The sequence below is a fragment of the Engystomops pustulosus genome, chromosome 4, assembly GCF_040894005.1.
Source record: "Engystomops pustulosus chromosome 4, aEngPut4.maternal, whole genome shotgun sequence".
NCBI classification, from domain to species: domain Eukaryota; kingdom Metazoa; phylum Chordata; class Amphibia; order Anura; family Leptodactylidae; genus Engystomops; species Engystomops pustulosus.
The window spans coordinates 215,230,721-215,511,118 of NC_092414.1; the positions used below are offsets into that span (position 1 = coordinate 215,230,721).

General features: G+C 43.9%; 9 protein-coding genes across 10 annotated transcripts; 5 read left to right on the forward strand and 4 right to left on the reverse strand.

The window, feature by feature from the left end:
- The first annotated feature begins 1,612 nt into the window (after window positions 1-1,612).
- Window positions 1,613-24,955, forward strand: LOC140128578 (extracellular calcium-sensing receptor-like). The gene is made up of 5 exons (XM_072150277.1): window positions 1,613-1,867; window positions 3,001-3,834; window positions 5,118-5,345; window positions 5,432-5,555; window positions 24,045-24,955. The coding sequence occupies exons 1-5, from the start codon at window positions 1,613-1,615 to the stop codon at window positions 24,953-24,955; spliced, it is 2,352 nt and encodes a 783-aa protein (XP_072006378.1).
- A 286-nt stretch (window positions 24,956-25,241) lies between these two features.
- On the forward strand, window positions 25,242-44,505 carry LOC140128580 (extracellular calcium-sensing receptor-like). Its single transcript, XM_072150278.1, has 6 exons — window positions 25,242-25,303; window positions 37,256-37,544; window positions 38,131-38,952; window positions 40,579-40,800; window positions 40,883-41,006; window positions 43,592-44,505. The coding sequence occupies exons 1-6, from the start codon at window positions 25,242-25,244 to the stop codon at window positions 44,503-44,505; spliced, it is 2,433 nt and encodes an 810-aa protein (XP_072006379.1).
- A 5,200-nt stretch (window positions 44,506-49,705) lies between these two features.
- Window positions 49,706-67,953, forward strand: LOC140125789 (uncharacterized). The gene is made up of 5 exons (XM_072144658.1): window positions 49,706-49,811; window positions 56,016-56,402; window positions 62,866-63,207; window positions 63,497-63,862; window positions 67,678-67,953. The coding sequence occupies exons 1-5, from the start codon at window positions 49,775-49,777 to the stop codon at window positions 67,812-67,814; spliced, it is 1,269 nt and encodes a 422-aa protein (XP_072000759.1). The 5' UTR covers window positions 49,706-49,774; the 3' UTR covers window positions 67,815-67,953.
- A 3,512-nt stretch (window positions 67,954-71,465) lies between these two features.
- LOC140128581 (uncharacterized) lies at window positions 71,466-82,883 on the forward strand. Its single transcript, XM_072150279.1, has 5 exons — window positions 71,466-71,522; window positions 74,021-74,413; window positions 76,798-77,145; window positions 78,161-78,526; window positions 82,771-82,883. The coding sequence occupies exons 1-5, from the start codon at window positions 71,486-71,488 to the stop codon at window positions 82,881-82,883; spliced, it is 1,257 nt and encodes a 418-aa protein (XP_072006380.1). The 5' UTR covers window positions 71,466-71,485.
- A 2,143-nt stretch (window positions 82,884-85,026) lies between these two features.
- On the reverse strand, window positions 85,027-102,248 carry LOC140125790 (uncharacterized). The gene is made up of 10 exons (XM_072144659.1): window positions 102,090-102,248; window positions 100,567-100,959; window positions 97,624-97,971; window positions 95,963-96,328; window positions 94,989-95,096; window positions 90,261-90,282; window positions 89,100-89,125; window positions 87,659-87,705; window positions 86,817-86,897; window positions 85,027-85,262 (listed from the first exon to the last, which is right to left on the reverse strand). The coding sequence occupies exons 1-10, from the start codon at window positions 102,124-102,126 to the stop codon at window positions 85,140-85,142; spliced, it is 1,551 nt and encodes a 516-aa protein (XP_072000760.1). The 5' UTR covers window positions 102,127-102,248; the 3' UTR covers window positions 85,027-85,139.
- Window positions 102,249-110,283: 8,035 nt separating this feature from the next.
- LOC140128582 (uncharacterized) lies at window positions 110,284-171,184 on the reverse strand. The gene is made up of 10 exons (XM_072150280.1): window positions 171,053-171,184; window positions 167,961-168,350; window positions 165,681-166,028; window positions 163,986-164,351; window positions 162,208-162,324; window positions 160,182-160,206; window positions 115,150-115,175; window positions 114,050-114,096; window positions 112,972-113,049; window positions 110,284-110,594 (listed from the first exon to the last, which is right to left on the reverse strand). The coding sequence occupies exons 1-10, from the start codon at window positions 171,087-171,089 to the stop codon at window positions 110,472-110,474; spliced, it is 1,557 nt and encodes a 518-aa protein (XP_072006381.1). The 5' UTR covers window positions 171,090-171,184; the 3' UTR covers window positions 110,284-110,471.
- Window positions 171,185-182,712: 11,528 nt separating this feature from the next.
- Window positions 182,713-205,854, reverse strand: LOC140128307 (uncharacterized). Of its 2 annotated transcripts, XM_072149917.1 has the most exons (10): window positions 205,735-205,854; window positions 201,481-201,861; window positions 196,308-196,649; window positions 195,336-195,701; window positions 191,678-191,779; window positions 189,752-189,776; window positions 188,556-188,593; window positions 187,513-187,559; window positions 186,416-186,499; window positions 182,714-183,836 (listed from the first exon to the last, which is right to left on the reverse strand). In XM_072149917.1, the coding sequence occupies exons 1-10, from the start codon at window positions 205,769-205,771 to the stop codon at window positions 183,714-183,716; spliced, it is 1,545 nt and encodes a 514-aa protein (XP_072006018.1). In that variant the 5' UTR covers window positions 205,772-205,854; the 3' UTR covers window positions 182,714-183,713. The 2 variants fall into 2 exon arrangements, with proteins under 2 accessions (XP_072006019.1, XP_072006018.1); XM_072149918.1 differs by lacking the exon at window positions 191,678-191,779 and having other exon boundaries at window positions 182,713-183,836.
- Window positions 205,855-218,115: 12,261 nt separating this feature from the next.
- LOC140125791 (uncharacterized) lies at window positions 218,116-243,834 on the forward strand. Its single transcript, XM_072144660.1, has 5 exons — window positions 218,116-218,217; window positions 221,866-222,255; window positions 240,038-240,376; window positions 240,523-240,888; window positions 243,708-243,834. Exons 1-5 carry the CDS (start codon window positions 218,181-218,183, stop codon window positions 243,824-243,826), a joined length of 1,251 nt encoding a protein of 416 aa, XP_072000761.1. The 5' UTR covers window positions 218,116-218,180; the 3' UTR covers window positions 243,827-243,834.
- An 18,625-nt stretch (window positions 243,835-262,459) lies between these two features.
- LOC140125793 (uncharacterized) lies at window positions 262,460-269,806 on the reverse strand. Its single transcript, XM_072144661.1, has 3 exons — window positions 269,461-269,806; window positions 264,543-264,905; window positions 262,460-262,808 (listed from the first exon to the last, which is right to left on the reverse strand). The coding sequence occupies exons 1-3, from the start codon at window positions 269,603-269,605 to the stop codon at window positions 262,639-262,641; spliced, it is 678 nt and encodes a 225-aa protein (XP_072000762.1). The 5' UTR covers window positions 269,606-269,806; the 3' UTR covers window positions 262,460-262,638.
- Between the last annotated feature and the right edge of the window lie 10,592 nt (window positions 269,807-280,398).

Consider the following 280,398-nt stretch of genomic DNA (forward strand, 5'->3'; position numbering starts at 1 on the left):
ACGGGAAAGAAAAATTCTTGCTCAAATGAGTTTTTGCCTTTTTTATTATAATGGATAGGAAATGGAGTCTGGTAATATTTTTGGATCTGCACATTAAAGGGGTTTTCCTATCCACAGGATAGGGCCTAACTTGCTGATCAGTGGGGGGCCCAGTGCAGTATCTGCCAAGCGCCGCGCTCCAAGATCTCCGTCAATTCCATAGAGATTAACGTAGGAAAACGGTCATGCGCTGCCATCTGCTCCATTAGCTCTAACGGACCCCTCGTTTTCGCGATCATTGGGGGTCTGAGCACTGAGACCCCCCACTGATCAGCAAGTTAGGCCCTATCCTTTGGATAAAGTGCAGACACTCAAAACCACTAAATGCCGAACTTTTGATTGCACCCAAAAAATTCACAGATTAGAGACAAATTTAATAAGTGTACCAAAAAAATTGTGCAAAAAGAGCAAAAACTGTCTAAGAAAACTATTATCTTTATAGTATAATATTTGGGTTGTAACCTAATTAGATAAACCTTACTACACATAATATTTACGGTACTTTGCCATGGTTACATTACTTTCTCGTAGGAGTTTATTATCATGGTTGCGGGTCTTTATTCTGCATCTGCAATGTACTAGGAAAGTAAGAATTTGACCATAAAGTGATATAAGGAGATTATGCTAAGGATTTTTGGCTTGGTAGCAACTCTTATATCTATCTGTTTATAAATCTATCTATATACTATCTAACTATCTTGTGTATATTCAGTATTCTTGATGCTTCGGTTCTATCTAATCTATAGAGTTTTTGGATAATAATATATAACAAAATCTTCACATAAGTTGAGGTGCGCTAGATAAATGAAGTGGTAAACAGATGGACTTGAGCTGGACACAGAGATAGATACCGTTGACCCTTTACATGATATTAAACAAATAATGTTTTACGGACGCTATTTTTTTAGATATAGACTCATTTTCGAGGCCTTCGTCTCAGCATGTTTCTGGGGTTCTGTGTTTTTTTGTTTTTGTCCATGGTTTCGCTCGGACAATCAATCTCGTGTAATCTTCGGAGCAAAAAAGAGTCAGCATTTGTACGGGATGGTGATGTTATCATTGGAGGAAATTTCCCAGTGCACACGTCCTACAAAGCTTCTGCTTACTCATTCACCGAGAAGGAACATGAAGTTACTTGTGCTTCGTAAGTCTCATATCATATATTTCTATCCGTCTTTCTATCTATCTCGTATCTATCCCATATCTATCTATCTCCTATCTATCCATCTCATATCTATCCCATATCTATCTATCTATCTATCTATCCCATATCTATCTATCTCCTATATATCCATCTCATATCTATCCCATATCTATCTATCTATCTATCTATCTCGTATCTATCCCATATCTATCTATCTCCTATATATCCATCTCATATCTATCCCATATCTATCTATCTATCTATCTATCTATCTATCTATCTATCTATCTATCTCCTATCTATCCATCTCATATCTATCTATTTTCTATCCATCTATCTCTATCTTACTGTGTAATGGTCCCCATCACATAAATATGTTGCCTCTTGTCTTGCAGATTCAGCACTATATCCTACACTTACCTTCAAGCAATGGTTTATGCCATAGAGGAGATAAACGCAGATGAGACTCTGCTCCCCAACATCACTCTGGGTTTTCAGCTGTTTGATACCTGTGCACACATGTCCCGTGCTCTCTGGGAGACATTTATCTACCTCACAGGAGAAGGCATCGCCATCCCAAACTACCAGTGTATCGAGAAGACGCCGCTGGCCATCATTGGTGATCCATTATCACTTCTCTCCATAGCAATGGCCACAATATTGGGCGTCTACAGGTTCCCCCAGGTCTGGTCCATATGTTAAACTATGTTGTCATAGTGTGAGTGTTTGAGATTATAAGTCATAGAATGGGGAGACGTTTCCATGAGTAAGCCTCCCCCCCATTAAACATTTATAATATTTACAAGTATCATGTATAGAGGTTCCATTAAACTCACTTTTGTTGTTTCTAGAATTTTTATTTGCAAGTTATGGGGAAATCTCTCTATCAATTTATGGTGGTTTATTTCTGTCCTATGAAACCTGTCCTAATGCCAGAAAAATCGCTGGTCGGTGGTGGTTCAATTTGGTCTGAAAGGTTTTAATACATTGGGGCACACTTACTAAGGGTCCGTCGGACACATTTCCATCGGGTTTCACGGATATTTCCGATTTGCCCTGAATTGCACAGGGGTTTTTGGTGCACGTGATCGGATTTTGGTGAATTGGCGCCGGCTTTTATGTAACACAAATAGGGACAACACTACTGATTCGGACAAACCGCGGAATTTAAAATTCAAATTGTGTCGCAAGATCAGCACTCACATACACCAGGAAGAAGATGGTGAACTCCGGTAGACCTCAGCGGGGAAGCGACACATTCAAGAAATCGGGTGCACGCTGTAAGTGAATCGCGGCAGCTCCGAGTCCTCATCGGACATTCCGGATCGGCAGACGCAACAGTAAATGTGCCCCATTATGCTTTAGAATCAAATAAAGAAATCAAGACATTTCAACAAGTGCTGGAACCATTGTGTTTCTATCATACATAGTATGGGTCAGTAGTAACAGCGTTCCAAAATCCTAAGTTGTCTTGTGATCATGGACCTACAACTTAGTGGCCAAAATTCTTCATTCATAGGTAGGGCTCCTCTGGTTAGGGCTCACTTATGTTTTATCGAACCCATAAAGGGATTTACATCTTCTACATTTATGACCTCACTAGTGGCTGAGTTGGGTGACTCTGAAAGAGACAACTTGAATGAGATGAAGCACAAGTATTGACCCAGACTGATCTGATTTATGCTAGGAAACACCTTTAATCTTAAGCCAAACCTCAAATTTGTTAAAAAACCTAAAGGAAGCATTTAAATAATTTACAACCACATCTCAAATCAAATTATTAATCACAAATTATTTTTGTGTCATTAATGTTATAGGTCAGCTATGCTGCATCCATATACTCACTTAGCAACCGCTTCTTATATCCATCATTTTTCCGGACTGTTCCAAGTGATGACAACCAATCAAGAGCTTTGGCCAAATTGGTCTCCTTCATGGGCTGGAAATGGGTTGGATTGCTGTCTCTAAATAATGATTATGGGATTCTTGGATCACAAATCCTCAAGGAGGAGCTTCAGAAGTTGGGTGTCTGCATTGCCTACCATGAGACATTTGGTCAAGGGACTTCTTTAGCGAAACTTCAGGCCATAGCAAACACTATTGTTCAGTCTTCCGCCAAGGTTATCATAATGTTCTCTAGAGATCCCGATATCAATATGTTAATGGAATTGCTTGTAGAGAGAAGGGATGTAGAGAGAATTTGGCTTGCCAGTAACGGATGGTCAAACTCACCTTTGTTGTCTATCCCAAGATACAGTCATCTGTTGGCCGGGACTATAGGTTTTATATTACATGAAGTAGATATGTCAGTCTTTGAAGAATATCTATTGGGACTACGACCATCTACCTTACTTCCTCAAGATATCTTCATAGAAAGGTTCTGGGAAATTGTCCTAGGCTGTGTCTGGCCAAGTGGTGGTTCTGTCAGAGACAACGGGACTTTGTGGTGCACAGGAGAAGAAAAACTAAAATCGTACATGAGCAGCAAGTATGCTTACTATACCTCCGACTATAGGTTCCCATATTTAGTATACAATGCAGTCTACTCAGTAGCTCATGCAATTCATAATCTAATGTTCCCCTGTACTGTGGAGGAGACATCCCCTACACGTGAAAAATGTGGAGACGTAACCAACTTAAAGCCTTGGCAGGTAAAGTTTCTTCTCTTATCATATATTATTTTGTTGAATTGTCTTTTATCAGGTGATACAGAGTATTCAGAGGTCAGGAGCTTGAGAAGGTTAGGTCATTCATGGTTGGTGGGCTGATTATATTTGCTGTCATCCTTATGTCATTGATGGACCTCAGTGGTAAAATGTCAGTGGTAAGATGGAGGGCAATGCAGCAGGGCAAGCAGGGTCCCCTTGCTTACACCAGCACATGTGGACGGTCATGTGGTCATGTGGTCAGATGAGACTAAAATAGAACCTTTTGGTACCAACTCTAGTTAACGTGGTTTGAAAAGCAATAAGGACAGCCCCAAGAATACTATCCCAACAGTGAAGAAAGGGGGCAAAAACATCATACTTTGTGGGTGCTTTTCTGGGAAGGGGACAAGATGACTGCACCGTATTGGAAGGAGGCTGGATGGTCCAACAACTTCCTTTGTTCAATATGAACATTGAAGATGAGTGCGAGTTTCAGGCTTCTGTGTTTTAAAACCACTCCCTGGGCTGCTTTGTATTGACAGCTGAATGTGTCATTCTGAGTTCAGTTTTTGTTCAACTGTGGATTGAGTCATGGACAACAAACCAGTTAGCTGCTAGGGGTGGTGTCCAGGAACTCCTATATATCTGCCCAGTTCTGAATACAGGTTGCTTGTTATTTTACTCCTGTGACACTTCTATTTCCTTACTATTGTTATTGCTTGCTTTACTATATATCTGACCTTGCTGTGTTTACTTGCTAATAGCTTGCCTCTCGATTCTGTGCTTTTCCACCATGTTTGATTTGACCTGGTTTTGTCTGACCTCCGTTCTCGGTCTTTTCCTGTTGTTTGTCCCTCTTTGTATTGTCAACTTTCCTGTCCACCCAATCAGTGTAGGGATTGTAGACCAGTCTGGGTTTGCAAGGCTAGTTAGGCAGGTGACAGTGGTTGTGGGTGATTTTTGGGCCTACATTCCCTTTCTCTATTGTGACACAAAAAATGGGATTTTCTGGAATATTTTTAGAATCTGTCCCTCAAAGTTGAAGGTTACCTATAATAAAAACTACAGACCTTTCCAGTAGGTGGGAAAAATTTGAAAAATAAGAACAGTATAACATGGTTATTTTCCCCACTGTATATTGTGGGTGCAATGGAACCCGCTATTTACTTTGGTTCCATGTTCACTCTATTCGCATGTATTTCTTGGGTTAATCGTTGAGCTGTAGGAGTCAAGCTTGTACCTCCTAATCTTATGAAGTAACAAGAATTTTCTATTTGTTTCTGTAGGTTTTTCAACAGCTGAAACGTGTCTATTTCAAAAATCGTATGGGAGAAGAGATGTTCTTCAATGCCAATGGTAACCCTCCGACGGACTATGACCTTCTAAACTGGCACAGGTCCTCGGATGGTGTCATCAAATTTGTTAAAGTAGGACGATACAATTTACATGATACAAATGAAAATGAGCTGAGGATCAACACCACAGCCATCAGATGGATCACTGGGAGCCAAGAGGTAAAATGTCATATGCACAGTAGAGGAAACATAGAACTAAACTTCACAACCTTCTGACTTGAAATGGCATTTACTTACATCTCCAGGTCACCCAATCAGTATGTAGTGAAAGCTGTTTCCCTGGATTCAGGAAAGCTGCCCGTAAAGGACAACCATCGTGTTGCTATGACTGTGTTCCTTGTTCGGAAGGGGAAATATCCAATGAAACAGGTATCTTTATATTAAATATATTGAGCAACACCAATATCCAACTAAAAATCCTTCAAATAACTACAAGAATTGCTACTTAGTGTATAGAAACCCCAAGGCTACATTCTGCTTTATGCTAATTTTTACACCAAATCACATTGGGGCTTTTTTACTAAGGGTCCCGCGGCCGCATTTCCGTCGGGTTTTCCAACTTTCCGGGGATCACACTGCCGGGACAGGTATTTAGAAGGGGACACACGATTGGATTTTGGCGCATCGGCGCCAGCTTTCATGCAACACAAATCGGGGGGGCCGGGCGATCCGACTAAGTTGGACAAACCGCAGGATTTAACTTAAAAAATGTGTCGCAAGCCATGCACTTACATACACCGGGAGGAAGATGGTGAACTCCGGCGGACCTGATTAGGGAAGCGACAGATTCAGGAAATCGGGCGCACAATCTAAGTGAATCGCGGCAGAGTTCATTATCGTCGGACATTCCAGATCGGGGATCGTGCAAGGGACGGGTAAGTAAATGTGCCCCATTATGTTGATGTTCTGTGCTTGTATGTGGACTGCTTACCTTCATACCTCACGCCTTTTCCACGTTATTGTAGAATAAGTCAACCATTGCTGAGATTTTCCTTGTAATATTCTGGAATTTGTTTACTAGAGCTCAAGTTTTGTTATGTGAAGCCATGTGTTCACAGTGCTGGGTACAACAACTCTATAGTATCTGTAACTGGTACTGGAGATTTTTGCTTCTTAATTTAGACTTTTAGATATCCTTTGGAAAAGCTCAACAAAAAAATTGTCTTGTATTTAATGAACCTTTGGAAATTTGGAAAAGAGATCTGTATGCACAGTGCAAAGTATCACTACATTTTCTTCAATACCCATAGTGTCCTGATAACAGTTTGTTTGTTCTCTCTGTGTTTGCGTGGGTTTCCTCCGGGTTCCATCGTTTCCTCCCACACTCCAAAAAAACATACTGGTAGGTTGATTAGATTGTGAGCCCATTGGGGACAGGGACGGATTTGGCAAGCTCGGTGCAGTGCTGGGGAATCGGTAGGCGCTATATAAATATTGGAATTACTATTATGAGACTATTACAAAACAGCTATTCAAAAGAATTGTAGCTGGCAAGTCATGTAATGGGAGCTTTATTACCAAATTGTTTGTTTTCTTGTATTACTTTTTGAGACTTTTTTGTCTGTTACATTTTGGAAAACTGGTTGGTTAAAGCCAGGGCCGATTCTAGCATATTTGCTGCCTGAGGCGAATAATAAAATACTGCCCCCCCCCCCCTCCCTGTTCAGTAAATGCTGAAAACTTTACTAACAAGTAACATCCCTACAGACAGCTCCCTGACACTGTGTGACTGACTACAGGATCTGAGAGTCATTAGTGGCATCTAGTACCTTATAGATGACAATCTCTTCCATCAGGAGGACTTTATTCCGGATTCTCCAATCCATGACGTATCACTGCTGAATTCACGGCCGGATATCTTCAGCTCCGTGCAGCATCTCCACCCGGTGTCCCTAAAAATACCACAGTCACCTACAGTTTAAAGTCTCCTGGATAACAACACTGCGCTCCTAAATAATATATACCCCTCACAACACAACTAACCGCACTCTCCCAACATATAAAACATCCCTTCCTTATTATATATATTCTACTGGAATTATAGCATGCACAGCACATCAATATACAACACCCCCAATTTATTAATACAGACCCCTAACATTTGGTTTACATGATGCAAAGTAATCCTAAGTATGGTATCCTATAACTAATATATCCCACCCTGTTATTATGTTACATGTGAATTTATATAGAGTGCTACCCTGATCATGAATTTATATATATTTTATTTTTATAGCCCCCCCCCCCCCCCCTCCAGTATAAACAGTATCCGGCCCCATATAAATATATACAGCTCCACAGAATAAACAGAATACGGCCCCCCCATATAAATATATACAGCCCCCCCAGAATAAACAGAATACGGCCCCCCATATAAATATATACAGCCCCCCCCCAGAATAAACAGCATCTGGCCCCCAATATAAATATATACAGCCCCCCCCCCCCAGTGTAATAAGAATTTGGCCCCTCATAAATATATACAGCCCCCCCCAGAATAAACGGAATCTGGCCCCCCATATAAATATATACAGCCGCCTGTGTGACTGCACTGTACGGAGCGACGCCAGCAGCCGGAAAGGCGCTGTGTCGCTCCGCATGTAAATCGCACCTGTTTCTTAAAGAGACAGGTGCGATTTACGTGGAGGGCGATTCGGGCGCCGACGGACGCCCAAATCGTCCGCATTGGAGCGGCAAAATGCCGCTTTTAAAGAGGTCCGCATTCTGCCGCCCGAGGCGAGATTTTCATCTCGCCTCATGTCAGATGCGGCCCTGGTTAAAGCAACAACATAACTGGTTAATGTATCATACTGCATTTCTAGTTGTTGGAGTAAGGACAGCCCTGGTCTTGGGGCACTGCCAAACAGAATTATATAGGGGCTATAATTGGCCCCCAGGGCTATGCCTCACGCTGCACAGGGCTAAGGTTAAGCTGTTTATTTGGCAGCTTTTACCATCTTTGCTTTTAGTATGCCATTTAGCCTCTCAACCTTCTTACTGCTCTGCGGATAATAGGGTCTGTGAAAGGCTAACTCTAAGCCTAGCACCTTCGAACAACAGACTTCCAACTGTAGACCGGGTCGAAACAGCGCTGTCTACAGTTGGGAGTCTGTTCCTTATGGAATAGATATACTGGTTTGGTTTTAATCCCGCATCATGTCACAAGGTAGGTGGAGATGGTTGAAAAAACAGGGGCATAGAAGAACTTGGCCACCAGGTTGTTCATCATCCCCTCACTTTGATGCATTTTCCCATGCGCCCATTGAGCCACCATAGCGTGCACAGTCTTTGGCAAACAAGGTTTTCCCCCGTGAACATGGATGTCTTAGTCTGAGCAAGCTGCTCCTTTCTTCACCCACTCCTCTTGCTCCTCCTTTGGGGCTTACTTCTGTAAAGTCCTGAGAATAGTCCATGAGGCCTGGTTTTCCTGGTTTGGCTTGGATTCTGACTCAGACCCTTGATTCATTAGAAGATTTGTTTTTTCAACATCTTCCCCTTTTGCAGCTCTCTTGGCTGCCAGGTCTGCCAGATTGTTCCCTCTGGCCTCTGGGGAGGAGGCCATTTACAAAGGTTTTGTCAGACGAGAAGAGCATGTTTTTCCACCAACAGCAACACTAGCAGTTGTTTCATAGGTTAGGCAACGGTTGGTGTGATACCCAAGGGAAGAACATGCGTTGGACGTTGTGTATGACCCAGTTGCCTATTTTCTATGCTGAGGCCTCTGGTTCTGAACCTCATACTGCTCTCTTGACTTTTTCTTGGCTGGCTTCTGCTTCTGGAGTGCCCAACACTGGTTTTTGATATATCTGCAATTGTAGCACTTGGCATTGGTGTCCTGACTTGGTTGGTGGCTCTGGATGCCTTGGGAAGAATCTGCTCCGCTTGGCTGCTGGTGCTGAGGGATGTACAGCCTTTCTTAAGATGGCCACCGTTGAGGGATGATAGAGCGTGCCATCTACATTGATCACTGGGTAGCAAAAATTATAAAAACACAGTGCAGCACACTTCCATACCACGGGAGCTAACACCACCGTCCGAGACCGATCCAACAAGTCCCACTTTAAACAATAAAACAAGGAATATAAAAACTCTGACCGGAGCTCCCAATGATTCCAATACGGCTGTTGTTCAAAATTCCTTCAAAGATCTTCAATTATATTCTACTGATGAGGAAAGTTTTGCAACAAGATGTAGGTCACTATTCAGAACATCCTTAAGGTGCATTTTTAACTCAACAGTGTGGTAGCAAAAACTAAAAGAGAAAGTAGGCACCAAATCGCATAGTACGTTCTTAAAACATTGGATATTTATTCTTAAAAGTTATACTCACAAGAGTATGTTTAAAATGCGCATAAAACAGTATACAAAACGGGACGCCAGCTCCACTCGCTCGCCCGACCCTGGGTTTCGCCGTTCTCAGCACACACCCCGGAAGAAGCGTTTTGTATACTGTTTTATGCGCATTTTAACCCCTTAAGGACGGAGGGTTTTTCGGCTAATTTCTCGCCCTCCAACTTCAAAAATCCATAACTTTTTCATCTTTACGTGTACAGACCTGTGTGAGGGCTTATTTTGTGCGTAACAAATTTTACTTTCCCGTAATGTTATTTATTTTAACATGCCGTGTACTGCGAAGCTGAAAAAAATTCCAAATGTGGAAAAATTGAAAAAAAACCGCACGTGCGTCACGTTCTTGTGGGCTCAGTTTTTACGACTTTCACTCTTCGCTCCAAATAACAAGCCTACTTTATTCTTTGGTTCGGTGCGATCGCGGTGATACCAAATTTATATAGGTTTTATTGTGTTTTAATACATTTTCAAAAATTAAACGAATGTGTACAAAAAAGAAAAAAAAATTTTTGCCATCTTCTGACGCTAATAACTTTTTCATACTTTGGCGCACGGAAATGTGTGAGGGGTAATTTTTTGCGAAATGAGGCGACGTTTTCATTGCTGCCATGTTGAGGTCTGTGCGACATTTTGATCATTTTTTATTTCATTTTTTATGTTATGTAAAAAGGTGTAAAAGTCGCATTTCGGACATTTGGGCGCCATTTCGCCATTTCGGAGGTCACCGCCGCCCGTAATCGTTTTTATATTTTGATAGATCGGGCATTTTGGGACGCGTGGCGATACCTAATATGTCTGTGATTTTTACTGTTTGTTATGTTTTATATCCGTTCTAGGGAAAGGGGGGTGATTTGAACTTTTAATATTTTATAAATTTTTTTTATTTTTTAAACTTTTTTTTTCTTTTTTTTTTCACTATTTTTTAGACCATCTAGGGTACATTAACCCTAGATGGTCAGATCGCTCCTACCATATACTGCAATACTACAGTATTGCAATATATGGCATTTTTGCAGGTCATACATTGTAACGAACCTGCATAAACCATGTAGCCTCGTGTCAAAAGAAGACCCGAGGCTACCATGGTAACCGATCGCCGCCCCCCGATGACGTTCGGGGGCGTGACGATCGAAAAAAAGATGGCGGCGCCCGCGCGCCGCCGTCTTTTAAACGCCGCCCGCGACTTTGCGGGCGGCGTTTAGAGGGTTAATAGCCGCGATCGGTGCAAGCACTGACCGCGGTTATTAGCGGTGGGGGTTTTGTGCAAAATGCAAAAACCCCCACCTCTGTATGAAGAGGACTCAGCCCGTGAGCCCTCTTCATACACTCCTTAAACCTCTGCGCCGTAGAGCTACGGCGCAGAGCGTTAAGGGGTTAAACATACTCTTGTGAGTATAACTTTTAAGAATAAATATCCAATGTTTTAAGAACGTACTATGCGATTTGGTGCCTACTTTCTCTTTTAGTTTTTGCTACCACACTGTTGAGTGAGTTTAAGGAGAAAACTGCACCTTAAGGACGTTCTGAATAGTGACCTACATCTTGTTGCAAAACTTTACTCATCGGTAGAATATAATTGAAGATCTTTGAAGGAATTTTGAACAACAGCCGTATTGGAATCATTGGGAGCTCCGGTCAGAGTTTTTATACTCCTTGCTTTATTGACCACTGGGTAGTTGGGCGTAACTTGTGGCGCAGTAACTATCATGGACGAGGAGGATCTATGTGCCCCACAATTATAAAAAAAACACCTTCCAGGCGGGGTTTGACACCTACAAACTCCACAGGTCCACTCTCCAGGTGTGATAACCCAGAGTCTGCCAAGTACTGCCAACATACCAGGCACCATCTTTCTCTCTTCGGTTTGGGGAGGAAAATATACATAAACATCTTTGTCTTTTTCATAGATTTCTCTCCATGCCATCTGCCTCACATCCTTCAACACTCCGAGCCATATTATAGGATCCTTCAAAACCTTGCAATCCTGTAACATTCCTTTTTGATTATTCAGCACATTTTTCCACTCTTCTATCAAGTTTGCCCTTCTTGTGTATACCTGACACTTTCATGAGTACTTTCAGATTCTTCACATACTTTTTCCCCTTTATTGTCTTCATTTTCTGGCAAGCTTTATACCCCTGTCCCTTTGACTCCCATGTCTGTTGCCTTACAGGGGAAATCCTTGGTCCCTCGCGTACTGCTTCGTCCCCTCCTCTTCTGCTTCTAAACTACCTTGATTTAAAGCGCTAACAAGTGGACCCTCAGAGAAATGACACCTGTGATGTCTGTTCACTATATCTCTAAGCAGGGTGCCTGGTACACACAGATTTAACCTAGCGTGAATGTTCAGCTGGAAAACTCTCAACGGGGGGATATCTCGTGGAACTGCCCATAATCAGTATGTGTATGGCAGGGGGATGGTATTTTTCTGATGAGACGCCAACCATCTGCTGAAATAGCGAACATCAAAGTCTGTTTGCACCCTATGCACGAAATAGAACTGCTCCTACTCTATTCCAGTGACCACTGTACCTTTTTAATTCATCTATTGGTCTTCCGAGACTTGCACCTCATCTAATGAAAAATTACACCTCATAGGATAATCATCTACTACCATTGCCTTAAATGGGTTGTTCCACAAACCAAGTTAGGCCCTATCCACAGGATAGGTCCTAACTTGGTGATTGGTGGGCATCTCAGTGATGACAGATTGCGAGAATAAGGCATCCAATGGGATCCCAGGTACCTCAGTTGGACCCCTCGTCGCTTCCAGAGATTAATGAGGCAGACGGCCGTACTCTGTTCATCTTCGGGAGCGACGAGGGGTTCAACTGAGGTACCCTAATTGACACAGTAGAAGATCCATACACTGAGTGTGTGCTCATCTAAAGACTGACCAGTCTCTCAACCAATGTCACAATTAATCGACCTCAGAAGTGTTGTAGAATACCATAGTCTTAGTCTTACCATAGAGGCATAGTCTTAGGAGAGTTAGGTTTATTGATGGCCATCCAGGAGCATTTGCACATTCAAAACACCTTGGAGAGAATGCTCAAGGGGGAAGGGGGGGGCACACACCTTATATGCATGAATAATCAGGGCTATGCATACATGTCCAATCCTGATTGGATGGTTTAATACTATAACTAGAGATGAGCGAACATACTCGTCCGAGCTTGATGCTCGATCGAGCATTAGCGTACTCGTAACTGCTCGTTGCTCGGACGAGTATTTCGCCCGCTCGAGAAAATGGCAGCTCCCGCCGTTTTGCTTTTTGGCGGCCAGAAACAGAGCCAATCACAAGCCAGGAGACTCTGCACTCCACCCAGCATGACGTGGTACCCTTACACGTAGATAGCAGTGGTTGGCTGGCCAGATCAGGTGACCCTGGGATAGACTAGCCGCTGCCCGCGCTGCTCGGATCATTCTCTGTCTGGATGCCGCTAGGGAGAGAGCTGCTGCTGGTCAGGGAAAGCGTTAGGGTGTTCTATTAGCTTACTGTTAGGCAGGAGTGATTCTTAAAGAACCCAACAGCCCTTCTTAGGGCTACAATAACGTTCTACTTTTTTTTTTTTTATTTGCATCTAGTACCATTTTGTGAGGAATTAGCAGGGGGACTTGCTACCGTTGTGTTTAGCTCTTAGTGACACACATATCCACCTCAAACACCAAAGTGGGAAAATTTATTAGGGGTTTGAGTAGAATTAGGCACAGTCTGCCAGTTTCTTTTTATTTTACGTTTATTTTTTTCATAACTCAGCGTCATCTCATCTGGCATAGTAGTGTGCTGTAATACTTGGCTAGAAAATAGCCATAGGAGAATACAAACGTCTTAATTACGCCTACAGTAGCGTTATATATATTTGATTTCTGGTTGATCTGCTGGTGGCTGTACTTGCTGCAGTGCATCTACTATCAAATTGGGAGCAATTTGGAGTCAGACTTGCGACCACTGTGTTTTAGTGACGCACATATCCATCGCAAAGACCGAAGTGGGAAAATTTATTAGGGCCCGGGGTTGTATTTCAACTAGGCACAGTCTGCCATTTCCTTTTTTATTTTACGTTTATTTTTTTCATAACTCAGCGTCATCTCATCTGGCATAGTAGTGTGCTGTAATACTTGGCTAGAAAATAGCCATAGGAGAATACAAACGTCTTAATTACGCCTACAGTAGCGTTATATATATTTGATTTCTGGTTGATCTGCTGGTGGCTGTACTTGCTGCAGTGCATCTACTATCAAATTGGGAGCAATTTGGAGTCAGACTTGCGACCACTGTGTTTTAGTGACGCACATATCCATCGCAAAGACCGAAGTGGGAAAATTTATTAGGGCCCGGGGTTGTATTTCAACTAGGCACAGTCTGCCATTTCCTTTTTTATTTTACGTTTATTTTTTTCATAACTCAGCGTCATCTCATCTGGCATAGTAGTGTGCTGTAATACTTGGCTAGAAAATAGCCATAGGAGAATACAAACGTCTTAATTACGCCTGCAGTAGCGTTATATATATTTGATTTCTGGTTGATCTGCTGGTGGCTGTACTTGCTGCAGTGCATCTACTATCAAATTGGGAGCAATTTGGAGTCAGACTTGCGACCACTGTGTTTTAGTGACGCACATATCCATCGCAAAGACCGAAGTGGGAAAATTTATTAGGGCCCGGGGTTGTATTTCAATTAGGCACAGTCTGCCAGTTTCTTTTTATTTTACGTTTATTTTTTTCATAACTCAGCGTCATCTCATCTGGCATAGTAGTGTGCTGTTATACTTGGCTAGAAAATAGCCATAGGAGAATACAAACGTCTTAATTACGCCTACAGTAGCGTTATATATATTTGATTTCTGGTTGATCTGCTGGTGGCTGTACTTGCTGCAGTGCATCTACTATCAAATTGGGAGCAATTTGGAGTCAGACTTGCGACCACTGTGTTTTAGTGACGCACATATCCATCGCAAAGACCGAAGTGGGAAAATTTATTAGGGCCCGGGGTTGTATTTCAATTAGGCACAGTCTGCCAGTTTCTTTTTATTTTACGTTTATTTTTTTCATAACTCAGCGTCATCTCATCTGGCATAGTAGTGTGCTGTTATACTTGGCTAGAAAATAGCCATAGGAGAATACAAACGTCTTAATTACGCCTACAGTAGCGTTATATATATTTGATTTCTGGTTGATCTGCTGGTGGCTGTACTTGCTGCAGTGCATCTACTATCAAATTGGGAGCAATTTGGAGTCAGACTTGCGACCACTGTGTTTTAGTGACGCACATATCCATCGCAAAGACCGAAGTGGGAAAATTTATTAGGGCCCGGGGTTGTATTTCAATTAGGCACAGTCTGCCAGTTTCTTTTTATTTTACGTTTATTTTTTTCATAACTCAGCGTCATCTCATCTGGCATAGTAGTGTGCTGTTATACTTGGCTAGAAAATAGCCATAGGAGAATACAAACGTCTTAATTACGCCTACAGTAGCGTTATATATATTTGATTTCTGGTTGATCTGCTGGTGGCTGTACTTGCTGCAGTGCATCTACTATCAAATTGGGAGCAATTTGGAGTCAGACTTGCGACCACTGTGTTTTAGTGACGCACATATCCATCGCAAAGACCGAAGTGGGAAAATTTATTAGGGCCCGGGGTTGTATTTCAATTAGGCACAGTCTGCCAGTTTCTTTTTATTTTACGTTTATTTTTTTCATAACTCAGCGTCATCTCATCTGGCATAGTAGTGTGCTGTAATACTTGGCTAGAAAATAGCCATAGGAGAATACAAACGTCTTAATTACGCCTACAGTAGCGTTATATATATTTGATTTCTGGTTGATCTGCTGGTGGCTGTACTTGCTGCAGTGCATCTACTATCAAATTGGGAGCAATTTGGAGTCAGACTTGCGACCACTGTGTTTTAGTGACGCACATATCCATCGCAAAGACCGAAGTGGGAAAATTTATTAGGGCCCGGGGTTGTATTTCAACTAGGCACAGTCTGCCATTTCCTTTTTTATTTTACGTTTATTTTTTTCATAACTCAGCGTCATCTCATCTGGCATAGTAGTGTGCTGTAATACTTGGCTAGAAAATAGCCATAGCAATAGGATAGCATCGTTTGGTTTTAAAAACTAAAAAACACAAAAAAAAAAAAAAAAGTTAAAAAAAAAATACAAGTTATAACTCTCATTTTCAAAATGTTTAACCCGAGGGCTAGGGGTAGAGGACGAGGGCGGGGACGTGGGCGTTCAACTACTGCAGGGGTCAGAGGCCGTGGTCCTGGGCGGGGTGAGACACCACCTGCTTATGAGGGAGCAGGGGAACGCCGCAGAGCTACACTCCCTAGGTTCATGTCTGAAGTTACTGGGACTCGTGGTAGAGCACTGTTGAGGCCAGAACAGTGCGAACAGGTGATGTCGTGGATTGCCGACAATGCTTCGAGCAATTTGTCCACCAGTCAGTCTTCCACGCAGTCCACCCATGTCACCGAAATCGGCACTCCTCCAGCTCCTGCACCTCAGCCTCCTCCCCCCCAGTCTGCCCCCTCCCAGCAAAATTTGCCATTTGAACCGGCATACTCTGAGGAACTGTTTTCTGGACCCTTCCCACAGTCACAAACCACTTGTCCGGTTGCTGATGAGCAATTTTCTGATGCCCAGGTTTTCCACCAGTCGCAGTCTGTGGGTGATGATGACCTTGTTGACGTAGTGGAAGAAGTGTGTAAAGAGGTGTCCGACGATGAGGAGACACGGTTGTCAGACAGTGGGGAAGTTGTTGTCAGGGCAGGAAGTCCGAGGGGGGAGCAGACTGAGGGATCGGAGGATGATGAGGTGACAGACCCAAGCTGGGTTGAGAGGCCGGGTGAACACAGTGCTTCTGAGACGGAGGAGAGTCCTCGACCAGAACAGGTTGGAAGAGGCAGTGGTGGGGCCAGACGGAGAGGCAGGGCCAGAGCTGGTGCATCAGCGCCAAATGTGTCAACTAGTGAAGCTCCCGTGGCGAGGGCTCCTGCGGCGAGGGCTAGATTTTCAGAAGTCTGGAGGTTCTTTAAGGAAACACCGGATGACCGACGGACTGTGGTGTGCCACATTTGCCAAACCAGGATCAGCAGGGGTTCCACCACTACTAGCTTAACTACCACCAGTATGCGCAGGCATATGAATGCTAAACACCCCACTCAGTGGCAACAAGCGCGTTCACCTCCGGCCGTGCACACCACTGCTCCTTTCCCTGTGTCAGCTGATAGTCAGCCCCCTGCCCAGGACCCTGCCACAAAAACCCCATCGTCACCTCCACGATCCTCCACAGCATCCACCAGCGTTCAGCTCTCCATACCCCAGACGCTGGAGCGGAAACGCAAATATAGTGCAACCCACCCGCACGCCCAAGCCCTTAATGTGCACATTTCCAGATTGCTAAGCCTGGAGATGCTGCCCTATAGGCTAGTAGAGACCGAGGCCTTTCGCAGCCTCATGGCGGCGGCCGCCCCTCGGTATTCGGTCCCCAGCCGCCACTACTTTTCCCGATGTGCCGTCCCAGCCCTGCACCAGCACGTGTCAGACAACATAATCCGTGCCCTGACCAACGCCGTTTCTGACAAGGTCCACCTGACCACGGACACGTGGACGAGTGCTGCCGGGCAGGGCCACTATATATCCCTGACGGCACATTGGGTTAACTTGGTGGAGGCTGGGACCGAGTGTGACCCTGCGGCTGGTCATATACTGCCGACGCCGAGGATTGCGGGGCCTACCTCGGTCCAGGTGTTTGAGGCCTACTATGCCTCCTCCTCCTCCCACCCCTCCTCCACCTCCTCCTCCGAACGACCATCCGTGGGCATGGCGCCATCAGTCGGTAGCTCTAGGCACAGCAGCAGTGCCGTCGCTAAGCGACAGCAGGCGGTGCTCAAACTGCTGAGCCTAGGCGATAAAAGGCACACCGCCCAAGAACTATTACAGGGCATCACGGCGCAGACTGATCTGTGGCTGGCACCGCTGAACCTGAAGCCAGGCATGGTTGTGTGTGACAACGGCCGTAACCTGGTGGCGGCTCTGCAACTCGGCAGACTGACACATGTGCCATGCCTGGCCCATGTGTTAAATCTGATAGTTCAGCGTTTCCTCAAGACATACCCCAATCTGTCTGATTTGCTCACGAAGGTGCGCCGCATCTGTGCGCATTTCAGGAAGTCCAGCACAGATGCTGCCACTCTCAGGGCAGCGCAGCGCCGCCTCCAACTGCCCGCTCACCGACTGTTGTGCGACGTGCCCACGAGGTGGAATTCAACACTGACCATGTTATCCAGAGTTTACCAGCAGCGCCGAGCGATTGTAGACTGCCAGATGTCAACTTCCACCAGAACTGGTAGTCAGGTCAGTCAGCTTCCTCAAGTCTACAATGAGGAGTGGACGTGGATGTCTGATATCTGTCAGGTGCTGAGTAACTTTGAGGAGTCAACACAGATGGTCAGTGGCGATGCCGCCATCATCAGCCTCACCATCCCGCTGCTTGGCCTGTTGAAAAACTCTCTGGTCAGCATGAAGTCGGAAGCTTTGCGCTCCTCACAAGAGACAGGGGAAGAAGATTCCCTTGTTGATAGCCAAAGCACCCTTAGGTCTGTTTCTCAGCGCATATCGGAGGAGGTGGAGGTGGAGGAGGATGAGGAGGAAGAGGAGGAGAATGTTGGCGAGACACAAGAGGGGACCATTGTTGAGTCCTACACTGTTGAGCGTGTATGGGCAGAAGAAGAGGAGTTGGAGGAGTTGGAGGAGGAGGAAATGGACAGTCAGGCCAGTGAGGGGAGTGAATTCTTACGCGTTGGTACTCTGGCGCATATGGCAGATTTCATGCTAGGCTGCCTATCCCGTGACCCTCGCGTTCAAAGAATTTATTCCAGCACCGATTACTGGGTGTTCACTCTCCTGGACCCACGGTACAAGCAAAATCTTTCCACTCTCATCCCTGCAGAGGAAAGGAGTGTGAGAATGCATGAATACCAGCAGGCCCTGGTGCACAAGCTGAAACAGGCCTACTATGCCTCCTCCTCCTCCCACCCCTCCTCCACCTCCTCCTCCGAACGACCATCCGTGGGCATGGCGCCATCAGTCGGTAGCTCTAGGCACAGCAGCAGTGCCGTCGCTAAGCGACAGCAGGCAGTGCTCAAACTGCTGAGCCTAGGCGATAAAAGGCACACCGCCCAAGAACTATTACAGGGCATCACGGCGCAGACTGATCTGTGGCTGGCACCGCTGAACCTGAAGCCAGGCATGGTTGTGTGTGACAACGGCCGTAACCTGGTGGCGGCTCTGCAACTCGGCAGACTGACACATGTGCCATGCCTGGCCCATGTGTTAAATCTGATAGTTCAGCGTTTCCTCAAGACATACCCCAATCTGTCTGATTTGCTCACGAAGGTGCGCCGCATCTGTGCGCATTTCAGGAAGTCCAGCACAGATGCTGCCACTCTCAGGGCAGCGCAGCGCCGCCTCCAACTGCCCGCTCACCGACTGTTGTGCGACGTGCCCACGAGGTGGAATTCAACACTGACCATGTTATCCAGAGTTTACCAGCAGCGCCGAGCGATTGTAGACTGCCAGATGTCAACTTCCACCAGAACTGGTAGTCAGGTCAGTCAGCTTCCTCAAGTCTACAATGAGGAGTGGACGTGGATGTCTGATATCTGTCAGGTGCTGAGTAACTTTGAGGAGTCAACACAGATGGTCAGTGGCGATGCCGCCATCATCAGCCTCACCATCCCGCTGCTTGGCCTGTTGAAAAACTCTCTGGTCAGCATGAAGTCGGAAGCTTTGCGCTCCTCACAAGAGACAGGGGAAGAAGATTCCCTTGTTGATAGCCAAAGCACCCTTAGGTCTGTTTCTCAGCGCATATCGGAGGAGGTGGAGGTGGAGGAGGATGAGGAGGAAGAGGAGGAGAATGTTGGCGAGACACAAGAGGGGACCATTGTTGAGTCCTACACTGTTGAGCGTGTATGGGCAGAAGAAGAGGAGTTGGAGGAGTTGGAGGAGGAGGAAATGGACAGTCAGGCCAGTGAGGGGAGTGAATTCTTACGCGTTGGTACTCTGGCGCATATGGCAGATTTCATGCTAGGCTGCCTATCCCGTGACCCTCGCGTTCAAAGAATTTATTCCAGCACCGATTACTGGGTGTTCACTCTCCTGGACCCACGGTACAAGCAAAATCTTTCCACTCTCATCCCTGCAGAGGAAAGGAGTGTGAGAATGCATGAATACCAGCAGGCCCTGGTGCACAAGCTGAAACAGTATTTCCCTTCTGACAGCGCTAGCGGCAGAGTGTGTAGTTCTGCGGGACAAGTAGCGAGGGAGAGTAGGCGAGCAGGCAGCTTGTCCAGCACTGGCAAGGGTACGCTTTACAAGGCTTTTGCCAGCTTTATGTCACCCCAGCAAGACACTGTCACCTGTCCCCAGTCTCGGCAGAGTAGGGCTGATCTTTACAGAAAGATGGTGAGGGAGTACGTAGCTGACCATACCATCGTCCTAAATGATCACACAGCTCCCTACAACTACTGGGTTTCAAAGCTGGACATGTGGCACGAACTGGCGCTCTACGCCTTGGAGGTTCTTGCCTGCCCTGCCGCTAGCGTCTTGTCAGAGCGGGTTTTCAGTGCAGCTGGTGGCATCATCACCGATAAGCGTACACGCCTGTCGACTGACAGCGCTGACAGGCTGACGCTTATCAAGATGAATAAAGCATGGATTTCTCCTAATTTCAAATCTCCAGCAGGTGAAGGAAGCTCAACCTGAATAATTTATCCACTCCTCCTCCTCCTCATTTTCCTCCTTCTCCTCCTCTTTCTACAGTAAAGCAGAGGAAACTGGCTGTTTTTTGACAGGGCCCACTGGCTCTAGGTATAGTACTTTATGCATTTAATTTTTCTGGAGGGCCACCGACACGGTCCTCTGTTTTAAACAATTTTTGGGAGTGCCACATACAGGCACTCAATCTATTCAATTTTTCTGGAGGGCCACCTTTCCGGTCCTCTGTTTTAAACAATTTTTTGGGACTGCCACATACAGGCACTCAATCTATTCCATTTTTCTGGAGGGCCACCTACCTGCTCCTCTGGTTTAAAAACTTTTTTGGACTGCCACATACAGGCACTCAATCTATTCCATTTTTCTGGAGGGCCACCTACCTGCTCCTCTGGTTTAAAAACTTTTTTGGACTGCCACATACAGGCACTCAATCTATTCCATTTTTCTGGAGGGCCACCTACCTGCTCCTCTGGTTTGAAAACTTTTTTGGACTGCCACATACAGGCACTCAATCTATTCCATTTTTCTGGAGGGCCACCTACCTGCTCCTCTGGTTTGAAAAATTTTTTGGACTGCCACATACAGGCACTATCCAAATTGAATTGTCTCCATAGCAGCCTCCACACGTTGTCTCCATTGCTACCTCCAAAAGTCGTCCATATAGCTGCCTCCATACATCGTCCCTTTATCAAACGAGGTTTGTCAGGCCGAAATTTGGGTTGTTTTCATGGATTCCACATCAAAGTTGTTAACTTTGTCGCCACCCTGCTGTGTTATCCACAAAATACACTGGCAAACTTTTACCATTTACGGATATTATTTCAGCGCTTCTAGCGCATCTGTTTATATTCCCCTCACCCGCCATATCCTAAACTTATAAGAACGCTACTACACTTGATCTTATACAAAAGGTTCTTAGAAGTGCTGTTTGGGGAGTAGCCTAGAGACAGGGGCTTGGATTGGCGAAAGCTCGCCTAGCAGCGGAGCGCCAGCTCCATGCGCATCATGCGCTTCTTGCGCATCTGTTTACATTCCCCTCACCCGCCATATTCCAAACTTATAAGAACGCTACTACACTTAACTTGGTGCAGGCTGGGACCGAGTCTGACCCTGGGGCTGGTCATATACTGCCGACGCAGAGGATTGCGGGGCCTACCTCGGTCCAGGTCTCAAAGGCCTACTATACCTCCAAATCCTCCCACCCCTCCTCCACCTCCTCCTCCTCCGAATTACCATCCGTGGGCATGGCGCCATCAGTCGGTAGCTCTAGGCACAGCAGCAGTGCCGTTGCTAAGCGACAGCAGGCGGTGCTCAAACTGCTGAGCCTAGGTGATAAAAGGCACACCGCCCAAGAGCTATTGCAGGGCATTCCACATCAAACTTGTTAACTTTGTCGCCACCCTGCTGTGTAAGCCACAAAATATACTGGAAAACTTTTTTCATTTACGGATATTATTTCAGCGCTTCTTGCGCAGATGTTTACATTCCCCTCACCCGCCATATCCCAAACTTATAAGAACGCTACTACACTTGATCTTATCCGAAAGGTTCTTAGAAGTGCTGTTTGGGGAGTAGCCTAGAGACAGGGGCTTGGATTGGCGAAAGCTCGCCTGGCAGCGGAGCGCCAGCTCCATGCCAAGAACCAACTAACATAGTTTTAACTGCAGTACCTTTAATCTACTACTAGTTCACTGCCTCCATACATCGTCCCCTTATCAAACGAGCTGTGTCAGGCAGAATTTTGGATTGTTTTCATGGCTTCCATGTTAACTTTGTCGCCACCCTGCTGTGTAATCCACAAAATATACTGGCAAACTTTTATCATGTACCAATATTATTTGAGCGCTTCTTGCTCACCTTCTTTGGTTCCTCTCTGCTACCCATTGGTTTGAAGCCTGAGTCCATTTAGGGTATGTCGCCATGCCACTCTCTAGCCTGCTGCCGCTGCCTCTGCATGCCGTCCCCTATAGTGTCAGGGTCAATTATTGCATGTTTTAGATGCTATCTAGCTTCATTCTGTCACTCTGTCATGGCCATGCTGTTGCCCATAATTTTGGCATAATGGTGCGATTAGGCAGCCTCAGAGGCATCCATGCATGCTGCCCCTGCTGTTTCCTGTCCATTTCCGTGGTGTTTCCATCCTTTTCTGAGGTTCCCAGGTGTTTGGCCAAGCTTCCCTGTGCAGAGCCTTGGTCCCCTTGAAAAATGCTCGAGTCTCCCATTGACTTCAATGGGGCTCGTTACTCGAAACGAGCACTCGAGCATCGGGAAAAGTTCGTCTCGAATAACGAGTACCCGAGCATTTTAGTGCTCGCTCATCTCTAACTATAACCCATTGGTAACATTAGTGTATGGACAGTGCGTGGTCAGCTAGTGATCTTCAAGTGAATATCATATAGCCAACATCTGTCAAGCATCAACCAAGTTCTTTGTCCTATCCATCCTAATTAAAGGTCACTCATGAGAGCGCGGACCACTCCGCACCCTTGGAATGTGCACACAAGAAAATGTGGTGTCTGGGATAACAGTGGGCATTAAAACTATTTATAGATATATTTTAATTTCTACTTCAGAGATTGTCACAATTAATTGATTCTGGAGGTGGCAGTTTCCAGTCTCTGTTCTCCTATATATCTATAGACACATCAGTCATAGCTGATGTCTTCACTAACCACCATCAAAGGGCACTGTAGGAAAACTACTGCCCTTAAAAACGTTCAACTACTCAGCCACACTTATCAGGCTTATCACTACTTATCACTCATGCTTATCACTACTGTAACTTCCCAGCCAGAATCTTGATTAGCCACTTCAAAAAGAATCACCAATCCTATCCTTTACCAACAGCTGGGAACAGTTAATATCATCTAAGCATGCATATGAAGAATCCAACACACAGACACACTCAGTATCCGAGTAAAGATTCTCTAGTTTATTATTCAGATTAAAGCAGTATATTATATTGAGAAGGAGTAGCCTTCCCAGGCGCTACACATGGTTTCATTGGCTCTAGATTAGCTTGAGTGATTAATATGCATAATGCATAATGGAATGTTAGTAGAATATATTCATCCTTGAGCCCCTTTCCAGGAGCCTCCTGGTCTGAGATGTTCCTTTCAAGGTCCCTTCAGATGTCAACAAGACCACTGAACGTAAGCCTGACGCCATCTTGAATAACTTCAACTACAGAGATAGATGAGAGAGAGAGACATGAAAAACTGTCATATCCAGAACAAGATAAGGTCCAACTAGTATCTTCCATCTTCAGGTTTGACTTTATTGATCCTCCAGAAAACTCACCAGTTATTTGGCAGAATCTGCTATTGTGTGAGGAGGTTTCCCTAGATCAAAGATCTTAAAGGCCATAATTTAAGACAAATAACAGTCCGTAGGTACTAACTTAGGTTTAGGAAGAAGACTTCATAAATTTGTGAAACAAGGTCAGGTGATTTTGCATGTAGCAGAACAGTGGGTTCCAAGAATAATTGTTGCTCATAGGTTGAAGATTCTCTAGGCATGTTCCTCTTTCACATTTCAGCTTCATCCATTTAGAAAAAGTAATGCCCCTCTTAACAATGTCATCTACTTTTCCATCCAGTCATCCCATCTGTATGACAAGCCTACAATTGGCACATGTAGTCTTATTCATGTTGTGTTTGTGCCAAGAATGGCATGCTATTTCCAAAATCTTACTAAAATCTCTTTTTGTTTTATGCCTTAGATTCAAGCAATTGTTTTCCGTGTGCTGCAGAGACGTGGCCCAATGCTAATAAAACCATGTGTGTTCCTAAAAATTTGGAGTTTCTGTCATACTCGGAACCACTTGGAATCACCTTAGCTTCCGCCGCTGTCCTCTGCTCCGTCACCACTCTTGGAGTCTTATGCATATTCATCAAGTACAAAGACACGGCCATCGTCAAGGCCAATAACAGTGACCTTAGCTACTGCCTCTTTACTGCTCTGTCCTTGAGTTTCCTCTGCTCCTTACTCTTCATTGGAGAACCCAAAAGGTTGACATGTCTGCTTCGTCAAGTAGCTTTCGGAGTCATCTTTGTTGTATGTGTCTCCTGTATATTTGCTAAAACTTTGATGGTTGTTATAGCTTTTCGAGCAACCAAACCTGGAAGCAATATGAGAAGATGGCTAGGACCTAAGGTCCCTATCCTAGTCATTGTAATCTCTACCAGCATACAGGTTTTTATCTGTGTCATCTGGCTTCTCCTTTGCCCTCCTTATCCAGAAAAGAATTTAAAGATAAAGGCCGGAGTCATCATCTTTCAGTGTAATGAATGTTTAGATGTCTTACTGTGGTCCATGCTTGGGTATATGGGATTTTTGGCTTGTCTTAGTTTTATAGTTGCTTTTCTGGCCAAGAATTTGCCAGATAGTTTCAACGAAGCCAAGTGGATCACGTTTTCCATGGTGATCTTCTTAAGTGTCTGGATCTCCTTTGTCCCAGCCTACCTGAGCACTCAGGGAAAGTTCATGGCAGCTGTTGAGGTGTTTGGAATAATTTCCTCCAGCGCCGGTATCTTGAGTTGCTTTTTTTTCCCCAAATGTTATATTATTTTATTTAGACCTGATCTCAATACCCGTCAGAGCCTCATGAGTAAAAACAACACCAATACGTAAAAGAAATACAATAAAATGTATAATTACAGACATAGAGTGAATTTTGTCATCATTACCCACAGAATATCAGATATCTATTACTCAGGCTAAACTGAGATCTACTGATAAGTTGATGGATTTTGCACAAGTATGTTTTGTCACTTTTGGTCAACCCAAAACTTCTGAAATTCATGCTGCACGAATCTCTAAATAATACTAAAAGTATGAATTGCAGGTGGGAGAAGAGTTTCAGGACCCTGGGATATGGTAATATCGACCCAGTATCACTGGATTCCACCATGGAATCATGTTGTCAATGCGTCTAGTCTCGCACTCTGGCAAGAAGAGGAGAAGCAGGAAGGAAGTCAGGTAAGTATTAGTTTTTTTTTAATTCATAGTTTAGAAAGTATCTTGAGATGGGTTAGGGTCTGGGGGGACATCAAGAAAAGCCCATCCATTGCTGGGGGTCACATCAATTGTTGGGAGGGGCGGGGTGGGCATCAATTACTGAGTGGCTGTGGAGTACATAAATTTCTGGGAGGGCTGTGGGGCACATACATTGGTGGGATTCGACTTGGGGGTAGCAATTACTGGAAGGTGTGGGGGCGGCATCCATTGTTGAGGAGGCTGCAGAGGACATGAATTGCTGGGGGGCTTTGGGGAACAATAATTGCTGGAGGATGAGACATCAATTGCTGGGGTGCCTGCGGAGGACGTCCTTTGCTCAGGGTGGGGGTGCAGGTTAATCAATTACAGGGAGGGGTTGGGAGGACATCAATTAGTGTGGAGGCTGTTGGGGACATCCATATTTGAGATGGCTGCATTGGACATTAATTGCTTGGGGGATTTGGGGGACATCAATTTAGTGGGGGTCGCGGATCGCACTATTGTCGGACTGTTCTCCGTTTTTGGGATTTGTGCAGAACTTGGCCAGGTATTTAACAGGTGTCTGCATTGGGATTGTGTCGCATGCGATCGGTTTTTGACGCAGCTGTGCTGGCTTACATGCAACAGAAATGACGATCCAACTGATTCGGACTGAGCGCGGGATTTAACTTTCAAATTGTGTTGCAAGATGAAGCACTTACATACACCAGGAAGAACTCCAGCGGACCTTCGCGGGGAAGCGACACATGCAGGATATCTGGCGCACGATCTTAGTGAATCGCGGCACAGTGCATTATCGTTGGACAATGCACTTTCAGTAAACTCTGCGGAACGGTTAAGTAAATGTGCCCCTATATTATGAGAATTAATTAGTGTGGGAGAATTATTCAGTGGTGGACATTATATACTGGGGGCTGTGGGAATAATATACACTGGTCGATGTGGGAATAATCTATACCAGGTGCTATTGGAACATATACTGGGGTCGTGGGAACATTATATACTGGGGCTGTGAGGGACATCATATAATAGGGGCTTTGGAAACATTATTTACTAGGTGCTATGGGAAAATTATATACTGGGGACTGTAAGGGACATTACATAGTGGGGGCTGTGGGGGACATTATATACTGGGTGCAGTGGAGGACATTACTTACTGGGAGCTGTGGGGGCAGTATATACTAGAGGCTGTGAGGAACATTACATACTGGAAGCTGTGGGGGGCATTATATACTGGAGGCTGTGAGGGACATTGGGGATCATTTACTGAGGGTCGCGGAGTGCACTTTTGTTGGGCTGTTCACCTTTTTCAGGGAATTGCACATCTTGGACAGGAATTTAACAGCGATTCAGGATGACAGATTTCAGACGGGAGATGTGGAAGGAGTTCGGGATGCGCATGGTGGGAGGAAGACGAAGCTTATAGGCCATGAGGTTGATGCGCTTCAACATCTCAAATGGACCCAGGAAACGAGGACCAAGTTTGTAACTGGGAATCTTCAGTCTGGCATACCAGACCTGCATTTTTTGTCAGCCTGAGTCTTGGTTCGAGAAGTCGCCTGAAGTAGGGAAAGATAAGTCTGCTCCCAGATGGACTTAATATCTTGAACCAACTCTTCCAGGACATGAACATCAGAAGGTACAAAGAGCGGTAGAGGAGGGCGTGGGTGTTGTCCATAGACAATGAAGAAGGGAGTGAAGATGGCAGATCCAGAATCCAAGGAATCTTAGGAAAACTCTGGAGGAGGATCCGTAACAAAGCCCATGGCTATGTGAGTCCATGGGCAACTGGGTATTGGCAATGACAGGAGGAGTCCTGCTGGCTTGAGACGTATCAATTGTTACGGGCACAGGAAGTGCAGGAACTCACAAAATCTCATACATCCTTGACCAGATCTGGCCACTAGTAGAAACAAGATATGAGAGCGACAGATCTCTGCACCCCAGGGTGACAAGCCACATGAGGGAAATGTCTCCAAGTTAGTATCCTCTTCCGAAGAGCAGGTCGGACATAGGTCTTGCCAGGAGGAAGCTGTCATAGGTCCATAGGAGCAAAGGTGGACTTCAGGAGAAAGCTTCTTCAGCTTCTGTAGGCCAGAGTTTTGGATCAGCGTTTTTCTTAGTCAGTGCCACAATTGGAGACACAAGATAGGAATAAGTATGAATTGCAGGTAGTAGTTAGTGAAGCCCAGGAATCTCTGGATAGCACAAAGTCCTACTGGGTGAGGCCACTGAAGTACCGCAGACAACTTTGTGGGAATATAGAGATTTGGGAGAGGCGTTGCTGCTCATGCCTCCCCTCTCCATTGAAAGCTGAGCAGCACAGTCCCAAATCCAGAGAGGGATAAGAACTAAAAACCTATAAAAAGACTATGCAAAAATTGTTACCAAGAAATGAAAGGATCAAAAAACCCAATTCAATCCATTATTTCAATATCATTAATTCATTAAAAAAAAATTTTTCATAGTCACTTGGACTTAAAAACGCCGATTAAAAAGTAGAATACAAATATGTAGTACAGATAATGGTCCTACATACAGAAAGATAAGTATGAAATACATGAATTAAATTATGACCAAGCAGTCGGAATAATGCCATATAAAGTGACAGCGCTACATTAAATTATAAATCTATGGGGTTCTGTGGTTATTTTCTGGTCTTTAGGCCCCATGCACACGACCGTATAAAAACGGCCCCATGCATTCCAATGAGCAATGCGGCCACCCATGTACATGGATGTATTGTCCCCCGTACCGTAAGTGAGCCGCATAAAAATATAGAGCATCTCCTATTTTGCACCGTATTTCCATTCCGTAGGCCCATAGAAGTCAATGGGAACGTATAAAATACGGGCTAAATACATGCTGCATATGGCTGTGCACCGTATGCTCCCGTACATACGTGCAGTATCCAGAACCAGTGGGAGGTGGATTCTGTCAGCCAGCCAATAGCCAGCCATCATCTGCCGGCCCACCGTATTTTATACAGATACGGTATGGATACGGTGCAATACATTGCCATACTGTTGCAATATGTCCCATATTTACGGCCAGAATAGAGCCGTATATACAGAACATGAAAGACCATACGGTCGTGTGCATGAGGCCTTAGTGCAATATGCAATCTGGTTGTTATTTGTTCATAATTGAAATTTTTTTTATTGAATTAATAAAATTGAAACAGTGGATTGAATTGGGGTTTTTGATACTTTCATGTGTTGGTAAGAATTTTTGTATAGTCTATTTATAGGTATTTAGTGTTTGATGATTTGGGCATATAATAATAATATATTTCCGAATTTTTGGTTATTATTATTATAGGAACTGCTCTTTCTCTTTCGGGGTGGCCACCAGGCTCGGTCAAGGTGTGGGGGACATTGTGGGCACATTGTACCGTGACCGGGTGTAATAGAAGTCAATGGTGGTTGTGATCTTCATAAACAGTTGTGTGCACGTAGCCTTTGTTTTATATTGTCCTGTGTCCTCCCCGACCAGGGAGTTTTATGGAGACTCGAAGAGAAAAAATGGATCCAGAACAACCGAATAAATGATAAAATCCGGAAATCTTTTTTTAAGTCTTCATTCAATCAAAAAATCCTTGGTCATCCTTGGTGCGTTGTTACTCGTGGCCAATATTTGCCACGGCTGGTAAATTTGTACATATGGTACAAAGAAAGCTCCACCGATAACATTTTATTGGCCAGATTGGAACATAGAAACCAAAGAAAAAAGTTTTTTGGTGCAACTTTTTTTGTCTAAAGACTAGATATGTATAAACTATGGGGACAATTGCTTACGAGCCCAGAAGAAAAGGAAACAATTATGATTTCAGTATAATTACCAGAATGTTCCTTAGAGTAATAGAACATTAAATGTTAAACACACATTCCCCAGAGAAGTCATCTAACAATATCCACATATATATATAACCGTGGTACAGGCTGGTGGGATGGAGACTGGCAGTCATCCAGGCACGTCACTGTCACTCCAACAATCATAAAAGGTAAGGAGATCCAATGTCCTTCTGATTTCTCTTCTCTCACACTCTTTCATCTTCTATATCGTATCTTCTTCTCAAAAATTTCCATATTTTTGTAAAGTATCTGCACATTTTCACGATTTCTTCTCCGTGTATCTCCATGGGTTTTGATGACCTTCGCTCTCCTACTAACTCAATTGTTTTCCTACTTTCCTTCTCTTAATGTAACTACATGACTGTTTTTCTTTCTATCTACTTTATCTCCATAACTTGAGAAGACTTTTTCTCTTTGTTGTCCTACATCCTCATGTTATCTGTATGATGTACATGTGTCTATGCACAGGATTGTTGGTGACTTTCTTCTTCTACATTACTACGTCCTTTTGATCTGCTTATTCTCATATCTTATTAATTACATGATTCTAATCATCGTATATATCTACATGTTGGGGCTGATATATCATGTCTTCTGTGCCAATATTGTGGCATGAAACAATTGCAACTCCTGATCGGAGGCCACAACTAATTTCCTGTTTTACACACAAAAAAATGGGTATGGCAGAGAACAAGATGCCCCTGGAACCCTACCGGGGACATGTATCACTCCTATTGCTTCATTTTTCTTTTTTTTTGTGCGACTTTTTGTGCTTTGCGACTTTTTAGGTGTAGAATCAAGCAGTGCACCAAAGTTGTCCCCCCTCAAGGATTTAGTGCAGTTGCCGTATTTATCTTTGTAGCCCAGATGTTTGTTCAACTTGGGCAACTTTTGGGCTTGGAATTGTCCCATTCTTACGCCTAATAAGTCCCAAAACAGAGCGCTCTAGACCCAGACTTACTTTTGGTAAACTACTATTAGGGACTAAAAAGTCTCACACTTCAAAAAGTCTCAAAAGTGAGACTAGACAGGCAACTCATCACATGAATCACAAAGGGATAAAAACTAAAGATACATCACAATGATGAAGTAGCCGACTTCAGGAAACTTGAAAAAGTGGCTGCCGAAAAACTCTGATACATGTTCCCCTAAGAATGGCAAATAAAGCTCTTATTCCGGAATGTTGTGCACAGGGAGCACCGATGATCAACTTTGGTGCACAACCTGCCAACCTCAATATATCAGCTCCACTGTCTTTTCTTTATGTACTTAACCCCTTCCTGCTGATGACCTTTTTCGATTTTAAGTTTCCACTTTTTGTTCCCCCCCTTCAAAAACCCATAAATTTTATATTTTTCCATGTACTCAGGGCTTGTTTTCTGTGTAACAAATTGAAATCCCTAGTGTCACCATTAAATATTCCATGTTGTGTACTGGGAAGCTGGGAAAAAATTCCAGATACAGTGAAATTGACAAAAAAAATGTATACGAGTTATTTTTTGTGGTCTCTGTTTTTACAGCTTTTTGTGTGCTCCAAATATATTTGTGCTCTATATTCTTTGGTTTGGTATGATCATTGAAATACCACATTTGTATAGGTTTTATTAAGTCTTAATAGATTTTAAAAAATGAAAACCTTTTGTATGGAAACAAATGTCTTTGTTTTTCCATATTCTGGCGCTAATAACTTTTTCATCCTTCGTTGTATGGACCCGTGTAAAGAATTTATTTTTTCAAGTCAAGCTTATGTTTTCAATGGGGATTGTAGACTCTTGATATTTTTTTATAAAATTTTTGAAGCATTGAAAAACGGTGAAAATTTATTGATTCAAGCATTTTGGCATTTTGTCTGTTACAGGGTTCACCGGCAGGGGCAATCATTTTTGTAATGGGATAGATTAGGACATGTGGGATGTTTATGATTTTCTTTGTTCATTAGGGGAATGGTTTGAACTTTTTGTTTTTTAGTTGTATTATTTTTTTTAAAACTTTTCTTCTTTTATTGTTTATTAAGCTCCTAGGGTGGCTCTACAAAAAGTAGCAACGTACCTTCCTCAGCGTCTATTAACACACTCTTCCTCTACACTTCGTCTACACTCTTCCTAGCTTTCTTTGAATAATCTTAATATATTCTAGACTGTCTTCTAGGTCCTATATCCTTTCTATATACCTCAACACTTTTTTAGGGTTTTTTCCACTTTTTTGGTGCCCATTATATAGCCATAGTATAGTTCATCAACATCAGATCATTGTCAGTTCAACACTCAGACCCAGATGATGACCTGGCCCCCGATGATGACCTGGCCCCCGGAACACTAAGAATGGCAGAAATTATGTAGCCCATTTCTCTGTTTTTGAAAAATTGATTCCCCTTTAATCTCTTATTGATTACCTACCCTATAGACATGTTATGAATAGATCCCCTTAATGCTCTCTTTCTATGTCTCAAAATCTATTAAATATTGTATTATCTGTCTTTATTTCTGTGTCTCATTTATTTTATTGGTATCAAAGGCTTTTTGTTACCCTCTTTGAAACTTTGTTAAAGTATTCAAGGTTATTGTCTTTATTTGTGAGTCTTCCATGTACGGTCTTCTATAATTGTCCATGACCTTCCTCATACTTCTCACCAGGTCATCATGTTGAAATTTCTCGATCGTCCTAATATTTTGTACATGGTCATGTTGGTATCTGCTAACCTTCCTTCTTCTGTTCCTCAGCATGGTCCTGGGCATTATAATCTACATCTCTATAACGCACCTACATGTTTGCTTCGGTCAGTCTCCTGTTTGCAGCCTCCTCAGTCCTCTTAAGACCGGGTATTTGCAAGATGGGGATATTGTACTTGGGGGATTTTTCCCTATGCACACATCATATGAGGATCAGAAATTGTCATTTACTGAAAAAATCAAGCCCCTCAGTTGCAATTCGTAAGTCCCCGTCTACGTTACTGTTAACTTCTATTGGGTTTATTATTGTATATTGACATATTTCACTATTGTATGGACTTTCTTTGACAATAAGTAGGTTTTTATTGTTTTCTGTATATATTTAATTTTTAAAAATGTTTTATACTTTTTCATTTGGTCATCATTTGGCCATCTAAGTATCACATCGTCTTCAGGAGAAGCGATATTTTTAAAGGGGTTGTCCGGTGGTTGGAAAACAAGTCTACTTTCTTCCAAAAACAGCGCCACACCTGACCATATTTTGTGTCGGGATTGTAGCTCAGTTGTTAAATGGAGCTTAGTTTCAATACCACACACTTGGGTGAAAGCAGCCATATCGTCTCGATTTACAAAAAATATGAAGAAAAATAGTATAATTGTTGATAAGTAGAATTAAGATTCTAAAAAATATCCATACCATCATTCTCTGATTTTATAATCTCTGTATATGTATAAATACATATGAATACACATTTTGTTAACTATATATTCTTATATATTAAGATTTTTATGCATGCTTATATATTTTATATTTTTTTTATGTATTAAATATCATTTGATAAAAGTTAACAAATATAAAAAATATAGTACATATACATAAGAATGTATCTACCACCTGCAATTTCCCTCGTTCAGCACTGGAGAGTACCGTATATATACTCGTGTATAAGCCAAGTTTTTCAGCACAAAAAATGTGCTGAAAAACGTCCCCTCGGCTTATACACGAGTCTATTACAAAAAAAAAATTACCCACTTAAAAAAAAATAAACTTAAATACTCACCCTCCGATGTCGGCGCGGCTCCCCGATGTCGGCGCGGCTTACCGATGTCCTCGATGTCAGCGCGCCCCGTCTTCTTTCTTCTCCGCGACTCTTCTCTCTTCTTTCCTCCGGCATGGACGCGGCCATGTTTTCTCCGTGGCCGCGCATACTATGACGTCAGCAGTGGCCGCGTCATAATATGCGCATGCCAGAAGAAAGAAGAGAGAAGAGCCGCGGAGAAGAAAGAAGATGGGGCGCGCTGACATCGAGGACATCGGTAAGCCGCGCCGACATCGGGGAGCCGCGCTGACATTGGAGGGTGAGTATTTAAGTTTATTTTTTAAGGGCCATGGGGGCAGACTACTAGGGGCTGCTGAATACTACTAGGGGCTGCTGTATACTACTAGGGGCTTGCTGTATACTACTAGGGGCTGCTGAATACTACTAGGGGCTGCTGTATACTACTAGGGGCTTGCTGTATACTACTAGGGGCTTGCTGTATACTACTTGGGGCTTGCTGTATACTACTAGGGGCTTGCTGTATACTACTAGGGGCTTGCTGTATACTACTAGGGGCTTGCTGTATACTACTTGGGGCTTGCTGTATACTACTAGGGGCTGCTGTATACTACTGGTGGCTGATGTATACTACTAGGGGCTGCTGTATACTACTGGTGGCTGATGTATACTACTAGGGGCTGCTGTATACTACTGGTGGCTGATGTATACTACTAGGGGCTGCTGTATACTACTAGGGGCTGCTGTATACTACTAGGGGCTTGCTGTATACTACTAGGGGCTGCTGTATACTACTAGGGGCTGCTGTATACTACTAGGGGCTTGCTGTATACTACTAGGGGCTTGCTGTATACTACTAGGGGCTGCTGTATACTACTGGTGGCTGATGTATACTACTAGGGGCTGCTGTATACTACTGGTGGCTGATGTATACTACTAGGGGCTGCTGTATACTACTAGGGGCTTGCTGTATACTACTAGGGGCTTGCTGTATACTACTTCATAGTATCATAGTATATAAGGCTGGAAGGAGACGCAAGTCCATCAAGTCCAACCTTCAAGAATTAAATAAATGTTTTATCCCCATAACCCGTGATATTTTTTCTCTCCAGAAAGGCATCCAGGCCTCTCTTGAACATGTACATAGAGTCGGCCATAACAACCTCCTGCGGCAGAGAGTTCCATAGTCTCACTGCTCTTACAGTAAAGAACCTTTGTCTATGGTGATGGTAGAATCTCCTCTCCTCTAGGTGTAGAGGATGCCCCCTGTCTATGGTGATGGTAGAACCTCCTCTCCTCTAGGTGTAGAGAATGCCCCCTGTCTATGGTGATGGTAGAACCGCCTCTCCTCTAGGTGTAGAGGATACCTCCTGTCTATGGTGATGGTAGAATCGCCTCTCCTCTAGGCGTAGAGGATGCCCCCTGTCTATGGTGATGGTAGAACCTCCTCTCCTCTAGGTGTAGAGGATGCCCCCTGTCTATGGTGATGGTAGAATCGCCTCTCCTCTAGGCGTAGAGGATGCCCCCTGTCTATGGTGATGGTAGAACCTCCTCTCCTCTAGGTGTAGAGGATGCCCCCTGTCTATGGTGATGGTAGAACCTCCTCTCCTCTAGGTGTAGAGGATGCCCCCTGTCTATGGTGATGGTAGAACCGCCTCTCCTCTAGGCGTAGAGGATGCCCCCTTGTCCTGGTCACAGGCCGAGGTATAAAAAGATCTTTGGAGAGATCCTTGCACTGTCCGTTCAGGTATTTGTACATTGTAATGAGGTCTCCCCTCAGTCGTCTTTTTTCTAAACTGAATAGTCCCAAATTTTGTAATCTGTCATTGTATTCTAGTCCCCCCATTCCCCTAATAATCCTGGTTGCTCTCCTCTGCACCCGTTCCAGCTCTACTATATCCTTTTTATATACTGGTGCCCAAAACTGTCCACAATATTCCATGTGTGGTCTGACCAGGGATTTGTATAAGGGCAGAACTATGTCTTTATCATGAGAATCTATTCCTCTCTTGATACATCCCATTATTTTATTTGCTTTAGCAGCAGCCGCCTGGCTCTGGTCACTAAAATTAAGTTTACCATCCACCAATACCCCCAAGTCCTTTTCAGCCTCAGTTTTACTACTGTATACTACTAGGGGCTTGCTGTATACTACTAGGGGCTTGCTGTATTCCCACCCTTGGCTTATACTCGAGTCAGTAGTTTTTCCCAGTTTTGGTGGTAAAATTAGGGGTCTCGGCTTATAGTCGGGTCGGCTTATACTCGAGTATATACGGTAATAAAAAAAATTTATAAATATGAACACACTGATGTAATATCTACTGTTTCTGACATATATTAAAAATATTTTAATAGATTTTTAGATATATTAATATTATTTTGAAGCATTAGTTTTTATGGGAAAAAATACTATACATTTAATGTAACAGTAGGGCCATTTCATGAAGGCGAGAAGTTAAAAATGAACACATGCCCCAATTTTGCTCTTTTAGAACACGAGATCAGTTTTTTTTTAGAATAGTTTGAGGAATTGTAATTGAAAGGCCAAAAATAAATGTTTTGATGTTGGGAATCCTCAATCCCTTACTGTATCTCTGCCTTATACATTAACACCAGTTTAATCCTTGGCTGTCCTCGGCTCTACACTAGTGTAGGTTTTTAGTGGACCATCAATTAAGTAAAACAAATATCGGGATCTATAGTCGGCTGTTGGTCAAATCTTACAGCAAGAAAAGAGATGTCATTACACCAATATTCAATTTTGCTTCTTTCAAATTTTGACAATAATTTGCCAGGGAATTCCTTTATTTTTATGTGGTCGTCAACCTTTTTTTGAAATATGAATTGTGAGTAATTCCCCATCCATTTTGAGTTGACTTTCTCTTTTCCACAACACGTTTTCCTGAATTTGCCAAAAATTTTGCAAAAACTCTTGTGTGCCAACAACCTTTGCAAATTGATTTTAGAAGGTTAAAAGAAAATATCTACCATATACAGGCGGTCCCCGGGTTACGTACAAGATAGGGTCTGGAGGTTCGTTCTTAAGTTGAATTTGTATGTAAGTCGAAACTGTATATTTTATAATTGTAGCTCCAGACAAAAAAATTTTTGGCCCCAGTGACAATTGGAGTTTAAACATTTTTTGCTGTAATGGGACTAAGGATTATCAATAAAGCTTCATTACAGATACCTCACAGCTGATCATTACAATCTGGGACTATAGTAAAGTATCCAGAAAGCTTCACCAGAGGTCAGAGGGGTCTCTCTGTAACTATGGGTTGTCTGTAAGTCGGGTGTCCTTAAGTAGGGGACCGCCTGTATACTCCAGTATAAGCCAAAGTACCTAATTTTAACACAAAAAAACCATTGATTGAGTATAAGCCTTGAGTAGGACATGCATTGGTCCCAGCCTGTTCCCAGTTTAGAGCCAGTGCATGCCCCCCATCTCCAGTATATAGCCTGCACCCCCTGTAGCCAGTATACAGCTTGCAGCCCCTCCCCCCTGATGACGGCGCACACACTAGAATGTCAGCGAGCCGCTGACTCCCCAGCTCAAGCGACGGCACAGCACAGAGAGAGGGAACCGGAGCCAGAACATCGATGGCTGGAAAAGGACCTACCGAGAGGGCGTCGGAATGTGATTACACATAGACTCGAGTATAAGCCAAGTTCGAGTTTTTCAGCACATTTTTTGTTCTGATAGACTAGGTTTATACTCCAATATATACTTATTCTTTGATTTTCAATTTGTGGACATTTATCTTTCTACTTAGACACATCAGATTTGGTTTCCGCAATTTGTAAAACCTGAGTACTAACCAAAATCTGTAAAAATTGTAATAGTGGAGTTTACTTAATATAGCACAGAATCAAAAATGGACCATATTATTAAGGGGTTAATCCAACTTAAACAAATCAGATTTTTTACAAATTGTAATACTTTTATATCAGAATTGATTATTTCAGCATGAGTTTTAGGTGAAAATCTAGTCAAAATAATTTTAGTGTATGTTATAGATATATCAAGAAGATTACAATAGTGGATTACAAAAGTCTGTAACCACCATTGATGCCTAAAATGAAATGGTTTTTAGGTCAACCTCCTTTGCTTCGGCCCACTGAATCTTTATGTCTATACCAAAGGTCCATAAATTCCTGAATCAAAATTTGAGTTGGCTTTTTAAAGATTTGATCACTAAATAATGGAATTAAGGGCTAGTCTAAGCTGAGATATCTTATCAGTGACCTCTTGACATGTATCTTTGACCTGTTGACTGGATTTACCTTTGATATACTTATCTAAAAAATAAATTCATGTAATAAATATTTCTCCTCCCTTCTTTCTTCACTCAGGTTCAGCACTGTTTCCTACAGCTGGATGCAAAGCATGATATTTGCCATTAAAGAGATAAATACCGATGATTCTTTGCTTCCGAATGTATCTCTGGGCTATCTTATGTTTGACACATGTGCACGCTCTTCGGAATCTCTCTGGGGAACTTTTTGGACTCTGTCTGGAGAGGAACGTCCCATTCTAAACTACCAGTGTAACCAGAAGGTTCCTCTTGCAATCGTTGGAGATGCCCTTTCATTACATTCTTTAGCAATGGCTACCATTTTAGGGACATATATGTTCCCTCAGGTAAATATATTCTTAGACCTTGTCTGTGGTCTACACTAGGATTTCAAGATCAGTCTTCCCAATTTCCTTCATAATCTTTTTCCAGGGCATTCTTCCCCAAAAATGTTACCTACTTACAAAACACATAGGGGCAAATTTACTTACCCGGTCCTGTCGCGATCCCCAAACCAAACGGTCTGATGAAGATGAAGTCCGGCGCGATTCACGTAGCTCGTGCACCCGATTTCCTGCATGTGTCGCTTCCCCACTGAGGTCCACCAGAGTTCACCTTCTTCTTCCAAGTGCCTGTAAGTGCATGTCTTGCGACACAGTTTGGATTTTAAATCACACGCTCAGTCCAAATCTGTCGGTTTGTCCGACAACCACGGCCCCGATTCGCGTTGCAAAATCCGATCGTAGATGCCAAAAACCCCTGTTAAATGCGGTGCAACATGGAAATCGTCGGGAAACCCAATGAAAATGCGGTCCGCGGACCCTTAGAAACGAGCGCCATATTATTGTGGTATCTTGAATAATGTATTTCATTATTTACTTTTTTCTGTTGACCCTCCATCTGTAAAATGTACTTTTTCATTTTCTCCTATAGGTTAGCTACTTGTCATCCCTAGCCTCTCTTAATAACCGTTTTTTGTATCCATCATTCTTCCGCACCATTCCTAATGACAACAGACAAGCCAGAGCATTGGCTGCACTTGTTTCCTACATGGGCTGGAACTGGGTTGGTTTACTGTCTATAAATGAAGACTATGGTATTTTTGGTTCTCAACTTCTCAAGGAGGAGCTCCAAAAACTCGGAGTATGCCTCGCGTATCATGAAACTTTTGGCCAAACAACTTCTCTTCAGAAACTGAACTACATTGCAGATTTGGTCATCCAGTCATCAGCTAAGGTTGTTATAATATTTTCCCGAGATCCTTATGTTCATCCTTTAATGGAACTTCTTTTAGAGAGAGACAACAACAAGCGGATTTGGCTTGGTACTGAAGGATGGTCAAATTCCCCTTATCTGGCCACAAAAAAGTTTAGTAAAATAATGACGGGGACGATTGCTCTGTGTTTGCATGAGATGGGCGTCACAGGCTTAAAGGAATATCAACTAGCTCTTCGACCTTCAACCTCACTTCCTCAAGACATTTTCATTGAAACTTTTTGGGAAATAGTGAATGATTGCCATTGGACAAGCAAAAGCAGTGCTGCAGAAAACACCACAGTGAGGTGCACGGGGGAGGAGAAATTGACTAAATTTAGGAACAATGTCTACGAATTTGATGAATTTGACTTTAGGGTACACTATTTGGTGTATAATGCAATGTTTTCTGTGGCCCATGCCTTGCACAATCTAATCTGTTCATCTAGACAAGACCAACCTGGAAAATGTGGAGTTCAAAAAGCAATATCTCCTAGGCAGGTAGGTTTTGAATGTTGTCTCTGCTAAATATTCTGCAAAGGATATTCTGTCTAAAATGTCGTATATAGTCACCCATACGACATATGGATTAGTGGTAAGTGGCTCCAAACTATGGCAGAACGAGAGCTTCTAAAGCAAGTCAGAGCCTGGTTAGGAGTAAAATAAAGCTGACCACTTACAATTTTTACAAAATAATTGCACAATTCACTATTTGGTGGTGGATTTTTCTATAAATGAGGCAAAACAATACAATTATAGTGTTCTACCATTGTCCATTCTTTTAGGTAGATGTAATATCTGTGCCGGCATCATCATCAATCAACAAGGTGTAGCTGAGAATATTTACTAGGGTTAACACAGGTCTAATACATCCTAGTAGCATTGATTAATTATGCACCACACCCAGTAGTCTCCTTTCTGATTCGCCAACCTTTAGCCCAGTGTGATGGCCAGAACACATTGGGGCTCATTTACTAAGGGTCTGAACGCAGCACTTTCGGCGGGTTTCCCGAATATTTCCGATTTGCGCCGAATTGCCCTGGGATTTTGGCGCACGCAATCGGATTGTGTTGCATCGGCGCCGGCTTTCACGCGACAGAAATCGGGGGATGTGGCCAGCGGACAACCAGATGGATTCACAAGATCAGCACTCACATGCACCGGGGCGAAGAAGGTGAACTCCGGCGGACCTCGGCACAGCAGCGACACCTGCTGGATATCGGTCGCATGACCTTAGTGAATCCCGGCAGACCCGAATCCTCTTCGGACAACGTGCCGCGAGATCGCGACAGGACTGGGTAAGTAAATGTGCCCCATTGTTTTAACCAGGATTCTGGCATCACATAAAAGTTTGTGTCTATCTCAGTGCTCTTATAGATCGCACTTGACCGAGATTGAGTGTATTTTGTCTGCTTATATCTGGTATCTTCTGACCCTTTGGCTTGTCTTTATGGTTACCCTTTTATCTATCGATTTTGTACTTTATTGTCCTCTAGATTTCTGACTTGGTTCTGGTGACTTTTCTTATCTGTTTGTCTTGTCCTTGTCTGTTGTCATAACTTGGAGTTAAGTAGAGACTGTCGCCCAGTTACACACCACTATCTAGGTTGGTCTCTAATAAGTAGGTAGGGATGGTCTGGTGGGTTCAGTTTTAGGGTTCACAGCCCATGTCCATCTTTTTGTTCCCAGTATGCACCTTATAGTAGATTTACAGTATTGCAAAGCACTTGAGGACTGAATTTAGTGTGAAAGCCTACTAATTTGCAATAAAAATTGAGAACAATCTGGATGAACATAATTTATAAACCCATGGGTTTGAAGGTTGGATATTCTAGCAAGAAATACAGAAAATTGAGAACCTACACTTTTTGTATTCTATATAAACTATATAAAATTCTATATAAACTGATGTTTTCAGCTTGCTATAGTACAACATGAGCCCGAGTAACTTTATATGAGCCTGGAGGAATGGAGGTTTTTTGACCTCCTTTATGTTACACATAAGAAGAAGCTAAGTTAGGTGTGGTTTTGCAAGCTGATTTAACTTTGTCAAAGGTCCATCTAGAAAAATTGAGTTTACAAGTGAGTCAATAGAAATGAATGATTGTGTTTATACTTACGTTGCAGATAGTCCGTGCTTTACAAACTATCTATTTCACAAACCCAATGGGCGAAGACATGTACTTTGATACTAGTGGAAACCCACCAACGAACTACGATGTGATGAACTGGCACAGGAATACAGATGGATCCATTAACTTGGTGAAGGTTGGACGCTACATTTTACGAGGGTCTGAAGAGTTGAGCATTAATCTCACAGCAATCAGGTGGATCACAGGAGGACAAGAGGTATAGTATCTAATGTAGGACCTAAACACATTGAAGATCCCTGGAGAGCCTCTTTGGTAATTTCTTTACTTTTAACCTCTAGATACCTGATTCTGTGTGCTCAGAAAGCTGCTCTCCAGGATTCCGAAAGGCTGCACAAAATGGACAACCAATGTGTTGCTTTGACTGTATTCCATGTTCAGAAGGTGAAATATCTGATCAAATAGGTAGGTTTCATCTGGACTGGGCCTCCCTATACTAAAAATGTAGATAAGACTGTGGGTTTATTCACCTCTTCCATCCACCATTACAGATTATGTGCTTATTTATGTCTATCACTCTATAGTCATGGCAAATAAGGTTGTTTGGGATTCCTTCATGACGTGTCCAGAACCAAAAACAAAGTCCGAATGCTGAAAAACCTTTACTCTCCAGCACTCATCTTTAGAATTTCATATCTTAGAGTCATGTTAAGAGCCAAAGTTATACTAGAGGATACTAGGAATCAAATACCTGTTTTGGTGTTGGTGATGAGTTGATTGGATGCATAAGACCATAAATAGGTAATGAGAACCTAACCAATCGAGTTATTCAAAAAACAGGAAATAATTTGCTTTGGTGGCACAACCCTCATTAATATGTTATCCACTGGTTGCATACATTGCCGCTTTGGTTCATGGTATAGCATTTAACCTCTTAATGCTCATACAGCTATGGGGGTTGCTGCATATTGCAGCAAACACCCACCACTAACCCTTTGATTGCAGTCAAAAAACAGTGATGCCTTGGCACGCCATCTTATTTTTGATTGTCGATCCCGATGATGTAATTGTAAGAGAGAGAGAGCTCCCTCCTGGAAAAGGCAGTATCCTCCCTGCTCTGCCCACACCATACTCCTCTCCATCACCAGCACCCCTCTTACGGTATTTTTTCTCAAAATGTGCATTCTGTGAGTTTTGAAGCGCCGTGCCATCCTTTTCTCGAGCCTTCTACATCACGTCACCATCGTTCCAGGCTCCAGGCCCCAAGTTGAACGTGGCTATCAAGGATTGGCTGCTATACTCACACCTCATTCAAGGTTTTTGTCTATTCTTGGGTGAGAGTGCTGATTTATAATTTGGTTCTACCAGAGTTTAAGTTGTACTACACTAGGGTTTCCCTTTGTTTACTGCATCTGTACTATGCTGGTTTTGGGCTTACGGATGATTTCCTAGCCCCTCATCCCAGGGTTTTTTGAATGATGGTGTAGTTGGGGAGCGGTGATCATTGCCATAACAACATCGGGTCTTTGTAAGACCGGAGGCTGCATGACTTTTGCAGATTCGTTACAATGTGCCATTGGCACACTGTAATGAATCATTTGTAATAAAGCTATATAGTACAGTAGTATTGCAGTATATGGTAGGAGCAATCAGACACTCTAGGGCTAAAGTACCTAAACCTATAAATTCAAATCACCCCCTTTCCCTAGAACAATTATGCAATTTTATATCATATAAAAAATTTAATAAAAAGTGATAAAAAGATTGCACACTCCTCAAAATGATAGCATTGAAAATTACAGCTTATCTTGCAAAAAATCAGATCCACAGCTCCATACACCAAAGTATTAAAAAATTTATTAGCGTCAAGAGATGGCGCAACAAAATGTATTTTTTTTTAGTGCACAATTCTTTTATTCTTTAAAATGTAAGAAAACACAATAAACACAATGGGGCTCATTTACTAAGTGCTCCGCGGCCGCACTTTCGGCGGGTTTCCCGACTTTTTTAGTTTTGCGCCCGTATTCCGCAAGAATTTTGGCGCACGCAATCAGATTTCGGCACAGTTGCGACAGAAATCGGGGGCATGGCCAACGGAAAACCCGACGGATTCTGAAAAACCGCGCAATTTTAAAAAACGAATTGTGTCGCAAAATCAAGCACTCACATGCACCGAGAAGAACCAGGTGAACTCTGGCGGACCTCGGCGCAGCAGCGACAGCTGGTGGACATCGGGCACACGACCTTAGTGAATCGCCGGAAGACCCAAATCCTCGTCGGAGAACATGCCGCTGGATCACGACAGGACCGGGTAAGTAAATCTGCCCCAATAAATTTGGTATCAATGTGATTGTGCTGAACCAATGAATAAAGCAGACGTCACTATTCATAATTCCAGCCATTAGACCAGTAGCTTGCCAGAGGCATTCTGCTCTGGTTCATCTCATAGAGGCAGAACCCCACTAGTGATGTCCATGTTCCATGATGTCATATTGATGACCACAGTAATCACTTTACACATTGGATATAACATTCTTTAATTTTCTACAAACAGTAACACTAATAAAAAATTCACAGTTAATACCCATGGGCTCCTCTCTATTAACACTCTAACACTCTATTAGAGTGGCTACAAAAAGAATTCTGCAGAACCCTTAACCTGCGTAGCTATTATAGCAGTGTATGAATTTGCATTGGAACTGTGCAATTCTTCATTTCACCAGTGGTGGAGTAGTATGGAAATTAAACTGGGGCGTTTTTGCTGGTCCTTCCAAAGATTAAAGATTATCATTGTTGTTCCAAGTATCTGTACACCCCATGGTTAGCTAATTTTTGGCAGTGGACATCTCCTATTCTCTGGGTTATTAATATGAGATTGGTGTGTACAACGCCTCGCAACCATTTTTGAGTCATTCTCATCAATCTTCCTGTTCCATTCTCAGTTGCTGAGATGCTGAGAATGGTTCATCTGTAGGGACTGTGGGTGTTGTACCCCCACCAAGCAAATAGTGAATTCCTATCCTATGGACTTAATCTTATTTTCTTTCTAGATTCTAGTAACTGTTTTTTGTGTCCGGAAGAAATGTGGCCAAACAAAAATAACACTGTGTGTATCCCAAAAATAGTAGAGTTTTTGTCCTACTTGGAACCGCTTGGAATCACTTTGACCACCACGACCATCCTCTGCTCACTCATCACTGTCAGCATATTATATGTGTTCATAAAGTACAAAGACACTGCCATAGTCAAAGCCAACAACCGAGACCTCACCTACCTACTCCTCACTTGTCTGTCTTTAAGTTTTTTGTGTCCACTACTTTTTATTGGGGAACCTCAAAAACTCACCTGTCGCTTCCGCCAAGGAGCCTTTGGTATTATCTTCGCTCTCAGTATTTCATGTGTCTTGGCCAAGACTATCATGGTGGTCATCGCTTTCAGAGCTACCAAACCAGGAAGTAACATGAGGTCATGGATGGGTCCCAAAGTTCCAGCCTCAACCACTTCTCTGTGCACCTCCATCCAGATTTGTATCTGCGTCTACTGGATGCTGCAATGTCCTCCATTCCCTGAAAGAAACATGAAGATCAAAAAGGCAGTCATTATCTTCCAGTGCAACGAATGTTCAGATACCCTGTTGTGGTGCATGCTGGGATACATGGCATTTTTGGCTTGTATTAGCTTTTTCATTGCATTTCTGGCCCGAAAGTTGCCGGACAGCTTTAATGAGGCCAAGTGGATCACGTTCTCAATGTTAATCTTCTTGAGTGTCTGGATTTCCTTTGTTCCAGCCTATCTCAGCACTCAAGGAAAGTTTATGGTGGCTGTAGAAGTTTTTGGGATCTTATCTTCCAATGCAGGGATTGTAGGTTGTATTTTTATCCCTAAATGTTATATTATATTATTTAAACCAGAACTGAACACTCGACAGAATCTACTGGGTAAAAGTGTCACCAAGAAGACGTAGGAATTTATTTTACTCCATGGACATAAACTGTAAATACAATCGCTGAAACATTTAGCATTGGTAACATATATTATAAATTTATATAAATTATTTTGTTTCTATCTACTCTCCTTGATTATGAGGGTTCTCATCTTGTCTACTCTCTAGTATCAGCATATAGTGACCTACGTCACAGTAGCCTTTTGAGCATTGGGGCATGAGAACATCGGTGACATCATCTTTCAACTTGACATCAGAAATCTAAAGAATCTTATCTGAGTTCCATAGTAGGATAATGAAGAAAGTAGAAATGAGATATAGAAATAGAACTACTCTGTTAATCCACATCCCCTTCTGGTTTATCTATAATTTCACATGATTTACCCTGCCCACTCTCACGCTGTGCTGGAGGGACGGACCCGTTGATTCTAGTTGACCATTTTTGCTTTTATGTTTTGTAATCAATGTGATTTATTGCAACCGTGAATATGATGATGGATTGTTGTTATAAATTGTTAAAAAATTGAATAAAGACCAAGTGAAACTGAAATATCAGTGTCCGGCTTCAGGGGTATTGGATAACCAATGGCGTTAGCCAACAACTGGGACCGGAGTCTAAGTGGCACCTGGTCTTCACCAGAGCCTGCAGCATAGCGGGTTGGATTTGCTGCGGCGTGGTACCACCAGGTCATATAAGCTCAACAGAAGAAAGATGATGTAATAAATGACCAAAAAAAGAAAAATCTTTAGTAAATATTATGCAACGCACACAAAAGATAAAACCACTTAAAAAAATGGAACAGGTATGTTACAACAGACACTGAGCACCTTACAGTAGAAAGCAGGGCTTCAGTTGTACTCCCCTAAATTCTGCCCATACAATTGTGAAGAAAATAATCCTATAACTAAATGCAGAAAAACAACCACCTCAAAAGAGTCCAAATGCAAATGACCCTAAAGATATACACAATAATGATGCTGTAACTATGTATGAAAGTAACCACACTGAAGGGGGAAACAAAAACACAACACAGGTAGCAGAATCTCATGGGTGGTGGGAGGCAGAGTGGTACCACCAGGTCTTTCCACAGGTGTGACTTTGTCCGTGGTGGCAGCCAAGGAGAGGTACAGAGTCAGAAGGCATGAGTTCGTGGTCGGGGACAGGCATGAGGTCAAGACCGGCGACAAAGGTTCAGGGTCAGAGGCAGAGCAGAAGGTCAGGGCTGGCAGTGGAGGAGCGTAAACGGGAACAGGTCCGGGGTCACAACAGGAGATCAAAACGCAGATATATGGCAAAGGAATAAGCTTTCACTTAGCCATATAGCACAAAGATCTGGCAGGGAATGCTGGGAGAGGCCGGCTTTTGTTGCAATCCAGGAAATGGCCAGCGCTAATCAGCGGTGCGCTGGCCCTTTAAATCTACGAGCGATAAGGGTCGTGGGAGCACCCGTGACAATTAGCTCCGGAGCCTAAAGTGTAATGCTGTGCAGACTAAGATAAAAGATGCAAGACCCTTAGCATTTACACAATACACAGTCATGAGAAAAGGAAAGTCCACCCTATTTGAATTCTATAACCTTGTGGAACACCTACGACCTATAGGAACAAATCCCACCAGATCATTATGCAGAAGCAATGCGTTAGCAGCTTAGGGCCCCCAATGAAGCAGAAGGTAGTCCAGCTCAAACCACGAGTAGAACGCTGAGTGTTGGAGAGCACGGGTCCTCGCCCCAGACGAGTAGAATCCACAAAGCCAAGAAAATGATCCAGCTCAAATCCAAGTGGGTAACAGCATAAAATAATTTCTTTATTTAGTCCATTTTTAAAAGAGACATGGGAACAGCAAAGAAATCCAACGCGTTTCAGACGCTCACGGCGTCCTTAGTCATGGATAATATAACATTTCACAATGGTGGTATTTAACAAGAAAATCATGTCATGTGACAAATAAGCCCTCCTCCGTAGAAAAGGGAAGTGCAATTAGGAAGGCCAACAGCTGGTGTGAGTATATCAACGTCATGGGGCTGTGCGGCCAATCCATATCCCCAAGGGGAGTGGTCAAATGGTCAGGCCCGGCGGCAAACAACGTCACCATGGCAACCATCAACCACTCCGCTACGAAATGAGAGACTACGAAGAAACAATGTCGCATGAGGAACAATCAACAAGGTAAGTTTGATCGTAAAAATGGGATCAGGATATCCGAGGGAGATTACTGATAGCGAATGCACCACATGCGACATTGAGATTATGAAAATAGACATGAAGACATTTAATAAGAAAAACATATAAGACATATGTAATAAAACCAATCATTATCTGACTGAAGTAGAACAGGCTTCATAGGAAGGAAGCAGAATACAATCTTAGTATGATGGGATGCATAAAGAGAGAGAAGAAAAGAAATTAATAATGGAGCATAATTTCATTTCTAATGTTCATGCCAAAAGGTGACATGGAGTTCAGTTGCATAATCCAGAAAGCCTCACGATCTAGTAGCAATCTCCTGATGTCACCTCCTCTTTTGGGGACTGTGACTTTTTCTATCGCAAAAGCTGTAAAATTACAAGTGCGTTTCTGGTGAGTATTTCTGAAATGAGTTGATGCTCCACTTATATTACGTGAGTCTGATCCTGAGATGTCATTCAGGTGCTCCAAAATTCTAGTTTTAAATTTACGTATGGTGCAACCAACATAAAGAATGTTGCATTCAATGCATTTTATGACATAAACAACATTGTAGCTATTGCATGTTAAATGATGTTTAATGTGATAGATGTTCTTGTGTAAAGTGTCATAAAATGACTTCGTAGGTTTAATGTATGTGCAACATTTGCAACGTTTTGAACTGCAACGGAAAAAACCTAGGTTCTGTAACCAGGTTCTCTGAGAGTGTTGTTCACTTATCATTGAGGGAGAGAGAATATTGCCTAAGGTGCAACCTCTGCGTGCAACGAATTTACAACCATCTTTAAGAATGTGTTCGATTTTGTTGTCATCAAGTAAGAGAGGGAGATGTTTTGAGACTATATGTTTTATGTCCTGAAATTGTAAGCTGTGCTGGAGGGAAAGTACCGGTGTCTTTGTAAATTTGGTAATGGTATTGCTATGTTGTTCGCGATTAAGTAAGGAATTGTGGTTTTTATTGTTGGCAATGCGTTTAGCTCTATCGAGTGACCACTCAGGGTCAGAATCGTGCACTTTCATCGGGATTCACAACAGTTTCCAATTTGCGCCGAATTGCCCTGGGATTTTGGCGCAAGCGATAGGATTTTGGCGCATCGGCGCCCGGATTTCACGAGACAGAAATCGGGGGGGCTTGGCCGTTTGACAACCCAACGGATTTGGAAAAAACATGGAATTTAAAAAAGAATTTGTGTTGCAAGATCAGCACTTACATGCACCGAGGAGAAGAAGGTGAACGCCGGCGGACCTCGGCGCAGCAGCGGCACCTGGCGGACCTCTAGCCTGGGGTGACGGACCAGCTTGTTTACAGTAAATTGAAAGAGAGAAGGGAGGGCACACACCAAGTAGTTGGATTCCAAAGGGTAGATTTTGGTTGTGAACATCTGATGCATCTAATCTCAAGGTGCCCAGATCTTGGGACTACATTAGCATTCTTCTTCTACCACATTTTTGGAGATTGCACAATGATTAGGCTTATCTTTGTTCTTCTGTGTTGAAAAGACATTGCAACGCCCCAAAAGAAGCCATACAGGGTCGGGCGAGAACGTGTAGCTGGTGACCCATGTTGGAGTTTTATATGCGCATTTTTATCACTCTTTTATGAGTATGTTTTTAATCTAAATAAATACTTAGTGTTAAACTGTACTACGTTATCTGCGGGTGAAGTTCTTCCAGAGATCTACCGCAACATATGTTGGATACAGAGGAGGTCACAGGAAAAAGGCAGGAGTGTTGGTCTGAATAGCGGTATATTCTTATCAGAGGATTCAGGAATTTGTGCTGGAGGAGTGTGAACTACTCTATTTTGTGAGGGACATAGTGGAAGAAGAAGGACACACGGAAGCAAAAGAATCGGGAGCTCCGGTCAGAACTTATTTTCTATGTTTTACAATTTGGGTTTACTGGATCAACCCTTGACTGTTTGTAGCTCCACGAGAGAGGTGTGCCGCACATGGCTGTTATTGCTGGATTCTTTGGATTTTAAAAATGTTGGGTTGTCATAAAAACCAGGAGTAACAATAAAGCTTCATTACAGACGCCTGTGATCACTGTTACAGCTGATTATTGTAGCCTAAGGCTAAAGTACAGTAAATTACCAACATCCAAAGGTCTGTTTGTAACTAGGGGTCGTCTGTAAGTTGGGTGTTCTTAAGTAGGGGACCGTCTGTACTAGTGAAAAATATGTTATGTGACTTTTTATCTTGTTAATAGAAAAGATAAAGAATAAACTAACATGAATGAGATAACTTTATATGCCTTATTTATGGCTTTCCATTGCTTGGCAGTGTAGTTGTCACGGGGGCTCCCGTGACCCGAGTGCACTCGCGCTCCTCTATGTGCCCCCCGATCCCCAGTCACGGCTCCCACGTCCCCACGATCCAGCACTGGCTGATAATTGCCGCTGGCCAGCTGCCATTTCTGACAAATACTCAGCCCCTTCCTGTCTTCCCTGTCGGATCTTTGTGCTATATGCCTCTGAGAAAGCTTGTATTGTTGCCCTGTGCCTGTTTACTGATTTCCCGTTGTGACCCCAGCTCTGTTACCGTTTACACTCCTTTGCTGCCTGCCCTGACCTCTTGCCTGTCCCCGAATACGTACCTGTCTTCTGTTTTTGTACCTGGCCTTGGCTGCCACCACGGACATGTCGCACCTGTGGAACGACCTGGTGGTACCACGCTGCAGCAAGTCCAACCCACTTTGCAGCGGGCTCTGGTGAAAACCGGTTGCCACTTAGATTCCGGTCCCAGGTGTCGGCTTATGTCAACTTCCACGGCGGTCCAGTGGGTCCACTACCCCTGGAGCCTGACAGCAGTAAGGTAACTTGGGAATGGTGGGGTTTGATATTGATACCCCCTCAGCCACATTCCTCATAATCCACTACCCCCGTTATTCCCCTATCTCTGATCTAACATACAAACATTGCTGATGCTTCTCTACTCCTTTCCATCTGCAAGAAGCCTCCGTGTGGTTCATGTGTGACTTCCTCTTCTAGTCTTTTCCTGTTTCTATGTATTAATAAACAAGTGATCAAACATTTAAGAGGATTTTCTTGCACATTTCTGTTTAAATTTGAGTCCAGATCATCCAGGACCCAACGTTGACCATGAGACTTTCCATCCTGCTCTTCTGTTGCCTCCATGGTAAGACAATCAGGGACCTTCTCATTTTATATGTCTGAGGAACCTCAAGGAGAACATCTGCCCCATGTTATCTCCATCACAGTATAATTTATCTCCCCCGATGACTACATTTGCTCATGTAAGTCCGGTGCTGGAGCTACCGATGACCTTCTACCCTTCGCTCTTTGATGGTCATGTCCAGATTCATGTGTCAGGAGATAAGACACTTTCCCCTATATGATAACAACCAGTAGCCTTCTATAACTTTATAAATGATTAGCGTCCTTAACCTTCTCATGACTGAGCTGTACTTTATATATGTTGTTGAATAGGATTAACTTTTGTGTTTCTCCATCAAGTGTGGAGGCTTGTTATGTGCAGAACAGGTTGCAGTTCTCGGCACCTTTTTAGCTGTTTTTTTTTTTTTTACTTTTATTAACTACTTTCAAGTTTTTACTCTTTATACATTTAAACCTATAACTGTTTACCAAGTGACATAAAATAAACGATAAATGTATTTGTTGGGTTTAGACAATGACAAAAGACAATGACAACATTTGTATTTTTTTTTTATCTCTTCAACTTAAAAAAACCCTTTCCTTTACGAAAATGTTGTTCCATGTTTTCTTCCCCATAAAACCATAACTTTTTAATTTGAAATATAACCTTTCATTTTTTCCTATTGGTGTCATTTTGAGATCCATGACTTTTTGATTGTTCTTTATACATTTTTTCCAGTTTGAGTGGAACAAAAATTTGTCAAGGTTTTTTGGTGTTTTTTTTCACTGTGCAGAATTATAACTTGGGTGATTATGGAGGCAGCAATCACAAACATGTGCTGGGGGGTTTTTTCATAGTTTTTTATTTACAAAACTCATGGAGGGAAAAAATATGTTTTCAAAATTTTATTTTTACAAAAAATTTTAATATTTATTTTTTATTGCCAATAAGAAAATATGACCTTTATTATTAATACACTTGAAGTCCATGTAAATAATAAGTAACAGCGTATTATTCTTGAGTTTTTAGACTGTGTGCAAGACAATGAAGTAATTGAGGATTTGTAGTGAAACTTCATTCTTCCACGTTAGGATTTTATAGGTGGTCTACTTGGAGACTGCATTAAAGGAGTTTGTCCATGAAAGAAAGTCATCATATTTCAATCTCCTTATGATGTTTACACAATAAAGATAATTTTTAACCCATTACTTTACAAGTAAGATGCTGTGAGATACTGTGTGCTGACAATGTGCTTAGATTACCAGGGTACAGATTTATCTACACTTTCATTTACCTTCTGAACATTGTACTAGTATCTGACACAGAAAGAGAGATGACACAGATCAGAGATGATGAGTTCCAGGAGATGCATATTACACACAATGGGGCTAATTTACTAAGGGTCCGAATTGCCCACTTTGGGCGGGTTTCCCGACGATTTCGGATTTGCACCGAATTGCCTCGGGATTTTAGCACACGCGATCGGATTGTAGCGCATCCGCCTCGGCATGCACGTGAAAAGAAATCAGGGGGCACGGCTGTCGGACATTTAACGCGGAATTTAAAAAACGAATTGTGTCACAAGATCAAGGACTTACATGCACCAGGAAGAAGCAAGTGAACTCCGGTGGACCTCGGCGCAGCAGCGACACTTGCTGGATATTGGGCGCATGACCTTAGTGAATCCCTGCAGAACTCGATGCAGCGTCGGACAATGTGCCGTGGGATTTCGACTGGACCGGGTAAGTAAATGAGCCCCAATGACATAGTCAGCTCTGCTACATCTCTGCTCTATCACACTATCAGATCCCTGGATAAAGAACTTATCTGCCTGTAGCTTGTAGCTCTCCTCTCACTGCTGCTGATGTTTACCAGCAGTAAGTCAGTGTCTGTGTATCAGTGTGAGCTCCTCCTGGAATGCAGGGGGGAGGGACTAGAGGAGTGGTGGTGAACCTATGGCACGGGTGCCAGAGGTGGCACTCAGAGCCATTTCTGTGGGCACTCAGGTTGTCACCCCAGGACAAAGTTCACCAGAATGGAACAAATCCACCAAATCTTCCTGAATATCCAGGCAACTTAAGTGATGCTGCTCTCAGAGCTATTTTAAAGCGACACTTCATTGGCTGTTTGGAACTGCGGGAAAAGTGAGGTGTGGACAGGGAGATCCTACTGCTGGACCTTCAATTCTTCCTCTACAGAGAGACCCTGGAGAGAAGCTCCAATGAGAGTCTGAATTTGCCCTCCTTTCAACTGTATTGGTGGCCTCATAGGCCGATATGATTGAAAGATGTGGAAGAACAGATAGCAATAAGTTACTGCTTAAAATGCCATGTTGGCACTTCACAGTAAATAAGTGGATTTTGGTTGTAGCTTGGGCACTCGGTCTCTTAAGGGTTCGCTATCACTGGACTAGAGGCAGAGAAGAGAGGACAGAGAGGAGCTCAGCTCAGAAGTGTCAGGCAAGAAAGCTGCCGACCTTAAAGGACACCTGTCATCAGGTCTCTGTCACTAGTCCTGTCACCTCTACCTGTTGGAGCAGCTCACAAGGATCCCATCCCAGCCTTTATCTAGTTATTTCATACATTATTCATTGTAAAATCATCTATTTTTTATCATGTAAATGAGGCTGGTCACATGGTCAGAGGCAGTGATGTCACCCCTGTTCCCCCTCCACTCTCCTCCCCCTGCTCATGTCTGTGTGTAATGTATAGTAAAGCATTGCTAGTGTGTGTGCTGCATCTGCTGACATGCTGCATCCTCCTAATATACAGGTGAGAGACACAGACAGCAGCTACACATGAATCTGACATGTTCTGCTGTAACATGGCTGCCTGGAGCTGTTGTATATCTCCTATACACACACACAGGCTGCAGGGGGCGTGGCCACCAGCACCAGGAAGCACATCATTATACAGCCTCACACCATTATACAGGCTGTCAGTCATGCACTGGGGGTGTGGCTGTGCCTCCCACTCATGAATAGAGTGGACAGCTTGAATATGCTAATGACTCATTGGACATTTCACAGGTCATTTGCATACAGCTTTAGGACCTCATTGCTTAGGTTTACAGGCATGTAGAGGGACAATAAAGGGATAGAGGCAATGCTCTCTAATGGCAGTTTATGAAAATATATTTAGTTTAGGGGGGTTATTTGGCATGACGGGTTCTCTTTAAAGGCAGAAGATAGAGGGTCAGGAACCAGGGTCAACTGAAATTGTGTACAGCAGGACTGATAGAGACAGGTTGGAATTATATCTGGGAAATGCTGTATTTTTGTTAATAAAATTGAATTAGAGAATGTGTTATTTTGTTATCCTGAGTACATATAAGAAACTTGTCTTTGTGGGAAAACCCTTTTAAGGTTCAATCACAGAGGAGTCTTTGACCTGGCCTATTATGACCCTAGGACTTTCTAAAAATTCCCCGCTGACCTGGCTTATACATGGTACTGGGTTAGTTGGGAATTCAATATTGTCATTCTTTTGAAAAACACTGTAGAAAACTATTTCAATGAGCTGGAGGCCGTCCCTGGGCTATGGGACCCAAGCGCCTCTTGGCTCCACCGCTTGCAAATACATGCCGTCCCTTACCAGTGCTACCCACCTATGTATACTGTATATAACACCTATGTATACTGTATATAACACCTATGTATACTGTATATAATATCTCTGTATACTGTATATAGCCATTTCTGTATACTGTATATAGCATCTCTGTATACTGTATATACCCATCGCTGTATAATGTATATAATATCTCTGTATACTGTATATAGCATCTCTGTATACTGTAAATAATATCTCTGTATACTGTATATAGCCATCTCTGTATACTGTATATAGCCATTTCTGTATACTGTATATAGCCATCTCTGTATACTGTATATAATATCTCTGTATACTGTATATAGCATCTCTGTATACTGTATATAGCCATTTCTGTATACTGTATATAGCCATCTCTGTATACTGTATATAATATCTCTGTATACTGTATATAGCATCTCTGTATACTGTATATAGACCAGTGATGGGCAACCTTTTGAGCTAGGTGTGTCAAAATTCGCCAAATAAACGAGCATAACTCGGGTGCTGTGTCACCTTTAGGAAAAACCTAATTTTGTAATAACATGTCCAGCAGCGGCCTCCCCTTATTAATAACATGTCCAGCAGCGGCCTCCCCTTATTAATAACATGTCCAGCAGCGCCCTCCCTTTACTACTAAAATACCCCTAGCGGCCTCCCTTTACTACTAAAATACCCCTAGCGCCCTCCCTTTATTACTAAAATACCCCTAGCGGCCTCCCTTTACTACTAAAATACCCCTAGCGGCCTCCCTTTACTACTAAAATACCCCTAGCGGCCTCCCTTTACTACTAAAATACCCCTAGCGGCCTCCCTTTACTATTAAAATACCCCTAGCGGCCTCCCTTTACTACTAAAATACCCCTAGCACCCTCCCTTTACTACTAAAATACCCCTAGCGGCCTCCCTTTACTATTAAAATACCCCTAGCGGCCTCCCTTTACTACTAAAATACCCCTAGCGGCCTCCCTTTACTACTAAATTACCCCTAGCACCCTCCCTTTACTACTAAAATACCCCTAGCACCCTCCCTTTACTACTAAATTACCCCTAGCACCCTCCCTTTACTACTAAATTATCCCTAGCACCCTCCCTTTACTACTTAATTACCCCTAGCACCCTCCCTTTACTACTAAATTATCCCTAGCACCCTCCCTTTACTACTTAATTACCCCTAGCACCCTCCCTTTACTACTAAAATACCCCTAGCGCCCTCCCTTTACTACTAAAATACCCCTAGCGGCCTCCCTTTACTACTAAATTACCCCTAGCACCCTCCCTTTACTACTAAAATACCCCTAGCACCCTCCCTTTACTACTAAATTACCCCTAGCACCCTCCCTTTACTACTAAATTATCCCTAGCACCCTCCCTTTACTACTTAATTACCCCTAGCACCCTCCCTTTACTACTAAATTATCCCTAGCACCCTCCCTTTACTACTTAATTACCCCTAGCACCCTCCCTTTACTACTAAAATACCCCTAGCGCCCTCCCTTTAAATATAATATAATAATAGACTTACATACTTACCCAGTGATGTCTTCTTCCCTGTAGCTTTACTGCAGGCGGCTCGGCTCCTCCAGGTTGCACCGCGCGCCTCGGGTCACGTGACGAGCAGCGTGCATTGCAGCCTGGAGGAGCCGGAGGAGTTGCAGAAGGTGGGCGGACCAACGCGGCGCCGGACAGGTAAGCAGGGGGCAGAAACACAGGGACGGGGGCGGGACATTACCACAGGGGCAGCACATTACACAGGGACATTAACACAGGGGGAGCACATTGCACAGGGACAGAAACACAAGGACGGGGGCGGCGGGACATTAACATAGGGGTAGCACATTACACAGGGAGGGGGGGACAGCGGGCGCTGGGCGGCCGCTTGTCAGCAAAAATGACTACGCGTGTCAGTGCTGACACGCGTGTCATAGGTTCGCCATCACTGATATAGACATATCTGTGTACTGTATGTAACATCTCTGTATACTGTATATACCCATCTCTGTATACTGTATATAATATCTCTTTATACTGTATATAGCATCTCTGTATACTGTATATAATATCTCTGTATACTGTATATAATATCTCTTTATACTGTATATAGCATCTCTGTATACTGTATATACCCATCTCTGTATACTGTATATAATATCTCTTTATACTGTATATAGCATCTCTGTATACTGTATATAATATCTCTGTATACTGTATATAGAATCTCTGTATACTGTATATAGCATCTCTGTATACTGTATATAGACATATCTGTGTACTGTATGTAACATCTCTGTATACTGTATATACCCATCTATGTATACTGTATATAGAATCTCTGTATACTGTATATACCCATCTATGTATACTGTATATAGAATCTCTGTATAGTGTATATAGCCATCTCTGTGTGCTGTATATAACTTCTCTGTATAACGTACATAACACCCTATACAGCAGAGGCACCGTGTACAGCTGATATCCGAGGACTGATACAGATGACATTTCCTATAGACAGGTCCTCAATGTCAAATTTTCCACAAAAAATATTTGTAGTTGATTTCAATGTATTTGATGTTAAAATTGATGATTTTCTTGCAGTTTCCCTTCCTCTCCCATTGACCTGTGTGATTTATTCCAGGGATCTGCTGGACAGAAGACAAATATTGTTCTTACCAACCAAAAACCCTCCGAGTGACGGAAGGAGAATCGGTCACCATCCCGTGTACATTTACATATCCCGAGTATCTGAGAGAGAGGATTATAGTCTCCTGGGGAGAAGCGGATGGAATAAACTGTAATAGCATCAAGAGATTCATCACAGATTATTCCGGGAATATTGTAGATGATGAGTATAAAGACCGGATCTCTGTAATGACTAATCCTGAGAACCGGACGGAATCTATCACAATCCAAGGACTGAAAGCTACAGATGGAATCACCTTCTGCTGTAGAGTCAGTCTATATCCCTCGGGATCTACATCATTTTACTGGAATGACGCACGCGGGACCTCCCTCATCTTTACAGGTACAAGTACACTCACTGGCCACTTTATTAGGTACACCTGTCCAACTGCTCGTTAACACTTAATTTCTAATCAGCCAATCACATGGCGGCAACTCAGTGCATTTAGGCATGTAGACATGGTCAAGACAATCTCCTGCAGTTCAAACCGAGCATCAGTATGGGGAAGAAAGGTGATTTGAGGCCTTTGAACGTGGTATGGTTGTTGGTGCCAGAAGGGCTGGTCTGAGTATTTCAGAAACTGCTGATCTACTGGGATTTTCACGCACAACCATCTCTAGGGTTTACAGAGAATGGTCCGAAAAAGAAAAAACATCCAGTGAGCGGCAGTTCTGTGGGCGGAAATGCCTATTTGATGCCAGAGGTCAGAGGAGAATGGGCAGACTGGTTCGAGCTGATAGAAAGGCAACAGTGACTCAAATCGCCACCCGTTACAACCAAGGTAGGCAGAAGAGCATCTCTGAACGCACAGTACGTTGAACTTTGAGGCAGATGGGCTACAGCAGCAGAAGACCACACCGGGTGCCACTCCTTTCAGCTAAGAACAGGAAACTGAGTCTACAATTTGCACAAGCTCATCGAAATTGGACAGTAGAAGATTGGAAAAACGTTGCCTGGTCTGATGAATCTCGATTTCTGCTGCGACATTCGGATGGTAGGGTCAGAATTTGGCGTCAACAACATGAAAACATGGATCCATCCTGCCTTGTATCAACGGTTCAGGCTGGTGGTGGTGTCATGGTGTGGGGAATATTTTCTTGGCACTCTTTGGGCCCCTTGGTACCAATTGAGCATCGTTGTAACGCCACAGCCTACCTGAGTATTGTTGCTGACCATGTCCATCCCTTTATGAGCACAATGTACCCTGTAACATCTGATGGCCACTTTTAGCAGGATAATGCGCCATGTCATAAAGCTGGAATCATCTTTAACATGACAATGAGTTCACTGTACTCAAATGGCTTCCACAGTCACCAGATCTCAGTCCAATAGAGCAAACGGTTCACCCGAGCCACTGAATATCCAGCCCTAGCGGCCTCCCCTAGCCACAACGGCAGCACCCCCACCTTATCTTCTTCAACTTCCACCCCTCCGAAGACCTCCAACCAAGCCGCCCATTCCCCCCAAACTGCCCCGTATGATTTCCAGGTAGCCTCCGCCAATGAACCCCGTATCAGCTCACCTGCTGCACTTACACCAGCTCCCATAAGCCCTCCGGGCAGGGGATTCCCGCGTCGTCTGCCCCCGGGACCAACGCTCGGAACCGATCCCACTGAAACTGAGAAAGAGCATCGGCAATTACATTCTGCACCCTTGGGACATGCACCGCTGTCACCCATGCATTCAAACCCAGACACCTCAATACCAAGTGCCGCAATAGACAAACAACAGGCACAGACGAAGCCGATAGGCTGTTTATAGCCAACACCACACTCATGTTGTCACAGCGGAATCGCACTTTCCGATCCTGGAAGCAGTCTCCCCATATGGAGACTGCCACCACTATGGGAAACAATTCCAGTAATGTCATGTTTCTGGTGTAACCCTTTTCCACCCAGCTGTCCGGCCACTTACCTGCACTCCAGTGACCCTGGTAAAAGGCCCCAAAACCAGCTCCCCCCGCCGCATCCGTAAAAAGTTCGCAGTCAAAATTGTCGTCTACCGCACCCATTAACATAGCCCTCCCATTAAAGGTGGCCAAAAATGTCGCCCACACTTTAAGATCCTCCCTGTGCTCCCACCGCAAGCGCACAAAATGATGGGGTTCCACCACTCCAGAAGTTGCCGCCGCTAACCTCAGTGAAAAAATGCTGCCCATCGGCATTACCCGACACGCAAAATTCAGTTTTCCCAATAACGATTGTAACTCCCTCAAAACTATCTTGCGCAAACGAACCACCCTCCCTACCAATGCTCTCAGATCCGCTACTTTGTCATCAGGCAGCCTGAACTCCATGAGTTCCGAATCAATGGTGATCCCCCAGAAGCTCAAACTTGTTGCGGGTCCTACAGTTTTCTCAGGGGCAAGCGGAACCCCGAATTTGTCCGCCACCCACTTAACCGTACTTAACAATATCTCGCAGTCCCTGGACCCCGCCGCACCTACGCCCAAAAAATCATCCAGGTAACGCACAATTGACTGTAGACCTTCCACATCTTTAACTACCCATTCTAAAAAAGAACTGAAAGCCTCAAAATATGAGCAGGATATAGAACATCCCATTGGCAAACAACAATCAACAAAGAACGCTCCCTCCCAATAGCAGCCCAGCAATTTTACACTATCCTTGTGGACTGGTAACAGCCGAAAAGCGGACTTTTGCCATGTAAGCCCCCCTACCCGACCTCCTTACCCACTCCAATGCAGTATCAAATGATGTGTATTGCACCGAACAGAGGCTGTCCTCAATGCCATCATTAACTGCCTGACCTTTAGGATGGGACAAATTATGTATGAGCCGAAACTTATTCGGCTCCCTTTTTGGCACCACCCCTAACGGTGACACCACTAAATATGAAAAGGGGAGCACCGAAAATGGGCCCGCCATCCGTCCCAACTGGACCTCTTTTGCCAACTTTTCCCTCACCACCCCGGGGTGTTCCAGCGCTGACTTAAGGTTCTAAAAGCTAAAGGGAACCTGGTACGGAAGAGCTGGGATAACAAAACCTTCAGAAAAACCCTCTAACAGTAACTTGGCATGTTCCCTATGGGGGTACCTACTTAGATACGGCACCATCTCGCTGACCCTCACCGATGTCGCTCCCCTGGCCGGCCGCTGTTCCGGACTTACCCTTCCCTTTTTTCCAACACTTCGCCAATCTGCGGGAAGTCCCGTTGCATGAGGAACACACGTGCTTGAATTTACAGTTGTTCCCAAACTTACACTGGCCCTCATTAAATTGCCAGCAGAGACCCGGCTTTCCTCCACTCTGGTGACAACCCGAAGCCCCGGACCCCTGTGAGCCATGACCCCCTCCTTCACGAAAGGAATGGCCAAACTTAGTTGGCCCAATAACCTTCAACCAAAGGCCTATATCCTTCTGGTCCCCCCTAATGCTCAGTCTAACTGACTTGCGCTGCCTAAACTCCTCATCGTAGCGTAGCCACGCCTGCCCCCCATAGGCCCGGTGAGCTTCCGCAATGGATTCCTGATATACAAAAAGCGCAGAGTAGTGCTTAGGCGTTTTCTACCCGATTACGCATGCCAAAATCGAGAACGCCTGTGACCAGTTCGAATATGTCTGTGGAATAAGCCTCCACCGCCGCTTTTCTTCCTCTTCTTTCTTACTCTCTTACATCTCTTTTCCCTTTTTCCAAATTAAATTTCGATAGAGGCAAAAGAGAAAATATTTCGACGTATTCGTCTTTCCATAACTCCTCCTTTACCTCTTTTTTTAAATGAGCTCCCAGCTGACCCTGAAAACATACGTACACCTCCCCTTTTGCCCTATCATCAATCCTCACACTATCCCCCTGCTCTTGCTCCGTCTGTACGGACCCCGTAACCTCCGCCCCCCATCCTGCCGGGACCACGGTCCCTGTACTCACACCTTCCCCTCCAGGGGGCACCCACGCCGTGACCGGCGAAGGTGTCAGACCCCGTTCACATATGACTAGCAGTTCCTTGACCGTACCCAGCAGCTCCCTAACACCGTCACTACCTGGTGTGCCACTTACCATGCTGCCCCCCCCCCCGGCGCACCCATTATCTGCTGGGGGCTGAAACATTAGAATAGGCGGAAAAGGACATGACATGGTATATAACTCACCTAGCTCCACAGGGGCTGTGACCCCACCAGCCGCTTGTCCCGGGTCACTGCGAATCGGAGTCCCGCTGATCATCAGAGCACTGTGTCCTGACGGGCTGCCGACTCCTCTCGATTCCACATGCAGCGGCGACTGGACTGTAGGATGTCCGTGCTGCAGGGGGGTTCCCCTGATTCCCACCACTGGAGTGCCGGGACGACTAGGCCCTTGTAACGAAGGCTGGAGGACCGGAGGCTGCAACATCACCGGGGGCTGACTAGGCATACCCTGAAACCCCTGGGGCTGAAACATATAGTGATGCATGCAGGCCGGACTCCCAGAGGTCCCGCCAAAGGATACCCCCCCCCCCATACTGCCGGGCGCCCCCACGGAATGGGCAGGTATCACTATAGAAGAAACAGGGCCAGCCCACTGCTGCCCGGACCAGCCGCCGTAGTCCTTGTCCTGGTAAGCCCCACGACCGGAGCATCGCCGTGAGGGCCCATCGCCACCCATCTCTGGATCCTGTAGTCAGACAGGAGACGGCTGCGACCGGAAGTGAAGGCCGTGACCTAGTCCCCACCGCCAGATTCCTCCCAGATCGCGTCCGCCCCCGGGAGCTGGAAGAAGCAAGGCCGCGAGCTGGAGGGCCCCCGGAGGGACTCTTTTGGCACCGCCGGGTCCGCGGCCGCGCCTGTCCTGTACCTCCCGTCGGCACCGCTAGCAGGGAGGAAATGGTCTGTTGCAGCCAGGCTTCACCCCTGTCCCCGGCTGCTCATGAGAGCTGATCTCGTAGGCCCTGGACGTTGGACATCTCTGCGTTCAGCTTTGTGTCTCACTGGACTGCCTCGTTTCCCGCTCTCTGCCCCTTATAACTCCCCCCTCCTCCCCCCAAACTGACTTATTCCTTCCCAAAATTCAAACGGGGCCAATCCCCTTGCTCTGCCCCCCGTCATGTTGGCCTCCACCCCACCCACTGCATTATGGGGGTTTCAGCCCTTTCTTGTAATATACATCTCCCCTAAGTCAGTAATCCATGTAATATACATCCCCCTCAGTCAGTAATCCATGTAATAAAAAACTATTGTCACCTGAATAGGCTGAAACCTAAACATTTATTTTGCAGAAAAGGTTTTATATTCTATTTTTTTGTATTAAAACTTGATAAAACTTATATAAATGTGATATCTCCAAATACCATCCCGGACAAAAGAAAAAAGGGGAGTGGTCATAGTAAAAGCTGTAAAAACTGAGCCCACAAGATAAAAGCACAATTAGGTTTTTTTTTTTATCAATTTCACTGCATTTGGAATTTTTTTTCCAGAATTTGTGAAGGTGGGGAGTAAAAAATGGAAGCACAAAAATAAATTAGGGCTGTAATGTTAAAATCTGAACATCTGCTAAGTGTCATCTTAAAGGGGACCTGTCATGAGGATTTAGGCTACCAACGTGTTATCCAAGACCTGTAAAAGACCTGTAAGGAGTCATAAGGACGGAGTAGAGTCCCTCCCTGTGTACATACTCCTAAACTCCCTTCACTGGCCACCACCCTGACTTGCATAACAGGTTGGCGGCAATTTGTGATGGCGAACCTTTTAGCGACCGAGTGCCCAAACTGCAACCCAAACCCCCCTTATTTATCGCGAGGTGCCAACTAAAAATGAAAGCAGTAACTTATTGCTCCCTGTTCTTCAACTTTCAATCAGATTGGCCTCCTGAGGACACCAACAGTAGAAAGATGGAAAATTTGCATCATTTTAGCTTCTTTCCAGTGTCCCTCTGTACACTTATTATGAGTGTACAGAGGGACAATGGGGCCAACAGGAGGTCCTCCAAAGATAATTTGGCCCTGTCTACTCATTCTCCCTCTTCCTACAGTAGAGAAGAAAGTTTCAAAATATGACTGGAAGCAGTATCTTTTAAGTGGCTTGCAACTGCAATAATATTCTTTGAGTCCTGTCTGGTGTGCTGGGGCGATGGCCCAAGTGCCCACAGAAAGGGCTCTGAGTGCTACCTCTGGCACCCGTGCCATAGGTTCGCCACCACTGCCCTAAATGAACGATACTCCTATGTGTCACCTTCAAATAACATTGCCCCCGAGCCCCAGAAATAAAATGTTACATTCGGATGCCAATCCCCCAGTGAACACAGTCTCCTCGAATCTGCAGTTACCACCCAGTGCGGTGGCATGATGCAGTGACTTCATCTCACCACTAGAGACGCTGTCATTTTGTCAATGGTTCTACCATCCTTAAAGGGAACCTGTCACCAGATTTTCCCTTATTATACTAGCAGCCTCCTCAGGTAGGGAATGAAATGTTCTTTCTGGAATTCTCTTTTTTATGTGAAATCTGAACCGTATACCTATAAAAATCTACCCTCCTTCACAGTCTCAATAACAACATCATAAAACATGGCCAGAGCCCCAGAACATGGATCAGACATTCAGCACATCCACACGGGCACAGGAGAGGTTGGGTGAGGGTCATCACATCTGAATAGGACGTTTCTGGCCGTTTTAACTTTGAATAATTTTGAATTGTAAAATGCTGAATTAGTCGCCCAGTACATATTATTACATCTGTAGGGAGAAGCCCTACAGCGACAGCTCTTTATAATGTTGTTGCATCTCTTGGCAGTCCACTCTATAACAGTGAATGTACACCGGGTGGTAAGTCCAATGGTAATACATGTACATCTCATGGCTTCTGCTTCTAGATGGGAAATCGTTATCTCAGGTGGAGGAGCTGATCGCTGTCCCAGGAGAAGAGATGGTCGTCCCCTGTCACCACCCACTGAAGACCCCGGAGAAGGTTATAGAGGTGTCCTGGTATAGTGCATATGATGTGTGTAGGTATACTGAGGACTACAAGATTTACACCTGGCCCCAAACATTCCCAGAGGATGGATCCCTTTATTCACTGGTGAACTTCCCTGAGGACTTCTCTCTGCGTATACACGGTGTGCGGAGAAATGAGCGCAGACGCTTTTGTTGCCGCGTGACCTACAGCAATGGACAATCTACAGAAAGCAGATTTGGCACAGAACTGACCATCGCAGGTAAAGGAATGTGTAGCACACAAATAACAATAAGGCTACATTCACATGGACCTATGCTCTATCTTTTTTTTTGCGGTCAAGGCTCAGAACGGTGAGCACTCGTTTTGGGTACGGAGCCCGGGTCCTATAGCTATATATGTTGCCCTGATGGTCATGTGAATGCACCTTAAGACAGATGTGCTTGTTCTGTCTGAAGTTAGATTCCTGTAGAAGAACTCTGCAGGTTTATTATTGCATCAGGGTCCACATTAGTAACTACAGCCTAATCTGGTGTATTTGTATTTAACAGGTTCCCCATCCTCCGCACCATTCAATGTCACACAGACATACAACATCACAGGACACAGAGGAGAGTCAGTGACACTAAGCTGCTCCTACAGACCGTACATGGAGAACGATGTCCTGGGGGTAGATATTTACTGGAGAGCGGGTGACATAAGTGGTCCATATGTCTACCACCCCTACAAAGAAATGGTCCATCCCAATTATAGAGGAAGAACGGGAATAATACGAGCAGTGGAGCTCCACATGCAAGGACTGAAGATGTCCGACGCCTCCATGTATTACTGCTTTGTGATGATCCGATGGTGCAGAGAAACTGTAGATCATCAGAAAATAATTCAGTATGGAGGAGGGACCAGACTAACGGTGACAGGTAATGTAACAACAGCCCAAAGGAGGGAAGTTATCATTGTAATTTGCTGTACAAATATTGGGGATCATTTACTAAGGGACCGATTCACGTTTTCCTGACGTGTTATCCGAATATTTCCGCCGATTTTCCCTGTATTGCCCTGGGTTTTTGTCGCACGCAATCGGATTGTGGTGCATCGGCACCGGCATGCATGCGACGGAAATCGGAGGGCGTGGCACCCCTTAAAAAAAAATAAGGGGTGCTGGACACACGCTTACCTTCACCAAGAATAGGATCGTGAACTCTGGCGGGCCTCGGTGGACTTCAGCTCTGCAGCAACACCTGGTGGACGTCGGAGGAACTGCCTTAGTGAATCGCCGGAAGACCCGAATCCACCCCAGAGAACGAGCCGCTGGATCGCGAATGGCCGGGTAAGTAAATCTGCCCCAGTATGTTGAATTAGATTTTTATCTACAATCCTAACACTACTTAAACTAGAAGGTGAAGACATGGTGAGGTGGGGCCACCGGCTTTTGCCCCATTCTCATCATCTGTAATATGTTCTGACAAACTTGATGATTATAATCTACACCAACAATGAATTTAGGGTGACTTTCAAAATTGTAAAAAAAAAATATTTTTTATATCACAGCACTACCCCGACATCAACATTGATACAAAACAAACAGTGGGTGTGCTAATGGCGACATACAGGTGCTTGACTGTATAAACAAAATAAAACAAGATAAAAGAGGTAGCACCAAGCACCAATGCACACTGTAACTATAAGATATGTTAATAAAAGAATTTTTATTATTGTTTTTTTACTTGTCACAAATATAACCGGAATATTCATCCAATATTAGATGGTATATCTTAGTGCAAACAATTGAAATAATTACAATTAAAAGTGATAGACATAACAATAAACAACTTCTTTTTAGATCTTAGGCTGGGCTAAAAAAAGAGGCAAAAAATGGCACTAATAGGGCCCAAGTGCACATTTATGCCTAACAAAAAGCAAGATATCGACTACAAAAATACAAAAGCATGAACCGTGGGTACTATGATGTTGTTTTGAAGTTTGAAGTCCTTGTAATGTTTTATTATTGTTTTGTTAATGATTTCCGGAGAAGTTTGATACTTTGTATCTTTAGACTGCTCGTTTCTCCTTCTGTCTGACTAGATGTTAATGGGGCAGATTTACTTACCTGGCCCATTCGCGATCCAGCGGCGCGTTCTCTGCACAGGATTCGGGTCCGGCCGGGATTTATGAAGGTAGTTCCTCCGCCGTCCACCAGGTGGCGCTGCTGCGCTGAAAATCATCTCAACGCGCCGGAATGCACCACCTCGGACCAGGTGAAGGTAAGCGCTTCGCAAGCGACACTTTTTCGGTTTTTAAATGCGGCGGTTTTTCCGAATCCGTCGGCTTTTCGTTCGGCCACGCCCCCCCATTTCCGTCGCGCGCATGCCAGCGCCGATGCGCACCACAATCCGATCGCGTGCGCCAAAATCCCGGGGCAATTCAGGTACAATCGGCGCAAATCGGAAATATTCGGGTAACACGTCGGGAAAACGTGAATCGGGCCCTTAGTAAATGACCCCCAATGTCTCTGCGATGTATTACGAGAGGGAGTAAGTGATAGAGGTCCTCTATAGATTTAGGACACAAGTCCGACAATATGGGGCAGATTTACTTACCCGGTCCATTTGCGATCCAGCGGTGCGTTCTCTGCGCTGGATTCGGGTCCGGCCGGGATTTATTAAGGCAGTTCCTCCGATGTCCACCAGGTGGCGCTGTTGCGCTGAAGTTCCCTGGAACGCACTGGAGTTCACCGAGCCGGGCTGAGTGAAGGTAAGTGCAAGCTCCGCAACACATTTTTTTTTTTAATGCGGTGGTTTTTTTTCCGAATCCGTCGGGTTTTCGTTTGGCCACGCCCCCGATTTCCGTCGCGTGCATGCCAGCGCCGATGCGCGAGAATCCGATCGCGTGCGCCAAAATCCCGGGGCAATGCAGGAAATATTTGGGTAACACGTCGGGAAAACGCGAATCGGGCCCTTAGTAAATGACCCCCTATGTCTTCATATGTCACATATGTTAAATCGGCAAGATCTCTTAGTTATTTTTGTATAAAGTCACACTCACGGTTTGGTCATATGAAGATGTTTCCTCCCTGTGATCCGATGCCTCGTTGTACAGGCCTTACAATGGTGGAGATTGTCTCGGCATCCTCCGAGTGAGTGTGCACATGCGCAGGTACACTGCACCCTATCAGGTTGTCTGAGCTGCCGATCTCCAACTCCAGGATGGACAAGAAATGAGAGGAGGATCGGGGAGGCATATGGCAAATCTCCCTGGCTGATGGTGATGCTTATATACCTTGTTAATAGTTGAAACAAGGGTTTGAAGAATAGATAGCGAATCCTCCAGGCTGATAATAGTGCCTGTCTGCACTGTCAGTGGTCAGGAAACTTCTCCACGCTGTGAATTGTAGTCCAATGTCGCTAGACGCGTTTCAAAGCCTTCCTCGGCTCTTTCCTCAGTAGCTTAATTAATTCAAACCCTTGTTTCAACTATTGTGTCACGGATTATCAGAGCCAGGGGTCGTTTTATAGAACCTGCACTTAGATTTCAGATGATTGAGCTCCCCAAACCCCTATAAGATCAAGATCAGCAGGAGTGGTCAGGTTTTACAGGTCAGGTCTTACAAATATAGTTGAGCTTTCGGAGTGTCGCTGCTTCTGTGTATCTTAAGGAAATTAACAACAGTTCCAGAAACAACAAGTTAAAATACATAACTCTGACGAGATGGGTATAATTCACTATTCTACGCTGTTTCCGTGATTTCCAGTGACTTTTCTGAGGACAATCAGTGAGATGAGATAGGAGCCACATCATGAGGTCTTAAGAAGTTTATGGTAAAGATAAATATGCCATGAATATCTTTTGTGGGACATCAGGTTACAAAAATCAGCTTTCTGCGGAATGGAAAAGTGTCCGTCCATCTTGCTGTCCACTTCAATCAGTGACTGATTTTAGGAAATACACAGGTGTTAGATATAACGTTAGATCATGTTCATCTCTTGTTCCCATCCGGTTAGTAACTCTCATCTCCGTCTTTTACTCCTACGTGTCCTCTGGCCATAAACCTCCACCTCCAAATCGTGGCTCTACCTTCGAGATGTGTTCCTGAAACATCTATAATTACAATCACAACACAAAACACAGTGGGGCACATTTACTTACCCGGTCCAGTCGAGATCCGGCGGCGCGTTGTCCGACGAGGATTCGGGTCTGCTGGGATTCACTAAGGTCGTGTGCCCGATATCCAGCAGGTGTCGCTGCTGCGTCGAGGTCCGCCGAAGTTCACCTTCTTCTTCCCGGTGCATGTGAGTGCTTTATCTTGCGACACAAATCGCTTTTTAAATTCTGCGTTTTTTCCGAATCCGTCGGGCTGTCCGACGGCCACGCCCCCCTATTTCTGTCTCGTGAAAGCCGGCGCCGATGCGCCACAATCCGATCGCGTGCGCCAAAATCTCGGGGCAATTCGGCGCAAATCGGAAATATTTGGGAAACCCGCCGAAAGTGCGGCGTTCGGACCGTTATTAAATGAGCCCCAATATTCTTTGGGTCAACGCATACATACAATCACAGTACATACAATATCAAATTTGTGTAGGTTTTATTATATTTTAGTAGAAACCTGAAAAACATGAAAATGTTATGTCTGAAAAAAAAAAAATTTACACTTTGCCAAATTGTGATGCCAAGAACTTTTTAAAGAAAATGTAATTTTATGGAAATGTTTACACTAATGACTCATTTTATGTTTTAGCTTCTACAGATGATAAGACGGGGTCACATCTCGATCCATCAGTTGTTATTATCGCCTCTTACCTCAGTTTTAAGTTCTTCTTCCCACTTGCACTTTTTATATTGGTGAAGATCTGGTATCGAAATGTTACAGAATGATACAAATGATACAGAACCTGGAGAATAGATCCACCAGAAGACCCACATCCTGACATCTACTGTATCTCCACCACAGCAGAAGACAATGTGACGTCAGATCTTCTCTATGACTTCTCTCCATAAATGGACTTGTCTTTGTCTTTTGGTGCACATGGGAAAACGACTTACCGTCGGTACATGCAGTTTTGTCGATGGCTCCAATAAAGATGTGTAGATGCTGGTGGACTGCATTTTTTTTTGGTCCATGTGTATGATGAGAACATTGTAAAGGTCTCGGGGGCGGTGGACCTTCTATGTTACCTGACCGACAATTGAGGAATAATATAGAGGAAATAAATAGAACATGTACTCGTAGTGCAGCTTCCATATGGCATAAACCATGGGTAAAGTGCAGGATGAAGTTGTTGAAGTTCTCGCCTGATCGGGTTTCAGTTGGTGCACAATAGCTTTGACGACATATTGTTTGGTTGAGTGGAGCGGCTGCTGGATCCGTCCATTCTTTGGACTCCGTTCTCCCTCAATATTAGGACACATTGGGGGTCATTTACTAAGGGCCTGATTCGCGTTTTCCCGACGTGTTACCCGAATATTTCCGATTTGTGCAGTTTTCCCCTGAATTGCCCCGGGATTTTGGCGGACGCGATCGAATTGTGGCGCATCGGGGGGAAATCGGGGGGCGTGGCCAAACGAAAACCCGACGGATTCGGGAAAACCGCCGCATTTAAAAAAAAATCTGTCGCGGAGCTTGCACTTACCTTCACTCAGCCCGGCTCGGTGAACTCCAGTGCGTTCCGATGCTTTTCAGCGCAGCAGCGCCACCTGGTGGACGGCGGAGGAACTACCTTAATGAATCCCGTCCGGACCTGAATCCAGTGCAGAGAACGCGCCGCTGGATCGTGAATGGACCGGGTAAATAAATCTGCCCCATTAATTCTCACTTATCTGGGTTTTCTTTTACAGGTTCGCACTCCCACTTATTAGATGTTACCTGAATATTGAAAAAACAATATAGGACACAAGGAAGGGAATAGTATTTTCCTGAAATGTGTCGTTTTGAATATATGGAAGCTTCCGTACATGGAATGCTGTGTAATCAGAAAACATTGTAAAATTACCATTAACCCAAAAGTTTTGGAAGGTCCTTGACATAATAGACAGCTGTGAGAATTTGCCTCTTGATGCACAATTGGATGCAACCATAGCCCCTTAGGGCTCTCACCGGCTCTGTGAAATTTAATGGGCCAGCGTGACGGATCTTTGTGCCCTGTTGCCTGAGAGAAAATGTTATATTAAGACTATTGTGATCTATCTGTTGTGACCTCTGCTTTGTTTCTGACCTCGAATCTCTGCCGCCTGTCTTGACCTTCTGCTACGTCATGCAATCCAGTGCCGTCGGTCCTGACCTCTTGCCTCACTACGACTCTGATTCTGCCTGCCGTCTGTGTACCTCGCCTCGGCCACTATCACGAGGAAGTCATGCCTCTGGATCAACCGGGTGGTATCCCACAACAGCAAGTCCAACCAGCTTTTTGACGGGCTCTGGTGAATAACGGGTGCTGCTTAGACTTTGCTCGCAGGTGTCAGCTAACGTCATCACTTGCGGTGGTTCAGTGAGTCCACCACCTCCCATCCAGACACTGTCACTTATGTGGCTGCCCCGGCGCTTCTCTTCTTTCCCTAACTATGCACTGCTCCAGAGAACGATGCAATCACTGTTTTGTCCCTGACAGGCAGACCTGAGTGAAGTTGCCCCCCCCCCAGCTTGTTCAAATCAAACAGAATTGGTGTCAAACGTTTGTGCTATGTTTGTGTTGATTTGTGCAGCAGAAATTTTCGCTTGTGCCGCTATCATTTTTTCAGATATTAATGAAAGTTTCCAGAGGTCATTAGAGGTCAACCAGCCCCCCCCACTTTGCCCAAATCAAACAAAACTGGTGCCGAAGAATTCTGCTACATTTGTGCTGGTTTTTGCTAAAATTTTTGTTTGTGCTGCTTTTGTTTTGAATATATGAACAAAAGATTAAAGGTCAAAAGTTCAAGCAGCCCCCCCCCCCCCACATTAACAGAATCAAAAAAATGTGTGTCAAATGTTAGTGCTACGTTTTTGCTGGTTTGTGCAGCAAAAATTTTTGTTTGTGCCGCTATCATTTTTAAGGTATGTTCAGGTATTTACATAGGTATAGGTGTTTAGGATGAACTGATAAAAAACAAACCTAGTGACACTTCCCTGGTTTGATCACCAGGGGGAGCTAGCAAACACATTGGGGGTCATTTACTATGGGCCCGAATCGCTTTTTCCCGACGTGTTACCCGAATATTTCCGATTTGCGCCGATTGTACCTGAATTGCCCCGGGATTGTGGCGCACGCGATCGGATTGTGGCGCATCGGCGCCGGCATGCGCGCGACGGAAATCGGGGGGCGTGGCCGAACGAAAACCCGACGTATTCGGAAAAACCGCCGCATTTAAAAACCGAAAAAGTGTCGCTTGCGAAGCGCTTACCTTCACCTGGTCCGAGGTGGTGCATTCCGGCGCGATGAAATGAATTTCAGCGCAGCAGCGCCACCTGGTGGACGGCGGAGGAACTACCTTCTTAAATCCCGGCCGGACCCGAATCCAGAGCAGAGAACGCGCCGCTGGATCGCGAATGGGCCGGGTAAGTAAATTTGCCCCATTGTACTTTGGAAGGAATGAACTCTGATGACCTCTGAAAAAAAAGTATGAATATATTAAAAATGATAGCAGCACAAACCAGCACAAACATAGCATTAACGTATGACACCAGTTTTGTTTGATTCGTTAATGTAGGGAGGCTGGTTGAACTTTTGACCTTTATTTTTTTGTTCATATATTCAAAACAAAAGCAGCACAAACAAAAATTTGAGCAGAACAAATGTAGCAGAATTGTTCGGCACCAGTTTTGTTAGACTTGGGCAATGTTGACCACTGATGACCTCTGGAAACTTTCATTAATATCTTAAAAACGATAGCGGCAGAAACGGAAATTTCTGGTGCACAAACCAGCACAAACGTAGCACAAACGTTTGACACTAATTTTGTTTGATTTGAACAAGGTGGGGGGGCCAACTTCACTCGGGTGACAGGTATAAGTAATCAATCGCTGCACTATCCCCCAGTGGTTGTGTATAAGTCATCCAGCTCAGGTGGATTAGTCCTGTCTGGAAAGATCAGCTTACTGTGATGCAACAGCCGGACTTGTGCAATGTTGGAAGATTTTCTGTGAAACTTCTCTACTTGTTCCTAGACCAGGCCAGGATGCTTGGGTCATAAAATAGTCTTGGGTCATGGATAATGTGTAGCATACGGTACAATATGTGGGAAAAAATGGAAGTTAAACCTAATTCCTGGCAAGATGTCGTCATATAAAGATTTGGAGGCATAAAGATGTGGTAAAACACAGGGCAGTAATGTACACCGAGCCTTCCTCATGTCCCCACAGGCAGGGGGTCTGACGGGTAGATTTTAGTAAATCGGAAAGTCACAAATTCTAATACAAAAATACATACAGTGAAATCTGTGACTTATTATCTGATTTCCAGGAACCTACAAGACTTCCTCTTCCTCTTTCTGTAGAAATATACTGATATATACATAGAAGAAGCTTCCTGCAGATTAACATTGTCCAGATCATCCCGGATCCAACATCTACGATGAGACTTTCCATCCTCCTCGTCTGCTGTCTCCATGGTAAGACGATCACCTGGGACCTTCTCATTTTATACGTCTCAGGAACCCAAAGGATCTGCCCCATCTGATCTACACGTACGTTATCCTCTTATATGATTATATATGATTATATATGTCCAGTGCTTTGCTACATGAGCAGAAGTCATGGACGTCAGGATCAGGGCCGGCGTCAGCAATAGGCTTATCTAGGCAAGTGCGGGGGGCCCAGGGCTGCTGGGGGGGCCCACATAAGGCTATACATAAGGAATCCATAGGGGGTAAAAGGGGCTGTATATAAAATGACCATGAGAGGGCTGTTTGGGATGATAAACTAGGGAATATTAATGTAATAATAATCCTTATTTATATAGCACTATCAAATTCCGTAGCTTTACAAATCAGGGGGACATCTACACGTATAATATTACATTACACAGTACAAACAGTCATATGGAACAATAGGAATGAGGGCCCTGATCACAACACAAGAGCTTACAGTCTATGAGGATGAGGGGGGGACACAAGAGCTTACAGTCTATGAGGATAAGGGGGTGACACAAGAGCTTACAGTATATGAGGATGAGGGGGTGACACAAGAGCTTACAGTCTATGAGGATGAGGGGGTGACACAAGAGCTTACAGTCTATGAGGATGAGGGGGGCACAAGAGCTTACAGTCTATGAGGATAAGGGGGTGACACAAGAGCTTACAGTCTATGAGGATGGGGGGGGACACAAGAGCTTACAGTCTATGACGATGAGGGTGGTGACACAAGAGCTTACAGTCTATGAGGATGAGGGGGGACACAAGAGCTTACAGTCTATGAGGATGAGGGGGGACACAAGAGCTTACAGTCTATGAGGATGAGGGGGGACACAAGATCTTACAGTCTATGAGGATGAGGGGATGACACAAGAGATTACAGTCTATGAGGATGAGGGGGTGACACAAGAGCTTACAGTCTATGAGGATGAGGGGGTGACACAAGAGCTTACAGTCTATGAGGATGAGGGGATGACACAAGAGATTACAGTCTATGAGGATGAGGGGGTGACACAAGAGCTTACAGTCTATGAGGATGAGGGGATGACACAAGAGATTACAGTCTATGAGGATGAGGGGGGGATACAAGAGCTTACAGTATATGAGGATGAGGGGGACACAAGAGCTTACAGTCTATGAGGATGAGGGGGTGACACAAGAGCTTACAGTCTATGAGGATGAGGGGGTGATACAAGAGCTTACAGTCTATGAGGATGAGGGGGGACACAAGAGCTTACAATCTATGAGGATGAGGGGGTGACACAAGAGGTTACAGTCTATGAGGATGAGGGGATGACACAAGAGATTACAGTCTATGAGGATGAGGGGGGACACAAGAGCTTACAGTCTATGAGGATGAGGGGATGACACAAGAGATTACAGTCTATGAGGATGAGGGGGTGACACAAGAGCTTACAGTCTATGACGATGAGGGAGTGACACAAGAGCTTACAATCTATGAGGATGAGGGGGTGACACAAGAGTTTACAGTCTATGAGGATGGGGGGGAGACACAAGAGCTTACAGTCTATGAGGATGAGGGGGTGACACAAGAGCTTACAGTCTATGAGGATGAGGGGGTGACACAAGAGCTTACAGTTTATGAGGATGAGGGGGTGACACAAGAGCTTACAGTCTATGAGGATGAGGAGGTGACACAAGCTTACAGTCTATGAGGATGAGGGAGTGACACAAGAGCTTACAGTCTATGAGGATGAGGGGGTGACACAAGAGCTTACAGTCTATGACAGTGGTGGCGAACCTATGGCACCGGTGCCAGAGGTGGCACTCGGAGCCCTTTCTGTGGGCACCCAGGCCTTCATCCCAACACAGAGTTTGCCAGCTAGGACTCAAGGCTTTCTCCTGTGATCCAATACAGCCCAGGACAAACCATTCTCAGCACTATTTAAAAGCAACATCCTTGGCTGCCAGGAGTACAGGAGGAGTGGGAAGGGCTGGATAGAGATGAATTGTCATTTGAGCTCCTGCTCTGGGTCCCCTGATTCTTCCTCTTCAGGGGACCCTGGAGGAAATCTACAATCCAAATTTCTCCATCTTTCTATTGTATTGGTGAACTAAGGACACCAATATGATTAAAACCTGTGATACAGTAGGGATCAATAAGTTACTGTTTAAATTGTCATGTTGGCACTTTGCGACATACAAGTAGATTTTGGTTGTATCTTGGGCACTCTGTCTCCAAAAGGTTCGCCATCACTGGTCTATGAGGATGAGGGTTTGGCACAAGAGCTTACAGTCTATGAAGATGAGAGGGAGACACAAGAGCTTACAGTCTATGAGGATGAGGGGGGACACAAGAGCTTACAGTCTATGAGGATGGGGGGGTGACACCCTACAGACTATACAGGACACTGCACATAGTACACTCTGCACTGGTCTGAGTAAATGTGACCCTATATCATTGTCTTTCATTTATTTTATGTTTAGATAAAATAGTGACAATTATTACATTCCAGGGATCTGCTGGACATCTAATAACTTCTGTAGTTACCAACCAAAAGTTCTCTACGTGAAGGAAGGAGAATCGGTCACCATCCCGTGTTCTTACACATATCCTGACCAATACAGAGGGAAGTCACAGATTATAGTAACTTGGGCGGGAGGAGAAAAAGGTTACTGCGTCTTTAACAGGAAAAGTATCACTGACGCTTCTGGGAATATTGTAGATGATGAGTATAAAGACCGGATCTCTGTGGTGAATAATCCTGAGAACCGGACGGGATCTATCACAATCCGAGGACTGAAAGCTACAGATGGAGTCACCTTCTGCTGTGGAGTCCGTCTACATCAACCTGACTCCAAAGCTTTCAACTGGTATGACACACATGGGACCTCTCTCACTTTTGCAGGTAAAAGTTTATTGTGATGTATTTCTAGGAGAGCAGGTTCAAAGAAATCCTGGATGGCACATGGGGATAGAAAACACATCCAGACTGGCCCCCAAAAGTGTCCCCACATTGATGACCCCACATTCATGAAGGAGCAACAGAACTTGGTAGACTTAGGGTCTAGGTGTTCAACACAAATTGCACCAAAGAAGAGTAGGAGAAGGCAATTACAAGTGGCTGCCAAAAAACTGGTGGAAACCCAATAATAAATGACCCCCACAGTGGCCGTATAGTCATCACATGTGAGATTTGTCTGGGCATCGGTGAATACCACACAATGAAGAACGTGTCAGCCAGAGGTGTTCCTGAAAGTGCATTGTCCGAAGATTCACTAGGATCCTGCGCCCGATATCCTGCATATGTCACTTCCCCGCTCAGGTCTGACAGAGTTCACCATCTTCTTCCTGGTGCACGTAAGTGCATTGGTTGTGACACAATTTTATTTTTAAATCCTGCACTCAGTCCGAATCAGTCGGATCGTCCGACGGCCCACCCCCCGATTTCTGTTGCGTAAAAGCCGGTGCCGCTGCGCCAAAATCCAATAGCGTGTGACACAATCCCCTTCTAAATCCCAGCGGCGCAAATCCTGAATACCATGAACAGTCCGACTGAAATGCGATCCGCGGACCCTTAGTAAATAAGCCCCATTGTGTATCACAAAACCAATGCTCCCTAATTTGTGCCTTGAAATCAGAATATCTTCTTAAAGGGAACCGGTCACAAGGATTTAGACTTCCCTAACCTGTTCTTTCACCAAAATCTATACCTGGGAAGTAGGGGTTAAAAACCAGAGGAACCACTGACCGGGCACACTCCCACAATAACCGAAAAGTCCACAAAAGTTTAAAAATGTCGATGCTCTACTCCATCAATACATCATTAGTCACTGTTCCAGAGAACGATCTTACCAAACTTCCCTAACCTGTTATCCAGTAATGTGACAGAATCACAATGATGTCCTTCTATGTTCTGACTGATTCATCTTTACAGAGAAAGATTGCATGTGGCCTACAGAGCCTGATCACCTCTGGGCGCCATCTACTGTCTAGATCAAAATACAAGATGGGCGACTAATATCTCAAGACTTCATTCTGGGGCAAGCGCACTAGCATACTTCCTGGTTTGCTCTCGTCACACAGTACGCTACCGCCATTACATCTGTCGCAGGTTATAGAATATGTGCAGCCATTGCCTGAGGTTCACTTAAAAAGGAGGCGAATAACAGGGGCCAGACACTCCCCCAGAGGAAGTGCTATTGCGAGACACGTCGGGGCTGTATGGTGTGGTGTCCACTTGCTTGGTATGGTATAACCAATGTATTTCCTTATGCTTACCCCTATGCCTAATATTCCAGGTCTATGCTTTTCATAAGAATATTGAGCATTATACCCGGAGGATAGGGTAATGGATAACATCTATTGTAACACAACCCTTTATCATTTGATTAGCTTTTTACTGTTGGCTTTGTTGTAATTATGTCCTTAAAGATGTAATAAAGATATGTATCTGATCTATTTGCTGTTCAAATTTTCAGTCATTGATATTTGTATAAGCTGGGGGTAATTTCTTATGATCGCCCATACCACCCGGTTACATAGGAGGTCATTTACTAAGGGCCCGATTCGCGTTTTCCCGACGTGTTACCCGAATATTTCCGATTTGTGCCCTATGGGGCAGATTTACTTACCCGGTCCGTTCGCAATCCAGCGGCGCGTTCTCTGCGCTGGATTCGGGTCCAGCCTGGATTACTCAAGGTAGTTCCTCCGCCGTCCACCAGGTGGCGATGCTGCGCTGAAAAGCATCCGAATGCCCTGAAATTCACCGAGCCGGACCAAGTGAAGCTAAGCGCGTCCCAAGCGACACTTTTATTGTTTTAAATGCAGCGGTTTTTCCGAATCCGCCGGGTTTTCGCTCGGCCACGCCCCCCAATTTCCGTCGCGTGCATGCCGGCGCCGATGCGCCACAATTCGATCGCGTGCGCCAAAATCCCGGGGCAATACAGGGGAAATCGGCACAAATCGGAAATATTCGGGTAACACGGCGGGAAAACGCGAATTGGGTACCTTAGTAAATGACCTCCATTAAGTTTTAAATATGGTATTAATGTTTTTTTGTGAAATTTACCTTCTTATTAAATACGGTATTGTTATATATATAAACTCTGTAAACCGCACTGTTAGTGCCCACATTTCCTTTCCGTAGTAAATGTTCCCCCAATGTCCCCGGCATAGAGATCCAGCCACCTCAGTCACACACACCTGCCATCCATAATTTGACCTCTCCTCCTATACAAAATTCATTGAAATGAAAGAAATATTGAAAAGTTAAAATGTTTCTGTCTCTAGATGGGAAATCATTATCTCAGGTGGAGAAGCTGATCGCTGTCCCAGGAGAAGAGATGGTCGTCCCCTGTCACCACCCACTGAAGCCCCAGGAGAAGGTTATAGAGGTGTCCTGGTATAGTGGAGATAATAATTTATGCATCTATAATAGTTACAAGATTTCCACGTGGCCCCCAGCACCGGACATCATAGGAGATGATCCTCAATATTCGCTGGTGAATGCCCCTGAGGACGTCTCTCTCCGTATACACCGCGTAGAGAGCAGCGCACAATCCCATTATTGTTGTCGTGTGACCTACAGTAGTGGACGATATATAGAAAGCAGATACGGCACAGAACTGACCATCGCAGGTAAAGTATGCTGTGAAATTAAAAATAACATTGAGACACTTGTCCTGTTACAGGTCAGATTTCAGCAGGAGAACTCTGCAGCTGATTTTCCATCAGAGTTCACTGAAGGTCTTAGCAGGGCCGGCGTTATGAGTAGGCAAAGTGGGCATCTGCCCAGGGACCCACTTTGTCTAGATGCGGCCCTGGTTCCTAGTAAACTAGAATTTAAATGAGTTTTGGAATTGCAGCCGACAAAGGATGAAACCCACTTACCCCTCCCCCCTCTAGTGACAGTGTGCCTGATGTACCTGTCAGACCAGGACAGGTTTTGAGTATGGGTGAGATTTCCCTCCATTATTTTAGTACTGTAGACCCCTTCTGCAGAACCTGTGGCAATTGATCTGCTGTGTGTGTGTCCTGGATATCTATAACCCACATCGTAACATAATTGTTGCTTTTGGAGCAATTTGACACAACGGTGCATTGAATTTAGAGACCCCCCCCCCCACTCTTGTTTTTTCTTAGGAGAAAATCTGCTCTTGTTTTTCTTAGGAGAAAATAAGCACTGGGGAAATCTAAAATGCAGACTACATCAGCAGATTGGTTCTCAGATCAAATACCAACAAAATATTCCCTAATATTTGTCAGTGCCTCTTGGAAAACAGGTCAAAATCTTGGAATTTTTTTGTATTTTTTTTGTACAAACTGTAGGTTTTGTTCTCACCAAATTGACTCGATGATAAGGAAGTCAAGAAACTGTGATGTCCTCTCTGGAACCTTCACTTTCTTCTTGTGGACTCTAAAGAGGGGACACATATTCTTAAGACCCATGTCATTTCGGAAGGTTGAAGTGACCCCACATGAACAGTCATCTCTTTATACCTCATTTTGTAGCTCTATATGGTCTCTACCTTCTGTAGAGGTTTTGGAGGATTTTATGTATAAAAGATTTATCAATGGAAATGTAAAATGTGATGTATATGTAATGATGTATCTTGTAATTCTGGTCTAATCAGAAGTATTGGTATTTCTCTAGGTCCTCCATCCTCCGCACCATTCACGGTCACACAGTCGTACAACATCACAGGACATAGAGGAGAGTCAGTGACACTAAGCTGCTTCTACAGTCCATACAAGGAGAGCGATGTTCTGGGGGTAGATATTTACTGGAGAGCGGGTAACATAAGTGGTCCATATGTCTACCACCCCTACAAAGAAATGGTCCATCCCAATTATAGAGGAAGAACGGGAATAATACGAGCAGCGGAGCTCCACATACAAGGACTGGAGATGTCAGACGCCTCCATGTATTACTGCTTTGTGATGATCCGACCTTGTACGGGAAGTATTTACCATGAAAAAATAATTCAATATGGAGAAGGGACCAGACTAACGGTGACAGGTAACGTAACAGCTCAATGGAGGAAACTTATTTCTGTAATTTGCTGTAGAAAACTGTTTGTGCAACCAGAGATTTATTGACAAAGCTTCCAATTCTGGTGAGGAGACGGCAAGGTGGGGCCACCGGCCTTTGTCACATTTATCACCATTTTCTGACAATGTTGATGATGAAATCTACGGCAACTATAATTTAGTAAAGATTTTAATACCCAAGTATTAGTATGTCTCATGTCGGCTGAAGGTAGGTGTTTGCTGCATATTCCACTCACCAGTAACACCTGCTAACCCTGTTAACCCTTCAATTGAGTCGGCATGAAAAACAAGTAGCGTGTGGTTTCCACCATAGCGGCTCAGATCGCTGCTCCTCGAGACGTCATCAGGGAGCGACAATCTGTCTGCATGACAGCCTTGGGTCTTTGTAAGACCTGAGGCTGTATGTTTTTGGCTATTTGTTACAAAGTGCCAATGTCACATTACAGTAAATTATCAGTAAAATCCCCATATACTGCCATATATTTTCATAAATAATGTAAAAAAAACCCCAAAAATATAAAATAACCACCCTTTCTTAGAATTGATATAAAAATAAACAGTAAAAATCATAAACATCTTAGCTATCGCCGCAATCCAAAATGTCTGCTCTATAAAAATATAATAGCAGTTATTCCCATTGTTTCATTCCTTAACAGAAAATACACCGAAATGTCTGAAACGCCACTTTTACTCCTTTTTTTTATAGTGCAGCAAATAAAAATTTTATAAAAAGTGATCAAAAGACAATAGAATACCCCAAATGGTAGCAATGAAAACATCATCTCATCTCGCAAAAAAATGGCACCACCCGCAGCTCCGTACACCAAAGCGTGAAAAGTTATTAGCACCAGAAGATGGCGAAATAAGGAATTTTTTGGTACATAAGGTTTAAATTTTTTTTAACCGGCCGCGGGTGCATGGAGAGGGCTCACGCGCTGAGCCCTCTCCATAGCCGGTAAGTCTTTGCTGCATTTTGCAGCAAAGGCTTACCGGTAACACCCGCGATCGGTGCCAGCACCATCTTTTCGAGGACCGCCGCTCCCCGTGATCGGCATCAGCACATTGTAATGCATGAGGAGTAAAATACACATTTACTGCTATACTGTAGTATGGCAGTATATGATAGGATCGTACAGACACCCTAGGGTTGAAGTACCCTAGGGAGACTGAAAAATAGTAAAAATAATTAAAAAAAAAAGTTAAAAAAAAAAATTATAATAAAAAACCCCCCTTTCCCTAGAACTGATATAAATATAAATAAACAGTAAAAATCATAAACACATCAAGTATCACGGCGTCCAAAAATGCCCGATCTATCAAAATATGATAATGTTTTTTTCACTGTGTTTCATCCCGTAACGGAAAATCGCGCCCAAAGTCGAAAAAGGCACTTTTTTGTCATTTAAAAAAAAATATAAAAATTCTATAAAAAGTGATCACTAGGTCGAACAGTCCTAAAATTGATAACATTGTAAACGTCATCAAAATCCGCAAAAAACTACACCCCCACAGCTCCAAACACCAAAGAATAAAAAAGTTATTAGCGCCAGAAGATGGCAAAATCCCCCAAAAAATTTTTGTACAGGAGGTTTTAATTTTTTTAAATGTATGAAAACATTATAAAACCTATGTAAATTTGGTATCCCCGTAATTGCACTGACCCAATGAATAAAGTAGACATGTCATTTGGGGCGCACAGTGAAATCAGTAAGATCCAAGCCCACAAGAAAACGGCACAAATGCGTTTTTTTACCAATTTCACAGTATTTGGAATTTTTTTCCCGCTTCCCAGTACATGGCATGGAATAATAAATACCATCTCTATGAAGTGTAATTTGTTACGCAGAAAACAAGTTGTCACACAGCTCTGGACATGGAAAAATAAAAAAGTTATGGATTTTTGATCATGGGGAGTGAAAAATGAAAATGAAAAAAACAAAAAAGGGCAAGGTCCTGAAAGGGTTAAATGTATTAAAACACAATAAAACCTACAAAATTCCTTGTGATCGCACCGACCAAAGAATAAGGTAGAAATGTAATTTGGGGTGTGCAGTGGAAGCCAAAAAGAAACAAAAAAAATTGGTGCAAAAGCATTTTTTCACCATTTTCACTGCACTCGGAACTTTTTTCCCACTTCCCAGTACAGGGCCTGGAATATTAAATACCGTCACTAGGAAGTGCAATTAATGCAGAAAACAGGTCATCACACAGCTCCTTTAATGGAAAAACTAAAAAAGTTATAGAGTTTTGAATGTGGGGAGTGGAAAATTAAAACACAAAATGTAAAAAAAAAAACATTGGCTGTAAGGGGTTAAAGTTGTTTGATTGCCAGAGCCAGGGCTCTACATTGGGCCTCTGCACTAACAGCTGGGATTGCTATAGTCTTGATCTAGGCTGTTTAACCCCTTAGGTGCCACAGTCATAACCACAGCATCTATAAGGCATTCCTAACCTCTTCCCTAGACCCCCCCCCCCCCCCATCCACTCTGCACGGGGTTCAGTGGGTGCTGATTTAGTCCCCTAAACGCCCTATATATTATAACATTCCCATGCAACACATAAAAGGGTAAAACACAAACCAGACACGCCTGACTGCAGGCGGTGAGAGTGCCTGACCGCAGGAGCTGAGATTTCCTGACTGCAGGAGGTGGGCTTCCCTGACTGCAGGAGGTGAGAGTGCCTGACTGCAGGAGCTGTGATTTACTAAGTACAGGAGGTGGGCTTCCCAGACTGCAGGAGGTGAGAGTGCCTGACTGCAGGAGCTGAGATTTCCTGACTGCAGGAGGTGGGCTTCCCTGACTGCAGGAGGTGAAAGTGCCTGACTGCAGGAGCTGTGATTTACTGAGTGCAGGAGGTGGGCTTTGCAGACTGCAGGAGGTGAGAGTGCCTGACTGCAGGAGCTGAGATTTCCTGACTGCAGGAGGTGGGCTTCCCTGACTGCAGGAGGTGAGAGTACCTGACTGCAGGAGCTGTAATTTCCTGACTGCCGGAGGCGGGGTTGCCTGACTGCATGGGGAGGGGTTGTCTAACTGCAGGAGGTGCGGTTGCCGGACTGCAGGAGGTGGGGTTGCCTGACTGCAGGAGGCGGGGTTGCCTGACTGAAGGAGGTGGGGTTGCCAGACTGCAGGAGGCGGGGTTGCCTGACTGAAGGAGGTGGGGTTGCCAGACTGCAGGAGGTGGGGTGTCCTGATTGTTTCCAACAAAAGAATAAAAACAGAGTTTTCATTCATGCTGCAACCTAGAAATATGCTAAAAGCACCTCCAGGGGATGTACATATTACAGAAGAAGGGACTGTTTGTGGGCTGTGGGGGCTTATTGTGGTGACAGGTTTGGTTTAAAGGGTTAACAAGCTTATGAAAAACCATTTGTAATAGCTTGAGGGGTACAGCTCTTACAAATGGGGAACTTTAGGGGGAATTCTAATAAATAGAACTTGCAAACCCCTATAGAAATATATTTCTATGTTTAACAAATTTTCTTGCATCTTTATTAATGAAATAATAACTTTGTAAAACAGCAGGAGGTGCTCAGGCAGACAGCACCTGAGTGCCTCTCGGCTTCCCCTGCTTTTAATTTATGCACGCCCTCTGCTGCAAGGTGCCTCCTGCCCCTGGCCGGGGACTTCCGATCCGGCCGATTATGTTGGAGGGCCGGGCCATAGAGAGAGTGGGGTGTACTCTTTCCAAGTTCCTTGACCGGCAGCAGAAAAAGGCCAGCAGCGGGGGGGGGGGGGGGGGGGGGTGCATAAATTAGCCGGGGAAGCCAAGAGGCACTCGAGTGCCATGTGACCGTTTTACAAATTGATTATTTTGTTACTAAAGATGCAAGAAAATGTGTAAAAAGCAGCCCCCCACATCCCCTAGACCGAACGAGCAGCCTAATTGGGACACTCTACCAGCAGTAATCTGGCGGTAGGTGTCCTTTAATTTGTTCTGAAACTTCTTTAAAAATTAGGAAATAGTTTTGTAAATTTTTCATTGTTTCTATTTCTTGGATGCTTTGATCGTCGAGTATACTGTATATTCTAAGAGCACCCATCTAAGAAATTACACCCACCTTTATATTAAAAATGTGGTAAAAAAATAGTAGCACACAAAAAACTGAATTAAGAGAATTTTTTTTTCATTTAGTAAAAATAAAATAAAAATGTCGTATTTTAGGAAATCACAGCCACACAGTAATGACTCTCTCCTTATTTTTATCTTTTACAGAGGATGAGACGGAGTCACATCTAGATCCATCAGCTGTTATTTTTGCCTATTACCTCAGTGTAAAGTTCTTCTTCTCTCTCGCTCTTTTTATACTGGTGAAGATCTGGTATTGAAATGTATGATCCAGAACCTGGACAATAGTTCATAGATCATCCAATCAAGGACCCACATTCTGGCATCTTCTGTATCTCAACCACAGCAGAATAATGATGGGTCATTCACGAACGAATCAGAACAAAGAGCTCTTTCGCGTGAACTATCGGAGTCGGCTCCCCTCAGTGAGCCAATAGCTCACCAAACATCTCTCCTAATTGGGCCAACATGCCCCTTTAACCTAATAAAAATTGGGTTATAAGTGGAGTGGTGTGGGGTGGACTTACTGGTCTGAGGCTCCCTATTATATATATATGTAATAGGGAGCCATTCAGGAGCCAGAAGAGCCGGCTCTTCTTAGTAAACAGAGCCTAATGATCCAGCTCACTTGGAAGAACCGGACTTTCCATCAGTACTACTGGTGTGGGGTGGACTTACTGGTCTGAGGCTCCCTATTATATATATGTAATAGGGAGCCGTTCAGGAGCCAGAAGAGTCGTCTCTTCTTAGTTTATGGAGCCTAGTGATCCAGCTCACTTGGAAGAACCGTACTTTCCATCACTACACCAGAAGACTTTGTGACAGTGAAGCAATGTCAGATCTTCTCTATGACTTCTCTCCATAAATGGACTTTCTCTTCTGGTGAGATGGTCCATGGGACTTTGAATACAGTTGGTACATTTTGTTGATGGTTCCAATAAACATTCCTATTTGTAGATGCTGGTGGACTGTATTTTTATTCATGTGTATGATGAGACCATTGTAGTGGTCTGGGGGCTGTAGACCCTCTATGTCACAGGCTTAACTTTGGGCCCCTCCTAAGAATATTATCCCAGTTACTTCTCTTCTTTTTACCTTTTTACCCTAATACATGGATCTGGAATTCAATGACGAGGGATAAATCTACTATTCATGAGGGTAACTAGAACTGATTGGGGCCCAATATCTATTATCTGTAGAGCCTAACGGCCATATATCATTTAGACAAACCCGTTTACAGTTATATTTAGCTAAGGGTTACAGTATGAGGTTAAATTACAAAGATTTAATAGCAAAAGTTTCTGTATTGTACAATCTATGAAAAACAAATAGGTTTCATGGAGTGTTATTCTTAAAAACAATAAAAAGAAAGAAACAAAAAAAGGAAGGCAGGAAATTCATTCATTGGGGCACATTTATCATAGTTTTTCGGCTGCCACTTTTTCAAGTTTCCTGAAGTTGTCCTACTTAATCATTGCAATGTAGCTTAAGTTTTCCCCTTTGTGATGAGTTTCCTGTTTAGTCTCACTTTTGCAACTTTTTGGTTCGGTGTGAGACTTTTTAGTCCCAAATAGAAGCTGCGGAAGTAAGTCTAGGTCTATGTCAACAGCAAAGGTAGTGTCAGCTCACCTGAATCGTTGATTTTGCACCCATGTGGATCAATGTAGCATGGACCCTTATCCTGCCTCCTTCGGAGTGCTAGTGACTTGAAACACCATGTCCAGCTTCACGAACACAGATCCACTTGCATTTTTTGTAAAAGCAAATATTCTTTATTGTCCAAATCCAGTATACAATATAAAATTCGCATGGAGTCATCACTCAAATCAATGGGTAATCGCCTACGCGTTTCGGGTAGATGCTCTACCCTTATTCATGGCTAACTTGAGATATGCTGTTGATGAATTTAAGTAGTAGCGTGCACCATCACGTGATCGGACCTTGGCCGGAAACGTCCGATCCCTTCACAGGTGGGACTCGCTAATATCATTACATAGACACTAGAAAAAACACATATAAACATGCATATACAAATACATAACATTAAAAACATGAGGATATATGAGAACAGGAATACTACTTGTGAACTATTAACCCTAAATTTTGAAATTGCATATGTTCTTAATACTGACAAATAACGTCTAGGTCTAGCATGCTCTGTTTTTCGACTAATTTCAGAGTCCAAAAGTCACACAGGTTGAACAAACATCTGAGCTACAAAGATAAATAAGGCCACTGCATTACATACTTGGTACGCTGCTTGATTCTGCGCCTAAAAAGTCGCACGAAAAAAGGAACGCAATAGGAGTGATACATGTCCCCCATTAACTAGTACAATGAATCATAGGGATCAAATGATATTTGAAATTGAATCAATTTATTAACATTTTATAGGATGGCAAACTTTATATTGATTCCTGCTACAGATGTACATTATATACAAACCTAAATGTCCGGCCTATAAAATTATTTGAAATAAAAACAGTCTCTATTTGGGGCACATTCCTGTCTTTTTCCTATTTTCTGGCATCCCGTCGGATAACAGCGGAGTAGACAACTTGTTCTTCCGGGATTTGGGTTGACTTTGGGTTTCTCTGTTGCAGTTTGCTCTTGTTTATTTCAGAATAAAGAACATTGTCCTGGAGAAATAAAATAATAATCAAGATAATTATTCATGTACAATAAGGATACATTGCACCATAAGCCTCAGGCACACAAACGTGTTCTCCTCTGGTGATACAGAGGGTTCTCTTTTGGCAGCTCCAAGCTCCATGTGTTGCTATGGGCTCATGCACCAGTAACACCTGTGATTGTTGCTGGCACTGATTACGGGTGTTATCATTTACATGGGGCGGCCAAAGTGCACCCCCATTTTCCTGAGGATCGATGCTCCCCGTGGCAGCCTACATATAAATAGCTTTTGGTTGCGGCATGTAAATGTTGCCAGCACCGATAGCAGGTGTTACTGGTGGACGTACTAAGTGGACCTATTTAAAAAGTTAAATCTTTTCCGATCCGGGTCCACAAACCCACCCGACCAGAATACTGATGGGGCCGCTCATTCCTACTCCTGCTTGTGCAGAATGAGGGCTGCCATAAACAAGCTGTGAAATATCTTCAGGGGAGCCCTGTATTACACTTATTAACCATGTCAGATGTAACGGTGATCTCTCTGTTGAGCAGCATCCAGTGAACCCAATGGGATTATGTGATACTTCATGCTATTAGTAGAGATGAGCGAGCACTAAAATGCTCGAGTTACTCGGGTCGAACTTTTCCCGGTGCTCGAGTGCTCGTATCGAATAACAAACCCCATTGAAGTCAATGGGAGACTCGAGCATTTTTTCACTGAAAGAACACATTGAAAGAACACAGTGAAGAACACATTGCAGATGTTCCGTACATCTGCTAACTTATCGGAAGACACACGTGCCGAAGGGTGTTCTTCACAATAGTATATGAAGAACAATATGTGTGAAGAACACATTGCAGATATTTCCATACATTCTACATACTATTGTGAAGAACACCGTTTGGCGCTCGTGTCTTCCGATAAGTTAGCAGATGTACGGAACATCTGCAAAGTGTTCTTCACTGTGTTCTTCACTCAAATGATCCTGTGTTCACTGTTTTCATTGTGTTCTTCACTGTTCTTCACTGTGTTTCATTAACTAAATGCTCGATCTCGAGCTGGGGAGATACTCGTCCGAGCAACGAGCCGTTTTGAGTACTCTAATACTAGAACGAGCATCAAGCTCAGACGAGTATACTCGCTCATCTCTAGCTATTAGTCCTCCTACCAAAAAGTTTGCTAAAGTTGAATCTACTACAGTTCAGTAACCAGTGTCACCAAAAATGATGTCCCCAGTAGAAAAGAAGGGGTAAGGTCCCTTTTCCTTTGCACTATACTGAATTTGTGCAGTCACCCAAGACTAAGCTGTTCTACTTTAATAGTGTATGTAATTTAGCTATGTGCCATAGTGCAAAGCCTGGACTACTACACTGGAGAAAATACCCAAAAGTATATTGAAAACAAATAAGTTTTGTCGTTTTACTGTTTTTGTGTAGGTTGCTCTTATGTGACTCTACAAAACTAGAAGAAAAACCGAGAAAAGTTCAGATTTAATGATCCTTGTATTAATGAAATGGAGTACTGTCCATGTTGTCAGGTTTCCTGAACTCCCAGTTCTTACATTTTCCAGTTCTTCTCTGTGTCTCTTCCTTTCTTCCTTTTCATCCGCCTCACATTTTGCTGCTCGGTTATTTTCTGTTGTCTACAAGTTGATTACATCCAAATTATAATCTTCTACAATTTCATACACGACGTACAAAGCAAACACACACCAACCCATCAATGCCAACAGAAAATAATATCAGAAACATTTGATTCAATGGGGCACATGAATGATTGCATCTGCGCCCAAAAAATGCCAGGATTTTAATGTTTTTTTTTGGTGCAGAACTGTTGCTGATCATTTATAATGAGTTTGCGCCATAATGAACAGATGTTTCCGACAATCCTGACTCCTCTGGCTTTTTTTGGCGCAAGTGGGCGTGGCCTAAACATTATCCTCCACATTTATGTGTATTTTGTCGGCATTTTTAGGCGCAATTTTTGGCGTATGATAAACCAGGAGAAATATGGTCAGATAGCAAAATTAAGGCGCAGTCCATGTAAGATTTTGGCGCACATCTCATTGATGTCGGCATTTTTATGGCGCCCGACTGATCAGTTCCGTCTACCCATTAATTACTAACAGCCTTGCCCCACTTAAATACATCGGGCTGTGCTTTGCGGAGACTGATCTCCAATGCCGACAGACGTGCTTGCGCCACAATTAGTAAATCCCCCCCCAATATATCATTACTTTTGTTAATTTAGGATGAAAAATATGTACTATACATAAATAGAAAAATTCTGTTTTCTCCCCCAAAAAAATCACGTTGCCATTAGGCTAGAATGGTGATGTTTTTGAAAAAGGAAGAAAACATTCACAACAATTATTAAACAGTATAATGTAATCCAACTTCTGACCTTTGGGGAGAGATTGCAGTATGGTTTTTCTTCTAATGGTAATTTATCTGCAAATCAAGGAACAAATTGATTGTAATAAAATTAGAAGAATATATAAAAATTTTTATCCACCACTGAAATAATAACACACAATGCTTACAACTGCCTAGTGTCCCCCACCCAAAAAGTGGATAAAAAGCAGTTAAAGAGTTGAAGACATAAAACAATTAATAAAACTAGCAGCAACGTATTCATGCTCTCCCGTCGTATAAAGATAACATCTGGTTAGCACTGTACAATGGACACCATTAAACTTAAAATAATACCCAAAAACCAGAAAAAACTAAATGTAGCTTTAATCGCCTATGCCAAAAAAAGTCACGGTTCATGAAAAAAAATAAAAATAAACGAAAGATTAAAAATTGCTAAGTCATCACGAGGTTAAGCAATGTTTTCATTACAGCCTATAGCAGTGGTGGCGAACCTATGGCATGGGTGCCAGAGCCGGCACTCAGAGTCCTTTCTGTGGGCACCCGGGCCATCGCCCCAGCACACCAAACAGAACTCAAAGAATCTTCCTGCAGTTCCAAGCAACTTAAAAGATGCTGCTTTCAGTCATAGTTTGATACTTACTTTGTTACTTGGGACTGTAGGAAGAGGGAGAATGAGTAGACAGGGCCGAATTGTCTTTAGAGGACCTCCTGCTGGCCCAACAATTTTCTCTGTACTGAGGGACACTGGAAAGAAGCTAAAATGCTGAAAATTTTCCATCTTTCTACTGTGTTGCTGTCCTCAGGAGGCAAATATGATTGAACGTTGTTGAACAGGGAGCAATAAGTTACTGCTTGAATTTTTGGTTGGCACCTCGCGATAAATAAGGGGGGTTTTGGGTTGGAGTTTGGGCACTCGGCCGCTAAAAGGTTCGCCATCACTGGCCTATAGAGATCCCGAATACACATAAAGAGTAAAGTATATAATGGGGGTCATTTAGTAAGGGTCCGCGGACCGCACAAACGTCGGATATTCTGATGTTTTCTGATTTGCTCCCCATTTAAAAGGGGATTGTGTCGCACGAGATCGGATTTTGGGGCACCGGCGCCGGCTTTCATGCAACAGAAATCGAGGGGCGGACCATCGGACGATCCGACTGATTCGGACTGAGCGCGGGATTCTACTTTAAAATTATGTCACATCTAATGCACTTACATACACCGGGAAGAAGATGGTGAACTCCGGCAGACCTGCAGGAAATCGGGAGCACGATCTTAGTGAATCGCGGCAGAGTGCATGATCGTCGGACATTTCGGATCAGGGATCGCGACATGAATGGGTAAGTAAATGAGCCCCAGTATGCTCTTTCTTACATAGAAACTTGTAAATATTATAATGTGTCTACAAGAAATTGCCTTTAAAACGATTTTTTTGCTGAAAACAAATGTAGGAATATCCCAGTTATATTTACCATTTTCCATTTTAGTTTTTTCAGAACTATCAAGAAAAAAAAAACAATGGAAGTCATGAGAAATATTTAGCCTAAAATACATAGTAAACAATGACATATGTTAATAAGAGATGTGTTCAGCCTTAGCCGTGTAGTTCTGGTCAAGAAAATATTGATAACACATTTATAGGATAAATCTTTGATATCATATTGGTTCGATCCAACTTCCAGCACCACTAAAAATCAGTTGGACCCAGTATCAACAATCAATGAACAGGAAGCTGACACGCGTGTAGTGTCTATCCAGATCACTGCATAATAAAATGAATGGGCTGTGATCTGTAGTAACATAATCTCACCACTAGGACACAGCCGTCTGCTTCCTGTTCCTGTTATTTAGTTACAGGTGAAAAGTCGATAGGTGGGGGAGCCGAGCGTTGTTCACCCACCAATTTAATTTTGATGATCTATTTCTTATTTGGGGATTTACCCAAGATTTAACTCCCCATTTAGGAAGTCACATAGGACCATATATCTTACCCAGAATATCCTTTAGGACCAGTTTCAGTTATTAGTTTGGATGCAAGGAAGGCCATCACTTTCGTGTTTTGTACCCTGCACCACTTGGGATTTTGGGGGGCCTTTCTGCATGCAATCAGGGGCTTGTATTCCATCCCGAAGGTCTTGGTTACACCACCCGATGCCCACTGCTTTCCTCTTCCCATCTATAATGGCACTTGGCAGGGTTGCCTCCTCTCACCTCGGTGTTGAATCCATGGTCACGCATGTTGGATATTAGGATACTAGGGGACTGTGTCTCTTTGTGGATGATGTCCTCTTTTTGATAACTGATCCTCTAGTTTCCCTCTCTAATTTGCACTGGAGGAATACACCCGACTTTCTGGTTACAAAGTTAACGCATCAGAGACCGACTCCTCCCCCTAAACATCCCATTCTCATTGACATTTTCATTCTAGGACTATTCCTCTTATATCAAGGAGTCCAACTTACCCCATCCAATGTAGGTCTGTATAGAGAGAATATCCCCTGGTAATTGGTTCCCTCTTAGTCATTTGTTGTGTTTTTTTTTGCAATTTGAATATATTTGCTGATATTTTTGCACATGAAGAAGAAAATAATAGCTGTATAGATTTATTGTTTGGGTATGAAAGTGATACTTACCCACTTTTCTTACAAATCACACCTAACAATATAAGAATAATAATCAGAAACATCTTTTAGGAGCTTGATCATGTTGATAAAAACAAAATAAATACATTTTGGGGAAATAACGCTTTTACACATGTATCAGGGTTTCATGTGACTCCTAATGACTTTACTTTTCTCAATGGTTTTTATGGCTCCCTATACAAGAGTGAAAGGGTGAAAACCAACTTGCCCATTGGAATAACACCCTCACAATTCAGCTGGAGACACGGTAGACCCACGACCCAGTGTGTTAAGATCATACCACAGTTACTTATGCACATACACTGAAAAATAGGGCCACATCACAGTGTATGCACTCCAGATTATAAAGAAAGATACAAGGCAAAATAATGATTTTGTACATAGAAACTGAATATCTTGAGGCCTTTGAAAACATCAAAGATACTCAGCTCAATAGGGAACATTGACTAAGAATGGATCAAACTGCCTGGTGCCTGGTGGAGGGGGGTGCAGTGTGTCTTATGGGGTGGAGCACTGTGGCTACAGTGGGGGGTCAGTGTGGCTAGGGGGGGGCAGTGTGTCTAGGGGGGAAGTGTGGCTACGGTGGGGGGGGCAGTGTGGCTACGGTGGGGGGGGACAGTGTGGCTAGGGGGGGGCAGTGAGTCTTAAGGGGAGGAACAGTATGGCTACGGTGGGGGGGAACAGTGTGGCTAGGGGTGCAGTGTGTTTTTTGGGTGAGGGGAACAGTGTGGCTAGTTGGAGGGGACAGTGTGGCTTATGGAATGTGGGCTATGGAGTAAAGTGTGGCAATGTAGGGGGAGGCAGTGTGGATTATGGGTGGTTGGACAGTGTGACTATGTAGGGAGGACAGTGTGGCGACGTAGGGAGGGCAGTATGGCTAATGGAATGTGGGCTATGGAGTAAAGTGTGGCAATGTAGAGGGAGGCAGTGTGGCTTATGGAATGTGGGCTATGGAGTAAAGTGTGGCGACGTAGGGGGGACAGTGTAGCTTATGGAATGTGGGCTATGGAGTAATGTGTGGCAATGTAGGGGGAGGCAGTGTGGATTATGGGTGGTTGGACAGTGTGACTATGTAGGGAGGACAGTGTGGCGACGTAGGGAGGGCAGTGTGGCGACGTAGGGGGGACAGTATGGCTAATGGAATGTGGGCTATGGAGTAAAGTGTGGCAATGTAGGGGGAGGCAGTGTGGCTTATGGAATGTGGGCTATGGAGTAAAGTGTGGCGACGTAGGGGGGACAGTGTGGCTTATGGAATGTGGGCTATGGAGTAATGTGTGGCAATGTAGGGGGAGGCAGTGTGGCTTATGGGTGGTTGGACAGTGTGACTATGTAGGGGGGACAGTGTGGCGACGTAGGGAGGGCAGTGTGGCGACGTAAGGGGGTCAGTATGGCTAATGGAATGTGTCTTATGGTGGGGACAGTGTGGTGACGTAGGGGGAGGCAGTGTGGTTAATGTAATGTGGCTTATGGGGGGGCAGTCTTTAAACTGGGATGTGCGACACACTTCTGTGGGACTTGCATGTTAAATCTGGAACACGGTCCGACTTAGCACCAGAACACCCCCAAATTGTTGCATGATGCTGCGTACTACACATTTGTGGTACAGACACTTCTTAAATACCTGTGCAAACAGTTTCACTAGAAAGAACTAGTAGTGCTAGTAAATGTGCCCCAATACGATAAAATCCAAAGTGTATTAACATAGGCAACAGCAAACCTATTCTCTAATGAGCTGATATAGGTGCAGTCACATGGAAAAAAAGCTGGGTAGGGGGTCAGTCCAAAAATCCAAACAAAATTTTATTTCCAGCAACCAAAAACAGATTAAAACCACTTTATTTCATAGCACTTAAAGAAGCCCCTCCATACGGAGCTTATCAGGGTACAGTGGTGGTTGTATCCAAGGACAACTGTATCTAAGGGACAATATATCAACATTTATGGTAAAGTATCTTGATGCTGGTACATTTTTTTTAATAACATCGAAATGAAGAAATATATATATACAAACAGTACAGACCTTAAAGGGGTATTCTCATCTGGACATTCACATTCAGTTTCATTAATCTGCCACATATATACATTTCTTCAATTAGATGTTTTTAAAATTTTTTTACCTGTGTGAAGATAATTTCTCATAAATGTAGTCTTATGGTCCCCTAGAAACAAGACTGTGTCCTTGGATATGACCACCTCTGCTGGAGGGATTGCACAAAGAAACAAAAGGTTTTTGTATATGAAATGTCCAGGAGTTACTGCATGTCGCACAGCCGTCCTGTGGTAATGATTGCTAAATCCAGGTGGTCAGGCAGGGCTCAATAACGCAAGTCTGCCAACTGCTGCCTAAATGTGAGGTGGTCGTATCCGAGGAAGCCATCTCACTTGGGGACACTTTCAAAGTTTTCCCAATTTTTTGGAATGACTGACCTTCATTTATTAAAGTAACGATGGCCGCTGGTTTTTCTTTACTTAGCTGCTTTTTTCTAGCCATAATACAAATTCTACCAGTCTATTCAGTAGGACTATGAGCCGTGTATCCCCCTGACTCATCCACAACACAACTGATGCCCCAACCTCATTTATAGGGCAAGAAATCCCAATTATTACCCCTGACAGGGCGACCTGTGATGTGACAACCATTTCAGGTGACTACCTCTTGTATCTCATCAAGAGAAGCCAAGAGTGAGCAAAGCAGCAATCACAGCAAAAGGACCTGGAATATAAGACAGATTTTCACTTGTTTCACACTTTTTTGTTATGTATATAATTGCACATGTGATAATTCATAGTTTTGATGCCTTCAGTGTGACTCTACAATTTTTATAGTCAGGAAAATACAGAAAACTCTTTGAATGAGAAGGTGTGTCCAAACCTTTGGTCTGTCCTGTAAGTGTATATGGCAGATTAATAAATTTAAATGTGAATGTCCAGATGGGAAAACCCCTTAACGCTCTGCGCCGTAGCTCTACGGCGCAGAGGTATAAGGTGTGTATGAAGAGGGCTCACGGGCTGAGTCCTCTTCATACAAAGGTGGGGGTTTTTGCATTTTGCACAAAACCCCCACCGCTAATAACCGCGGTCGGTGCTAGCACCGATCGCGGCTATTAACCCTGTCATTACTGCCGGCAAAGTCGCCGGCGGCATTTAAAAGACGATTGGCTGCCATGGTAGCCTCGGGTCTTCTTTTGACACGAGGCTACATGGCTTCTGGAGATTCGTTACAATGAGCCAGTGGCTCATTGTAATGAATGACCTGCAAAAATGCCATATATTGCAATACAGAAGTATCGCAGTATATGGTAGGTTCGATCTGACCATCTAGGGTTAATGTACCCTAGATGGTCTAAAAGATAGTGAAAAAAAAAGAAAAAAAAAAGTTTAAAAAATAAAAAAAAATTTATAAAATATTAAAAATTCAAATCACCCCCCTTTCCCTAGAACTGATATAAAACATAATAAACAGTAAAAATCACAAACATATTAGGTATCGCCGCGTCCAAAAATGCCCGATCTATCAAAATATAAAAACGGTTACGGCCGGCGGTGACCTCCGAGGCGGGAAATGGCGCCCAAATGTCCGAAATGCGACTTTTACACCTTTTTACATAACATAAAAAATGAAATAAAAAATTATCAAAATGTCGCACAGACCTCAAAATGGTAGCAATAAAAACGTCGCCTCATTTCGCAAAAAATGACCCCTCACACATCTCCGTGCGCCAAAGTATGAAAAAGTTATTAGCGTCAGAAGATGGCAACATTTTTTTTTTCTTTTTTGTAAAGATTCCTTTAATTTTTGAAAATGTATTAAAACACAATAAAACCTATATAAATTTGGTATCACCGCGATCGCACCGAACCAAAGAATAAAGCTGATGTGTTATTTGGAGCGACTCAAAGTCGAAAAAACTGAGCCCACAAGAACGTGACGGGTTTTTTTAAAATTTTTCCACATTTGGAATTTTTTTTCAGCTTCGCAGTACACGGCATGTTAAAATAAATAACATTACGGGAAATTAAAATTTGTTACGCCCAAAATAAGCCCTCACACAGGTCTGTAAACATAAAAATGAAAAAGTTATGGATTTTTGAATTTGGAGAGCGAGAAATGAGCGGAAAAACCCTGCGTCCTTAAGGGGTTAAAGGTTTTTTTAAATCAAAAATAGCTACTAAAATACTAAAGGTAGGGAAATCGCTAGTTGGGCTTTATGTCTGGTTACTAGGAACTAAGAACATCATAGAGCTAAGTGATATCACAAATTCCATGGGAGTGTTCCTGTTATTGGATGCCAAAAAGGCTTTTGACAAGTAATTTTTTCCCTTCATTCTTATTGTGGTTAATTTCCGTAGGTTTAAATAATTTTGGATTTTTTATATTTTTCTTCTTCTTATTATTATTATTATTTCCCCACTTTCTTTCTACTCTCTTTATTGTCCATAGGTTTATTACTTTGTATAGATTTTATCTTTGTTGCACTTTTTGTGTCTTTTGGGATCATTTTTGGATGGGTACTTGATAAATTGATATTTTAAAAAAAAAGAACCTCTTTTTCTTTTTATTTATTTTTAATCTGTTTTTCAATGGCGGATGCTGGATGACTCTTTCTTTTTTGGATGCAGATCGAAGGTTTTGACTTTATTAGACTGTGAAGCCAATACATCCTGCATCGAACATGAATGGAACTAGGAGGATCTCATTGATAGAAGACCCAAACCTACCTGTTATTTTTAGGACGATTATGACCAAACATAAAAGAGCCAAGAAGATTGCGACAGAAATGGAAATTATTATCACACGACTAAGGTCACTAGTGTCACTGGGAGAATCTGAAGAGAAACAAACATAAATTATAGATTGTACATGGAGCCAGAAACTCAACCATAATTAATATCTCCATATCTGATACAATACAACACATAATATTTTTGTGATGTACAGTCACATCCGTCTTGTGAGCAGAAAACCAAAGGTGATAGAGAGTCCGCTCTACTACCTGGTGCCCAATAGACCCCATTAAAAGAACGTAAGGACCCACAATGATGTATGGAGACATCCGCATGGTCTTATTGTGCCGTTAGGATTCCTCCATATGTCTGAGGTCATGAACAGTGAAAAAAATGTCTTCAACCTGGCAACAGTCAGTGATAGGGTCAATTTCCTGACCTATCAATCGCTGTCGCTCTTCCTGTTCCTGTCTACAGTTGTAGACAATGGGGGTCATTTACTAAGGGCCCGATTCGCGTTTTCCCGACGTGTTACCCAAATATTTGCAGATTTTCCCTGAATTGCCCCAGGATTTTGGCGCACGCTTTCGGATTGTGGTGCATCGGCGCTGGCGTGCATACGACGGAAATCGGGGGGCGTGGCCAAAGGAGAACCCGACGGATTCTGAAAAACCGTCGCATTTAAAAAAAAAGTGTCGCGGGACTCGCGCTTACCTTCACCAGGAATAGGCCGGCGTACTTCAGTTCATTCCGGGGAACTTCAGCGCAGCAGCGCCACATGGTGGACGTCGGAGGAACTAGCTTAGTGAATCCAGGCCGGACCCGAATCCACCGCAGAGAACGCGCTGCTGGATCGCGAATGGACCGGGTAAGTAAATCTGCCCCAATGTTCCAGTAGTTTTCTGTATATAAGGGAGCTGTGAATTTTTAACCTGAAAAAATATAATAAATAACATTGTTACATTTACCTGTCACCGTCAGTCTGGTCCCTTCTCCATACTGAATTATTTTCTCATGTTTGTCAGTTTCTTTGCACCATCGGATCAGCACAAAGCAGTAATACATGGAGGCGTCTGACATCTTCAGTCCTTGCATGTGGAGCTCCACTGCTCGTATTATTCCCGTTCTCCCTCTATAATTGGGATGGACCATTTCTTTGTAGGGGTGGTAGACATATGGACCACTGATGTTACCCGCTCTCCAGTAAATATCTACCCCCAGGACATCGCTCTCCATGTATGGACTGTAGGAGCAGCTTAGTGTCACTGACTCTCCTCTGTGTCCTGAGATGTTGTACGACTGTGTGACATTGAATGGTGCGGAGGATGGAGGATCTATAAAAAAAACAGACAGATTAAAATATAAAAATGCTAATAGCTAAAATGGTAAAAAGTTTAACCTAATTAAACTAGATTACACAGTGGATCATCACTGGTCACACCAGGAAGAGGTGTGCGGACTCTTAGCACTTCCAATAGGGCCACTCCATTTAATGACTCTATAGTTTGAAAGAGCTTTGTGATATTCCTGTCTGCGCTCAAGCATCATTGCCAACACAGGAAGGTGGTTTAACCATTTTGTTTGAATCCCCTGACGAGCCAAATGAGGCGAAACATGGTATGTTGGCACATGCTTCACCTACTTTCATAATAACAACTCTTGAACCATCTCCAATACGGTAGGTCAATTACAGGACCAGCATTAATAGGGAGAGGTTACGGTCAGGGTGGCAACTGTTTAGGGTTGCGGCTCCGAGGTGAAGTTTTATAGGGTGTGATAGCCTGTTTGTCATAGAAGGGTACACTGAGGACAGTGACTATTTAACCCATTGTGACCCTCGTTGTTTTGGCAGTTGACGACTATCCTCCAGCGGGCAGTTTCCTTACTACTTGTACATTTTAGCTTCCTTTCAATCCTGATCTTGGACACTCTTGTTACAGTCTAATATAGAAAATTACATCTATGGGATTTATCTAAGGAGCAGGTGTGGTGATACAAACTGTGACCACTGCAAGAAACCTACCGGTGAGTCATCCCAGTCGGGAGTTACCTACATTATTGGTATTACCGTATATACTTGAGTATAAGCCAAGTTTTTCAGCACAAAAATTGTGCTGAAAAATCCTAAATCGGCTTATACTCAAGTCTATAAAAAATGGAGCAATGTTCTAACCTTTCCGATTCCCCCTGCAGGTCCTCTTCTTGCTTCGGGTTTCTCCGACTCCAATTCAGGCTTCTCTGGCTCCGCTTTGGGTTTCTTGGGTAGGTTGCTTATTAGCATGGTATAGACTACCATAGGTCATGCACTACACATTTGTTACTCCGCTCTTTTTTACTATTAAGAATTTTGTAACTTTTTGAAGTAAAAGTTATGTTTTATTCACCATTTATATCTTATTTTTATAAATTTTTCGATTAAGGTTAATTTTTTTTCCCGGGTTAAAATTCCCTGACTCTGTTTGTACTATAGTATGAAAGGTAGTAAAGTGAACCTATTGTTTCAAATATTTGTTTGAATATGAAGGGGTGTCACATAAAATTTGTAAAATACTAAAATAAATAAATCAGATAGCTTTTTTATTTATAAAATTGTATGTAAAGTACTTCTCCAACAATAAAATTCCTTTACCTGTGATGGTCACCTCTGTGCCGTATCTGCTTTCTATACATTGTCCATTACTGAAGGTCACACGGCAACAATAATGGGATTGTGCGCTGCTCTGTACGCGGTGTATACGGAGAGAGAAGTCCTCAGGGGCGTTCACCAGGGAATATTGAGGGTCATCTCCTGTGATGTCCAGTGCCGGGGGCCACGTGGAAATCATGTTAGTATTAAAGATACATAATGTATCATTTCCAATATACCAGGAGACTTGTGTAACTTCCCCCGGGGTCTTCAGTGGGTGGTGACATGGGATGACCATCTCTTCTCCTGGGACAGCGATCAGCTCCTCCACCTGAGATAATGATTTCCCATCTAGAGACAGAAGCCATGAGATACACATGTGTTATATAGGGATAATAAAGCCTGGACAACTCTGAAATGAAACATTATATTTCCAGTCCTTCCCATTGATTTATATGTATTATATATATTGGGAGATGGGGGTGGGGAAGGTTATTGAGGGCAAATATTTTCCTTAGATTTTTATCCTACATGTCCTCCAGTAAATGTGCTATGTGAGACTTTCCAAAGCTGGCTTCTTGTAAAAGTGGGAAAAGTGGCCCTGGAGCTGGATTGGGAAAATATAGGGCGGGTTTCCCAATTTCTGGTCCATCTCGGGCTTTGGACCATATTCCTGCAGCCGCACCTGCAGCAGGTACATAAAAAGGTGTAGACTGGGGGTCTATCTCTGTCTCTAGGACCTTCCCGTAAAGTTCTCCATGAGAGTTTAGATCTCAAAGTCTGAGGCTGCAAAAAAAAGATGTGAATTTTGCTTACCCAGGACCTGGTAGTAAGGATTGACTTGTGTTATGTTAGAGCTTGGAGAAGTAGGTTTTGTGTTCTGTTTTGCACCAAAGAAAGGCTGTGTTTTTTTTCTGCAATTTTTAACTAAATCACAAGCCAGTCTTCTTCTTGAAACTTTTTAAGTCTGTGCCCTTGTCTTGGTCTGTTAAAACCCATTTTCCCACTTCTGTGGCAAGCTCATACACCACGAAATAGAGTAGAGCTACAAGGTAGACCATTTTTGATATTCCAATGCTGAACCCAAAACTCTTCAAAAAAACTAAATGGACCCACATTGTTCCAAGCTCCAGACGCTTACGAAAAATCCCATAGAATTATATAGAGGGATATATACATGTATGATCAACTCTTAACTGCTTTTGTACCACCTACTGACTTTAGACGTCAGGGGGCGCGGGTCTGGATCAGGCCCAGGTTTCCGGATGACTCTGACTGTCGGGAGAAGGCAGGAGCGGTTTATTACCGCTTCTGCTTTCCCCGTTCCTTACAGCATCGTGCTGAATTAGTGGAATACACAACCATTTGAGGTAAAGCGGTTACTTAGAGCTGCTGTACCCAGTACAGCTCTGATCAACATCTGCCCTTACCGGGAATCATTTCCACCTGTAACTGGGGCTCTTATAGATGCCCCACTTACTGGAGAAAACTTGCATTAGAAAAACCAAAGTAAAAATATAAAAAAACTGAAAAAAAGTGAAAATGTCCACCCGGGGTCTTTTATGACCTCATGTGGGACATATAAAGTAAAAACACACATACACAAAAAAATTATACATTTGCATAAAAATTTATTTTCCCAATATAATAAAAAAAAAATCCCCTGCTACCCTGCAAAAAACTTTGTCATATTACCCCCGTTTGCTCGGCACTATACCAATTATATATCAAAACCACCAGTACAAAATAGGTATTTCATTAATAATGTTCATTTTCAGTTAATTTGAAATATATAAAAAAAATATACTATAAATTACAAAAAAGCCTTTTTCCACTTTTACAACTAAACTAAAAATGAAAACTTTTATTATATTTTAATCAGCTCTATGTGTCCTGAAAAAGATGCAACAAAGATTTTTAAGGTAGCAAGCAAAAAGAATAAGTTATGGTCCTTAAACCACCACGTATAAAATTTGCTAAAAATGCTCAGTAACTAGAGCCTTTTCAGGCCGCATTATGAAGGGGTTAACCAACATATGTCAAAAAGATTTCTATTAAAGTGAACCTTCATAAGGATTTGGGCCCATAAGTTGTCACCATCCTGTTAGGACAGGACCTGCTAGTCCTTCTATATTCTGGAAGATTTAGTTTTACAAAGAAATATACTTTTCCTGCTTTATTCAAATGACCAGCAAGGAGTCACGATGGGGTGGAGAAGAGTCACACTAGGACGTCCCATCCTAGACCCATAGCCCGGGTCTATTATTACAAGTCAGGCTGATAACTGCTGTAGGTAGCTTATGATGATATACTTGAGCTATGGACATCAGCAGGGGCGTAACTTGAGGGGGTGCAGAGGTTGCGATCGCACCCGGGCCCAAGAGGTTTAAGGGGCCCTTATAGTGTCACTTTCCCATAGGAGAAGACTAGTACTATAAGCCATACGCTATAGTCGGGGGCCTGGTACAGACTTTGCATTGGGACCCATCAGCTTCAAGTTACACCACTGGACATCAGTCAAGTCAGGAGAGGTCAGGCCTGTGTGATCTCCACTCTGTGACTTGTTATGTAAATAGCAGTGGCCGTGCACCAGCACTATCCTGCCACACACGTGGCCACAGCTATTTAAATCCTGCTGGCAACTTTGCCAGTGGCATTAAACATTTAACGCCAATGACTGGACCCAAACACATTTTTAAAATTTGCCAGAACACGAATTCTCATCACTGGTTATGACACAGGACGACGATTGTAAAGTGTCTTTCATAAAAATTGTTGACTCTTGTGCAGTCTTTTAATTCTTTCTATGGGGTCCACCAAATTTAGAATTGGATTTGCACAGTTTTTTTTTCGTGTCTTCCTATTACATCACATTTGCATACAAAAATCACATTTTCTGAACTTGGCAAAATTTTAAATTTATGATATAGAAATTATATTTTGTACCAGAAAAAGTGAGAGTGGTCCCATATGTGTTATACCAGCTGAAAGCCTTGGAGGTGGTTGTATATAGAGTTTCTATACAGCAGAAGGTGACTCCATCTGTAGCTTTCAGTCCTCGGATTGTGATCGATCCCGTCCGGTTGTCAGGATTATTCACTACAGAGATCCGGTCTTTATACTCATCATCTAAAATATTCCCAGAAGGGTCAGTGATATTTTTGGTGATTTTGTAGCAGTACCATCCCTCTGCTTTACCCCAAGTTACTATAACCTGTGACTTCCCTCTGTGGCGGTCAGGGTAGATGTATGAACACGGGATGGTGACCGATTCTCCTTCTTTCACATAGAGAACTCTTGGTTGGTAAAGGCAGTAATTATTAGATGTCCAGCAGATCCCTGGAATAAACCGCAAACATCAATGGATGTTATTATTGAAAAACATAATTATATACAGTGAACATTGTTTCTTAATTTTATTACACACAAAGCCCACTCTGAGGCTATTGCAGTTATGGGTATTAGATTTTACATTCTACTAACCGACAATACCATCTAAATTAACTCAGTTGGTAGCAACCTCTTTGTTAAAGGCACGCTAGCTGCCTAGTGTGCCTAATACTAAACCCCCAACTATCCCTGCCTACTTGATTACTGACCTAAATAGTAGCCCCCAACTGAGCAATGTCCCCCTCACCAAGTAAGACGAAAGGGTGGGAAAATCTAAGACAAAACTAATTTACATTGCTCGGTTAAAACCAGGAAGATAGGCCACAACAAAATCACAAACCAAGTCCACGCCCAAGACTAATGTAATTCCGAAGTTGAGAGAAGTCAGAAAAGAGGTTGTAGTCAGAGCAGAAGTAAATTGGTTGTACACAGTCAAGGAGGAGGGGATTATGACACCCCTTTCACTGTAATTGATGGTCCTGCATCCAGAGACATCACTAACCAGATCTCCTGATGTCCAATGCCCCCTTGACTTTATCCAACTAATTTACATCTCACTTCAAAGTTGATTTTCTGGATGATGCCACCACACTGAACAATGAAAGAAACAAAAACTAGAATGTGTTACACTGCCTGACAACATACATGTAGTGTTGTATTAGGCCAATTTCTGAAGGTCCCTTTAAACCAATCCTGTAGATGTCCTCGCCCCCTTTGCAATGTCCAGGAGGTGCCAAAGTGCCAAACTTATGGTAACTGCACATCTCCTAAGAAAAGTCTGGTGCAGAAGCTCTTTGGCCATATTTAGGACACAGCCAACTGTAAGCCACCAGCAAACCACACATAGCCAGACAAAACAATAATGGTTATTGACATCATAACAGATATTTTTTACCATTTGATAATTGTTTCTTCATTTCTTCTTCAGATCTCCTGAAAATTTGTCTAGGTCTGTCATTGGGTGTGGGAAGTCCTGTGAGAGAAGTACTAGAGTTCCTCATCTCCAGGAACCCCTTTAACCCTCACTTAGTCTTCCTATATTACCTATACAATGTTACATTCTCTATTACATATCTTACCATGGAGGCAACAGAAGATCAGGATGGAAAGTCTCATAGTAGATGGTGGAGGATCTGGATGAAGGGCGGTAGTTACAGTGATGAGCAGAAGTAATCAGATGGCTCGCACTTTGTCGCTACTGTAATATTCACTTAGATGAAGAAAGAGGAAGAGGGGGGAAGAGGAAGTCACGCACAGAAGCCTAGAGAGAAATAAAAGTTAAAAACCGTTATTTCTAGTAAAAGAAGACATACAGTAAGACGCTTCCTATACAACACTATGTGGAGGTGCGTGGTAGGGCTTCACATGGGGTGAGAAAAGAAACGCTCTGTACACTGGGGTCATCATCCTGGAATTGATCACTTTGTCTGTTTTCTTTGGGTTTCGGAACTTTAATTTTTTGAGATAGAGACGTGTAAATTTTTGTATCCCTCTAAAAATATCCTACCCATAAAGGCAGAAAAGAAAAATGAGGCAGCACTTCCAATTTTCAAAACCTGGATAGAAAGTATAGAGATGTCCGTGATGAAGTTCAGGGATGGAGCAAGTATCCATAGTGTAGAAGGAAATCGCAGCACAGCTCGAGAGTCAACACAAATAATTTGGTGTCTTTATTCAACCAATTGCAAATTTTCAAAACATTTCAATTTGGTGAATACAGACTCCATATTATTTGACAGTTGACCGCCTCCACGCCCGCCCACACCCCGTATGGCCGAGCCAGCGTGCAGCCCCGCTAGTACTTACGCCGCCCCTGTGCGAAAAAGCACATGTGTGTATATATATGATGTATATTCTGGGTATATGTGTATATACAGTGTATATGTGTATATATGCATCTACTGTGTATATGTGTATATACAGTGTATACAGGACTGGATTAAAGGAGGGGCTCCTGGGGCTCGAGCCCTGGGGCCCCCACCACTTTCACTTTTTAAGGGGCCCCCACCAGTTTCTGACAGTCAGCGACTCAGCTCAGCTGAGTCGCTGAATTTCTCTGTGCGCAGTGGCCCGTGGCCACCCGCAACACACATAGGGGTCTAGAATGTCAGCTGTGTCAGTGAGACACTTTTCTACAGGGGACTGGCGGCTAAATTCTACAGGGGGCTGGTGGCTGTATACTACAGGGGGCTGGGGGCTGTATACTACAGGGGGCTGCAGGCTATATACTACAGGGGTCTTGCAAGCTACATAATAAAGGGGGCTGGCAGGCTATATACTTCCAAAAACATTGTTGGAAGGGCCCCCACCAGTTTGCGCCCACCACACTTAATCCGGCCCTGAGTGTATATGTGTATATATGCATCTACTGTGTATATGTAAATAACAATGTAAGAACGATTTTCGAGGTAGGCTGATACCACCCAGTGGTCCTCGATTTGGAATCGTGATATCTGTTACTGGAACTAAATACACTAAACCTACTCAAAACACAAACACCAGATATACACAGAAACTATATTGTTACTGGGGCTGTGGAAGAGGGACCTCTTGGCGGGCGACCGGGATGTCGGGATGGACCGCGCCATTTTATGGGCGCGTTACATCGACGACATCCTGGTCGTCTGGAAGGGTACGACCCAGCAGTTGGAGGCATTCATCCAAAGACTAAATCAAAATGACTTTAATATCAGACTGACTCATCATATCAGTAGAGATAGAGTTGAATTCCTGGACGTCTCATTAAGTCGTAATGAATTTGGGTTTCTCCACTCAGATGTACATCGAAAGGATACGTCAGTTACATGCATCATCATCACACCCATCTCAGACAATCAACGCGATACCGACCGGTCAATATTTAAGGATACGGAGAATATGCTCATCCGAAGAGGACTTTAAGAGGCAAGCGGACGAATTAAGAAAAAGGTTTCGTGACAGGGGCTACAGTCAGCGCCCCCTCAGGAAAGCATATATCCGTGCCAAAAACACATCACGATTGGAACTTCTCTACCCAAAACCAAAAACACAAGACAATCGGCAGGTGAGGTTTATATCTAACTATCATTGTCAATGGGGGAACATGAGAAATATACTTGCCCACTATTGGCCCCTACTAAGATCCGATAGGGTTCTGGCTCAATACCTACCATCAAGACCAGGCATTACGGCCCGAAGGGCAAGAAATTTAAAAGACCACCTGGTAAAGAGCCATTATGAGAAGAAAGAAATAAATCCCTTTTCAAAATCTAGGGGACCAAAATGGGATGTAAACCCTGTGGCAATTGCGTGGCGTGCCCAAATATAATAAGAACCGACACATTTGTCGACTCTTCGGGACAAAAAACATATAAAATTCTACATTCCATAACTTGTAAAACGAAAGCGGTGATCTACCACGCTACGTGCCCCTGTGGAAAAATCTACATCGGCCTGACATCCAGGGAGCTAAAGGTGCGAACCAGGGAACATGTAAGAGATACAAGCCGCAAAGAGTATGGAATTCTGCACCGATGGTCTACCGGTAGCCAAACACTTTAGGGACGCCCACAACTGTGATTCAAGACTCCTACCAGTATGTGGCATTGACCACATTAGGAACAACATTAGGGGTGGCCCCATTTCTTATCACAATGTGAGTCCAGGTGGATCTGGGTTTTGGATACACTTAACCCTCATGGACTCAATGAGTCCATCAGCTTCGCTCCATTCCTCTGATCCCATGCAGATAGATGGGTTTTTATCTTTATTTTAGTTTATCATTTTGTTATTAGTTATTTAGATGTTGATTTTAACTGTTATATATTTTTCCCTTCTTCTTACCCTTTAGCCATAAGACCATATCATTGATATTAACACTTAAACTCCCTCATCCCTACTCCGAGGCATACCTTGAATTGAAGAACAGGAAGAACAGGAAGTACTGCATAAACAATGAAGCATCAGAGTAAATTGGAAGTCGGAGATCCATAGATGATACCAGTATACCACCATGATGAAACATCCTCTTGCAACATAAGTATACTCGCTAAAACACTTAATGGAATTCACCGCATACTGTATGATAAGTCAGCGGTGGGGACTAATGGTCAGTGTACACCTCTGTAGTAGATCATCTAACCAACATAGTCCTGACACAACCTTGCGGTGTTTCTATTGGTCGTTATAGAATGCATATGGAATAATAATGTATCTAGTGTTATTGTTTGTTATAGAATGCATATGGAACAACAATACATGTAATGTCAATCTACCTTCAATGTGATACAATGTACTTCATGTTAGGTCACTTCTCACCATCTTTCCTCGGCCTTTAGGTTCAATTGCATCCATTTCGTCACCTTTCTTGCACGCCAAAAGCACGTTTGCACCTCACCCCCGCTTGCACACTCACTCCCCCCACACATGCCCTTCTCCCCATCACCTTCCTCTCCCCTTGCACTTTCTCACTCCATCACTAAGAAATGATGCAATTGATCCACCAAACCGAGGAAACTGTCATTAAGAATTTCACCTTTTCACATAGGCATGCCATTATCTCATGGCAACAAAATAGGGACTAAATGTGTGTAATGTCCTCTCTTAAATATACACTCACCAGCCACTTTATTAGGTACACCATGCTAGTAACGGGTTGGACCCCCTTTTGCCTTCAGAACTGCCTCAATTCTTCGTGGCATAGATACAACAAGGTGCTGGAAGATCCTCAGAGATTTGGTTCATATTGACATGATGGCATCACACAGTTGCCGCAGATTTGTCGGCTGCACATCCATGATGCGAATCTCCCGTTCCACCACATCCCAAAGATGCTCTATTGGATTGAGATCTGGTGACTGTGGAGGCCATTTGTGTCCAGTGACCTCATTGTCATGTTCAAGAAACCAGTCTGAGATGCTTCCAGCTTTATGACATGGCGCATTATCCTGCTGAAAGTAGCATCAGATGTTACAGGGTACATTGTGCTCATAAAGGGATGGACATGGTCAGCAACAATACTCAGGTAGGCTGTGGCGTTGTACCAAGGGGCCCAAAGAGTGCCAAGAAAATATTCCCCACACCATGACACCACCACCACCAGCCTGACCCGTTGATACAAGGCAGGATGGATCCATGCTTTCATGTTGTTATGCCAAATTCTGACCCTACCATCCGAATGTCGCAGCAGAAATCGAGACTCATCAGACCAGGCAAGGTTTTTCCAATCTTCTACTGTCCAATTTCGATGAGCTTGTGCAAATTGTAGCCTCAGTTTCCTGTTCTTAGCTGAAAGGAGTGGCACCCGGTGTACTGTGTGTTCAGAGATGCTCTTCTGCCTACCTTGGTTGTAACGGGTGGCGATTTGAGTCACTGTTGCCTTTCTATCAGCTCGAACCAGTCTGCCCATTCTCCTCTGACCTCTGGCATCAACAAGGCATTTCCGCCCACCGAACTGCCGCTCACTGGATGTTTTTTCTTTTTCGGACCATTCTCTGTAAACCCTAGAGATGGTTGTGCGTGAAAATCCCAGTAGATCAGCAGTTTCTGAAATACTCCGACCAGCCCTTCTGGCACCAACAACCATGCCACGTTCAAAGGCCTCAAATCACCTTTCTTCCCCATACTGATGCTCGGGAGAACTGCAGGAGATTGTCTTGACCATGTCTACATGCCTAAATGCACTGAGTTGCCGCCATGTGATTGGCTGATTAGAAATTAAGTGTTATCGAGCAGTTGGACAGGTGGACCTAATAAAGTGGCCGGTGAGTGTATGTACACTGGTAAGCCAATGGCATATTCACTGTTATGAATTCTGGCATATTCAGGGACATACCTGCATTGGCACGTTATGAAATTTGGTACATTCAGGGTCATACCTGCACTAGCACTTTAAGACACTAACACCGATGTGTCCCTCCTACACAGGGTCACTTGCACATTCACAAATTCATTGTTTTCAACACCTTTCACAAAAAACATTTTACCGTGTGAGTTTTAAGGTTCAGGCCTAATACATCCCAATGAGAGTGAATTTGCTATTAGTTGTTAGTAACTATGTCACATATGCAACCACATCATACAACATTTTATCACACGTGTCATATTTGTCTAAATCACACTATGATGTAATTGTTGTCTAGTATGTTTAATATGTTGCTTTATTGCACATATATCAGTATACATTTATATAATGTCACCATAGGTGCTTTTATACAGAAATTATATATATGTACCATGATCAATATGGATTTTGTATTTAATACTACCATAGGTGTTATTTTATAAATATAGATATAAAAAAATTTTTTTTATATAAATATATGCATTTCGACCTTTATGTAACCAATTATGGTCCCACTGTTTTGTCCCCTTCCCTAATACAAACAAACAGGTGACACCCCTTTATCGTTGTCACTTTATTATATGAAAATTAGCACTTTAAAAACAAGGAGCAACACCTTCATATTCCTGACAACATGCGGGATGTTTTACCCGATATGTTGATCTTTGTGCGCATGTGTTGGGGAACTTTCGGCCCTGGCTCCGTAATCCCGCGATAAGCGTAACTTAGATCGTGACGCCATACGGTCACATGATCATGGTCACATGATCGTGACATGGTCAGGTGACCGCCACGGCTTCCGAACCCGGAGGCGGGACTTTGCCGACCACATGCGCCCCACTACAACACATAGGGGCAGATTTACTTACCCAGCCCACTCGCGATCCAGCGCCGCGTTCTCGGCACAGGATTCGGGTCCGACCGGGATTTATGAAGGTAGTTCCTCCGCCGTCCACCAGGTGGCGATGCTGCGCTGAAAATCATCTGAACGCGCCGGAATGCACCGAGCTGGACCAGGTGAAGGTAAGCGCTTCCCAAGCGACACATTTTCGGCTTTTAAATGCGGCGGATTTTCCGAATACGTTGGGTTTTTTTTCGGCCACGCCCCCCCGATTTCCGTCGCGGGCATGCCGGCGCCGATGCACCACAATCCAATCGCGTGCGCCAAAATCCCGGGGCAATTCAGGTACAATCGGCGCAAATCGGAAATATTCGGGTAACACGTCGGGAAAACGCGAATCGGGCCCTTAGTAAATGACCCCCATAGTAAGCAATCAGAGGCAAATTATAATCAGGTGGATATTGTGTTGCTCTTTGCACTCATTGGCTACTGGGTATTTTAAAAGGTTTTCCCTTGTCTGTGTGTTAATACCCCTTGACGAAGGCAGCGTGCCGAAACGCGCGTCGGGGTACTTGTGCATCCTGGTGGCTACTTGTATCCTGGTACCTAGGTAAACATTTACATTGTTAATTATATAGATATTTATTACATCAGATCCTGTTACCATGTCTGTGCCTGTGTTGTATCACAGTCTCCCCATAGGCCCAGGAGATAGAATATATGCCATTGCGTATTAATAATTTCATATCACTATGCCACCTCAATGTTTTATGTAACCTGTCCAGTATTAGTTGTTATCCCCCCCAAAAAAATGTTTGTTTCATACTTTTGATTGTGTATGTTTTTATGGTACTTCATTTGATTAATAAAACTTTTTTGCTACATGCTTTTTCAACAATATAGTTTTTGTGTATATCTGGTGTTTGTGTTTTGAGTAGGTTTAGTGTGTATATACAGTGTCCAAGACAATATAACAAAAATATAGCAGCCTGGTACCAAAATCCGAGGTTCGAAGCAGGTAAGAACACTGACAGCAGACAAACAAAGGAGCCTAATAATCATAAAAAAGCATCTTATGATTTAATTATTTACAAGCAGTTCCTGGATAGTCCTCAGAGACCTCAGAGAGCTGAATGATTAAGGATTATATGTTCTTGATATGGAAACAGTTAAACTTTAGCCTCCTTATCTGTCTGTAGTGGACGAACCTAAGAATTTTTCGGATACACTGCTCACTACAGGAGAAAGGCAAAGAGAAGCTCCTTTACTAAATTAATACTCCATAATCACATGTTCTATTCTTTTCTAAAAAGAAATAAAAAGATTTATAATATGCGTGAAAGTTTTATTTAATCTTTACATTTTTAGAATTTTGGTATGTTTGGCATATTTCTTACCACAGCAAAATCTTTTTGACTCATTTTCAAATTATTAGCTGTAGAGTATATCAACTATTAATGTATAGAAGAATGTAATACACTATTACATTATCGTTACACACATTTTTCTGTAGTTTTCTTAAGAAAAACATTTTATCACTTTAATCGGAGGAGGTGAAAAAAGGTTTGTTCCATGTCCTGCTGCCTTCTGGGAGATTTAGGGGTCCATGCAGGAATTATTGTCTGCAAATAAAAAAAAGGGTATCAACAAACCCCCTCAAACTACTGCTACAGGAGTGGGGGCATTCAGACATTAGTCAGTGCTCAGCCTCCTCTATCTGCCGGAACTCAGCAGGACATGGAATGTCACAGGAAGTGGTTACAATGGAAGAACATGCACACAATATTGGCCCCCTACATATGTCGAAAGCTAGGAGGACATGGGACATAACAGAAAGTCCTGAGTTCTGCTCCTAGGAGGTCATGTGGGGTCCTGGTATTTTTTAATAAACTTTACTGGGGTAAATACTATATCGGTGACCCTATTAGGTTCTTGTACTGACCCTAGATAAGTTTTGTAACTTTAAGGTTTGAACTTGCTGATATCAGTCGGACTTGATTCCGAAAAGTATATTGGTCCTCCTTGTCTTCCCCCAACTCCACCACACCCACACAATGCTCAGCAACACTAAGAATGCATGTGTATTGGGGAATCGGAAGAGATATCCTAAGGCAGATACCTTATGTGTAAGGCTGAAATAGCCTTACATTATGTAGTATAGGCTAGGTAAGTAGTGAGTAGCGTGTGCCACAATGCGAATTGTCATAATTAGACAATGATCGCACAATAGGGGGAAAAGTTCCAGTCCATAAACTAATAGGAAATGGGGAACTTTGCTTTAAATTTGGATTTTTCTGTGTCTTTTTAAGTTCCTGTACAGTTGCATCTATCAAAAACAAATAATACATTCAAAACTATAATTTGAAGATGTATCAAAGAAGTATCAATTGTTAAACTAAATGAAAATTTTAAAAAATTAATCTAATTAGAAGTAAATTGAAAGAATTGAAGTATAAAATGTACAGTATAAACAATCTAAATGTCGAGGGGAATCTATCACGACCCACAAATACAATGTACCTTCTTGGTGCTTGTCTCGTCAATAACCCACCCATACCTGTTTGATCCTCTTCTCTGTTTCAGATCCTGATGAAAAATAGATTTTAAAAATATGCAAATGACTATGCAAAGTACTTTGGGGGATGTTGCCTCTCTGGGCTTCAGATATTGACCATCAAACTTCCGATACGCCCTCGGCATATTCATCGGCACATCCTTCTCTACTTGACGTCCCTTTTCTCCTTTACTTTGGATCGTGTGCCTACGTGGGAAGCTGACCAAACAGGACAAGCTGGGTTATTATAGAGACAAGCCACAAGAAGGTACATCTTCTTGTACAACTTGTTCTTCCGGGATTTGGGTTGATGTTGGGTTTCTCTGTTGCAGTTTGCTCTTGTTTATTTCAGAATAAAGAACGTTCTCCTGGAGAAATAAAATAATAGGCAAAATAGTCTTTAAATGCAGAATAAAGACATGGTCTCTATGGCTGCTATAGCCACAGTTCTGGTACCATATTAAATATGAGAATCTCTTCTTTCAAATAGCATCAGGTTGGTTCCTTTTATTGATAAGCTGATTAGTAAGTGACAAGTGTGAATTATTATAATAATTTTTACAGCATTTGTTTAAGTTTCCCACATTGAAATTATGGAGAGTTTCATCTACGTTTTAGAAGACAAATGCTGATTGTTAGAGGGGATTTAATTTATAACTGCGTCCGGTCTCCTCACATAGTGATAATGTGGAGGTCCGTTCAACAACACTGCAATGGAGTCACCAGAGTAAATACAAAAGACAAAGTAAAAACTCTGAAGAGAAGGCATCATAATAAGTGTGGAAGGGGCCCAAATCAAGATCATTGATCCGCTGTGGATGTAAAGGAGGATATGCAATGACTAGATGAAAGAAAAAAATTGACAAGATGAATCATATATAAAGATACATCCTAAATCCATCTGGGATCACTAAAAGGGGTATTGTCATGTTTAATATTTATGGCTTTTCCATAGGAATAAATATATGATGGGCGCATTTCCCACCTCTGGAACCCACATCTATCTTGACCCCATTCAAGCGACCTGGCCTAAGGGACAGTTTTCTGTTTTTGTGTGACCACTCCCCCATCAGGTCCATTCATCTTTTTGTTCTTTCCATAGACTTGAATGAAGGGTGGCCACTAGAGATGAGCTCGTTCAAGTATTAGAGTACTCGAAACAGCTCGTTGCTCGGACGAGTATTTCTCTGGCTTGAGATCGACCACTTAGTTAACGAAACACAGTGAAGAACAGTGAAGAATACAATTAAAACAGTGAACACAGGATCATTTAAGTGAAGAACACAGTGAAGAACACATTTCAGATGTTCCGTACATCTGCTAACTTATCGGAAGGCACGCGTGCAGAACGATGTTCTTCACAATAGTATGTGAAGAACAATGGGGGTCATTTACTAAGGGCCCGATTCGCGTTTTCCCGACGTGTTACCCGAATATTTCCGATTTGCGCCGCTTGTACATGAATTGCCCCGGGTTTTTGGCGCACGCGATCGGATTGTGGCGCATCGGGGCCGGCATGCGCGCGACAGAAATGGGGGGGGCGTGGCCGAACGAAAACCCGACGTATTCGGAAAAACCGCCGCATTTAAAAACCGAAAATGTGTCGCTTGGGGAGCGCTCACCTTCACCTTCTATGGGATGGTGCATTCCGGGGCGTTAAGATTATTTTCGGCGCTGCAGCGCCACCTGGTGGACGGCGGAGGAACTACCATCTTAAATCCCAGCCGGACCCGAATCCTGTGCAGAGAACGCGCCGCTGGATCGCGAATGGGCCGGGTAAGTAAATGTGCCCCAATGTGTGTGAAGAACACATTGCAGATGTACGGAAACATCTGCAGTGTGTTCTTCAATGTGTTCTTCTTTCAATGTGTTCTTTCAGTGAAAACATCTGCAAACATCTGCAATGTGTTCTTCTTTAGTGTTCTTTCATTGAAAAATGCTCGAGCCTCCCATTGACTTCAATGGGGCTCGTTATTCGATACGAGCACTCGAGCATGTTAGTGCTCGCTCATCTCTAGTGGCCACCAAACTCCACATGAGAGGTAAGAGGGTCAGTTCACTTTCCTTCTTACGGGTCCCTAAGATGTTTGTGTCCTTTTCTTCATTACTCCTTATACTAAAGTTTTTCCTAAAAAGTTTCTTGTTCTGTATAATATTCAGTGTCACCAAAATGATGTCACCCACTATGTACTATAGTGAATTTCCATGGACTCCTAAGACTAAATTATTCTACATCATTAATGTTTTTCATTTATCTGTGTGACTTTTTTTGCTTGAGAAAAAGAGCAAAACAAAATATTCAAAAAATTTGTAACAAACTAAAGTTCTCCAAACAAGTTTTTCTATTTTACTGCTGTTTGTAAAAGTTGTAGTATTCACAGTAAAATAAAATGGGTCCCAGTTGATCCAGAGAAAGTGAGATGAAGGACTAAGAAAACGGAAGCCCCTCCTTCCATCGACACAAGTCAAGTTTCGGTTAGAAGAAACAGAAGGACATTTACTCCTCCACATAAACCAACCCATCCCTCATCCCCACCCACACCCGACGACGCCTTATAGCATATGGTTATAAAATGTATGTAATCGATACATATTGTAATGTACGCTTACGATGAGAATTTGTAAACAACGTTAACCCTTTGTATGTAACTTTTTGAAAATCAATAAAAAAAAAATAAAAATAAAGAAGATACTGAGGTGGACGCGTTGTCAGGTTTACTGCACATTGGACCTTCCCGCACTTACATTTTCCTCTTCCTCTCTTTCTCTCTTCCTCGGCTCATCCTTTTCTTCTTCAGATTCTGTTTTGTTATTTTCTTTTGTCTAGAAATTCATAACATACATAACATAACATTAGTAAAAAAAAATTACAAAGGAAAATCCACATCCTCCACCCACCAGTGCCAACAGAAATGAATGTGGTGATTCACTTAATTATCAAGACAATGAGGCTCATTTACTAAGGGTCCTGCGGCCACGATTCGGTTGGGTTTTCCCAAATATTTCCGTTTTGCGAGGGTTTTGTGCCGAATTGCCTTGGGTTTTGGCGCACACGAACGGATTGTGCCGCATCGGTGCCGGTTTTTCACACGACAGAAATCGGGGGGCGTGGCCGTCGGACAACCCGACGGATTCGGAAAAACCGCAGAATTTAAAAAACGATTTGTGTCGCAAGACACGCACTCACATGCAGCGGGGAGATATCGGGATCACAACCTTAGTGAATCCTGGCAGACCCGAATCCACGTCGGGCAACGCGCCGCGGGATCGCGAATGGACCAGGTATGTAAATCTGCCCCATTGATTTGCTCCCTTTACTTATAGCACATGTGGTGGGGGTTGCATGTTTTTCTCTTAATTTTGCAATTTTTGGAGAGAAATGTTTAACTTTTTCATGCACACTGCATACTGGGAAACCAGGTTTGCCCCATATTTGTCTTTGCAGTTCTTCCAGTTCCAGACTTTTCCACCATAATTTGCACTTAGGAACATGTGCCCAGTCTAGACCAGGCAAAAGAATTCTCCTTTATAAAAATTGAGATAAAAAATGTGAGCACAATTTACCTGAAGAAAATCAGATAAAGCTAAGGAGGTGAAAAGTTAAAATAAAACAAACAAACAAACAAACAAACAGGTGCCCCACATCAGTTTTAGGATACAAGTGCCCCATGATGTGTTGTTCAAATTATGGTTTTTCCCTTAAAAAAAAAATTATTTTACCAATGGGCTAAAATGTTGATGTTTTTGACGAAGGATGAAAGTAAGACCCGGTTTATATATTCCAGACAATTACTCAATAATTTAGAGTAATCCAACTTCTAACCTTTGGGGAGAGCTCACAGTACGGTCTTTCTTCTAAAGGTAATTTCTCTGCAAATCAAGGAAGAAATAATTTGTATGAAAATTAGAAGAAAATATAAAAGGTTTTATCCAGTACAGAGACCACAGAAAAATAAATGAAACACAATGGGGTCTATTTACCATATGCTGGGGCTAGGTGTATCAGTGTATAATGTAATCCCCCCTTCTGGCAAGCCAAATTTACTAGGGGGCTCCAGAAGGGCCTGGCATACAGATGTACCTTATGCTGAGCCCATGAACAAGTGCAAAGTATAGTTAATGCGCAGACTCGGATGAAGAACGCCTTGTGCCAGCCCACGCCACCGCCGGCCACACCCCCTTTATACCCTGCACATCTCATTGGTTTGGAGGTGGCTTAAAGAGAGAAGTAATCATAATTTCTGCCATTGCACAGGAAATAGCAATTATTTCAGGCCCTGTATGCCAGAAAACAAGCCCTGATAAATTGTCCAAAATTGTCCAATTGTCCAAAAACTTAATGTTTTTGGACAATTGTCCTGCACCCAATAAATCAAATAAAAATGAATGAAAAGTTAAAAGCATATTGAAATAAAAGGAAACATAAAATATTGGAAGCAGTGTAATCACACTGACCTCTAGATGAAGGAAACGTATGATTAGGGCTGTACAGTAATAAAAACCAAAAACCAAAGAAACCCAAAAACAAATGAATGAAATTTAAAAAAACAAACAAAAACTATGGTTCTTGGGAAGCGTGGAAGAAAAAAATCAAGAATAAAGAAATAGAGTAAAAATTGTCCTCAAGAAGATAAACAATGTTTTAAAAACAGAACATAGAGAACCTGAATATATATATATATAAAAAGTAAAAAATATATTCAGGATTCTGCAATGAAAATGAATTGTATTCAAGCACAAATTTTTATAATTTCTTTTTAAAATGTAAAACTTTTCTTATTAAGAAAAGTTTGGATATGTGTATAACATGTTCTTTCTTTCAAAAGAAACTTAAAATTATATTTTATCTACGAGAAATTGTAGAAATTTTAGCTCTAGGATGGATTGTATGAATTAGCTCTAAAAAAACTGAATTGTATTTACCATTTTCCATTTTAGTTTTTTCAGATCTATCAAGAAAAATGAAACAATGTCACAAGAAATATAATGAGAAATAATTAACAAAAATTTACTGTAGAGAAATTATGTATTTTAATAAGGGTCCCAAACCGACCTATAAGAAAGCTTTCCATGGCCTCAATTAGAGATGAGCGAGCACTAAAATGCTCGGGTACTCGATGTTCGAGACGAACTTTTCCCGATGCTCGAGTGCTCGTCTCGAATAACGAGCCCCATTGAAGTCAATGGGAGACTCGAGCATTTTTCAAGGGGACCAAGGCTCTGCACAGGGAAGCTTGGCCAAACACCTGGGAACCTCAGAAAAGGATGGAAACACCACGGAAATGGACAGGAAACAGCAGGGGCAGCATGCATGGATGCCTCTGAGGCTGCTTAATCGCACCATTATGCCAAAATTATGGGCAACAGCATGGCCATGACAGAGTGACAGAATGAAGCTAGATAGCATCTAAAACATCCAATAATTGACCCTGACACTATAGGGGACGGCATGCAGAGGCAGAGGCAGCGGCAGCAGGCTAGAGAGTGTCATGGCGACATACCCTAAATGGACTCAGGCTTCAAACCAATGGGTGGCAGAGAGGAACCAAAGGAGGTGAGCAAGAAGCGCTCAAATAATATCGGTACATGATAAAAGTTTGCCAGTATATTTTGTGGATTACACAGCAGGGTGGCGACAAAGTTAACAACTTTGATGTGGAATCCATGAAAACAACCCAAATTTGTGCCTGACACACCTCGTTTGATAAGGGGACGATGTATGGAGGCAGCTATATGGACGACTTTTGGAGGTAGCAATGGAGACAACGTGTGGAGGCTGCTATGGAGACAATTTAATTTGGATAGTGCCTGTATGTGGCAGTCCAAAAAAGTTTTCAAACCAGAGGAGCAGGTAGGTGGCCCTCCAGAAAAATGGAATAGATTGAGTGCCTGTATGTGGCAGTCCAAAAAAGTTTTCAAACCAGAGGAGCAGGTAGGTGGCCCTCCAGAAAAATGAAATACATTGAGTGCCTTTATGTGGCAGTCCAAAAAAGTTTTCAAACCAGAGGAGCAGGTAGGTGGCCCTCCAGAAAAATGAAATAGATTGAGTGCCTGTATGTGGCAGTCCAAAAAAGTTTTCAAACCAGAGGAGCAGGTAGGTGGCCCTCCAGAAAAATTGAATAGATTGAGTGCCTGTATGTGGCACTCCCAAAAATTGTTTAAAACAGAGGACCGGGTAGGTGGCCCTCCAGAAAAATTAAATGCATAAAGTACTATAGCTAGAGCCAGTGGGCCCTGTCAAAAAATAGCCAGTTTCCTCTGCTTTAGTGTACAAAGAGGAGGAGAAGGAGGAAAATGAGGAGGAGGAGGAGTGCATAAATTATTCAGGTTGAGCTTCCTTCACCTGGTGGAGATTGGAAATTATGAGAAATCCAGGCTTTATTCATCTTAATAAGCGTCAGCCTGTCAGCGCTGTCAGTCGACAGGCGTGTACGCCAGCTGCACTGAAAACCCGCTCGGACAAGACGCTAGCGGCAGGGCAGGCAAGAACCTCCAAGGCGTACAGCGCCAGTTCGTGCCACATGTCCAGCTTTGAAACCCAGTAGTTGTAGGGAGCTGTGTGATCATTTAGGACGATGGTATGGTCAGCTACGTACTCCCTCACCATCTTTCTGTAAAGATCAGCCCTACTCTGCCGAGACTGGGGACAGGTGACAGTGTCTTGCTCGGGTGACATAAAGCTGGCAAAAGCCTTGTAAAGCGTACCCCTGCCAGTGCTGGACAAGCTGCCTGCTCGCCTACTCTCCCTCGCTACTTGTCCCGCAGAACTACGCACTCTGCCGCTAGCGCTGTCAGAAGGGAAATACTGTTTCAGCTTGTGCACCAGGGCCTGCTGGTATTCATGCATTCTCACACTCCTTTCCTCTCCAGGGATGAGAGTGGAAAGATTTTGCTTGTACCGTGGGTCCAGGAGAGTGAATACCCAGTAATCGGTGCTGGAATAAATTCTTTGAACGCGAGGGTCACGGGATAGGCAACCTAGCATGAAATCTGCCATATGCGCCAGAGTCCCAACGCGCAAGAATTCACTCCCCTCACTGGCCTGACTGTCCATTTCGTCCTCCTCCAACTCCTCCAACTCCTCTTCTTCTGCCCATACACGCTGAACAGTGAAGGACTGAACTATGGTCCCCTCTTCTGTCTCGCCAACATTCTCCTCCTCTTCCTCCTCATCCTCCTCCACCTCCTCCGATATGTGCTGAGAAACAGACCTAAGGGTGCTTTGGCTATCAACAAGGGAATCTTCTTCCCCCATCTCTTGTGACGAGCGCAAAGCTTCCGACTTCATGCTGACCAGAGAGTTTTTCAACAGGCCAAGCAGCGGGATGGTGAGGCTGATGATGGCGGCATCACCACTGACCATCTGTGTTGATTCCTCAAAGTTACTCAGCACCTGACAGATATCAGACATCCACGTCCACTCCTCATTGTAGACTTGAGGAAGCTGACTGACCTGACTGCCAGTTCTGGTGGAAGTTGACATCTGGCAGTCTACAATCGCTCTGCGCTGCTGGTAAACTCTGGATAACATTGTTAATGTTGAATTCCACCTCGTGGGCACGTCGCACAACAGTCGGTGAGCGGGCAGTTGGAGGCGGCGCTGCGCTGCCCTGAGAGTGGCAGCATCTGTGCTGGACTTCCTGAAATGCGCACAGATGCGGCGCACCTTCGTGAGCAAATCTGACAGATTGGAGTATGTCTTGAGGAAACGCTGAACTATCAGATTTAACACATGGGCCAGGCATGGCACATGTGTCAGTCTGCCGAGTTGCAGAGCCGCCACCAGGTTACGGCCGTTGTCACACACAACCATGCCTGGCTTCAGGTTCAGCGGTGCCAGCCCCAGATCAGTCTGCGCCGTGATGCCCTGTAATAGTTCTTGGGCGGTGTGCCTTTTATCGCCTAGGCTCAGCAGTTTGAGCACCGCCTGCTGTCGCTTAGCGACGGCACTGCTGCTGTGCCTAGAGCTAGCGACTGATGGCGCCATGCCCACGGATGGTAGTTCGGAGGAGGAGGTGGAGGAGGGGTGGGAGGAGGCATAGTAGGCCTTTGAGACCTGGACCGAGGTAGGCCCCGCAATCCTCGGCGTCGGCAGTATATGACCAGCCCCAGGGTCAGACTCGGTCCCAGCCTCCACCAAGTTAACCCAATGTGCCGTCAGCGATATATAGTGGCCCTGCCCGGCAGCACTCGTCCACGTGTCCGTGGTCAGGTAGACCTTGTCAGAAACGGCGTTGGTCAGGGCACGGATGATGTTGTCTGACACGTGCTGGTGCAGGGCTGGGACGGCACATCGGGAAAAGTAGTGGCGGCTGGGGACTGAATACCGAGGGGCGGCCGCCGCCATGAGGATGCGAAAGGCCTCGGTCTCTACTAGCCTATAGGGCAGCATCTCCAGGCTAAGCAATCTGGAGATGTGGACATTAAGGGCTTGGGCGTGCGGGTGGGTGGGTTGCACTATATTTTCTTTTCCGCTCCAGCGTCTGGGGTATGGAGAGCTGAACGCTGGTGGATGCTGTGGAGGATCGTGGAGGCGACGATGGGGTTTTTGTGCCAGGGTCCTGGGCAGGGGGCTGACTATCAGCTGACACAGGGGAAGGAGCAGTGGTGTGCACGGCCGGAGGTGAACGGGCTTGGTGCCACTGATTCGGGTGTTTAGCATTCATATGCCTGCGCATACTGGTGGTAGTTAAGCTAGTAGTGGTGGAACCCCTGCTGATCCTGGTTTGGCAAAGGTTGCACACCACAGTCCACCGGTCATCTGGTGTTTCCTTAAAGAACCTCCAGACTTCTGAAAATCTAGCCCTCGCCGCGGGAGCCCTCGCCACGGGAGCTTCACTACGTGACACATTTGGCGCTGATGCACCTGCTCTGGCCCTGCCTCTCCGTCTGGCCCCACCACTGCCTCTTCCAACCTGTTCTGCTATAGGACTCTCCTCCGTCTCAGAAGCACTGTGTTCACCCGGCCTCTCAACCCAGCTTGGGTCTGTCACCTCATCATCCTCCGATCCCTCAGTCTGCTCCCCCCTCGGACTTCCTGCCCTGACAACAACTTCCACACTGTCTGACAACCGTGTCTCCTCATCGTCGGACACCTCTTTACACACTTCTGCCACTACGTCAAGAAGGTCATCATCACCCACAGACTGCGACTGGTGGAAAACCTGGGCATCGGAAAATTGCTCAGCAGCAACCGGACAAGTGGTTTGTGACTGTGGGAAGGGTCCAGAAAACAGTTCCTCAGAGTATGCCGGTTCAAATGCCAAATTTTCCTGGGAGGGGGCAGACTGGGGGGGAGGAGGCTGAGGTGCAGGAGCTGGAGGAGTGCCGATTTCGGTGACATGGGTGGACTGCGTGGAAGACTGACTGGTGGACAAATTGCTCGAAGCATTGTCGGCAATCCACGACATCACCTGTTCGCACTGTTCTGGCCTCAACAGTGCTCTACCACGAGTCCCAGTAACTTCAGACATGAACCTAGGGAGTGTAGCTCTGCGGCGTTCCCCTGCTCCCTCATCAGCAGGTGGTGTCTCACCCCGCCCAGGACCACGGCCTCTGACCCCTGCAGTAGTTGGACGCCCACGTCCCCGCCCTCGTCCTCTACCCCTAGCCCTCGGGTTAAACATTTTGAAAATGAAAGTTATAACTTTAATTTTTTTTTTACTTTTTTTTTGTGTTTTTTTTTTTTTTTTGTGTTTTTTAGTTTTTAAAACCAAACGATGCTATCCTATTGCTATGGCTATTTTCTAGCCAACTATGAAAGCACACTGCTATGCCAGATGAGATGACGCTGAGTTATGAAAAAATAAACGTAAAATAAAAAGTAAATGGCAGACTGTGCCTAATTGAAATCCAACCCCTAATAAATTATCCCACTTCGGTCTTTGCGATGGATATGTGCGTCACTAAGCGCTAAACACAGCGGTCGCAAGTCTCACTCCAAAATTCTCACAATTGGCTAGTACATGCACTGCAGAAAGTACAGCCACCAGCAGATCAACCAGAAATAAAATATATATAACGCTATTGTAGGCGTAAGTAAGCCGTTTGGATTCTCCTTTGGCTATTTTCTAGCCAAGTATGAAAGCACACTACTATGCCAGATGAGATGACGCTGAGTTATGAAAAAATAAACGTAAAATAAAAAGAAACTGGCAGACTGTGCCTAATTGAAATCAAACCCCTAATAAATTTTCCCACTTTGGTGTTTGAGGTGGATATGTGTGTCACTAAGAGCTAAACACAACGGTAGCAAGTCCCCCTGCAAATTCCTCACAATATGGTACTAGCTGCACTACTAGTGCCAGCAAGCCCAGCCACAAGCAAACAAACAAAAAAAAAGTATAACGTTATTGTAGCCCTAAGAAGGGCTGTTGGGTTCTTGGAGAATCACTCCTGCCTAACAGTAATCTACCTGCACACTAACGCTAACCCTGACCAGCAGCAGCTCTCTCCCTAGCGGCATCCAGACAGAGAATGATCCGAGCAGCGCGGGCAGCGGCTAGTCTATCCCAGGGTCACCTGATCTGGCCAGCCAACCACTGCTATCGACGTGTAAGGGTACCACGTCATGCTGGGTGGAGTGCAGAGTCTCCTGGCTTGTGATTGGCTCTGTTTCTGGCCGCCAAAAAGCAAAACGGCGGGAGCTGCCATTTTCTCGAGCGGGCGAAGTATTCGTCTGAGCAACGAGCAGTTTCGAGTACGCTAATGCTCGAACGAGCATCAAGCTCGGACGAGTATGTTCGCTCATCTCTAGCCTCAATGAAAAAAACAAAACTTTTAGACTTACCTAGATGTGAGTCCAATAAGGTACAATAGATTCACATCAACAGATCCTGCATCGGCGCATCCTCTTGCCTGTGTTGTGACAAGTAAAGCTGAGATGAAATCCCGTCTTCACTACGCATGCGCGGTACCTACAGCATTGAGCAGTGGTGTACCACAATGGCTTCGCTTGCCACATAGCGCAGGCGGTGGGAGCTCCCGACAAAGGTAAGTAGAAATGTTTTTTTAAATGCAACTACATAGAGCGCAATTGTGGACACTAAACCACTGGTCCATGAGTCCCTGTTGGTAGTTTAATGCCCCAAATAACCCTAAAAGATTCCCATTATTTTTTTAAAAAGTGTCCTGCCTTAATGGTATATTCTGGTCAATAGATATCAATAACACCCTAAAAAAATAAGTCATCAATATATTGGTTGGTTCCAACATCTGACACTCCTAAACATCACCTCTTCTCAGCATCTGATGCACAAAGAATGATCCGGAAGCGGACAGCGCCATTCTCTGTTTAGTGGCTAAAGCAAGTCACTGCTAGTTCCTATTCAAATGAAAGGGATGTGATCTGTAGTACCCAGGTTTGACCACTACACAGAGAACAGAGCTGTCCACTTCCTTTCTTATAATTTCTGTTAAATAGTTGCTAAGCACAACTTGACTTGTGTGTTGGACCCACAATTATCTAAAATTAGTGGGGGGCTGTGAGGACATTGCTCGAGCACCCATTGTTTTGCATAGTTTAAACGCAAGGCAAGCGCCACATGTGAACGCAGTCTGACAGTATTTGGGGGAGAGTGTTCGGGGTAGCAGCACAATAAAACGGTCATGGGATCAAGATGTAGGAACAATGAGGAACATAAGATGTCTGTGGATACATAGTTGGAGGAGGAGACGTCGTAATGACAGACCAAATGGAGAAGGGATTTCTCTGGTGTTTTTTGTAGCTGTATATAAGTGAAACAACAAAATAAATGGTCCAGCTGTGATAAGATCAGGTGTATTTCCAGCTTTAATCCAGCCGGACCTGAAAAGCGGATCTCATCCCGGAAATAATAATCCCACAAAAAAAGAAACATTTTATAGCCTGTAACATGTGGCAATGTAGATTTGCTCTGAACGGCGCCTCCTACCATTCTATGCCCGGTTGTGTGCCCATACAGCAGTTTATCAACACATATGGGGGTATCGGTATTCGGGAGAAATTGGGTATCAAACTTTGTGGAGCTTTTTGTCATTTAATCCGTTTTAAATTTTTGGGTCAAATTTTAATTAGTGTCCAAAACATTACAAATTACAATTCTAAACCCCATGACAACCTCGAAAATTGAGAGGATGTATAAAAAGCCCATGCTAACACAAAGTGGACATCCGGAAATGTTATTTATAAAGTTTTTGGTTGCTATGACTATCTATTTGGAAAACAAAGAATTAAGAACTGTGTAAGGGCGCATTTACATTGCCGTTGCCCGCCGTACCGTACCGTAGCGGGCAACGGCAGTGCTCGGGGAGAGGAGGAGGAGGAGGAGAGCGCAGCTCACCCCCGCCCCTCTCCATAGGAAGATATGGCGCACGTGTGCTGCACCGTACCGCTCCCGTTGGTCGCCATGCGACCATTGCCATCTATGGGGGACGTATATCGGCCGTATATACGTCGGCCGTATATACGCCCCCCCCCCATACGGCAGTGTGAATGTAGCCTAAGGAAGCATTCACATTGCCGTTGCCCGCCGTACCGTAGCACAGCGGGCACACGGCAGCGCCAGGGAGAGGTGGTAAGCGCTGCTCACCCCCGCCCCTTTCCATAGGGATATATGGCGCACAGCGCCGTATGCCTAGAAAAGATAGTACGTGTCCTATCTTTTCATAGGGTACGGAGCGGTACGGTATCGCACATGTAGGGTGCCGTGCGCCCATTGCCGTCTATGGGGGACATATATCAGCCATAGATACATCGGCCATATATACGTCCCCCACACAGCAGTTTGTATATAGCCTAAAGTGCAAACTTTTCAAAATTTTGGACACATTTAAATTTTCATTTAAAAGATATCATCCAAATATTTCCACTAATGTGTGAAGAGAAAACATTCTCAAAATTACCTGGATATGTTAAAGCATTTAAAGATTATAACTAGAGATGAGCGAGCACTAAAATGCTCGGGTGCTCGTTATTCGAGACGAACTTTTCCAGATGCTCGAGTGCTCGTCTCGAATAACGAGCCCCATTGAAGTCAATGGGAGACTCGAGCATTTTTCAAAGGGACCATGGTTCGGGAATAAAATGTGTTATTTAATTGAAAAAGAATGTCTTCTGATAAGTTATCAGATGTATGCAAACATCTGCAATCTATTCTTCACTGTTCTGCGCGTATATTATCTCCCGACAAGTTATCAGATGTGAAGAACAGTGAAGAATAGAATAAAAACAGTGAACACAGGATCATTTAAGTGAAAAACACAGTGAAGAATAGATTACAGATGTTCGGCACATCTGCTTACTTGTCGGGAGAGGAGATACGCTGTCCCGGGATCCGCTCCTCTTCTTCCACTGAAGTCTCCCCGATGTCTGCCTGCTGCGCGCGATGTCTCCCTGGTGCCCGATGTCTCCCTGCTGCGCGCGATGTCTCCCTGGTGCCCGATGTCTCCCTGGTGCCCGATGTCTCCCTGCTGCGCGCGATGTCTCCCTGCTGCGCGCGATGTCTCCCTGCTGCGCCCGATGTGTCTCTGCTGCGCCCGATGTGTCTCTGCTGCGCCCGATGTGTCTCTGCTGCGCCAGATATGTCTCTGCTGCGCCAGATGTGTCTCTGCTGCGCCAGATGTCTCCCTGCTGTGCGATGTCTCCCTGCTGTGCGATGTCTCCCTGCTGCCGTTCCGCGTGTATCTTCCGACAAGTAAGCAGATGTGCCGAACATCTGTAATCTATTCTTCACTGCGTTCTTCACTTAAATGATCCTGTGTTCACTGTGTTCACTGTTTTTATTCTATTCTTCATTGTTCTTCACTGTGTTTGTTTAATTAAATGCTCGATCTCGAGCGGGGGAAATACTCGTCCGAGCAACGAGCCGTTTCGAGTACCTTAATACTCGAACGAGCATCAAGCTCGGACGAGTATACTCGCTCATCTCTAATTATAACCACTAGGCAGATTTTATTGCCCTTTGCTCCGGAAGCCCTAAAGTGTCTTGGTTCTTAGGGGGTTAAACTAAAATAGAATGCTGGAAAGTATATTTCATATCCCTTCCGATTGTTTAGTGTTGTAAAAACCATTGACCAGTTTCCTTTAAGTGATTTTAAGTATTTTTTCGTAATTCACAATATTTCTGCTGATATTATTGCACATGATGAAGAAATAGAAGCTGTACAAACATATTGTTTAGGTAGGAAAACGGACACTTACCCATTTTTCTTTTTACAAATCCCACCTGGCAATATAAGGATTACAGTCAGTGTCAACTTTTAGGCTGTTCGGAGCTTGGCTTTCTCTTTGACAACAAAAATAAATACACTTTGGGAAAATGACACACATTGGGGCTCATTTACTAAAGGTCCGAACTCCGCACTTTGGTCGGTTTTCCCGAATATTTCTCTTTTGGCCCGAATTGCCCCAGGTTTTTGGCGCACGTGATCGGATTGTGGCACATCGGCACCGGCTTGCACGCGACATAATTCTGGGGGTGTGGCCGATGGACAACCCGACGGATTCGGACAAACTGCGTAATTTAAAAAAGGAAATATGTTGCACTCACATGCACCAGGAAGAAGAAGGTGAACTCGGGCGGACCTCGGCACAGCAGCGACACCTGCAGGAACTCGGACGCACCATCTTAGTGAATCGCTCCGGACCCGAATCCTCAACGCACAGTGGGATAGCGATGGGACCGGGTAAGTAAATCTGCCCCAATGACTCTTAATGAATTCCAATGTTTTTTTCCTAAAATTCGGATTGAATTACACTTTGTCCAAATCGCTTTGCTCATCTCTAGTGAACACCAACTTGGTCAGCCAAATGACGCCCTTATGATGGTGACACAGTAGACCCACAACTATTGTAAGATTTATATCACAGTTATGTTGGCGCATACATGTAAATTAGGTCCACGCCAAAATGTTTGGGCTCAGGATGAACCGATACAAAATAATGATGTTGTGCATAAAAACAGGATATCTTGAGTCCCTTAGTAGAAACTCAGTTCAATACGATCAAATCTAAATCTTACAAACAGCAGGTAACAGCTCCCTACTCTCTTATCAGCTGATATAGGTGCCATTGCTGTTGCACAGAAGAAAACTGGGTTGGGCCATAAATCCAAAAAAGGATCCAAAGCATCCAAAAACACAAAAAACCCCACTTTATTTCATAACAGGAGACGGGACACCGGGAGGGACGGCGGAGATAAGTAAATGTTTATTTTTTTTGACCAACCTCCTTCCCAGCCACAAATATTTTTTTTAGCTCTCGAATAGCCCCTTTAAGAATTCCAGCGCCTATATTATACATTTTATTAATTGAAAAAGGAACTTCTTGACTTTATATAATTTTTTTCAATGTCGGATGTTGGGCAGCATTTTTTCTTTGGATTGAGTTCAGTGGTCACGACTTTTTAGCAAACTGTCAAGCAAAAAACACGGACGTATGAAAACGGCGGTATACGTACCGTTTTTTTACGGGTTACATACGGCCACATTCATTTCAATGGACAATACGTCCAACCATTTATATTGCCGTTTTTGACACTGGAGTGTACGTACCGTATACTGGCCGTATAAAAATATAGAGCATGTCCTATTTTCTCCCGTATTTCAGTTCTGTATGCCCTAAAAGTCTATGGGCATGTATAAAATACGGGTTAAATACGTGCTGCATACGGATGAAAAACGTCACGTATATACGGGCTCTTACGGCCCATAAATACGGGACTGGAGAAATCATACGGTCGTGTGAATGTAGCCTTAATCTTAACCGGGTTTAAGTAGAAGGGTCACATTGATAGAAGACACAATCCTACCTGTTATTTTCAGGATGATGATGACCAAACATAAAAAAGCCAAGAAGATTGCAGCAGAAATGGAAATTATGATCACACGACTAAGGTCATCAGCATCACTGGTAGATTCTGTAGAGGAAAAAAATCACATATATTACAGATTTTACATGGAGCCAAAAACCAAACTATCAGAATGTCTCTAAATTACAATAAAAATAAAGTGATGTAAAGTTTGGTTCACATCAGTCATTTTTAATTTTCTCTGCAGGAGGTAGATAAAGTCTTCGATATACAGGTACAATGATCTGTAGCGCTGGTAAGGTGTCTAATAAATCCCTGTATTAAGTACTTACTGCCATAAGACTTGCGCCCTGTCAAGGCCATAAGACTCGCGCCCTGACAAGGGCATTCATTAAAGTGAAAAGCAAGGTGTTATCCCAAGAACAGGCAAGACACTCATACTATGTGGGGGCACTGAAATAGACCACCTATATGGCAGCGGGGGAACTAAATCTCTAGTATTTTTTGCAGGTATCTTAAGAAAGAGCCACTTCATTACCCACACAAAGAAATAGAAAGCATGACTAATAACCAAATGGCTACAGATTCCAAAATTAAGGATATAAAAAGCAATTCAATAGATTATGAAAATGCTGAGGATTAATGTGGGAAAGTGAATATCTCCTACTAAAATATGATTATTCCACTTGTAAATTGTCAGATATTGGGACATTTATCAAGCAATTTGTGTCTGTTTTCAGGCATAGACTGCATATAAATACATGTGCAAACCTGATGCACATGTGTTTATGAAGTGTTTGCACCGGTATTGTTGTTGCTGCTCTATTTCATACCACAAGACAATACTGTGCACCTAAAGGGGCATTTTAGGGAGTATTCACACCGGCTGTAACATTTATGTCTGAAGTCCAACATAATTGTTGCGCACGCCTGTTAAACAGAGTGCACCAGAAAAAAACTGGTGAACTCAATTTATGTACTTAAGGTGCCGGCAGGGTGCACCAGATTCATGAATACCATGCTCTGGTATGTAACGCGCACTGACATACTGGTGTGCGCCCCCTCTGGCAGGATGTTTATAAGTGTTAATGGAGATTGGAGCCCCTCAGGTTCATTTGCATAATTTAAAAACTTTTTTTCTTAAAAACAAGGGCACAAGAAGCTTAAAGAAGAATGGATCCTGCCAGAGGGGGCGCACACCAGTATGTCAGTGTGCTTGGTTTACAATACTTCATCCTGGTGGTAGATGTCCTATAAGAGAAAAAATGAAACTTTATATAACTTTAGAATCTAGATATATAAAGTAAATCACATTGTTAATTTACCTTTAATGATTAGTCTGGTCCCTCCTCCATACTGAATTATTTTCAGATGTTTTCCCGTTTCTCTGCACAGTCGGATCATCACAAAGCAGTAATACATGGAGGCGTCTGACATCTCCAGTCCTTGTATGTGGAGATCCGCTGCTCGGATTATTCCCATTCTTCCTCTATAATTGGGATGGACCATTTCATTGTAGGGGTGGTAGACATATGGACCACTTATGTTACCCGCTCTCCAGTAAATATCTACCCCCAGGACATCGCTCTCCATGTACGGACTGTAGGAGCAGCTTAGTGTCACTGACTCTCCTCTGTGTCCTGTGATGTTGTACGACTGTGTGACATTGAATGGTGCGGAGGATGGGGAACCTATATAAAAAAAAAATCTACAAAAGTAAAAGGCAATGGATAAAACTAAATGTAAACACATAAAACAGATTACACAAGCACTCTGACTGACTCATGTATGTTGAGTACTGTAGATTGCAAAATAAAAGTTGATGCTCATTGTGGCCTTTATAGTATTTTTTATCATTCAACTTTGTATACTTGTATTAGGTAACAGATTTTTTTGGCAAAAAAATACACAACAAAATTATGTGTACAATAGTTTTGGCATCTGAAAGTACCTGTTTCTGTTAGTGACACTGATAAGGTCACTTGAAAATCGGTGAGTTCACCAAATTAAAGTCAAATGTTTTATTTAATGTGAGTGGGTGTCACATAGAGTCTTTTATTTGTTGTTCCCCTCTGACCAGATCTCCCAGGGGTTATGCATTAAAACTAGAGATGGGCGAATCGATTCTAATGATTCTGACTTCGGTTAGAATTTCAGGAAAAATTAGATTCGTCACGAAGCCGAAGTTTATGCTGATTCGCGGGAACAACGTTGTTTTTTCCCCTTTTTTTCAGCTAAATGGGTGCGAGAACAACGTGTTACATGGGGCAGAGAACTCTGGGAAGGAGAAAGGAATACCCCCAATGACATCTGCAGACCTGTAAGCCAATCAGCGACCGGCAGGCTTATGTGATGTCACACAGCCCTATAAAATCCAGCCATTTTCCATCTCGGCACTTCACACTTCATGTGCTATCTGTAGCATCTAGCTGCTGCTACTGTTCTGTGTAGTAGCGATTCCTCCTCCAATCCCTGGTTGTTCTTTAAGGGGGATCTGTATACCCCAAATAGCAGTTCTATTTAGTGACAAAATCGAATAGGAAGAAATCTGTTTGACTTTCATGTATCTGCAGTAGCGATTTCTTTATGGAGCTGCTGTAGTGATTTGTGGACTGTGGGTCAGTTGTAGGGTATCTGTATAACACACATTGCCATACCTTTTTTGGGCTATAGTTTACAGCCACTCTGTGGCTATCCTTGTTGCTGCCACCTGTGGCTTCCTGTTCTTCTCATTGCTCCATGCTCTTCTCATTGTGCCACTTTGTGGCCTACCATGTTCCCGCCACCTCCATAACTTGTCATTGTGCCACTCTGCAGCCTACTCATGCTGCTGCCATCTGACCACTGTCTCCCTGGAACACCCTGTGATTACCATAATGCTATTTTCCCCCTCCACCACTCTATGACGTTGCCAGTGTTTGGTTTTCCCCTTCATTTCATCTGCCAGAAGGATGAAAAGCTTCAGGATTGATAGCCAAAAGCAGGAGTGGATACAGAACACAGAGGACATGCAAGTATCCCATTTACTGGTCATCTCTGGATCATATTCTGGATCAGCTCCTGTTTGTTTTTGGCTTTATCAATAATGATGGATTATTGACCGATTGAAAGCCGACACTGACGCGTGAAAAGAAGGGCAAAATGATCAGTGACGTCAATGCAAAATTCCTGCGACATCCTCTGCACTCTTTTGGGGGGCTTTCTACATGTATCCGCGTGTAACAGAACAGATACTGTCATAATCTATGGAATCATCTGATGTCAGTGTAACAGAGAGCACTCTGTGATATTATAGTGGGATCTTGGCCCTCAGCTCGGTCCTTTCGAGCTGGCACAGACGTTACCTTGTCAGGCTGCGTTCCCGCTTCGCTTATTTGGGGAAGTTGGCCTCTGTAAGTGCACATGGAAGTGAAGAGTGAAGCGATTCTAAGAGCCGCGGCTGTCATGTGCGTGTCATACTAAAACACAGCATTGTTTGAAGACAAAACCACGCTCCCTATGCATATCTAAGCATGGCACAGCGTTCTTTCGAAAAATTTGGCGAATCGGGACGAACCGAATTTTAACAAATTCACCCATCTCTAATTAAAACTGTAAACCCTTTAATCCCTGGATAAACAGAGGAGCTATCAGTTTTAATAATCTAATGATACCGGATGGACAGTATCACCGCTCACTTACATTTCACATCTAGAAAGATAATTTACTTATTGACACTGTATAGTAGAATGCGGATATGGAAGGAGCCTGAGGAAAGGGTTTTATGTACATCTTCTTCTACTTTTTACATAGAGGCTGCTTACACTACAATTACATCGTTATTCATATATTATTTTCCATTTTACAACAATAAAAATTCTGTACCTGCGATGGTCAGTTCTGTGGCAAATCTAATTTCTGTATAATGTCCATTACTGTAGGTCACACGGCAACAATAACGGGAGAATGTGCCGCCCTGTACGCGGCGTATTCGGAGAGAGACGTCCTCAGGGGCATTCACCAGCGAATATTGAGAGTCATCTCCTGTGGTGTCTGGTGCTGGGGGCCACATGAAAATCTGCTTGTCATTATGGATGCACAGTGGATAATCTCCAGTATACCAGGACACATCTATAACTTCCTCCCTTGTCTTCACTAGGTGGTGACAGGGGACGACCATCTCCTCTCCTAGGACAGCGATCAGCTCCTCCACCTGAGGTAATGATTTCCAATCTAGAGACAGAAGCCATTAGATAGACATGTGTTACACAGGGATAATAAAGAGCCTGGAGAGCAGTGAAATGTGACATTGTTAAAGATGAACCATCTATGATGATCCATTTCTGATCCCAAAACAGTTATCTCGACCCATGTTCCCCATAGCTCTGGATCCTTTTCCAAGAAGCTCTTTAAATCAGATAGATAGATGGGGACAAGAGTGATCACCCCTTAAAAATATAGTGTAGGTCATAATGGTCTATATTAAAGGGCATCTGTGATAAGGTTCAAACGTTGCCACCCACCTGTTATCTAGAAGAGGAACACAATGATGTCCCCCTATATTCTGGAAGATTTAGCTTTATATAGATATTTATTGCTGTATTCAAATGATCAATACAGATTAAAGGACATCTACCACTAGATTTACTTATGGTAGAAGTCCCAAAATTACTTGGTTGTCCAGTTGATCAGGGGACACCTTTGGCCAAATTATGCACACCCCCCCCCTTGTCATGGCACCTGGCCCTGTCCACCAGCTGAGACATCAGCGCATCGGTGGGTGCCATGAACATGGAGGGGGTGGCATGTATTTGCAGGAGACCGAGCCAAGAGGCGCCCAGGTGACATAGCCCTGAACTCCTTCATTCCATTTGCATATTTGTGTAAGGTTTTTTTTAGTACAATGCCGATGTCCTAGGACTTCATAAAGGTGAGATCATCATCAGTTTGGAAGATCTACCATCAGTAAATCTGATGGTACATGTTCTTTAAGGGATCATTCGTGAGCTCACGTCGGCGAGCTACTCATCCCTCTACCCGGTGTCATAACACGGTGAATTGAAGGACATGTGCATGTGCATTGAGACAACGTGAGCTCACTGCACCATGATGTGGCACCATAGGCGTCAATGGGGACCAATATCCAGCCACAAATGGTGGGGCCAGATATCGGTCCCCATTATGTTTATCTGAATGTACCCTGACAGAGAAGAATTATCCTGGGACGTCTCCTCCAAGCTTATTTCATCTCCAGTAGTCCAGGTCCATAATCACAGGTCTGGCTGGTAACACTGAAGATAGCTTGTGTTGATGGACTTGTAGGGCATTACTCAATCCAGAAGGAGCCTGACCAACGTGACTCCTCTCCACCCCTGTGACTCCTCACAGGTCAATTCTATGCAGCATTCAAAATTCTTTTTCAGAGTGAAGCAGATTCTCATGGAACATTGAAGAACATCATTGTGATCCGGTCTCTGTACTAGATAACAGGTTGCTGACATGTTCTAGGCCTAAATCCTTGTGAGAGTTTCCTTCAAGTCATAGACCACCATAAGATAGACATACATAAAATATAACTCGGTACATGGTACAAGAAAACAATTAGGGATTTTGGAATGTAGTAATTGAACAACAGAAACTTAAAAAAGGCTAAGGCATTAAGGAGTTAATGAGGCTTTTTTACAGAAAAAGTATTTTTTTTAACCTGCACAGGATTTTGACGAATCTCAACAGTCTAAAACTTGATTTGATATATTATACATACATTTTCTTCTCCCTTAGATGTAGTTGTAGGGGAACATGTATCAAACTTCTGGTTTGCCTTTTTCTTAAATATTTGAGACTTTTTATGGTGCTTGTGCTCATTTGTGAATGTTTTGTACATCAGTCTCCCTTCAAAGTTCTCCATTGTCTAGTTTTCTGCAGTGTTCCCTAGGTAATCAACTGAAACCAGATGTGAATGCTGCGACTCTTTTTTAAAAAAGTTGCAAAGTTTGGTACAAATCCGAAGCTACATTCACACAAAAGTATGCCCACTGGACCGTAGCCGGGCATGCATACGCCCGGCACCATAGAGAGGAGGAGTGGTGACCCCTCCCCTCTCCATAGCGATGCACGGTGCCGCAACATGGAGAAAGATAGGACATGTCCCAACTTTTCCCAGTGTACAGAGCGGTACGTATCGCTCCATGAGCCCATTGCCGGCCAATGGGGGACGTATTTATGGCCGATGGCCCTTCGGTTTTGTAAATGTAGCCTAAGGCTGCCCCAACCAGGTGTAGAAAATATATTGGAACTTATTGCGACTATTGAAGACCTTTTCCGACTTTTTTTAAAAAAAGTTTCACTAAAGACCAAATGCCACAAATATCAAGAAAGAAAAAACGCTAAGATACATCTGACCAGCAGAGAAGCCAAGAAAAGTCTGACAGACAAAGTCAGACTTATGATACCTGTGCCCCAATGTGTTTACGTTTTCAGAGCTCTACAGGGTTTTCAAGAATCAGTTTTTTTTACCTGCAAAAGTGAGAGTGGTCCCATATGTGTCGTACAAGCTGAAAGCCTCGGAGTTAGTTGGAAATATAGTTTGTATACAGCAGAAGGTGACTCCATCTGTAGCTTTCAGTCCTCGGATTGTGATAGATCCCGTCCGGTTCTCAGGATTATTCACCACAGAGATCCGGTCTTTATACTCATCATCTACAACATTCCCAGAAGGGTCAGTGATATTTTTAGTGATTTTGTAGCAGTCCTGTGGAGTTGCTTCCCCCCAAGTTACTATAACCTGTGACTTCCCTCTGTAGTAGTCAGCATAGATGTAAGAACACGGGATGGTTACTGATTCTCCTTCCTTCACGTAAAGAACTTTTGGCTGGTAACTACAGAAGTTGTTTGATGTCCAGCAGATCCCTGGAATGGATCACAAAGATCAATGGATCTTATTATTGAATAACATCGTAATTTACATTATCTCCCAATTATAATATACAGAGACCCGATCCTCCTCCCCGCTAACACATTTACTGTCAATGTTATGACTACACAGACCAGGTATGGACATTACAATCCATTTCCCCACAATGCCATCTAATCTGACTCAGTAGGTAGGTACCTCTTTGTTAAAGACATGCAATCTGTCAGGACATGGAGAAGGGGGAGAGGTAGTGGCCCTTTTACTAAAACTGTCCTAATACCACCAACTGTCCCTACTTTCTTTGACAAATGCCCTAATTGGCAGCAGACCCTTCTTAGCAAAATCTTCTACTCCTACAAGATCAAAGGAAGAGAATTGGAGAATCTGATACTATATTTTAAGCTTCACATAAACCCCTTACTTGATACCTCATCGGGTATCTCACATCCAACTTATTCCCCATTAAAGTCACTTAAAACACAAACAGCTTCACATTTGTATCCACTCCACAACATTCAACAAGGGCTTCACTGTAGGTAGGTCACAACTAAAAAGAATTTGTCCCTTAAGAACCTTTAATGATCCCAAACTGAGATCCTATTAGACAATCCCAAGCACTAAGAGGCACTGAGCGTCTCCATTAAAGAAGCATTATAATTTATTTATGTTGAGTTGTAGGTAAGTAAACATCACATTGTTCTCTACTAGAGATGAGCGAACATACTCGCCCGCTCGAGAAAATGGCAGCTCCCGCCGTTTTGCTTTTTGGCGGCCAGAAACAGAGCCAATCACAAGCCAGGAGACTCTGCACTCCACCCAGCATGACGTGGTACCCTTACACGTAGATAGCAGTGGTTGGCTGGCCAGATCAGGTGACCCTGGGATAGACTAGCCGCTGCCCGCGCTGCTCGGATCATTCTGTGTCTGGATGCCGCTAGGGAGAGAGCTGCTGCTGCTCAGGGAAAGCGTTAGGGTGTTCTATTAGCTTACTGTTAGGCAGGAGTGATTCTTAAAGAACCCAACAGCCCTTCTTAGGGCTACAATAACGTTCTACTTTTTTTTTTTTTTTTGCATCTAGTACCATTTTGTGAGGAATTAGCAGGGGGACTTGCTACCGTTGTGTTTAGCTCTTAGTGACACACATATCCACCTCAAACACCAAAGTGGGAAAATTTATTAGGGGTTTGAGTAGAATTAGGCACAGTCTGCCAGTTTCTTTTTATTTTACGTTTATTTTTTTCATAACTCAGTGTCATCTCATCTGGCATAGTAGTGTGCTGTAATACTTGGCTAGAAAATAGCCATAGGAGAATACAAACGTCTTAATTACGCCTGCAGTAGCGTTATATATATTTGATTTCTGGTTGATCTGCTGGTGGCTGTACTTGCTGCAGTGCATCTACTATCAAATTGGGAGCAATTTGGAGTCAGACTTGCGACCACTGTGTTTTAGTGACGCACATATCCATCGCAAAGACCGAAGTGGGAAAATTTATTAGGGCCCGGGGTTGTATTTCAACTAGGCACAGTCTGCCATTTCCTTTTTTATTTTACGTTTATTTTTTTCATAACTCAGCGTCATCTCATCTGGCATAGTAGTGTGCTGTTATACTTGGCTAGAAAATAGCCATAGGAGAATACAAACGTCTTAATTACGCCTACAGTAGCGTTATATATATATTTGATTTCTGGTTGATCTGCTGGTGGCTGTACTTGCTGCAGTGCATCTACTATCAAATTGGGAGCAATTTGGAGTCAGACTTGCGACCACTGTGTTTTAGTGACGCACATATCCATCGCAAAGACCGAAGTGGGAAAATTTATTAGGGCCCGGGGTTGTATTTCAATTAGGCACAGTCTGCCAGTTTCTTTTTATTTTACGTTTATTTTTTTCATAACTCAGCGTCATCTCATCTGGCATAGTAGTGTGCTGTAATACTTGGCTAGAAAATAGCCATAGGAGAATACAAACGTCTTAATTACGCCTACAGTAGCGTTATATATATTTGATTTCTGGTTGATCTGCTGGTGGCTGTACTTGCTGCAGTGCATCTACTATCAAATTGGGAGCAATTTGGAGTCAGACTTGCGACCACTGTGTTTTAGTGACGCACATATCCATCGCAAAGACCGAAGTGGGAAAATTTATTAGGGCCCGGGGTTGTATTTCAACTAGGCACAGTCTGCCATTTCCTTTTTTATTTTACGTTTATTTTTTTCATAACTCAGCGTCATCTCATCTGGCATAGTAGTGTGCTGTAATACTTGGCTAGAAAATAGCCATAGGAGAATACAAACGTCTTAATTACGCCTACAGTAGCGTTATATATATTTGATTTCTGGTTGATCTGCTGGTGGCTGTACTTGCTGCAGTGCATCTACTATCAAATTGGGAGCAATTTGGAGTCAGACTTGCGACCACTGTGTTTTAGTGACGCACATATCCATCGCAAAGACCGAAGTGGGAAAATTTATTAGGGCCCGGGGTTGTATTTCAACTAGGCACAGTCTGCCATTTCCTTTTTTATTTTACGTTTATTTTTTTCATAACTCAGCGTCATCTCATCTGGCATAGTAGTGTGCTGTAATACTTGGCTAGAAAATAGCCATAGCAATAGGATAGCATCGTTTGGTTTTAAAAACTAAAAAACACAAAAAAAAAAAAAAAAAAAAAGTTAAAAAAAAAATACAAGTTATAACTCTCATTTTCAAAATGTTTAACCCGAGGGCTAGGGGTAGAGGACGAGGGCGGGGACGTGGGCGTCCAACTACTGCAGGGGTCAGAGGCCGTGGTCCTGGGCGGGGTGAGACACCACCTGCTTATGAGGGAGCAGGGGAACGCCGCAGAGCTACACTCCCTAGGTTCATGTCTGAAGTTACTGGGACTCGTGGTAGAGCACTGTTGAGGCCAGAACAGTGCGAACAGGTGATGTCGTGGATTGCCGACAATGCTTCGAGCAATTTGTCCACCAGTCAGTCTTCCACGCAGTCCACCCATGTCACCGAAATCGGCACTCCTCCAGCTCCTGCACCTCAGCCTCCTCCCCCCCAGTCTGCCCCCTCCCAGCAAAATTTGCCATTTGAACCGGCATACTCTGAGGAACTGTTTTCTGGACCCTTCCCACAGTCACAAACCACTTGTCCGGTTGCTGATGAGCAATTTTCTGATGCCCAGGTTTTCCACCAGTCGCAGTCTGTGGGTGATGATGACCTTGTTGACGTAGTGGAAGAAGTGTGTAAAGAGGTGTCCGACGATGAGGAGACACGGTTGTCAGACAGTGGGGAAGTTGTTGTCAGGGCAGGAAGTCCGAGGGGGGAGCAGACTGAGGGATCGGAGGATGATGAGGTGACAGACCCAAGCTGGGTTGAGAGGCCGGGTGAACACAGTGCTTCTGAGACGGAGGAGAGTCCTCGACCAGAACAGGTTGGAAGAGGCAGTGGTGGGGCCAGACGGAGAGGCAGGGCCAGAGCTGGTGCATCAGCGCCAAATGTGTCAACTAGTGAAGCTCCCGTGGCGAGGGCTCCTGCGGCGAGGGCTAGATTTTCAGAAGTCTGGAGGTTCTTTAAGGAAACACCGGATGACCGACGGACTGTGGTGTGCCACATTTGCCAAACCAGGATCAGCAGGGGTTCCACCACTACTAGCTTAACTACTACCAGTATGCGCAGGCATATGAATGCTAAACACCCCACTCAGTGGCAACAAGCGCGTTCACCTCCGGCCGTGCACACCACTGCTCCTTCCCCTGTGTCAGCTGATAGTCAGCCCCCTGCCCAGGACCCTGCCACAAAAACCCCATCGTCACCTCCACGATCCTCCACAGCATCCACCAGCGTTCAGCTCTCCATACCCCAGACGCTGGAGCGGAAACGCAAATATAGTGCAACCCACCCGCACGCCCAAGCCCTTAATGTGCACATTTCCAGATTGCTAAGCCTGGAGATGCTGCCCTATAGGCTAGTAGAGACTGAGGCCTTTCGCAGCCTCATGGCGGCGGCCGCCCCTCGGTATTCGGTCCCCAGCCGCCACTACTTTTCCCGATGTGCCGTCCCAGCCCTGCACCAGCACGTGTCAGACAACATAATCCGTGCCCTGACCAACGCCGTTTCTGACAAGGTCCACCTGACCACGGACACGTGGACGAGTGCTGCCGGGCAGGGCCACTATATATCCCTGACGGCACATTGGGTTAACTTGGTGGAGGCTGGGACCGAGTGTGACCCTGCGGCTGGTCATATACTGCCGACGCCGAGGATTGCGGGGCCTACCTCGGTCCAGGTGTTTGAGGCCTACTATGCCTCCTCCTCCTCCCACCCCTCCTCCACCTCCTCCTCCGAACGACCATCCGTGGGCATGGCGCCATCAGTTGGTAGCTCTAGGCACAGCAGCAGTGCCGTCGCTAAGCGACAGCAGGCGGTGCTCAAACTGCTGAGCCTAGGCGATAAAAGGCACACCGCCCAAGAACTATTACAGGGCATCACGGCGCAGACTGATCTGTGGCTGGCACCGCTGAACCTGAAGCCAGGCATGGTTGTGTGTGACAACGGCCGTAACCTGGTGGCGGCTCTGCAACTCGGCAGACTGACACATGTGCCATGCCTGGCCCATGTGTTAAATCTGATAGTTCAGCGTTTCCTCAAGACATACCCCAATCTGTCTGATTTGCTCACGAAGGTGCGCCGCATCTGTGCGCATTTCAGGAAGTCCAGCACAGATGCTGCCACTCTCAGGGCAGCGCAGCGCCGCCTCCAACTGCCCGCTCACCGACTGTTGTGCGACGTGCCCACGAGGTGGAATTCAACACTGACCATGTTATCCAGAGTTTACCAGCAGCGCCGAGCGATTGTAGACTGCCAGATGTCAACTTCCACCAGAACTGGTAGTCAGGTCAGTCAGCTTCCTCAAGTCTACAATGAGGAGTGGACGTGGATGTCTGATATCTGTCAGGTGCTGAGTAACTTTGAGGAGTCAACACAGATGGTCAGTGGCGATGCCGCCATCATCAGCCTCACCATCCCGCTGCTTGGCCTGTTGAAAAACTCTCTGGTCAGCATGAAGTCGGAAGCTTTGCGCTCCTCACAAGAGACAGGGGAAGAAGATTCCCTTGTTGATAGCCAAAGCACCCTTAGGTCTGTTTCTCAGCGCATATCGGAGGAGGTGGAGGTGGAGGAGGATGAGGAGGAAGAGGAGGAGAATGTTGGCGAGACACAAGAGGGGACCATTGTTGAGTCCTACACTGTTGAGCGTGTATGGGCAGAAGAAGAGGAGTTGGAGGAGTTGGAGGAGGAGGAAATGGACAGTCAGGCCAGTGAGGGGAGTGAATTCTTACGCGTTGGTACTCTGGCGCATATGGCAGATTTCATGCTAGGCTGCCTATCCCGTGACCCTCGCGTTCAAAGAATTTATTCCAGCACCGATTACTGGGTGTTCACTCTCCTGGACCCACGGTACAAGCAAAATCTTTCCACTCTCATCCCTGGAGAGGAAATGAGTGTGAGAATGCATGAATACCAGCAGGCCCTGGTGCACAAGCTGAAACAGTATTTCCCTTCTGACAGCGCTAGCGGCAGAGTGCGTAGTTCTGCGGGACAAGTAGCGAGGGAGAGTAGGCGAGCAGGCAGCTTGTCCAGCACTGGCAAGGGTACGCTTTACAAGGCTTTTGCCAGCTTTATGTCACCCCAGCAAGACACTGTCACCTGTCCCCAGTCTCGGCAGAGTAGGGCTGATCTTTACAGAAAGATGGTGAGGGAGTACGTAGCTGACCATACCATCGTCCTAAATGATCACACAGCTCCCTACAACTACTGGGTTTCAAAGCTGGACATGTGGCACGAACTGGCGCTCTACGCCTTGGAGGTTCTTGCCTGCCCTGCCGCTAGCGTCTTGTCAGAGCGGGTTTTCAGTGCAGCTGGTGGCATCATCACCGATAAGCGTACACGCCTGTCGACTGACAGCGCTGACAGGCTGACGCTTATCAAGATGAATAAAGCATGGATTTCTCCTAATTTCAAATCTCCAGCAGGTGAAGGAAGCTCAACCTGAATAATTTATCCACTCCTCCTCCTCCTCATTTTCCTCCTTCTCCTCCTCTTTCTACAGTAAAGCAGAGGAAACTGGCTGTTTTTTGACAGGGCCCACTGGCTCTAGGTATAGTACTTTATGCATTTAATTTTTCTGGAGGGCCACCGACACGGTCCTCTGTTTTAAACAATTTTTGGGAGTGCCACATACAGGCACTCAATCTATTCAATTTTTCTGGAGGGCCACCTTTCCGGTCCTCTGTTTTAAACAATTTTTTGGGACTGCCACATACAGGCACTCAATCTATTCCATTTTTCTGGAGGGCCACCTACCTGCTCCTCTGGTTTAAAAACTTTTTTGGACTGCCACATACAGGCACTCAATCTATTCCATTTTTCTGGAGGGCCACCTACCTGCTCCTCTGGTTTAAAAACTTTTTTGGACTGCCACATACAGGCACTCAATCTATTCCATTTTTCTGGAGGGCCACCTACCTGCTCCTCTGGTTTGAAAAATTTTTTGGACTGCCACATACAGGCACTCAATCTATTCCATTTTTCTGGAGGACCACCTACCTGCTCCTCTGGTTTGAAAACTTTTTTGGACTGCCACATACAGGCACTCAATCTATTCCATTTTTCTGGAGGGCCACCTACCTGCTCCTCTGGTTTGAAAAATTTTTTGGACTGCCACATACAGGCACTCAATCTATTCCATTTTTCTGGAGGACCACCTACCTGCTCCTCTGGTTTGAAAACTTTTTTGGACTGCCACATACAGGCACTCAATCTATTCCATTTTTCTGGAGGGCCACCTACCTGCTCCTCTGGTTTGAAAAATTTTTTGGACTGCCACATACAGGCACTCAATCTATTCCATTTTTCTGGAGGGCCACCTACCTGCTCCTCTGGTTTGAAAAATTTTTTGGACTGCCACATACAGGCACTATCCAAATTGAATTGTCTCCATAGCAGCCTCCACACGTTGTCTCCATTGCTACCTCCAAAAGTCGTCCATATAGCTGCCTCCATACATCGTCCCTTTATCAAACGAGGTTTGTCAGGCCGAAATTTGGGTTGTTTTCATGGATTCCACATCAAAGTTGTTAACTTTGTCGCCACCCTGCTGTGTTATCCACAAAATACACTGGCAAACTTTTACCATTTACGGATATTATTTCAGCGCTTCTTGCGCATCTGTTTACATTCCCCTCACCCGCCATATCCTAAACTTATAAGAACGCTACTACACTTGATCTTATACAAAAGGTTCTTAGAAGTGCTGTTTGGGGAGTAGCCTAGAGACAGGGGCTTGGATTGGCGAAAGCTCGCCTAGCAGCGGAGCGCCAGCTCCATGCGCATCATGCGCTTCTTGCGCATCTGTTTACATTCCCCTCACCCGCCATATTCCAAACTTATAAGAACGCTACTACACTTAACTTGGTGCAGGCTGGGACCGAGTCTGACCCTGGGGCTGGTCATATACTGCCGACGCAGAGGATTGCGGGGCCTACCTCGGTCCAGGTCTCAAAGGCCTATTATACCTCCAAATCCTCCCACCCCTCCTCCACCTCCTCCTCCTCCGAATTACCATCCGTGGGCATGGCGCCATCAGTCGGTAGCTCTAGGCACAGCAGCAGTGCCGTTGCTAAGCGACAGCAGGCGGTGCTCAAACTGCTGAGCCTAGGTGATAAAAGGCACACCGCCCAAGAGCTATTGCAGGGCATTCCACATCAAACTTGTTAACTTTGTCGCCACCCTGCTGTGTAAGCCACAAAATATACTGGAAAACTTTTTTCATTTACGGATATTATTTCAGCGCTTCTTGCGCAGATGTTTACATTCCCCTCACCCGCCATATCCCAAACTTATAAGAACGCTACTACACTTGATCTTATCCGAAAGGTTCTTAGAAGTGCTGTTTGGGGAGTAGCCTAGAGACAGGGGCTTGGATTGGCGAAAGCTCGCCTGGCAGCGGAGCGCCAGCTCCATGCCAAGAACCAACTAACATAGTTTTAACTGCAGTACCTTTAATCTACTACTAGTTCACTGCCTCCATACATCGTCCCCTTATCAAACGAGCTGTGTCAGGCAGAATTTTGGATTGTTTTCATGGCTTCCATGTTAACTTTGTCGCCACCCTGCTGTGTAATCCACAAAATATACTGGCAAACTTTTATCATGTACCAATATTATTTGAGCGCTTCTTGCTCACCTTCTTTGGTTCCTCTCTGCTACCCATTGGTTTGAAGCCTGAGTCCATTTAGGGTATGTCGCCATGCCACTCTCTAGCCTGCTGCCGCTGCCTCTGCATGCCGTCCCCTATAGTGTCAGGGTCAATTATTGGATGTTTTAGATGCTATCTAGCTTCATTCTGTCACTCTGTCATGGCCATGCTGTTGCCCATAATTTTGGCATAATGGTGCGATTAGGCAGCCTCAGAGGCATCCATGCATGCTGCCCCTGCTGTTTCCTGTCCATTTCCGTGGTGTTTCCATCCTTTTCTGAGGTTCCCAGGTGTTTGGCCAAGCTTCCCTGTGCAGAGCCTTGGTCCCCTTGAAAAATGCTCGAGTCTCCCATTGACTTCAATGGGGCTCGTTACTCGAAACGAGCACTCGAGCATCGGGAAAAGTTCGTCTCGAATAACGAGTACCCGAGCATTTTAGTGCTCGCTCATCTCTATTCTCTACCATTAAAAAATACTCTTCTTGCAGATACACAGGGAGTAACATAAGAGTTGGAACATCTGATCGAAAAACTAAATATATAGGTGTCAAATATTTAGTGATACTAAACTCGGCCTCCTACCCCTACCTCCTGGGGGTGGGACAGGGGCATCTTTAAAATCTTAAATGTGAACCCCAATCTTTTTCTGCAAATTAGGATTTGCCAGAAAAAGTAACATTGATTCAATTTACGAGTCAAGTCATTTTCATTAGGGCAGTGGATCAAGAAGGAGAAAAAGTGGAGCCTTGTCGCTGTGCTGCTACATTGAATTAATCGCTCCCCGCAAATAGTTATGATCCTGGCAAATAAGAAAATTTCTTTGAACCAACGGGTGTTTGCCCTATGAGCTCCTTCTTTGTCCTTTTTTCCCCTCTCCTTAGTACACCAAGTAATTTTCATTAACAGATGGAGCTGTAATCGCTGAAAATCAAAATGGGTAAAAAACTGACCAAAAATGGTGATCGAAAAAAACACACATTGGAGGTCATTTACTACAGGCCCGAATCACGTTTTTCCATCAGGTTACCCGAATATTACCGTTTTGCGCCGATTTTCCCTGAATTGCCCCTGGTTTTTGGCGCACGCGATCGGATTGTGTCGCATCGGCGCCGGCATGCATGCGACGGAAATCGGGGAGGGGGGGGGGGTGCGTGGCCTTCAGAAAACCCGCCAGATTCGGAAAAAAAGGCGTACTACCTGCACCCAGCAATGGATCGTGAGCTCCAGTGAACTCCGACGGACTTCAGCGCAGCAATGACACCTTGTGGACGTTGGGCGCACTATCTTAGTGAATCGCCGGAAGACCCAAATCATCCACAGAGAACGCGCAAGTAACCGGGTAAGTAAATCTGCCCCGTTAGATCAAAAAACAACGATATTAAAGTTGACCCTGTATTTTGAGGTGCTGAGGTTGAGGGAAGCTAAATTTTTATGTAGAAAATAAATGCAGAGTAACCCAGGGACCAGGACATGGATGTAGTAGTATACTGTTCTCTTCAAAGGCTGGTTTAATCCATTGGCGAGTCGCATTAGTAGACTGCCATAACTTACTTGTGGTTTGTGTTTATAATTGCTGGCAGCTTTTTTCTTATATTTTAAGACTTCATTTAAAAAAATGCTAATGAGCCGCAGACACTCAAACCTACATCACCAGAGCGCCTCTTGGCTGTGCCGTCTCATGATTTAGGTCACTGTCTGTCTTCAAATGAGCGGTAGGACAAGAGGGAATATTGAGAGATCACCAAAACTCCTGCGGCTCATTAGCATATTTTCATAAAGTCTTTTTCTGGACGGTGCTTCTGTTCTCAAATATTAGAAAAAAGCTGTCACCAAATATAAAACACAAAACAAGTAAGTAAGGGCAGTCTACTATATGTAAATCTGATAGTAGGTGTCCTGTAATTCTCGTCTAAAGATGAGAATTTTTCCTGTTGGCTACAAAGTTTCCAAATATGGAACACTCGTTGTTAAGAGCTCGAAATCGGTAACATTGAAAGCTTTTAGAAAAATATTACGTCTGTCTTTTTTTAGATTTTGAATCTGATGTGTATTTATCGGAATATCCCTTTTCCAATGTTTTTGCAGAGATTTCGATTTTTGGAGATGACAGCACGACCGTATTTGGTATCATTGTACTGATGTTTTAAAAAAATATTTGATGCCTATATTGTAGTTTTTCTGCTCCAATGTGTATTTCTCAAGATATTCCACAATCCTGACCTTTTTGTTACACCCTGTATAAAGCATCCTGCTAAAGTTAGCTATAATCTTATAAACTAGCATGATCTCGTAATCGAAGTGAGCAGAATGTAAACTAACGTGAGGGAACTGTGTGTGTTTTGGCTGAAGCCCTCGTCTTCCAGCGTCTTCCAGGAGGGTTTGAAACAAAATTTAGAGAGATTTGCCCTTCTGCCCTTCATGAGTGTGGTGCAAAAGATCAAACTTCTTCCAGCTGCTCAGCTTCTAAGAAAAGTGTTGTCCTTACGACCGTTTTCAGGGCACCGCCCAACCACAAACCTTCAGCAAACAAGTTGGACATGGAACGATAGTAATTGACTTCATCCAGAACTATTCTACCATCTGTTAACTGTTTAACATCTCTAGGCAAACACTTACGTTCTATTAGATTTCTAGGAAGTTTCTCTTATTCTGTAATTGGGGGTGAAGGGTGTAAAAGGGCTTGAGAGTAAAGTTGATAAGAACTTTCTCCTTCCTCATCTTCAGTAACCCCTTTAAGCTTTGCGTCTTCATATGTTACATGTACAATGTTACGTTCTCTATTAAATATCTTACCATGGAAGCAACAGAAGAGCAGGACGGAAAGTCTCATCGTAGATGATGGAGGATCTGGATGATGGACAGTCGTAATGGTGATGGTAAGAAGCTATCAGGAGGCTCGCACTTTGTCGCTACTGTAATACTTACTTGACGAAAGAAGAGGAAGTCACACATAGCAGATCAGAGAGAGAAATGAAAGAAATAAATTAGCAGATTTTAAATTTAATGTTATTAATAGTTATATGCTTCCTGTATGACTCTATATGGAGGTGTATAATGTATGGTTGCACAAAGGGTAAAAATAGAAACCTGGAAGTGTTCCTTATGTCTTTTTGCTCTGGTTTGGGGGCTTCCATTCTTTAGGATAGAGCTGTGAAGATTTCCTTTCCACCTAAAAACATCTTACTCATATACATGGATTTTACATGACTACTAAAAGCCCGTAAGTCCACTGCCTGGCCAGATGGTTGTAGGACCTAGAAGAGGGAAGATCACATTTCTGCAACATGTACACATCACACGACTGGAAGGCAAGGTAAGTTATTGCAGTCTGATGAAACTTATCTCTAATGCCTGATGGAGAACATTGATGGAGAAAACAGTTAGGTTCACCACCATGAGTGAAGAAAAGAGGTTAAGGTTGGAACAATACACCCTTAGTTACCTATCTGCTTGGGCTGATTCTCTTCTGCAGGGCCTGAAATCTCCTTGAGGTGTTCCAGCACTGCATCCAGCTTCTGCTCCATGATAGACAAGTTGATGATGTCTGGTAGGTTGGCGTATTCCGTGTGAAGAAAATTTAAACTCTTCAAAGAACTCCCCTGCTTTGTCCAGCTTGGCTACTGGAGACAGGCTGGCTGCATGTTCTAGCAATTTCTTGCTGGTGGAGTCGCTGACAGGACTGTCCCTCTGCTTTCCTTGACTTTGGACCTGGAGAGACACATTTGGAGACAGGGGTTTGGAAAAGGTGGGGGAAGTTTTCCACTACACCTAGAGGGGAGGAGGTTCTACCATCACCATAGACAGGGGGCAACCTCTACACCTAGAGGGGAGGAGGTTCTACCATCACCATAGACAGGGGGCATCCTCTACACCTAGAGGAGAGGAGGTTCTACCATGACCATAGACAGGGGGCATCCTCTACACCTAGAGGAGAGGAGATTCTACTATCACCATAGACAGGGGGGATCTTCTACACCTAAAGGAGAGGAGGTTCTAACATTACCATAGACAAGGGACATCCTCTACACCTAGAGGAGAGGCAGTTCTATCATCACTATAGACAGGGGGCATCCTCTACACCTAGAGGAGAGGAGGTTCTACCATCACCATAGACAGGGAGCATCCTCTACACCTAGAGCAGAGGAGGTTTTACCATCACCATAGACAGGGGGCATCCTCTACAGCTAGAGGAGAGGCGGTTTCACCATCATCATAGACAGGGACCATCTTCTACACCTAGAGGAGAGGAGGTTTTACCATCACCATAGACAGAAAGCATCCTCTACACCTAGAGGAGGTTCTACCATCACCATAGACAGGGGGCATCCTCTACACCTAGAGGAGAGGCAGTTCTATCATCACTATAGACAGGGGGCATCCTCTACACCTAGAGGAGAGGCGGTTTCACCATCATCATAGACAGGGACCATCTTCTACACCTAGAGGAGAGGAGGTTTTACCATCACCATAGACAGAAAGCATCCTCTACACCTAGAGGAGAGGAGGTTCTACCATCACCATAGACAGGGGGCATCCTCTACACCTAGAGGAGAGGAGGTTCTACCATCACCATAGACAGGGGGCATCCTCTACACCTAGAGGAGAGGAGGTTCTACCATCACCATAGATAGGAGGCATCCTCTACACCTACAGGAAAGGAGGTTCTACCATCACCATAGACAGGGGGCCTCCTCTACACCTAGAGGAGGTTCTACAATCACCATAGACAGGGGGATCCTCTATGCCTAGAGGAGAGGAGTTTCTACCATTACCGTAGACAGGGGGCATCCTCTACACCTAGAGGAGAGGAGGTTATACCATCACCATAGACAGGGGCATCTTCTACACCTAGAGGATAGGAGGTTCGAACATCACCATAGACAGGGGGCATCCTCTACACCTAGAGGAGAGGAGGTTATACCATCACCATAGACAGGGACATCTTCTACACCTAGTGGATAGGAGGTTCGACCATCATCATAGACAGGGGGCATCCTCTACACCTAGATGAGAGGAGGTTCTACCATCACCATAGACAGGGTCATCTTCTACACCTAGAGGATAGGAGGTTCGACCATCACAATAGACAGGGGGCATCCTCTACACCTAGAGGGGAGGAGGTTCTACCATCACCATAGACAGGGGGCATCTTCTACACCTAGAGGGGAGGAGGTTCTACCATCACCATAGACAGGGGGCATCCTCTATACCTAGAGGAGAGGAGGTTCTACCATCAGCATAGACAGAGGGCATCCTCTACACCTAGAGGAGAGGAGGTTCTACCATCAGCATAGACAGGGGGCATCCTCTACACCTAGAGGAGAGGCGGTTTCACCATCATCATAGACAGGGACCATCTTCTACACCTAGAGGAGAGGAGGTTTTACCATCACCATAGACAGAAAGCATCCTCTACACCTAGAGGAGAGGAGGTTCTACCATCACCATAGACAGGGGGCATCCTCTACACCTAGAGGAGAGGAGGTTCTACCATCACCATAGACAGGGGGCATCCTCTACACCTAGAGGAGAGGAGGTTCTACCATCACCATAGATAGGAGGCATCCTCTACACCTACAGGAAAGGAGGTTCTACCATCACCATAGACAGGGGGCCTCCTCTACACCTAGAGGAGGTTCTACAATCACCATAGACAGGGGGATCCTCTATGCCTAGAGGAGAGGAGTTTCTACCATTACCGTAGACAGGGGGCATCCTCTACACCTAGAGGAGAGGAGGTTATACCATCACCATAGACAGGGGCATCTTCTACACCTAGAGGATAGGAGGTTCGAACATCACCATAGACAGGGGGCATCCTCTACACCTAGAGGAGAGGAGGTTATACCATCACCATAGACAGGGACATCTTCTACACCTAGTGGATAGGAGGTTCGACCATCATCATAGACAGGGGGCATCCTCTACACCTAGATGAGAGGAGGTTCTACCATCACCATAGACAGGGTCATCTTCTACACCTAGAGGATAGGAGGTTCGACCATCACAATAGACAGGGGGCATCCTCTACACCTAGAGGGGAGGAGGTTCTACCATCACCATAGACAGGGGGCATCTTCTACACCTAGAGGGGAGGAGGTTCTACCATCACCATAGACAGGGGGCATCCTCTATACCTAGAGGAGAGGAGGTTCTACCATCAGCATAGACAGAGGGCATCCTCTACACCTAGAGGAGAGGAGGTTCTACCATCAGCATAGACAGGGGGCATCCTCTACACCAGGAGGAAAGGAGGTTCTACCATCAGCATAGACAGGGGGCATCCTCTACACCTAGAGAAGACGAGGCTCTACCATCACCATAGAAAGGGGGCATCCTCTACATCTAGAGGAGAGGAGGTTCTACCATCACCATAGACAGGGGGCATCTTCTACACCTAGAGGGGAGGAGGTTCTACCATCACCATAGACAGGGGGCATCCTCTATACCTAGAGGAGAGGAGGTTCTACCATCAGCATAGACAGAGGGCATCCTCTACATCTAGAGGAGAGGAGGTTCTACCATCAGCATAGACAGGGGGCATCCTCTACACCAGGAGGAAAGGAGGTTCTACCATCAGCATAGACAGGGGGCATCCTCTACACCTAGAGAAGAGGAGGCTCTACCATCACCATAGACAGGGGGCATCCTCTACACCTAGAGGAGAGGAGGTTCTACCATCACCATAGACAGGGGGCATCCTCTACACCTCGAGGAGAGGAGGCTCTACCATCACCATAGATAAGGGGCATCCTCTACACCTAGAGACTTGTATGATGTCTTGTATGTGTAAAGGCGATATTTTAGGCAATTTATAGAATTTATTTATTATTCTATTTCCAGGAGGCCGCTGTTTAAGTCAACACCCAAGTTTTCGAAGAAAAATGCCCTTTAGTCCCTTTGAATTATATATTTTTGTGAGGAGACTTGTATTTATCGAAATTATTTTTAGGTTGTTATAGGTTATTGCATATTTACATAATATATACACTCACTGGCCACTTTATTAGGTACACCTGTCCAACTGCTCGTTAACACTTAATTTCTAATCAGCCAACACATGGCGGCAACTCAGTGCATTTAGGCATGTAGACATGGTCAAGATAATCTCCTGCAGTTCAAACCGAGCATCAGTATGGGGAAGAAAGGGGATTTGAGTGACTTTGAACGTGGCATGGTTGTTGGTGCCAGAAGGGCTGGTCTGAGTATTTCAGAAACTGCTGATCTATTGGGATTTTCACGCACAACCATCTCTAGGGTTTACAGAGAATGGTCCGAAAAAGAAAAAACATCCAGTGAGCGGCAGTTCTGTGGGCGGAAATGCCTTGTTGATGCCAGAGGTTAGAGGAGAATGGGCAGACTGGTTTGAGCTGATAGAAAGGCAACAGTGACTCAAATCGCCACCCGTTACAACCAAGGTAGGCAGAAGAGCATATCTGAATGCACAGTATGTCGAACTTTGAGGCAGATGGGCTACAGCAGCAGAAGACCACACCGTGTGCCACTCCTTTCAGCTAAGAACAGGAAACTGAGGCTACAATTTGCACAAGCTCATCGAAATTGGACAGTAGAAGATTGGAAAAACGTTGCCTGGTCTGATGAGTCTCGATTTCTGCTGCGACATTTGGATGGTAGGGTCAGAATTTGGCGTCAACAACATGAAAGCATGGATCCATCCTGCCTTGTATCAACGGTTCAGGCTGGTGGTGGTGGTGTCATGGTGTGGGGAATATTTTCTTGGCACTCTTTGGGCCCCTTGGTACCTATTGAGCATTGTTGCAACGCCACAGCCTACCTGAGTATTGTTGCTGACCATGTCCATCCCTTTTTGACCACAATGTACCCAACATCTGATGGCTACTTTCAGCAGGATAATGCGCCATGTCATAAAGCTGGAATCATCTCAGACTGGTTTCTTGAACATGACAATGAGGTCACTGGACTCAAATGGCCTCCACAGTCACCAGATCTCAATCCAATAGAGCATCTTTGGGATGTGGTGGAACGGGAGATTCGCATCACGGATGTGCAGCCGACAAATCTGCGGCAACTGTGTGATGCCATCATGTCACTATGGAGCAAAATCTCTGAGGAGCTTCCAGCACCTTGTTGAATCTATGCCACGAAGAATTGAGGCAGTTCTGAAGGCAAAAGGGGGTCCAACCCGTTACTAGCATGGTGTACCTAATAAAGTGGCCGGTGAGTGTATTATGTTTATTATGTGTGCACAATAATCAAATACACAAAAAATATAGTTATATAATAGTATTCTGCACATTTTTGCGATGTTGTGATGGGTTGCCCAGGACACCAGATTACGCGGGTGCCCGCCATGTTGTTTTGTGGATACGGCTCATTCATGGTGGCATATAGATTATATACAAGTTACACATGACCCATTTTTGTGGCCATTCTTACGGGGTCACAAAATGCATAAGGTCAAGTGCATGAGGTCTAATACAAGGGCATTGTCTAGATGTGAGCTTTTACATCTGAATATCTTACAATCTGAGAAAAATATTCTCAGACATTGGGGCTCATTTACTAAGGGCCCAAATCGTGCACTTTCGTTGGGTTTCCCGCCAATTTCCATTTTGCGCCGAATTCCCAAGGGATTTTGGCGCATGCATTCGGATTTTGGCGCATCGGCGCCGGCTTTCACACGACAGAAATTGGGGGGCGTGGCCAGTGAAAAACCCGATGTATTCGGAAAAACCATGGTATTTAAAAAAAAATTGACGCTTGACACGCACTTACATGCACCAGGAAGAAGATGGTGAACTCCGGCAGACCTCGGCGCAGCAGCGACACATGGTAGATATTGGGCGCACGACCTTAGTGAATCCCGGCAGGACGCCAATTCACGCCGGACAATGCGCCGTGGGATCACAAATGGACCAGGTAAGTGAATAAGCCCCAATGTGAGTGCTCCTTCTGTTTTCATGAATACTGGTTGTGCTGTGGGATTGTTGCACCGCTAGGGATCCAATGCTGTGATATCTGAATAAGTTCCTACCGTGCCTAAAATCTCCAAGGAGGAAGACAGCAGAAGGCAGTGCCACTTTTTTCCTTTCTATTACTGTATTCTATACCATCTGCCCAGCTCCCTTTAATTGTGTACCCCTAATTTTGTTTTACCGTATATACTCGAGTATAAGCCGACCCAAGTATAAGCCGAGGCCCCTAATTTTACCACAAAAACCTGGTAAAACCTATATATTTTTTTACTCGAGTATAAGCCGAGTTTGGGTTTTCAGCACATTTTTTGTGCTGAAAAACTAGGCTTATACTCGAGTATATAAGGTATTTTGGACTTGTGATAATTATATAATCACGATTGAACCACATTTCAGAATAAAATAGAAACATTCATGGTCCTCTCCCCAGAGAAACAACAAATGGTAATAGCTGCTCCACACCTTGGAAGCTTTCTCCAGCAGGTAGGGGCAATACACGCAAATAAATGTGTAAGTACAATTTTGCAAAAAATACAGTTATATAAATTATAACATATAGGGGGTCATTTACTAAGGGCCCGAATTTCGTTGTTCCGATGGGTTACACGAATATTTCCGATTTGCGGGATTTTGGCGTACGCGATCGGATTGTGTCGTATCAGCGCCGGGTTGCCCGCAAATCAAATCGGGTGGGTGTGGCCATAAGAAAACCTGATGGATTCGGAAAAAAACACCGTATTTAAAAAAAAAGTGTCGCTTGACACGCGCTTACCTGCAACCGGCCTGGCTTGGTGAACTTCAGTGCATTCGTGCAGCAGTACCTTAGTGATTTGCCGGAAGACCCGAATCCTCCACACAGATCGCGACAGGACTGGGTAAGTAAATCTGCCCCATAGACATCTCAAGGGTGGGGGGTCAGACTTGATATGAAGATCATATGGAAACAGAGGTGGAAGGAGAGGGGGGGAGGATTATCACCTTCAAATATGGAGGTAAATGGAAAATCTGATGGGGAATGGAGCATATCTAGCCATGAAGACCAAGTAAGCTTAAAGGGATGAAGGACCAGGATGAAGGACTGTATGCAAATGAGCTTGAGGGCAGGCGCGTAACGTGAGGAAGTTCAAAGGTTGCGGTCGCACCTGGGCCCAAGAGGTTAAGGGGGCCCTTATGGTGTCACTTTCCCATATGAGAAGACTATTACTATAAACCATACATTATAGTCGGGGGCCTGGCACAGAATTTGCACTGGGGACCATCAGCTAATTACACCACTGCTTGAGGGGCTCCATAGGTGTTAATGGAGCCTGGAGCCCCTCATCTATATACAGTCCTTCATCCTGGTGGTAGATGCCCTTTAAGGATTTTGGGTGATTCCAGTTTTGAAGGGTGCAGGTGGCATAATTATGAAACAAATGTAGGGGGAAGGGGGACCCAATTGCCAGTGGAACGGTATTATTACATTCACTATCAAGAGCAACTGTAGGAGTAAGGATCTGTTTAAAAAAATCTTGCTTAACCCTTTAAAGACCTGGCCCTTTTTTGTTTTTTCATTTCCATTTTTCACCCCCCCCACAATCAAAAGTCTTTTTTTTCCCCCACGCATAGAGCTGTGTGAGGGCTTGTTTTCTGCATAACAAATTGCACTTCATAGAGACGGTATTTAATATTCCATGCCGTGTACTGGGAAGCGGGAAAAAATTCCAAATGCAGTGAAATTGGTGAAAAAAACGCATTTGTGCCGTTTTCTTGTGGGCTTGGATTTTATGGCTTTTACTGTGCGCCCCAAGTGACAGGTCTACTTTATTCTTTGGGTCACTGCAATCACAGGGATAACAAATTTGTACAGGTTTTATAATGTTTTCATACATTTACAAAAATTAAAACCTTAACATTTTCTTCTTGCGCTAATAACTTTTTCATACTTTGGTGTACGGAGCTGTGGGTGGTGTCATTTTTTGCGACTTTTGACAACATTCTCAATGCTATTATTTTTAGGACTTTACGAACTTTTGATCACTTTTTATAGAATTTTTTTATATTTTTCAAAATGGCAAAAAAGTGCTATTTTCAAATTTAGGCACTATTTTCCATTGCGGGGTTAAATGCAGTGAAAAACCATTAATATATTTTGATAGATTGGGCATTTTCGGATGCAACGATACCTAATGTGTTTATGATTCTTACTGTTTATTTATATTTATATCAGTTCTAGTGAAAGGGGGCAGTTTGAATTTTTAGTCTTTTTTTATTATAATTTTTACTTTTACTATTTTTCAGACTCCCTGGTGTACTTTAACCCTAGGTTGTCTGATCGATCCTACGATCTACTGCCATACTGCTGTATGGCAGTATATGGGGATTTTCCACCTCATTTATTAAAATGTGCAAATCGCACATTGTAATGAATGGGTTAAAACGAGACTGCGAGCTGGCGTCACGGGGAGCGACGATCTCCAACAAGATGGCGGCGGCCATATCACCCATCAGATTACTGCTACAGAAGTGGTTATGATGGAGGGGGCATGAAGACAACAATAACTGCCGAAGCCAGAAGGATGCGGGAGTCCTGGTGGCTTTTCACAAACGTTACCCTCGTTAAGCTTTGTAACTTTAAGGTTTGATCCTGCTGATATCAGATTTGTCATGATAAGACATATGATCACACATAATAGGAAATGTTGACTGTACAGTCATTTTTTTCCAAAACAAATAAACATTTAAGGTTTTCATTTCAAGAATAAAACGTGCAGAGTTACACAGAGTAATGGATGGAAACCAATTGATTGACTGAATGAATTTATAAAAGTTGATAAAAATGTATCTAATCAGAAGTTATGTACAGTATATACAACCTAAATGCCAAAGTGAACCAATCTCGCCCCCACCAATAAAATGTGCCTTCTTTTTGCATGTCTCTTCAATTACCCAGCCTTGCCTGTCTTCACTTTTCGGGATCCCATTGAAAGATAGATTTTAAAAATCTGTAAATGACTGTGTCTTCAGAGGTGTTGTAAGAGCCCCTCTAGGCTCCAACTCTCGAGCATAACCAATGCCCATCACCATATTTTAGATTTGCCCTCCTATGTATCGGCACATCCTTCTCTCATCTCCTAGTTTATGTGGGACCGTGTGCTTGCACAGTCTACATCTCACGAGTCATATAGAAGCATGGAGAGTTATTAAAGAGACAAGCAACAAGAAGGTACATTTGGTTTGGGGGGGGGGGAGGTATTTGACTTGATAGATTCCCTTTAAAATAATGCGAAATATAAATATTCTCTATTGCAGTAGACACTCCAGTCTTTTCCTATTTTCTGGCATCCCGTCGCATAACCGCGGAGTAGACAACTTGTTCTTCCGGGTTTTGGGTTGATGTTGGGTTTCTCTCTGTTTCGGGGCACATTCCAGTCTTTTCCTATTTTCTGGCATCCTGTCGGTTAACAGCGGCATAGACAACTTGTTCATCCGGGATTTGGGTTGATGTTGGGTTTCTCTATTCCAGTAAACATTCCTGCCTTTTCCTATTTTCTGGCATCCCGTCGGATAACCGCAGAGGAGACAACTTGTTCTTCCGGGATTTAGGTTGATGTTGGGTTTCTCTCTGTTAAGGGGACACATTCGTGCCTTTTTCCTATTTTCTGGCATCCTGTCGGATAACCGCGGAGTAGACAACTTGTTCTTCCGGGATTTGGGTTGACTTTGGGTTTCTCTGTTGCAGTTTGCTCTTGTTTATTTCAGAATAAAGAACATTGTCCTGGAGAAACAAAATGATAATGTAACGACAGATAACAAACAATGACAGTGAGCCCTGGCACTGAGCCCCCCAATCTGTCACCTGCCGACTTATTGGGTGCTCCCTAAAAGTGGCCAATAACTGGGTGACGTTCCCTTCCTATAATGTAACAACAAAGAAAGGAAGGGCACAGCAAAAAATAAATGAATATGTACTAAGGCCAGATGCATCCAAATGAACACTATACAAATACACAGAAGAAGAAGTGATGCAAATATATGGCCCACACAACAAGTATTAAATAGACAAGTTTATTATGAATAACAAAAAAGAGACACATACAAATTAAAATCACTTAAAATGTGCCACAATACAGCGCAGTATCTCCCAATGGGAAGGGGAACCCAGGGACAACCCACACCCCTTCCTCTAGAACCCTCTAGTCTCCCCCAAAGATGTAGGAAAAAAAAATATTACTGACCAATCCTGAAGCATAAATAAATGCAATACCTCAAATGAAAAGTGAAGGGCAAAGTAATCCAAAAAACCACAAAATAGACGGAGCAGGTCAGACGGAGGGAGAAGGAATGGGGTGTGGGTGGAAGCTGCAGCCAGCGGTCTTAATTTATAAAGACATATCCAGCAAACATGCAACTGGCTGTTCTTATTGTGGTTTATATTGATTCCCCTGGTGACAGGTTCCCTTTAATGATCCACATATAAAGAAGATACTGAGGTTTACGTTGTCAGGTTTACTGCACATTAGAGCTTCTGGTACTTACATTTTCCTGTTCTTCTCTTTCTCTCTTCCCCTCTTCCTTTTCTTCCTCCTCACATTCTGTTTTGTTATTTTCTTTTATCTATAAGTTTATAAAATCCAAATTATAATCTACTACATTTGCATTGCAGCGAAAAAAATCATCAGTTCCCTAGGAATGTCCACATCCTCCACCCATCAATGCCAACAGAAATAAAAGTTGTAATTCACTTAAAGGGGTTTTCCACCAAAAAGTTAGGCCCTATCCAAAGGAATAACTTACTGATCGGCGGGGGGCTCAGTGACAATTACGAGAATGAGTGGTCTGATGGGGTCCCAGGTACTTCCATTGGACCCTCTCATTGCTCCCCAAGATTGATAGAGCAGACTCACGTCCTCACATGTCTGCTCTGCCCCATTCATCTATATGAATCGAATATATGGTTCTGCTCGTCAATCTCCGTCAGCTCCATAGAGTTGAATGGAGCAAAACGGTCATGTGCGTCCGTCTGCTGCATTAATCTAGGAGAACCAACGAAGGTACCTGGGGTCCCATCGGACCCCTCATTCTCGTGGTCTGTGAGGGTGTTATCACTGAGACCCCCACTGATCAGCAAGTTGGGCCCTATCCTATGGATTGGGCCTAACTTGTATACATGGAAAACCCCTTTAATTATTAAGACATTGGGGCTCATTTACTAAGGGTACGAACTTCGCACATTCGTCGGGTTTCCCGAATATTTCCATTTTGCACCGAATTGCCCCGGGATTTTGGCACACGCAATTGGACAACCCGGAATTTAAAAAAGGTTTTGTGTCGCAAGATCAATCACTCACATGCACCAGGAAGAAGCAGGTGAACTCCGGCGGACCTCAGCGCAGCAGCGACACATGCAGGAACTCGGACGCACAATCTTAGTGAATCGCGCCGGACCCGAATCCTTGTCGGACATCGCACCGTGGGATCGCGCCAGGACCGGGTAAGTAAATCTGCCCCATTGATTTACTTCCTTTATTTATAGCACATGTGGTGGGGGTGCAGCTTTTTCATGCAGAATACTAGGAAACCAGGTTTGCCCCATATTTGTTTTTCTTGTTCCAGATGTTTCTGCAATTATTTGTACCAGGCAGAGGCAATAAAATGAACCTTTTATAAAGATTGAAATAAAAATCTGCACAATTTACCTTAAGGAAATCAGATAAAGCTAAGGAGGAGAAAAAGTAACAATAAAAAAGGTACGCCACAACAGTTCTAAGAAATATTTGTAATTCAAAGTAGGGGGTTTTAAAAAATGAAAAAATATTCACTTTACCAATTGGCTAGAATGGTGATGTTGTTGACAAAGGAGGAAAATAAGACCCAGTTTAATTATTCCAGATAATTACTCAATGGGGCACATTTACTTACCCGGTGTTGGCGCGATCCCCGAGGTGCGTTGTCCGACGAGGATGAAGTCTGGCGCGATTCACTAAGATTGTGCGCCTGATATCCTGCATTTGTTGCTTCCCCGCTCAGGTACACCGGAGTTCCCCCTCGTCTTCCCGGTGTATGTGAATGCTGATCTTGCAGCACAATTTTAATTTTAAATCCCGTGCTTAGTCCTAATCAGTTGGGTTGTCCGATGGCCACGCCCCAATTTGTGTCACATGTAAGTCTGCGTGATTGCGCCAAAATCCAATTGCGTGCACCAAAAACCCCTGTTAAATGCGGAGCAAATTGGAAATAGTCGGGAAACCCGACGGAAGTGCAGTGTGTGGACCCTTAGTAAATGTGCCCCAATAAGTTTAAGTAATTCAATTTCTGACCTTTGGGGAGAGTTCACAGTAGGGTCTTTCTTCTAAAGGAAATTTCTCTGAAAATCAAGGAAGAAATAACTTGTATTAAAATTAGAAGAATATATAAAAGTACAGAGATCACAGAAAAAGAAATGAAACACAATGAGGATTATTTAAGTGCATTAGTGTATGAGGTAACCCCACCCCACCCCCTCTGGCGATCCGGATATATCAGGAGGCTCTGGTAGCACCTGGTATAGAGTTGAGCCTTATCCTGAGCTCAACCCCCCTAATGGGTTTGGTCAATGCTCCCCCACCCAATAAATTAAATAAAAAAAAACAAAAAGTAAAAGGCAAAATTAAAATTGCCAGTAGTCAAATCACACAGACCTGTAGTGTAAAGGTAACGTATGATTAGCGCTGTACAGAGAACACCAATAAAACCCAAAAACCAAAAAACTTGGAAATATTATATTTTGTTTACAAAATTTACAAAAAATTGACCTAAAAATGCATCATAGGTTTACGATAAAATTTTAAAAATTAATGGGAGAATTATATTTACCATTTTCCAATTTTATGTTTTCAGAACTATCAAGTAAAAGAAAACAATGAAAGTCTCAAAAATGTCATGAGAAAAATTTAACTAAAATGTATAGTGAAGAAATTACATATTTTAATAAGCTTTAATCCAGTCAAAAGATTTCAATAACACAATGAAAAAATTATTAATCAGTATCCTATTGGAGGGGTCCATCGTCCAGCACCCCCATAGATCAGCTCTTCGCCATTCTCTGTGTAGGGGCTAGTTCCTGCTCAAACAAATCCATCCAGCTTTGACCACTACACAGAGAACAAAGATGTCCGCCTCCTGTACAATTTCTGTTATTTAGTTGATGATAAATACGGGCCTGAAACTTCCATTTCAACCAATTGTGGGAATTCTGGGAAACAAGTCTCTTAAAATGATAAAAAAGACTTGTATCACAGCAGGTTTTTTTGGGGATCTTTTTGATCTTGATTAAAGAGTGGAAAGGAGTTACAAAACAGATATCAAATACTGGCGGAATCTAGTAGAGAAGATTAGAAGATACAAATCTAAGTCAAGGATTGATAGTATCGAGGCATCAATCTGGAAGGAATGGGAGGTATGAGAAGAGAGAAGAGAAAGTGTTTTGCTTTTTATTTTACTGTATTTTTTTTTCTATTTTTTTGGCATTTAGGCCCCCAACAAGGGGTTTATTAAATCAGAAAGAAATGTAAAGTCTATGCTATAATATGAGGATATTATAAAGCAGAAACAATGTGATTGTGAATAATTGGTATTACCATTTTTGTGATATAAAAATGAAAAAAAAAATTTAGTTGATGAGAGAAACTGACAGGGATCTGGGTGTTGGACCCACAACTATCTAATATTGAGGACCCCATCTGTCAAAATTCTGAAAATGCACTTCACAAGGTTATAGCAATTCTTCAGTAAACCGTATTCTATAAAACCACGATACAGACTCGTACACATACGGTGGACATCAACAATCCACACGTTTTGCCTTGTTCACCTTGCCAAGCCAAAACTCATTGGTCGCCGATGTCCACAGCCAGCCTGCCCCCATGTAGTATACAGCCAGCCTGCCCCCAGTAGTATACAGCCTGCCAGCCCCTAGTAGTATACAGCCTGCCAGCCTTTAGTAGTATACAGCCTTCCAGACCCCATGTAGTATACAGCCAGCCCCATGTAGTATACAGCCAGCCCCTTGTAGTATACAGCCTGTCCCTAGTAGTATACAGCCTGTCCCCATGTAGTATACAGCCTGCCAGCCCCCAGTAGAATACAGCCTGCCAGCCCCCAGTAGAATACAGCCAGCCCCTAGTAATATACAGCCCGTCCCTAGTAGTATACAGCCTGCCCCTAGTAGTATACAGCCTGTCCCTATTAGTATACAGCCTGCCCCTAGTAGTATACAGCCGGCCCCCACAGCACTTAAAAAAAATAAACTTATATACTCACCCTCCCCGATGTCCCCGATGTCAGTGCGTCCCGTCTTCTTTCTTCTCCGCGGCTCCTCTTCTTTCTTCTTGCTTCTCTCATGGCCGCGGCCATGTTTTCTTCTAGCGGGCGCATCTATGACGCGGCCGCTGCTGACGTCATAGTATGCGCGGCCGTATCCATGAGAGAAGCAAGAAGAAAGAAGAGGAGCCGCGGAGAAGAAAGAAGACGGGACGCGCTGACATCGGGGACATCGGGGAGCCGCGCTGACATCGGAGGGTGAGTATATAAGTTTATTTTGTTTTAAGTGGGTACATTTTTTTGTAATAGACTCATGTATAAGCCGAGGGGACGTTTTTCAGCACATTTTTTGTGCTGAAAAACTTGGTATATACGGTAGTAGTTTATGGTGTGCATTCCATTTTATTCCCCTTGTTCTATTTTGTGGTGCTATACTGTAGGCACCTCTATCTTTAATTCCATAGCTGATTGGGTTTGTTTTACTGTGCTTTTCTATATTTTTTGCTACATAAACCTGATGTATTTTGAAAGTTGAGATTATTGTCAGGATCAGTGGTAGTGCATCCATTGTACCACCGCGGACGATGACGTAAGCCGAGACCTGGGAGCAGAGTCTATGTGGTACCCGGTTTTCACCAGAGCCCAGGACAGGCAGCACAGGATTAGAGTCGGGGACGTAGCATTAGGTCAAGGCTGGCAGCGGAGGAGCGTAGTCAGGAACGGAACCATGATCACAACGGGAAATGATACACAGCTTTCCACAGGGAATGAGACAAAGCTTTTTCTATGGCACAAGATACGAAGATCCGGCAGGGTGTGCAGGGAGACGCCGATTTATATAGAATTCTGGGAAAATGGCCAGCGCCAATTAACGATGCGCTGGCCCTTTATATATTCTCAAGCAGGTATGGCCGCGCCCTAGGGGATGGGGACGCACACGCAATTAACGATGCGCTGGCCCTTTATATATTCTGAAGCCGCCGAGGCCCCGCACACGCACGGCCCGGGGTATGGAATCAAGTGCAGGGAGAGAGAACCTTGGTTCTTTCTTCTTTAGGGTCCAGGGTAGCGATGTCTGAAGTGACACTCTCCCTCCGACCTCTCAGTTTGACTAAAGCAAAAGGTGAGTCTTTCCAGCTGATTTACATATCATATTTTGTAATAGTTAACGTCCAAGTTTTAAATTTAAGAGAGAATGTTAGAAAGTATATTTCATAAACCTTCTGATGGTGCTTGTTGTTAAGTGCCGTAAAAGCCAGTGACTAGAGTTGAGAAGACCAAAACCATAATGCTCGGTTTTGTATCAAACTTTGTGGGTTCAGGTCCCTCTGGACCCAACCGTGAACTATATTAGAAGTCTGGGTTTGTCTTAAAATCTGCCCCAAAGCCCCCTTCCCTTCAATTGGTGCTGGCACTGATTGAGGGCATTAACTCTTTAAATGCAAAGCCACTTGGTGGGACCATTTTGGGGAGGATTGTTGCTACTTGATGACATCATCAGAAGCAAAAACCCTCCCCAAAGTGCCAATTCGCAATTTGCGGCGGCACCTATTTAAATGGCGCTGGCAACTTTGCCAATGGCATCTAAACAGTTAACACCCTCAATCCGTACCCGGACCACAACAGGCCATTCGCTCATCACTAACAGTGATAGGTTTTCTTTATAAAATTTTGTGTTTTTTTAATATATTTTTCTATAATTTGATATATTTGTCAGCTGATATTGCTGTACATGGTGAAGAAATAAAAACTATACAAATGTATTGTTTAGGCATGAAAAATTATATTTACCCATTTTTCTTTTTACAAATCACACCTGAAAATATAAGAATTAGAATTAGGATACTCGGAGCCTGGACATGTCTTTGATAACAAAAATAAATACATTTTGGGAAAATAGTGCAGGTACATACATAGAAGGGTTTCATTTGACTTGTGCTCATGATAGCCCCGCTGCTGCTCCTGAGCAGCACGATACATCAAGAGGCTTCAGCCAGACCCTGCCTGGCGTAGAAATAAATGCAGCCGGCAACTTTTCACATACCCTTCACGCCCCTTCATGCCCCACTGGCTTTAAGGTGGCGGATTGGGGTAAATAATGGCAAGTGCTAGCAATAAGCTACCATTTGCGAGTATTTCACGGCTTCTACCCCACTGACATGGCACAGAGGCCCTAGTAAATATGCTCCTTAAAGGGGTTGTCCGAGTTCTGAAAAAAAAAACTCAGGGAGGCCGGGAGGGCGCTGCTTAAAAAAATAAAGTCCTACATACCTTCCGGTGCCGTCTGGTATCCAGCGCTGCTGTCGCTCCGGGTGCTATGTAAACAAACATGGCCGCCGGAGCAGCGCCTATCTGTCCCTATTCACAGCATTGTGAATGCGGGCCGATAGGTTATCGGGTCCGGCCGGATGCTGAGTCCGGAGGGCACCGGAAGGTAAGTAGGACTTTATTTTTTAAGCAGCGCCCTTCCGGCCTCCCTGAGTTTTTTTTCAGAACTTGGACAACCCCTTTAATGTTTTTAAAGGTTTTTTTTTCAATTATTTTTTTTCTAATATTTGGATTAAATTCCATCTTGTCCGAATCGCTTTGCTTATCTATAGTAAAAACCAGCTTGGTCAAATCTCAGATCTCGCCCCTGTAATTAGCATTCAGCTGGTTACACAGTGTCTAAAGCTTATAAACATAGGTAACAGCTCCCCTACTCTATGATCTGCTGATATAGGTGCCACCGCACAGCAGGAAACTCGGTTTGGCCAGTGCATAAATCCAAACCAAAAAACTATCCAGCATCCAAAGACAAATTAAAAACCGCTTAATTTCATAAAGATAAATAAATAGAGCATCCATTGGTAGCTTACACATTTCCAACGAGCAGGGTCTTAATCACAGCATAGACCGGGATACCGAAGGGGTATTGAAAATTTTTGCATCAACAATGGCTACTGGAATACTAAGGTAATCAGACTAGAGATGCTGCATGAAAAATCACAAAAAATATATCCCAAATTCCAGGGGATGTCTAACAATGATCCTTTCACTGGATGACGAAAATTCCTGGATGACAGTATACATGGAAATAATCAAAAATGGTCCTGGATCATTCAGAATTTCAGGGGCCTGTATTATATATTTTTTGTTAAAAAAAAATGAACCTTTTGGCTTTATATCTATTTTTAATCTATTTTTCCATGTTGGATGGTTATGGTTATGTTACAAAGAATTGTTTCCTCTAAATCCCTTCCTCATCCAATCCCTTCCCTTCCTTGGTTGAACTTGATGAACAGTTGTCTTTTTTCAATCGTATAAACGATAACTATGAACTATGAATAGGATGCTGGATAACTTTTTTAGTTTCGATTGAGCTCAATGGTCTTGACTTTTTAGTAGACTGCGAAGCAAAAATCATCCTTAATCTTAAAGGAAATCTAAACCAAACACCTTCAAAAACTCACCTACTATCCTCTCTATTCTGATAGCGGCGGTGGTCTTCGCTAAGCTTGACACATTGGGTAACCTAGAAAATAAGCTAATAAAAGGCAGACCGGAGAACAGGGACAAGATGTCCGATGCTCTGGGCTGCTAGTTATGCACGCCCACTGCGTGACAATCAGGCATGAATAATAAGCAGCCCAGAGCACTGGACATCTCGTCCCCACGCTCCAGCCTGCTTTTCTCTTTTCTAGGTGATCCGGGCAAGATTAGCGAAGACCACCGCCAGGATTGGGATGAAGAGGAGGACAGGCAAGTATGTGTAGTTGTTACTTTCCTTTAACTGGATGTAAGTTGAAAGGTAACATTGATAAAAATATAATCTTACCTGTTATTTTCAGGATGATTATGACCAAACATAAAAGAGCCAAGAAAATTGCGGCAGAGATGGAAATTATAATCACACGACTAAGGTCATCAGTGTCGCTTTGAGATTCTGAAGATTCTGAAGAAATAAATCACATGTATTGTAAACTGTACATGAAACCAAACCATTATAATATATTTGATAAACAATAAGAATAAAGTTTTTTGTGATGTTCATTTAAAGTTTTGCCCATTTAGTCCTGTTATGGTTTTTGGCATCAGTTATTGTGAGCCAGATCAACTCATGGTTTTAGCTAAAAATAACTGATGCAAAAAAACATAATATAATAACTGGGTAGAGAACAGTCCCTTAGTTATTGGTGTGAAAATGAAATCCATTACTTATAGACTGCTAAAGGGAAGGATATCTTTTTACAAAGTAGGGATAGAATTAATACGTTAAACCAAAGTAGTTTAACCTCTTAACGCTCAATGGCGTGTACATATATATATGTCATTGAGTGTTAAGAAAATTTGAAGAGGGCTCACAGACTGAACTCTATTCATACAGACATGGGTTTGTGGTATATTGCAGTAAACACACACCACCCATGATCGGTGCTGCTACAGTCAAAAGCCTGTGGCGCCGCTATCTTTGTTTTGATCCTTGCTCCCCAATGACAGCCTGGGTGTACAGTATGTAAGGCCTGAAGCCATCTCGTTCCTGTCGATCTGTTACAATGTGCCAGTGGCACATTGTAATAGATGTTGTATAAAATTCACATATAGTGCCATACTGCAGTTAGGCAGTATATGTTAGGATCAATCAGACAACCTACAATTAATGTACCCTAGGGGGTTAGAAAAATAGTAAAAAAATGTACAAAAATTGAGCATATGTGGATCTTTTTAAATGGATTCTTTTAGCTTGTTACACTAATAAAGTGTAATTTTTTGTGGTGTTAAATAAAAAATTTTATTAAAAAATGATCAGAAGGTCGTACAGCCCTCAATATACCGTAATAGCAATGAAAGCGTGCGCTCAATGAACCAAAGAAGAGAGTAGACGTGTTTTTTTTGGCAAAATTGAAAGCCGTAAAAACCAAACCCACAAGAAAATGTGAAAAAGTTATAGATTTTTGAATGTGGGGAGTGAAAAATGAATGAAAAATGGCAGCGCCATTCAGGGTTTTAACAGTTTGCTGATTTTTAGTAAGATTTTGGAATGACTTTTGTTGTTTAACACAAAGCAGTCACATACTATATGTCTTTGCTAAAATATAAACATTGGCATAGCCTTTCTATGCCATCCTGTATTATGGCATGTTCATATAACAGAATCTGCAAAATATGTATAAGATTATGGTGGGATTGATGGTCGTACAAGCCATGGTTCAGTCCCAATTCCCGGTGCAGAGCCGGTGATTGCTAATTCTCTGCCTTCTACGTGGGTTGGGTGGAGCAGTGCCGGGATCTGCAGTGGCCCGGTGCGGGTCTTTCCCGGTCTTTCCCGGTGCGTATTGCCTACAACCTGCCCCTGTTCCAGTACAAGTGCCCTGGTGTTAGCCCTCTGATAGATCCGTGGTGTGCCAGGGGGCAGGGACAGAAATGTGCCCATATGTGTCTAATTCCACTGCTGTGCTATCCAACATGGATTTTGCCTAACATGCTACATTTGTCCTCTATCCCCCTAGGTTCTAGGGATTCTGCCATGGATATTCCTAAAGGAATCTGTGTGAATGTTTCCATTAGAATAATAAATAAATTCCTAATGAAAAAAAGTTTGCATTGTTAATTTACCTGTCACAATTAGTCTTGTGCCATTACCATATTGAATTATTTTCTCATGATCTATACTTCCCGTACAAGGTCGGATCATCACAAAGCAGTAATACATGGAGGTGTCTGACATCTCCAGTCCTCGTATGTGGAGATCCGCTGCTCGGATTATTCCAGTTCTCCCTCTATAATTGGGATGGACCATTTCTTTGTAGGGGTGGTAGACATATGGACCACTTATGTTACCCGCTCTCCAGTAAATATCTACCCACAGGACATCATTCTCCATGCAGGGACTGTAGGAGCAGCTTAGTGTCACTGACTCTCCTCTGTGTCCTGTGATGTTGTACAACTGTGTGACATTGAATGGTGCGGAGGATGGAGGATCTATAAAAACATACAGATAAAACATACAAAATAATTTAAATATACGAATTCTAAAATCAACTAATTAAACTAGATTTAAGAGAAAACCCATATTACACAGGCACAAAGACTGATTCATATCTAGTAGTCAATGCACGTTGTGAGCATTTCAGATTCTTTATGCAAACAAGAACAAGAAAAGTTCTGTTCCAACTAATTTAAAGAACCATTCACAGTTTTGCAGGTAGAAGTAGTTTGTACTTAGACACACATGGCTTCATGTTTGAGAGAAACACAGGCTTCCAGCATCAATCTGTAGAAGAACCTTCAGAGGGAACTGTCCACATGAGAGCTGAGAGTAACCCAAAATATAAATTGTGGTTTTGCAAACCTATTGTTTCAAATCTTTTATATAAAGGGAACCTATCACCACATTTTTCACAAATAAATTTAGTGACAGGTCCCCTTAACGTCGGCCCTGACATTTATATACACATATAGGGGCACATTTACTTACCCGTCCCTGTGCGATCCCCAAGGTGTGCTGTCCGACGATCCTGCACAGCTGCCGTGATTCACAAAGATCGTGTGCCCGAGATCCTGCTCAGGTCTGCCGGAGTTCACCTTCATGTTCCCGGTGCATGTAAGTACTTGGTATTGCGACACAATTAAACTGTTAAATCCCGCTCATTGTCCGAATCCGTCGGATCCACCCCCCGATATGTGTTGCGTGAATCCCGGTGCCGATGCGCCAAAATCTGATCGTGTGCGCCGCAATCCCCGGAGCGATCCCCGAAAACGTCGGAAAACCCTACAGAAATGCGGGCACGGGTCCTTAGTAAATAAGCCCCACAGTATTTACAAAGCAAATATGCTACTGTATAGTATATACCGTATATACTCAAGTATAAGCCAACCCGAGTATAAGCCAAGGTAGCTATTTTTGGCTCTAAAAACTGGAAAAATTTCTAGACTTGGGTATAAGCGTAGGGTGAAAAATCCAGCAAATACTCTCTAATAGAATGTCCAGTAGCAGCCTCCCCTTATCAATAAAATGTCCAGCAGAGCCCCCCTTTAATAAGAAATGTCCAGTGGAGCCCCCGTTTAAGAAATAGTCCAGCAGAGCCCTCCTTTAATTATAATATCCAGCACTTCCCCTGATAAAATAATAAACTTAGTTCTCATCTCCGGCGCTCACCCCCAGCATCCTCTCCTCCCCCGGCTCGCCTTCTCAGTTCGGCTCTGGCTACAGTTTCTGTATTTTATTATGTAGAGGCTGATTACACTACAATTACATATTTTTGATGCCAACTTTTTAGTTTCCACTTTAAAACAATAAAATTCCTTTACCTGCGATGGTCAGTTCTGTGCCGTATCTGCTTTCTATATATCGTCCACTACTGTAGGTCACACGGCAACAATAATGGGATTGTGCGCTGCTCTGTACGCGGTGTATACGGAGAGAGAAGTCCTCAGAAACATTCACCAGTGAATATCGAGACTCATCGTCTGTGATGTCCGGTGCTGGGGGCCACGTGGAAATCATTTTGTTATTACCGATACATGCTGTATAATTTCCAATATACCATGTCACTTTTGTAACCTTCTCCGGGGTCTTCAGTGGGTGGTGACAGGGGACGACCATCTCTTCTCCTGGGACAGCGATCAGCTCCTCCATCTGAGATAAAGATTTCCCATCTACAAACAGAATCCATGAGATTTACATGTATTACACAAGGTTAATGAAGCCTGGGAAGTGTTTTGGCTGAAAACGGGGGTGTGTGGCTTGTTTCCAGGGCCGGATTAAGGGAGGGTACAGTGCGACTAGAGGTAGATGGACATGAAATATAGGGAGGTCATAGGGAAAATAATGTAAAATAATTTATTAGTACATAGGAGAACATTGTAAAAGTCACTTAGAACCAGTTCTGGATGTCTGCAGTGGAGCTAACTCTCCTATCGTGGCCGCTGGAGTTTGAGGTGAAGGGAGGGTGCGCATGCGCACTGGTAGGTACATACCGGGCTTGTGTACTCTGAGATTATGTTTGGTGCCGTGGTTAAGCGATTTAGGTAGTGCATCCACCGACTATGACCGGTTCTAGTTTACATAGCTCGGTGGTATTGGGGAGTGGAGAAACTGAAGTGATTGGACTGGATTGATGATGGGGTTATATTATTACGGTATGGTCTAATGAATGGGGGTTATATTCTTATGTGGGATAAGATAGGGTAAAAGGGTACCAACATTCAACCCTTGCAAATGGAATTTATACTTAATAATATCAAATTGATCTTAGAACACAATACCTTTACCTTTTTGTCCACAGTGTACCATTAAAATAAGGGAACGGCAATGGGAACACACTTTGCTACAACAACATATTCGTGGGCGAATTTGAAAGCAACTTCATTTTGTGCAACTTACAATTCTCTCATAAAATCTAATTCTAAGATATATTGACGATTTGTTTGTCATTTGGCATCAAGAAAGTAGAATTAATCCATGAAATTAACCTCAATTCCAGGCCTTCAAGGTCACCCTGAATTCTTCACCCAAAACACAGTAGAAACAGTACCCAAGCCCGGTATCTACCTACCAGTGCGCATGCGCACCCTCCCTTCACCTCTATGTAAACTCCAGCAGCCACGATAGTTAGAGTTAGCTCCACTGCAGAGCTCCGGAACTGGTTCTAAGTAACTTTTACCATGTTCTCCCCATTACTAATGTCATTACTTTACATTCTTTTTCTTATGTCCTTTATTTCATGTCCATCTTGCTCTAGTACCGTACCATGTTCGCTCCATACCCCAGGTTTTAAACCCTGTAAACCATACTATTAGGAACACCAGAGGTTAGTTTTTCATTACAGTGCTGCTATCTAGCAACTATTCAAGCCATTCACCCAATGTACTTAAACTTGGACTAAAATAATTGATATTCTCCAACATTGTATTTATTTATTGATAGCATTTTTATGTTTTTTTGCAAATATATGTATTGTCTGTAAAAGTGGGTAAAACAACTACACTTATAATTATAAACCTTTAACACAGAGGCTCCGCCTGTATCTGTTCTGAAACGGTGTGAATGTTTTTTATAAAGAATTTTATGTTTTATATCCTTTACCACATACCCATGCCTGAATATTTTAATACGTTGTTCTTTTATCGCTATTTGTTTCTACCAGTCTACTTTTTATGCCAATATTTTAGTTGGACCTGATGAAGGGAACGGTGCATTCCTGAAATGTGTCTGAATACTAAGGTAGACAAGTGGCAATATTTTCCTTATCCCATCCTGGAAAATGTATTTGCACATTGAGGAGGATACAGAGGGGGTACACAGGGGCTACAGAGGGGGTCTTAGATTGGAAAGTCTTCCTAAGGAGGCTTCTTATTTCCTAGACAAAAGTTGTCAGTACAGTTTCATCTTTATGATAAATAACATTAACAGACCCCCAGATCCCAGAAAGAGGAATACAAAGTCAAAAAGTCTCAGTCCATAGTCTAAAGAGTCTTTCAGAAGCCTAGTGACTTCCTTTAATACAAGACCTACATATACAGTATATGGTCACATTTTTTTGAGCTCTATAGGATTTAAAGTTTAGGATACAAAATCTGTATTATTACCTGCAAAAGTAAGAGTCGTCCCATATATGTCAAACCAGCTGAAAGCCGTGGAGGTGGTTGTATATACAGTTTCTATACAGCAGAAGGTGACTCCATCTGTAGCTTTCAGTCCTCGGATTGTGATAGATCCCGTCCGGTTCTCAGGATTATTCACCACAGAGATCCGGTCTTTATACTCATCATCTACAATATTCCCAGAAGGGTCAGTGATATTTTTGGTGATTTTGGAGCAGTACCGTCCCTCTGCTTTACCCCAAGTTACTATAATCTGTGACTTCCGTCTGTAGTAATCAGGATATGTGTAAGAACATGGAATGGTGACTGATTCTCCTTCCTTCACGTAGAGAACTTTTGGTTGGTAAACACAGGTGTATTTTGTCCAGCAGATCCCTGGAATGGACCACAAAGGTTAATGGATCTTATTATTCCATAACATCATGATTTACAATAAACATTTTATTAATTATAATCCACAGAAAGCTCACCCGCATCTCCCACTTGTACTCTAAATAGTATGACCTCATACACCCCTGTATGGGGGTCGCAGGTAGACATTTCATATACCCACTATGCCACCTTTGGAACACTCACTGTCAGGGCAGAGGAGAAAGGGGTTGAGAGCTCTAATACTGAACCCCCATACTACTTAATGGCAGTTCTCAACTGAGCATTCCCGAGACGATGTAAAAGGAAGGGAAGGGAAAAATTAAGACAAAACAAGGTCACCTAACTGGGTCAAAACCAAGTCAAGACAAAATCACAAACCGAAGAAGTTACTAATACACGAGAAAGAATTCAGAAATCAGGTCTTTGGCAGAGCAGTAGTAGCTCTGCTATGTACCGGAGAGAATACATACAGTAACATGATTTGCAACACAGTTTCAGAACCCTTGCCTGTCTTTAGCCCTGCACTGCTAGCAGGAGACATAATACTAGTGGGCACAAATATTACAATAACTAATCTTCATCCCCCACAACAAAGCTCTAACCTCTGTACTCTAAAAAACCAAAGAAACTGCAAGTATCTACAGAAAGTTTTTTCATCTCACATGTGGCTCTCCAGCTACACTAGACCCCTTACTAGACACACCATCGGTGGCTCACATCCAGCTTATTAATATCCAGCATTATCAACATATAGATATTCCATTACTCTACTGTACTTTTTTTATAATAATATGTTTATCGAAGGTTTTCCAAATTTCAAATAAAGATAAAACAACAAGAAAAGAAAAAAAAACCAAAAATGAAAGAACCACAATGCAATAAAGTAGCGGCATAAAATGCACAATTCTTAAATTACGTAGATTAACAGTGGCACAATAGGATCAGTCTGTATCATTAATAAAAATATAAAATGAGAAGTATCCTAGTAAATTACCAGCAAAATAACGAAGAAGGAAGTTAAGCAAAACATAACAAAAATAGTAGAGGACATACAACTGACAAGACAAGACACATGGCCGGAAGTTGGGTAAGGGGAGAAGACACAGTCTCAGGTCAATGTGCATCATGGGTGAGCCAATAGGAGTCCTAAGGGTCCCAGGTAAGCTGGAACTTATCAGTAAGTGTAGCTGTGAGGTCTTCTAAAGATCTAACTTCTTTGATTGGAGAATACAGCTTGTATGTGGAAAGAGGAGAGACCTGTTGCCAATGTTTTGCAGCTGTCAAAGGATTGTACATTTCATTCTGCACCTGATAACATCACAAGCTGAAAATATAAACTTAATAAGGTACTTTGGGCATCCTCCCCATCAGTCTGGGGATCCGTCATATGATACACTTGGAACTTAAATTAGCCCTCACTAGATCCGGACCACCTCCGGCACTTGACCTGATGTGCAAAACATCTAAAGTTCTGATATGCCGATCTTAACCAAAAGGACAGTTCTAGTTCTAAGTTCATCATATTGATTCAGTTTTGTCTGTGTTGCTTAATTAGCATAAAAAACAAATATCAATTCAATGGGGCAGAATTACTTACCTGGTCCTGTCGCGATCCCGCGGTGCGCTGTCTGACGAGGATTCGGGTCTGCCACGATTCACTATGGTTGTGCGTCCAATTTCCTGCATCTGTCCCTCCCCCGCTGAGGTCCGCCGGAGTTCACCATATTCTTCCCGATACATGTAAGTGCTGATCTTGCGACACAATTTCATTTTTAAATTCCGGCGTACACCCCCCCCCCCCCCCCGATTTGTGTCACATGCAAGCCGGGGCTGATACGCCAAAATCCGATCGCATGCGCCAAGAACCCAGGGCAATTCAGGGCAAAATGGAAATATTTGGGAAACCCGACGGAATCGAGGTCCCGCTGACCCTTAGTAAATGAGTCCCAGTATGTTAAAACTCCCACAAGCCCTGAGGACAATACTGAGGTCTTCCAGAACTCCCACCCACAAGTAGCTGCAGATACACGTTACTCCCACATTTTACAGGTAGCTACATAGTCATTTCTAAATATTGCATATGCATAACTTTCATGCATGTTGGGCTCATACATGGTTTGGACACAGAAAAGTTTCTGCAACTTTTATCTTCTTCTTCTAAAGAGAATTCTGTAAGAAGGGCTTTGAACCTTTAAATAAGGTCATCAACTTCATAGATCTCATTATCTCAGTGATCAGAATTTGGAGCACTAGAGCCAGAGAACTAAACATGTCGTCCCCGGAGCCTTCACATAGGACTTGAAACCCATCATGGAGAGGTCCTATCCCTTCACAATGTCCACGTGGTGCAGAAGAACAAATTTATAGCAGCTGCACATCTCCTAATTAAAGTCTGGTGCAGAAGCTCTATGACCCTACTTAGGACACAGCCAACTATAAGCCACCAGCAAACCACATATAGCCAGAACAATAATAATTATTCACATCATGACAATGTTTCTACCATTGGTTAACTGTTCAACATCTCTGGATTTATGATCTTTCAGATCTCCTGGATATATTTGTTATTGGTGGTAAGGGGTGTGCAAGGTCTTGTGAGGGAAGTTGAGAAGAAACTTTTTACTTGTCTCCAGTAACCCCTTTAACCCTCACATACTCTTCATATATTACCTATACAATGTTACATTCTCTATTACATATCTTACCATGGAGGCAAAAGAAGAGGAGGAGGGAAAGTCTCATCGTAGATGGTGGAGGATCTGGATGAAGGACAGAAGTTATGGTGATGAGCAGAGGTGATCAGGCGGCTCGCACTTTGTTGCTTCTGTAATATTCAGTTCGATGAAGAAAGAGGAAGAGGGTGGAAGAGGAAGTCACGCACAGAAGCCTAGAGAGAGAAATACTAGAAATAATTATAATAATAATAATTTGAATTAGAATAATTAGAAATAAATTTGCAGATTTTAAAAGTAACGTTATTTCTAGTAGAAGGAAAAACTTCCTGTATGACTCTATGTGGAGGTGTATATTGTATGGTTACACATAAGGAAAAGAATACAAACCCTCAATACACTCGGATCATGAGCCTGAAATTGGTCCTTTTGTCTCTTTCCATTGGGCGAGGGGCTTCCACTTCTTAGGATAGAACTTACAAATATCTTATCTCTAAAGATCTTACGGAAGATCTTAAAAGATGGAAAAACCTTCCCTTGAACCTGTCAGGAAGATGTTGGAAATGAAATTCTTGCCAAAACTTTTATACCCGGATCAAAACTTACCTAAGGTTATAACCCCTATAGAGATGAAAAAATTAAACCATGATAAACATACATATTTATGGAGAAATAAACTGTTTAGAAATGTATTAAGTATCAAAGGGCGGCCTATCGGTGGCGGATATCACCAGATACTACTGGGCAACACATTTGCGACGCATTCCAGCATGGTCCACCTTGCTGGCATTCTCCAAATGGTTGGAGATAGAGAAATTATGGTTGTCTCATTTTCACCCTAACTCTTACCTCTGGCCTAAAGAGGCGCCTACATTGCCTGACCCCCAATTAGGCCCTATTTCATTTACGATTAAATTGTGGAGGGCCTGTGTGACCAGGTTCCCACTGGTATCTCAGTGTTCTCCTATGCAATCTTTCTTACACACCCCCCTTATGCAACAGGCCAGGGTTGGACAGGAAATTAAACCCTGGCATGAGAAGGGATTGTTTAGATTCGCAGACATTGTAGACTACCGAGATAGGAAGATTTTGCCTTTTCCTGCCTTACAGGATAAATTCCATCTCCCACATGCGGCCAATTTCCACTATATTCGAATTAGGCACTTCTTACAGTCCCTGAACAGTACTGAGATGGTTTCGGCACCCACCACGTTTGAGCACATTTGCAAAACCGCTACCCACACCTCTGGTCTTATATCAGATATCTATATGATGCTATTACACCCAAGCTCAGATGACCCTATCGCGCACCCATACATGGCCAAGTGGGAGAGCATAGTGGGGGAACCAATATCTCAAGACACATGGCAGCTGATTTGGAATAGAGCAGCTAAAACTTCCTTGTGTGCTACACATAAGGAGAATCAATACAAGCTGATGTTGCAGTGGTATCATACCCCGTCCTTATTACACAGATTATTTCCAGACACACCAGATACTTGCTGGCGATGTGGCTCGACTGGGGGAACTCTTCAACACATCTTCTGGATGTGTCCATTGGTGCAGCCTTTTTGGCAGGAGGTAAAGTCTCTCCTCCGGGAGGTCGTAGCGGTGGAGATTCCACTATCCCCATTATATTATTTGCTGAACGTCTCTCCTCAGCCCATGGCCAAGTCGGCTACAAAATTGAGCCTACACATACTCACAACTGCAAGGTGCCTGATAGCGCAATTCTGGAAAAGGCAAGCTCCCCCCTCCCGAATGGACTTACTCTCTAGGCTAAGGGAAACTCGCAGTATGGAATATCTGACTGCCTCCTTAAATAATTGTATCCCATTGTTCGACAAAACTTGGGAACGTTGGGATCGCTATTGGATAGAAGAGCGGGCAGGAGGAGGAGAGTGATGTGGTCACCCCTTTTGTTTCTATCCGAGTGTTAATTGTTGTCATGGTGAGTTTGTATGACTGTCTTTTGTTGGTACCCCCCCCCCCCCCAACCCCTCTAGACCGATTAGGCATGGAGTTGATGCTGTCCTTGGTAATTGGTTAACTGCCAGGAAAACATTGCACTGTCAGGCTTTGCACCCCGTTATGCAAATGGAAAATTTAAGCTGTTAATATCTTTTGGGAAACAACTTGTCTTTCGGTTGTATTATTATTGAAAAACTTCAATGTGAAATATGTGCATGTTAACTTCTTTTGTTATATTTCTTTGAAAATGATAATAAAAATACAATTATATATATATAAAAAAAAGAAATGTATTAAGTTACAAAAGTAAAGGATTGAAGGGGCCTAGATGTTCCCATCTTTAAAAGATTGGCTAAGGGGAGACATTAAAAATTACACTGTCAAAAGGAAAGAGGAGACCTCCAACTCTGTACATATAAGCAGTTTAATTCCAATTTCGAAAATGAAAAAATAAATAAAAAACATATTTTATTAAATGACACCATCTCCGCTTGGAAGACCATCCATAGCATCCTAAAAATAGAAAGGGGCCTAAAGAAATTTTTTTAAATCTGGGACCTTAAAGAAGACCTGTCACTGGAATTTTACCCCTCACACCAGTAACACATGCTGGTAAAGGGTTAAAAATCATCCCCATATCAACGAAAAATTATCCACCTTTGAGGCTCTGTACCTTAATTACTGCAGTTTTTCTAATATGCAAATTAATATAGATGAGTCATATTCTGATTAGAAGAGTCATGTTCTCTCCTTGCTGCCAGTAGACCAAGCCTCCTTATTTTGATTGACAGCTCAGTGTCTCTCCAAATCACAGCCTGAGAAGACGTATTTAGCAGTGAGTGCTGTGCGGAAAACTGCAGGTCTTGTCACCATTTTAACTCACCCCGTTTTGGGTTGGGACAAGTGGTGGTGGGCGGAGCCACACACCAGTGGGCAGAGCCAAAGTAAATAAAGGAAAAAAAAGTTTGGGGAAAGATCCTAATGATAGGAAAAGGCAGATTTAAGCTGGAACGCCAAAAATAGGAAAGACACAATTTTGATGCTGTATTTTGTAACAGCGATTCCGGCAGAATACCGGTAAAATCCTTTCTGTAGTATAAAAAGGGAACATTTTTTATGTCCAAAAGAAAGAGACTTTTCAGAACAAAGGGAAAATAAACAGACGTAGTGCGAAATTATCAGGTCATGGACAGACTCATTAACACATCTTGTCAGGATGTGTTTATTTATAATGTCTCCGACACTGTGTGTCGCGGCTGCAATATCAATTGGCCACATTTATCATAAACAGTGCACTGTGTACTATGTGCAGTTACCTGTGTAGTGTGTAGGGGGCGCTAGATTCAGGATTTCGCGGTCCCGTTCTTCCTGAATCTGGTGCCTCCAGCACAGCGTCGACAGAATGCACCAATTTTTCTTTGGTGCACCTTTAACAAGGGGCGTGCAACACAATACTGTCAGCCTTTGCATGATAAATGTGTTGCACAGTCCAACTGAGCACCGGAGCGCCCCCAATTTTGTGTTGCATCAGGTATATTGAGCACCGGACACTTTATAAATACCTGTTCAAGCAGTTTACAAGGAAATGAGCGTTCAAAGTTCGAGAGAAACCTGGTGCAGGGGTTTTAACCCCTTAACGCTCTGCGCCGTAGCTCTACGGCACAGAGGTATAAGGAGTGTATGAAGAGGGCTCACGGGCTGAGTCCTCTTCATACAAAGGTGGGGGTTTTTGCATTTTGCACAAAACCCCCACCGCTAATAACCGCGGTCGGTGCTTGCACCGATCGCGGCTATTAACCCTCTCAACGCCGCCGGCAAAGTCGCCGGCGGCGTTTAAAAGACGGCAGCGCGCGGGCGCCACCATCTTTTTTCCAATCTCCGCACCCCCGAACGTCATCGGGGGGGGGGCGGCGATCGGTTGCCATGGTAGCCTCGGGTCTTCTTTTGACACGAGGCTACATGGCTTATGCAGGTTCGTTACAATGAGCCAGTGGCTCATTGTAATGTATGACCTGCAAAAATGCCATATATTGCAATACTGTAGTATTGCAGTATATGGTAGGAGCGATCTGACCATCTAGGGTTAATGTACCCTAGATGGTCTAAAAAATAGTGAAAAAAACAAGAAAAAAAAAGTTTAAAAAATAAAAAAAATTAATAAAATATTAAAAGTTCAAATCACCCCCCTTTCCCTAGAACGGATATAAAACATAATAAACAGTAAAAATCACAAACATATTAGGTATCACCGCGTCCCAAAATGCCCGATCTATCAAAATATAAAAACGGTTACGGGCGGCGGTGACCTCCGAGACGGGAAATGGCGCCCAAATGTCCGAAATGCGACTTTTACACCTTTTTACATAACATAAAAAATGAAATAAAAAATGATCAAAAGGTTGCACAGACCTCAAAATTGTAGCAATGAAAACGTCGCCTCATTTCGCAAAAAATGACCCCTCACACATCTCCGTGCGCCAAAGTATGAAAAAGTTATTAGCGTCAGAAGATGGCAAAAACATTTTTTTCTTTTTTGTACACATTCGTTTAATTTTTGAAAATGTATTAAAACACAATAAAACCTGTATAAATCTGGTATCACCGCGATCGTACCGAGCCAAAGAATAAAGTAGGTGTGTTATTTGGAGCGAAGAGTGAAAGTCGTAAAACTGAGCCCACAAGAACGTGACGCACGTGCGTTTTTTTTTCAATTTTTCCACATTTGGAATTTTTTTTCAGCTTCGCAGTACACGGCATGTTAAAATAAATAACATTACGGGAAAGTAAAAATTGTTACGCACAAAATAAGCCCTCACACAGGTCTGTACACGTAAAAATGAAAAAGTTATGGATTTTTGAAGTTGGAGAGCAAGAAATGAGCCGAAAAACCCTGCGCCCTTAAGGGGTTAATAAATGTGGGCCAGTGTCCTCCTTCTCTCTCTCTCTTTGTATCTCTCTTCTTTTTGGATGTATAGATCTGTAAACCTCATCTTTTTGTACGTTTCAAAGGAATTCGATAAAACTAGTTGTTGTATTATCTGCTTTTTTTTTCTGTATTGCAACTTTAACATGAGAAACAGCTCATTGGGTTTTTATTTCAGAACTTCCAGGAATAGTAAGTTCCTCAATGTAACTGAGCAGCAAAAAAGAATATGACCCTAGATGGAAGCGTGAGACTCGTGTGATGACATATATGTGTAGAGGCGATAATATCGGAAAATCTATGTCATTGCACTGAGGAAGACTCTTCCCAATGGGAGTAGGCTACGCAGTAGGTCAACACTCACATGGATCTCCGAACATCAAGACTAGAGATGAGTGAGTATACTCGTCCGAGCTTGATGCTCGTTCGAGTATTAAGGTACTCGAAACGGCTCGTTGCTCGGACGAGTATTTCCCCTGCTCGAGATCGAGCATTTAATTAAAAAAACACAGTGAAGAACAATGAAGAATAGAATAAAAACAGTGAACACAGTGAACACAGGATCATTTAAGTGAAAAACACAGTAAAGAACACAGTGAAGAATAGATTACAGATGTTCGGCACATCTGCTTACTTGTCGGAAGATACGCGCGGAACGGTGCGAACAAAATAGCATGTGAAGAACAATATATATGTGTGAAGAACACATTGAAGAACACGGTGAGCAGGACAGAGACACCGGGGAGCAGCACAGAGACACCGGGGAGCAGCACAGAGACACCGGGGAGCAGCACAGAGACATCGGGCAGTGGCACGGAAACATCGGGCAGCGACACGGAGCGGCACGGAGACATAGGGGCACGGAGACATAGGGGCACGGAGATATAGGGGCACGGAGACATCGGGGCATGGAGACATCGGGGCACGGAGACATCGGGGCACGGAGACATAGGGGCACGGAGACATAGGGGCACGGAGACATAGGGGCACGGAGACATAGGGGCACGGAGACATAGGGGCACGGAGACATCGGGGCACGGAGACATTGGGGCACGGTGACATCGGGCAGCGGCACGGAGACATCAGGCAGCGGCACGGAGACATCGGGGCACGGAGACATCGGGGCACGGAGACATCGGGGCACGGAGACATCGGGGCACGGAGACATAGGGGCACGGAGACATAGGGGCACGGAGACATTGGGGCACGGAGACATCGGGGCACGGAGACATAGGGGCACGGAGACATAGGGGCACGGAGACATCGGGGCACGGAGACATCGGGGCACGGAGACATAGGGGCACGGAGACATCGGGCAGCGGCACGGAGACATCGGGGAGACTTCAGTGGAAGAAGAGCAGCGGATCCCGGGACAGCGTATCTCCCGACAAGTAAGCAGATGTGCCGAACATCTGCAATCTATTCTTCACTGTGTTTTTCACTTAAATGATCCTGTGTTCACTGTGTTCACTGTTTTTATTCTATTCTTCACTGTTCTTCACATCTGCTAAGTTGTCGGGAGATAATATACGCGCGGAACAGTGAAGAATAGATTGCAGATGTTTGCATACATCTGATCACTTATCAGAAGACATTCTTTTTCAATTAATTAACACATTTTATTCCCGAACCATGGTCCCTTTGAAAAATGCTCGAGTCTCCCATTGACTTCAATGGGGCTCGTTATTCGAGACGAGCACTCGAGCATCAGGAAAAGTTCGTCTCGAATAACGAGCACCCGAGCATTTTAGTGCTCGCTCATCTCTAATCAAGACCCTTTAATCACTTTAAACATCTAGTTCTATAACTTTTTTTTTTACATTTGAATCAATGTAGGAGGTTAACATTTTATATTTTTGTTTACTTTATGTTTTACATACTGTATAAATCTGTTTTATATATTTTATACATCACATTTTTATCATTTTTTGATTTTGTATTTATTGATGCTGATTTCAGGTTGTTAGTGGTTATTAAAAACCAAAAAAAGGCCCCATAAGCAGTCTCAACCGCCCTCCAAAATCCAATACTACCAAACACCAAAGACAAAGGGCTTAGAAAGATAATAGTTATACTTTATTCAGATAACAAAATAATACATATAAACAACTTCCAAAAGGCCCCTCCCTCCTTCACATGCACCAACGTCCGAAAATGTGCCAAAAAATACATTTCAAATACATAATAGGGGTCATTTACTAAGGGCCCGATTCGCGGTTTCCCGACGTGTTACCCGAAAATTTCCGATTTGCAGTGATTTCCCCTGAATTGCCCCGGGATTTTGTCGCACGCAATCGGATTGTGGCGCATCGGCGCTGGCATGCACGCGACGGAAATCGGGGGGCGTGGCCAAACGAAAACCTGACGGATTTGGAAAAAACGCCGCATTTAAAACAAAAAATCTGTCGCGGAGCTTGCACTTACCTTCACTCAGCCCGGCTCGGTGAACTCAAGCGCGTTCCGATGCTTTTCAGCGCAGCAGAGGCAGAGGAACTACCTTAATGAATCCCGGCCGGACCCGAATCCAGTGCAGAGAACGTGCCGCTGGATCGCGAATGGACCGGGTAAGTAAATCTGCCCCATTATGTCCAAACGTAGGACTTGTGTAGGGAAGATAGACCTATTGTCAGGTTCGCTAGGGAGATTGCTGGGACTTCTGGTTCTTATGGTGGTACCAGCAGCGTTCTCCGAACCCCGGCACGTATCCGCGCAAACTCCACCTCTCGTCCTGGGCAGCGGCTGCTAAGATCTCGCGCTGTCTAGGAGGGGCTGGGACTTTGAACCTCTGCTTGGTGCCTGGTTGTTCTGCACCATGAGGGGTTAATTCCCAGATGCTGTCCAGCTCCTATCAGGTTCTGGAGGTGGAGTTCTGGCTGCATAAATTGCAGCTTCACTAGTCACCTGTGCCAGTGTTTGAAAATCCCTTTCTCCACTCGCTGCTGCTAGGTTGTATTGCTCAGTATCTGTATCTGTATTGTTGTGACCTTGGCTCGTTTTTGACTTTGACTCTTTGCTTACTGATTTTGCTATTGACGTACCCTCTCGTTGTGACTCCGGCTTGTTTATGATTCTTTTGTGTTTTATGTTTGTCAGTCTGTTTGTGTTTCCCTTCCCGCACTTATCCAGCGTATCTCGAGTCTTCAAGTAGTCGCCCCACGGTTTAGCGTGGGGGGGCTATAGGAAGGGACAGAGGTTGGGGCAAGCTCAGGGCACACTATCCCCTGTCTTTTGTGTACCAATCTTAACACCTATGTGCAATAAAGCAATACAAGAGTGTAGAAAGCCACAGCACTCGGTACGGTTCAATTCCAAGTCGTCTTTATTATAGCATCATCGGGCATAAAATTGCAACGTTTCGATTCCAGATTCATCTTTCTCCACTCTTATGCTGTCTATGGGACTCTGAGCACCGGATCCCCAGCTGCGAGCACCACCCAAATTTTCTAGGAGTATCCAGGATTGCTGTTCTTTCTTCTTTTTTCAATAAAGCAATACAGTCACCCGGAGGTAGCATCCGGTACTGGCAAATGTCAGAAATGCAGGTCACGCTTACCCAAAGGCATTATGAAGAGGGCACGGAGGCAGTCAGAGGGAGGGCCAACAGGAACAACCCGACGCGCGTTTCGCACTGATGCTTCGTCACTGCCTGCGAAAACACGCGTCGGGGTGTTCCTGTTGGCCCTCCCTCTGACTGCCTCCGTGCCCTCTTCATAATGCCTTTGGGTAAGCATGACCTGCATTTCTGACATTTGCCAGTACCGAATGCTACCTCCAGGTGACTGTATTGCTTTATTGCACATGGTCTATCCTCCCTACACAAGTCCTACGTTTGGACATAATATGTATTTGAAATGTATTTTTTGGCACATTTTCGGACTTTGGGCATGTGAAGGAGGGGGGGGGGGGGTCATAGGTACTCTGTGTCAGTCCCATTTCCACCTGGGACATTTTGATTCCCCTTATATTTTGACTTTCAGGAATCCCTTTTGGAAGTTGTTTATATGTACAGGCAGTCCCCGGGTTACATACAAGATAGGGTCTGGAGGTTTGTTCTTAAGTTGAATTTGTATGTAAGTCGAAACTGTATATTTTATAATGGAAGTTCTAGACAATTTTTTTTCTTTTGCCCCAGTGACAATTGGAGTTTCAAAATTTTTGGTGTAATTGGACCAAGAATTATCAATAAAGCTTCATTACAGACACCTTACAGCTGATCATTGCAGTCTGGGACTATAGTATAGCATCCAGAGAGCTTCACCAGAGGTCACAGTGGGCAGAGCGGTCCGTCTGTAACTATGGGTTGTCTGTAAGTCGGGTGTCCTTAAGTAGGGGACCGCCTGTATTATTTTGTTATCTGAATAAAGTATAACTATTATCTTTCTAAGCCCTTTGTCTTTGGTGTTTGTTAGTGGTTATTATCTTATTCATACTAAGCAAGTTTGAGGCTATGGTTTTATTTTTTATTTGGGATCAATGGAGCTGATTTTATATTGGTATTGGTACTGGCCATACCACTTTTTTAAGGATTTTTTTTAATAACCCCTTATCTCTGCTCCTGTTTTCCGTGTAAATTCCTAGGCCATTTTTCAGATATTTTTTGTCAATTCCTTTTTTGTAACTATAGTTGTAAGGGTCTTGGTTTTTGGAGGACAAAATGTTGTTTTTAATATCCCAATTTTGGGTTTCATAGGCTCTACTGGGGGAACTTTTGTTTTCCCTCTCTGTTCAGGATATTTTAAAAAAGAACACAAATCTGATGATTTTTTCAACTAAAAATTTAAAAAAACATAATAACATGATAAGCAGAAAGTGACAACTGGTCGACATTCCCTTCCAGCTGCCAAATATGGGTCATAACCGAGAGAATAATGCAGTACAAAATTATTGAGCAAACATATAGTCAGAAAAACAGTCAAAAGGTTAAAAGATACCAGAATATAGGTGACAGAATAAACACAGCAAGCCAATGATAAGACTATAGCATGTAAAAGTCACTGCCTTACAAAACCTTATATGAGAATCATAGTCCCAGTCTGGATTGTGATTGGATTAGTCTGACTCAGACCGAGTGGCAATGAGAGCTAGGAGAGATTAACTATTAGTAATGCAGAGCAGAGCTCACAGGGGACAGATGGGTGTGGTGCAAATCAATCAAGTCTACCAGAAAACGGAAGACACAAGTGTCCAGACTTGCATTAGACAGAACAAAACAAATTGGGTGACGTTGATCATAGTTTTTTAGAATGTTTTTGAAGTTTTTTTGCACAGAATTTTGGCACAGTTAGTAAATTTGTTTCTAATTTGTGACCTTTTTGGGTGCAAAAGTCCAGGACTTAGAGGGGTTGAGTGTCTGCACCTTATCTGACATAGGTGGGGCTTATTTACTTATAAGGGTCCGCGGATCACACTTTCGTTGGATTTTTTAAATTTTCGGGATTTGCGCCGCTGTGACAGGTTTTTAACTGGGGATTGTGTCGCACGTGATCGGATTGTGATGCAATTGCGCTTGCTTTCATGCAACAGAAATCAGGGGGTGGGCCGTCGGACGATCCGACTGATTCGGAATGAGCACAGAATTTATTATTCAAATTGTGTCGCAAGACATGCACTTACATACACCAGGAAGAAGATGGTGTACTCCAGGGACCTGAGCGGGGTAGCGGCACATGCAGGATATCGGGCGCATGATCTTAGTGACTCCCCGCATAGGGCATTATACACGGACAATGCACTTACATGTACCAGGAAGAAGGAGAACTCCGGGGACCTGAGCGGGGAAGCGACACATGCAGGATATCGGGCCTACAATCTTTGTGACTCCCCGCACAGCGCATTATACATGGACAATGCACTTACATGCACCAGGAAGAAGAAGGTGAACTCCGGGGACCTGAGCGGGGAAGCGACACATGCAGGATATCGGGCGCACAATCTTTGTGACTCCCCGCACAGCGCATTATACATGGACAATGCACTTACATGCACCGGGAAGAAGAAGGTGAACTCCAGGGACCTGATCGGGGAAGCGACACATGCAGGATATCAGGTGCACGATCTTAGTGACTCCCCGCACAGCGCATTATACACGGACAATGCACTTACTTGCACCAGGAAGAAGAAGGTGAACTCCGGCGACCTGAGCGGGGAAGTGACACATGCAGGATATCGGGCGCACGATCTTAGTGACTCCCCGCACAGCGCATTATACACAGACAATGCACTTACATGCACCAGGAAGAAGAAGGTGAACTCCGGGGACCTGAGCGGGGAAGTGACCCATGCAGGATATCGGGCGCAGGATCTTAGTGACTCCCCGCACAGCGCATTATACACGGACAATGCACTTACATGCACCAGGAAGAAGAAGGTGAACTCCAGGGACCTGAGCGGGGAAGCGACACATGCAGGATATCGGGCGCACGATCTTAGTGACTCCCCGCACAGTGCATTATACACGGACAATGCACTTACATGCACCAGGAAGAAGAAGGTGAACTCCAGGGACCTGAGCGGGGAAGCGACACATGCAGGATATCGGGCACAGGATCTTAGTGACTCCCCGCACAGCGCATTATACACAGACAATGCACTTACATGCACCAGGAAGAAGAAGGTGAACTCCGGGGACCTGAGCGGGGAAGTGACACATGCAGGATATCGGGCGCACGATCTTAGTGACTCCCCGCACAGTGCATTATACACGGACAATGCACTTACATGCACCAGGAAGAAGAAGGTGAACTCCGGGACCTGAGCGGGGAAGCGACTTATGCAGGATATCGGGCGCAGGATCTTAGTGACTCCAGGCACAGCGCATTATACACGGACAATGCACTTACATGCACCAGGAAGAAGAAGGTGAACTCCGGGGACCTGAGCGGGGAAGTGACACATGCAGGATATCGGGTGCAGGATCTTAGTGACTCCCCGCACAGCGCATTATACACGGACAATGCACTTACATGCACCAGGAAGAAGAAGGTGAACTCCGACAGACTTGAGCGGGGAAGCGACACATACAGGATATTGGGCGCACGATCTTAGTGACTCCCCGCACAGCGCATTATACACGGACAATGCACTTACATGCACCAGGAAGAAAAAGGTGAACTCCGACGGACTTGGGCGGGGAAGTGACACATGCAGGATATCGGGTGCAGGATCTTAGTGAATCTTTGTGCATCAGACAATACACTCGGGGTGAACTCCGTCGACTGTGCCCCAGTGAGAGGCTGTTATACAGATGTTTTGCATGGCATCTATCACAATTTAAAATGTCGCAAAAAGTCACAAAAATGCACCTACTTTGTAACTATTAGTCCCTGCAGTTACATCACATGAGCAAATCACAATGTTGTCCGGACATTGTACAAGCTGAGACGAAGCCCTGAACATTCTGTCTCCTTTTCTCACTTCATTATTGGTCACAAATGAGATCTACTTTGTATGGGAATTATTTGAGACAAATTAGGCGCTAATGAATCGGACATGCGACAATTCAAAAACGAAATCACTAAGGCAGAACTAGATCAATCATAGATCACAAGTCCCCCATTGACTTTCGGCAAATCCTATGCCATACTTTACAGACGGAGGGTGATGCAGACACAGACGTAACAATTGGTCAAATTAATCAGATATCGATTACAAGTGATTTATACATTTTTTGTAATATTGACAAAATGTATATGAAGCTAATTGTCCTGCTATGTATATACAGTATATACAAGTACATGTCAAGTCCTTAAATTCATGTGGAATAGAAATATTCTCTGTTTCGGGCACATTCCTGTCTCTTTCTTATTTTCTGGCATCCGGTCGGATAACAGCGGAGTAGACAACTTGTTCTTCCTGGATTTGGGTTGATGTTGGGTTTCTCTGTTGCAGTTTGTCCTTGTTTATTTCAGAATAAAGAACATTCTCCTGGAGAAAAAATATTGTTATCAATTTATAGTAAAAATAACTTTGTAAAGACTTTAAAATGATCGAAATGACGGCAAAGAAAATTGTTGCTAAAGTAAAGATGAATAAAATGAGCAAATTAAAAGAAAAACTATAATTCTCTATCGTAACTTCTTTAGCTTTCCAGATGTAAAAGTTTGATGGAAAAGGACGATTGATGGCTGTTAAGGGGAGAATTTAACGTGTAAAACCTCGTCTTCGAATTACTTTAAAAAGGCTGTGATTGGTAATAGAAAAAGATCATAGATTCTGATAAAGACTTTTTATTGAACCAGGTTAAAACTCTCCAAATAGTTGAAAAGTTTGTTAACAATTTTCAGACTCTATCCAAGTCCTTAATCAGAATGATAATAGTCTTGTTATTATTAACAACTCAGAATTTTTTTTTTTAAATGCTTTAACAAGATGTTGAACTATTTGGATGGTTTTAACCTGGTTCAAAAATAAAAAAAAACATTTTATGACTTTTTATGAAGAATTATTTTCTGCTGGGAGGGGTCTAGTGTTCTGAACCGTTGGTCCATCATCCTAATCTGTGATCATCTTGTCGGGATGATCCTGCAGTGGTGAGTCTAGAGTCATATTCCCAACTTTATCTCTATTTCGAGTGACTGCTAAGAAGGGTCAGCACATGGAGAAATTAGAGTTGCTAGAAATTGTACAGGTATCTATAAAAAGGGTGAATATTTATAAAAAAAAATGTAGATGCATCTAATGGAGAGCAAAATGAAGAAAAAACTTCTGTATCCAACATATGGGCCAACCATGACTGTACAATGTAGAGATGACAATAACAAACTCTGCTCCGTTATTTGGGTGATAACAGAAAGGAAAGATCCCAAAACCCTTGAGTCAGTAAAACTGTGTTGGGGGATTACGACAGTGACACTTAGTGATTAGCAAGTTTGGTAAAAATGAAGGGAAAACCTGCATCAACCTGGAGTAAATGGGAGATGTACAGGTGGATGGATGAGGGTAACATGAAACCAATGGCCTCCAACCCATCCAGGGGTCATGGTAGATCATACAGAAAGATAAATGACATTGACAGATCAACGGGCATCACATTCCTTCATTCTTCTTACCAATCACAGGGTACACAACATCCATCGAATGGTTACTTTTCACGAAACATAATCTGTTACTCTCTACTCTCCCCCTATAGTTACCCCAAGGGCAGAACATCTCATCTTTTCTCTATGACTGCGCCTATAAAATTGTTCTCCTGCCGTGCAGTATCCAATAGACTTTTCCTACCAATCAAAGCCTATTACTCTCATCTCTCCATCCGGCATCCTACAGGCTGCAAGAAATTGCTTTAGAAATGTTGGATATAATTGATGAATTTCATTTTTTGAACTATTAGTGAGTCTTTGCCAGTCGTGAATTTCTTCAGTTGGATAAAAAAGGTGTATAAAAAAAATTCCAATTATGTAACCATGCTGCCCCTTAAAAACATGCTAGCTGTCCTAGGAGATGTTGACCTCTGCTAGAGGGATTGCACATATGCAATGTCCAGAAGTTACTGTGTGTCCCACAGCTGCCCGGTGGTGATGGGCGCCCACAGCCGCCCGGTGGTCGGGCACCTCAATAGTACATTACTACCCCTCAAAGAGTGTGGCCATATCCAAGGACAGCTGTAGGGCCTTGGTAGGGCAGATAAGGCTGCAATTAGCCCTGGACTGTATGAATATTATAGCCCCTATAAGTCTGGGATCATTCCTGCATCTGGTACTAGAATCAGCTTATTGGGGCATGGAAGATGTGTCCCTTCTGTTGGTTTTTAATCTGCAGTCTAAGGACACCAGGAGGACCATCAAAAGTCCTGAAATGGCTCTTGTGTACATCTGTAATGAGAGCTGGAACAGATGTATGAGGATTTTATTGGTGAAGGCCCTTCCAAGTAAAAAATTTGGTGGGTGGTTTGGGTGGCCACGGGCCCCGTAGAAGTCTTGGCCCCGGGCAGATGCAGATGTTATAATCTATTACTGGTCCTTTGTTTCTGATGGGATAATATGCATGGGAAATTATCTTTACACAGGTGTGAACCAGTGTGTGTCTTTGTAAATTTGATAATTGTTTTTTTTAATAACATATGTTTTCAGTGTTACTAAAAATTATGTCTCCCTGTAAAATTTTTCTTTGCTGAATTTACGTAATCAATCGAGGCTTAACCAGTATATTGCATTTACTTATCTAACTCAGTGCCGTAGATTGACTTATTTTCTTAAAACCAAAAATAGGATATGAGCCATGACATGTTCCTCAAAATATTAATAAATGGATGCAGCCTGTTTAATAAAGTTTCTCTGATTTGCTTCTAATTGTCAAGTTCCTCATTTTTTTCACTTCTACTTTATCTTGACAATTACTAACGTGAATCTGCAGAGTAATCTGCTCATTATTCAGGAAATACTGAAAAAAAAGCACTTAGAACAAGTTTTTGTCACCAACTACATGTGTAGTGAACCCTAGAAAAAGAAAATATAGAAGAGGACGTGTTGTCAGTTGTACCGCATGTTACGACTTCCATTACTCACCTTTCCCTGTTCATCTAATTCTTTTCTGGTCACCTCCTTCTTTGCTTTGTCTTCACATTCTGCTGCTGGATTATTTTCTGTTTTCTGCAAGGTGATTACATCCAGATTAAAATATTTTATACAAGAGGTCCCCGACTTAAGGACCCCCGACTTACAGACTTACAGCTACAATTATAAAATATAGCAGTTCCGACATGTTATTAAAGTGTAGTTGCTGCATTTTTCACCGTAGGCTTATACTCGAGTCAATATGATTTCCCACTTTTTGTAATAATAGATTCCTCGGCTTATACTCGGCTTGGCTTATACTCGGGTCGGCTTTTTCTCCAGTCGGCTTATACTCGAGTATATATGGTATCCTATAGGTAACCCAAACTAACTGTCCAGTTGTATGTTGAAAAAAACTATTTATTATTAAGCATGTTTGAATTTAATCTTCAAAAAGTTATGTCTCTATTCAGTGGCCCATCCCTAATCCTGGAGGTTTCATATTTGTGTTGTTTCTAACAGGGTACAGGGATTACTCATCTCAATTTCGAGTGATGTTCTCCAAAAAACGAAAAACGTTAGATGTCATTCTTCCACCAAGCAAGCCCTCTCCCCGAACATGGTTGATGTAGAGACAGAGAAGGGAGTTCACCTTTCACTTAAGCCTACGACTGCTGTGAATCATGTGGTGAAGCTATCTCTGGTTTCAATATGGACATGAAGATTCACCATTTAAACTGCACCATCAATTTAATAATCTTTTCTTTTGATGGACAACTCCTCGAAAGTCAAATGTTCAAAAATGTTGTCTTTATTTACAGAATATTTACCTAAAACTGGAGTCGGTTTAGTCCTTCACTTCCATTAAAGGACATCCACCACCAGAATGATGGATTGTAAACCAAGCACACTGACATACTGGTGTGTGCCCCCTCTGTTAGGATCTGCTCTTCGTTTAGATATGCCCTGGTTTAAAATTATTCAAATGAGCCTGAGGGGCTCTGGCATAATTTTTAAAGCCTTTTTTTTCTTAAAAACATAAAAAGGAAGACCCGATTTAAATATCCAAGGCAATAATTTAACAGTTTTATAGTAACGAAGCTTCTGACCTGGATGGAGATCTCACAATACGGTTTCTCTTCTAAATGTAAGTCATCTGTAAATGAAGATTAAAAAAATTAATTAAAAGTAAAAGCAAAAAAAAAATTGATGCTAAAACAATGTATATAACAATCCTAACACACAAAAAATATTGGGGGTCATTTATCTTTTGCTTTTTGCACCCGTTGTAAGTTTGATTTTTGCTCCTCATTTGTCTTTGTCATTTTGACTCTTTGTCAAATACGGGGTTTTTTTGCACGTTACTAGGCGCAAATTTTAGGCGCAATTTGTTGCGCAAATCACATCATTGCCTTTCCTGAGCCTGATCAGGACTATTATTGTTTATTACAGGCAGTCCCCGGGTTACATACAAGATAGGGTCTGGAGGTTTGTTCTTAAGTTGAATTTGTATGTAAGTCGAAACTGTATATTTTATAATGGAAGTTTTAGACAATTTTTTTTTCTTTTGCCCCAGTGACAATTGGAGTTTCAAAATTTTTGGTGTAATTGGACCAAGAATTATCAATAAAGCTTCATTACAGACATCTTACAGCTGATCATTGCAGTCTGGGACTATAGTAAAGCATCCAGAGAGCTTCACCAGAGGTCACATGGGGCAGAGGGGTCCGTCTGTAACTATGGGTTGTCTGTAAGTCGGGTGTCCTTAAGTAGGGGACCGCCTGTATACTATTCTGCCCATATAGGCGCAATAGTATAATAAACACAAACATCTGTAAAGAGGCGCAATGTAAGGACAAATAATACGCAACAACACACAGCGAATTGAGGCGTAACATTCCACAGAAGCGCAAAATAAGCACAAAACAGCCATTACGCAGCAAAAAGGCGCCAAAACACCAACAGAAGGAAAAGATACGCCAACAGAATAGTAAAAACTTGTGTTTGCGCTTTGAAAATGTTGAGGAATAGAAAATGAAAAAAAAAAAAGGTTAAATTAAAATGACCTAAAGAGGTTAAACAAGGTTTACAATAATTGCAGAGATCTTATAGAAAATATAAGAAAATCTATGAATTTTTCGGCTATATTTACCATTTTCTGAATTGTCAGATGTTTTCTTTTTTCCGGAACTGTCAAGAAAAGGCAATAATAATAATAACTTATTAATTAGATAAAAAATTCCTCTGAAATATTAAAAACAAAAATGTTAAGAAAAAAATTGTACTACAATACAGGGTTGTCTAAACCTATCAGGGGGCTCCAGTAAAACAGTTTGTATTATAGGTTCTATAGATCATGAATATCAGATGGGGGTCTAACACATCAGGTCACTCAGCGCTATTATCTGTAGCTATTGCTGTATTCGTCGGGAAACCCGACGGAAAAATACGATTTGGGCCCTTAGTAAATAACCCCCAATATATTATGCTCAGAAATCTTTTTTAATGTAGATGAAATTTGGTTCAGTTTTAGCCCACGATTTAATCCACTGACCATAGAACCACGAACCTAACAAAGAGGAGCCTGTCAGATATCTGTCCAGAAAACAGCGCAACCACAACTAGACTTGGCGCAAGCTATCAGACTGGGAAGACAGTGACGAACTATCCCTGCAATGTCCCTGCAGAGCTGTCAAATGCAGATAAGTTAAGCCCTATTAAGGGAGAACCCACTATCAGTAACCTAACTAACAGACCCTGAGAGTCCCTGCATGGGTAATGGGAGAACTTACCTCGTCTAGCAACCATTGGATGGTGGAGCGGACAGGTAACATGAAGCCAGAGACAGAAACAGAGAGACCAGCGTACACACAAGAACACAGAGGGACAAACAGCAAATACAAACAAGTGGAGTTGGACAGAACTAGGTCAAAACCAAGAGAGAGGTCGAGTAAACATAGCAGAGGTCAGATGCACAAAGTAGCAAAGTAACAAAGTAAGTAGCAGAAAATGGGAGAATGTATGAGGAGACTAGTAGAACCAGCAACGTGCAATGGAACCGGGCAGATATATAAAGGAATTCGTGCGACTGGTGTTAACCCAAACAGGGTTTAAAAATTTGGCTAAACCTGAATTCTGATGCGTCAGTATTGTGACCTTAATGCTCTACAAGATGCCAATAGTAGCAGAAGGGAAGTAAATATGATACGGTGTTTTATTTTATTCAAACATTTTAGAGATTTTTGTATTTTTCTGCATCAAAAATGTAATCTACAGATATTATTGTACATGATGAAGGAACAACGAGATGTAGATTTTTTTTGTTCAAGTAAGAAAAGTAATACTGACCCTTTTTTATTTTTACAAATCACACCTAAAAATATAAGAAATAAAATCAGAATTAACTTTAAGGATCTTTGTCATTAACAAAAAAAAAATACAGTGCATTTTGAGAAAGCTCTTAACAAGCTGTAACAACCCTTAAAGGGGTATTCTCGTCTGGGCATTCACATTCAGTTTGATAAATCTGCCATATATATACATTTCTTCAATTAGATGTTATTAAAAAAAATGTTCCTGTGTGAAGATAATTTCTCATAAATGTAGTCATTTTGTCCCTTAGAAACGAGATAGCTTCCTCGGATACGGCCACGTCTGCTGGAGGGATTGCACAAAGAAACAAAAGGTTTTTGTATATGAAATGTCCGGGAGTTACTGTATATACTACAGCTGCCCTGTGGTAATGATGGCTGAATCCAGGTGGGCCGGCAGGACTCAATAGCTCATGTCTGCCCACCGCTGCCAGAGTGTGACGTGGTCGTATCCGAGGAAGCCATCTCGTTTCTAAGGGACAGAATGACTACATTTATGAGAAATTATCTTCACACAGGAACATTTTTTTTAATAACATCCAATTGAAGAAATGTTTATAAATGGAAGATTAGTGAAACTGAATGTTAATGCCCAGGCGAGAATACCCCTTTAATGCTTTTCAATGGCTACCTCTAGAAGATGAGATGAGATGATCCGATGGTCGGATTTGGGGATTCGAGTTCAATCTAGACAGGGCTAGTTGCCGGATTTGCTGTTTGCTCGCCATTACGGCAATATGTCTGGGTCAAGCGGCTGCACCCAAATGCCGAACTGGTTCGTCGGGTCCCCTCATCTCTAACTTCAACATCTGTACGACACATTTTACTCTCTCATTTGAAGTATGTAGCCGAGTTTCACTTTAGAAATCTAAATGAGAAGTGTCAGTAAATTTTAACCTGACTGCTTATACGGCTTCATGGAATTTATTTTTAGATTTTTGATCACTGCATTGCAATATACGCAGTTTTAAATTTTGCTACATCTGTACATCACTGAACTCCATGATGGTGTCTCTTCTCTGTTCCGAACCTTTGGGGTTTTTAAGCCCTTGTTTTTGTTTTGTAAAACTCTTTCTCTGACCTGTGACCTCTCACCTGTGACTAGCATTTTGTATAATTGGTGATGACCTGACTCTGAACCATAGCTGCCATAGCTGACTACCCTGCACCTTAGACTCTGCCACTGACCACCAAAAGCCTTGACCTCAGCTTGTCTATGACTATTCCTACAATAGTCCCATGAAGCCTTACGCCAATGGGACTAAGAAAAGTTAGCAAAGTTAAAGGGGTTGTCCGAGGGTATAAAAAACCCTAGGGTGGCCGGGATGGGGGGGGGGGGGGGTGTTAAAAAAAAACCCAAACATATACTTACCTCCCTAGTTCTTCCCGGCGTCCAGCATTGTGATCTCTCTGGTCCATGCCCCCATGTAAACAAACAGGGAGGCACGGGAGACAAGCATCAATCAGCTTCCGGCCAGCCGAGGTGGCGGGCCACACCCACTCGTCCCTATTTCCAGTGTGGTATCATGTGGCACAGGTGGGCGTGTCCAGCCACCTCGGCCGACTGGAAGCTGAATGCAGCATGGCTTCCATGCCCCTGTTTCCTTACATGGGGCACGCACTGGAGAGATCGCAGAGCTGGACACTTTGGTGGACCGTAGAGGTAAGTACATGTTTATGTTTTTTAACCCACCCAATCCAGGCCACCAAGATAGTGGGTCCACCATGATGCATATGTGATCTATATGATAACTCAAGAGAATTCATGACAAAATGATGACCAGAATAAAAACTGGATACCCTTGATATCAAAGAAAAACACAACACAATGAATTTGGATTTTCGGTAGACCCAAAATTGATGGAAATAGAAGGGGCGTCATCGATGAAAAATACAATGTTACCTGTTATTTTCAGGATGATTATGACCAGACATAAAAGAAACAAGAAAATTGCGGCACAGATGGAAATTATAAGCACAAGTTTAGTAGGGCCGCTGGGAGATTCTGTAGAGAAACAAATCACATACATCACAGATTGTACATGGAGCCAGAAACTCAACCATCATAATGTATGTGATATACAACGAGAAGAGAATATTTACTATTAAGCATCTAAACTTGCATTAATATCTGTCATTTTAATCTTTCTCTTCTGTCCAATGAGCAGAAAGCCAAAGCTGATGAGAGGCAGAGCTGTCACTCACTGCCCAATAGACCCCATTGGCTTATAATGACATAGATTTTGTACTAACATTTTTGTCTTTTGCATCAGTGATCGTGAAGCACAGACCGGAGTGGTAGAACCTTTCCGATAAACAATTTTATCGGCATAGTCACTACTCCTTGCTTGAGCACACAATAACCGAATAGAATAACTCATATACGAACTTACAGTATTTTTCGGACTATAAGGCGCACCGGACTATAAGGCGCACTTTCAATAAATGCCTGCTAAAACGTCTAGGTTCACATATAAGGCGCACCGGAGTATAAGGCGCACCTGATTATAAGTATAAATGACCAGCAGGTGGCAGACCTGTGCACAGTGCAAGGCAGCTGTTGTCTGTTAGTCTGGTTCATATATAGGGCGCACCGGATTATAAGGTGCCCCTGATTATAAGGATGAATGACCAGCAGGTGGCAGACCTGTGCACAGTTCAAGGCAGCTGTTGTCTGTTAGTATGGTTCATATATAAGGCGCACTGGTCTATAAGGCGCACCTTTGATTTCTGAGAAAATCAAAGGATTTTTAGTGCACCTTATAGTTCGAAAAATACGGTAGTTATTGGTGTGAAATCCATTACTTAGACACTACTAAAGGAAAGCATATCCTATGTAATAAAGTAAGGGGATATATGATAATATGTAAGCCCGAAGCGAATCAAACAATTTGATGAAGGACTAAGATAAAGACAAATAGGAAGGGTTTCTGAAGACTTTTATCTGGTTGTTAACACCAAATCTGGACAAGGAATCTATCCATATGTGATTTCCATACAAACCAGTGGCCAGTGTTAGGCAGCATCCTTAGAGGGCTGAGTTATCTTATTGTTGTTGGTACTTAGCAGCAGCGGGACTATGAAAGGTTAACTTTTAATCCAGGTCTGCAGCTCTGCAGGGGCTCTGTGTTGCTCTTTCAGCCTGAAGAGCTTTCTGCTCTCTGCACTTGCTTGTGCATAACCCATCCCCTCTGATGCCATATCTCGGCTGCTGTATTGTAGTGTTTGTTGGGTCACATTGTTGTTTGTTCTATATTTGCCTGATTTTGCTAACATCCATGGTGCATCAACTGGGTGAATAAGAGTAATAACTCTTAGTCATAGTTACATAGTACGGTTGAATAAAGACATATGTCCATCAAGTTCAACCAAGCTCCACCTCCTATAGCAGTGCTGGCGAACCTATGGCACGGGTGTCAGAGGTGGCACTCGGAGCTCTTTCTGTGGGCACCCAGGCCTTCACCCCAACACAGAGTTTGCCAGCTAGGACTCAAAGCTTTCTCCTGTGATCCAATACAGCCCAGGACGTACCATGCTCAGCGCTATTTAGCTGCCAGGACTACAGGAGGAGCGAGAAGGTGTGGAAAGAGATGGATTGTCTTTGGAGCTCTGAGTCCCCTGATCCTTCCTCTTCAGGGGACCCTGGAGGGAAGCTACAATCCAAATTTCTCCATCATCTTTCTATTGTATTGGTGAACTCAGGAGGCCAATACGATTAAAACCTGTGATATAGCAGGGATCAATAACTGCTTAAATTATCATGTTGGCACTTTGCGACATATAAGTGGATTTTGGTTGTAGTTTGGGCACTCGGTCTCCAAAAGGTTCACCATCACTGTCCTATAGTATTGCCTTCTGATACTAGCTACTGACTAAACAAGAAGGGTTTAGTAATTCATAAGATGTTCTGACAAGAACTGGGCAGGAAGAATCCCCTACTGTTGGTCACCATAAGGAATGGGTTGTAGTATAGCTAATATAAAACTGGGCCTAGCCAATGCTCCTTGGGTTTCTGCACTGAAGCCGCGCACTGACTAGCTGTAGGGTCCATAGTGTAAAGGAAAATTAATAGTAATGCTAAACCTTCCTGCAACCTTGACCTTTTATTTGAGGGGCCATGGTGCCATTAGCAGTACCCAAATGAGGCTTGAAGGAAATGAAAACAAGATCCCGGCTAGCAATGCTCTGGCTGAGTGAGAGGCTTGTGACTAGGGTCAGGAAGTAAGATTTCTCCTTATGGAGAGTTTGCCAATTAAGGCCGCCTAAAAGGCGTTTGGAGACTTCTAGCCATTGATGCTCAATGGCTTTAAGTCTTTACATGCCTATAATGCAGCATTAATAGGCAAACTCTCCACAAGGAGAAATCTTACTTCCTGACCCTAGTCACAAGCCTCTCACCCAGCCAAACTGGTTCCCCACACTGTACTGAGGAGACCCAATCAGGTCAAAACAGTTCTGTCTATAGTTGGGAATCTGTTCCTTCTGGAATAGATATTCTGGTTTGGCTTAATCCCACATCATGTTAATGGACTTCTTGTAGGTCATACTTGGTGGTAAGGGGGCTGCCTTACAAGGTAGCAAAAGGAGGCATTGTTTTCCATTTAACACCTTGGAAAACGTATTTGCATATTCCCCGATGTATTCCCTTTTAGGAGTTGAATATTTCTAAAATAAAGGACAAAATATAATCAGAGTCTTTCTATGGAGGATGTCCGGTGAGGCGGGGACAAGGGTAAACTATTCCTGCCAACTCGATGAGTGTAAAATTATGGTAAACAAACAAATGGGTGAAAACCAGGAAAAGGTGGAAGTGAATCAGTATTCACTGAGCAGTGGCGGTCAGAATATGTAGATTAGTCCGGATAAGGAGCAGAATTTGGGTTACTAAGTCCAAATCCGCAGTTTACACATAGAAATAAGAACTAAGTATAACAATCATTAGGGCAGATTTACTTACCCGGCCCATTCGCGATCCAGCGGAGCGTTCTCTGCGCTGGGATTTATGAAGGTAGTTCCTTCGCCGTCCACCAGGTGGCGCTGCTGGGCTGAAAAGCATCTGAATGCACCGGAATACACCGAGCTGGACCAAGTGAAGGTAAGCGCTTCCCAAGCGACACATTTTCGGTTTTTAAATGCGGCGGTTTTTCCGAATACGTCGGGTTTTCGTTCGGCCACGCCACCCGATTTCCGTCGCGCGCATGCCGGCGCTGATGCACCACAATGCGATCGCGTGCGCCAAAATCCCGGGGCAATTCAGGTACAACCGGTGCAAATCGGAAATATTCAGGTAACACGTCGGGAAAACACGAATCGGGCCCTTAGTAAATGACCCCCATTGAGTCACCAGCAAAGGGCAATTTAGGACTAATTTTAATGGCAATTTTAAGGCTAATTTAACAGGCTAATTGGCTACCTGAATGAGTAACAACATTCAGAGCTTTAACCCTTCACCTTACTCTCCAACCAGAACTGCTAAGAGGAGACATGACACAAGGACTACCTCACTTAGGACCAAAAATGATGTTCTTTAATCTATAACATGTTTTCACATTGTTTTTTACCTGTCACCTTCAGTCTGGTCCCTCCTCCATACTGAATTATTTTCAGATGTTTTCCCGTTTCTCTGCACAGTCGGATCATCACAAAGCAGTAATACATGGAGGCGTCTGACATCTCCAGTCCTTGTATGTGGAGATCCGCTGCTCGGATTATTCCCGTTCTTCCTCTATAATTGGGATGGACCATTTCTTTGTAGGGGTGGTAGACATATGGACCACTTATGTTACCCGCTCTCCAGTAAATATCTACCCCCAGGACATCGCTCTCCATGTATGGACTGTAGGAGCAGCTGAGTGTCACTGACTCTCCTTTGTGTCCTGTGATGTTGTACGACTGTGTGACCGTGAATGGTGCGGAGGATGGGGAACCTAAAAGCATAAGACAAATAAACTATGCAATTCTTAAAATATATATTTATATACTGTATATACACTGTTCAAAAAAAGGGAACACTTGCACCTCACAATGTTACTCTGAGTCAATCACTTACATGACTTCATCCTGTCCGGTTATGAATCATCACAGATTGTGAATCAATTTCTACTGCTGTTGTGCAAATGAACAAAACAACAGGTTTAAATGATGGCAACTAGCAAAAAAGCCCCAATAAGGGACAGTAGGTGGTGACCACAGACCATTTCTCTGTTCTCATCCTTTTTGGCTGTCATTTGGTCACTCCTCTCACCCCTAGAGGTACCATGAGGCAGTGCCTACAACCTACAGAAATGGCTCAGTTGCTCGATACTATCACATTCACACCTTAAGATGCAAGACACTAGGTGGCATAAACAACATTTTATAAGACACTGTTTTAGGGAATCATTTTTTTTTCATTTTTGATTTAAAATTTATTTAAATGTATTAAAAGTTATGTTTTAAATTATCCCATAACACAAATTAACCAGTTAAATTACAATATGGGTACATAGTAAACGCTTTCAATTTCCCTTTTACAATAATAATTATTCCCTTACCTGCGATGGTCAGTTCTGTGCCAAATCTGCTTTGTGTTCCTTGTCCATTGCTGTAGGTCACTCGGCAACAAAAGCGTCTGTGCTCATTACTCCGCACACCGTGTATACGCAGAGAGACGTCCTCCGGGAAGTTCATCAGTGAATAATGGGATCCATCCTCTCGATGTGTTTGGGGCCAGGTGTAAATCCTGTAGTCCTCAGTATATCTACACACATCATCTCCACTATACCAGGACACCTCTAAAACCTTCTCCTGGGGCTTCAGTGGGTGGTGACAGGGGACGACCATGTCTTCTCCTGGGACAGCGATCAGATCCTCCACCTGAGATAACGATTTCCCATCTAGAAACAGAAGCCGTGAGATAAAATTAACATCACAGAATGACTTAATGTTTCACTTACCTTTATTATAATGGCCAGCGATACAAAAATCAGAAGTACGATTGACTACAAGAAATAGTAACGCTCTGGCACCACACTTGTGGTGGTTTTGTGCCAAAAACACTTGGCAGGATTTATTAATAGTGTCGCAACCACGGCAGTCGGCATTCGAGACCAGACTGCGGAAACATAGACCGATGTATGGCGCACGGCTGTAAGTAATTATTGCACAGACGGAACTGATCAGTCGGGCGACATAAAAATGATAAAAATGCTGACACAAGTGAGATGTGCACCAAAATCTTACTTGGACTGCTCCTTTTTTTTAAAAAAAATTTCAGACCATTATTTCCCTGGTCTATTTTGCGTCAAAAAATGTGCCTAAAAAAGCCGACAAACTCCACATAAATGTGGCGGATGATGTGGAAAATATAGATCACGCCTACTTGTGCCAAAAAAAGCCGGACAAGTCGGGATTGTCGGAAGAAACCATTCTTTCTGGCGCCAACTCATTATAAATGATTAGCACACATTACGTGCCACAAAAAAAGAGTTACCGGTACTTTTATGGTGCAAATGCGTTAATACATCTGCCCCACTGTCTAAAATGCCTTACGCCACATTTATCAAGGCCTTAAGTCCTTTTCTTGGCACTTTCCCGACTTGTTTGATTGTGAAAAGGGTGTGGCTTGCAGGAAATGTACAAATCGCACATTGTAATGAATGGGTTAAAACGAGAAAGCCTCGGGTCTTCGGCAGATCAAAGGCTGTCATGGCAACTGATCCCCAGCCACCCGATGACGTCACAGGGAGCGACGATCGTCACGGGGGGCACCAAGCGTGGGTGTTACTGGTAAGTGTTTGCTGCAATATGCAGCAAAGACTTACCGGCTATGGAGAGGACTCAGCTGTGAGCCCTCTCCATGCACCCGCAGCCAATGTGCGCCGTACTATTACGGGGCACATCGGGAAGGGGATAATTGAGACTTTTGTTTGGTCTATTTTGCGCCTTATGTATCTTCATATCTTTTATCTTGTGATACATGTTTTGTTTTTCCTGTTCTGACAGGAGCAAGTTTTTATAAAAAACATGTAATCAGACCACAAAACAAATGGTTGAAACAAGCTGAATTTAGAAGTAACCAATACATTGAAATAAACTGTAAATGCAAAATGTTTAAATTAAAAAAAAAGGAGCAGCCCAAACTTTCACTGCCCAGCGGGTTTATGTGCAAAGATTTATAGGGACTCAGAAAAGAAAAGGGGGAGGGGAGGTGGTGCACACCGTGAGTGCTTGATTATTTGAACACACCTGTGTATTCAAGATTTATAGGGAACCTGTCATCAGGAGCCTTTTTCTGGCTCCCCAAGTCCCCGTAGGGAATTTCTGTTTATTCATGGCTAAACAAAAGATATCATCCAAATTTTTAAACTAACATGAAGTACAATGTAGGATGAGAAAACAATCTACAAATTCCCTGCATATGTTAAAGCGTTGCCCTCTAATAGTGACACAGGGCAGATTCGCCTGAAAAAAAGACTCTTATAAAGCAGCACGGGGCACTGGCATGTCTGGTGCTCCGGCCTACTTTTTGTAAGGCTGCATTGACACATATTGCACTTCATAGTGACAGTACTTTATATTCTATGCCAGGGCCGAATTTAGGCAGTGGGGGCCCCTGGGTGAAATATGTGGTGGGGGCCCCTGGGCGAAATATATGGTGGGGGCCCCCGTTGAATATAGTCCAGACAGGGAACAACAATTTGTTTAAACTGCTCCCTAGCAATAAGTCTATACAGCCTCCCCAGTAATCACTATATACAGCCACCAGACATCACTTTGTACAGTTCCCAGCAATCACTATATACAGCTCCCCAAGCAATCACTATATACAGCCCCCCAGCAATCACTGTATACAGATCCCCTAGCAATCACTATATACAGCCCCCCAGCAATCACTATATACAGCTCACCCAGCAACAACTATATACAGCCCAAGAGCAAGCACTATATACAGCCTCCCCAGTAATCACTATATACAGCCACCAGACATCACTTTGTACAGTTCCCAGCAATCACTATATACAGCTCCGACCAGCAATCACCATATACAGCCCCCACAGCAACCACTATATACAGCTTCCCCAGCAATCACTATATACAGCTCCCCCAGCAATCACTATATACAGCCCCCCCAGCAATCACTGTATACAGCACCCAGTAATCACTATATACAGCTCCCCCAGCAATCACCATATACAGACCCCCAGCAATCACTGCATACAGATCCCCTAGCAATCACTATATACAGCCCCCCAGTAATCACTGTATACAGACCCCCAGCAATCACTATATACAGCTCCCACAGTAATCACTATATACAGCTCCCACAGTAATCACTATATACAGCCCCTCAGTAATTGCTATGTATAGCCCCCAACATTACCTATATACATCCTCCCTATAATAACTATATACAGTCCCCCTATAATAACTATATACAGTCCCCCTATTATAACTATATACAGTCCCCCTACTATAACTATATACAGCCCCCAGTCGTGGCGCTGTGACGTCACACGCTGCGCCGTCAGCGGCAGGGTGCCACCATCTTTGTTTACATCGGATCATCTATGGCAAAGCAGGAAACTTATTGTTCCCTCACTCTGCCATAAACTGATTAAGGGCACATCGGCAGGATTCGGCCCGGGGAACCTGGAGCCAAATACACTGTTGGCCCACATTTGCTGGGGCCCCTTTAAGGGCAAAGCGGTGGGGACCTGGGGAACGAAAAAAAAAAATTTCATTTTGCCATCTCCTGGCGCTAATAACTTTTTCATACTTGCAACTTTTGACAATGTTTTCAATGTTCCAATTTTTAAGACTTTACGGCCTTTTAATCACATTTTATTTAATTTTTTATATTTTTCAAAATGGCAAAAAAAGTGGCATTTTCGACTGTGGGTGCTATTTTCCGTTACGAGGTTAAACGCCGGGAAAACTGTTGTTGATATTTTGATAGATCGGAAATTTTGGGACGTGGAGATACCTAACAAATTTATGATTTTTACTGTTTATTTATATTTATGTCAGTTCTGGGGAAAGGGGGTGATTTTAATTTTTAGCAGTTTTTTTAATTAATTTTTTTTTCAAATTTTTTCAATTAATTTTTTTTACTATTATTCAGACCCTCTAGGGTACTTTAACCCTAGGTTGTCTGATTCTACCATATACTGTCATAATAAATCACACAATCATATGAATGTAGCCTAACAGTGATAGTTCTGTGTGTGGAGATACAAGATATCTGTCTGTTGTTACTTATCGGAGCTGAATCCCAAATAAAATGTTAAAAATTAATAGTAATTGTGCATTTCACACCGCTACTGCTACACGGCAAAATACACCTGGATATAATCTACCCTTTAACCCCGAGTACAGTCAGACTGGGGGGGTTTCATAGCACAGTGGATCCACAACCCGCAGGTTCTTTATACATTTATACATTTGAGTTTTTCTTTTTCTAATATATTTTCACAACATGACAAAATGTGCAGAATTTCCTAATTTACTGTATCTTTACAGATATTGGGGCACATTTTTTTACTGCCTCCTGGGAGTTCACAGAAAGGGATTTATCTGACGATAACGCTCACTAAGATCCTGCACCCAATATCCTGCATGTGTCACTTCCCCGCTCAGGTCCCTGGAGTTCACCTTCTTCTTCCTGGTACATGTAAGGGCATTGTCCGTGTATAATGCGCTGTGCGGGGAGTCACTAAGATCCTGCGCCCGATATCCTGCATGTGTCACTTCCCCGCTCAGGTCCCTGGAGTTCACCTTCTTCTTCCTGGTGCATGTAAGTGCATTGTCCGTGTATAATGTGCTGTGCGGGGAGTCACTAAGATCGTGCGCCCGATATCCTGCATGTGTCACTTCCCCGCTCAGGTCCCTGGAGTTCACCTTCTTCTTCCTGGTGCATGTACCGCACATAAAAACCTAAGATTTCCTTAGAAATCCAAAGTGCGCCTTATAGTCCGGTGCGCCTTATATATGAAACAAGCTCCGGCTGAAGCTGCGACCCTGCATGGCCAGCAGTACCAGAGGGGGACTCAGCAGTGACTGGAGGAGGCAAGGCGGTGGAGGGCAGTGGACCCTACTTACATAGGTCCCCGCTACCGGAGAGCCTTCACAGCAGATCTTCAGCGAACAACAGGCGCCATAGCGCGAACCAACTTCTGCTGCGTGCACGGACACCCTTCTAACCATCCCCGCTCACCTCTGCTCCGTGTCCTTGCTGCTGCTTGGGGAGGATGGTGCCGAATACAATCCACAGCTATTCGGGGTGCTGACAGTTGCCGGGTCATTGCTGTGGAGAGTCGCTTTAACAGAGCTGGTTGCGACCTCACCCCTCGACATCCAAACCACGCGCCCGGACCCCCTTCTAACCCAAGCAGTCACCAGGAACCTGCGTCTAATAGTCCAGTGCACCTTATATATGCACCTAGACATCGTAGCTGGGCTTTATTCATAATGCTCCTTATAGTCCGGCCTTGCAAAACAATTTGAATGTTAAATCCTGCGCTCATTCCGAATCAGTACGATCGTCTGCCGGCCCACCCCATGATTTCGGATGAAAACCAGTGCAGCTGCACCAGAATACAATCGCGTGCAACACAATCCCAGTGCAGACACTTGTTAAATACCTGTGCAATCCCCGAAAACATCCGACGAAAGTAAATGAGCCCCTATGTGTTATAGTAAATGCAGGATTTATTTTTATACTTGTACCTGTAAAGCTGAGGGAGGTCCCGTGTGCTACATTCCAGTAAAATAATGTAGATCCCGGGGGATATAGACTGACTCTACAGCAGAAGGTGACTCCATCTGTAGCTTTCAGTCCTTGGATTGTGATAGATTCCGTCCGGTTCTCAGGATTAGTCATTACAGAGATCCGGTCTTTATACTCATCATCTACAACCTTCCCGGAATAATCTGTGATGAATCTCTTGATGTTGTTACAGTTTATTCCATCCGCTTCTCCCCAGGAGACTATAATGCTCCAGTACCCGGGATATGTAAATGTACACGGGATGGTGACCGATTCTCCTTCCTGCACTCGGAGGGTTTTTGGTTGGTAAGAACAATATTTCTCTTCTGTCCAGCAGATCCCTGGAATAAATCACACAGGTCAATAAATTGTTTTATTGAATACTATCTATTGGGGCATATTTATCATACTCCGGTGCTCTTGCGATTGCCGTGCCGCTGCATTTTCACAGCGGCATACATCAAGAGGCTTCCACCAGGCTTCACATATGAAAAGTCCCCGGCAGCAGCGAGTGCACCGGCGCGGGGACAGTAACACCCCGCAGCGGCCCACTCCTGGATGGCCACGCCCTCCTCCGATGGTTGGCCTGACCAAGCAGGTTACACGAGGATTCTTTGATGGCATCTATATTACAATAGATCTTTAACACCATAATAGGAAAATAGCAGAAATATGTAGAACAAAACAAAACAAAAAAGTGCACATAGAGCGATAATGTACAGTTCAGATTATATATAATCGGTTGTGCACAGCTTAAAGGGTTATTCCTCCCACAAAGAAAAGTTTCTTATATGTACTCAGCACATCAAAATAACACATTCTCTAATCACTGTTATTAACAAAAAATGCAGGGTTTCACAGATCTAAGTCCAACCTGTCTCTATCAGTCCTGGTGTACACAATTTCAGTTGCTCCTAGATCCGACCCTGTAACTTCACACTTAGGGTCGGATTGACGCCATCTTGGATTTTTGTGTGAGATCGTGCTGCTGAGATTTCTGTTTCTTGTGCCTGTAGCCACACCCCCTGCAAGGAGCTCAGAGACACAGACACTGATCCCTTCCTGGCAGGAGAGTGTGAGGAGAGACAAGCTGCAAGCTACAAGGAGATGACCTGGGGGAAGGGGGAGGCAGGCACATATCTGTGAGACTGAGAACAGAGATGTAGCAGGCTGACTCTGTAATATGCATCTAATGGATCTCATGCATCTCTGATATGTCTCATCTGTGCATATTAACTCTGTAACTCTTTTCTTTTGTGGTAAAAGCCCTTTAAGACTCAACTCTAGTGTTAGTGTTGGCATGTGGTGAGAATCTCGGGTGCAGCCAATGTCTTGTAACCTTCAGACTTGGGGTACTGGGCCGGCTGGATCTTACATATAAGGGGAGGGGTCTTATAATTATGTTCTGCTTAAGTTCCTTAATGTTTGATCCTCTGAGCATATACTCAGTTATAGTATATACAAACCCTATAGCAGCTTGTACTGATATTGTTTTCTCATTCTCTATTACTAACCCTATACCTGGGTGTAACTTCCAATGTAGCAGGTATCACTGCCGATATGGGACACATATCAACCCGAAGATAGGGAGCAGCTTTGATGAAGGTGATAACCAAAATTTTACTTAGTAGGGTTTATTACAGAGCCGTGTGTATTAATTAACCCTAAAGTGTTAAATCATGGTGTGTGTGAGGGGGGGTCTAGTCAATCACTGGGGCACTGCCCCCCCCACCCGCCCCTCTGATCACATCAAATATATCAAGAGGCTCTGGACGTGCGGCAGGAAACTTATAATGCTAGTCATGTCTGGCATAGAATTGTGCTATAGACTGTCCCAGGAATGGAAATGCCCCATGCAGGCCCACAATGCGACTGAGCACGGCCCACTGTATGCCCTTCCATGCCCCTTTGGTGTAAGAAGGTTTATAGTCACAATTCCTTACTGTGCACCAAAAATTGGAACATTACTAAGCCGCAGCCCCTCATACTGGAAATGCTCACGTATAAACCGAGGCTCTGAATTTTACCACCCAAGATGCCCCCTTAATGAAATGTCCATCCCAGATGCCCCCTTAAATGAAATGTCTACAGCAGATGCCCAATTTACTGAAATGTCCATTGCAGATGCTCCCTTTAATGAAATGACCACAGCCGTTACCCCCTTTAATAAAATTTCCACCCCAGATGCCCCCCTTTAAAAAAATGCCCACCCCAGATGCCTCCTTTCACTAAATATCAACTACAGGTGCCCCCTTTAACTAAATGTCCAACCCAGATGTTCCCTTTTAATAAAATGTTTACCCCAGATGGCTCCCTTTAATAAAATCCCCCCCAGATGCCCCCTTTTAATGTTGTGTCCACAGCAGGGCCATCTTTAAAGAAAACAAAAGTCTATACTCACCTTCCAGCTTCTTCTCCCCAGCCCTGTGGCTCCGTCTTCTCCTTGTCACACTGTCTTCTCCTTCTGGCCTGGGCGCATCACTATGACGTGGTGGTGTCGTGACCATGTGAAATCACAGTGTAAGGGATCGAGTTGTGCATAGACAATGATGTCACACGGACGGAAAAGGAGAATATGGAGCCAGGGAGAAGAAGCCGGAAGGTGAGTATAGATTTTCTTTTAACGACTGATGACGGATCTTCATATAGGGCCCGGGTATGTATACAGTAGCTCTGACTTTGGAGCAGTGCTCATGCGCAGAATGCCAGCTCCGCGGACGAGGACACGCAGCTCCTCATAGCTGCTCACCGAAGATGTCTGGTAAGAGGATCAAAGAGGCAATTGGGGCATGGAGTAGCCGCACCATGTAGCCTCAGCTCTGGCTACTCCATACCCCAGTAGCCTCTTTAGAAAATTAGCATATTAGTGAAATAAAAGTTATAAAAAGATACAGGGGACCTAACCATAAGCCCTTAAAAGGGCTATCCTCATGTCCAATACAGGCACCTACCACCTGATCTACCTTAATAGGTAGATCCATGGTGGTAGGTTTCCTTTAAACGTTTTAGTGGTGGCTTCTACACACATAGGATGTGAACGGCCTCAGCGGGACAATGACAGCAGGACGGGACAAATATCCGTCACAAGAGAAAATCTATGACAGCATCTAGATAATTTGTTCCAAGCGGGAGATATAATGTGCTGGATTATCCGATTCTTCGAGCTATTAAATATTATTGATAATAATAATAATAATAATAAAGCAAGTTGAATACCGTAAAATGTACAATAATAATGAGACATTAATGTAATAATTAGTATATCTAATTAATAAATAATTAATACATTTTCAATATTAAAAATCAATCATAACAATAAGGATCAGCAGAAAAAATATTAATAATAAAAGTTAAATTAATAATAATAACCATTATAAAAAAATTTTTCAAACAACCCAAAATACTCATAACGGATTTGTCACTGTTTTACCAATGAGAAAATGGGGGTCATTTACTAAGGGCCCGATTCGCGTTTTCCCGACGTGTTACCCGAATATTTCCGATTTACGCCGATTGTACCTGAATTGCCCCGGGATTGAGGCGCACACGATCGGATTGTGACGCATCGGTGCCGGCATGCGCGCGACGGAAATCGAGGGGCGTGGCCGAACGAAAACCCGACGTATTCGGAAAAACCGGCGCATTTAAAAACCGAAAAAGTGTCGCTTGGGAAGCGCTTACCTTCACCTGGTCCGAGGTGGTGCATTCCGGCGCGATGAGATGACTTTCAGCGCAGCAGCGCCACCTGGTGGACGGAGGAGGAACTACCTTCATAAATCCCGGCCGGACCCGAATCCAGAGCAGAGAACGCGCCGCTGGATCGCGAATGGGCCGGGTAAGTAAATCTGCCCCAATGTTTCCAATGTAGATGCATTGTTTACGTTTGTATATCCATCGTATAGTAATTCTATCACTTCTTCATGGTCTCTTATGGAGATTATTTTTTTGTCCTCATTATCAATAATGAGAAACGAACCATGAAATGCAAATATCAAAAGATAAGACCCTTATGGGAGTCATATGTTTGTCTATAGATATAGATTATTAGCACTATACTGTTTATAAGGAGATGTAGGTATCTGAAGGGTGGTGTCCTGTCGGGACAAGTTTAGAAGGAGCCTCTTCGTCATCTCTAGAAATTCCTAGAAAGCCTAAAGTATCTTAGCATTCTCATACTCCTTGTACAATGTCAAGTTCTCTGATGATTGTCTTACCATGGAGGCAGCAGAAGAGCAGGATGGAAAGTCTCATCGTAGATGGTGGAGGATCTGGATGATGGACGGTCGGAATGAAGATCAGAAATGACCAGGAAGCTTGAGCTTTACATCTCGCTATTTTCATTTTTACTTAGATGAAGAAACAGGAAGACGCAAAGAAGAGGAAGTCACACGTAGAGATCAAGAAGTTTTCTTTTAGAATTAAGAGAATTGAAGTAAACTGGAGTCATAATGTGTGGGCGACCATTTAGAGATCTTTTTGGGGAGGGGGCTCCATTTGTGTGTGGACAATGGGGGGGGGGGGTAGACAACAATCAGCCAAAATTAAAATAAAGTTTTACTCAAGGACACTTCTTATTAATCTCGCCCAACGGGTTGTAAGAGGTCATCAGCTCATCTGATAGACACATGTAAGATAAGTCCTCCGTGATTTAATTTTTAAGCACAGCTTACAAACAAAAAGATTGGGCAATAGTAGAACCAAGTCACCAACTTGATCTCTATGTCACCTCCCTCAAACTAAATAATTTTAGGAGGTTGCATTATCCTACCACATACCGAAATCTCAATAAGCGGCAATCTACCATCAGATTTATTGATAGTAGACCACTTACACTATCATGCGTAGCTCGTTATCTCCACTCTGGAACCTTCTTAAAGGGTTTTCCTCCTACGAAGACAAGTTTCTTATATGTACTCAGGATAACAAAATATCACATTCTCTAATTCACTGTTATTAACAAAAATCCAGCATTTCACAGATATAAGTCCAACCTGTCTCTATCAGTCCAGCTGTACACAATTTCAGTTGCCCCTAGACACGACCCTGTAACTTCTGACTTTAGGGTCGGGTGGCCATCTTGGATTTTGCTGTGCTTGCTGAGATTTCTGGGTCTTTCTGCTCTGAGCCTGTAGCCACGCCCCCTGCACAGAGCTCACAGACACTCACTGATGACTTCCTGGCAATAGATGGTGACTAGAGAGAAGCTGCAAACTACAAATTACAAAGAGATAAGTGATCCGGAAAAGGGGGAGGCAGGCATATATCTGTGAGAACACCGATGTAGCAGAGCTGATAGTGTGTAAAAGGCATCTCATCTCTCATCTGTCTCATTTCTCTCTATGTGTCTTGGTACAATGCCAGAAGCCAGGTGAACGTGTACATACACCTTGTACCCTGATAATCCAACCACATTGTCATCCCACAGAACTAGATGGATGATAATGTGCTTGCTTAGAGAGGCCCCACCCTCACCCTGGGATTTTGCACTTAGCAGCCTAGGGAGTGATAGGAGCTAAAACAGCAATACAACTGAGTAAAATTGTAAAGTTAGGAGTTAAAATGATTATTATTGTGTTAACATTAGAGATGAGCGAACATGCTCGTCCGAGCTTGATGCTCGGTCGAGCATTAGCGTACTCGAAACTGCTCGTTGCTCGGACGAATACTTCGCCCGCTCGAGAAAATGGCAGCTCCCGCCGTTTTGCTTTTTGGCGGCCAGAAACAGAGCCAATCACAAGCCAGGAGACTCTGCACTCCACCCAGCATGACGTGGTACCCTTACACGTCGATAGCAGTGGTTGGCTGGCCAGATCAGGTGACCCTGGGATAGACTAGCCGCTGCCCGCGCTGCTCGGATCATTCTGTGTCTGGATGCCGCTAGGGAGAGAGCTGCTGCTGGTCAGGGAAAGCGTTAGGGTGTTCTATTAGCTTACTGTTAGGCAGGAGTGATTCTCCAAGAACCCAACAGCCCTTCTTAGGGCTACAATAACGTTATACTTTTTTTTTTTTATTTGCAGCTAGTACCATATTGTGAGGAATTTGCAGGGGGACTTGCTACCGTTGTGTTTAGCTCTTAGTGACACACATATCCACCTCAAACACCAAAGTGGGAAAATTTATTAGGGGTTTGATTTCAATTAGGCACAGTCTGCCATTTACTTTTTATTTTACGTTTATTTTTTTAATAACTCAGTGTCATCTCATCTGGCATAGTAGTGTGCTTTCATACTTGGCTAGAAAATAGCCATAGGAGAATCCAAACGGCTTACTTACGCCTACAGTAGCGTTATATATATTTGATTTCTGGTTGATCTGCTGGTGGCTGTACTTGCTGCAGTGCATCTACTAGCAAATTGTGAGCAATTTGTAGTGAGACTTGCGACCGCTGTGTTTTGCGCTTAGTGACGCACATATCCATTGCAAAGACCGAAGTGGGAAAATTTATTAGGGGTTGGATTTCAATTAGGCACAGTCTGCCATTTCCTTTTTTATTTTACGTTTATTTTTTTAATAACTCAGTGTTATCTCATCTTGCATAGTAGTGTGCTTTCATACTTGGCTAGAAAATAGCCATAGCAATAGGATAGCATCGTTTGGTTTTAAAAACTAAAAAACACAAAAAAAAACAAATTAAAGTTATAACTCTCATTTTAAAAATGTTTAACCCGAGGGCTAGGGGTAGAGGACGAGGGCGGGGACGTGGGCGTCCAACTACTGCAGGGGTCAGAGGCCGTGGTCCTGGGCGGGGTGAGACACCACCTGCTTATGAGGGAGCAGGGGAACGCCGCAGAGCTACACTCCCTAGGTTCATGTCTGAAGTTACTGGGACTCGTGGTAGAGCACTGTTGAGGCCAGAACAGTGCGAACAGGTGATGTCGTGGATTGCCGACAATGCTTCGAGCAATTTGTCCACCAGTCAGTCTTCCACGCAGTCCACCCATGTCACCGAAATCGGCACTCCTCCAGCTCCTGCACCTCAGCCTCCTCCCCCCCAGTCTGCCCCCTCCCAGGAAAATTTGCCATTTGAACCGGCATACTCTGAGGAACTGTTTTCTGGACCCTTCCCACACTCACAAACCACTTGTCCGGTTGCTGCTGAGCAATTTTCCGATGCCCAGGTTTTCCACCAGTCGCAGTCTGTGGGTGATGATGACCTTCTTGACGTAGTGGAAGAAGTGTCTAAAGAGGTGTCCGACGATGAGGAGACACGGTTGTCAGACAGTGGGGAAGTTGTTGTCAGGGCAGGAAGTCCGAGGGGGGAGCAGACTGAGGGATCGGAGGATGATGAGGTGACAGACCCAAGCTGGGTTGATAGGCCGGGTGAACACAGTGCTTCTGAGACAGGGGAGAGTCCTCGACCAGAACAGGTTGGAAGAGGCAGTGGTGGGGCCAGACGGAGAGGCAGGGCCAGAGCTGGTGCATCAGCGCCAAATGTGTCAACTAGTGAAGCTCCCGTGGCGAGGGCTCCTGCGACGAGGGCTAGATTTTCCGAAGTCTGGAGGTTCTTTAAGGAAACACCGGATGACCGACGGACTGTGGTGTGCAACATTTGCCAAACCAGGATCAGCAGGGGTTCCACCACTACTAGCTTAACTACCACCAGTATGCGCAGGCATATGAATGCTAAACACCCCACTCAGTGGCAACAAGCCCGTTCACCTCCGGCCGTGCACACCACTGCTCCTTCCCCTGTGTCAGCTGATAGTCAGCCCCCTGCCCAGGACCCTGCCACAAAAACCCCATCGTCGCCTCCACGATCCTCCACAGCATCCACCAGCGTTCAGCTCTCCATACCCCAGACGCTGGAGCGGAAACGCAAATATAGTGCAACCCACCCGCACGCCCAAGCCCTTAATGTCCACATCTCCAGATTGCTTAGCCTGGAGATGCTGCCCTATAGGCTAGTAGAGACCGAGGCCTTTCGCAACCTCATGGCGGCGGCCGCCCCTCGGTATTCGGTCCCCAGCCACCACTACTTTTCCCGATGTGCCGTCCCAGCCCTGCACCAGCACGTGTCAGACAACATCATCCGTGCCCTGACCAACGCCGTTTCTGACAAGGTCCACCTGACCACGGACACGTGGACGAGTGCTGCCGGGCAGGGCCACTATATATCGCTGACGGCACATTGGGTTAACTTGGTGGAGGCTGGGACCGAGTCTGACCCTGCGGCTGGTCATATACTGCCGACGCCGAGGATTGCGGGGCCTACCTCGGTCCAGGTGTTTCAGGCCTACTATGCCTCCTCCTCCTCCCACCCCTCCTCCACCTCCTCCTCCTCCGAATTACCATCCGTGGGCATGGCGCCATCAGTCGGTAGCTCTAGGCACAGCAGCAGTGCCGTCGCTAAGCGACAGCAGGCGGTGCTCAAACTGCTGAGCCTAGGCGATAAAAGGCACACCGCCCAAGAGCTATTACAGGGCATCACGGCGCAGACTGATCTGTGGCTGGCACCGCTGAACCTGAAGCCAGGCATGGTTGTGTGTGACAACGGCCGTAACCTGGTGGCGGCTCTGCAACTCGGCAGACTGACACATGTGCCATGCCTGGCCCATGTGTTAAATCTGATAGTTCAGCGTTTCCTCAAGACATACCCCAATCTGTCTGATTTGCTCACGAAGGTGCGCCGCATCTGTGCGCATTTCAGGAAGTCCAGCACAGATGCTGCCACTCTCAGGGCAGCGCAGCGCCGCCTCCAACTGCCCGCTCACCGACTGTTGTGCGACGTGCCCACGAGGTGGAATTCAACACTGACCATGTTATCCAGAGTTTACCAGCAGCGCCGAGCGATTGTAGACTGCCAGATGTCAACTTCCACCAGAACTGGTAGTCAGGTCAGTCAGCTTCCTCAAGTCTACAATGAGGAGTGGACGTGGATGTCTGATATCTGTCAGGTGCTGAGTAACTTTGAGGAGTCAACACAGATGGTCAGTGGCGATGCCGCCATCATCAGCCTCACCATCCCGCTGCTTGGCCTGTTGAAAAACTCTCTGATCAGCATGAAGTCGGAAGCTTTGCGCTCGTCACAAGAGACGGGGGAAGAAGATTCCCTTGTTGATAGCCAAAGCACCCTTAGGTCTGTTTCTCAGCGCATATCGGAGGAGGTGGAGGTGGAGGAGGATGAGGAGGAAGAGGAGGAGAATGTTGGCGAGACACAAGAGGGGACCATTGTTGAGTCCTTCACTGTTCAGCGTGTATGGGCAGAAGAAGAGGAGTTGGAGGAGTTGGAGGAGGAGGAAATGGACAGTCAGGCCAGTGAGGGGAGTGAATTCTTACGCGTTGGTACTCTGGCGCATATGGCAGATTTCATGCTAGGCTGCCTATCCCGTGACCCTCGCGTTCAAATAATTTATTCCAGCACCGATTACTGGGTGTTCACTCTCCTGGACCCACGGTACAAGCAAAATCTTTCCACTCTCATCCCTGGAGAGGAAAGGAGTGTGAGAATGCATGAATACCAGCAGGCCCTGGTTCACAAGCTGAAACAGTATTTCCCTTCTGACAGCGCTAGCGGCAGAGTGCGTAGTTCTGCGGGACAAGTAGCGAGGGAGAGTAGGCGAGCAGGCAGCTTGTCCAGCACTGGCAAGGGTACGCTTTACAAGGCTTTTGCCAGCTTTATGTCACCCCAGCAAGACACTGTCACCTGTCCCCAGTCTCGGCAGAGTAGGGCTGATCTTTACAGAAAGATGGTGAGGGAGTACGTAGCTGACCATACCATCGTCCTAAATGATCACACAGCTCCCTACAACTACTGGGTTTCAAAGCTGGACATGTGGCACGAACTGGCGCTGTACGCCTTGGAGGTTCTTGCCTGCCCTGCCGCTAGCGTCTTGTCCGAGCGGGTGTTCAGTGCAGCTGGTGGCATCATCACCGATAAGCGTACACGCCTGTCGACTGACAGCGCTGACAGGCTGACGCTTATTAAGATGAATAAAGCCTGGATTTCTCATAATTTCCAATCTCCACCAGGTGAAGGAAGCTCAACCTGAATAATTTATCCACTCCTCCTCCTCCTCATTTTCCTCCTTCTCCTCCTCTTTGTACAGTAAAGCAGAGGAAACTGGCTATTTTTTGACAGGGCCCACTGGCTCTAGCTATAGTACTTTATGCATTTAATTTTTCTGGAGGGCCACCTACCCGGTCCTCTGTTTTAAACAATTTTTGGGAGTGCCACATACAGGCACTCAATCTATTCAATTTTTCTGGAGGGCCACCTACCCGGTCCTCTGTTTTAAACAATTTTTGGGAGTGCCACATACAGGCACTCAATCTATTCAATTTTTCTGGAGGGCCACCTACCTGCTCCTCTGGTTTGAAAACTTTTTTGGACTGCCACATACAGGCACTCAATCTATTCCATTTTACTGGGGGCCACCTACCTGCTCCTCTGGTTTGAAAAGTTTTTTGGACTGCCACATACAGGCACTCAATCTATTCAATTTTTCTGGAGGGCCACCTACCCGCTCCTCTGGTTTGAAAACTTTTTTGGACTGCCACATACAGGCACTCAATCTATTCCATTTTACTGGAGGGCCACCTACCTGCTCCTCTGGTTTGAAAAGTTTTTTGGACTGCCACATACAGGCACTCAATCTATTTCATTTTTCTGGAGGGCCACCTACCCGCTCCTCTGGTTTGAAAACTTTTTTGGACTGCCACATACAGGCACTCAATCTATTTCATTTTTCTGGAGGGCCACCTACCTGCTCCTCTGGTTTGAAAACTTTTTTGGACTGCCACATACAGGCACTATCCAAATTAAATTGTCTCCATAGCAGCCTCCACACGTTGTCTCCATTGCTACCTCCAAACGAGGTGTGTCAGGCAGAAATTTGGGTTGTTTTCATGGATTCCACATCAAAGTTGTTAACTTTGTCGCCACCCTGCTGTGTTATCCACAAAATATACTGGCAAACTTTTATCATTTACCAATATTATTTCAGCGCTTCTTGCGCATCTGTTTACATTCCCCTCACCCGGCATATCCTAAACTTATAAGAACGCTACTACACTTGATCTTATACAAAACGTTCTTAGAAGTGCTGTTTGGGGAGTAGCCTAGAGACAGGGGTTTGGATTGGCGAAAGCTCACCTGGCAGCGGAGCGCCAGCTCCATGCGCATCATGCGCTTCTTGCGCATCTGTTTACATTCCCCTCACCCGCCATATCCCAAACTTATAAGAACGCTACTACACTTAACTTGGTGAAGGCTGGGACCGAGTCTGACCCTGGGGCTGGTCATATACTGCCGACGCAGAGAATTACGGGGCCTACCTCGGTCCAGGTCTCAAAGGTCTAGTATACCTCCTCCTCCTCCCACCCCTCCTCCACCTCCTCCTCCTCCGAATTACCATCCGTGGCCATGGCGCCATCAGTCGGTAGCTCTAGGCACAGCAGCAGTGCCGTCGCTAAGCGACAGCAGGCGGTGCTCAAACTGCTGAGCCTAGGCGATAAAAGGCACACCGCCCAAGAGCTATTACAGGGCATTCCACATCAAACTTGTTAACTTTGTCGCCACCCTGCTGTGTAATACACAAAATATACTGGCAAACTTTTATCATTTACCGATATTATTTCAGCGCTTCTTGCGCATCTGTTTACATTCCCCTCACCCGCCATATCCTAAACTTATAAGAACGCTACTACACTTGATCTTATACAAAAGGTTCATAGAAGTGCTGTTTGGGGAGTAGCCTAGAGACAGGGGCTTGGATTGGCGAAAGCTCACCTGGCAGCGGAGCGCCAGCTCCATGCGCATCATGCGCTTCTTGCGCATCTGTTTACATTCCCCTCACCCGCCATATCCCAAACTTATAAGAACGCTACTACACTTGATCTTATACAAAAGGTTCTTAGAAGTGCTGTTGGGGGAGTAGCCTAGAGACAGGGGCTTGGATTGGCGAAAGCTCGCCTGGCAGCGGAGCGCCAGCTCCATGCCAAGATCCAACTAACATAGTTTTAACTGCAGCACCTTTAATCTACTACTAGTTCACTGCCTCCATACATGGTCCCCTTATCAAACGAGCTGTGTCAGGCAGAATTTTGGGTTGTTTTCATGGCTTCCATGTTAACTTTGTCGCCACCCTGCTGTGTAATCCACAAAATATACTGGCAAACTTTTATCATGTACCGATATTATTTGAGCGCTTCTTGCTCACCTCCTTTGGTTCCTCTCTGCCACCCATTGGTTTGAAGCCTGAGTCCATTTAGGGTATGTCGCCATGACACTCTCTAGCCTGCCGCTGCTGCCGCTGCCTCTGCATGCCGTCCCCTATAGTGTCAGGGTCAATTATTAGATGTTTTAGATGCTATCTAGCTTCATTCTGTCACTCTGTCATGGCCATGCTGTTGCCCATAATTTTGGCATAATGGTGCGTTTAAGCAGCCTCAGAGGCATCCATGCATGCTGCCCCTGCTGTTTCCTGTCCATTTCCGTGGTGTTTCCATCCTTTTCTGAGGTTCCCAGGTGTTTGGCCAAGCTTCCCTGTGCAGAGCCTTGGTCCCCTTGAAAAATGCTCGAGTCTCCCATTGACTTCAATGGGGCTCGTTATTCGAGACGAGCACTCGAGCATCGGGAAAAGTTCGTCTCGAATAACGAGTACCCGAGCATTTTAGTGCTCGCTCATCTCTAGTTAACATCACTAGGGGATATAAATGTGAGAATTTTCTTTAGTGGGAAAACCCCTGTAAATCCTTGGCTTCACTGTGTTTATCCATGTCTAAATTAAGCACTTCACTCCATTCCTGCCTATCCTAGCCTAAGAGCTGATGATGTAAGCCTGCCATGTATAATTTAGACACAATGGAGCCTGCAGGGGCTCTGATGATGCCTCCAAAGCCCCACAAGCTCATTTGAATATTTTTAAAAGCTTCCTTTTAGATAAACACAATGATCCAATGATTTAAGAAGGAAGGTCCTGGTTTCCTTTAAGTGCTGTTCATGTACATTTTACTATGTCTTAGATGCAGGGGGTGGGATAATTAATTGATTGATTGATTGATGTACGAAAAGACAAAAGATCTAAAAATACTTAATTCTATTCAACTTTCTCCATCTTAATAATAACAACAGAAAAAATTTCACCAATAAATGAATATTTTTGCCTCAAAAATAAAAAATAATTATTGAGCATAGATCTGCATCGGAGCTGTAGACACAAAAAAATTGGATTTTTTTTTATTGTTATTCAATTCATTTTTTGCATTTTCTTTTTTAATTTAGCAGTTTTTACATTCTAAACGTCTTTGTTTCACAACTTCCAAGAATAGTAAGTTCCCCAATTCGACTGACATGCAAAAAATATTCCCTTTGATGTAATCATGCCGTTTTCTTGTTGATATACATTTAAATTTACATGTCCGTGTGTGGGATCACATTATTTTTACTTACAGCAGAGCCTGTTGGGAGAAATTTAGGTTTTTCTGAAAATTTGTGGGAAAATTTGGTTTGGGATCAAAAAATGCTTCTAAAGTAATTGAGGGCAACGCATTCTGGGTGTTCAGTCCTGGTTATTTACATAGAGGATTAAAGAAGTAATGGAAAACCATTCACATTCTTTTCACTTTGGTTAAAATCCAGCTATTGTGATACTTAACAATTCAACTAATGTGGTATTTCGCTACCAACAACTTTAGATGGAGGCACAGCCACATCATGTGGGATTCGTGCCTTGTTTATCTCAATGAATGTGAGAATGTCCATGCTGGCTGTAGTTGGGCAGATCCTCTTGTCGGAGATGATACCATTGGTGGTGCTGAACACGTGCTCTGACACCACGCTTGTCCCAAGGCAAGACAACACCTACAAGGCATCGAGTGCAATCTATGGCCCCATGTCCAATTGTCTCACCTAGAAATTTAACAGAGTGGACCCATCTATCAGAACCAAGAGACATTTGGACAGATCATCTTCCACCATGTGAGTCACAGTTGGCCTCCTGGTACTACGTGCTATATCTAATGGTGTAGGTTGAGAATTGAACAAGGTGCTCCACATTGTGACCATGCTCATTCTCCCCCCTAAGGTGGGGCTGGTGAGACTCTTGCATTAGTGACATCCTCCTCCTCTCTGTGCTGCCAATGAGCTATCAAGGTTTGAGGGGAACTCTGCCAGTAGTGCCTCCACCAATTTGTGCTTGTACCCCCATCATTTTTACAGATGCAATGCTATACTTGTAGCATGTATCTAACAGGGATCACCCTGCTCTGGGGAAAACCCATCTTCATCCTTTTCCTCCTCCAAAAGTTCACCCTGTCTGAACAGTGCAGTACTTGACCAATGGTCCAGCAACACATGTGTGGACTGGCCTAATACTTGTTCCGGTGGGAAGACAGATGACCTTCTTTGGCCAAGCTTTATTAACTGGTGGCACACTGAGCAAATGACACATATTGGGGTTCATTTACAAAAGGTCCAAATTGCGCACTTTCGTCAGGTTTCCCGTCGATTTCCGATTTGCACTGAATTGCCCCGGGATTTTGGCACACGCGATCGGATTGTGGCGTATCAGCGCCGGCTTTCATGCGACAGAAATCGGGGGGTGTGGCTGTCGGACAACCTGACGGATTCGGAAATTTAAAAAAGATCAAGATCAGCACTTTCATGCAAGACTAGTAGTATAAGTTCATACTGATGCAAATACTACTAAAGCTGGTAGTATGAAAAAACAGCAGCTTTGATGAAGGTGATAACCAAAAATTTACTTTGTAGGGTCTATGACAGAGCCATGTGTATTAATTAACCCTAAAGTGTTAAATCATAGTGTGTGTGAGGGGGGTCTAGTCAATCACTGGGGCACTGCCCCCGGCCACCCGCCCCTCTGATCACATCAAATATATCAAGAGGCTCTGGACGTGCGGCAGGAAACTTATAATGCTAGTCATGTCTGGCATAGAATTGTGCTATAGACTGTCCCAGGAATGGAAATGCCCCATGCAGGCCCACAATGCGACTGAGCACGGCCCACTGCATGCCCCACCATGCCCCTTTAGTATAAGAAGGTTTATAGTCACAATTCCGGGCGAAGAAGCCGGAAGGTGAGTATAGATTTTCTTTTAACGACTGATGACGGATCTTCATATAGGGCCCGGGTATGTATACAGTAGCTCCGGCTTTGGAGCAGTGCTCATGCGCAGAATGCCAGCTCCGCGGACGAGGACGCACAGCTCCTCATAGCTGCTCACCGAAGATGTCTGGTAAGAGGATCAAAGAGGCAATTGGGGCATGGAGTAGGTAAATGCACTGATGCAAATACTTCTAACATCCAAGACTGGTAGTGTGAGGTGTCACTTGGGAAAATAATATGATCATTTCCCTGGTCTAAATTGGTTGGTATTTGTGAGACAGTTTCATCCATCTCTGTGACTAATTGGGCTCTTAATCATTAAATTGTAATCATACTGTTTTCACCTGAAAAATTTAACTTTTACTGCAAAAAAAAACAAGTCTCCATATGCCTATGTCAGGAAAGTTACGTCAAAAAGGTAAGTCATCTGGACGTTGAGCTTAGAAAAACATAATGGGGCTCATTTACTAAGTGCGCACACGATCAGATTTCAGAGCAATCGCGCCAGCTTTCATGCAACAGAAATCGGGGGCGTGGCTGTCGGAAAACCCGACAGATTCGGAAAAACGAAAAAAGAAATGTGTCGCAGAATCAAGCACTTACATGCACCGGGGAGAAGATGGTGAACTCCGGCGGACCTCACCGCAGCAGTGACACCTGGAGGAAGTTGGACGCACAAGCTTAGTGAATCCCGGCAGAACCGAATTCTCATCAGAGAACGCGCCGCGGGATCACGCCAGGACCGGGTAAGTAAATGAGCCCCAATAAGTGCTATTTTCTAAAGGCAAAATAGGTTATATCCTTAAGGGGGTATTCCCACCTGCGCATTGTGATCCCTTAGAAATGAGACAACTTTTCTTGGATACGACCACAGCTGCGGGGGGGGGGATTACGTTTGAAATTTCCATGAGTTACTGCATGTCCCACAGCCATCCTGACGTAATGAACGCTGAATCCAGGTGGTCGAGAGCCTCAATAACGCATGCGTGTCCACAGCTGCGAGAGTGCAGGCCTGTTTGTGTTCCAAGGGGCAACATGGCTACATTTATGCAAAATTATCTTCACTCAGGGACAAATTCCCTTTGTGGTGAGATTTTGACATTACTGTCTATTACTGATCTGGGTCGATAACTACTACACAGGACTGGCTGTTTACCAACTTTCAGCAGGATGGCAACGTGGACCATAAGGACCTTGGGGTGTAAAGTACAAAGAAGAAGATCAAAAATCGAGAGTCCTGAGCATGTGCAGGAGTAAGACTGATTTGAAGGATCCGAGCCGAGTGAGATAAGGAAGTTTCTGGTTTCTAGCTGTTAAAGGGATGGAATCTCATTAATTTTCCCCTAACTGGATGATTTCAGAAATCTCCAGCTATTAAAACATAAGGATTTATATACATTAACGCACATATTGTCAACATTATAAAATGTTAAAGATTCTATTGGCTTAAGGTTTATCTGCCAGGTTCATACAGTTTATGACTTCCCCTTCTACATCCTTTATCTTCTGCTCACTCGCTTCCTGCACGAAACACCAGATTATCTGCACCAGGATCCGTGACATGCTCCTCCACCATCGCCTACTCTCAACGAGAGATGAGATTTTCTGCTCTGTTCTTTTTTGGCTTGTATGGTAAGACCGATTTTTATTGACATTGTTTGGTTGATGATGTGAAATGTTGGATAATAGTGATGAATGATCCTTAACCGCTTCAAGTTTTTTCAGATTTGCAATTTCTAGTGGCACTATTTAATATTCTGTACAATGCACCTGAAAGCCGGAAAAAAATTCCAAATATGGTGGAACTGACAAAAAAAACACTTGCGCCATATTGCAATGGACTTTATTGTTACAATTTACAATGTGTGGTCTCGGACAGACTGCAATTTAGAAAGTTTATAGACAGCTGTAGGAGCCTTTATCAGGCTCCCAGATGTCATTGCATTGATCGACACCCTCTGATGATGCCACAAAGGTCAACGGCCAGCATTAAAGATGGTGGCATCCAGGAGCAGAACTGTTAGGAACCTACCATGGCAGTCACTGTTAGAGTTAGCTGTGTAATACAGCTGACACCTGCCGCCTATGTAGAGGGCTTAGTCTGTGAGTTCTCTCTATAAACCCCTTCCCGATTGGCCAGTCTGAAAAGTGTTAACTGACTTCGAAGCCCGACAGCCGAGCTTTCCATGGTTCCAGCTCAGTGATATTTCCATTCAAAAGGAGGGTTAGTCTGATGTTTCTGTAGAAATCTGCATCCCAGATGTTGCATATTATTTAATAAGAAGTTAGGAAAGACTTGTCTAGGTTGGGGGGCAATCGATGTGCCACAAATGTTATATATATGACGGTCAAGTATTTCCAAAATGGCCGAAGACTGGGTCTACTCTCCAGCATGTCTCTGGTATTATGAGGAATCACTTGTATGACTATGAGAAAAAAAGGTTCCATCGTATTAGGACTTGGTATGGCTTCTGCTGTACCTTCACACATTTTGAGGAGTCATGGGAAAGAGTGTATACTGTAACTAAGCTGTTAGATATATATTTTTTTTTCTATGGGAATAGAAGGCTCATTCTCAGCTGTGGTCAAAGTCAAAGACTAGACAATGGGGGAGATTTATCAAGATGCCTAAGAGTAAGAATGTGCATAGTTTCCCATGGCAACCAATTCCAGCTCAGCTTTCAAATATCTATGAGCACTGGAAAAATGAAAGCTGAGTTGTAATTGGTTGCCATGCACAACTAAGCACATTGTTACTCTTAGGCAGCTTAATAAATCTGCCCCAATGATCTTGACATTGCTGTTGAAAAATAATTTTTCTGAAGGGGTTATCAAATCTTTTATTTGTAGAGGTTCTGGTAAAGTTGAGAAGTTCTTAGTTTTACTGCTTGGTGTAAAAGAACAATCATGACATGATAAGGGCACATTCACACTGCCCTTGCCCGCCGTACCGTAACACGACGGGCACATGCCGGCGCCGGGGAGAGGAGGAGGAGGTGAGCGCAGCTCACCCCCGCCCCTCTCCATAGGAACACACAGAGCACGGTGCCATATTCCGTAGAAAGATAGGAGTTGTCCTATCTATCTACGGGCTATGGAACGGTACGGTGCTGCACTGTACCGCTCCCGTATGGAGCTGCAAGGCCATTGAACTGTATGGGGGACGTATATACGCCATACGCCATACGTCGGCCGTATAAACGTCCCCCATAGGTTCGTGTGAATGTAGCTTAAGTTGTATATTAATATTCCTTTTCATAATGATGAAGAACAACTTCTCCAACTCAGTTATACTGGGCCATGACCCGGAGCTACGGGACTAAAGGAAAACATCATTGTGCAGGACGACCATTGGAAGATGACATTGTAGATTTGTTCAAATAATTTCACAAGTTTTGTGGAGATATTAAGTAGTTTAAAGTGTTCAATCTCAACTTCCCTTTTCTTCAAGCATGAACATGGCAATGTCTCCAGGAAACATGACTCAAAGATACCAACTGATGAGGTAGATCTCTGTTTTTGGAGAATTCTGTGGTTAGAAGTGTTTGTCGTCCTTCTTCTACATAAAGTAAAAAGTAGAATCTGGGTTTAAAAAGGTTACACTTGCTCAAATTTAGGCAGAAGCGGGGGAAATCGCTTATATTAGTACAAGCTGAAAGACGCAGCATTGCACACAATGGCCAATGGGTGAAATATTGAGTAAGAGGCTCCTCTGTTATTTGCCAATTCTATGATTCCACGAAGGGTGGAAACATCTGTGTATGTAGCTCCACAAAATCTATTTCACAATATGCTCATGTTATAAAGTATTAAAGGGTTATTCCTCCCACGAAGACAAGTTTCTGATATATACTCAAGATAACAAAATAACACATTCTCTAATTCACTGTTATTAACAAAAATACAGCATTTCACAGATATATTTGCATCCTGTCTCTATCAGTCCTGCTGTACACAATTTCAGTTGCCCCTAGACACGACCCTGTAACTTCTGACTTAGGGTCGGGGAAGCCATCTTGGATTTCTGTGTGACGGCCATGCAGCTGAGAGTCTCTCTCTGCTCCTTGCACTCAAGCCCCTCCCCTGCACTTTAGGCCCGCCCCCTGCAGTCCAGCACAGAGTTCACTCACTGATGCACACTGAGACACAGAATCTGAGTTACTGAGGCAGCTGCAGTAGGAGAACTATAAGCTACATAAAGATAAGTTATCTGGGGAGGCACAGCAGGAAGGCACAGCAGATCTAGTGTGTTGTGGAATAGCAGACATGTAGCAGAGCTGACTGTCATTGTGTGTAATATGCATCTTATGGATTTCATCATCTCTGATCTGTCTCATCCCTCTTTCTATGTGTCAGATACTAGTACAATGTTCAGAAGTTAAATGAAAGTGTATATAAACCACATTGTCATCTCCCATAACTAGATGGATCATAATGTGTCTGCTTAGAGAGTCCCTGTCCCCCCAAACCCTAGAATTTTGCACTGAACAGGCTAGGGAGTGATAGGAAGTAAATTGTGAAGTAAAGGGTGGGAAGAACATTTGTCCTCGCTCTAATTAGACTCAGAGGCTCATAGTGGCACCCTAATAAAGTCCAAAAAGAAAAGTTCATCATGTTATTAGGTCAACAACCTAGTTTTGAGGGAACATTTGCCACCTCCACTATTTACAATGTTTTGCACCCTTTAACTGGTTTCACACTACTGATTCGACCAAACTGGGGCACTACCATGTATGATGGCACCAATCAGCTTCTGGACACAAGCACTTTTGGCAGGTGTCCTGTTGTCTGACCAATTTATTTTTAAAAAACATACAGCGCAGGACTGTATAGCATTTACCCGTAACCCGCCTGGTATCCACCCATTTTCTGTGTTAACTAAATGAGTTATCTCCCTTTAAGTCATGTTAACCAGTGCTGCATCTGTAGGTAACAAATATAAGCTATGAATCTATAATCAGATTTTGGACATGTGATCCTGAAACCAGAAAAAAAACAGAGTTTGAAATATTGTTGGTACTAATGTAGTTGCCGGAGTATATTTTCTTCATCATTATCCCTAAAACTTGAGAGGGATATTATACAGGGGTTCCAAAAAGATAGTAGATGAAAGAGAGGACAAAACCAAGAAGTCGGAGACCAAACCATTTTTAGCACAAAAGGTTGGAGTAAGTGAAGGTGGTGGAGGTCCTCTTTAAGCTAAAGTATTGTACTCCTTGGCTTATATATGTTGCGAATAATGTATTTTCATTGGTTATTTCCTCTTTTGGAACATCACAGGATGCAGTTGGGCATCAAACTATTTCTGTGTTCACCAGCCAAGAACTGTCTTTGTGAAGGAAGGAGAATCAGCCACCATTCCGTGTACCTACACTTTTTCAGAAACTTTGAAAAATTCACCGATTCGAGTAAATTGGTGGGAAACAGATGGACCCTACTGCCACAGAACCAACCAGACAATAATAGATGTCTCTGGAAATGTCATTGATAAATATAGGGGCCGACTGTCCCGAGTAAAGGATCTGCGTAAGAACCAGACTGAATCCATCAGAATCCAAGGTCTACAACTCTCAGATGGAAGGATGTTTTGTTGCAGTGTAACTTTATCGACAAATGGCAAAGATACTTATATATGGCAGGATGTCTTTGGAACCGTTCTGAATTTTGCAGGTAAGATAAAGAAAAATATTTTGTTTAGGTCACAAAAAGAGATGAGTCGACCCAAACTTTCCATTCGGTTTCGGGGTGCGCGGGTTGCACCCAAACCTCTAACCTTAATGGACAGTTCAGAGGTGCTCATCTGAAGTTAGAAATATTGCAATTCTTGCTAATTTATATTGTTTGGAATTTATTCACTCACACACTATGGATTTTGCATGTGTTGGAGAATTATCAAAGGTTTTAAAAGAGAATGAATAAAAATGCCACTTTATGAGAGTCTCCCATTTTATAAAATAAAACTAATATCAATGAAGAAAAAACTCCTTCTGAACATGGCTACCTCCTGATTAACACAGTCACATTGGGCCCAAATTTATTTTCTTTTTCAACTATAATGTTACTATTGACCTGACATAATGGGGAGGAATGAGGCTTTAACACAAAAATGTGTACAATGACAAGCAAAGGGGTACAAAGGGGTAACAATTAGAGATGAGCGAACATGCTCGTCCGAGCTTGATGCTCGGTCGAGCATTAGGGTACTCGAAACTGCTCGTTGCTCGGACGAATACTTCGCCCGCTCGAGAAAATGGCAGCTCCCGCCGTTTTGCTTTTTGGCGGCCAGAAACAGAGCCAATCACAAGCCAGGAGACTCTGCACTCCACCCAGCATGACGTGGTACCCTTACACGTCGATAGCAGTGGTTGGCTGGCCAGATCAGGAGACCCTGGGATAGACTAGCCGCTGCCCGCGCTGCTCGGATCATTCTGTGTCTGGATGCCGCTAGGGAGAGAGCTGCTGCTGGTCAGGGAAAGCGTTAGGGTGTTCTATTAGCTTACTGTTAGGCAGGAGTGATTCTCAAAGAACCCAACAGCCCTTCTTAGGGCTACAATAACGTTCTACTTTTTTTATTTTAATTTGCATCTAGTACCATTTTGTGAGGAATTAGCAGGGGGACTTGCTACCGTTGTGTTTAGCTCTTAGTGGCACACATATCCATAGCAAAGACCGAAGTGGGAAAATTTAGTAGGGGTTGGATTTCAATTAGGCACTAACTCAGTGTCATCTCATCTGGCATAGTAGTGTGCTTTGATACTTGGCTAGAAAATAGCCATAGGAGAATACAAAGAGCTTACTTACGCATACAGTAGCGTTCTATATATTTGATTTCTGGTTGATCTGCTGGTGGCTGTACTTTCTGCAGTGCATGTACTAGCCAATTCTGAGCAATTTGTAGTGAGACTTGCGACCGCTGTGTTCTGCGCTTAGTGACGCACATATCCATAGCAAAGACCGAAGTGGGAGAATTTAGTAGGGGTTGGATTTCAATTAGGCACTAACTCAATGTCATCTCATCTGGCATAGTAGTGTGCTTTGATACTTGGCTAGAAAATAGCCATAGGAGAATACAAAGAGCTTACTTACGCATACAGTAGCGTTCTATATATTTGATTTCTGGTTGATCTGCTGGTGGCTGTACTTTCTGCAGTGCATGTACTAGCCAATTCTGAGCAATTTGTAGTGAGACTTGCGACCGCTGTGTTCTGCGCTTAGTGACGCACATATCCATAGCAAAGACCGAAGTGGGAAAATTTAGTAGGGGTTGGATTTCAATTAGGCACTAACTCAGTGTCATCTCATCTGGCATAGTAGTGTGCTTTGATACTTGGCTAGAAAATAGCCATAGGAGAATACAAAGAGCTTACTTACGCATACAGCAGCGTTCTATATATTTGATTTCTGGTTGATCTGCTGGTGGCTGTACTTTCTGCAGTGCATGTACTAGCCAATTCTGAGCAATTTGTAGTGAGACTTGCGACCGCTGTGTTCTGCGCTTAGTGACGCACATATCCATAGCAAAGACCGAAGTGGGAAAATTTAGTAGGGGTTGGATTTCAATTAGGCACTAACTCAGTGTCATCTCATCTGGCATAGTAGTGTGCTTTGATACTTGGCTAGAAAATAGCCATAGGAGAATACAAAGAGCTTACTTACGCATACAGTAGCGTTCTATATATTTGATTTCTGGTTGATCTGCTGGTGGCTGTACTTTCTGCAGTGCATGTACTAGCCAATTCTGAGCAATTTGTAGTGAGACTTGCGACCGCTGTGTTCTGCGCTTAGTGACGCACATATCCATAGCAAAGACCGAAGTGGGAAAATTTAGTAGGGGTTGGATTTCAATTAGGCACTAACTCAGTGTCATCTCATCTGGCATAGTAGTGTGCTTTGATACTTGGCTAGAAAATAGCCATAGCAATAGGATAGCATTGTTGTGTTTTAAAAACTCAAAAAAAAACAAAAAACACAAAAAAAAAAAACACAAAAAAAAACAAAAAAAAGTAAAAAAAAAAATAAAGTTATAACTCTCATTTTAAAAATGTTTAACCCGAGGGCTAGGGGTAGAGGACGAGGGCGGGGACGTGGGCGTCCAACTACTGCAGGGGTCAGAGGCCGTGGTCCTGGGCGGGGTGAGACACCACCTGCTGATGAGGGAGCAGGGGAACGCCGCAGAGCTACACTCCCTAGGTTCATGTCTGAAGTTACTGGGACTCGTGGTAGAGCACTGTTGAGGCCAGAACAGTGCGAACAGGTGATGTCGTGGATTGCTGACAATGCTTCGAGCAATTTGTCCACCACCAGTCAGTCTTCCACGCAGTCCACCCATGTCACCGAAATCGCCACTCCTCCAGCTCCTGCACCTCAGCCTCCTCCCCCCCAGTCTGCCCCCTCCCAGGAAAATTTGGCATTTGAACCGGCATACTCTGAGGAACTGTTTTCTGGACCCTTCCCACAGTCACAAACCACTTGTCCGGTTGCTGCTGAGCAATTTTCCGATGCCCAGGTTTTCCAACAGTCACAGTCTGTGGGTGATGATGACCTTCTTGACGTAGTGGAAGTGTGTAAAGAGGTGTCCGACGATGAGGAGACACGGTTGTCAGACAGTGGGGAAGTTGTTGTCAGGGCAGGAAGTCCGAGGGGGGAGCAGACTGAGGGATCGGAGGATGATGAGGTGACAGACCCAAGCTGGGTTGAGAGGCCGGGTGAACACAGTGCTTCTGAGACGGAGGAGAGTCCTCGACCAGAACAGGTTGGAAGAGGCAGTGGTGGGGCCAGACGGAGAGGCAGGGCCAGAGCTGGTGCATCAGCGCCAAATGTGTCAACTAGTGAAGCTCCCGTGGCGAGGGCTCCTGCGGCGAGGGCTAGATCTTCAGAAGTCTGGAGGTTCTTTAAGGAAACACCGGATGACCGACGGACTGTGGTGTGCAACATTTGCCAAACCAGGCTCAGCAGGGGTTCCACCACTACTAGCTTAACTACCACCAGTATGCGCAGGCATATGAATGCTAAACACCCTACTCAGTGGCAACAAGCCCGTTCACCTCCGGCCGTGCACACCACTGCTCCTTCCCCTGTGTCAGCTGCTAGTCAGCCCCCTGCCCAGGACCCTGCCACAAAAACCCCATCGTCGCCTCCACGATCCTCCACAGCATCCACCAGCGTTCAGCTCTCCATACCCCAGACGCTGGAGCGGAAACGCAAATATAGTGCAACCCACCCGCACGCCCAAGCCCTTAATGTGCACATCTCCAGATTGCTTAGCCTGGAGATGCTGCCCTATAGGCTAGTAGAGACCGAGGCCTTTCGCAACCTCATGGCGGCGGCCGCCCCTCGGTATTCGGTCCCCAGCCGCCACTACTTTTCCCGATGTGCCGTCCCAGCCCTGCACCAGCACGTGTCAGACAACATCATCCGTGCCCTGACCAACGCCGTTTCTGACAAGGTCCACCTGACCACGGACACGTGGACGAGTGCTGCCGGGCAGGGCCACTATATATCGCTGACGGCACATTGGGTTAACTTGGTGGAGGCTGGGACCGAGTCTGACACTGGGGCTGCTCATATACTGCCGACGCCGAGGATTGCGGGGCCTACCTCGGTCCAGGTGTTTCAGGCCTACTATGCCTCCTCCTCCTCCCACCCCTCCTCCACCTCCTCCTCCGAACTACCATCCGTGGGCACGGCGCCATCAGTCGGTAGCTCTAGGCACAGCAGCAGTGCCGTCGCTAAGCGACAGCAGGCGGTGCTCAAACTGCTGAGCCTAGGCGACAAAAGGCACACCGCCCAAGAGCTATTACAGGGCATCACGGCGCAGACTGATCTGTGGCTGGCACCGCTGAACCTCAAGCCGGGAATGGTTGTGTGTGACAACGGCCGTAACCTGGTGGCGGCTCTGCAACTCGGCAGACTGACACATGTGCCATGCCTGGCCCATGTGTTAAATCTGATAGTTCAGCGTTTCCTCAAGACATACCCCAATCTGTCTGATTTGCTCACGAAGGTGCGCCGCATCTGTGCGCATTTCAGGAAGTCCAGCCCAGATGCTGCCACTCTCAGGGCAGCGCAGCGCCGCCTCCAACTGCCCGCTCACCGACTGTTGTGCGACGTGCCCACGAGGTGGAATTCAACACTGACCATGTTATCCAGAGTTTACCAGCAGCGCAGAGCGATTGTAGACTGCCAGATGTCAACTTCCACCAGAACTGGTAGTCAGGTCAGTCAGCTTCCTCAAGTCTACAATGAGGAGTGGACGTGGAAGTCTGATATCTGTCAGGTGCTGAGTAACTTTGAGGAGTCAACACAGATGGTCAGTGGTGATGCCGCCATCATCAGCCTCACCATCCCGCTGCTTGGCCTGTTGAAAAACTCTCTGGTCAGCATGAAGTCGGAAGCTTTGCGCTCGTCACAAGAGACAGGGGAAGAATATTCCCTTGTTGATAGCCAAAGCACCCTCAGGTCTGTTTCTCAGCGCATATCGGAGGAGGTGGAGGTGGAGGAGGATGAGGAGGAAGAGGAGGAGAATGTTGGTGAGACACAAGAGGGGACCATTGTTGAGTCCTTTACTGTTCAGCGTGTATGGGCAGAAGAAGAGGAGTTGGAGGAGTTGGAGGAGGAGGAAATGGACAGTCAGGCCAGTGAGGGGAGTGAATTCTTACGCGTTGGTACTCTGGCGCATATGGCAGATTTCATGCTAGGCTGCCTATCCCGTGACCCTCGCGTTCAAAGAATTTATTCCAGCACCGATTACTGGGTGTTCACTCTCCTGGACCCACGGTACAAGCAAAATCTTTCCACTCTCATCCCTGCAGAGGAAAGGAGTGTGAGAATGCATGAATACCAGCAGGCCCTGGTGCACAAGCTGAAACAGTATTTCCCTTCTGACAGCGCTAGCGGCAGAGTGCGTAGTTCTGCGGGACAAGTAGCGAGGGAGAGTAGGCGAGCAGGCAGCTTGTCCAGCACTGGCAAGGGTACGCTTTACAAGGCTTTTGCCAGCTTTATGTCACCCCAGCAAGACACTGTCACCTGTCCCCAGTCTCGGCAGAGTAGGGCTGATCTTTACAGAAAGATGGTGAGGGAGTACGTAGCTGACCATACCATCGTCCTAAATGATCACACAGCTCCCTACAACTACTGGGTTTCAAAGCTGGACATGTGGCACGAACTGGCGCTGTACGCCTTGGAGGTTCTTGCCTGCCCTGCCGCTAGCGTCTTGTCCGAGCGGGTTTTCAGTGCAGCTGGTGGCATCATCACCGATAAGCGTACACGCCTGTCGACTGACAGCGCTGACAGGCTGACGCTTATTAAAATGAATAAAGGCTGGATTTCTCAGAATTTCCAATCTCCACCAGGTGAAGGAAGCTCAACCTGAATAATTGATCCACTCCTCCTCCTCCTCATTTTCCTCCTTCTCCTCCTCTTTGTACAGTAAAGCAGAGGAAAATGGCTATTTTTTGACAGGGCCCACTGGCTCTTGCTATAGTACTTCATGCATTTAATTTTTCTGGAGGGCCACCTACCCGGTCCTCTGTTTGAAACAATTTTTGTGAGTGCCACATACAGGCACTCAATCTATTCCATTTTACTGCAGGGCCACCTACCTGCTCCTCTGGTTTGAAACATTTTTGGGACTGCCACATACAGGCACTCAATCTATTCCATTTTACTGGAGGGCCACCTACCTGCTCCTCTGGTTTGAAAAATTTTTGGGACTGCCACATACAGGCACTCAATCTATTCCATTTTACTGCAGGGCCACCTACCTGCTCCTCTGGTTTGAAACATTTTTGGGACTGCCACATACAGGCACTCAATCTATTCCATTTTACTGGAGGGCCACCTACCTGCTCCTCTGGTTTGAAAAATGTTTGGGACTGCCACATACAGGCACTATCCAAATTAAATTGTCTCCATAGCAGCCTCCACACGTTGTCTCCATTGCTACCTCCAAAAGTCGTCCATATAGCTGCCTCCATACATCGTCCCTTTATCAAACGAGGTGTGTCAGGCAGAAATTTGGGTTGTTTTCATGGATTCCACATCAAAGTTGTTAACTTTGTCGCCACCCTGCTGTGTTATCCACAAAATATACTGGCAAACTTTTACCATTTAGGGATATTATTTCAGCGCTTCTTGAGCATCTGTTTACATTCCCCTCACCCGGCATATCCTAAACTTATAAGAACGCTACTACACTTGATCTTATACAAAAGGTTCTTAGAAGTGCTGTTTGGGGAGTAGCCTAGAGACAGGGGCTTGAATTGGCGAAAGCTCGCCTGGCAGCGGAGCGCCAGCTCCATGCGCATCATGCGCTTCTTGCGCATCTGTTTACATTCCCCTCACCCGGCATATCCTAAACTTATAAGAACGCTACTACACTTGATCTTATACAAAAGGTTCTTAGAAGTGCTGTTTGGGGAGTAGCCTAGAGACAGGGGCTTGAATTGGCGAAAGCTCGCCTGGCAGCGGAGCGCCAGCTCCATGCGCATCATGCGCTTCTTGCGCATCTGTTTACATTCCCCTCACCCGGCATATCCTAAACTTATAAGAACGCTACTACACTTGATCTTATACAAAAGGTTCTTAGAAGTGCTGTTTGGGGAGTAGCCTAGAGACAGGGGCTTGAATTGGCGAAAGCTCGCCTGGCAGCGGAGCGCCAGCTCCATGCGCATCATGCGCTTCTTGCGCATCTGTTTACATTCCCCTCACCCGCCATATCCCAAACTTATAAGAACGCTACTACACTTAACTTGGTGCAGGCTGGGACCGAGTCTGACCCTGGGGCTGGTCATATACTGCCGACGCAGAGAATTGCGGGGCCTACCTCGGTCCAGGTCTCAAAGGCCTACTATACCTCCTCCCACCCCTCCTCCACCTCCTCCTCCTCCGAATTACCATCCGTGGGCATGGCGCCATCAGTCGGTAGCTCTAGGCACAGCAGCAGTGCCGTCGCTAAGCGACAGCAGGCGGTGCTGAAACTGCTGAGCCTAGGCGATAAAAGGCACACCGCCCAAGAGCTATTACAGGGCATTCCACATCAAAGTTGTTAACTTTGTCGCCACCCTGCTGTGTAATCCACAAAATATACTTGCAAACTTTTACCATTTAGGGATATTATTTCAGCGCTTCTTGCGCATCTGTTTACATTCCCCTCACCCGCCATATCCTAAACTTATAAGAACGCTACTACACTTGATCTTATACAAAAGGTTCTTAGAAGTGCTGTTTGGGGAGTAGCCTAGAGACAGGGGCTTGGATTGGCGAAAGCTCGCCTGGCTGCAGAGCGCCAGCTCCATCCCAAGATCCAACTAACATAGTTGCAGCACCTTTAATCTACTACTAGTTCACTGCCTCCATAATAATAATAATAATAATCTTTATTTATATAGCGTCATCATATTCTGTAGCGCTTTACAAATCATAGGAAACAAATACAAATGTAATGTAACAGAGCACAACATTTGTATGGAACAACAGGAGTGAGGTCCCTGCTCGCCAGAGCTTACGGTTTATGAAGATGATGGGGTAACACGAGGTAAAAGAATATTTAATGGTCAAGCCATTCTTCTTAGGGAATAGAAAAAAATATAATAAATGGAATTGCTGTCGCTTGAACCACTCAGCCGTCATCTTATATACCAGGTCCAGGGTGAATGGGACTGCAGAGAAGTCTGGTGCCTGTTGGTTGCTGGATAACAGATGGGAGGACGACACAGGACGGGTTAGTAGAAGAGTTAAAACTTCATGCAGTTAATGAGTGTTATAGGCTTGCCTAAAGAAATGGGTTTTAAGAGCACGTTTGAAACTTTGGAGGTTAGGTATTAGTCTGATAGTCCAGGGCAGAGCATTCCATAGAATTGGTGCAGCTCTAGAGAAGTCTTGGAGACGCGAGTGGGAGGTCCGCACTAGGGTAGAGGTTAATCTAAGATCACTGGCGGATCTAAGAGCACGGGTTGGGCGATAGACTGAGATAAGAGAGGAGAGGTAGGGGGGTGCAGCATTATACAGAGCTTTATGGATGAGGGTTATTATTATTTTAAACTGTATTCGAAAGGAGACTGGCAGCCAGTGCAGCGACTGGCATGAACTGTAAGCATACATGGTCCCCTTATCAAACGAGCTGTGTCAGCAGGCCATGCCACTCTCTAGCCTGCTGCCGCTGCCTCTGCCTCTGCATGCCGTCCCCTATAGTGTCAGGGTCAATTATTGGATGTTTTACATGCTATCTAGCTTCATTCTGTCACTCTGTCATGGCCATGCTGTTGCCCATAATTTTGGCATAATGGTGCGATTATGCAGCCTCAGAGGCATCCATGCATGCTGCCCCTGCTGTTTCCTGTCCATTTCCGTGGTGTTTCCATCCTTTTCTGAGGTTCCCAGGTGTTTGGCCAAGCTTCCCTGTGCAGAGCCTTGGTCCCCTTGAAAAATGCTCGAGTCTCCCATTGACTTCAATGGGGTTCGTTATTCGAGACGAGCACTCGAGCATCGGGAAAAGTTCGTCTCGAATAACGAGTACCCGAGCATTTTAGTGTTCGCTCATCTCTAGTAACAATGTTTTGAACTTGTGACTTACAGGCTCCATATCTCTCCATCTTCTACACCTCCGAATACTAGGCTATCATCATTTTACATGTAACTTTCCTTTTTAGCAGAGGATAAAATATGTCTTGACCTTAATCTGATCTCAGATCTCTTCTGTCCATTCCCAATGTACGGTAAGAATACAGTGAGTATTCAAGTGAGTTATGTTGAGTCATGTTATCCTTTCTATACCCATAGTCAGGGCCGGATTAAGGGTGTTGGGGGCCCCTGGATGCAAATTGGTGGGGGTCCTTCCAACAATGTTTTTGGAAGTATAAAGCCTGAGAGCCCCCTGTGGTATATAGCATGCCAGCCCCCTGTTGTATATAGCCTGTCAGCCCCCTGTAGTATATAGCCTCCAGCCCCCTGTAGAATACAGTCACCAGACCCCTGTAGTATACAGCCACCAGACGCTTGTAGTATACAGCCACAAGCCCCCTGTAGAACTTAGCCGCAAGTCCCGTGTAGAAAATGGCCACAAAATTATAAACTTCATACTTACCTCACCTTCCCTTCCAGTGATCCCACAACGCTGCAGGCTCTTCCTCGCTCTTCAGGCAGTCGCCGGCCACTGAAGACACAGCTGCCATTGCTGGGGGAGATCGCCGATGCACTGTTTTGGCGGCAGCATGTAGTGATCGGACGTCGACGTCATCACTCACCACCGGCGTCCCATCACAACCTGTTGCCACCAAAACACTACATTGGCGATCTCCGCCAGCGATGGCAGCTTTGTTTCACTGACACAGCTGACATCCTAGACCCCCATGTGCGATGCAGGCAGCCCTGGGCTGAGCTGAGTCACTGGCTGTCGGAAACTGGTGGGGGCCCCGGGGCTCGAGCCCCAGGAGTCCCTCCCTTAATCCGACTCTGCCCATAGTACTCAAGTAACTCATCTTGTAGCATACGCACATATAGCTCAGAGCTGAGACCCCGTCAAGTATCCAACGTCTTTGGTTTTAAAAAAAAAACCTTATCAGGATACTTCCACAAAACTTGACAGATACCTCCACCAAACCCCCTGTTATCACTTAATTCTTCTAGACCCATGTGCGCCTATCAGAGTCCAGTCTATTGACTTTCATCTCATGGGTCTTATCATCCATTTCAAGTCTTCTATTGTCAATCTTTTGTATTTTTTTGCAAACTGCAGCCAAGGCTTATTTTGATGACATTGAAATCAAGGCTTCTTCACCCTTTTTGGACCACAATTCCAAACTTGTGTATTGGGCATCACACAGTTCTTGCCCGGTTGTCAGTGTTCTCAAAGCATTGAAGCCTTCTCCACAAGGTATTTGTCTCGCCAGAACTGGTCAATAGTGTGATAACCCGACGTGTTGACTTCAATATTTTTCCTGGACGTCCACCTCTTGGCTTTGTAATGGATGAAAGGACTCCATTTTGTAATCTTCCAGATGTTATGGCCTCACATGATGCAGATTGCGATTTTCTCGGTGGAAAGACCATTGTCAAGGTCCAAATTTAAATATTTAGCACACTCAGGGTTTGATGGCAACATAGTAGTGTTACATACATTCTTCTACCCTAAATATATCAATGATCCCTCCCCCACAGCTTTGCCCTGCACTGTGAGATCTCCCATCTGCTGTAGGGCATCTTGGTGGCCCCAACATCTATTCTATACTATGCTCGGAACTTTCTTACAGCAATGGCTTCCAGCTGTGAAAGTGGAACTGTTATCATGTAAATCCATCTGTTTTATCATATTTGTCATCTGCAATTCAGTTTTCTTAGGAAATTTCACAGTAAATTTCGTGACCTAAAGTGGTTTCCTGGCTTCTCCTTTTGTTGGTAAAATGAACTTGGAGGAAATAAACAGATACAAATGTTCAAGTAAAATTCTTTAACCAACACACAACTGAAGTATTAGAATCCTTCAGTTGTGTAGGACCTTGTAGACTTTGATGGAGTTGTTGGGTATTGGAATTTCACTAATCTGATATTAAGAACGGTTTAGCTGGATAACGTTTACGTAAAATGTTACACAAACTTGCCATTTTTAATGCATAAATCCCATTTTGGAAGTGACTCAAGCAGGGACTGGGACTTCACAAAAAAATAAATATTTGACCAAACTTTAACAAATGGTTTAAACTTGGACTAGACAGTCTAAAGACAGACCAGACTTGTCATCTAGGACCATTTTCAGACTATCCCGTCTAAGTTCCAACTGCTTTTTAACTACAGGACATCATATTCAATTGGTTTAATCAGAAACTTGAGTAAAAAGCCAAATTTGCCATAAAATGAGGATGATGACATCTGTATATGGCACATGGAATTGTTTTTGGACATTTTTTATGCTTCCTTCTTAAAGGAAATCTACTAGAGATGAGCGAACATACTCGTCCGAGCTTGATGCTCGTTCGAGCATTAGCGTACTCGAAACTGCTCGTTGCTCGGACGAATACTTTGCCCGCTCGAGAAAATGGCATCTCCCGCCGTTTTGCTTTTTGGCGGCCAGAAACAGAGCCAATCACAAGCCAGGAGACTCTGCACTCCACCCAGCATGACGTGGTACCCTTACACGTCGATAGCAGTGGTTGGCTGGCCAGATCAGGTGACCCTGGGATAGACTAGCCGCTGCCCGCGCTGCTCGGATCATTCTCTGTCTGGATGCCGCTAGGGAGAGAGCTGCTGCTGGTCAGGGAAAGCGTTAGGGTGTTCTATTAGAATAGTGTTAGGCAGGAGTGATTCTACAAGAACCCAACAGCTCTTCTTAGGGCTACAATAACGTTATACTTTTTTTTTTTTTATTTGCTTGTGGCTGGGCTTGCTGGCACTAGTAGTGCAGCTAGTACCATATTGTGAGGAATTTGCAGGGAGACCTGCGACCGTTGTGTTTACCTCTTAGTGACACACATATCCACCTCAAACACCAAAGTGAGACAATTTATTAGGGGTTTGAGTAGAATTAGGCAGAGTCTGCTGATTTTTTTAGCTGTATTTCATTTTATAGCTCAAACTCCTCTTGCAAAGCAGTGTGCTTTCATTGTAGGCTACAAAATAGCCATAGGAGAACCCCAACAGCTTACTTAGGCCTACAATAGCGTTATATTTTCCTTTTTTTTGTTTGCTTGTGGCTGGGCTTGCTGGCATTAGTAGTGCAGCTAGTACCATACTGTGAGGAATTTGCTGGGAGACCTGCGACCGTTGTGTTTAGCTCTTAGTGACACACATATCCACCTCAAACACCGAAGTGGGACAATTTATTAGGGGTTTGATTAGAATTAGGCAGAGTCTGCTGATTTTTTTTTTTTTTTAGCTGTATTTCATTTTATAGCTCAAACTCATCTTGCAAAGCACAAAATCCAGTTGTGTGCTGTCAGTGTAGGTTAGAAACTAGCCATAGCAATAGGATAGCATCGTTTTGTTAAAAAAATAAAAAACTAAAAAAAAATAAACACAATTTTTTTTTTTTTTCAAGTTTACACTTTACTAGGGGTAGAGGACGAGGGCGGGGACGTGGGCGTCCAACTACTGCAGGGGTCAGAGGCCGTGGTCCTGGGCGGGGTGAGACACCACCTGCTGATGGGGGAGCAGGGGAACGCCGCAGAGGTACACTCCCTAGGTTCATCATGTCTCAAGTTACTGGGACTCGTGGTAGAGAACTGTTGAGGCCAGAACAGTGCGAAGAGGTGATGTCGTGGATTGCGGACAATGCTTCTAGCCATTTGTCCACCAGTCAGTCTTCCACGCAGTCCACCCATGTCACTGAAATCGGCACTCCTCCAGCTCCTCCACCTCAGCCTCCTTCCCCCCAGTCTGCCTCCTCCCACCAAAATTTGGCATTTGAACCGGCATACTCTGAGGAACTGTTTTCTGGACCCTTCCCACAGTCACAAACCACTTGTCCTGCTGCTGCTGAGCTATTATCCGATGCCCAGGTTTTCCACCAGTCGCAGTCTGTGGGTGATGATGACATTATTCACGTAGTGGAAGAAGTGGGTAAAGAGGTGTCGGACGATGAGGAGACACGGTTGTCAGACAGTGGTGAAGTTGTTGTCAAGGCAGGAAGTCCGAGGGGGGAGCAGACTGAGGGATCGGAGGATGATGAGGTGACAGACCCAAGCTGGGTTGATAGGCCGTGTGAACACAGTGCTTCTGAGACGGAGGCGAGTCCAATAGCAGAACAGGTTGGAAGAGGCAGTGGTGGGGCCAGACGGAGAGGCAGGGCCAGAGCAGGTGCATCAGCGCCAAATGTTGCCCGTATGGCAACAAGCCCGTTCACCTCCGGCCGGGCACACCACTGCTCCTTCCCCTGTGTCATCTGCTAGTCAGCCCCCTGCCCAGGACCCCGGCCCAAACACCTCCCGTGCGAAAACCCCATCTTCGCCTCCACGATCCTCCACAGCATCCACCAGCATTCAGCTCTCCATACCCCAGACGCTGGAGCGCAAAAGGAGGTATAGCGCAACCCACCCACACGCCCAAGCCCTCAACGTCCACATCTCCAAGTTTCTTAGCCTGGAGATGCTGCCCTATAGGCTGGTAGAGACCGAGGCCTTTCGAAACCTCATGGCGGCGGCCGCCCCTCGGTATTCGGTCCCCAGCCGCCACTACATTTCCCGATGTGCCGTCCCAGCCCTGCACAAGCACGTGTCAGAGAACATCCTCCGTGCCCTGACCAACGCAGTTTCTGACAAGGTCCACCTGACCACGGACACGTGGACGAGTGCTGCCGGGCAGGGCCACTATATATCGCTGACGGCACATTGGGTTAACTTGGTGGAGGCTGGGACCGAGTCTGACCCTGGAGCTGGTCATATACTGCCGACGCCGAGGATTGCGGGGCCTACCTCGGTCCAGGTCTCAAAGGCCTACCAAGCCTCCTCCTCCTCCCACCCCTCCTCCACCTCCGTCCGTGGGCATGGCGCCATCAGTCGGTAGCTCTAGGCACAGCAGCAGTGCCATCGCTAAGCGACAGCAGGCGGTGCTCAAACTGCTGAGCCTAGGCGATAAAAGGCACACCGCCCAAGAGTTATTACAGGGCATCACGGGGCAGACTGATCTGTGGCTGGCACCGCTGAACCTGAAGCCAGGCATGGTTGTGTGTGACAACGGCCGTAACCTGGTGGCAGCTCTGCAACTCGGCAGACTGACACATGTGCCATGCCTGGCCCATGTGTTAAATAGTTCAGCGTTTCCTCAAGACATACCCCAATCTGTCTGATTTGCTCAAGAAGGTGCGCCGCATCTGTGCGCATTTCAGGAAGTCCAGCACAGATGCTGCCACTCTCAGGGCACCGCAGCGCCGCCTCCAACTGCCCGCTCACCGACTGTTGTGCGACGTGCCCACGAGGTGGAATTCAACACTAACCATGTTATCCAGAGTTTACCAGCAGCGCAGAGCGATTGTAGACTGCCAGATGTCAACTTCCACCAGAACTGGTAGTCAGGTCAGTCAGCTTCCTCAAGTCTACAATGAGGAGTGGACGTGGATGTCTGATATCTGTCAGGTGCTGAGAAACTTTGAGGAGTCAACACAGATGGTCAGTGGTGATGCCGCCATCATCAGCCTCACCATCCCGCTGCTTGGCCTGTTGAAAAACTCTCTGGTCAGCATGAAGTCGGAAGCTTTGCGCTCGTCACAAGATACGGGGGAAGAAGATTCCCTTGTTGATAGCCAAAGCACCCTTAGGTCTGTTTCTCAGCGCATATCGGAGGAGGTGGAGGTGGAGGAGGATGAGGAGGAAGAGGAGGAGAATGTTGGCGAGACAGAAGAGGGGACCATTGTTCAGTCCTTCACTGTTCAGCGTGTATGGGCAGAAGAAGAGGAGTTGGAGGAGTTGGAGGAGGAGGAAATGGACAGTCAGGCCAGTGAGGGGAGTGAATTCTTGCACGTTGGGACTCTGGCGCATATGGCAGATTTCATGCTAATCTGCCTATCCCGTGACCCTCGCGTTCAAAGAATTTATTCCAGCACCGATTACAGGGTATTCACTCTCCTGGACCCACGGTACAAGCAAAATCTTTCCACTCTCATACCTGGAGAGGAAAGAAGTGTGAGAATGCATGAATACCAGCAGGCCCTGGTGCACAAGCTGAAACAGTATTTCCCTTCTGACAGCGCTAGCGGCAGAGGGCGTACTTCTGCGGGACAATTAGCGAGGGAGAGTAGGCGAGCAGGCAGCTTGTCCAGCACTGGCAGGGGTACGCGTTACAAGGCCTTTGCCAGTTTTATGTCACCCCAGCAAGACACTGTCACCTGTCCCCAGTCTCGGCAGAGTAGGGCTGATCTTTACAGAAAGATGGTGAGGGAGTACGTAGCTGACCATACCATCGTCCTAAATGATCACACAGCTCCCTACAACTACTGGGTTTCAAAGCTGGACATGTGGCACGAACTGGCGCTGTACGCCTTGGAGGTTCTTGCCTGCCCTGCCGCTAGCGTGTTGTCCGAGCGGGTTTTCAGTGCAGCTGGTGGCATCATCACCGATAAGCGTACACGCCTGTCGACTGACAGCGCTGACAGGCTGACGCTTATCAAGATGAATAAAGGCTGGATTTCTCCGCATTTCCATTCTCCACCAGGTGAAAGAAGCTGAACCTGAATAATGTATGCACTCCTCCTCCTCATTGTCCTCCTTCTCCTCCTCTTTGTACACTAAAGCAGAGGAAACTGGCTATTTTTTTGCCAGGGCCAACTGGCTCTGGCTATAGTATTCTATGTATTTAAGTTGGAGGGCCAACTACCCTGTCCTCTGTTTTAAACAATTTTTGGGAGTGCCACATACAGGCACTCAATCTATGTAATTTTTCTGGAGGACCACCTACCTGCTCCTCTGGTTTGAAAACTTTTTTGGACTGCCACATACAGGCACTCAATTTATTTAATCTTTTTGGAGGACCAGCTACCTGCTCCTCTGGTTTGAAAACTTTTTTTGGACTGCCACATACAGGCACTCAATCTATGTAATTTTTCTGGAGGACCAGCTACCTGCTCCTCTGGTTTGAAAACTTTTTTGGACTGCCACATACAGGCACTCAATTTATTTAATCTTTTTGGAGGACCACCTACCTGCTCCTCTGGTTTGAAAACTTTTTTGGACTGCCACATACAGGCACTATCCAAATTAAATTGTCTCCATAGCAGCCTCCACACGTCGTCTTTTTAGCTGCCTTCACACGTTGTCTCCATTGCTACCTCCACACGTCATCGCCATAGCTGCCTCCAAAAGTAGTCCATATAGCTGCCTCCATACATGGTCCCCTTATCAAACGAGCTGTGTCAGGCAGAATTTTGGATTGTTTTCATGGCTTCCATGTTAACTTTGTCGCCACCCTGCTGTGTACTCCACAAAATATACTGGCAAACTTTTATCATTTACCAATATTATTTCAGCGCTTCTTGCGCATCTGTTTACATTCCCCTCACCCGCCAGAACCCAAACTTATAAGAACGCTACTACACTTGATCTTATACAAAAGGTTCTTAGAAGTGCTGTTTGGGGAGTAGCCTAGAGACAGGGGCTTGGATTGGCGAAAGCTCGCCTGGCAGCGGAGCGCCAGCTCCATCCCAAGATCCAACTAACATAGTTTTAACTGCAGCACCTTTAATCTACTACTAGTTCACTGCCTCCATACATGCCCGCCTTATCAAACGAGCTGTGTCAGGCAGAATTTTGGGTTGTTTTCATGGCTTCCTCATCAAACTTGTTAACTTTGTCGCCACCCTGCTGTGTAATCCACAAAATATACTGGCAAACTTTTATCATTTACCGATATTATTTGAGCGCTTCTTGCTCACCTCCTTTGGTTCCTCTCTGCCACCCATTGGTTTTAAGCCTGAGTCCATTTGGGGTATGTTGCCAAGACACTCTCTAGCCTGCCGCTGCTGCCGCTGCCTCTGCATAGTCCCCTATAGTGTCAGGGTCAATTATTGGATGTTTTAGATGCTATCTAGCCTCATTCGGTCACTCTGTCATTGCCATGCTGTTGCCCATAGTTTTGACATAATGGTGCGATTAAGCAGCCTCAGAGGCATACATGCATGCTACCCCTGCTGTTTCCTGTCCATTTCCGTGGTGTTTCCATCCTTTTCTGAGGTTCCCAGGTGCTTGGCCAAGCTTCCCTGTGCAGATCCTTGGTCCCCTTGAAAAATGCTCGAGTCTCCCATTGACTTCAGTGGGGCTCGTTATTCGAGACGAGCACTCGAGCATCGGGAAAAGTTCGTTTAGAATAACGAGTACCCGAGCATTTTAGTGCTCGCTCATCTCTAAAATCTACCATTTGATTTGATGCATTATGAAGCAAACATACCTTGAGACTGCTGTAGCTACCCTGATGCAGGAACATATCTTGGTTAATCCCTGAGTTGAGTGGTTTTGATAAAAAAAAACAATTATAACATTCAGGACCTTGGGTAAGCTGGGTTAGGCTGGCTGCCTACATAAACACTTTACACATGGAGCTTGTGTGAAGACTAATCAACCTAGCAAGACATGACCAATCAACCTGAGCTGGATCACTCATACACAGCAGCTGGGGGATGGTGCAGCAATTGATTATTTTGCCTTCAGGCACATCCCAGGGAATACATCATCCTGTGCAGCAGTGAATAACTAATGTGCTAGGAGAAGCACTGAAGCAGCCATAGAAGTGACAGAGTTTCATTATCATAATGTTCTATCTGTTTTATCAGCAAAACCACCTAGCATCAAATCAAATCGTAGGATTTCTTTAAGTATTTTGGTCTTCATGCTTTAAAAAAGACTAAAATTTTCATTGGTTTGCAGGTCATTTCTCCTTTGTTGTACAGACTGGGCCTGTGTCAGTAGAGTCATCTCAGCTGTATTATATATTATATTTTTTATATACTTGATATAATTTTCTTTTGTTTTTTTCATAGATAAGAAGTTTGTCTTTCAGTTTGATGACTTAATTGCTGTAATGGGAGAAAACATTACCATTCCCTGTTATTATCCCCTGGAGATGACGGGGGCAGCCAACCAAGTCATATGGGAAACTCAATGCAATTCATGTATGAATATTAGTAAGGTGACTACTAGTCCCTGGAAAAAGATAACCACAGAGAATAATATCCAGTTCTCACTAGTGGATTTCCCTACAGATGTCTCTCTACGTATACACAATGTATCAAGCAAAGGATCTTCCTATTACCGCTGCGTTGTCTCCACCAATAATGGTTGGGTAGCTGGCCGACAAGGCACAGAACTGACCATTGCAGGTATGTACTGGGCCAATTTATGACAAGGGAAATAATAAAGTCGGTTTTGCTGCAGTCTTCTTTACCATAATTTTCAGAAAAAATTGCACAACATTTGATAAATTGTTTTCCTCTATTTCTTCAAAATTGTATTTCTTGTGTTCTAGATTCCTCGTCCTCCTCATCATTCACGGTCACACAGTCGTACAACATCACAGGACACAGAGGAGAGTCAGTAACTCTAAGCTGTTCCTACAGTCCATACATGGAGAGCGATGTCCTGGGGGTAGATATTTACTGGAGAGCGGGTAACATAAATGGTCCATATGTCTACCACCCCTACAAAGAAATGGTCCATCCCAATTATAGAGGGAGAACGGGAATAATCCGAGGAACGGATCTCCACATACAAGGACTGGAGATGTCAGACGCCTCCATGTATTACTGCTTTGTGATGATCAGGAAATGTACAGCAAATGATGTGTATGCAAACATAGTTAAATATGGAGAAGGCACAAGACTACGTGTGGCAGGTAAAATGAATGTGCACAGCACATAGCGATAAGTGTCTGGTAAGTTTTATAGCATGTGTGATGGATGGATTCTGTGACACACAGTGGGGCTCATTTACTAAGGGTCCGAATGCCGCACTTTCGTCAGGTTTTGCGATTTTTCCTGTTTTGCGACGAATTGCCCGGGGTTTTTGGCGCACGCAATCGGATTGTGTCGCATCGGCGCCGGCTTGCAAGTGACGGAAATTGGAGGGCGTGGCCTTCTGACAACCCGACAGATTCGGACAAACCGTTGAATTTAAAAAAGGATTTGTGACGCAAGACAAGCACTCACATGCACCGGGAAAAAGAAGGTGAACTCCGGCGGACCTGAGCGGGGAAGCGACAGATGCAGGAACTCGGGCACATGGGCTTAGTGAATCATGCCGGACCCAAATCCTCGTCGGACAACACATGCAGGGATCGTGACAGGACCGGGTAAGTAAATGTGCCCCAGTATTTAAAAAAATACATTGGAATTTATAAATTGATCTATTTTATTTTTTTTATATCCCTTGGAGCTATCATGGGCTTTTGGCTTCATGAATATTGTGTGTGTCCATCAGTCTATTTTGTTTAATGCATATAACAAGATAAGATTCCGGCAGTGATCACTCCTTCCTATCACTCGAAGGACGTGATTTCTATTACGTATCCCAGCGTTCTCAGGGGGTTGAGAAAACAGGATTCCACTCCAGAGGATAAACATGTATTTTTCGACAAACGGTCCGGTAGTCCGACTCCGATAAACCCACTCCAAGGCCAATTCACTTCTGTGTCTGTTGTCCCACACTGGGTCCTAAGAGGAATCAGACAAAGAATAGTGCAATATCTCTGGATACAAAGTAAAAAACACTTCAATATAAATTTAATAAATAAAATGTAAAATAGAATATTTAAGAGCGCCTATAAATCCTTCAGATGCCGGAAACATCTCGTCCATCTCGTCCAGGTTTCTCCTCTTTCTGCTTCATCTGGGTCATGAATTTGGTGCATTTCTTCTTCTTTTAAATGTCTGATAGTCACCAATTTTAAATACACAATGTATATAAACGTAAAAATACATGTCCCTTTAAATCTCTAGACATCCGTTTTTCTTATGGACAAACAATTACAATTAAAAATGGACATAAAAAAAGTTAATTTCAGAAAATTGCATTACAGTAGAGTCACAAAAGTATTCCAGATTCAGATATACATACAACTTAAATCCACCAATCAGATTTTATCTTAGTATTGTGTCTGCCAACACCATGCCCCAGATAAAGCGAGAAGAGGCTAAACATAGGTCGAGCGAGGTGTCGAAGGACTTTATATACCTGATTTAGCATTTTTTCTTTGTGAGTAGTATATGAAAGGGTTTTCTTACTGTATAGCCAGAGGTATTGTACTATTCTTTCCCCGATTCCTCTTAGGACCCAATGTCGGTGCACAGACATTGCAGTGAATTGTCCTTCGAGTAGGTGCCAGATAATTGGAGCCGAACTACCGGACCATCGGTCTGAAAGCGCATATTTATGCTTTAGAGTGAAATACTTTTTTCTCAACCAGATGAGAGCGCGTGGATATTTCACTTTAAAACCACATCCTTCGAGAACTGGTAGGAGTAAGCACTTCCGGAATCTTAACTTTGTACATGCATTTTGGTTTTTTTGAGTGTGAAACCAATGGATAAAAGCTTCTCTGTAGCTTTTACTAAATGAATATTTTTTTATCCCTGTTTAATTGTTTAGTGGTTAAATATGTTCCATTCTTTAGAGGGTCATCAAAGGTCCTGGATGAGCTTTTAGTACACGTGAATGAGGAGTGTAAGGCCAAAGGCCTCGCTCTTTATTGTCTGTAAGAAACTTTGGCCCATGTCCCAAACCACTACTGATCTATCTACGCTACTCACAAATAGTTGGGAATATTTGGCTTACAGGTGAAATTTCAGGATGAACCTAAAAGGACCTCTAACCTTTACAATTGAATTAAATGTGACCTTCTCTAAACTTTTGAATGTACACATCCAATTGCTCAGTGTTTCATTACTTTTTGCACAATTTGCTGTCCTCTAACAAGGAGCTTAATGGCAAAAGTCATAACAGGTGTTTGATCCATGAATTTCCCAATAAATTTCCTGGTTCAATTGGAATTTGCATTTAAACAGTCCTCCTGATCATGCTGTTCACATTTTGACATCATGAGACAAAGACAACACTTAGCAATTGTATAGTAGAATCGCACCATTGTGAGGATTCAATCTGAATGTTCTTGGATGGAAGTGGCCACTGAGCTTTGAGTATCACAGAGAGTCATCAGCAGGTTGTAATAGGGAGGCAGAGGGAGTGATACAGTCACATAATAGAACATCCTTTGAAAACACCCCACGTAAATAATTGCGTCATTGTAAACCATACTCTGTCAAACTGAATGATAAAGGACAATCATCTCCAGAACTTAGTGTTGTCAAGGAGAACGCTAAGCATCAGCCTCATTGTCACCTGGTGGTTGTGATGTTACATTGTGGACAGTTGTCTGGTCACTACAGCTTCAACAACTTCATGGTGGACAATACTCCAGCCAATTGAGGTCTCATCATTATGGGACATCTGCTGGAGCTCACATAGAGGGGTCTGCACTTTCTCCAAAACTTAATCTCAATGAAAATCGAAGGGTTCAGTTGCTTCACATTGTAGAGGCCTTGACTCTGTATCCCAGAACCTCAATGACCTGTGGAAAGACCTTCATGAAGAGTGTGATGCTGCCTCGGCAGACGATAAGTCTCATAACTGTTTCCCCTTTTTTTATTTATATTTTAGATCACATCGGGAACGAATTGCAACCACATCCACAAGTAGTAATTATGGCAACTTACATCACCATGAAATTCCTCATCTTTCTTACAATTTGGATACTCATCTTACTCTACTGTAAATAAATACATTTATACCCACGGTGTATTTTTTTTTTCCTACGACTTATATTTATATATTTATTATATTGCAGGACTAATTTGTTGCATTTCTTGAGCTCTGAAGTTTTTCTTGCCCCGTCTCAATGTTTAAAAAAGAAATTCATGTGCTAACCCCTGGTCTCCAATGTATTGCTTCTAGAATGTACCACGTATAGTACCCACGTCTTATTAAGAGGACCTTTCACAACCTCCATCTTACCTGCCTTAATAGGTGCTACTCTAATTATTCTGGTGTAGCTGGGATTTTGTCTAAAGATCCCCACCTTTCGAAAACATTCAGCAATTATTTTCAGATCTCTACTGTCAAATGGATGGAACCAGGGTTTCTGCTCCAGCTTAGGACTGCCCATTTGACAGTAGAAAGCCTGTTTATCAAACAGGATACTGAAAGCACCCTGAAACTTTTCTATTGTCATGGGGGATGGTCCACACCTAGCTCCACCCATCTGACAATAGGGAGACAAAAATATTAACATTTTCTTGCAAAAGCAACATGTAAAACTGCACCATAATTCTTATAGCGATCCCTACAGGAAAATAGAAAAAAAAACAACAGGCAGGAAACCAAGCACGTATATAGTCTAGGATGTCAGGAAAGTGATTTGAGAAAAAAGTAATGGTATATTTTCACCTTCCCAGGTAGTGGAGACTCACTACCCGTATAATCACATTTTTTGAAATAGAGGTGTCCTTGGAGCAGCCGGCGGAGTAACCGATCCCAAAGAGCTATAGGTGGGTAAAGTAACCATATGATAGAGGAGGCTTCACTGTAGGTTCTAAAAATATCCACTATTTACTGTGCCCAAAAGGTGGATATTTTTAAAAGGTATAGTGGTCCCTATGGAAGGGTGCAAAGTCTTCTTTAAGAGGCATCTGCCCCCCTCAGGAACCAGGGATCAAATAAGACAATACCTTATCATTTGTGATGACTAAACTCTTGCCTTTTTATGGAGATCCAGATATTTTGTTAACACTCCAAGGTAATTGATAAAAGACCATATTGAGATGAACCCACATGGGGAGAGAAAAAAAAAACAAGACCGCATTTCCACATATCATACAATGAGTATTGCCGCGAGGCTGAACTTGAGCTTTTTAGTAACATTTTGAGCTCAGGTTGGTTTCTACTGCTGCTTCTGAGCAGTCAATGGCCCATATATATCATTGTGTCTGCACCAGTTTTTTTCGGGTCTATAAAGAAGGTCTTGAAACTTGCACATGTATTTATAAAGTGTTTGGGCCACTTTTGTGGCACGGTTGGTTGCACTTTGTCCGGCAAGACAGAAAAAGGTGTACCTAAAGGGGCTTAGTCTGAGTTTTCACCCCATTTATTACTGGCACTCGACATAATTGTGTTGCACGCTGTATAATGAAAGTGCACCAAAGAAAAAGGTGCAGGTACTGAAAACAGACCGGATTTACTGGGAGCCTGCGCCACTATTGCATTATCTGGTGCAGATTGCACATGAGTGAGGCAAACTGCACCAGTTTTGATTTATTTGGGCCAATGTCTGTGTGTTCAGAGAGTTGTGGGGACCCAGTAAGTGGTTGATTTGGAGCGATGAACGATCATTGAGACTAGTCTATTTGTTTTAAAATCATCCCGGACGAACCCCCAATAGACCAGTTCTATTTCAGTGCAGCTATACAATGCAATATAGATAATACTTTTTTGTAATACAGCAATACAGCACAAAATGAAAAAAATCTCTGTGGTTCTGTGTACATGATGTAAACTGAGGTGCCTCATGGTCGACTACGACCCCAGAATTGTGAAATGGGGATGTGATAACAGCCGGACGCTCTCTTGGTACTAAGGGCATAGCAGGAAGTACTGGGTGTGTCATACAAGACATGGCAAGCCCAAGTCCCTTCCTAGGTCTTTTTCAGCGTATCCATTGCATGTCGACAAAAAAAATATTATATTGATGAATCATTTTTTTCACATTTGTAGATCCAACATTTTTTCTGCTCAGTTAAAAAAAAAAATTGGCAAAAATTTGTATAAAAATCTGTGAAAATGTACTGAACACAAATGACACCCAATGCTTGTTGTGACTTTATTCTCGTGGGCTGCACGTCACTGAAAAAAATGGACATGAGTGTTTTAAAGTTCGTTCAAATATTTTTTTAGTAAAGGCAAGGACTTTGTCCATCATGAAGTCACAGCCTCTGCTTGAGTCACTTACAAAATGTTGTTTATGTACCAAGTACACAAACCAAGTACCAGTAGTTTGTGGCACATTGTATGTAAAAGTTTTTCAGTTAAGAATAGGAGAGAATATAGAACAGGTCCTTAATATTAGACTGCTGGAGGTCCAATACCCCTCGACTCGACTTGTAGACCGAAGTCTACAAGTTCCAACCCAACTAAAGGATGTTAATACTTAGACACGTGTAAGATAGTAATTCATGATTTCGGTTTTATGTTGGTTAAATAATTTTGCATGAACATTTGTATCTTATTTATTTCATCAAAGTTCATTTTTAAACACAGGAAACCACTTCACATCATGAAATTTACAGTAAAATTTCTTAAGAAAACTGAGACAAATATGATAAAACAGCTGGATTTACCTGATAACAGTTACACTCAGCAGTGGAATATAGTATTGCGGTTTGGTCGGTAGCTCAGGGCCAAAGTCTTAAATGGGGCCTACGGCCAACCAAACTACAAGCCAAATTATATATTGAGAAGGCTCTTCACCCATGAAATCCTCGAGAGCAATTTCAGGAACTATGAAGGTCCTGCAATCACAGATTCAAAGAAGAAGAAGGGACGCATCCTCTATTCCTCAATAAGCTTCTAGCACCAGATGTAGAGAGTGAATTCCAGCCTTGTAGGGGCCATAATATTCACACAGCCCAGGGCCCATGGAAATCTTAAACCGGCCCTGCTTCTATTCTCAAAGTTGGGATCCACTGCTACAAGAACATGCCAAGCATAGTATAGAATAGATATTGGGACCACCAAGATTCCCTACAGTAGACGAGAAATCTCACAGTACAGGGCAAAGCTGTGGGAGAAGGAGCCTTGATACAATGTATAGAACAAGTTATGTAACACTACGATAGCATCTTATAAGTTATAACGTTTTTCAAATAGACTAAAAGTCTAAACAATATAAACGATTAAAATATAAACAATTAAAATGCAGGTCACCAAACCCCTTTAAGAAACCAGTTTAAGGTGAACTGTGGATATTACAAGTTACATAAAGTAATTAGAGATATTTGGGTTTTCAGTAGAGAATGTCTGGAGTGTTTGCAAGTTACTATCAGGTTCCTCATCAGATTGAAGGCTTCTTTTCTTCAGATAGACAAGATACAATATCACAAGGACAAGGAGGATGAGGTTTTTGATGGCCACATATATAATAACTGTCTGGACTTGAGATTTTTGAGGCGATTCTGAGAAACCTATGGGAAATAAGACGTAGACATGAGTAGACATTGAGATTCCAACAGTCCATGTGGACACTCCTGACCATAGGAAGAATTGAGTAAATAAGTAGGACAATACAATCTGAAGGAAAAGATTAAAATTAGGACGTTTTTAGGGAATAATCAAAATGGCGTCTTAAATGGTGGAGAAGCCACAACGTCAACAAAACAGATCCACAGATCCATGTCAATGGTTGATGGACAACAATTTGATCTTTGAGTTGCTCCATGACCTGGTGTGCTATAGATGGTCGGCACATCTATAACCTGGTGTCATGTATGCACAGCGAGGATTGTACAGATCCAACATGAATGTACATCAGATGCATCACAGATCACACATTTGTCTTATATATATATATATATATTATATATATATATAGTGGTCCCTATGAACTCGTTGAGTTATGGTGAGTTTATCGATGGAAGGTGTCGTAATTGCACAATTTTTCAGTACAATTTACAAAGCCTTGTGTATTTGACTATGTTTAGACTAATTGTTTTTGAGTTAGAAACTATGTAAACCTTTGGTTTGTGTCCTTTTTCCCTCCATTTACCCTACAGCCACATGTGTATAACTTACAATTTGCCCTCATCGTAAATTATGTGCTCACTGTCTCAAAGGCCATGGGTATGAAGACCAGTGGGCAAATTTGAATCTTTTAATGCTCCCCAAAGGCTTAGGAAAACAGTACCATGTGTGTGCCCCCTTTTTTTTAGACTGGATAACCTCTTTTAGGTTGCTTTTGACTTACGTTTTATCTCTAGTTTGGTCCCACTTCCATGCTGAATGGACGAGCTGAATTTGGCATAACCGTAACAGAACTTGAGCATCACAAAGCAGTAATATGTAGTATTATCCTTACTGTCCACCCCCTTTATATGGAGATTGGCCAGTCCTCTCAGCTCTGTTCTTCCTCTATAGCTGGAATGAACCATCTCTGGGAAGGGGTGATAGGCATAGATACCACTTGGGCTGCCGACTCTCCAGTAAACCTCAGTCCACAGAGGGTCTGTGTCTGATTGGTGGTAGTATGAGCAGCTGAGGGTGGCAGAGCCATCTGTATCCAACAAGGTCACCTCTGGTTGCACAACTTCAAACTTGGGATCTGTTGATCCTGTTGAGATAAGTACAACAATCAAGTCACACATTGTTCACAAGAAAATCAATTACATCACCTAAAACTTATCTGGCTAGAAAACAATAACACTCTTAGACGTAAAAATGGACCATAACCAGATGTAATTGCCTTATTGCTGCAAAACTCGACAACCCGTACTATTGGTGTCACCCATAGACTTCATTTATCGTAACATTGAGAAACTCATCTGATGCCAAATAAATATAGACCTTTCCGAGGGAACGCGAGGAAAGACACCTCCGCACAAACATAAGAAGGCTAGTTATTTTATGCTGTCTTCATATACTTTTGCATAAGACGTCTATACACCACTTGGATACAGCTACTTTTTTAGGTTTCCATGCCCAGTTTCTAGTATGGGGCATGTGTCGGATTGCCACCGACAGTAGAAGGTTAGACCTGCACTAAGAAGCTGGAGAGACGCACAAATCAGAATAAAACAGAAATCCATAAACTAATGGAACTTGTTGGGAATCAAATAATGTTCCACTCAATGGGGGTCACTTATCTTATCTCTGTATTTTTGGCTAGTTTTTGGTCATTTTTTCATTTTATTGCATCTTTGGTAATTTATCAATCCCACTTTTTCCTTGTTTTAAATGAGGGATTTTTTTTAAGATATCTTTTTGAGACATTTGTTACAAATGTCGCAAAAATGTTGCACAAATGTCTCAAGTCATTTCCATTTTCGAAGTTTTCCTTAAGTATGGTTTCATCTGGAGTTTTTCGTGCCAAAAAACGTAGCAAATTTTAGGCAATTTAAAATGATAAATGACATTTGCTACATTCAGCACATATGGAATAGAAGATGAATGTGTCTTAGTGACAAAAAACAAGAGTCCGGGGGACATTTCAAAATGTCCCCAAAAAGGCTCAAAAATTGCAATGAGACAAAAAATGTCTCAAAAAGACAGAAATAAAGATGACCCCCAATGTCACTCACCTACAACTACGACCTCAGTACCATGTATGGGAAATACAGTGCTCCCTCCCTGCAGTCTCGTCTTCACTCGGCAGCAGTAATGCTTGTTATCCTCTGATGTCACTTTTTTTTTTGTTTTTTTTAATGACAGATTTCGAGGAAAATCCACAACCGACCATGGCCCAATAATGTGTAGCTGGTAATTGTCATAGTCCCAGGTAAAAATTGTTTGATAATTTTCATTACACAGAACACCAGTCCCCATAGTCCAGCTGACTTTTTCTATAAAAGCTGAGGCATTATAGTGAGTGATACATGGTATAATCATATCTTCTCCAATAAGGACAGGAACCACATCCGGCTGTTCTATGGAAAATTCATCTGTAAGGAGATATAGACAGGGTGATACAGACAGAAGGAGGAGCTAGGAGTCTGCCCCTCCTCCTCCTGCAGGGTGATAGACAGAAGGAGGAGCTATGAGTCTTCCCCTCCTCCTCCTGCAGAGTGATAGACAGAAGGAGGAGCTATGAGTCCATCCCTCCTCCTGCAGGATTATAGAAGGAGGAGCTATGAGTCCATCCCTTCTCCTGCATGGTGTTACAGACAGAAGGAGGAGCTATGAGTCTGCCCCTTCCCTTGAAGGATGCTACAGACAGAAGGCAAAGCTATGAGTCTACCCCTCCTCCTTTCAGGTGATACAGACAAGAGGTGCTATGAGTCTTATCGTACCCACCCACAGGGTGATACAGACATGAGGCAGACCTATAAGTCTATCTTTCCTCCTGCAGAGTGATACAGACACAAGAAAGGCCTATGAGTCTGTCTTTCCTCCTACTGCAGGGTGATAGACAAAAGAAAAATCTAAGGGTCTGCCCCCCCCCCCCCTGTTGTGGGGACTTACAGGCATAAGGAGGAGCTATGAGTCTGCCCTTCCCCTGCAGGGTGTTAGAGACAGAAGGGGGAGCTATGAGTCCATACCTTCTCCTGCAGGGTGTTAGAGACAGAAGGAGGAGCTATGAGTCTGTCCCTTGCCTTGAAGGATGCTACAGACAGGAGGAAAAGCTATGAGTCTACTCCTTCTCCTTTTGGGTGATATTGACTTAAGGAGGAACTATGAGTCTGCCCCTCCCCTGCAGGGTGATACAGACAGAAGGAGGAGCAATGAGTCTGCCCCTCCCCTGCAGGGTGATACAGACAGAAGGAGGAGCAATGAGTCTGCCCCTCCCCTGCAGGGTGATACAGACAGAAGGAGGAGCAATGAGTCTGCCCCTCCCCTGCAGGGTGATACAGACAGAAGGAGGAGCAATGAGTCTGCCCCTCCCCTGCAGGATGATGTAAGGATCCAAATTGTCTCAATATATTATTCATTACTTTACCTTTAAACTGTATGTATGTTCCATGAGGATTCTGCCATCCTGCTATGCATTTCGATCCTTCATATATTTCCACTCTACAGCAGAATGTGGCGTGATCTGTCCTCCTCAGATCTCTGATTGTGATTGTTGCTGTTCCATCTTCTATAGGATTTCCCACTAGTGAGATTCTCCCTGTATAGTTACTATGTGTCCAGCCTATTGAGGGTTTATATATGATAACACCATTTCCACAGCGATCCGGCAATCCTCGTCTCCAGAACACTCTCACATCTACAGATCTGCCCAAAGACTTTGGATACGTAAAGTTACATGGGATAGTCACAGAGCCCTTCTCCTCTACAAGGATGGTCCCTCGCTGCTCTGCACAGTATGGATTACTTTTATATATACAGCTTCCTCCTGTAGGCACAAAAAGTGACATGTTTAAACCAAGGACTTGGACAAGTATCTCTGGCTGAAGTCAACAAGAGCTACATGAAGCTACAGGAAGACCTCCTCACCACATATCGCTTACTATACAAAAGCTTTTTTAGGAAACTTCCAGTAGTAAAACTTATGAGTTTGCCCGTTTAGATACCGAAAAAGTGTCTTCTACTAACTACCATGGATATAGTCGGTGAGAAACGTTAAAAAACAATGTTCATAAACCTAGGACCTTCAACATTGGTGACATTTTTGGCCACCATTTTTGACCATGTGCACATCATTTATGAAATGTTGATCAAGATAAAAAAAAATTCACCTACCATAAAAACACAAATGATTACAGGACAAAAAACACTGACCTTTAAGAAGGGATATGAGAAGTAGAAGTCCTAGAGCCTCCATCACTGAGGAGGTCATGTAATCAATGCATCTCGTTCATGAAATGTCATGACTAGTTGGCCAGTCGTTTCCTTTGAAGCCCGATGTGTGAAAGTTCAAACAGTTGAAAGTTCTGCTTTTTCGACGGTGAAACTTGTGATATCACTAGAATCAGTCATTTTCTATGTAATTCCATGGGTGTATGATATCACTCACGTCTTATGACCTCCTATTAGATGTGTCTTTAACCCCTTAAGGACCAGGCCCTTTTTCGTTTTTGCGTTTTTATTTTTCACTCCCCACCTTCAAAAATCTATAACTTTTTTATTTTTCCATGTACAGAGCTGTGTGATGGCTTATTTTCTGCGTAACAAATTGCACTTCGTAGTGATGGTATAAAATATTCCATGCCGTGTACTGGGAAGCGGGAAAAAAATTCTAAATGCAGTGAAAATGATGAAAAAACACATTTGCGCCATTTCTTGTGGGCTTGGTTTTTACAGCTTTCACTGTGCACCCCAAATGACATGTCTATTTCATTCATTGGGTCAATACGATCACGGGGATACCAAATTTGTATAGGTTTTATAATGTTTTCATACATTTACAAAAATTAAAACCTCCTGTACAGAAAAAAAATTCTTCATTTTGCCGTGTTCTTGCGCTAATAACTTTTTCATACTTTGGTGTATGGAGCTGTGGGTGGTGTCATTTTTTGCGACTTCTGATGACGTTTTCAATGCTTCTATTTTTAGGACTGTTCGACATTTTGATCACTTTTTATAGAATTTTTTCTATTTTTCAAAATGGCAAAAAAATGCCATTTGCGACTTCGGGCGCTATTTTCCGCTACGGGGTTTAACGCAGTGAAAAACGGTTATTATATTTTGATAGATCGGGCATTTTCGGACACGGCGATACCTAATATGTGTATGATTTTTACTGTTTATTTATATTTATATCAGTTCTAGGGAAAGGGGGGTGATTTGAATTTTTATGTTTTTTTAATATAATTTTTTTTTTTTTACTTTTTTTTATTTATTTTTTTTTACTATTTTACAGACTCCCTAGGGTACTTTAACCCTAGGTTGTCTGATTGATCCTACCATATACTGCCATACTACAGTATGGCAGTATATGGGGATTTTGCATACCATCTATTATAATGTGCAGATCGCACATTATAATAGATAGCCTCGATCATGACAGCCTGGGATCTTTGTGTGATCCCAGGCTGTCATGGCAACGGATCGCCGCTCCCCGGTGACGTCACGGGGAGTGACGATCGGAGCCAAGATGGCGGCGCCCACGCGCCGCCGGCTCTTTAATGCCGCCGGCAGCTTTGCCGGCGGCAATCGAAGGGTTAACACCCGCGATCGGTGCAAGCACCGATCACGGGTGTTAGCGACGGGCGTTTGCTTCATTATGAAGCAAATGCCCGGTGAGTATGAAGAGGGCTCAGCCTGTGAGCCCTCTTCATACTCCCCCATGCGCAGTAAGACGTAAGGGTACGTCTTATTGCGCTATGGGGTTAATGACCTACGTTTCAAGCAAGAATTAAATTTAGATTTATATTGATATTTTTAGTTTCACCAAAAAACTATTTTGAAATCATGAAATCAGCTGCTGGAGTAAAGAACTTTAAGAAACTAAAAATGTTCAATCTTAAATTGGACAAGGAGATAAGCTGTGACATCATCTATTGTCAGTAGTGATGTAATGATGGGTCAGTGTTATCTATATAGAGGACATTGTACAGGAAGGGGGAGGAGATAATCTGTGACATCATCTATTGTCAGTAGTGATGTAATGATGGGTCAGTGTTATCTATATAGCGGTCATTGTACAGGGAGGAGGAGGAGATAAGCTGTGACATCATCTATTGTCAGTAGTGATGTAATGATGGGTCAGTGTTGTCTATATAGAGATCATTGTACAGGGAGGGGACGGGGAGGAGATAATCTGTGACATCATCTATTGTCAGTAGTGATGTAATGATGGGTCAGTGTTATCTATATAGAGGTCATTGTACAGGAGGGGGAGGAGATAAGCTGTGACATCATCTATTGTCAGTAGTGATGTAATGATGGGTCAGTGTTATCTATATAGAGGACATTGTACAGGAAGGGGGAGGAGATAATCTGTGACATCATCTATTGTCAGTAGTGATGTAATGATGGGTCAGTGTTATCTATATAGAGGTCATTGTACAGGGAGGAGGAGGAGATAAGCTGTGACATCATCTATTGTCAGTAGTGATGTAATGATGGGTCAGTGTTATCTATATAGAGGACATTGTACAGGAAGGGGGAGGAGATAAGCTGTGACATCATCTATTGTCGATAGTGATGTAATGATGGGTCAGTGTTATCTATATAGAGGTCATTGTACAGGGAGGGGGAGGGATAATCTGTGACATCATCTATTATCAGTAATGATGTAATGATGGGTCAGTGTTATCTATATAGAGGTCATTGTACATGGTGGGGGAGGAGATAATCTGTGACATCATCTATTGTCAGTTGTGATGTAATGATTGGTCAGTGTTATCTATATAGAGGTCATTGTACAGGGAGGGGGGAGGAGATAAGCTGTGACATCATCTATTGTCAGTAGTGATGTAATGATGGGTCAGTGTTGTCTATATAGAGATCATTGTACAGGGAGGGGGAGGTGATAAGCTGTGACATCATCTATTGTCAGTAGTGATGTAATGATGGGTCAGTGTTATCTATATAGAGGTCATTGTACAGGGAGGGGGAGGAGATAAGCTGTGACATCATCTATTGTCAGTAGTGATGTAATGATGGGTCAGTGTTATCTATATAGAGGTCATTGTACAGGGAGGAGGAGATAAGCTGTGACATCATCTATTGTCAGTAGTGATGTAATGATGGGTCAGTGTTATCTATATAGAGGTCATTGTACAGGGGGAGGAGATAAGCAGTGACATCATCTATTGTCAGTGGTGATGTAATGATGGGTCAGTGTTATCTATATAGAGGTCATTGTACAGGAGGGGGAGGAGATAAGCTGTGACATCATCTATTGTCAGTAGTGATGTAATGATGGGTCAGTGTTATCTATATAGAGGTCATTGTACAGGGAGGGGTTGGAGATAAGCTGTGACATCATCTATTGTCAGTAGTGATGTAATGATGGGTCAGTGTTATCTATATAGAGGTCATTGTATAGACAACATTGTATAGTTATCTATATAATCCTGGGCATCTACTGCCCCGGAAGAAGCCTGACGAGGCGAAACCTGGGTCGGGCGAGGTGTTTGTCGTTTTCTACACTGTTACATGTGCGCTATTTAACTCCACTTCGGGAGTATATACAATAAAATATCCTTCTTGAACCTTGGGATTCTGCACTATTTGTTCGTTTACCTTCTGACACAGGACTAAGAGTGCACCACGGACACGGGAGTGGTTCAGGGGTGCATTGGAATCCAGTGTTCGGGAGAACGAAGAAAAGGCAGGAGAAACCTAGGAGATCCTCAATTTCTAACTGAAGGGAAGGTGGTGAGAACACCTACTGAATGTGAATTGTGACATAGAAGAGTTGACCACTGACCTTTTTTATCTGTGTGAATTGGTTACTATAGTGGGAGAGTGCCGGTTCAGTAGCTCTTCTGTTTCTTCTTTTTTGTCCCTGTTCTTTTTTCGGAGGTCAAACTTTTTGCAAGGTTACAGTCCCAGACTGCTCTTATAGGGGGAAATCCAGACTACACTGCCAAACTCTGTAATAGGGGGTGGTCCAGACTATGTCGTCAGAATGCAGTTTTAAAAAGTTGTGGACCTTACAGTCAGACTGATATTATAGGTAGAGCTCCAGAACACACAGGTGAGCTCCACACTACATAGGGGGAGGCCCATACTTTACAATGGAAGGCTAAAATAATAGGAAACATATGGGCTGCTCTTATAGAGGGATCACCAGACTATATAGGCAGACTGCTGTCATAGAGAGAGAACCGGACTGCGACCATATAAAGCTATATGGATGATTTCACATGTTACTGCTTTGTGATATTTGAGATGGTTCTCAAAACAGCAACTATTCGGTATGAAAGTTGAATCTAGAGATACAGGGTAAGTACAGAGAAATGTTGTCATGCTCACCCATAGGCATAGATCGCTTGTTTTGGATATGAATCTCCTTTATCCCTGGAGAAGACCTCATCTTTATACAGTACAAGGCTACATGCACACTGCCAGCAGCGCGGGGAGAGGAGGAGGAGGTGAGCGCAGCTCACCCCCGCCCCTCTCCATAGCGATATATGGCCGCAGGGCGGTAATACGGGAAAAGATAGGACATGTCCTATCTTTTCCCGGGCTACGGAGCGATACGGTGCGGCACCGTACCACTCCCGTAGGGCGTCGTGAGACCATAGAAGTGTATGGAGGACGTATATTGGCCGTATATACGTCCCCCATACATGTGTGTGAATGCAGCCTCAAGCTGAATTTACAAACTAAAACCTTGATTTATTCTTCCTACATTTGAACATTTTTTTCTCCCATGTCTTGTATAGTCAGGCTTCATCACATACATCTATCACAATCACCTCAGTCGTTGCCAGTTGCGACATCATCTGTTCTTGCCGCCTTGTCTCTGCTTTGTTTGAGGTTGAGGAACCTTCATATCCCTTGTGCTTGCTATACATCTTTTATGGAGCTGGTTGATGTTTTTCTGTATTTTGGATTCCTTGACCCTTTGTCTTTTTTCTGATCATCTGTTTTGCCATCGATTTTGTACTGTAATTTCCTCTTGGTTCTGTCCCGTATTTGTCGGCTACTCTTGTTTGTATTGTAGAGTCTTTGGCTCTGTCTTTTGTGATGGAGAAAGGAAGCTTCAACAAATTGTCATCTACCACTTAGGGTAGGCTGGGCAATTACTCCACGACTGAAAGATAAGGGGCTTGTTCCTTAGGGCTCAATATCCTTATGTGTCCTTTCAGTCCATCCAAACTGTTCCTTCTCTGCATTACTTGCTACCACAAGCCAAGGAGCAGCCACCAAGGTTGCGCTAAGAGAAGTAGAACAATCTACAGTATAAAACTCTTCTAAAAAATTCCCAACTTTCATGAAAACCACCCGTGTATACAGAATTTAAAACATTGACCTTGGAGAAAGAAAAACCTCTAATAGTTTTTTTAATTTAATAGATTTGGATACAAATATTTTTTTTTTGTAAAAAAAATAATTTTATAGTTTTTTATTATTTATAATACTTATATACCTATTGAAATTATTTATTGTATTTTAATACATTTTTTTTACTAGACAGGGATGGAAAAATAAAATTTTTCTAACATTTTTAAAAGGTTTTTTTTTTTTAAAGTGGTGGGTTATGTGACAATTTATTCTTATTTTGAGGGTCAAGTGTGTTGAAATTCTGCTATCAAAGGACCAACATATCCCATGCAGAAGGTCAATTATATATTGTAAATGTAACTGAATTTACCTTTTTTGGAACTCAAGTTAAAGATAGTTGTATTCAACAATTTCTGCCCACCCTTCCCCATTGGGTAGAGCGTTGGTCACCAGTTACTTCCTCCACCGATTCATCATCCGACAGATTCTGAAAGATACTGCAGCCTCTGGTTCTCCACGATCTAAACTGAGACGTGAGACTTCCTGTTTTTCTGAGATTCAGCATCAGAAAAATGAAAATGTCACATTTTGGAAAATTTTAGCTTTTGCATAGATGATAAACTAATGAGTTATAGACATACGGGTCACAAAAATCCCTTCTTTTTTTTATTAATTTATTTTTATTAAAATTTTTGTTAGAATTACAGAAACAGTAAGGAGCAATATACAACCAGTACGTTTACATGAAACACACAGTAGACATTGTAGGTCTGGGAAAAAGTTTAGTATATTGAACTATTGCTTTTCTTGTCCAGATACAGGCAGTCCCCTACTTAAGAACACCCAACTTACATAGGAACCCTAGTTACAAACGGACCTCTGGATGTTGGTAATTACTGTACTTTAGTCCTAGGCTACAATAATCAGCTGTAACAGTTATCACAGGCGTCTGTAATGAAGATTTAGTGTTAATCCTGATTCTGATGACAACCCAACATTTTTAAAATCCAATTGTCACAGAGACCAAAAAAAATTAAGCTGGAACTACAATTCTAAACTATACAGTTCCGACTTACATACAAATTCAACTTAAGAACAAACCTACAGAACCTATCTTGTATATAACCCGGGGACTGCCTGCATATAGTTTTATGCAGAATTGTTGAAATATGTAATTTATTTTATTAAAGTTTCTTTCGTAGAATCAACAATAATTTGTTGTCCTTTTCATTACTTTTTGATGTTGTTTATAAAGTCCAGGTTATATCAGTTCTTTATAAGTGTTAGATAAAACATTCAATTATGAAAGAGCGGTAATTTTGAGAATGAGAGAAACACGGTATTTACTGGATCCTTAAAGGGATATTCTCATCTGAGCATTGACATTTAATTAAATTAATCTGCCAAATGGATACATTTCTTCAATTGAGTGGTAATAAAAATAGATGTTCCATGTGAGATGATAATTTCCCATAGATGTAGCCATGTTTTCTCTCTGGAACAAGATTGATGTCCTTGGATACGACCACTTCTGGTGGAGTGATTGCACAAAGAAACAAATTAGAACTTTCCATTGATATACAGTCTGTATCTATTCATTTTACTATGTTTTATAGTTTTGCATTAATAAACTGAAAACATACGAGCTGAGCCCTCTCCATACAAGCCGGATGTTTGCTGCATATTGCATATTGCAGCAAACACCCATCAATAACACCCACGGCTGGTGCTGGCACCAAATACATGCGTTAACCCTTTGACAGCAGCCAGTAAATGTAAATTTCACATATTACATCAGTAGGGTTTCAAATCTGAGGCAGTGCTCAATAGTACATGTCTGGTCACTGCTGCCAGGGTGCTGGGGTGGTTGTATCCAAAGACAACAATCTCATTTCTAAGGGACAAGATGGCATCATTCATGGGAAATTATCGTCACACAGGTATATTTTTTTAATAACAAATGAAGAAATGTATAAATATGTCACATGAACTAAATTAGGGAAAGTCGGCGCAAAAAGGTAATATTCTGGTAACCCGACGGAAAAACGCGATTCTGGCCCTTAGTAAATGACCCCCATTGTATTTGGTCATATCATTAGGAAATTTTATGTCTAGACAAAGAGGTCACATTTTATACCCTACTGATGTAATATGTAAAATTTACATTTGCTGGCTGCTGTCAAAGGGTTAACGCCCATGATTGGTGCCAGCACCGGCAGTGGGGGTTACTGATGGGTGTTTGCTTTAATTTGCAGCAAACACCTGACTTGTATGGAGAGGTCTTAGCCCATATATTTTCAGTTTTTTAATAAAAACCTACAAAACTTAGTCAAATAAATCGATACAGACTGTATATCAATGGGAAGTTCTAATTGTAATTGTTACATCAGTTTATCACTAACATTTTTGATATCTACATTTTTTAGATATCATTTTTATAATATCCAATTGTGTCTAAAAAGGTTTGGGCACCAGAGTTTCTTCCTAACATTGTCCGTAGCTTTGAAAAGTCAAAACTACAGATATAATGTTTTAAATATTCAAATTATATGTAAATATAACACAGATTTGTTACATGGGTAGTTTTCCCCAATCATACAATTCACTACACAGTTTGTGCCACTGGAGGCAGCACATGATAGACTTATGATGTTTCTTCAAAGCACAACAACACAACTTGTGTAGCTATTTAGGGGCATGTACAGTAGCAATGCCCAATGCCACATGCCGACGAGTATTGTTATTATTATTTTAAAGATCCTACGAAATATAGCACTAATGGTGGAAGACAATTCCTACTAATGGAGAGGTCTGGGCTCAGTGAAGAGGGGCTGCAATGTATTGTTGATTAATTTAACTTCCGGTACAATAGTTTTTGTTATTTCTCTTTAAAACAACATCAGAACTGTAAAAAGGATGAACAGTTTGTAAAATGAATTGGATTTTTAAACAGTCTCATAAAAAGTCTCCTAGTTACTCCAGTCCCTGCTGGTGGATGTGCTGAGACTTTTTGAGACATTTTGAGACTTTTTTGGGACTATTTGAAAAAAAAAATCCCAAACAGAATATAGACCATAGGAACCTTTATTAAAGGGCTAAAGCCACTTTAGTGAATTTGATGGGCACCGGAGATCCAAAAATAGACATAGAACTGTCCCAAGGAGCCGCCTAATGATAAATAGTCCCCTATGTCTTTATCTGTGGGTAACCAGTTGTGATGTGAATTGCTGGGTTTGATAGCACAGGTTTTTTAATCCCTTGACTCTTCCCCCACGTGCATTAATGTGCTGTAAATCTGGTCCTTGTGCCGCAGCCCGATACTTCACCTGGATCGGTTACACCGCTGATCCAAGCAGCTATAGGGATCAGTACTGGCTGCTATCAGCAGCTCAAACATTGGGAGAAGACATCTGTGAGCACCAGGATGATCTGTCAGTGTGTCACTGCTAGTGATAAAAAACTATGACGATATCCACCCCCCTAGTGTAAAAAACTATTTGTTACCTCCCCATAGTTAGGTCAGTAAATGCAGTTTTAGTTGAGCTTATATATACATGAGTATTACAGTGCATTAGATTGAGCGGGTGATCTTTTGAAAGGCTGAAACTAAAGTAAAAAAATATATATATTTAAAAACATTTTTATAACAATACGGAAAAAAACCCTAAAACACAAGCTTTCTATGTAAAAATCCAATAAAGTAAACAAAAACACTGAAAAATCCCCACATTTTTGGTATCACTGTGTCAGTAACAATCTGCACAATAAATCTGTAGCATTATTGGACCTGTTTGAGGAAGTCCGTAAAAAAATAAAGCAGAACACGTGCCAAAAAAGTGATCAAAAAAGGGAATGTGCTCTGAAAAAGTCAACTTGTAACACAAAAAAATAAGCCCTATGTCAATTATATCAACTCAAAAATTATGCCCCCGGAAACATGTCAATGCAAAAGGAAATCAGATTTTCTCCAATTTTGTTTTTATTCAGATTAATTGGGCAAAATAAAAAAGTTTAAAAAAATAAGGCCATATTATTTTTATGGTACGGTGAACAGCCAAAATAAATAAGCTGAAAATTTGAAACAAGGATTAATGATTCATCAATAAGCTATAAAGTATCGGAATAAGGCATCCGATCCTTCAAAATATAAGCCCTCAAATGTCTACATTGCCAAAAAAATTAAAAATTGTAAAAATTGTGTAGCCTGTACAATTTGACAATCGAGATCTGCTCTGGATGCCGCCTCCTTCCGTTCTATGCCCAGTTGTGCGCCCGTACAGTAGTCACCACCACATATGGGGTATAGCCACACTTTCATCATTTAATCAATTGTTCATGTGTCATTTTTGGTCAAAATGAATGGAATTTAAAAAAAAAAAATTACAATTTCTTAATTCCATTAAGAAATATCTATTTTTATGAATGTACAAATACGGGAACTTCATAAAAATATTTAATATATCACAGTATTTGCGACAATCTAAACACAAAACAAGAAAGCCCCAGATTGAATGGGGCAGCCATAAGTTACATAAGCCCCTCCCCCCAAGGTGGCCGAAACCAATAATAACTCAATACTTAAGTCCATGAATTATATTATAGAAAATGCTACCGAGAGTCTAATTGTTCACTCAATACACAAGAAGACCGGAGGTACCATCCAGCTTCAATATATGTCAATCAATATCAGTTTAAGGCTACATTCAGACACACGTGTGCCCGCCGTACCGTAGCACTGCTCAACCCCGCCCCTCTCCATAGGGATATATGGTGCACAGCGCCGTATGCCGAGAAAAGATCTTTTCACAGCTATGGAACGGTATGGTGTCGTATGTAGGCCGGACCGTACCACTCCAGTACGGCGCCGCGCGTCCATTGCCGGCCTCTTGGGGGGACATATATCCGACGTATATATATATATATATACGTCGCTGTTTATACATCCCCCTTACGGCCGTGTGAATGAGGCCTAATACTCACCCGAGAGCATAATGAATGGAGGTATTTGGACAATCCAGGGGGGGCAGGGTATACACCCCGAAAGGCGTTCCACACTTTTGCTTCGTCAGGTGGTCATTTCTGGGGTTTTACTATTATTTAGTCCTCTCAAAGTCACTTGAAAGTTCAATTGGTCCCTGAAAACTTTTTTGATTTTCATGAAAATGTGAAAATTTGCACCCAAAGTTTTAAGCCTCATAATATCTTAGAAAAATACGAGGACACATTAAAAGCATGAAGCATTTGGTGAATGATTGTCATCATGTTATTTCAGTGGTGTGACTGGAAAGCAGAACATTTTTAACTTTGAAAATGGAGAAAAACATCACACCCAAATTTTTCAACTAACATGAATGTACAATGTGGCAGATTTACTTACCCTGTCCAGTCGTGATCCAGCGGCGTGTTCTCTGACCAGGATTCAGGTCTACTGGGATTCATTAAGGTTGTGCGCCCGATATCCACCAGGTGTCGCTGCTGCGCTGAGGTCCGCCGGAGTTCACCTTCTTCATCCCGGTGCATGTAAGTGCTGATCTTGCAACAAAAATATGGTTTTTCCGAATCCGGCGGGTTGTTCGACGGCCAGGCCCCCGATTTCTGTTGCGTGAAAGCCGGTGCTGATGCGCCAAAATCCGATCGTGTGCTCCAAAATCCCAGGGCAAATCGGCGCAAACCGGAATGTCAACGAAAGTGCACGATTCAGACCCTTAGTAAATGATCCCCATTGTGTTACGAGTCTCAAAATCTATACATAAAAGCGTTCTAAAGATCTAACCACTTATAATGACAAGTATCAGATTCTAAAAATAGGCCCTGGGCAGGAAAGGGAAAATGGGCTTTGGAGGCAAGGGGTTAATGAGAAATGGGAGTCCTTACTTAAGTTTAAGTGAAAGGTGGACTAATCTGTGATGGTGTAACATGTTCCGAACATAAGTAACTTCATGCAGACGTGGGATTCCCGAGAAGGGAAACTTTTTGGTTCGATGAGTTATGACTCGAGAGGTTGAAGATAAATTTCTGGTTCTCCATCAGATTGAAGGCGTCTTCTCTTCAGATATAACAGAGACAAGGTCACAAGTATAAAAAGAATGAGGTTCTTGATGCCAACGTAAAGTACAACTGTCAGAACGTCGTAATTTTGACGTGATTCAAGGGAACCTAAAAGAAATAATCATAATAACAATAAGTGGGGGGATATTGAGACATGAGGTCCATATGGACAACCGGACATTGCAATAATTATATTATTATCCTTTATTTATAGAGGATTCATTCCATGATGTTATACATGCAATAAGGGCTCCCATATATCACAAAAAAAATTGACTCAAAAGTAGGTTGAAGTGGTACAAGTGGGAAAAGGACCCTTCCGTCAGGGCTCATAATCGTTATTGGAGGGTAAATGGAGACAGCGGCCCAGATTTACTATGCAGTTTGGACCACAATTCTGGTGTAGACTGCACATAAATTCATGTGCAGACTGGAAATAAACTGGTGCACTCAGTTCATGCACGTTGGGCGTGTAGAGGGTGCGCCACATTCATGTAGACCGGGCTTACTCTTTTTACAATTAATGTCATGGAAAATATGTAACAGTCTGACTTGAAGGTTCTCGAATAAGTGGAATGTACAGAAACCAAGAAGAGTGGACACTAGGAAGTAAGTGAAGCAGAACTTCTTGTGAGGGTTGGAGACTACATGTAGGATGGTTTTGGAAGATTAGTCAAAGATATATTGGGGGGAAGGGTGGTGGAAGGCTTTGTAAGTCATGGAGAGACTGGCAGAGAGGAGAGGCAGAGGAGAAGCGAGGAGACAGATGGATTAGACGGGCAGCAGAGTTATGGATGGATTAGAGGGGTGTTAGAGAGTTTGCTAGGAGACCACAGAGAAGAGTATGGCAGCAGTCTAAGCAGTATATTATGAAGATATGGACCAGCAATGACTAATGGTGGAACAAAATAATTCAGGACCAGCTTCAAGTACAAATTGTAGGTTGTGATCCAAACAGTATGGGGGCTCATTTACTAAGGGTCCCAACGGCGCACTTTCGTCGGGTCCCCCGAATATTTCCGTTTTGCGATTAATTGCCCTGGGATTTTGGTGCACGCGATCAGATTGTGCCGCATCAGCACCGGCTTTCATGTGACAGAAATCGGGGGGGGGGGGCGTGGCAGTCGGACAACCCAACGGATTCAGAAAAACCGCTGAATTTAAAAAACTAATTGTGTCGCAAGATCAAGCACTCACATGCACCAGGAAGAAGGAGGTGAACTCCGGCGGACCTCGGCGCAGCAGTGACACCTGCTGGATATCGGGCGCACGACCTTACTGAATCCCGGCAGACCCGAATCCTCGTTGGACAACGCGCCGTGGGATCGTGACTGGACCGGGTAAGTAAATGTGCCCCTATGTTTCTAGAGTGTATGGAAACATCAGAACCAAAGCTTCAGAGTCATCCATCAAGAAAATCCTATGGAAAAGTCTCTGGTGCCCAGGGTCACATTGTTCATGCATAAGAATTTGATCTTATTGACTGATCTCCACCTTATACTATGACCTCGTGTACTACAGATGGGTTACACATCTGTTAATCCTAGATGGTTCAGTAATGGATAGGGAATGGACTGAAAATGGGTTATTGAGCTCCATAGTAGCAAAGCAGAATGGTATCAAGGCTAAAATTAAAACATAAGTTGACAGCATGTGCTATCTACAATATTATCAGGGGTTTTCAATCAATTTTTTTGGTCCTTGAAAAGACAACAATTTTCCTCAGGCTGATAGTGAAGACCATTTTGCAGAAACTTCAGAGAAATACTTGTAGTTAGGTGCTAGGAGCTAGTTATGGCCAAAGAAAACATTATTTTATGTTTCTCTACATTGAAAACTTACCATTTCCATCCAGTTTGGTGCCATTTCCATATTGAATCATTGAATCCATTATGTTATTTCCCTTACAGAACTTGAGCAGCACAAAGCAGTAATATGTTGCATGATCCACAATGTCCACCCCCTTTATATGGAGATCGGCCGGTCCTCTCAGCTCTGTTCTTCCTCTGTAGCTGGAATGAACCATCTCTGGGAAGGGGTGATAGGCATAGATACCACTTGGGCTGCCCACTCTCCAGAAAACATCAGTCCACAGAGGGTCAGTGTCATATGGGGGTCTGTATGAGCAGCTGAGGGTAGCAGAGCCGTCTGTGTTGGGTGAGGTCAACTCTGGTTGAGCAACTTCAAACACTTGATCACTTGCTGCTAAAATAAGAAGGATCACAAGTCCATTATAGAATAATCTACAGAAAAATGCCTCAAATTATTCCAGTTTGAAATTAGTTATTCATCAAAATAGTGTAACTTTCAAAAAAATCCACATATTCTGGAACTTCCTCTATAGCAGCTCTCTGCATAGTCTGGATTAATTTTAGTTGGTATTACTTTAACTATAAAGCTGTCCTTGGTTTGTCTAAACTCTAGAACTCTCGATATAACCAAAGTGCAGAGCTCTCCCTATACCCACAGTACGGAGCTCTCCCTATAACCACAGTGCGGAGCTCTCCCTATATCCACAGTGCGGAGCTCTCCCTATACCCACAGTACGGAGCTCTCCCTATAACCCCAGTGCGGAGGTCACCTTATAACCACAGTGCGGAGCTCTCCTTATAACTACAGTGTGGAGCTTTCCCTATAACGACAGTGCAGAGCTCTCCCTATAACCACAGTGTGGAGCTCTCTATATAACTACAGTGCGGAGGTCTCCCTATAACCACAGTGCAGAGCTCTCCCTATAACCACAGTGCGGAGCTCTACCTATAACCACAGTGCAGAGCTCTCCAGATATCCACAGTGCTGAGCTCTCCCGATAACCACAGTGCGGAGCTCTCCCTATAACCACAGTGCGGAGTTCTCCCTATAACCACATTGTGGAGCTCTCCCTATAACCACAGTGCGGAGCTCTCCCTATAACCACAGTGCAGAGCTCTCCCAATAAACACAGTGCAGAGCTCTCCTTATAACCACAGTGTGAAACTCTCCCTATAACTACAGTGCGGAAGTCTCCTTACAAATTCCGTGCGGAGGTCTCCCTATAACCACATTGTGGAGCTCTCCCTATAACCACAGTGCGGAGCTCTCCCTATAACCCCAGTGCGGAGGTCACCTTATAACCACAGTGCGGAGCTCTCCTTATAACTACAGTGTGGAGCTTTCCCTATAACGACAGTGCGGAGCTCTCCCTATAACCACAGTGTGGAGCTCTCTATATAACTACAGTGCGGAGGTCTCCCTATAACCACAGTGCAGAGCTCTCCCTATAACCACAGTGCGGAGCTCTACCTATAACCACAGTGCAGAGCTCTCCCGATAACCACAGTGCAGAGCTCTCCCTATAACCACAGTGCTGAGCTCTCCCGATAACCACAGTGCGGAGCTCTCCCTATAACCACAGTGCGGAGTTCTCCCTATAACCACATTGTGGAGCTCTCCCTATAACCACAGTGCGGAGCTCTCCCTATAACCACAGTGCAGAGCTCTCCCAATAACCACAGTGCAGAGCTCTCCTTATAACCACAGTGTGAAACTCTCCCTATAACTACAGTGCGGAGGTCTCCTTACAAATTCTGTGCGGAGGTCTCCCTATAACCACAGTGCGGAGCTCTACCTATAACCACAGTGCAGAGCTCTCCTTATAACCACAGTGTGGAACTCTCCCTATAACTACAGTGCGGAGGTCTCCTTACAACTTCCGTGCGGAGGTCTCCCTATAACCACAGTGTGGAGGTCTCCTTATAACTACAGTGTGGAGCTCTCCCTATTACTACAGTGCGGAGGTCACCTTATAACTACAGTGTGGAGCTCTCCCTATAACTACAGTACGGAGCTCTCCCTATAACTACAGTGAGGAGCTCTCCCTATTACTACAGTGCAGAGCTCTCCCTATAACCACAGTGTGGAGCTCTCCCTTTTACCACAGAGTGGAGGTCTCCCTATAACTACAGTGCGGAGCTCTCCCTATAACTACAGTGTGGAGCTCTCCCCATAACTACAGTACGGAGCTCTCCCTATAACTACAGTGCGGAGGTCTCCTTATAACTACAGTGCGGAGGTCTCCTTATAACTACAGTGCGGAGGTCTCCTTATAACTACAGTGTGGAGCTTTCCCTATAACTACAGTACGGAGCTCTCCCTATAACTACAGTGCGGAGCTCTCCCTATAACTACAGTACGGAGCTCTCCCTATAACTACAGTAAGGAGCTCTCCCTATAACTACAGTGTGGAGCTCTCTCTATAACTACAGTACGGAGCACTCCCTATAACTACAGTACGGAGCTCTCCCTATAACTACAGTGCGGAGGTCTCCTTATAACTACAGTGCAGAGCTTTCCCTATTACTACAGTGCAGAGCTCTCCCTATAACCACAGTGCGGAGCTCTACCTATAACCACAGTGCGGAGCTCTCCCTATAACCACAGTGCGGAGCTCTCCCTATAACCACAGTACGGAGCTCTCCCTTTTACCACAGTACGGAGCTCTCCCGATAACCACAGTGCAGAGCTCTCCCTATAACCACAGTGCGGAGCTCTCCCTATAACCACAGTGCGGAGCTCTCCCTATAACCACAGTACGGAGCTCTCCCTATAACCACAGTGCGGAGCTCTCCCTATAACCACAGTGCGGAGCTCTCCCTATAACCACAGTGGTGAGCTCTCCCTATAACCACAGTACGGAGCTCTCCCTATAACCACAGTGCGGAGCTCTCCCTATAACTACAGTGCGGAGCTCTCCCTATAACCACAGTGTGGAGCTCTCCCTTTTACCACAGTGCAGAGCTCTCCCGATAACCACAGTGCGGAGCTCTCCCTATAACCACAGTGCGGAGCTCTCCCTTTTACCACAGTGCAGAGCTCTCCCGATAACCACAGTGCGGAGCTCTCCTTATAACCACAGAGCGGAGCTCTCCCTATAACCACAGTGCTGAGCTCTCCCGATAACCACAGTGCGGAGCTCTCCCTATAACCACAGTGCTGAGCTCTCCCGATAACCACAGTGCGGAGCTCTCCCTATAACCACAGTGCGAAGCTCTCCCTATAACCACAGTGTGCAGCTCTCCCTATAACCACAGTGCAGAGCTCTCCCGATAACCACAGTGCGGAGCTCTCCCTATAACCACAGTGCAGAACTCTCCCTATAACCACAGTGCAGAGCTCTCCCTATAACCACAGTGCGGAGCTCTACCTATAACCACAGTGCGGAGCTCTCCGTATAACCACAGTGCGGAGCTCTCCCTATAACAACAGTACGGAGCACTCCCTTTTACCACAGTGCAGAGCTCTCCCGATAACCACAGTGCAGAGCTCTCCCTATAACCACAGTGCGGAGCTCTCCCTATAACCACAGTGCGGAGCTCTCCCTATAACCACAGTACGGAGCTCTCCCTATAACCACAGTGCGGAGCTCTCCCTATAACCACAGTGCGGAGCTCTCCCTATAACCACAGTGGTGAGCTCTCCCTATAACCATAGTGCGGAGCTCTCCCTATAACCACAGTGCGGAGCTCTCCCTATAACCACAGTGCGGAGCTCTCCCTATAACCACAGTACGGAGCTCTCCCTTTTACCACAGTGCAGAGCTCTCCCGATAACCACAGTGCAGAGCTCTCCCTATAACCACAGTGCGGAGCTCTCCCTATAACCACAGTGCGGAGCTCTCCCTATAACCACAATACGGAGCTCTCCCTTTTACCACAGTGCAGAGCTCTCCCGATAACCACAGTACGGAGCTCTCCCTATAACCACAGTGCGGAGCTCTCCCTATAACCACAGTGCAGAGCTCTCCCTATAACCACAGTGGTGAGCTCTCCCTATAACCACAGTACGGAGCTCTCCCTATAACCACAGTGCGGAGCTCTCCCTATAACCACAGTGCGGAGCTCTCCCTATAACCACAGTGCGGAGCTCTCCCTATAACCACAGTTCTGAGCTCTCCCGATAACCACAGTGCGGAGCTCTCCCTATAACCACAGTGCGAAGCTCTCCCTATAACCACAGTGCGGAGCTCTCCCTATAACCACATTGTGGAGCTCTCCCTATAACCACAGTGCGGAGCTCTCCCTATAACCACAGTTCTGAGCTCTCCCGATAACCACAGTGCGGAGCTCTCCCTATAACCACAGTGCGAAGCTCTCCCTATAACCACAGTGCGGAGTTCTCCCTATAACCACATTGTGGAGCTCTCCCTATAACCACAGTGCGGAGCTCTCCCTATAACCACAGTGCGGAGCTCTCCCTATAACCACAGTGCAGAGCTCTCCCGATAACCACAGTGCGGAGTTCTCCCTATAGCCACATTGTGGAGCTCTCCCTATAACCACAGTGCAGAGCTCTCCCTATAACCACAGTGCGGAGTTCTCCCTATAACCACAATACGGAGCTCTCCCTATAACCACAATACGGAGCTCTCCCTATAACCACAGTGCAGAGTTCTCCCTATAACCACATTGTGGAGCTCTCCCAGTTTTTTTATGCAGTCTTCATCACGCCCATAATGCCAGTCTGGTTGTGTAGTCTGCACTGGCCCCTGTGACAGCAGTCAGGTGGTATAGTCTGAACTCCTCCTATTACAGTCATATTAAACACACCTTTACTGACAGCACAGTCCGGACTAATACCTATAAAAGGAAAGTGAATGTGAGGTCTGTAACACTCATAGACAGGAATTGCCCCTACGCCAATAGTGAGATCTGCTAAAAATATTTCTGTATGTAAAAATTATGGTTTTTGTAACATTATGACACATAATGTGGGCGTCACTCACCAACAACTACCACCTGGGTGGCATGTATGGGTGTCGCCGTGTTGCCTCTCCTTAGACGTGTCCTCACGCTGCAGCAGTAATACTTGTTGTCCTCTGATGTCACTCTGTTTATTATTAATGACACATTCCGAGGAAAATCCATCATTGACCATCGTCCTATAGTCTGTAATCGATTATTGTGATTCCATGTCACAGGATTATCTGTATTATCCGCACACAGATCGCTGCTCCCCACGGTGCAGGTGACTTCTTCTATAAGATCGGAGTCTATATAGTGAACGTCACATGGTATAGTGACATCTTCTCCGATAACAGCGGGAACCACATCCGCCTGATCTACGAAAAATTCATCTACAATGTACAGGAAACAGAGTCAGATCTGTCTCTCCCAATGCAGGGTAAAACAGACAGAAGATATAGCTATGAGTCTGACACTCCCCCTTCAGGGTGATACAGACAGAAGGAGGAGCTATGAGTCTGACCCTCCCCCGCAGGGTGACACAGACAGAAGGAGGAGCTATGAGTCTGACCCTCCCCCTCAGGGTGATACAGACAGAAGGAGGGGCTATGAGTCTGACCCTCCCCCGCAGGGTGATACAGACAGAAGGAGGAGCTATGAGTCTGACCCTCCCCCACAGGGTGACACAGACAGAAGGAGGAGCTATGAGTCTGACCCTCCCCCGCAGGGTGATATAGACAGAAGGAGGAGCTATGAGTCTGACCCTCCCCCGCAGGGTGATACAGACAGAAGGAGGAGCTATGAGTCTGACCCTCCCCCGCAGGGTGATACAGACAGAAGGAGGAGCTATGAGTCTGACCCTCCCCCGCAGGATGATACAGACATAAGAAAGCTATGAGTCTGCTCCTCCCACAGGGTAACAGTGATCTAAGAATAAATATATCAGTAAATAATTCACCTTTATACAGCATGTAAGTGCCATGACGATTCTGCCATCCTTCGTATTTAGGTCCTTCATGTATTTCTACTCTACAGCAGAACATGGGGCGATCCGTCCTCCTCAGATCTCTGATTGTGATGGTGGCTGATCCTTTTGCATGGGGATTTCCCACCGGTGAGATTCTCCCTGTATAGTCCCCATGTGTCCAGCCTCCTGTGTGGTTATATATGACTTCACCATAACCACAACGATCCGGCAATCCTCGTCTCCAGGACACTCGCACCTCTCCAGGTTGGTCCTTTGGATATGTGAAGTTACACGTCAGAGTCACGGAGCCCTTCACCTCTACCAGGACAGACCCGCGCTGCTCCGCACAGTATGCCGCGTCTTTTCTATCACAGCCTCCTCCTGTAGAGACAAACACCTCAGTATTATATCATGTGATTCCCATAAACATCACATTACCCTCCAAAAGGGGAGTTCACCACACAGACATCTTATGTTCTTCATGGTTCCTACATCTTGGTCCCCTAACAGTGTTATCCTGCTGTTACCCCTAACACTGTCACCCAAACACTGTAAGAAGACTACACAGAAATTCCACAATTCATAATGCCTGCAATTGTGGCAATGGACATTATGCTGTCCTGATTTTGCCCTCACCCCTTAAGAATAACCCACATATATATACTGCTCATTCTGGAGTATACATACTACATTGTCCCCATTGTGGCCCCCACAATTACTGCCACTCCCCGATACATGGGCCCTAGAGATTACATTACAACTCCCTCATGGTGCCACCCACCTAATAATGTTCCCTAAACATGGCCTAACATGTAATAATGCGCTTAATACCAGTAAGTGATGTCCCCATAGACCCCAGTAAGTGATGTCACACAGACCCCAGTAAGTGATGTCCCCATAGATCCCAGTAAGTGATGTCCCCATAGACCCCAGTAAGTGATGTCCCCATAGACCCCAGTAAGTGATGTCCCCATAGGCCCCAGTAAGTTATGTCCCCATAGACCCTAGTAAGTGATGTCGCCATAGACCCCAGTAAGTGATGTCCCCATAGACCCCAGTAAGTGATGTCCCCATAGACCCCAGTGAGTGAGGTCCCCATAGACTCCAGTACATAATGTCCCCACAGACCCCAGTAAGTAATGTCCCCATAGACCCCAGTAAGTGATGTCCCCATAGACTCCAGTACATAATGTCCCCACAGACCCCAGTAAGTAATGTCCCCATAGACCCCAGTAAGTGATGTCCCCATAGACCCCAGTGAGTGATGTCCCCATAGACTCCAGTACATAATGTCCCCACAGACCCCAGTAAGTAATGTCCCCATAGACCTCAGTAAGTGATGTCCCCATAGACTCCAGTACATAATGTCCCCACAGACCCCAGTAAGTAATGTCCCCATAGACCCCAGTAAGTGATGTCCCCATAGACTCCAGTAAGTGATGTCCCCATAGACCCCAGTGAGTGATGTCCCCATAGACTCCAGTACATAATGTCCCCACAGACCCCAGTAAGTGATGTCCCCATAGACTCCAGTAAGTGATGTCCCCATAGACTCCAGTACATAATGTCCCCACAGACCCCAGTAAGTGATGTCCCCATAGACCCCAGTAAGTGATGTCCCAATATTTTGATATGTTTTTGCACCAAAGTAAGTGATACCTCCATAGACCCCAGTAAGTGATGTCCCCATAGACCCTAGTAAGTGATGTCCCCATAGACCCCAGTAAGTGATGTCCCCATAGACCCCAGTAAGTAATGTCCCCATAGACTCCAGTAAGTGATGTCCCCATAGACCCCAGTAAGTGATGTCCCCATAGACCCCAGTAAGTGATGTCCCCATAGACCCCAGTAAGTGATGTCGCCATAGACCCCAGTAAGTGATGTCCCCATAGACCCCAGTGAGTGATGTCCTCATAGACCCCAGTAGGTGATGTCCCCATAGACCCCAGTAAGTGATGTCCCCATAGACCCCAGTAAGTGATGTCCCCATAGACCCCAGTGAGTGAGGTCCCCATAGACTCCAGTACATAATGTCCCCACAGACCCCAGTAAGTAATGTCCCCATAGACCCCAGTAAGTGATGTCCCCATAGACTCCAGTACATAATGTCCCCACAGACCCCAGTAAGTAATGTCCCCATAGACCCCAGTAAGTGATGTCCCCATAGACCCCAGTGAGTGATGTCCCCATAGACTCCAGTACATAATGTCCCCACAGACCCCAGTAAGTAATGTCCCCATAGACCTCAGTAAGTGATGTCCCCATAGACTCCAGTACATAATGTCCCCACAGACCCCAGTAAGTAATGTCCCCATAGACCCCAGTAAGTGATGTCCCCATAGACCCCAGTAAGTGATGTCCCCATAGACCCCAGTGAGTGATGTCCCCATAGACTCCAGTACATAATGTCCCCACAGACCCCAGTAAGTGATGTCCCCATAGACTCCAGTAAGTGATGTCCCCATAGACTCCAGTACATAATGTCCCCACAGACCCCAGTAAGTGATGTCCCCATAGACCCCAGTAAGTGATGTCCCAATATTTTGATATGTTTTTGCACCAAAGTAAGTGATACCTCCATAGACCCCAGTAAGTGATGTCCCCATAGACCCTAGTAAGTGATGTCCCCATAGACCCCAGTAAGTGATGTCCCCATAGACCCCAGTAAGTAATGTCCCCATAGACTCCAGTAAGTGATGTCCCCGTAGACCCCAGTAAGTGATGTCCCCATAGACCCCAGTAAGGGATGTCCCCATAGACCCCAGTAAGTGATGTCGCCATAGACCCCAGTAAGTGATGTCCCCATAGACCCCAGTGAGTGATGTCCTCATAGACCCCAGTAGGTGATGTCCCCATAGACCCCAGTAAGTGATGTCCCCATAGACCCCAGTAAGTGATGTCTCCATAGACTCCAGTACATAATGTCCCCACAGACCCCAGTAAGTAATGTCCCCATAGACCCCAGTAAGTGATGTCCCATAGACTCCAGTACATAATGTCCCCACAGACCCCAGTAAGTGATGTCCCCATAGACCCCAGTAAGTGATGTCCCCATAGACCCCAGTAAGTGATGTCTCCATAGACCTCAGTAAGTGATGTCCCCATAGACCCCAGTAAGTGATGTCCCCATAGACCCCTGTAAGTGATGTCCCCATAGACCCTAGTAAGTGATGTCCCCATAGACCCCAGTAAGTGATGTCTCCATAGACCCCAGTAAGTAATGTCTCCATAGACCCCAGTAAGTTATGTCTCCATAGACCTCAGTAAGTGATGTCCCCATAGACCCCAGTAAGTGATGTCCCCATAGACCCCAGTAAGTGATGTCCTCATAGACCCTAGTAAATGATGTCCCCATAGACCCCAGTAAGTGATGTCCCCATAGACCCCAGTAAGTGATGTCCCCATAGACCCCAGTAAGTGATGTCCCCTTAGACCCCAGTAAGTGATGTCCCCATAGACCCCAGTAAGTTATGTCCCCATAGACCCCAGTAAGTTATGTCCCCATAGACCCCAGTAAGTGATGTCCCCATAGACCCCAGTAAGTGATGTCCCCATAGACCCCAGTAAGTGATATCCCCATAGACCCTAGTAAGTGATCCCCCCATAGACCCCAGTAATTGATCTCCCCATAGAACCCAGTAAGTGATCTCCCCATAGAACCCAGTAAGTGATCTCCCCATAGAACCCAGTAAGTGATCTCCCCATAGAACCCAGTAAGTGATGTCCCCATAGACACCAGTAAGTGATATCTTCATAGACCCCAGAAAGCAATGTCCCCACAGACTCCAGTAAGTGATGTCCCCATAGACCCCAGTAAGTTATTTCCCCACAGACCCCAGTAAGTGATGTTCCCATAGACCCCAGTAGGTGATATCCCCATAGACCCCAGTAAGTAATCCCTGTAGCCCCCAGTAAATAATGTCCCCATAGCCCCCAGTAAGTAAATGTCCCCACAGACCGCAGTAATTAATATTTCCACAGACTCCAGTGATGTCCCCATTGACTCCAAGTAATGTCCCTATAGACCCCGGTAATGGACTCTGGCTGCTGAGTTCAGAGCCTGTGAGACCCCAGGGTCGCCTGGCTGGACGCTGATTGACAGCTACCCTGTAGTGTCTGATCCATGGGAAGTCAAGTGGTTCAATCTGAAGAGCAGAGTTGGTCTGAGCTTTGGGTTGAGTAATTCAGGACCAAACCAGTCAGCTGGGGGGTAGGGGGGACTGGATAACTTCCCAGAGCTCAGCTCACTCAGGGCTGGTTATTGTTTTTTCTGTGACCTGAACCTGTGAACCTCAGCCTGATCTGATGCATCTAGGACCTGTGCTACTTCAGCCTGTCTTCCTCTTACCCGTAACTGACTCTATGTACCTCAGCCTGATCCACTACTTCTGTGACCTATGGTACTCCTCATCCTGCCAGATCTGTCTACTCAGCCTGTGCCAGTATCCTAAACCCCAATGTAATCTGTTACCTGTACCTGATCCTATATCCAGCCTTATCCAGAACCTGGGAACCTCAACATGATCTAGAACCCTGGCCTGGAATCCTGTATCCTGCCTGATCTGTCTGCGTATTTATCTGAAACCCTGATATGTCCTACTTTATATCAAATCTTGGAAAATTCATATTTAATACAGAGCCATGAGCACAGCGGTGTGGTGGCACCCCACAGGTCTCCACACCCAATGCACAGCAGTGTTAGGAATGGACTTGGTGAAGCTACAATCCTTGAATATGAATCCACATCTCATAGTCCTTCTGCTGCTACTAACAACATACACAAAGGTCTGATTACACATCCCTTCAGGGACGTTAACACTACTGCAGAGAACAAAGAGCACGGCAGTGTGAGGACACAGCCCAAATGCCCTTGAAGAAGCTACAATCCTGGAATATAAGCCCATATTTCACATTCCCTCAGATACTAACAACATACACAACGGTATAATAACAGATCTCTCGAGGGACAATACCTAACAACGGAGAGGGCACAGAGCACAGCAGTGTGAGGACATGGCCTTAGTACAATCCTGGAATATAAATCTATATTTCACAGTCCTGCTGATACAAACAACATGCACAAAGACATGATTTCACATCTCTCCAGGGACAAATTCTCTCCATGACACATCTGTGACAATAAGAGACATAAAATTAAATCACATAATGGAATAACATGTAACACAGAGATGTGTAGTTACACGGATGTGCAGGACACACAGTCAGGGCCATTGTATAGGGCAGGAGGGGTAAATGGGGTAATTACTTCCTTCCATGGGGCATCAAATTTTCTTGACCTCATTCACATGAAGATGCCTCCTCCGTAAACCCACCCAACAATGGACAAGGACTGACCTGTAAGAAGGGACATCAGCAGAAGGAGTCCTAGCGTCTGCATCGCTGAGACCTTCACTCGCTGAATATTTCTGGTTCCTGTAACTGACCACGACTTTAAGAATCATTTCCTGGATAGAGGAAGGAGAATTTCTGATTCTGAGTTAAAAGTTATTAATCCATTTACATTTAGAATCAGACAAACTCCCAAAACTAGAAAGTGACATCACCATCAGTTCATAAAGTCTCCAGCCACAGTACGGTCATAAATGTTCACATAAAATGTACTAAATATCCCATAAAAATTCTAAAAGTACCATAACTAGATATTTATGGGGCCAAGTTATGGACCTGGGCATCTAACCCTCATCAGCCATAGGTATTGTGTAGTTCCCTCATGTGCTACCACAACTGCCATGACCATGGAGAATCCCCCCCCCCCATGTCCCGCCGGATGGCTCAAGAGGCTGTGGTCACCAGGCAAATTTACACCTGATCCTACCTGGTTTAGTTTTGCATAGAAACCAGCAGATTTTTCTAAATTACGCTGGCCGCCGCACCCCTCCATGACCACACGGCGTGGAGGTGGCTTAGTCGCTACCTATTGGCAAATTCTTGCCCTGCACAAAAATTTGCAATTCTTTCACCGCTTCTATGCCAGAAAACTGGTGTAGAATCAGTGATGAATCTCCCTATAGAGTCCACAAAATCTATGGAAGTGTCCTTTAGTATCTGATCCAAGGTGTAAGCACCCTATTCTAGTAAAGTCTTGTAGTTTACTTTTATCATTCAGGGCTTTCTGGGAAGTTTACATCGTTAGCGATAGCTTTACATGATCTTTCTTCAAGATCTGTAGATCTACGTCAACTTCTTAGTTCCCAAACGCCCTATCTTAAAGAAGAAACTACGACTTCAAATCAGATATTCTGCTCTTAGCACCTGAGGTGCCAGAAAATGTCATGCAGTGAAGTCTTTATCAGTGTCCCTTATGTCACATTTGTGGAGCCTAATTTACAAGAACTTTTCTTTTTGCTCAGTAGACACCTTTCTGGAGGTCTCATGTTCCACAATCTCATGTATAAATAAACCATCAACCACATCTTCACCTTTCAGATTTATACTCCATTTTACAATGACAATAGTGTAAAAGGGAATTCAGTTAGATTTTTTACAAAGATTTTGATATGTTTTTGCACCAAAACCCTTGTGGAAAACTGTAGACAGAAGTCTCATTTTAACAACCACGATGTGTATGCAAACCGGGGAAGAGCTTTTTCAAGCAGCTGTGCAAAACCACAGCGCGAAAAAAAAGGGAACAAACATGTTAATTCAGGGCCGGATTATATGGAGGGATTCAGGGGCATGTGCCCCAGGGCCCCCACCATTTTACTAATAAGGTGGGTCCAATCAGCAATTTCTGAAAGTCTGCTTACAGCTCAAAGCTGACTGTCTCTGGGAGTGATACGCAGCAGCGGCGCCATTATGCAAGGTGTGACAGTGACTCATTGAGAGAGAGTGCCCGTCCAACCATACTCTATTTTGTTCTGCATAGAGCATTCTTTTCAGACAAAGAATCAGGTGTGGAGCAGCACCGTGCAAGGGGTAAAGTTGGGTGCAAAAATCTTCCAAACGGGTTCAGACACAACCCACCACGGTAATGAAAACAGCGATGAAGCAGCACTCCATATAGTGAAGAAAATCTTGAGTTTTTATTCCACCATAGTGACCATGCAACGTTTCACCTTATCAATAAAGGCATTTTCAAGCATTCAGAGTGAACAACTGAGTGGTTTATATAGAGGGTGAGCTAATCACCACAACATGTGTGCATAAGTGACATCATAATTACTTCCTTAAAAACAGAGTTTCCGTGAATATAAAATTTTAAAAGTGAACCAATATAACGACATACATGTATCCGTATGTCATACAATTGTGTGTGATTATACAAAGCCATCAAATACAGTTAAATACAAGCACAAATAAGGAAGACACGTACTGGCTATGCGTCTCCATGGTGATGATGACTCCTCCTGGTGTGCATTTGTGGGAATCAAGTCCAGTTTTGGAGTCTCAGCAGTAAAGTGTGATAGTGCAGAATTTAAAAGCCGATTTGAACACACAGACGTATGTCCTAATGACCAAACAAAACATACATTGCATATTATATATTAAATCAAATACCGCTCGGACATTTATGTATAAACTCATGCGTATGGACATGCGCATAAAAGTCCTAGTATTAGATATCGCCATCTTGAGTAGTGGAATCTTTGCCCCTACTCGAAAAGAAAAAGAAAAAGCTGACTCGGGTTTAACGGGACGGGGACGATCCACACGGGACTCAGCGGAGAACGCCGAGGAGCGGTCCATCAATGAGGAGGTATTGTCATCACACACGATCTCTCATTGCCCAATGGCCAAGAAGTACGTGTTCAGTCCCATCCGGAATCATTCTTTCTCCTCATGTGGCCACAACTTCAGCGCAGTATTACACTCCGGAGTTCACCGTATCCAGGAAGGTCCCAAATCCATGTCCCTTAATCCATCTCGAGAAAGCACTATGGTATAAAGATAACAAAAGGCGAATTACTATATATCGTATTGTTCCACTTATAAATACAGATTATGTGTCAACTTCAGTGTGTTCAATATTACACATATTAGTCTGTCAATTTCGTACCAGGACTGGTATGTCACTAAACGGGGATTGTGTGTAGTGATCCAAGGTATGGTATCCCTATTTATAAGTGGAACAATACGATATATAGTAATTCGCCTTTTGTTATCTTTATACCATAGTGCTTTCTCGAGATGGATTAAGGGACATGGATTTGGGACCTTCCTGGATACGGTGAACTCCGGAGTGTAATACTGCGCTGAAGTTGTGGCCACATGAGGAGAAAGAATGATTCCGGATGGGACTGAACACGTACTTCTTGGCCATTGGGCAATGAGAGATCGTGTGTGATGACAATACCTCCTCATTGATGGACCGCTCCTCGGCGTTCTCCGCTGAGTCCCGTGTGGATCGTCCCCGTCCCGTTAAACCCGAGTCAGCTTTTTCTTTTTCTTTTCGAGTAGGGGCAAAGATTCCACTACTCAAGATGGCGATATCTAATACTAGGACTTTTATGCGCATGTCCATACGCATGAGTTTATACATAAATGTCCGAGCGGTATTTGATTTAATATATAATATGCAATGTATGTTTTGTTTGGTCATTAGGACATACGTCTGTGTGTTCAAATCGGCTTTTAAATTCTGCACTATCACACTTTACTGCTGAGACTCCAAAACTGGACTTGATTCCCACAAATGCACACCAGGAGGAGTCATCATCACCATGGAGACGCATAGCCAGTACGTGTCTTCCTTATTTGTGCTTGTATTTAACTGTATTTGATGGCTTTGTATAATCACACACAATTGCATGACATACGGATACATGTATGTCGTTATATTGGTTCACTTTTAATATTTTAAATTCACGGAAACTCTGTTTTTATGGAAGTAATTATGATGTCACTTATGCACACATGTTGTGGTGATTAGCTCACCCTCTATATAAACCACTCAGTTGTTCACTCTGAATGCTTGAAAATGCCTTTATTGATAAGGTGAAACGTTGCATGGTCACTATGGTGGAATAAAAACTCAAGAGCATTCTTTTCAATAACTGTTCTGCATGCAGGGTGACACCTTATCCCCCTTTACTACTCAACACTAGTTAGCTGAACTGGTTGCCAGCCAAGTCCTAGCCAATCAGTGATAAGTTTATTTCTCACAGATCATTCCCTCCGATGTGTAAAAGGAGGAGGAGGGAGAACTCTCAGGGAAGCAGTGGCGAAATTTTTCCATGTAAAGAACTGTATGAGGGTACTTTAACCCTATGTTGTCTGATTGATCCTACCGTATACTGCCATATTAAATTTACAGGGTAAACACCCACGATCGGTGCCAGAACCAACCGCGGGTGTTACCGGTGGTGTTTGCTGCAATATACAACAAACACTCACCTTGTATGGAGAGGGCTCAGCACATGAGCCCTCTCCATACACCCACTGCCAGCATGTGACGTAATAGTACGTCACATGTGGGTTAAGAGTTAAAATGATGCCAAATTGACGCCAGTCCCCACCCTGGTCTATGTTCTGCATCTTTTGATGGTATTTTGTGACTTTTCAAGCAACTGTCACATACAACCCCCGCAGCATAAGACACTGCCTTTAGATTTGGCAGATAGACTAATAGCCAAAGTCCCGTTAATGAATCTTACTGGCATGCGGGTCAGAAAAGCAGGAAAACTAGTGGCGATGGGGAGATTTTCATGTCTCCTCTGCCAAAAAACTGCATGAGAAGTCATAATAAATCTCCACCAGAGGGTTCTGACAAAAAACTTGTGAAATTTGGTCAAATAATTGTTAAAACCTCTTTAAAACTTTGTTAAAACATCATCAAAACCTTGTCAAAAACCTTCTCGAAGCCTCAACAAATCCTTGTAGAAAACATAGGGGCTCATGTACTTAGGGTTCGAACGCCGCACTTTCTTTGGGTTTCCCGAATATTTCCGATCTGCTCCGAATTGCCCCGGGATTTTGGCGCGCGATCGGATTGTGGCGCATCGGCGCCGGTTTTCATGTGACAGAAATCAGGGGGCGTGGCCATTGGATAACC

Excerpts from the sequence above, each read along its gene's own strand:
- LOC140128578 (XM_072150277.1), top strand. The coding sequence starts at position 1,613 with ATGGTTTATGCCATAGAGGAGATAAACGCAGATGAGACTCTGCTCCCC. Across the intron at positions 1,868-3,000 it reads GCGTCTACAGGTTCCCCCAG|GTCAGCTATGCTGCATCCAT; the intron begins GTCTGGTCCATA and ends TTAATGTTATAG. Across the intron at positions 3,835-5,117 it reads CCAACTTAAAGCCTTGGCAG|GTTTTTCAACAGCTGAAACG; the intron begins GTAAAGTTTCTT and ends TTGTTTCTGTAG.
- LOC140128580 (XM_072150278.1), top strand. The coding sequence starts at position 25,242 with ATGTTGTCAATGCGTCTAGTCTCGCACTCTGGCAAGAAGAGGAGAAGC. Across the intron at positions 38,953-40,578 it reads AAGCAATATCTCCTAGGCAG|ATAGTCCGTGCTTTACAAAC; the intron begins GTAGGTTTTGAA and ends CTTACGTTGCAG. Across the intron at positions 40,801-40,882 it reads GGATCACAGGAGGACAAGAG|ATACCTGATTCTGTGTGCTC; the intron begins GTATAGTATCTA and ends TTTAACCTCTAG.
- LOC140125789 (XM_072144658.1), top strand. The coding sequence starts at position 49,775 with ATGAGACTTTCCATCCTGCTCTTCTGTTGCCTCCATG. Across the intron at positions 56,403-62,865 it reads GACCTCCCTCATCTTTACAG|ATGGGAAATCGTTATCTCAG; the intron begins GTACAAGTACAC and ends TTCTGCTTCTAG. Across the intron at positions 63,208-63,496 it reads CACAGAACTGACCATCGCAG|GTTCCCCATCCTCCGCACCA; the intron begins GTAAAGGAATGT and ends TGTATTTAACAG.
- LOC140128581 (XM_072150279.1), top strand. The coding sequence starts at position 71,486 with ATGAGACTTTCCATCCTCCTCGTCTGCTGTCTCCATG. Across the intron at positions 71,523-74,020 it reads CCTCGTCTGCTGTCTCCATG|GGATCTGCTGGACATCTAAT; the intron begins GTAAGACGATCA and ends ATTACATTCCAG. Across the intron at positions 78,527-82,770 it reads GACCAGACTAACGGTGACAG|AGGATGAGACGGAGTCACAT; the intron begins GTAACGTAACAG and ends TATCTTTTACAG.
- LOC140125790 (XM_072144659.1), bottom strand. The coding sequence starts at position 102,126 with ATGAGACTTTCCATCCTGATCTTCTGTTGCCTCCATG. Across the intron at positions 100,960-102,089 it reads GATCTTCTGTTGCCTCCATG|GGATCTGCTGGACATCTAAT; the intron begins GTAAGATATGTA and ends GGTTTATTCCAG. Across the intron at positions 86,898-87,658 it reads ACTGCAATCTCTCCCCAAAG|ACAACAGAAAATAACCGAGC; the intron begins GTCAGAAGTTGG and ends ATCAACTTGTAG.
- LOC140128582 (XM_072150280.1), bottom strand. The coding sequence starts at position 171,089 with ATGAGACTTTCCCTCCTCCTCTTCTTTTGCCTCCATG. Across the intron at positions 162,325-163,985 it reads CACAAGACTAATTGTGACAG|AATCTTCAGAATCTCAAAGC; the intron begins GTAAATTAACAA and ends TTATTTCTTCAG. Across the intron at positions 114,097-115,149 it reads AAAAACTAAAATGGAAAATG|AGAAATTACCTTTAGAAGAA; the intron begins GTAAATACAATT and ends CTTGATTTGCAG.
- LOC140128307 (XM_072149917.1), bottom strand. The coding sequence starts at position 205,771 with ATGAGACTTTCCATCCTGCTCTTCTGCTGCCTCCATG. Across the intron at positions 189,777-191,677 it reads AATCATCCTGAAAATAACAG|GTGTGATTTGTAAAAATAAA; the intron begins GTAACATTGTAT and ends TTATATTTTTAG. Across the intron at positions 188,594-189,751 it reads ATTTGTAAAAATAAAAAAGG|TTCCGGAAAAAAGAAAACAT; the intron begins GTCAGTATTACT and ends TTTTCTTGACAG.
- LOC140125791 (XM_072144660.1), top strand. The coding sequence starts at position 218,181 with ATGAGATTTTCTGCTCTGTTCTTTTTTGGCTTGTATG. Across the intron at positions 240,377-240,522 it reads CACAGAACTGACCATTGCAG|ATTCCTCGTCCTCCTCATCA; the intron begins GTATGTACTGGG and ends CTTGTGTTCTAG. Across the intron at positions 240,889-243,707 it reads CACAAGACTACGTGTGGCAG|ATCACATCGGGAACGAATTG; the intron begins GTAAAATGAATG and ends TTTATATTTTAG.
- LOC140125793 (XM_072144661.1), bottom strand. The coding sequence starts at position 269,605 with ATGATGGATTTTCCTCGGAATGTGTCATTAATAATAAACAGAGTGACA. Across the intron at positions 264,906-269,460 it reads CACCCAGGTGGTAGTTGTTG|CAGCAAGTGATCAAGTGTTT; the intron begins GTGAGTGACGCC and ends TTCTTATTTTAG. Across the intron at positions 262,809-264,542 it reads CACCAAACTGGATGGAAATG|GTTCCCTTGAATCACGTCAA; the intron begins GTAAGTTTTCAA and ends TATTTCTTTTAG.